Genomic DNA, 263,095 nt, shown 5'->3' with positions numbered 1-263,095 from the left:
AACTATATCATCAGGTTTTTCATTATCAGGTAAATATCCAGAAAAGTATTTGCTTCCTGACGATTATTCCGTTTAAAGGTATATACAGCTACAAATATACAAATGTTTTGTCCAACAAATATAGTACAAAGTCCAGAGATAGTTAATCTTAAATATGGGCTTGGACAATTGAAAAATATTTACATTTGATAAGATTTTCTTTTAAATGTGAATTAATCCATTTTATATTTGAAGTACCTTTATGTAATTGCTAACACCCATACAATAATAGGTCTAGTTGTTTACTTACCTGTCATTCCTCAAGTTTCAACTATCATTCTGTTCACATTACAAGGAGCTATAAATGTCCCATGAGAACTTTATCGGGGCTGTCGGAGGGCTGCAGTGAAGTGACCAAACAGTAAAGAAAAGAAGTGATGGAGACTGAAGTAAAATTAAAAGGTGGGTGGTAAAAGAACATTTATGGCTATGCACCAATAGAAAAACCAAGTCTCTCAAATAACAAATTAAATATCATCTGCAAAGTAATTAATATACTGGTCATTTCAACTCTAGAAAACTGGTTGATTTTTCAGGAAATATTCAAATAACCATGTATTGAGTTCCAAGTTTTTTTGTTTTTTTGGGGTTTTTTTTTTGGAAGGCTTATTAGGTAAATATAGATTATACTTGGGCCCAAAGGGCCTCCAAACCCCACTGACTGTTGCCTGTTGTTATTATTATTATTATTATTATCTAATCAAATGCATTCATTGCCCCTGTGAGTGTTTCGATTTGGAATGATTAACTTTATTTCTAATGATAATTGTCATTATTATAATTTTGTGAATGTAATTTTTTTCTTTGTCATATATTTTATTACATACATTTATTATACTAAACAAAGATATGAAATCTTCCTTGTTTCCATAATATAAATTGTGCTTTTCTCTGTTATAGGCTGTATATTTTTAAGGTATTTGAAAACATCATCATGATCCAGGGCATTTATTATTATTTTTTTTTTTTTTTACAAATTTCTGGACTCAAGGAACACATTTTCTAAACAATGCTAAACAATGTTCAGCTCCTGCCTTCAAGCAACTAAGATTATATCTTTTAAAAGTAAGAATATTTAAAAATGGAGAGGTTGAAGTGTTCAGTGAAAATCAAGGATTTAAAAACAAGGTTTATGCGCCGTAGATTATGTTGTTTATTTATATAATTTCTTCACAAATTGGAAATTAATAGCATTTGCTCAAAGTATCATTATAGGAGACAACTCAGCCAGCTTTTGTAGTCAAGAGACCAGAAAAAAATAACGTTTATAGGACACCAAGAAGGGCCAGAAGCTGAAATATTTACAGAGACAATCTGAAGCAGTAACTGTGAAAGCAACACAGTCCATTTTAAGTCTTACACTTTGGTCCTCTTCAAGAGTAAAAACAAATGAAAATGAGGTTATAAAAACAAGTAAAAAGTACTTAATAGTGAATTGCAGAAAAACAGTAAATTATATTCAACTTTATACGCTGAAAAAATAGACATTTTTCATATCTGAGCACCTTCATGAGCTAGTTATGATTATAAATGGCATGTGCCATTCAACTTTGACACTTTTTTACATTCAGAACAATTGTCGTTAGGCTGTTCACTGCTTGACTGTCACATGCATACGATTGTTTCCAAATGAAATCTTTGCTCCCAGAAAAACAAATATAATGTGTTTATTTTTTTCAAATACTAATGAAACAGATTGATAAAAGGAATGTTTGTAGTAAAAGCAATTACTTTTTGTCAGAGGAATCTTGTTAGTCATTAATAACTAAAAAAAAAAAAAAAGATACATTTTAATACAACTTTTGGAGAGTGACTGAAAGCTAAATGTTAAGGATAACTTTTAGTATTGTAACAAAAAGTGATCATTAAAGCAATACATCATCACACTTGACATATAGTAGCAGTCAGTTTGAGCACTGTGTGATTTGCTACATTATGTTTATCCAAGAGGATAATAAGTATTGCATGTCATACCAGGGAAAATATCAACTCAGATCATATATGGGACTTGTGGGAAAATATAAAATACACAGCAACATTCACCTTATAGAAAAATAGGTAAGCTCTTGTTCACTTAGTGCTGACATAGCCATTGTACAGTACAGGTAGGTGCAGGCAGTTTCTCAGTCTTATAACTGGTAGCTCAATATATCTCCATTTCCTTGTTTGTAACATTTTCCAATTCATTATCTACTCATCTAGATTATAACCTTCTGTGAAAAAAACAATTCAAAGCAATTTCAGATAACTTCGATTAATTCCCAGGCAAAGGGATTAGATGAAATAATTAATCTAATATGTTGTGTTGTGTTCAGGGGCATTTGTGTGGAGTGTAGGTACAGTACAAGGCCCCACTGAGATCTGTTTAGCATATTTAAAGATGTAACAGGCAGTTGGTATTAAACTATGATGAAATCACAGAGTAATTACTGGGCTCTCAGAGCTTTAGCTGCGTGGGAAATTCACTGTTATTGGCTTTTTCCAGAATAAAATGTCTTAATGAGACAAGCAGCCTTTTCCATTTGGCTGGAGCTTCTTGCAACAGCATCGCGTCACCTTCCACCATACAAGGAAAAACTGCCTCATCATTATAGTATAGTATAAGTAGCACCACAAAAATTATATACATGAGAACTATTAAGGATGTTTTATGCTTATTCTCACTCCATCACATTTGCATTTGGAGAAAAATCAAAAGGCATCTCCAACATCTGTATGAACACAGTCCTTACTCAACAAAAAAAAAGAGGTCTTCCCACTTCCTGACCACCAAGAGCCACAATTGAAAAAGCATGAATACTATTAATCTAGCCGTCACATTGAATGGACTTTTTTTTTTTTTTTTTTTTTAAATAAAGCTTCTTATCCAGCAAATATGCTCACAATATTTTTTTTAAATGCAGCTTTTGCTTGAGTACAAGAATGGAAAACCTTTACCATGATAATGTTTATATCAAGTGAAAGTTGTAAGTTATCCTTCAAAACACAAATAACAATTGTTTTGAGTTTATACTGGACAGGAATGCACTGTGGGTATGAAATTCTTAGACTTTTAATGAAACAGTTCATTCATCATGTTGTAGTCTGAATACAACATTTAATGTGTATAGACATTCAATCTTTTCCCCCCTCATTTTTCATCTACTAAATATCAAGTGGCATTAGGTGTCAGTAGCTTTGGGACAGACCTCACAGAGAAAAAACAAATAAACAAAGGTGTTACCACAACCTTCTGTAACATCATCACTTTAAACATACATTTAATGTAACTGGATAGTGCTTTATATTGTTTATAAAACATAAATACACATTTATAGAGGCGGTGACATCGTGCTTCATGTCTAGGGACAGGGCAAGTTCTTTGAATTTCATATAGTTTTTTTGTTCCTTTAGAAAAATATTCATTTTTAAAACTAAACCTTAGTAACATCTTGTTCTTCATTGACAAAAATATCCCATTTAGATTTGCAGACATTCATATTTTACAATCATGGTACATACATACACGTATATATACATGTAACCTGTATATATGTATATGCATAAAGATTTATAATTAATTTTTTTTTTAGTAGTGCACAACATGCCTCTTAAGTTGCCAAATGAAAATTCATTAAAATAATGAAACAATACTTACATTGCAATAGTAATAGTAACAGTTATGAGGAAATCTCCTGATTAAACAAACAAACAAACATAACAAAAGTATATATATAAAAATAAAAATAAATGGCAACAGTACAAGAGAAAGCAGAGGTCATTGCAAAACAGTCAAAGACATATACAAACAAACATTAAAATATATAACAATTCTCACTCAAACATACAGAAAAAACAAATTATACAAATTCACAGGCAAAGAAAGGACGTTCACTCCACAACACCAGCCCACCTGTTCTCCCCTTTTTTGTCTCCAGGTCTTGCTTTGGGCTCGCTCACCACATCAACCTCAATAAAGAAAGAAATAAACAGGCTAGGTGCCTCTGAGTGGACGCACTCACAATAAATGCACCCCCGCCTTGTCTCCACTGAGGGAACAGGGGAGGTACAGAGACCACTGAGCCCAACGCTTAGAGGTTGTTTGATTCACTACAAAAAATGTCTTTCCTCTAAATAAAGGCATCTGTTCACATCTGATTGAATCTGAGTAACACACGGAGCTGGTGCAATGCAACAAATCGTCTGTATCTTCAGTTCAAAATCTTGAGAGTGATGGTGAGAATATGAGCATGTAGGCCCAGGATGATGAGGCTCTGCAGTATGGAGGTTTTATAATGAGGTCACCCTTCCACACAGTTGGCAAGTGCAGCATTGTTTTGTCTTTCTTTTTTCTCTCTCTGTTTTTTTTTTTTTTTTTTTTTGACATTTGGCTCTTAGATTTGGTTCCAAAAACTGATGGCTAGGATGGGAATCATCCTCTGTCCATCACCTCTGTCCAGCTTGAGTCTGGACAGCTTGCTTGCACTTTCTTTTGTCCCTTCATCTTTGTCCTCACTTTTAACACGCCTCACAACATAAGATGTGTCTAATCTTCATTGTGTGAACATCATAAATGGCTCAGCAGAAGACAGTGGCATCCGTCTTGCATTTTGGATTCACCAATTATGCGTTTATGTGCATGTGTAAAAAGTATTTAGCTGCTGTAAGTATCCTCTTTGAGCGATGCGCTCCAAAATAAAGGTTCTTCGTTATGGGGGGGGGGGGGGGGGTAGGGAGGGGTTGCGTCCATGTCCTTGTAAGAGAGGGTGCAAAATGGCAGGTTAGGCTGGCATTCACTCAAGGTCCCAAGGGCTGGAGGGGGTCTTCGGGCTCTCGGAGGTTGAAGACTTCAGAGAAGGAGAAACACAGAGACAGGAGAGAAGAAACAGAGATGGGTAGAGATGGGTCGCATGGCAAGTAGGCAGATGGCAGAAGATTTTTTCAAAAACCAAAGGAAGAAAGCACAGTTCCCAAACTTTCCAAGTCCAAGAAGCAAATGAAGAAGCAGCGGAAAGTCAAGCAGATGAAGAGTTAGAGGTGAGCTCAGCAGTTTGTTTCCCACAAGAAAAGACCCTGAACAAAGTGCCATCTTCGACTTCGTCCCTATTTCAGAGTGGCGCAAATACATTCAGCAAGAGAACGAAAGGAGGAATGGATTGAAAAGGATGACAGCAAGAGCACTGGGAAATGCGCAACCGACAGAGGGAACAATGTGGGGACCTGTTGGAGTGTCATGTGAGTGTATGGTGTCTTACTCTATGTATTGTACATGGTGAAGCTTGAGAGTATTCAGTGTGAATTAACTCAGAGCTAATACGGAACAAAATTGTATTAATTATTTAAGCCCAATGTTGCAATGTTAAACATTTGTATGACTGTTAATTGGAATGCTTTTCAGAGTGTGTAAACTTTAATCCAATCAGATACAAATGATTGTTTTTTTTTGTTTGTTTGTTTGTTTGTTTTGTTTTTTGCTTTGTGTCCATTTGTGAGACTGATTGGCACTGTGCATGTACTTGCCACAGTCTTAACTTCTAGCAGGCATAATTTATGTGTTGAAATATGTTCACGTATGTCAGTTTATCAGTCAGAGTGCCAGCAGCGAAGGCGAGTTCAAGGAATCAGATGACTGCTCGCTACTGCTGTTCCGCTGGTTGGCACTGACCCCGCAGGCTCCCTCTGGGTAGGTGAACACAAATGAAGATGTGTATGAGGTGTTGTAGCTGCCAATGACCGCATCGTCATGGTTACCACCACCACCACCACTGTCGCTGGCCATAAGGCACGGCCCGCCAGATGTCGACTCACTTGAGCCATAGAAAGAACTAGAAAACTCTACCTCCTGCATTATCCCTTGCTGAGGCTGCTGCTGGACTTGCTGCTGCTGAACCGGAGGCTGGGACTGTGTGGAGGCTGGATGAGCAGTGTAGGCAGGGGGCAGATAGAAAGAGTCTTCTTTCACAGCCAAGCCCACAATGGAGACAGGAGGTTGTAAGGTCTGGGGTGCTAGCTGGGATGGGACAGGAGGGAGCTGCGCTGAGCTCTGCTGAGGCTGATCCTGATATGGGATCTTACAGTTTGGCTGGTGGGCCACCAGGACAAACTCCAGACGCTCCTTCTCTTTCTGCAGCTCCGAGATCTCAGCCTCCAGCTCTGCCTTCTCCTCCTCTAGTATATCGGTCTCCTGTGAAAAGGTACAAAGAATGAAAGAAATAGGGGAAGGGGGAAGGTCGAAGGTGAGTAAAATGGGTAGAGGAGGGAAAGGGAATATGCATCAGAAGGAGAAAGGACAGTGGTATCAGAAACATAAAATTCCTACTTCAGTGTTTGTGAGAATGGATGTGTCCAACCCAGTAGAAATGCCATCCTCAACAGCAGCTGTATATCATAACTGGTTTATTTTAGTGCTTGTTTATTTAGCAGTAAATGCTCTGGGTAAAATACATAATCTACATTAGTCTCCACACATTTGTCATCACACTCATTGATCATTGCTCATTTTTGAAACTATAAGGTCAAGCTCACCGACTGCAGTCTGTCTGTGAGCTCTCGTCTGCGGTTTCTGCATTTGGCAGCAGCCAGCTTGTTTCTCTCACGGCGAACACGCCTCTTCTCCTCCTCCTCAGGTGTTAGCTAAGATAAAGTGGAAGAAAAATTAAATTGGTTAGACTTAAGATATAGTGTATTATTTGTTTGCTTATTCCTGAAAATGTAACTATATTGTGTAAGTGGCAGTGTAGAAACATTAAAAAGGGCAGCGCGACCACTCCAGTTGTTGCCTTTTACTCTTAAGATTAAAAGTTAAGTTAAGTTAAAACATAAAAATGTAAAAATGTTCCCCTTGCTGGTAGGCTAAGACAACTAAGGGAAAATTATCCTGACTGACATTAACTATGCCAATAATAGATCACATTTGCCAGATTTAAAATGTTTTATTTTTTTTGGTGGAGACCTCCTCCAGTGTAACCCTACACATAAACCTTTCTTTCTCTCCCCTGTTTCCCTGTTTAACAGGCTTTATGAGAGCAGCCAACAGATAAGGAGGTGGTTGTGCCCTTTTTTGTTTACCGATACACCTTTTTAAAACTATATAACATACAAAAGTCAACAAACAAACCGTCCAAGCACACACACTTACTAACACACCAACATCTCCATCGTCACTCACAGACTCTTCTCTTGTACGGCGGCTGCGGGTTCTGGACTGGCGGATAGGGCCCGGAGCTGGGCCTGGAGTATCTGAACTTGGAGGAGTAAAGCCAGACCTTGAAGAATAACTGGGTCCTGGCATATCATATGGGTCAACCAGTGAGACTGGCTGGGTCATAGTTGTGGTGCCAGTAGACCCACTCTGTCCAGAAGCCTGGGAAGAGATGAGGGTTGGCTGCACCATCCACTGCAGGTCCTGACTGGTGGTGATGGCAGTGACGGTGGGCACAAATGAGCCAGGCATCTCCCCTCCAACACTCGTCCCTAGCCCGCTGCCCACAATGCTCAAGCCAGCTCCCGCTGACACACACTCCTGTGTATGAACAATTAGAGTTGATCACACCCCATAACTACTGTAAGTCAGCAAACAAATTTAGACGAGGAGGGAGATAAAGACATTGAGAAACAAGGTTGCACCTGCATTATTTCAAATGCACTGTATAACAATTCAAACCATGATTAATAATCTAAATGGTGAAATATGTTCATTTCTGGTAAGGCTATGCAGCATGACAGAATAATGCTTTAATAATATAATACTTTTTTAAATGTTTGAACAAAATTGGGAAATTTTAACTCAATTACCAAAATGGATCAGGAATGAAAATGTAATTATAAATGGTGACATTTTACCTCAAATTCCCTTATTAAGCACTATACAAACATTGAATGCTTTGCTCAACAGCAATTACCATGATTATACATTTAGCATGACTGCAGCTAATGTGATTTATAATGCCATCGAGGCTTTTACTTAAATCGGTCTTTAATAGCTTATAAGTCTTCAGTACAACGCTGCAGCAAGAGAAATGCGATTTAGTATAGTGTGGATACACGGCCAACATTCAGTCTTTTTCTGTACTTCCTTAGATTTGCATGTGCCACTTGGTTAAGCTTGTAGTTTAAGACTAAAAACGTATATCAATAACCCAACCTGCCGCTCGTCTTTTTGTTTATTTTTGGGGAGTGAAAGTCGAAAGTCTCCTCTCATTAATATATATAGAAAAGCGTGTCCAGAGACTGGGACAGGCAGCTCAAGGTACTGCAGCGTCAACCAATAGGATCTCTCGTTTAGCGTCTCCCCCCTCCCCCTTCCTCCTCCCCCGTCACACCCCCGGTGTTCCCCTTGGCAACGCGACGTAGCACTCCAAAATAGAACAAGCATTTACGTCACGGCGAGGCCTGTCAGAGGAGAACGGACAGCGTGGAAGGAGGGGCGGGGCTCCGACGCTTACGTTGGAGAGTTCCAGACTGTCATCCGTTCTGCGGCGTGCTGAAAACCGAGCAAGTTGTCAGAGAGCCGCTACCGGCTTCTGTCCACTACCGCCACTGCCATCATACACGGGTCATTTCATACCGCATCCTCCGTCTGCTTGGTTAAACTATTTATATCAGTCCAACATTAGCAGCTTCGCACACGCTGTTTCCATGAATAACATAGCCAGCGTCCGATCCAAATAATAAAACGTCTGGGTCATATACATGGTACTATTTTATAAATGACTTATGGTTTATTTTAATATGATTGTAGCCATTTTCATCCACAAATCGGACTATTGCTATTAATTTAACAAAACTGTAAAAGTAGGCTATGTTGTTTTTCAGTGAATATTTGTAGATGAGCTATCACAAACAAAATCGTATCCTGTTACTAGTGTATCAAATTGAACTAAGAAAAATCACAAATATCTTTAATATAAGGACCGTACCACAGCATGCAGGGAACTTTGCAGAACCATAAATCAAGCTTGGAGCAGAAATAAAGAAGCAGCAGTGGCACTCCCTTTATGAACATATATTATAAACATATGAAACACACAAACACACACACTTATATATCTTCCCTGATAAAAGCTCCCTAATAGTCCGCTGACAGTATCGTACCTGCGGAGCACTGGTGGTCGGCGGGCTCCCGAAGGAGTCCACGGAGGAAAGGCACTGGGATTCTATGGATGGAGAAGAGCTTCCACGGGATCCACTGTCGGGGTCGCCGGGGAACCCTTGGTACATCTCCCCCCAGGGACCGAGAGAGAATGAAACACCTGCAGTTACCGGAGAGAGCGCAGTGTCACCTGCAACGGCAGGGCAGTGACACACAAGTGGATTACTAAAGGAGACGATCTGTAGGGAGAGAGTGACTGACGTTACAGACAAAAACTAACGATTTCTTTTGATCGTGGGTGAAAGTTAGACAATCACAACCAACAGCGTTTGCATAGACCGATTGTAGTAAACTCCAGAGCACAGTGTTCGTGAAAGCAACACCAAGGAGGCGCATCTCATATTACACAGACTGAAGAACAGCGGTAGACAGATGTTACCTACAGACTCACCCTGAAGCGGCATTTTAAAGAAAAACTTTCTCTCGAGCACGGAAGACTGTGTGTCCACATGAGACCACTTACCGTTGCGGATCTTCTTGTTATTCCCAACCGAGATGCTTTTGGTGTCTTTCCAAAAAAGTTGCATGAAGAAGCTTAATCCAGTTCCCCGCGTTCAGGGGGACGTTTCCCAGATCAATCTCGTAAGAAGTCCCCTCGTTCAGTTTTAAATCCTCGGAGTGCCCTCCTCTGTCCACGCGTCAAAAACTCGATTATAGATCCATGAAGTCCGTCCAGGGTATGCCGGAGGACGATAGCTGGTATTACGGTGCACAGTAGCCGATCTTGTCTTATGAATGAATCCATCGTCCTCGATTACACACAAAGCATTTCTAGTCCCGCCTTGGTGTTCCGCTGATGACGTACATGCCCATATTTGTGCTGTGCTGTTGTGTTTGGTCTCCTTGGTGACGTTGAGGGAATCCCTCTCCCACTGAAATGGACCAGAAGCTCACCTCGCAGACGGATAATAATAGATTTTTTTCAATACAATCACAAGAACGAGATATTTCTCACCGTCTGAAAATTTCTGAAAGGAAATTTAACGAAACCTGTGAGTGATAAATATGGAAAATATCTATTTAGGACATAAGCGTATATTTGGATTGGAACATTGGGTAATGGTTACGTCAAAAGAAGACATTATAATATTCCTATAATATCTAATGTCTCCCATATGTAGTTAAGTATCGGCGAGCATTGTTGCTCACATCTTAGAATTAATCAGCGGCACATATGAATTTAACATGATTAGCCGACTACACTATGGCCAGTGTACCCACATACAAAAATGATCACGAATATATTCCGGAAAACATCAAAGAACATACAATGGCTTATTTATGCAACACTATGATTTATATCGCTTCAAGACGGAATCCCGTCAGGCGTGCAAGGGAAATCCTGCTGAAAAGTTTCTCAGGACACGCCCTCGGGACTCCTCTGAGCGCCAGAGCTCAAGGAAAGCCTCCTTTTCATGCGTGTGAACATTTCCTAAACCTGAAGTCTGGCACAGTACCAAATGTAATTTAATGGAGGTTGGAAAAATACCTTCAAACATTATCCAATACATCCAGACACCAGTAGTTCAGTTAGATTGTTAGATTTGGCCGCATATCCGTGGACTGTCACTGAGCACACAGAGCAGGAGCAGCAGCAGCCCCAGTCAGCACAAAAAAGGAACATAAATTGGTAATCAGAAGTAAACAGAAGCGTAATTATGTTTCTGACATGGACAGTGGGCAGCAGTGACGGAAATCAGTGCCTGCGATCGCAAACATCAGCGAGCAGAAAGTGAATCATTAGTGTAGCCTACTTGCGGACAGCAGTGTGGCAGGTGGGAGGTAGGCTTGGGGGGTTGCAAATCGGGTGGCAAATTATGAATGAAAATCCAAGATACAATACCAACGATTTGTACTGGTGATATCAAACAATACTGCTGTGTAAGGGCTACGACTACAGCTGATGCGTGAAAAGGCGTGAGCAATAAAGGGAAGAACTGGGGATAACAAGTTATTAGTCAGCGCTACATCAACGTCAGAGGCGAGGATCGATGGAGGACGCTGTGTCCCATCCGGGCTGCCGTTGCTGGTGCTGTACCGCCGAACCGGGATGACTAAGTCTGTCGACACAAGTTGTTCATGATGGGGACTGTTGAGGTGAATGGCCGTTAATGAATGTAAACAGCCTACATTCAGGAGGTAATAACTAGAATAAGCGATAACAGCAGGAGATGAAGGAAATTACGAAGACAACAACTGACTAAGACTAAAAGCCGCCAAGCCTATAAACATAATAACAGGTGACAGAGTATGGCAGGTTTTCCTCCTTAAGGCTGTTCAAAATATCACAAATGGCCAGTAGCTTCACGCTAAGAGTAGGTATTTAGGTTAAAGCCGGCCACAGGCACCATGTGCTATCCACGGGTCTAATGCGTGAGTGCGTGTGTGTGTGTGTGTGTGTGTGTGGCGTTCTGTCGCTATGGATACGCCGCTGCTCTGACGCAAGGACGTATAAATTTGTCTTTTTTGTTTTGCTGCCTAGCAACCGGTTTCTGTGGTAACCGATTCTGAGTGACAGACAGCAGCAGCACACAATATGGCTTCCGGATTCTTTTTGTGCAGAAGACTACGGTACAGAGATAGTTTCTGTTTCAGCGGAGTTTGCTCGTCAGCAGCGGTTTCTGCTTATCGTATAACGTCTGCAGGCCACACGGAAACCTAAATTAACGTTGCTGACGATAATAAACTCGTCATGTTGTCCAGTGTCTTAGCCGTAGTCGGCAAAATGCAAATATGTACACGCTTCAATACGCACAGCATACAAACGTATACATCCGGTGTCAAAACATTGTGTTGGTAAAATGTAGCGGGACAAATATTCATGTAATATATCAGCCCGTGAAAACGAGTGGGCAAATGTCTATTGGACCTATCTAATATCTTGAATTAAGGGCGGAATCAATCTTTTTCATTAATAAAAAATCTTCTGTTGGATTAAATTCGCTTAAATTAGCTGTTGAGTTGCTTTCATCCATAAAACTAATCCGCGCAGTATTACTACTGCTCTCATTGGTAGTTTATGTACCAATCAATGCGATTCATCAATATGCAGATTATTTGAGTCGACTAATGACTGTGTAGGCTAGCAATCGTCAGAAATGTGCCGTGCTTCCCACATTTCATGGTAACTTTGACAAATGTCTGATTTTGTCAAGCAACAGCCCAAAACCCCAAATTACTCACACTACAGTGATGTAAAGGAGAAAGCAGCAATTTTCATCTTGCTGTTTAATTTTATGTCAATCATCTAATATTTGCAGCTTGCTGTGACTATTGCAACATCATTTTATGGCTTCACTTAATCAGTTTCAGCTGTTTTCTAAATCACTCAGCTAGTCATGGCTACATTTCCAGACCGGAGCACACCATGCAGTTAAAATAAGATTGTAATGCTGTGTCTAGACAGTTTCTTTTTTTTCTTGAGAGTTTATTTGTTTACAACTCGCAGCGGTCTAGACTCCAGCCACGTCAGCCAAAAAATAGACAAAGTGTTGTCTAATGCCCCCAATGTGCTTTGTTTTGCTTCTCTCTGTCTCTTAGCATATTTTCGGGAAGCCACTAACTTGCACTGTGCTCATGTGGCCAACCCCTGTTTCCTTTTGGAAGGCGGGCCATGTTTGCCTGTTCTTCCTGCCCAAAATATTTGTTACTAAGCAACGACTAGGCCTGTCCCACTTCAGGGTGGTTTTGTTTACACCCCTTCTGGCTCCATATCCCAACAACATTGCATAACTCTTACAGGCTTTCCCCACCTCACCAAAAGAAATATGATCAGTCTGCTTTCTCCAGCCAACCAAAATGCCTCATACCCTCAAACTATAGTTTGTCTCCCAGACACTCAACGGCTTTCCTTGATCTTTTGTCTGGTGTGTTCGCTCAGTTTATGCACCTAGTCTAAGTAACAAAACTGAAACTAAGATTATTTATGAAAAACGTTTGCTTTGGCTTGAATTGACACTCCCTTAAAAAAGCCTGAAATGTATTGTTACATGATCTGCTACATGATCCCTTGTTAATGACACATCTATTCACAACTAAATCCAGTAATATCGTTTTGGCAAAGTTGAATCCCTTCCTGTACACCCATGTATACATTTACATTTGTTAATGTTTAAGTTGAGATTGAACCCTAAACATTTGAAATGTGATCTTTTGGTCTTGAGAGTTTTCTGCCTCAGTTTTTTAAACTTACAGAAAATATTAAAAGATTTGTAATTGTTATTGTACCCCATATCAAGTTAAGATTGAAGATTTAGGGATATGTAGATTAGAAGGACATTGCCTGTCTAATTTGAACAAAGTTATTCTTCAGTTTGATCTGATTTAGTTTAGTTAGAACTATGTCATGTACAGAATATGACAGTTTTGTGTTGTTGCTGTTGTTGTTTCGAGCTGTTTTGTGTTGTACCCTGATCGTAGCTTGCATATTAGTTCCTGTAAAATGATTGTATGGACATAAAAGTACATTCCCTATTTGGATTCACTGCCTCTTATTCTATTATCAACAAATGTAAACAAACAAACAAACAAACAAAACAAAAAAAAAAACAAAAAAACAACAGACATACAGAGTCGTATAATAAGTATACAAGTTTCTGTCTTTCACCATGGGCAGCTTTCAGCTATTTCAGTTGACTGTCTTATGGCTGTCTTTGGCAACTGACACAGAATAGGAGGGGAGTTTCTGGTGCCCATATGGTCATACTGAAACAATGAACAGTAACTAAGTTAGTAATATAACCCAGAGAACAAGAGTTTTCAGATAAAGAAATAATTGTGTCATCAATGGCATCATCTTGTCCCAAAGGATGAGCACAGACAACATAAGATTGTCAGCATTTTAGTTATTTAACTCACTCACTCTCACTGTTATCACAATTCAAAGAGGAATTCAAAAAGAGCACAAACTTTAAACAAAAATTATGACACTAGATGCTATGACTCATTAGTTAGACCACTTGATCATGACTTAGAGTTGCAAGATTAATTCATTTATTAATTTCCTATACTGCTTATCTGTCAGGGTGGGTTAAAGCATAAGTACATAAATGAAAAAAAAAAAACTGTCTGAGAATGAGATTTCATTCTCAGCCTCAGTGCAATACAACAGTTCTGGTAGCCAGTTCTCCCACAGACTCCAAAGATCTCTCAGTGGACAATCAAACAAAACCCATGTTGACTGAAGAAGAAATTTCCCATGACCCTTTTAGTGTCTTTGACTATGATGAGCAGCCTACATTGTTTACACTTGTGACTTTTTAGTTGTTTTTTTTTTTTTTTTTTGTTGCTGGCTTCAGCACACAGTTTTGCTGCACCTCACTTGTGCCCTGTTTATGTTAAGTACTTGTGTTTATATGGCGTAATCCCTCTGGTTCTCCACTTAAATAACCAGCTTGTGTGTTTAGAAGAACCCACATAGCAGACACGCACAGAAATAATTTACAGTGATCCATGCAGAAGGTGAAACATTCATTGTGTGTACGTCAAAGCCTCCGTTTTGGGCTGTTCTGAGAACAAAAATGTTTTCACGTCATCTTATTTCAGCAGGCACAGAGGCATCAGGCCTCTTATATGTAGGATTTGGCAAGCTGTGGCTTGGCTGACCTGCTCTGACAAAGCTCTTGACAGCACTTCATGATGAAGCAAATATTAAAAAGATGCTTGAAAGCTTTGTGTAACCAAGAAGCAATTGTACAATATCAGAAAATTCAGATAATATTTGACTTTTTGTGTCATCCTAAACCCACTTGTGTACAACTACATGTGGGATAATGTTATTATAGCATTTGTGTTATAATATGCGGCAAGTGAGATCAGTACATTATCTGTATATTGCCTATGCTTCAAAATAACCATCTCCACAGTTGTTGAAAACATCAGAATGGGTTTTTTTGTGTTTGTTTGTTTGTTTCTTTTTTGATTTTACTGCTATAAACGTCAGCATTGAGGTGCAGAAAGCAGAGTGGATGGCTCTATTGTATCATGCAATGCATGGGAGTCGGATGCCTAAAGTTAAATGCAATCAGTGGGTTTCAGTATTCCACAGCTCTCTGTGACTCAGACACAAGCAGCGCGTCAATCCTAGCCTACTTCCAACAAGCTTGCTGCCAGTCAGAGAGGCAAAGTGCCAGAAAGAGGGAGGGACAAGACCAAGAGGGTGAGAGAGAAAGAGGATGAGATCAGAGGTGGAAAGTTACTCAGCACATTTAATAAGGCACCGTAGTTGAACAGTGTTTTTTCCTCTTCTACTTCTTCGACCACATTTATGTCCATGAGCATAGTCTAAATAACAGAGGCGCATTATACAGTTGAATCAGCATCTCAGTTTTACTTTATCAGTGCTAGCTTTCAGGAGGTCTAAGGCAAACATGTAAAACCCAATCTACGAATTATGTGAGTTGATAAAGTGCAGATGTTGTTAATGGCTCTGTTATATTCAAGTGTCATGGTGCAACAGTGAGCCAGCATGTGCAACACCACGATGCTGAAACAGATGCAGCCAAATGGAATTCGGCCATCATTAGTTTTTTTTTTCTCTTACTTAACCTTGAAGTTTTCTGAATTTGAGATGTAGAGATACCTTGCCTGAAAAACAGCTATTACATGCAAACTATTTAACTATGTAATTTTAATGACTGTATCTCTGACTTAAAGAGCCAACCAGGAGACTTGGCTTTTAAAGTTATACATATTTTATTTGAAACAAAACAATAGCAGTGAGCTTCAAGTGCAGACTGTCAGCCTAAATATGATGTGTGCAGAAACTACCTCATTTGAGACTCCAAGAGTAAAATTTAGTTTAGTGATGAGGGAAGTATTTAGATCTTTTATTCTAAAACAAGTGAACTATAAAACGATCATTTACAAGTAAAAATCACGCACTGACTGTGTAGAAGTATGTTAGAATTACTGAAAATAATGCCCTAGCGCTCGGGTGAACTGCGAATGTCAGGGATTAATATCACAATGTCCAAATGGATATGCAATCTTTCAATGACAACATTTTTTCATGTTAGCTCTTAATATTCAAAAGAATTAATTCTCCCACAGAAAAATTAAAGTAAATAAAGTAAAGCAGAGGTGTGAAGTAGCGTAACATGCTAATGCTAATGAAATACTGATAATGCGCTCTGCTACTTTTTACTCCTGGACATATGAGACATTTCTTTTATGTTCTGCCTTGAGGCAATATGTCCAAGATTAAACAGTAAGATTAAAGTATATACTGCTTGGATTCAGGAGTTTTAGCATCCAAAAATATGTAAAAAAGAATTTTAGTTTTAACATGCCACAAAGGAAAAAGAGCCCCAGTTCACCTCATCTTAATGTATGCAAAAACCTGAACATCTTCTGAGTCCAAATTTCTGTATTGAACTGTTTGTACTGAGCTGGAGTACACTGGACAGATGATCTTATAACATGCAGTGTCAAGTTGCAGAACTGCCATGATTTGAGTATTTTTTTTACAGATGCAAATCCTTCTTTCATTTGAATGAGCAGCATGGATGTCAACTCTTCCCCACCCCCAACCCACCCACCACTCACACACACATACACACTTTAGATCTGTTTATTCATTTCCATCCAGAAAGCTTTGTTTCAACCTTTTCTCTTTTTTCCTCTGTTCACAGTCCCCCTCCCCACTTCTTCTCCTTACATAAGGACTGCGCCATTTTTTCAAGGAACCGTAAGAGGTAGGAATAAAAGGGAGTGAGTGGGTGAGGAAGAGGGAATGGCAGCGGGTGAGAGCCAATGAGGAGAGAGAGAAAATGCATGGGGGTAGAAAAGAGGACTGTGTGTACACTGCACACGTCAGGAGGACACAAACCTGCATGTGTCCCCGTCATCCCCCTCACCTCGCTGGCCTTGTCTGCCCACACACAAGTCCTTCACTCTTCACACTCTATTTTGCGCTTGTTCTCCTCACCGCTCCTCTCCCACTTCCTGCCCCCAAAAACTCTGCCATTTCTCCTTCATTACCCCCAGGACTGCATCTGCTTCTCACTCACTGAGTCCTTTGTTGGAAATCTTTGGTATCACCCTCCTTCCAACAAACTGTTCCATCTCCTCCATCTATCACATGTTGATCCATTCATCGAGATCAGACAGTATTACTACAGTGCAGTTGTTTGGAAGCAGTACCACTTGGAAAATCTAAGTTTTACACACAACACCTAAAGATTTGTTCAATAACATCAGTCATACTCGTCTGAAAGAATAGCTGTGGTAGTCAGTGGTATTCTTCCACTGCTGAAATGTTTCAGGTGAAAAGAATTCCACTCTAAATGAGTAATCCGACTTTGTTTCAAACCGAAGCAAGCCTCAGACTAACTTTTTAAGTATTTGTTGCCTATTTTCATGTAAACTGCGCAAATGGATATAAGATGCTGGAAACCACATTTGCGTACATGAGTCCATGAGTCTACAAACAAGCTGAGCACAGTGATGACTTGCTATTCAAGTCATGGGTACAATTAGAAACAGGTTTTTCGCTGTGGCACGAACGGCTGATGGCAGCAGTTTAGAGTTTAGATCTGAACATTCTGCTCCTCACACATGTGGCTGGTATTCAGCAGCTTGTTCTCAAATTTTCATGAATTATTAGTATAAAAATTCACTGATACTGAGCAATATATTTATAGATGTTATTGTACAGCCCTATAATTAGTTAACCTTTTCCACCACTAGTCACTCATTAATGAGTCTTTCATAGGAGTCTAGCTGAGGATCCTCTGAATCCAAATTGAATTTGGAAAACCATCACAAACCATTCCTAACCTAATCACACACTCAACTCACTGGTGTCATTTTCATGAACCCAGTCTGAGAGGGCTTCCTATGTGTGTGCATCACTGAGCTGAAAGTTGGCATTAGGTGTTAAATCTTGGCCACTTGTACGTACAAAATCAGCAACAACATTCAAATAAGCTGTATCCAAACAAATGATTGAGTTTAATAATAAATAAATAAATAAATTGGACTGTTGACAGCAGTCAGGTTCTGTCCATAGAGGCACGCTGTCAAATTCTGACCTTGCCATGTGCGTGCCTCAGCAGAAATTCATCCATCAGATCTTTCAGACCCAACTAAGTTTTCCTAGGTCACATTGAGCTTTTCCATAGTGTTTTGTACAATCATTCAGTCAGGATTCTGAATACAGGACTCCCTGCCGTTTTATGTAATTATATAGTCACGTTCACGTGTGACATCAGAATGGAGGCAAAAGTAATCTCAGTACCTTTGACTATGGTACGACTGACGGTGCTTGAGATTAGTTTTTTCTTTTTTTTTTTGGTGGGGCGGGGGCAGGACAAAAAGTGAAAGGTTGTGGTTTAAGAGTTACATTTCAATGAAATGTTACATCACTGTAATGCATCATTCGGTGGCAGTGAAAGACCTCATCACAAGCATCTTTTACAATCTGCCATTTAAAAAATAAATGAGGATGAGGATCAGAGAGGAGAGTGACAGGGAGAGGTGGTGCATGTTGATGCAAATGCTTCCCCTTGCGTCTCAAATGATCAGCCATCAGGCTTCACTACTTGTAAATAAACACACAACGAATACACCCTACATCCCTTGCCAACACACACTCACATCTCTAAATAGCCCAGCTCTGACGGCAGAGATAGTACTGCTCATCAAATTTATGCATGAGTGAGCCCAGGCTAAATTTGCAGCCAAGGAGCCAACTTACGCAATCCTCCCTGGTCTCCCTCCTGTCTATACAATGGCTTCAAATCTCACATCACAGTTCTCCCCAGATCCCTCCCCCACAGCATGCACTAAAACTTTGACACTATTCCTGTACCAGCCCCCACCACCGTGGCACAAAAATACCAGCACAAGAACAGACACTAAGCCTGTCAGAGCATACTCACATCCCACTGGACAAGTGAATGCGATTGCAGGGGGGGCATGATGAAGAGGACCAGGTGGAAGGAGCTGCTGTTGAGGGAAGAGAATAAACAGAGAAAAAAAGAGAAAATAAAGACAGTGACTTATGAAAGGGACAATTTACAGTCATATCCTGACAGATCAGCCACGAACTGTTCTCTTTCCCTTTTATCTGAGGCTGTCTGGATTTTCTTGTTCTGTATTGAATTTTTTTTTTTAAAGTTCAGTGTTAGGATTGCTTCAGTTTTATCCAGTAAATTTCTTGACAGAACAAAGAGCCAGTGTGATCTCAGGTAAGGCATCATTATTGCCCCACATTTTAATATCAAATGTTTAAACCACAGCATGAACTCATGGGCTCAGTAGGTGCCCAATAATGGGTTTATCCCACCCTGGCACATACCTAATTGTATTAAACTCACAAAATCAAAAATTATTTCATAAATCATTATTTTCCGAAATATCTTATTGATTTTTTTTGTGTGTGTTTAAAATATCAGGAAATAGTGACAAGAGCCCATCATTATTCCCTGAAGCTACATTTCTTTTAGTTTTGTTTGGCCATTACTTAATCAATCGTTTGATCTTTAGAGACAGTTTTTTTTTTTCCCCTAAAAAAAATAAATAGATAAAAAATGAAATTGCCATTTCCAGCTGGGGTCAGTAAGGGCCAAAGAACAAAATGCCCCTGAGGAGGTTAATCTGACCAGGCCTGCATGGCTTTATTCAGGCACAGAGGCATCTGAGCAGAGCAGAGATACAGAAAGATTAAATACAACATGTTCGAAAATAAAAATGAAAGAGTTGACCAGGTAGATGTGAAGGACAGGCCAGACACAGAGGGGAACTATTAGTATCACTCCTCCCTGTCGCTTCTCCATCACAATGTAGATGGAGGGTTGCGGAGGGCAACCTGTGTGTACTCACCTGAGGATGAACAGGAAGTAGTGTGTGTGCAAAGGTGCTATTAATAGATGCATGTGCAGAAAGGACATTTGCTCGCTGTGTGTGTGTGTGTGTGTGTGTGTGTGTGTGTGTGTGTGTGTGTGAGCAACCAGCTTCTAACAGGAGGAGGAGGCTGCAGATTTTGAGACTCAGACAGTTACTAGAGAGAACTGGGGGGGGTGATGGATAGAGGGAGTGAGGGAACGTAGTGGAGGAGGGGGTGAGTGTGTGTTGACGCTGTACGTGGCGTCAGTGCGATAAGAATAGAGATTGTGCGTGTAGCACTGCTGAGACATCACCCTCACACCCTCAGTGGGGCAGGCAGTACTAACTTTGTGTGTGCATGTCAGTGAGCGCACAGTGCTCAGATATTACCCAGGCTATGCTCATGTGTATGTGGATGAGCAACATTTTAGGGCCGCACTCATTTTTATACGTTACATATATATTATGTATGTTATATTCACATTTTTAGTGACAGACTTTCTTTAATCGTGTAACAATTTCTAGACATTTATACTTTGGGAAACAGACAATAATGTGGGCTTTATCTAGGTTTTTAAAACTGTTTTGGTTTTTACTGAGCAATGCTTTGAAAAGACAAAATGAATGTAGACAAAAAGTCACATCTGCAAAGACAGTGAAATGATAGCGTTGCACACACTGAACTTAGACTGATGATGAGCCATTGGGTCCTTCCGACATTAGAGCAAGAACCACAGACAAGTAGACAAATGGCTACAAACGATGAGTCTGTTATGACTTTGTACATCTTTATTGTCATTTTTTGTCTCTTTCTGGTCAATTATTATCATTTTACTTTTGTAGCTCAGTCACGTGGGACTCTGCTTCACATATGGTAGTAACATCCAGAAAGAATATATTCATATTCATTCAGTGTCATGATGATTAATAACAGTCACCTTATTGTGTGAGATGGAAGAAGATTAAAACAATAGCACAGGTTTTTTTTTTTTTTTAAGATGTGGTAATTGATCAGCTCAGCTGGACATGTGTGGAGATCGTCTTCATGAAGTATCGTCACACTGTCAGAAACTGAAGCAGCCACTATGGACAAACCACAGAGAGCAAAGGAAGAATTATCAGGAAGTCAAAAACCTTTCAGGTCAAAGAAATTATGAACACATAATAGAATCATTTTTATCAGATACTCACAGAGTTGATTCCTCTGTCTTTTACCTCTTGACTGGTCTCTGAGTCATACAGAGCTGAGCAGAACATACAAGGAAATAAGAATCTCTTTCCAAAGGTTAGCCGTAACTTTGCACTAAGTTCAGTTTTCGTCTTCAAAACAGAAATCGTGGCATGTACTGTTATTTGATTTAATGCTAAATAAAATAAAAGCCCAGTACAGTGTTGAAAGAAGTATTCAGATCCCTCACTTCCCTACAATAGTGTAAAGTTTAAGATTTTTTTGTCATCTTTATTTTTTTTTTTTAAATATTGGTTTTGCCTGTATGTATAATAAACTAATATAAATTATGAAATTCTAATAATTGATCAGATCAGATCTTATTGCTGGTCTTTTTTTAATGACGTGTTTGGTGACGTGTAACAAATTGGAACAGGCAATTATATGATCATCTGGATCAGTATGCGTGTGTGCGTGTGTGTTTGTGTTACCAAAAAGCTTGCGCAGCCGAGTGAAACATGACACAAAGCCATGGAAGGGCATGTGAAGCTCTCCAGATGCAAATCTCTCAGACAGCAGCTGAATTACCTTTCCATCACACTGCATTCCTGAGAAGCACAGAAATAAATGAGGGTGTAAAACCAAACAGATACAAATATTTATATGTGTGTGTATGTGTGTGCATACCAAGAGCTTCCAGTGCTGTGCTGAGCTCAAAGGGACTCATTGTCCCCGAGGAGTCCACATCAAACTGGAAAAAGATGGACTGACAAGGGAAGCAGCTTTAAAATAAGTAACTCTAGTCATTGTGTTATTGTTCCAAAGTCTCATTACTCATTTTTCTTTTTCCAACACACACACACGCACACACACCCACTGTATACCTGCAGATGGCGCAGACAGGACAGCAGGGTGTCTGTCTGCTGACGGCTGAGATGACAGTGCCCTTTGGTCTACCAGCAGAGTTAAGGACATCTCAACAGGACAGAGGACAGACAGATGAAGTTATGAGAAGGAAGCGTGAAAGGGAACAGCGGGTCAATTTGATGACTCAATCACTGGACCAGCGCTCAAAGTAGCAAAGGCCTCAGTCACGTTTTTTAACAGCAGCAGATGAAATATTGACTCATGAAAAACCGTCATTTCTCGTCAGACTCGGTGAAACAGATGGGCATCACATCCAAGATAAAATAAAGATTGTACTGAACGAGGAAAAAGTTGGTGTGGGAGGACAAAAGGATACATCTTCTACAAAGATGAGCTGTCTGCATGTCTCCAGAGGTAGATGGTAATCTTTGTCCAGAGCTATTAATAAGAGCCTAAGCTGTTAAACTAATTAAACTATATAAATAAACAAAAGTTATTTCTACTCATTAACCAAACTCAATGGATTTTGTTAGACTGCAGCTGCCAGCCTTACTCCAGACTGGTGACCTCCAACATTTCACAACTGTGACACCATCTAGTGTCCATTACAAGTATCACAAGAGTGTGTGACTGAAAACATGCAGTAAGAATTTGTTGTCGTAGATGTTGGCACCTGAGTTGAACAGCTTCATCAGCTCCCTGGCATTCAGCCTGTCATCCTGCCAGGAGACAGAGGAAATCAGTTTAGACTGTGGGATACACTTTTGTTAAAAGTGACATGTGGGGCGGCGGGATTTCTCACAGGTCCAGCCTCCTCATCAAAAGCCCTCTGAACTCTCCGCTGATCATCTGGGCAGGGAGGAGCTGCCATTACCTGTTCGGCACAAACAATGCAAAGATTTATATGCATTGGACTTCCTGTTTTTCGGTGACTGGTCGATGCTTTACTGACCACAAAACTTACCGGGAGGAAGCCGGAGGAACAGGTGAAGTTCTGAGTCCTGCAGCAGAAAGACCACAATCATTTTTTGTTTGTTTGTTTGTTTGTAAAATCAGGAGCACCTACTAGGTTTTCCTTCTGACATTTCGAGGTGTAGAAATATAAATAAGCTGGGTTTTTTTTTCTTCTTTTTTTTCTGAAATTACATCCAGCTAAAGACCTTTGTCTTTGTATTTAATCTGTCAAAGCAAACTTTCCTTCTCACCCCAGAGTATTTCGTATTTTGGAGAAAATGCGGACAAAGAAATCTCCAAACTGGTTGGGCCGATAAGTGGATGCCACAATGATGTAGTTACCGGGGTCCAGGTGGAGCTTCCTCCACACGCCCCTAGGAACAAAGGTAATAAGTTTTATTCACGACCGCTTGGCAGCTAAACAAAATTCAATTACCAACTAAATACGCAATATTACATACACAATACATGTATGCTTTAAAGACAATACTATCCAGGTGCCAAATTACCATACCATCAAAAGGAAACAGTGATTGACGTTGATATTTTGTGGAAAAAATGCTAATAAAATTGACTCAGTGAAAAGTTCACTCAGTGCACTCGATTCACTAATGCAACCAACCGGAAGCATAAATTTTATCTGCTTTTGTCACTTTTCTTTTCTCTGTAGCACTCTAGGATTCTTGTATGCCGGTTGTGTGATGGTGTGAAATTTATGTTAAGGCAGAGAGAGTCGGAGCGCACGTATTTCATTGTATTTTTGATACATCAGTTACTTGGTGGTGGCCTTCTTTACCTCTGAGCCTTGTATTTCCCAGAACGACCCACAGGGCGATTTCTCATAAAGAAGTTGCGGTCCAGACACTTACCCTGGAGCTGTGTGAAGAAAGGTAGACAAGATGGAGAGAAAGTTTGGAAACACTTCATAGTACTTCTTCTGATTTATTGAGTAATATTGTTTGGTACTAATAAAATAGTTATTAGTTTCTACTGGTGCTTAAATGCAGGGGCAGTAGAAGAAACACTGTTAATAGGAATTTGTTGTCTCACTAAAGCGGTAAAGAAACCACAACATTATATTACAGGCCACATATCTGGTTCTTACTGTGCACTTTAATCCACTGAATAATAAATACAAGGTTCCTAAGATAACATTAAATGGAAACGGAAAGTTTCTCTGCTGTTATATTCTATATACACCTAATTACACACAAAGATTTTTTTATATAAAAAAAAAAACATATATATATATATATATATGTTTTTTTTTTTCCCACCAAATCTTACTTTATTTTGTCTCTCATTGTATCTTGTAGGTACCCATTATTTACATATACATTTCAAACGATGACATGACACTAGATTCTCACCTCAGGAGGAACCTGCAAAACAGAAGAAAAACAAAGAGACATTTGAGTTTATCCAGAACAAGAATAATGACAGGGAAAGCCCAAATATTAGGAACAGCATCGCTCTCACCTTGTAAACATGGAAAGCCATGTAGAGGAAGTTGACTTTCTCCTTCTTCCTGCGATTTTTCTGTAGCAGCTCCACAAGCACAGTGCACTGTTTGGCTCGCTGCTTTTTTTTCTCTGCTCTCTTCCTCTCCTCTGGAGTTAGCATCACCACCCCATCCTCATCATCGTCATCATCCTCACTCTCATCGCTGTCTTCCTCGTCAGCCAGGTCCTGTTCTTGTAGAATCATCTGGAACTGAGGATTCTTCCAAAATGTCCCTTTGGGGGAGAAAAACAAACAGCAAGGTCACATAAATGATTCAGGTAAAGCTTGACTGCATGTTTGTCCCAACTATAAAGTCAAACATACGGTTATATCTACGGCTACCACCAGCAGAGCTCCCTGGTACCCAGAATCCTTCATGTTCACTGATGACCCAGGCAGATGACAGTCCAGAAGGAGAGGCCGGTGTGTTTCCCTCGTCAATGGTGTCAGGAGTCACGCTGCAGAGCTCCACAATGCCAAAGAAGCGGCTGAAGTCCTCAGAACTGATCCTAATACATGTTAAAGATAAACGTCTTGTTTGTCAGAGGTTAAATGTTGGTGGAACTTAATGGGTTTGATATTCTATTACATACCAGAACTCTCCATCTTCCCTTTTTTTTAGTTTAATCCGCTCTTTCTCTGCTTTGTCAACTTCTTCCCACTCTTTGCCCCTGCAGACATAAAGAGAAAATGAATATGCTTGGTGGAGCTGTAATTTGGAAGCATGTGTGCTGTTCTTTACGAGGACAAACAGGAAGCCTCACTTGTCACTCCAGGGCCCACGATATTCAACGAAGCCCCAGGGGTTCCTCAGCCTCAGCAACAAAATCTCATCAGATGCTTTTCTCACCTGATATGATAGAAAATATTAAAAGAACTCAGAAAGGTTTCTGAAAATAATATACAAGATAGTAAGAAAATTCTGCAAAAAAAAAAAAAAAAATCAAAATTATTTATCATAGTGTATCTATCATAACACTAGATTAAGTTTCTGTGACATTATACTGGATTAAACATGAGATGAAATTAAGTGATAAAGTGAAATGAGATGGCATTGTATGATTTTAGGATGATTCGATAAAATGATAGCTCAATGGCTTCTTTGGAAAAACGAGCCCTTTTATCCACAAATCAATAATAATCTAAAAAGCAGAGATCATGTGGGATCAATAAACAAACAATGACAGTGGTTCATTACCGTCTCAAGTACCTCCCTGTGATACTGACCTTGTCAGTGCCCGTGATGGCGTAAGCATGGCCTTTGACCAGCCCTTCTCCTGTAACTTTACCAATATCATGGTAGCTGCTGGCCTGTGAAGACAAACATGAAAACTCCAGCAGATCTGAATCACCATCATCCTGTCCACTGTGTTCATCGCGGTGTGTTTTTACCTGGATGAAGCAGCTGAGCAGACTGCCTCTGGACAGGGCTGCAGTGAGAGACCGCCACAAGACTCGGGGGGTACAAGACGAGACTTGCATGGAGTATGCGATGCCTCCTGTGAAATCCTCCATCCCCTCTGAAATGTTCCCCCCCCTCAGGCTTTCATAGGAGCCAATTAACCTACAAGTGAGAAGTGATAAGGTTACCTGAGGCACCTGCGCATTTTTAATCATATCAATGTAGCAACACACACAGGCAAAAAAAAAAAAAAAAACCACATAAAAAGAAAAAACTGTGGGTGATCGCAGACATTACAACGCAGAGACATATGCTGGTAGTGGCAACTGACTTGGCATAGGCCTTCTCCACAAGGGCGCTCCAAAACTCATTGCGGGTGTGAGAGTAGCTGAAGAGCAGACGGCCTTCACGTACTGGCAACCTGTCATCCACAACCACCTCCACCCACTCACCATACTGCCAGAACTACACATGGAAGACAGGAAGAGAGCTAATGAATCATCAGGAAACACGATGTCCTCAAAATTCACTTCTTATCACCTGTATCCCTCTGAGGTGATCCAGTCAATGTGTTAGCAGCCTTCTAAGATTAAAAAACCAGGAAATGGACCGTGAATAAGGAGATCAGTTATAGAACAGAAAAAAACAAGACAAAACACCAAACCCAACCAAATGATAAGATGAGCATTTCCTAATTATTAAAATATCTTTACTGTCCATCATATATTTAATTTACAAATCATTTAATACAGCTCTAATAAACTTTTCTCCAACTTGAATTACACTGAACCAAATTTCAGGATCGCGTTACTATATCTACACCGTCTATGTGTCTTTTTCTTGGTGCTACTTTTATATCTCATGTTAATGCATTTATGCCTTACACTTTTGAGCACTTTCACCTGTAAACAGATAATCATACCACTAACTAACGTGAAATCATAAAACCCAGAATGCTCTGATAATTGAAACTTGTGATTCATGAAAGGCCTTCAATCTCTCTGTTCTCTTGTCTGACTATAATACTGCTCCCACAGCCGTTACTGGTCACAACAAGGGGTGTGTACTGTACAAACCGTGTGTTCAAAACAAGGGCCAAGAGCAGGCCTGCACTGGTCTTTCATAGCTGTGTGTGTGTGTGTGTGTGTTTGTCTCTGTGTCCCAAGGGTAGTCACTACCTGCATGTCTGGACTCCTCTCTCATCTCCTGACTAGACACGATAGGTTTCCAGTGCGTCCATGTTGCTTGTTAAGTCATGTCAAATACTGCCTAACAGTCTCTGAAGGTCCATAGCTCCGAGGCTGAATAATTAGGGAGCAAAACCTGAAAACCCCCGAACTTGTCGGATTGCTTTGATTGGGATGTCTGAGAAGGTGAAATGTTCTGGTCTTAGCAAGTCAGATTAGGCTGGTGGATGATGATCTCTCTAGAAATCTAATGAGGTGATAAAGGTTAGGGTTTGACTCTTTATACATTTGCGACCACAGCGATGACTCCAGGATGAGTCAATACCTGTTTCTTTCAGCTGCCTTCGTTAAATGTCAGAGTTGTTGTGAAAAGAAAGTCATACAGTAGGCATTCCACTGAAATGTCCCGGGGAACAAAGCCATATCAAATCTGATCATGAGAAGAAGAAGAAAGAAGCTATAACTTTTCATGAATGTCCTCGGACATTATGAAGCCAACTGAGTTCAAGTGAGTGCTATTATAGAAAGCTTTAAAGAAGTTTTGGGGTTACTTCTCATTATTATTAACACGCAGATTGCACAGAATCATTATGCGTCACAACTGAGTTGTGTATGTGTGCGTCCTTGGCAGAGAGAACGTTTGTACTTTCCCTGCATTTGGTTTACAGGAAACAGACTCTACTAGAGACTCAAACTGTGGTCCAAATGTCTTTTAAGTTCAGGAGATTTGTAACACAGTGAAACAGGCCGGTTTCTAAGTGACAACCAAGATAATAGCTGGTTGCAGACAGTGGTTTAAATTCCTCTATTAGCATAGAACCCCCTGGACATTTTTTTTTTTTATAAGGGGAAGTCAAATAAAGCCACTGTGATCCTGCAGCTTTGGTCTCAGCCTCAGGGACTTTTTTTGGCTCAAATTTGAAGCAGACCACTAAAAAAAATGATCGTTCGTGGTTAAAACATCAACATGAGCGACGTGAATTTGAGCAACATGCCCTGACAGACATGAGAGTGAAGGAACATATGTGACACAGTGAAGTCTGAACAAGGAAAATATTGTTTTGGTGTGTGTGGTTTGCCAATTGTTGTTCAAATCTGTACATACTCTGAAATGGAAGATCCCTGCGTACGGTTTGGTCAGGCTTTGGTTGGGAGGCACCACCTTCAGAAAGAGCTTTGGGTGCATGGTCAGACAGGAGAGGGAGGCCAGCAGCCAGCAGTTGCCTGATAAATGATAAAGAAAAAGAGAAAATGAGACAAAACTCTTCAGTGACCAGCTATGTGTCACAGGGCCACCGTGTCTGAGCTTCCCGTGCAGCATGATTCACTTTTTACCAGGCAGGGTTAGTTAGTAGACACACACAAAGTAAACCATATTCATCTGCAACAGCAAAATGGTTTCATGTTGCCCCTCGAAGTAACTTGTTGGTATCTGAAAAAAGAGTTTACTGTCGGGCAAAAACAGTCAAAAATCAGGAAATAGCATGAGTAGATTTTAGCAGGTCCACCGAGCAGTCACAGTGTGAGGTGCTGCCACCTACTTCTACATTTTAATTAGTAAATGGGAACAAACTGACCTCTGTGCATGTGCGTGGAAAGTGTCAGCTTTCAGTTATGTGGATTTAAATTTTCCAAGATGTTGTGAGCAACCCAAGACAATTCAGCATGAGGTATCCTGGTTTTAGACCTCAGTCTTTCGGGGGGATGTAAAGAAACTCTGGGCAGATTTGGTCTGATGAACTCACCGAGTTGGCCTTGACAGATGTCTGTGGTCCCAGTTGTGCCCTCCACAAACACAGCATTCTCACAGATGTCCTTGGGAAGGAAGCAAGAAAATTGGGCTACAATATGAACACAAGACATTTAATTTTTCTAGCATTTGAAGACCAAATGACCGATCAAGAAAGGAATCATATAGAAAATAAATGAGTTATAATAGTGGGTTTAGCGGATATAGGCTGTAAAGCGTGGTGTTGTTTCCTCTACTGAGCAAGCTGCTCCAAGAGCTGAGTTCCTCAGAACTGGGCCGCACCTGGTTCAATCCCTCCCAGCTAAAAAACTGTTACAGTTTATATGAAGCAGCAATGGAAAACCTTGGAGCTTTGTTACTTTAATGTTTAAAGTGGCCATAAAGTGTAAAACGTGCAATAAACTTCCAGAGTAAAATGTTGGCCCCTGCAGGAATTTGCAAAGTTGTGTGTTTGTTTGGGTTTTTGGTTTTAGGGGAAGCTACGCCTCAATTTCTTCTTAAGAAACAAGCCTCAGCATTGATGCACACCCAGTGACCAGCGGTTACACAGACTCACCTGGGGTCGCTGCCACTTGATCTCCCGTTTGGGATCCGGGTCTTGCTGGGAAGCACCGATGGAGGCCTGCTCAGCTGGGAAGAATGGGTCACAAAACAACTTCCCAGACTTCAGACTCCCCTCCAGGAGCGTCTTGAAATCCTGGCCACTGAACTTGATCGGGTTCTCGATGGAGCCCAGAGGAGCCGCTTTCCTTGCCGCCATGCTGTACGGAAAGCTCCTGAGGTGAAGTGCGCACACCCATTACCTCCAGTGAGCCCCGCATGCAGCGCCTCCCTGACGCTGCCCTGCCCAGAAAGATATGCAGAGCGCCGGGGGCCACGGAGAGTAATGACACGGTGCCAGCAGGCTCTTTGATCCCTCTAAGTTATCATCCATCATCAGTTTCTGCCTGACAGAGCAGAAAGAGGCGAGAGGAAACATGCAATAACAGTCATATATGTGGACAACCGTGAAGCCCACCTCCCATTACTTTTTGTGCCTTATTTACTTGGTTTGTTGATCCAGGCCACTCTATGTAAATGCACGCGCCCCGGCTGGACTGCACTTGACAAAAGAGGGGAATAAAAAACACCTACATTTATAATCTGATTCAGTTAACCAGTTCAGCCTTATGGCCGCTGGGTGGCGGTCTCCTCCACCTAAAGGCCCAGCACAAGCCAAAATCAGCACTTCTCTGGAGCACGTGGGTTTGCTGTAAAGTTCATGGTGCTAAATAATGAGCTGAAGAGATCTCACAAAATACTAATGATGATAAAAATAAAATATCCTGCTTGAACTCCAGATTTATTCAATCAAAACTGAAGTAAATCACACTGAAGAAACGTTCCTGTTTACAAACACTTCTGCAGTGACAGACTCACTCTCATCATTCAGAGGCTGCTTATAATGTGTCAACTGTAACAAAAAAAGGCCTGATTAAGTGGTTTGATATGTACGTTTTCTCTGAAAGATAAAAATGTTTTGGGGAAAATTAAATGGTACATGTGACCAATTATCCCACTTTCAGTTTTGTTTTCCTTGTTGAAATCCCCCTAAACAGCTCTCTTGCTGTTTTAAGATGAGAGAAATGAAAGGCTGATATATATATATATATATATATATATATAGATGTAACTGAAAATACAATAAATGAGCACTCTCTCAGGAACCTCATACTAATGTAGTGCAGAAGCCTCTCGTTGCTTTCTGAGAAGACTTGATGCCATTGTTTTTGCATGATGATGGAAAAATTCCCTTGAGATTTTGCTCCATGTTGACACAATTGCATCACATCATTTCTACAGATTCATGGTGCAAACCTCCTGTTCTACAAAGTCCTTAAGGTGTGGAACTGCATTTAGCTGCGGCAACTGAAGAGGCCACTGAGTTCACTTTCATGTTGAAACCATTTTGAGATGACTTTTGTCTTGTGATCTGGTACATCATCATATTTGAAGTAGCACTTCCATTAGAAGACAGTTAACTGTGACCATAAAGGGATGTACACTACCAAAAGTTTGGACACACTTTTCTTTTGACTGTAAGGGTACTTAGAGAGGCTGTGGCCTACAAACTATGACTTTCTGATATTTTCTGGTACTCAAAAGTTTTTCTTTTTGTTTTTAATTCCAGAAAATACTGCCTAAACAGGTAAGGACCAAAATAGTTACTGACATGAATGCAGTTCTTGGAAGTGGCCTAACTAAACTAATTTATTAACAATTAAAGAATTAATCTAAAAGCCTCTTTATTAAAAATAATTTAATATTTATAACTGCTGAGTGGAAGGCTTGTATTGCCTGTTAATTTCACATCAGGCTCAGTTAAAGGCTTTTAATTGTTCCGGTCAACAATTTATTCTTAATTTTTTAACTCCTAAGTTATTTTATGTTATTAGAAAGGCTTCCTTATCACAGAGTCAGAAAGTGATCCTCTGAGTGTTTAATTTTCCATAAATCAGCTGATTGGAAGAAGAAAGGGGAACTTTAGTACAGTTTTCTGAAAGCAGGGTATTTGGGCTTCCTCTGGTGCAGGACACTTCTGAACTCTGATTTGGACTCGGGACATCCAATTATCCAATCACCCGCCCACAACCCCCCCCATATCTCTTCCCTTTGCACCGTGTCATTCATTACATTAAGGTGATATCTGTCACACTCAGCTCACACTCACTCTCCTCCTGCCTCAGTCATGATCTCCTGCACCCAGTCTCCCCAGCTGAAGCTGCTCTCGGCTCATCAGTCACCCAGTATTTTAACAGCCCAGGTCCTCACACATGCTGCCAGATAGTCATATCAGCATGCACCGCTCTCGGGTACCCTTTTCCGGTGCTGATCTCCTGGTATCGACTCGGCCTGTCCCTGACCACATCTCCTCGTCTCTGCCCTCGTAACCTGACCTGCCTTTTGTCCCTGACCACGTCTCCTCGTCTCTGCCCTGGAAATCTGACCTGCTTTCTGTCCTGACTGTGAGTTCTGCCTGTGTGTCTCCTGGTTCTGGTTGCTCCGGCTCTCCTGGGAGGAACTGCCCGCTACTTCTTTCGAGACTCTGTTCCTGCTGCCACCTCAGCCAGCCTGCCATGTGGCTGAGTGGTATTATCACTCAGAACTGGGTTATCATCTGGGCAGAGACACCTACTGACCTCTGAACACTGAGAAAATGCTTGTGGATTGTTACTCAGTCTCTGCAAGGATTTGAATAAAGAGTCTTTATATCTACGCTCCTGCCGTTGTGCTGCTCTTATGTCCTGTCTCAACCCGTGACAGATATCCATCTTCAATAAAGCGTTGTCCTGTGCTCACTCCAAACTTCTCCAGGAATCTCCAGCCTTCCCTCCATCACATGCCTGACTACACTGAAAATGTGAGACTGACTGGGGCTAAATAAACAAGAAGAATAGCGACATTGATTTTCCTAATGGTCACCATTTAACTCCATTCATAGACTCTCCATTATGTCCATATGGTCTTTCAGGATGGGATTATAGGAAGCCTCAATGACAAAGGTCAGAGGGCTGAGCTGACACTCCCACACCTCCATGACCTGCTCTGATCCCATGACCCTGGCACCAGCAGCCCCCCGGCTCCTCTCACTCTCCCTACTGGTTAACCGGCTTTGTCCTGGCCCATTTTCTGCTGCATCACTCATCAGGCTGAAAGGGTTAAGATTTTTCACATGGAACTATGAACTATGGCGTTTCTAAAACACGCTGAACTGGTTCAGGATAAAACTACCCAGCATGAGATGAATATTTTTGATCACAGAAATAAAACTTCATGTATATTTGTGATATTTGGAAATGATCATTGTAAATCTTGTAGAAACTGATGTTATGGGCTATGACACCACAGGGTGTTGTAATTGTGTTACACTAGACTGGATGTCTGAAGACAAGCTCCTCTGAAAAAGTCAGTCGAAACAAGATATCAAAGCCTGAAAGGCGAGTCATGTACTAATTTTACTGATGTGATGCGGCATACAGTAAGTTAAAACAGAAGTCAGCATGGTAGAGAAAGACTTGTATAACCTAGGCCAGGTGACAGTGGCTATTTGTTCTATGTGGAGACTCTGGTTGAGGCAGTTAGAGGCAGCAGTTCACTTTCCCTCAGGCCTTCAGGGAGCAAACATGAAAGCTAGTTCACCTGTCAGAGAACTGAACTCCACCTTCTAACCTTACTATGCATGCTATTAATGCTGCACCCCTGACCTGACACATTGTGCGTGTATGTGTTGGGTTGGTAGGGGGTGGACAGTGAGGGGCATATGGTTAAATACAGATTTACTGCTGTTTTTACATGTTTCTAGAGACAAACTGAAACAAAACTCAATGACCTAAATATGTGTTTGTGTGTGTGTGTAATTACCAGAGAAAATGAATGTATTTGTGTCAGGTTCACACACAGGATCACCAGGTGCAGCAGAGGTGTAGAGTAATGTGTGTGTGTGTGTGTGTGTGTGTGTGCGCATGAGGGCGTTTATGAAAGACAGAGAGTAACAGACATTTGAGAAACAGTTCCGTGTGTTTGAGTGGGCAGGTGTTGGATTTTTGTCATCACTTCATCAGATCATATCTCTAATTGATGCTACGTTACCATGTGTGAAACACGTTTAAACAGGTTGTATCACGCTGTCTCATTTGACAGTTTATTGTGTTCTATTGTACTACATTGTTAACCATATCATATTGTATCCTATTGCAACATGATGTAACTTATCGAAAAATATTTTATGGTGACACATTGGATTGCATATTATACTGTTTTGGTTGTGTTGAATCATAACACATTGGATTGTATAATGCTGTCAGACATTAACCTCATGAACTACGTCGTGCTTTGTGAGTCATGTACTTCCAGATGAAAAATTTAACTGCACTTTGTGGGATTTTCATGGTAATTTGAAGAATTATGGCCAAGGTGACTGTTACTGAAATGAATATATTTTTTAAGTGTATTAGTGTTGACAATGTGAATTGCATCTGTTCGATTACTGATGCTTGCATATACAATTTTATCAAAATTGTAAGGTTGTACTAATTGTTGATTTGTAAAAAAAAATATATGGTTTCACTCATTTAATAATAATATTAAAAGCAATCCACCCAGCTACGGTATAGCTTTGTTCTTGACACTTTGATTTTATCTTATTAATTGCAATTTAAAGTTAAACTTTAGCAGAAAGTTATCTGTCTGATTGAACTCTTGTGTGGAAAGAAAAGTTGGCTTCATTAAGTATGAATGTAAACTTTTCTGTCAGCCACACCCCATCTCTGCAATTTTTGAAAAAAGAAAAAAAAACAACCTTAGCAGATTTGTGGGATTAAAGTGAGCCAGCAGACCTTCACTCGGGAAAGATCCTTATTTAGGTTAGTTTTGAAATTTATTTTCGCCATCATTATCTGGCAACGATTCCTGCTTGTTTGATGTAACACCCCTGCTGTGAAAAAAGAGAAATCAGTGAACTTCCTCCTCATCTCTTTTTAAATCAAACTGCTTCTATTCTCACCAGTATCGCCAAACCGTGCAGACACTCCTCCCTCACAGTTTGTCCTCAGTGATCAGTGGCATTATATAACCCCCTATAAGAATGGACCCTCCTTGTCTTTCCCTCCTCTCATTATCTGAAGGTGTTGAATGGCCAAAAGAGAGGCACTCGATTGACGGATGGTTGCACGGGACTGCGTAGCCTCTCACCCCTTCCTCCCACACTCTCACTGTTAGAGGTTAGGAGACTGAGGGGAGAGGGAGAGGTGCAGCGAGTGTAATTCCAGGGTTCAAGTTTCACTCTGCGGTCGTTGCGGGAGGAGGGATGGGTGAGAAAAGGTGGGGATTGTGGGAACTGGGTTGGGATTAAAAGCAAAGAGGGAATCCTGCGGTTTGTCTGATTGCTTCCAAATGCATCTTTCTCCTTCTTGTTATCTCTTTCTCAGTCTACCCAGGTGATGATTTAATCCGCCACCTCAAACTATTCTGAGGAGAACAAGGGCGCAGGACAGCGGCTCCAGAGAGGATTGAAGGCTTCACTGTATAACATGAGAAATGTAATTAAATATTCCCAGTTAATTGGCTCTTTACATGATAAAGCCCAGTCTTCTCATACATAAGTGAGAGCCCCTCATGGCCAAAGGCCTGCCCTCTAGGAAGCAATGTACAGCTGATAAATTCCCTTTGTTGTGTGCATTTTCAGAGCTAATCATCTTAACTTTAATCTGTATTTGTGATTGTGCTGCGTCCGCCCAAAAACTGCACTCTATGCCTAGTAAGTCCATGACTACACATGAGGTGGAGCTATCAGATGGCTCTGTCAGCATTTCAGACGGTGGTTTGTCACTAAAACAGGTGGATGATACGAAATATCAGAGCAGCTTGAATACAGTGACAGCGGGTGTGTATTTCCATAAAAAGTAATTTTTTTGTCTTCAGTTCAGATAAAATATTTTGAGCATGCATTTAAGCACATTCCAGTGTTAATTTTGGGAAATAAAAGTTAAGTAGATTATATTTATTAAACTTATTAACTGAAGATTGATATAAAGAATAAGAATCTGTCTTGATATCTAACATAACAGTTTTGTGGACAATTAGGTCAGCGTTGTTTTCACAGGTTTAGGCAGGACCTAAGAGCAGCACAACGGCAGGAGCATAGAGATAAAGAGTCTATTCAAATCCTTGCAGAAAATTAGTAACCCAGTTCTGAGTGATAATATCACTCAGAGTCTCGAAAGAAGTAGCGGGCAGTTCCTCCCAGGAGAGCTGGAGCAACCAGAACCAGGAGACACACAGGCAGAACTCACAGTCAGGACAGAAAGCAGGTCAGATTTCCAGGGCAGAGATGAGGAGACGTGGTCAGGGACGGAAGGCAGGTCAAATTACGAGGGCAAAGATGAAGAGATGTGGTCAGGGACAGGCCGAGTCGATACCAGGAGATCAGCACCGGAAAAGGGTACCAGAGAGTGGTGCATGAGAGTGGTGGTGAACGACTATTCGTGTGTGTGAGGATCCTAGGTGATGAGTGGAGAGCAAAATTCTGCTGGGGAGACCAGCTGCAGGAAATTGTGACTGATGCGATGGTGGGGGGGGGGGGGGGGGGGGGGGGTAGGAGGTGAGCAAGTGTGGGCAGGGCTGGTCAGGATGGCAACAATGGTCAGCCTGGCTATGACGAGCCAAGACCGGAGATCTGTCCTCAAGATCATAGCCCTCTCAGTCAACTAGTCCCTGGAGACTCCTCCCCTGAAAACAAGACCAGACCAGGTACTGAACAGTGTAGGCAGGAACCCCGTCAATAAGGCGAGAATGAGGTAGGACCACCGGTATAAGAGGGCTTTCATAGACTGGCTTGATCTTGGAGACGTTAAAGGTAGCATGGTGCAAGAGAGCTTCAGTCTCACCACTGAATCATTGAAGATCCGTTGGATGGGAAATGGACCGGTGAATCTGGGAACCAGCTTCTTAGACTGTCTCTGGAGAGGTTGGTCCTGTGATGAGCCATAGCCTTTGGCCAACCTGGTATTCAGGAGCTGGAGAACATCGCTGGTTGGCTCAGGCAGTATAGTGCCCCATGGATCATTGGAGAGTGGATGAAACTTCATCCCAGGTTCAACGACAGCGATGGACAAAGGTTTGGGCAGCTGGACAGGAAATCTCTTTCTCTCTTGGGTCAGGAAAAGTGGAGGCTGGAATCGGTAGGCCCACTGGAATGGAGGAATGGAGAGAGGCCTGTGGCAGAACTGGTGAAGGACCAATTGGGCAGTCTCTTTGGATGAGGGCAGCTTGGGCAGGGGCATAAAGTGGGTCATCTTACAGAAGCATTTGACCACTGTGAGGATCAGTGTATTGCCATTGGAAGGAGAAAGGCCAGTAACAAAAATCAAGGGAGATGTGGGACCAGGGTCTATTGGGAGTGACTGGGCAAATCCTGCAGGCTTCTGGCAGGAGGTCTTGTTTTGGTTGCAGATAGAGCAGCCCTTGATGAAGTCACAGGTGTCATTCTTCAAGGTGGGCCACCAGAAACGCTGGAGGAGGAAGTCTCATGTGCACTGGGAAGTGACAGGTATGTTTGGAGAAGTGAGCCCACTCCAAAACTTCTGACCTCAGGCCTTCTGGAACGTAGAGGTGGCTGGGATGGTAGGCGCTGGGCTCCTGCTGATCATCAGTTGTGACACTTACTCTTTCCTCAATGTCTCAGGTTAGCGTGCAATGACACATGAAGGAGGGATAGTAGCCAGCTCCTCAGCAGGACCCTCCCATTTCTGGAACTGACAATACAGGGCGCCTGTGTAGCAAGATCATGGAAAGTAGGAGAGGGTGAAGAGAAATCAGGTGAGGAATAGCGACCAGCCAGCTTGACAGGATTTCAGCCTCTTGCAGAGTGGAGGTACTTGAGATTCTTGTGGTCTGTCCAAACCAAGAACAGCTCCTTGGTGCCTGCCACCACTCCTCCAAGACCAACTTCACTGGCAGCACTTCTCTTTTGCCATGGTCATAATTCCTCTTGGCTGGAAAGGCGCAGGGGTGGAGTTTCTGATCTGCAGCAGACCTTTGGGAGAGGGCAGCTCCGACTGCCACATATGAGGTGTTGCCCTTGACCAAGAACTGGCGGTTGGGATCAGGCACTTGTCAGATGGGGGCAGAGGTGAACTAAGACTAGGGGTCTTAAAGGCCTTGTCGACAGTGAGATTCCAGTGGAAAGGCACCATGGGGCTGGTGAGAGCAGTGAGAGGCGCAGCCGCAGAGCTGTAGTTGCGGCTGAATCTGCGGTAGAAGTTGGCGAATCTCAGGAAACGTCTCAGGTGTTTATGGGACTCAGGAAAGATCAGGAGGTAACAGCTGAAACTTTGGATGGGTCCCTCTGGAAGTTGCCCTTGGCTACAATGTGGCCCTAAAAACAACACAGACGGGACCTGGAACTCGCACTTTTCAGGTCAATGGCGCACTCATACAGCTGATGAGGGGGAAATATTGTGGCTTTGGCGTTGCGGAAGAATTAGCGGTGGTCATGTTATTCTGGGGGTACCTCAGAGCTGTCCAGAGAAAAGCTGGGAGGTGATGAGTGGAGTGGAAAGGAGGCTTGTGTTCGGCAGTGGAGGTGACAGGAAGGAGCACAATCACGGATAGACCCAGTCTCCCAGTTGATGCTGGGGTTGTGTTGATGGAGCCAGGGGTATCCCAGGGTGAGAGGCTGACATGGGGAATTCAGGATGTGGAACTGGATTTGGCTTTTGTTGGAAAGGTAAACATTAAGTGGCTAGCCCCCCAGAGGTTGCAGAGGTTGTTTTGTCTGCAGTGCTCACATTACTCTGGAGAAAGGGAAGCTTGGCCTAACTGCCCAGATGCTCCTGGCAGTCTTGGGTCTGGAGGACCCCATGCCAAAAATTTAGCTTGGCACCTCAGAAAAGTACACTGAGACTGTCGCTCCCACTCTGCAGTCCCTGACAGGTGAGATCTGCCTGCTGGTTGATGATAAAGGCTGGAGGTACGAGGCTGGAGGAAGAACCACAAGGAGCAGTTAATTACAAAGGGGACACAAATCTCAGGGTCACCATCATTAGGTTTAGGGGTTCCAGCCTGTGGCTCAGGGCGTCGTTGGACTGGGGGATAGCCAGAGCAGGTGCTGGAAGAGCTGGTGCGGCCAGAGTAGCCACTGAAGAGATGAGGGCTTTTAGGTGCTGCATCTCTTTAGTTAGTGCACTAAAGCACGTCCACTGTGGGCAGCTGCTTGCTTGGCTTCAGCAGCAGTTGGAGACATAACTGCCTCGTGCTGTTGGAGGACATTTTCAATCTGCTCCAGTACTGTCACGGGCTTAGGCAGGACCTTAGAGCAGCGTAAGAGTAGGAGCGTAGATATAAAGAGTCTTTATTCAAATCCTTGTAGCGACTGAGTAACAATCCACAAGAAATTTCTCAGTGTTCAGAGTTCAGTTATAGTCTCTGCCTGGGTGATAACTCAGTTCTCTGGAGTGACAGAACTTAAGATAAGATAAGATAGTCTTTGTCTTTGAATGGATAGGAATGCAAACATTTACCTAACTAATGCAACTAACAATAGATACATAAATAAAAGCAGCATGTTAGAATTGTACTTGGGTTAGGTAGATTTGACACTTACTTATATTGCACTGGATTGTTTGGGGTTGTGGCTGTTTACCATCCTGACAGCCCAAAGGTAGAAGCTGCTTTTAAGCATGTTTGTCCTGCTTTTGAGGCTCCTTTACCTCTTTCCAGAGGGCAGCAGGCTGAGCAGGTGGTGTCCAGGGTGGTGGTGGTCACTGGTGATTGTCTCTGCTCTGGAGAGGCATCAAGAGCTGGCGATGTCGTCCAGAGAGGGCAGAGAGCAGCCGTTTGGCTTTTCAGCTGACCGGATCCCCCTCTGCATCTTTGTCGTTTCAGCTTCTGTGCATCCAGCATACCAGACAATGATGGAATATGCCAGCACACGCTCAATGGTGGAGTGGTAGAAGGTCACCAGCAGCTTCTCCTCCAGTTTGTTCCTTCTGAGTACTCTTAAGGGGTGGAGTGTCTGCTGGTCACTCAGCCGCAGGCTGGCTGAGGTGGCAGCAGGAACAGAGTCTCGAAAGAAGTAGCGGGCAGTTCCTCCCAGGAGAGCCGGAGCAACCAGAACCAGGAGACACACAGGCAGAACTCACAGTCAGGACAGAAAGCAGGTCAGATTTCCAGGGCAGAGACGAGGAGACGTGGTCAGGGACAGTTGATACCAGGAGATCAGTCTGGGAAAGGGTACCGGAGAGTAGTGCATGACACGACGACTATATGACAGCGTGTGTGAGGATCTGGGCTGTTAAAATACTGGCTGGCTTCAGCTGGGGAGACCAGGTGCAGGAGATCATGACTGAGGCAGGAGGAGAGTGTGAGCTGAGTGTGACAGTTGTTAACTCAGTCACAGTGAAAGACATGAACAGTGTCATTAACAGTAAACACAACATTCGAACTGCGTCAGAATGTTAAATCACATTCTATCTTCATCAATATATCTATTTTTCTGGAGATAAGTGCTTGTCAAAGAGTTCAACTTGTTTTTAAATCTGTTACATTGTCGGTTGTGTGTGTGTGTTTCTATCCTGCTTTTTTTTTTATTGGCCTCTAGCAACATGTGAGTATGTTGATGAACTCCTGGATGAATTGAACTGGAAAATCTCAAATGTCATGGATGCTGCAACACCTATTAAAACTAAAACAGCCTCGAGCAGACAGAAAACACCATGGAGCAACACTACGAGGGTGAAGGACTTGGTAACAGAATGCAGGAGTGTAAGTGAAGAAAAACTAAACATCAAATTCACCATGAACTCCACAAACCAACTCTTGTTTTTCTTGCTCATTTAAAACAGATTTTAATCCTTCATTTGCACTGTGTCCTTTTAATGATTTAAATGCAAATCAATATTGTACGGTGCTCTCTCACATCATGCTATATTTTGGCCTAGTTTTTTTAGAATTTATTTTAATGTTTTTAATGTTAAGACTTTAAGCCCTTTGAGTTCCCCCTGAGAATAACTGGGTACAACTATAAGATCTCAGAGACCAACTGCGTGCCTTATAACCAAATTTATGCATTGGTTTTGACTGTTATTGGTAAAGTCCACATTTTTAGCACCGCTGGTCAGAAAGCACACAGTATCGGCCTCACCCTCCTACTGGCAGACATGATGAACTCACCGTGCTGTGATTGGCTGATCTGTGCGGGGTTTGTGACCAGCTCAGAGAGGTGTGGAGTGCAGGAAGACAAAGGGCACTCAGGGACAAGGAAAAGATCTACTTGCTGCAGGGGCTACTGTGCTGTGTTCTGCTGTGTATCACCTTACTCTGTATAATTGGGTCTATATGAGCACCAAATGTGGCTGACTGTGACGCCCAACAGACCAGCAGGGCAGGGTTTTACCGGAGGGAGAGACGGAGGATTTTACCTGTCACCTGTGCTGTCCTCCCTCCTCTTTTTCTGTCTCTGCGGAGAGAAACGGACAAATTGACTCATCTGAGTGCAAGGGGCTTCTGTCTCTACTTCCTCCTTTTTCTCTATAACACAATGATAATTGGTCAGAGTGGGCGTGTGTGCATCTGGTGCAATAAACCAACCCTCCACCATCCATCCCCACACCCCCTCTTCATCTATCCAGCCCCCACCCTGTTGAAAGCTCATTAAAAGACCTGCTGTTAATGAGCTAGAGGGATCACTGAACTTCATCTTCATTTGTGTTGGGGGGTGGGGGGTAAGGCCAGAGATGCTGGTGTTGAGGTTTTTATGCCCTAAAAATGGAGTCAGCAATTATCTCAACCCCTTGACACTCCCTACCCACCTTGCTCTGCCTCCTAACATGCTCACAAACAATAACCAAACTCCCCCCCCACCCCACCCACCACACCCCCCTATTTAGTCTGTATCCTGAGAAATCCTTGTTGTCTGTGTCCCATCACAGCTCACTACACACGTCCCACAACCGCCTGGATGACTGACACCAACTCAAATACATTTACATACATACATCTACAGCTGGAATAACATTACCATGTTTCGAGACAAAGCTGGTAACTTCCAAAGGATGTAAACAAGGAGTGAGGGTCCCTAATCCAAACACTCAAATTAAAAATTAATAACGCAGCGCTGCCTGTGGTCCTCAGAGAAACGACCCGCACTCACTGAGGCAACATCCTGGTGAGAAAAGACACTTAAAAATAGTTTCTTTGTTATCGGCCCCAGAATAAAAACGCAAACAAAAAAAAAAAACAAAAAACAAACAAGCAAGGAAAAAAAAACCAAACAAAAACAAACTGGGTGGGAGACAAAAAACATGAACTCCGCAGTACTAAATATTTTTCCTCATTTCTTTAATGAGGCTGCGTAAGACATGGTACAAAATGGTGTCAACTTACAAAGACGGCAGAGTGGTACAGCCAGTGTTCAGCGTAAAGGAAACAATGATAGGAAACGTTGAGCACATGTAACAATGACAGGCAGATAATATCATAATAATAACAATTATAAGTAGCGCAACAGTAAGTATGTCACTCTATATACAAAATATTATCCCTGAATGGTTAGCCACTCAACATCATGAGTAACTCACTCACACTAACATAAGAATTTTTTTCCCTGACAAAACTGCAAATGGAAATCAGACACAGTAACCCAAAGCCATCACAGCAGTTATGAAAATGTTGTTGGGACTTAACCTGAATCCTCTGCCCTGTCATTATTAGTCCATGGACATATTTCCTCAGGCTGAACTTGTGGTTAAATCCTCATCGTGAAGACACAATGACCCATCAGAAGCCCGACACAGTGATTATGACCAGCTGAGTCAAGACACACATCACAAGACAGAGGGTTCAAGGCAAAAAAGTTTTGTTTTATGTACACACAAAAGCAGTCCCGCAGCTCACTTACCCAAGTGCTCGCAAAGATAATAAAAAAAAAAAAAACATAAATCAAAACTCTACTATGGTTCCTTTCAACCCTGTACCTCAGCAGCGAGACCGAAAATCACCAACATGCAGCATTCATAAATTAGGAATAACTCAAACACAGGCAACAGCAACAACAAAATAAAAGAAAAAAAACGCAGACTGCAAAACATGCAGAAGATTTAAGCAGGCTTATACTTTACAGATGTAAACAACCAAAGAGGAGCAACCAACACTATACAGAGAAAAATAATACACACCCGTTTCACGTGGAAAAAAAAATGTATGCATAGAAACTAACTATTAAAAAAAAAACATCAGTAGATGAGACTTTAAAGCCTCCTTATTCACATTTACAAAATAAAAAAACTCAAATCTTCCATACATACTGTCACAGAGAGCACAACCTTGTTTGGCCCCGAGAGCCCTGTAAACATTATGTTAAGGGACAAGTGTTGTGACAACCGAGCGCCTTTAAAAAGAAGAGTCTGAGAAACTGCAGGCAGACACTGTTTGGATTCGTCTCTGCCCTGCATCTGTTCAACATGTCTTGAGTCTTTAAAAGGTCTTGTCAAAAGAAAGCAGCTTGGTAGCACATTATCACCTCTCCCAATCTGCCGATGCTGGAAAATATATTAACATTGTTCTATTGCTAAGCCTTTTTTATTCGATATAATGCGCTCTCTGCATTATCTGACAGTTAATATCCGTCTCTACCTGTCCAGTGGGTCACCAGAGCGATAAATCACTCGTCTTTTGCATCCTGCACTGCAACATGGTGATCAGTTTCCTGTGTCATGTGGACTGTGGTAGTTAACTTCCTGTTCAAGAGCTCTGGTAATCTCCCTGCAGAATGTCATGGCCTTGTTTTGCTCTGTGGTCTAAAGAGCTGTAGGCACCCAGTTTCAGCCAGCAGCTTTGCATACAGTGTGTGTGCGTGTGTCTTCCTCAGTGCTTCCTCCTGCTTTCTACAGCTCTCTATCTTCTTCTTCTTCAGATTCCAGTTTAACTTGACTGTGCGTTCAAGGTAAAGGGTGAGTCCTTTTTTTTTTTCTTTTTTCTTTTTTCTTTTTAAGAATGACTTAAATCCTCTACAGTGCTATTACAATGTCAGTCAGTGGTGAGAACAGCTCTCACGGTGCAGAAGCCAAAGCTGAGCTCACTTCTGCACTGCTCTCAGGTGGGAGATTGCTAAGACTCCCTCTGTTCTCAGTATATTCTGCATGGCTCTGGGTCTCCTCCACTTCCACGTTTCTCACCACATTACTTTCCATTTTGGTCTCAATTTCTATCTGATCCAAACTGGCTTCGTACTCCTCCATTTTCACCACCACCGCTTCTTCCTCAGCTTTCCTGGCGGCTAACGTGTCTGCGGTGCTGGCCTGGGCGTACGCACCAACGCTGGCGTGGCTCAGGCCGTGAACTTTCTTCAGGTGCTTCTCCAGAGTGGCGTAAACAGTGAAGGGTACTGTACACAGCTGACACAAAAAGGATGCCTTAGCCCCCTGTGCGCCGTGGGTCTTCATGTGGCGCGTTAACTTTGAACTCTGAGCGCAGGCGTAGTTGCAGAGGCCGCAGCGGTAGGGCCGTTCACCTGTGTGGCTGCGGCGGTGCACAGTCAGGTTGCTGCTATTTCTGAACTGTTTACCACAGAACTCGCAGGCCTCGTCTTTCTTCTTCTTCCCATTTGAAACAGCAGTAGTGCTGTTATTGTTTCCTCCACTGCCAACACCTCCTGTCACACTCCTCCGCTCATTCTCCCTCTGCCACTCATGCACAGCCTCACTAACTTTGGCTGAGCTCCAGTCTTTCTCCCTCTCAATGATTTCTGCTCTTTCGTTCTCCCACTCTCCAACTCCTCGCACTCTGTCGCCCATCTCTGGACGTTTGGGTGTGCAGTTGCCACTGGCAATACCGCTCTCACCACTGCCCCCAGTCTCTCCGCTCTCCAGTGAGCCTTCGGAGGGGCTGGCGCAGGGCGAGGTGTGCTGGGGCTCCCCCTGTCCCTCTGGCTCCTCCTCCCCTCTTTCTCCCCGTTCTCTCTGGCGGTGGTACAGCCTCAACAGCTCTCTGTCTGTCGGCCTAACCTGCGAGGTCAACATCATCAGGCCTGAAGCTATGGAGGGGTGTTTAGGCAAGGTCAGGTCCAGCTCAGAAGGGCCCTGGGCCCTCCCGTCTGCACCAATCCTTCCCTTTCCAATGATTCTAGCTGGCTGCATTTGAATCCTCCCTCTCATCCCCTGCCTCCCTACATCCTCCTCCATCAAGACCATCTCCACCGATTCAGATCCACTTCCTCCACCTCCAGCCTCCCTGTGATGGCTCCTTATGTGACGGGCCAGCTGGCCGCTCTGGGCGAAGGCCTGCCCGCACACCCCACAGTGATAGGGCCGCTCACAAACGTGAGCGCGGCGGTGGGTGGACATGGCATGCAAGGAGTCAAAGTTCTGGTCACACAGCTCGCAACGGTAGTCAGACTGAAGGGTGTTAGTCTGAGGAAAAGGAGAAGCTGCTGGGGGAGAAGAGGACGGAGACAGCACCAGGCCTCCAGGGGAGCTGCTGGTGTTGTTATTCCCTTCTGCAAGCTCCCGAAGCCGCACTGAGAAGTTCAGAGCCTGCATGTTGCTGGAAGAAGAGGCAGAGGGGGTGTGTGCTTGACGGGAGCGCCCGGGCCGCAGGACAGAGGGTGGGAAGGCTGAGGCGAGAGCCTGACTCAGGTGGCGTGGGTCCAGAGTAGCTGCAGCAGGCTTCTGATCTTTAAGACCTCCACCTCCTCTCATGTCTGCATCATCCTCCACGTCCTCTTGATAGATGCTGAAGGAGTGTGTGTGCTGAGCATGCTGTAAGAGCATCCATGCAGATGGAAAAACACCGTCACACTGCTGGCAGGTGAAATAGGATGGCTCCTCTGGCACTAGAAAACAAAGATAGATGGGAGTCAGTGATTCTGATCAATGGATGTTAGTACAGAGTAAACAGAGTAAAAATCTCATGCTCTTTTCAGATGTGCCTTCCATCTGGAGGTAAATATGTCAGCATTCACTCTCCTTTTAGCTCTGTCTTGGTGTCCACCAGCTCTTTAAAGTTTGCAATAGGTTCACCAGGAGCGTGATTGCATGCTTGCATGCTGAAGATGGAAACGGGCAATTTGTGGAAAACACACATCGAAAACAGTGCAATGGGAGAGGTGAGAGTGAAGTTGCAGGTTGAAAATGAAAAACAACAGAGTTTAAAGACATTAAAAAGATAGGTAGGACTGATGGGAACTGGACTCTTAAAGTGATAAAGTGATAAAACCTGAAAAGGTGATGATGTAATAAGAGATATGTTATGAACCTACTCTGATGCAAGTGGATAGATGAGTTTTCAAGATAAAGTATGAAAGGAAGTGAAAGGAAAACACAGCTATTGTAGATGGACCCGAAGCAGAACAGAAGCTGAAGGTTGAAGGACCAACAGAGAAGAAAGCCATGTCGCAAAGTACATCTGGAGATATTTTTATATGTGGATAGCTTTGTCTCCTCACCGAGAGCCACTCTCCAATTAAGCTGCAAATTGCTAATTAGCAGAACGCAGAAAACGAACCCTTTATGCAAATCAGGCACTGACTCAGCCTGCTTGACAAATGAGGCAGTTCTGCATAAATCAAAATTGGAGAGAAGCTCCCCAAATTGAGGGGGAAAACTGATCTATTTTTTTTTTCCTCTTTTATGGAGAGGTTCAAAGCCGACTCTGGTATAAGCCTCTTTCATGTTTCCTCAAGTCAAATCCTTCTGTATTTTACTGGAGGGGGGAGGAGAGTCAAGATGAAAAAGACAGCAACTGTTTCTTTCTTTTTCCCCTCTCCCACCCTCCCTCTGTCTGGAGCTGTGCTGTTCATGTCCTTTAACCTAGCCTGCGGAGAAGCCCAGAAGAAGTTGAGATACTTCTTTTTTTTCTTTTCTTTTTTTTTTTTATGAAAAAAAAAGGGGGGTGAAGAGTGAGAGCAGTGAAAAAAGAAAGATAGGTAGGTCAGGACTCAGGAGATAAATTGAAAATGAGATAAAAAGATTATAATGTAGTGCGGGGGGCCAGGAGAAAATATGTCACCCCTTTAGATTGTACTTGAGACCCATCCTCCAACCCCAGCTCTCCTCAGCCCCCCCCCTCCCACCCCCCCCACTCCTCCCAAAACCCTCCAAATCTTTCCCTGAGGTGTGTGTGTATTTGTGTGTGCATGCGTGCGTGTGTGTGTGTGCGTGCGTGCGTGGTGTGGGTGGCAGTAGTGGGCGGGGGGGCTTTTGTCTCGCGGTCCTGGAGTGAAACACAATACCCAGCCAGTTTCTCTCTCCTTGCCTCACTCCTTTTTTTTGTAAGGATTCCCATTTGGCCCGGGGTAGCACTTGAATATTAAGCAGAAGCAATAACTACTAATTAAAAATGCAGATTGGCTGGGAGCACTAACGAGCAGCAGGCAGAATCTCCTCTCCCTTGGGAGGCAGGGGGAGGAGAAAAGACGGGTTGCAGGGGGGGCTAGAAAGAGGGCAAAGCAAAAGTGTGTTGAAGATATGTGGAAGAAATGAGGGTGTATGTGTGTTTGTGTGTATTGAGGGTGTGGGGGGGGGGGCAAACAAGGAGAATAAATAAAATGGAACGAGACAGATGCACGCAGCTCTTCAGTAATCCATCCCTGCTCTACCCCCTTTTCTCCGCTGCCGTCTTGAATACAGAAAATGGATGGATCTGTTGTGGGATAACTGCTCTTTCACTTCGAGTCATTGCAGAAGATTCAGATGTGCAGTTTCCCTCCCACGAATCAGCTCGCCACTCAAGTAAAACAAGACTTCCTACTGCTCACTGCAGGTTGGCCAATTAAAACTGCTCCTTACTACTTTATCACGCAAGAGCACAAACTTTACGTCACCCAGATAAAAACACACAGAGTTAGGATTAAAAATTACAATTTTTATGAAACCTTAATTCTCCAACAAAACTTAAATCCAAACTTTTCTTTTGCATGATTCACCAACTGTAAGTGAAAGTGAGAGATCGAGCAAGACTTTGAAAAAAGGACATTAACAAACAGATGCACTCTCCCTCAAAAAAAAAAAAAAAAAAAAAACTGACACTGAAAAACAAGAGAGTTGTGGACAAACGGAAATGGTGCACGCACCCGTCCCCTGAGCGTTACACAAAGGAAGGAACTGCTAACATGTGTCTACATGTCAGAGAGAGTTTCAAAACGCACCAAAGGGTATTTATCTGCTACAAGTGTGTTGCAAGACGCACTGTCCATTTACAATCATTTACAATATCCCACATCACTCTGCAGATAGCGTGACCTTCAGAGACGTCTGACCTTTGCAGGGAAAACACTATAGCTCTCAAACATCTCAAATGAATTGTCGGACACTAGATGAGAAAAATTGGGATGATTTTAATGATGTGAAGTGATGAAATGCTAACTGAGTTCTGATGGGTTTGTCACCCCCCCACCTGCACTAAGTCTTACTATATCTGGCACACTGTCACAGTGTCATATTTTCACCTTTTTTTTAAAGCAGCAGAAAAGGAGAGAAAAAAGACATTATCTGTGCTAATGTATGACACATTCTTATGCAGAACAAGAAGAGACTTATGACTGAAGAGATAGAATATACTGTATGAAAACAAGGACGAGAAGAGAGGATCACGTACAGGATGAAGGGAAAGCAGGAGGAAGGAGGGGATTCCCAGGAGCTCAGGTGGTTCTGCCTGGGGCAGGACAGTGGGAGATGGCAGAGGACCTGCACATGATGCAACGTCCTCCATTACTGTGTCATGACAGTGAGGAGAGTTGCACCAGCACATCCTCCTCCTCCTCCCAACATTTCATACTGCAACCCACAAACTACATTTTCAAAAAGCACTATGCAGGACTTCAAACACTCCTGTGCTGTATCCGAGGGAACCAGGAATCTGTCGGTGCTGTCCAGGGTGCAGTGGGTGACAGGGAGTGAGAAACATGTTTACCTGGCCATTCCACCTCAGAGACTGACAGTCAGGGAGATGGGAACAAGCTGTGGAGCTCAGGTGCTCAGTGTGAGGCCCTCAGGGGACCCTCACTGTTCTCTGAACGCTCCTGGTGCCTATCCTTTCCACACAATTAGCCTGTGCATCACTAACTCACGCAGGTCTGCTAATGGCAACGGATACTTAATGAGCTGGACTTGGGAAGCAGAGGGAACATTTGTTAAATGAAAGGGGGGGGCGGTTGGAAGAAAAAAATAAGACAAAACAAAAAACAGAGTCACTAATTAGCAACCTGCCCTCTTTCTGCTTCCTCTTCCAAACACTCACCTGCTTTGCTGGGCTCCTCCCCCCAGGGTCTGTCCCTGGCTGCCCCTCTCCTCAACTCGATGAAGCCCGGCCCCAGTTTGGTATTTGCGACCTGATGCTGTGCTCGGTTGGCAGGCGAAGGGGGCGTGGCATGGACGTTTGGGACTTGGCCTCTGGAGCGGCAGCCGCCCTGTTTGTGTTGGATGAAGGCCAGGATGTGGGCGAGGGGGAAGGCCTGGCTGCACTGGCCACAGGTCAGCAGGTCACGACCCTCATCAGGAGCTGGGACCTGTGGAGGTGGAGGAAGAGGAGGCTCATCTGATAAGCCGGCGTTGTCTGTCATGACGGGAGCTTCTGAGAAACATGACAGGAAGGAGAGGGGAGAAAGTGTAGTTACTAACCAATGATTTCTTTTTTTACTGTTAACATTTTAAATACATGAGGACCAACAAATGCAAATCTTCACAAATACAAAAGCAGTTCATTGCACAGGCCTTCATTAATACCCTGTGGTATTGTAAAAGGATGAAGAATAAGTCTGTTTCCTGAAAGTAACAATCCAATTCACTGTAGAAAAGATGAGTAAGCCCGTTTTTTTTTATGTCTTCTTTGAGAGGTAAGTTTACACTTCTACACAAATCTTTATTTATGTGTACAAAATCAGAAAGAGACGGGCAAACTATGAAGATAGTAAACAGTATACATCACATTGCCCCCTCACTAAAAGAAAATGCCTGAATGGGTTGATAATGTGTGAAATTTTGGTCTGCAGAAAACTTGCTGAAAACCATTTTTGGCCGTTTTTTACATAATGACAGATCAAAGCAAAAAACATCAAGCGGTACAAGTGTCATCAGGCTTCGGTGGAACAACATAGAGGCGTGGTGATTGAAAGTGCTAGTTTCAGTTGTAAATTCTAAAGCAACGAGGCCAATCTGCACAGCCATTACTGACCACTTCCTTTAACCAACCTAAAACTGATCTGCTCACTCCGGCTGAGGCTACTGGGTGCACAGAGAGAGCGAGAGAGCTGTCAATCCCAAGACAAACAAACCAACCTACATGTCTGACTATCACTGTGACCTGACGACTCAGATTATTCTATTAAAATGTTCAGATTATGACTCAGGTTTAGGTCCTTTACTCATAATAATCTGGTGCCCTTATAGCCACAGGCAGTGGGAGCAGGTTTCTCAACAGGAAACAGATTGCAGCAAAAGAGTAAAAAGCTGCTGGAGGTGTTTGAGATAAGAGTGGCCCCTGTGTGTGTGTGTGTTTGTCTTGTTTTGACAGACAGTTCATCTGATTCAACACGAACTTCTGTGGTTTGCAGGTCCAGGTGTGCACAGTGCACAGACACGCACTGAGGAGAGGTGGTGCATCAGTGGCTTCAACTTGAACTCAACCTCCTGAAAGGACTCTGAACTCTGGACAGGACTGAAAGGACAGCTCAGGCCAGGTGGGGCCCTTTGAGGAGGAGGAGGGGTCAACTGACTATTGCTCAACACGGACCTGGGCACACCTTGATGCATGGACTGGATCCACCTGCCCGGGGTGGGCCGGCTAACACACAGGACAGGTACAGACAGTACAGTCTGAAGTCGGATCTCGCCAGTTGTTACTCAAAAATGTCACCTTTCCTGTTTCAGGGCTGCGCTGTTTGTGCAGACTTGCAAGGCGCGGTCACACACACACACACACACACACACACGCACGCACGCGCGCACACACACTCAGATTGAGACAGGGTTGAGTCAGGGCCTGTGGTCGCACCAGACACGCACCACTGGTCTATAGAAGAGAACTGAAAAGAGACAAAAACGTTTGTTTTGTTTGTTTGTTTTTTGGTTTCCATCTTATTTCCTTTTCAAACACAACACATTTCACATCACTGTCTCTGTGTGTGGGCAGTCTGACTTGGATCAAACTGAACGATGTCCACTTTCATTTGCGTGTGTAGTAACAACCAAACATTTAAAAAAGTGTGTCAGGGGACGCCCTCATCAGCCTCTCGGTTTAAAAGAGATGATGCCCTCCCCCCCCAAAAAAACAAACAAAAACACCAAAAAAAAACTGCCCCATGAAACTTGAGCCAGACACCGAACGAGAAATGCGATGATGTTTTCACCTGGAAATATTAATCATCGTGTTCGGACCTGTAGCCTGTGAAGACAACGTGCCAGTAAACCGGTCCTTCCTCTATGAGGCACTGAGGCCACTGTGCACATCAGGACAAACAGTAGAAAACCATCAGCTCTTAACTAAATATTTGCTATTAAAAGTGCACACAGTGTATTAAAAATACATCACTGAGAACAGTCAGATCTGACAGTCATCCATCATACACTTGATTCATTTTAAACTGTTCATGTGTGATCATCGGTGCCGGCGCGCATCTGAACCATGCGCACAAACTGGAGAAAACAAACAACGAAACCAGGACCTGGATCTGCGTTAGTGTCCCCTAAAACCTTCACACTCGTCTCCGGCCACCTCACCGCCATCACACACAGATCACACACTGCTGCTCCCACTTGGCTTACCTTGAAACACACTCAGGTGTTGCGGTCTGCTCCCAAGTTTGCGCCTGGACATCGCGTCACGTCGAGCGTCGCGCGTTTGGCACCTTCCTGGATCTGGATCGGTAAAAACCGGACCGAAACCCGGCCGGCTACTGCTGCTGCTGCTTCTCCTCCGGTAAGTTGAGATCAGCGGAACGGCGGGGACAGACTGCTGTGACCGGTCGTCCTCTGTCTGGACTCGCACTGAGGTGTTGAAGGCTGCGTTCAAGTTCACACTTCCTCCCCCGAAGCGAGCGGAGGGCAGGAGGGACTTGAGCCAGCTCAAGCGCCGCCCGCCCCGCACCGCCCCGCACGGCGGACCCTGACCCCGCCCTCTCCGGGTATCGCGCGCTTTATCACTATCTCTGTGTGTCTGAGTGGTTTCTGTCGCATCAGAGAAAGGCAGCATGTAGTTCCTCCTGAGCAGCTCAGAGAAACCGCTGCCCCTCCACAGGTGTCTCCGAAACCAGAGCAGAGTTCATTTCCTCTTTTCTGCTGGACCAGCTGCGACCGACAGACCGAAAAAATACACCAAAAACTCTCCGGGCGCCCCAAAAAGTCCGAAGGTTGTGCCAGCTTCGAGCAACTGAGGCGAAGCGCCTACTGTAAAACCTGAGATTTGTCGCCATCTCCTGTCCTGAACAACAAACTGGAGAAGTCAGTCAATAATGTGTCAGGAGCACATCCAGGATTTATTTTTAAGAGTAAGAGAGAGAAAAACCAAAATGAGCGAGCCATTTCAAATCAGCTTTTATTTGCAGTTCTGTATGTTTATCGTGATACTTTAGTGACAACAAAAAAGGTATTTGCTGTTAACCAGTTGGCAGAGTATAAAAAGAGCAGTTGGTTGTTTTATTAAACGCACAGACTCTGACTTCAATGCTTCATAAAGATGTTTCAGATGGATCTGTATAAATATCCTGTACATTCCTTCATGAGCCTTGTTTTTAATTTATGGTATATTTACCAGCTAGCATAAAAGGAAAATGTGGGAGAGCATGGTGACATAAGGATAATGTAAGTTTACTATTGCTTCGAAATGTTTGTAGTAACAAGTGCTGATGCAGAAAATAGAAAAGGAACATGCAGAGTAAGAAACTCATTCGATAAGATGGTCTTTACAACATGAGGCAAAACTGAGAGGGCATATCACCTCTAAATGGCTGAGCCGTCACTATGTGTGAAGAGTTAAACTAAAGGTATTGTGGTCAAGTTTTACACCATAGACGTTAACAGTACCAGATGTGTAGATGGATCGTTTTGCAGTCTGTTCCCATCATCTCCCATCAGCCAATTTATTGAACAGTATGAGTGCCAGTGAGAACACAGACGCTGTAGAAAGACATTTCCACCTGTTGGTTCAGTATCTGTAGTTTGGACTCCGTGATCGTGAGCGCGACCTCCTGAAAAAGCAGACAGTAAACACAACAGGAAAGGACTGTTTGTTTGGAAACATTTTAAAACACTAAATGTAACATTTATTGGGCCTATATAAACATTTCATGCATATTAATAAACCAGATGCAATTGTTAGCAGCTCTAAGTGAATAGTAGCTTTTTATAATCGTACAGTATATACAATTCAGTTTTTATTATTACAGCTGTTATATACTTTCTTAAAAATGTAAGGTTTCACCAGGGTGAACAAACAATCAATAGATGGTGAGCCCTTGATGGGTCTGAATTTGGCATCAATAGCATCAAAGTCATCCTACTTTGTTATGTGCTGCCAACCTAGTACACTGTTGAAAGACTTGATCCAGACAAGACTGAGTATAACTTCATGTATCAGTTTTACTTAAAAATGCTTATTTGGATGTGGACTACTTTTTAATTTTTGTTCTAACTCAATACTCACTTTCAGATCTCAGCCTCGAGACTAACTAGTTTGAGTTAAGAAATCACCCTGTGATTATAGTCTTTGAAAAAAAAAAAAAGAAATGCACTGAGCCTCTTATATTGTTTTTGCATTAACTTGAAAAGAAACAAAAAATGAGCATAATTAATTCTACTTCTTCAGAGTTTTGCAGATTCTTGTGGCTTCTGACATACCTTCTGTATGAGTTATGCTCTCGACCTGAAGAACAGAAGACACAAAGTCACAATGAAAACAGAGGCATGCCAGAACTCTAAAACCAATAAATCTGTCAGAGAAGAAACTGATGCCAAAGAATTTGGTAGAAGCCAAGTTGATTAAATATTTTGGCTATTTCTGTTTGAGCATGTAACATCATTAAAACAATAAATATTACCTGTTAATCGAACAAAATGATCATCACTTTAAAGCCATGTGGCTGTTGATGATGAGACCCCGAACTCTTACCATATTTGGAGGGAGAAGGCGAGTGGCTCTGTCGCCCGTACTGTCTTTCCCATTCATCCCTCTCCTTCTCACGGCGTTCACGCTCCCTAAACACGGAGCCCGGGTCAGCTAGTTGCAACACACACAAATACCAAACAGTGCACTTCCACACACGTAAGCACGCACACACACGTGCGCACACCCTTACTTCATGCGTATCTTGCGTGCCATGGCTCTCAATTCTCCCTCTCGTTCCTGTTAATAAACACAGCAATGAGCAGAATTAGAGGATAATGGTTTTTGCTTGTGTCATTCTGAAGGACACACACACACAAATACACACCTGTCGTTTGTGTTCCTGCTGCTGGATCTTCACCTGAGCAGCTTTCTTATCCGCTTTGGCTGCAGCACAAGAAAAACCACAGGGCATTTGGGTGAGTAGGGGAAAAAAAAAATTGGGTTTTCTACATCTTTAATATGCATTTGACTGTGTGTGACACTTAATGATTCAGGTCTGCACTATATTGTTTCTTAATCTGTGCACAATCCATAACCACTCAGCTGTACTCACACTGCTTGTTGAGTGCCTTCTGCATACGCAGCTTCAGTCGCTCCTGTGGGGTCATCTTAGGCTGCAGATGACACAGTTGTGTTAGCACATCTTTTCACAGCCTGAGAAACGTGTGAGTGAGAGTGTGTGTGTGGAAAAAGTGTAAGAGAAAAGGTATATCAAAACTACTTGGCTTTTATACAAATTTGATACTATCACCTTTATGTACAGTTGCTGGTGGAGATAACAAGTTCAACAAAATTAATTATGTGATGTTTGATATGTCAACTGACTGGCCAAACTAGTTGCGCGCACACGTGTGTGTGTTTGTGTGTGTGTGTGTAGAGAAATTGCTGCTGTAGTCCTGCAGCTGCTGTTGTATAGAAGGATGATGGGATCCATCCACATGAACCTTTACACAATATATTTATCTGTATGAACACTGTCAGGGAGATAAAGGGCAGGAGAACGGCTGGAGAGGAAGAGGTTCGGAAAGTAAACAAGAACAACTTCAGGTCCTGTGAGTTCAACTGAGTTCAGAAAGAGCCAGAGCCATTTAATTCCTGACACACCCGCCACTGGGACGTTTAAACCTGGCCAGGCAAGAAAAACTGCAGGTCAAAACACTTCACAAAGAACCCCCTCATCTATTTTTCTGTTTGTCAGATTGTTTCTGGAGAAGCAGGGACAATGGAGAGTATAATTTGAAAGAACATATCAATAAATAAAACGTATTCCTAACTGTTATTCTTAAATGAATCGTTTGAAAACTACCATCGCTGAGTGTTAGTACTCTTAATATGAGACTACCATGAGCAGATTAAATAAACAACATACTGCAAGCTTTGAATGTGCCAACTGCTGGATTACCTTTGGGTAGAGTCAAGGTTTTTGTATCCTATCTCTGCGGCAGGTTATCCAACTAGCTTCATATTTAGCACACAGGCATTGGTTTTGAATTATTCTTCTGGTCCAGCTCTAAGCAAAACAGTAAAATGTTCAACTATTCCTTTCATCGCTCATCTCAACCCTTTGATCAGGATTTGGGATATCAAACATCATTTGCCGAGTCAGTGAGCTCACTACTGCTTATTAAAACAAGCAAGGAGATGGTGGCTCAGAGCAAACCATTCTCATTTTTAACCATGACTAATTAAATCAACTAATTAAACTGTTGGGGAAAAAAGGTCAAAGCTGATTCACAAGTTGTAACAAGACATGTGGTCAAAAGAGAAAGAAGCTGTCTTCTTCCTCTTAGCACCACGAATGTGTGAGTGTATTTGAGACTACAAACACATTAAGAAGACAATGCACTCTCACCCACATGTATATATGTAAACATGGATTCACCAACCAGACTAAACGATCATCAAGACAATAAATGACTTAATAGGCGGTCTAAATGGTCCCTCCATACAGTGATATCAGCATCAATCAGTCATTTGTCAGTGTTGTCAAGTTGGCATGAATACTGTAGTGATAATTTCAAGGTAGATGCAAGACTTGGACTGCAGTGTATGTCCACTTATAGGGTGGGGAAAGAAAAAACAAAAGTCATATCATTTTTTTTCTCTGTGGGAAAGAATGGCTTCTACATCCCAGTTTGGTGGACAACCATGTCAGCCTGTCAGGGATGAGGGAGGCGTAGGCTTTAGCAAGAAACCCAGCTAGATCAAATTCTTACTGACTTTGGCAGCTCCCGTCTCTTTACCACCCGGAGTATCAGGCCTAGGAGAGATGAAATATAAAAGACAATTATCAAGAGCAATGAAGACAATTAGATGTTTAAAGTAGCATCAGTATTTTAACACATCTTATCACTGACATTAAGTAAGGCTTTAAAAGGTATTAATTTGTGTTTAAGGGCTTTCTAGATTCAGGATTTTGCATTGTTGTGCGGACTGTGATTTAAACATTTTTTTTTAACAGATTTACAGCTCTTTACCTGAGGTGCACCCTCATCCTTTTTTTCTTAAGATCAAATAAACTTCAGTTCCTTAGTTGTGGAAGTTAATGACATGTGAGCAGGTCTGTTAAAATGTCTCATTCTAATACTTTGAAGAGTCAAAACTATCTATCTCAAAAAAAAAAAAAAAACAACAACAAAAAACCCAGAGCATTATTTTTCTTTATGCTCCTCATCTTGTGACCCTCAGATTTATCCTATGACCTCATTTGCAATTTTGGCACAAATGTGGGTCTATATGTTAATTTATATCCCCCTTTTCTATTTATTTATTTATTTGGGGATTGAAGTCGTTAAAAAAGAATCCCTTTTACACACAGTCAAGATATTTTCTTGTAGGTCCAGGTATGTGTGAGGTGGTGCAAAATCATGTGGCCTGTCAACGTTTACATAGGCTTACTTTCTTAGCTTTTCAGAGACAGCCATGGAAGTGGGATGGGCCCCTCTCTGACCAGGAGAAGGACTGTGGTTTGGGCGGCTGGACGACTGGGAAGGGCTGCGGCTTTTGCTGTCTCCCCGCCGGTGGCCTCCACTGCTCCTGCACCCTCGCCTGGAACTGGCCCCCTGCCGTGAACTTGAACGGGACCTGGCAGAAAAGACAAGATCATGTCTCACTTGTATGCTCTATTAACCGTATCGGCAGTGGCCACGGAGTCTAACCTTGTTCGCCTGCGTGCTGAGTATCGCCTCCTGTCCCTGTCTCGCTCCCTGTCTCGGTCGTTCGACCGAGATCGTGTCCAATCACGTCTCCTCCAGGATCCACCACCTCCATTTCCTCCTCTACCTCTGGAGTGAGATCGGGAACGCCGCCTTGACCACGAGCGGCTTCGAGAACGTCGACCATCCCTTCCTGTCCGCCCTCGTCGTGCTCGACGTGAACGGGAGGATGAGTGAGAAGACGACCGAGATGAGGAGCGGGAGGAAGAGGAAGGTGAGCGACTGGAGGATGATCTTCGTCTCCTGGACAAGCAGAGACACTAATTTTTAGAAACCATACCAGCCCAGCACCTAGCCTATCTTTAGAATATTTTGGTTTTCTTGTTTTAAAAAGATTTACTGTTTTATGGGCAAAGGATTTATATATAATATCAAATATTTTCAGCTTTATATGTTTTGATCCATGCACAATGAGAAACTGTCAAATGTGTTAAAGCTTTAAACTACCTGATCTTCACTTTATGTACATGCATGGTTGAATAGGTCTGGCTCATTACTCGTCAGCAACTATTTGAATTGATATTTGACTATAAATTGATCCCCCTAACCTAACACAAATATCAATCAGTATTCTTTCTGCATCAAGAGCTGTTGTCATTTCAAAGAACACAATGACTGCAAGAAGAACATAACCAATGAAAAGCCAGGAAGAGGGAAAGTTACCGACCGGGAGCCCCTGCTATGACCTGCAGGGTGCTGCAAGTTGGAGGGGGCGTGGCCAGAGTGAGGAACAGTTTGAGTTGCTGGCGCAGCTTCGTCATCGCTGCCTCCAAAGCTAGTGATGAAAGTGATCTTCTCTGGACCAGGAGACCGAGAACGTGAACGTGACTCAGAACTGGATTCTGACTCTGGCCTAAGAGAGATAGAAAAAATAAAGTTCAAAGACACAAAGAGACAACGGTTTCGAAAAATAATAAATATAACTTGAATTGTAGGCTTATTCACCGTTTGTAGGGATCGTATGTCGGGCTGTCTCTCCTGGCATAGCTGAAATCAATGGGGATAAGGACATAGGTTAAACGTGTTTTGAGATGAGTGGATTCTTAACAACAAATAAACTTAGACAGTACAACGATACCTTGGTGGACTTATCTGTCTTCCCTTTAGCCGCTTCTCTCTGAACTCTCTTCTTTGTCTGCGAGACCGCCTGCCCTGAGGTTTTCACACAAACAGAAATTACAATGCTGCAAACTAAAATACATGACACACACAAGTTAAAAAGATGGGTTCTTACAGAGTACATGGCCTTCTCTGCTTCCAGAGCCTTAGCATGTTTGATGGCCTCCACTTCTTCTTTGTCTTTCCTCAACATCCTGTTCAACAAGAAACAAATTGACAGCATATATTACATACATATATTCTGCCAATTATAGTGCCAGGGGAAACAACTGGTTTTTTTTTGTTTGTTTTTTTTAAAGTAAGAATGTTTTCAACTCAACACTAAAGGCTATAAATACAATATTTCTTGATTACTATCAAGGTAGAAAGTGAAGCTGAACCATCTGAACTCATCTAACTAGCAGGCCAGTGTTTCTGGAGACTAGAGTTGTTTATGAATAAATTCATGTCTGTAAATGCAGTTTCAGTGTTTGTACCACTTTTTATATTCTATAGCTTGGAGGAATACTAGAAACATAAACAAAAAAAATTTTCTTTTATGACAATAATTAAAACAAGCCATTTCTGTAGTTATCGTTTTATGATCTTCCAAATTCACAAAAACACATTCCAAATCCTTTCACATTAAAAAAAATCAGTATATCTGGTATTGTTCCAAAAACTATATGCCTTACTTGACTGTATCATGGAGAGATGATAAGAGATGTTACCTCACAAAGTCTCCTTCAGCCATTCCATATGGGGTTGCCATTTTGTTTAGGTCTAACACTTGTTCTTGGTTCAGCTCATCAACATCAACCTCCACATCTGGACATGCACACAGACAATGTGACACAATATTTATTACCCTTAAACCATAAATCCAACGTGTAGCATTGAGGACATAGATGAACAATCTAATGCAAATGGCAACTTTCATTCAGCCAAGAAAAACAGTGACACTCAGCAGAAAGACGACAACATCAATGTATTGGAGGGAAAAAAAATTCTACACGTTGCATTAAATATGTTCTTTTTTTTCTTTAAAACAATTGAAAGTCTGTCTACAAACTGAAATTTGTGCCCGTTTTTATTCTACATGATGTTTTATCTCAAGAGTTCAAATATTCTTCAGGTTCCCAACTTGACAGTACCAAAGTAATTTCCTCACCAATATCTGGGATCCCCTCATCCTCTTCAGATTCACTGTTCTCTGAATTCTCTTCATCTTTGTCTGACTGGGGGTCAGGCTCTGTCACTGTGCTGTCCTCATACGTGTAACCAATTGTGGCCTTTTTCTCTGCCAGTCTGTACAAAAAGATTTATTATCACAAACCACTGCAAATGCCCTGGCGAGAAGGCATAGTGTAAGAATTACATATTTACATTCAGAGCAGGGACAAGCAGTAATTTTTAATGACATACTTTTTCTTCTCTTCCTCATTTGGTTTCTGCAGGCCACCGTAGAGCTCATCCAGGTAGATCTGGTATAAGCACTGCTCCTCCGAGACTGTAGGACAACAGAGAGTTTAAGAGCACCGCACAGCTTCAAACACACCTACTGATGCAAGTTAACACAGTATCACAGAGCAGTAATAGCACACAGGCAGCATTGTTTGTATGTATGTCTGTGTGTGTGTGTGAGAGAGAGAGAGAAATGTTTTAAGAGTGGACAATACATGGCTTCACTTAACTGTGTATGCTGTTTACTACTGATGAAGGCTTGGAAAGTGGAATGAAATCTAAATTTTCCTTTAACGGGATCATCTATCACTGTTTCTGGTACTCACTGTTGGCAAAGTCATTCTGCACTAGGCCTCTGTAGCGCTCATAGTTACACTTCCTTTCCTCCATCTCCTGTTCTGGTGTGCTGTTTATGACAAAGAGTAGAAGGCTGTTTTATCGAATCACTTAATAATTAAATCCAATACTTATGAGTGGGTTTTCTTGGGTTTAGTAGGATTTAGCAAATTAAATGTAAATCTAATATAACACCACACAGAAAATAGAAACAGTTTTACTAGTTAAAGAATAACAATAGAACATGAAATTCTCTAAATTTATGTCCAAGCTTTGTTTGTAACAATAACTCCTAATATAGTTTAACACATGGCATTAAATGGACTAGGACATGCTTCAAATTATTATTATTAAATTTGTTGTGAATTAATAATAGGGGGCAATCCTAAAATATTCCCATATATACATCTTGGGGTTAAATTGATTCTTAGTAATTTTAAAACTTACGATGTGCTGAGCAATGGAGGGGTGTAGGTGGGGATGTAGTCCAGGTGAGCCCTTACATCAAACCTGTCAATCATGTTGTTGGCATCTCCTTGCCATGGCATCCTTTGGACAAGAGAGAAAAAAAACACTATGTATAATCTAATCAGTAACATTAGGACTGTGCATGACAGCAACACCATAATAACCCCTTTGGTCTCAGTTTTTTGGGCATTGATTCCAAAAGTTTTTGAAAAAACTGGAGACTTTTGAGATTCTGTGCCATGTTGACATGACTCCATCAAACCATTTCTACAGCTTTATGAGCTGCACACTTATAATATCAATCTCCATTTTTATCACATGGCTAGGGTTTTAGACTAGATTCAAACTGGTGACTGGAGAGGGTGAGGTTCCACTGAAATATACTTAACTAATCATGATGTTTATGAAATCACTTTGAGACAACTTTTCCTTTGTTATATGGAACATCACCATTCAGAAAGTGGTCATTAGAACATAGTTAAACATGGCCTTAAAGGGAGTCATATTTTCATCATAAAAAAAAAAAAAATCAGCTAGGCTGCTGCATTCAAACCATTAACAAATGATATGAAGAGGTTTATGGTCTGGCAAATCATTACACAAACAGTGCCAGCTGTTTTGTTAACACATGGTAGGGTGGATCCAGGGCTTCTGGCTATTGCGCCAAACTCTGATCCTACCATCTATGTGCGTCAGCAGAAAATAAGATTGTTCAAACCAAACTACAATTTACTGTTGTGAGCCTGAGCCTGAATGTGTTTTGCTCCCTCACATGTTTATGGGGCTCTCGGCAGCCAACGCGACAGCAGGATCCAGATGGATTTTGTACGCTCGGCCATGCACCTGAAGAAACTGAGCTGGATCTTTTTTCTGTTGAGACAAAACCTCATGCAGTCAAAAACTAATGAACCAGCATCTTAAAACTGATCAAATAGTGAAGCATTATACTATACAATCCTTTACCTATGAAATGCAATCTTCCACTTGAACAACAACGATATTTGAGGCTGTGTGTATGGTAATGGCTTTATTGTGTCAAACTTAGCTCACAAACCCCAGATGTAATTGTATTCATCTGCCATTTAAGATCTAAATTTGGCTCTACTTGGACATCTTGACAAAAGAACAACCAGAAATAGAAAGCTAAAAACACATTAAAGATGACCTGACTCGAGGCTTACAGCCAAAGCAATTCAGTGTAGCAGAAATAATATTTAACTATAAATGTGAGCTGCTTACTATTTTCTCGTAGTACTCTCGTCGGCGCTCGCCTCGGCGCTTGTAGTCTACCATCATGCCACGGAGCTTGCGCTCATGTTTGCGGGCCTCCTGCCACATGACGGCGCCGCTGGGGGTGGGGGCGCGGCGGGGCACGGCTGCTGCAAAGCAGAAAAGAGAGAAAAAAAAAAACATGTATAACAGACAAGGTTTTGATATTACAAAACCAGAGACAGAGATGGATGAGGACACAGAAGAAACATTTCCAAGACTATTTGGAAGTAAATATTTAACTGTGACAAGCTACTCTTAAGATTATTGGATGGAAGTTCTAGCTCACACAACATTCCATTAATTACTAAAACCACAATCCATACATCTAAAAATACAATCCAATGGCCTAGTTCATAATGTCCTGAGGACAGAAAATATTGCTTTTTTTATCTCAAGCAATACATCATCAAAAGTAATATGTCAAAACTTAAAACGCATGCTTTGAACTTAGTTTAGAGGGAAAACATTCGCCAAAACATTGAAATATAAATAACTTCTAACTTAACAACCTCATGGTTTTCCCATTTGACAGATGTGGCTATATATTTTTTGTTATCAACATGAGGTCCTTCACTTCTTTGTTAACACTTAAACACATTACTTACCCCGGTCAGCTATTACTGCAAACTTTATTATTGTTATTATTAATAAATACATTTACTATTAGAGCCACATATTTGTCTGACTATTTTTCAATAACCTTGGCTTTTATGAATTGAATTGAATACTGTATGTGATCAAATAGCATTTTATCGCCGAGCTGATTTCATGTTTATTAGTTTGTAACAGCAGCTAGACCACCTGGAGGTTAAAAGCTAACATGGCTAACTCTCCAATAGTAACGTTGTCAAGCTCACTGCACCAAAGCACCGGTTAACTTTTGGTAGTTTCTCGACTAATACGACCAGTTTCCCCCCATGCAGTTGTTCTTTGGGTCAAACAGGAGGTGAATGGATGTTTCCAAAGTTATTGTGGAGTTTGTTAGCAAACATATCGGCCTGGTGGCGCACGTAGCTTCGGCCTGCTGCTGTTAGCAATTAGCCATTAGCTTTAAGGGCAATTTTAGCTTAGTTTAGCTTAGCTAGTCTGCAGAAATGTTAGAGACTCCGCTTTGATAACAGACTAATTATCATCAACAAAACAGGGAATGCGAACACGCAGAGCATTCATTATGCTTTAAATGATCCCAATTTACCTGTTTTCTTGATCGCCAACACACACGGAGCTTGTTTTCGGCCGGGCCAGCTAAAGACGGAGCGTCACACGCCTCCCTCTCTGCGGGCTGCTGGCTGGAGGAGCTCGGCCTGTGGGGGGCAGTATGTGTCCGCTCCGAGCAGCTCCGAGCAAAGTTCAACACACTTTATTCATGACTCAAACTGTGCCCACCAAGCAGACCTCAGAGGGGCCGATTCAAGACAGAAGCCTTTTTAAAGAGGGCATTTGTGCCCTCCATAAAAAGCCAAATGTGTCCTCCTCCACAGCCAAAACCGTCCTCTGTGAGTTTATGCTACCAAAGCTGAAGGGGAAAAGATGGATCCTCTGTCTTTTTATTTCTACACTCAGATGTGGTTGCGCTCCAACATGTGTAAACTTCATCCCCAGTGGTCTGACTTTGTGGTCCTCATCGCAGGTGCAGACGGACTCTTAGTGTATGCATGTGTAAACTCTATTTCCTACATTTCCTTCTTAGCAGGGTGGTAACAGGAAGCCTGTCGCTGTTCACACAGGCCACAGGTCACATTTGTAACATCCATTAGCCCATCAATTGTTGCTGCCGTGACCTTGCAGTCACTTTGGACTGTCCCATCACACAGACCTCTTCCTCTCAGTCATTTCACGGTAATATTATCAGCCTGATGGGAAGTATGGTATGAAGTATGAAGTATGTATTTGTGCTTACTACTTTGATATATTTTTGTTTAATGCTCATAATGTGCTCAGACGTTACAAGATGATATTCAACAACATACCTATATAGTACTTTTTAAGTATTTCAAAACCACAGTCTTTTTTTTTTTAGGAAGACTGGGGTAATTTAGGGGATTTTCCATTTTTCCTGGCACTGTCAGCATCATTGTTTATGAACTTTTGTTTGAAAAGAGACAGAAAGTGAGAGACCTTTTGTGGAGAGTGTGACCCACTGACCTACTAGAAGTGGCTCAGAGCCATAAGCTTCATGAAACCTCCCTTTGGACACTTGACACAATCTTGTCACTGAGCTTGGCACCCACACAATAAGAAGTAATTCTTACAAACACTGTTAACATTTGCACTGACACCTCCCTCTAGCAGCAAATATGTCCCTAGCACTGATGCTTGTTGATTATAGGCGATAAAAGAGTTGGTTAAAAGAGGCGGTAAATAAACCTTTATTAAAGTCCACGTGTGCTGGTTGCTCCAAATGGAAAGTGAAATGGGACAAATAAAGTAATACAGAGATACTTTCAGACCAAACCACAGTACAAAAAGAGCATCAATATGTACAGTATATTTATGTACAAAAAGCTATTTTACACACAGGTATGAAAAATCATACATCTTAAACAAACTGCAGTGTTACAGAAAAAATGCAGGCAACAGTGTATTTTAAAACAGTTTTTAGAAGGATTAAAAGCCATTAATCCAGGAATATTCACTTTATTTTCAAAGGTACAGCAAACTTGTGTTTTCTTCTGTTTAAGTGTTTATGCCCCCAGAAATGCACCCCCCCCCCCACACACACACACAAACATACACTATTAATATACAATCTCTCTTTCATTTACACACACACACACACACACACACACACACACACACACACACACACACACACACACACAAGCAAACACACACAACCAACCAGACAAGGAAACACACTGAGTGTTAAATAAACATCCATTCATTGCTTTTTCTCTCTCTCTTGACCACAATTCAGTCTGAAACAGCAATGAAGGTCTGAACACCAATCAGTTGGCATCATGGACCAGGAGACATGTTGAGAGGTTCCTATGGAGGACGAGCCTCCATAGTTCCTCTTGACAATATCTTAGGCACTCCAAGGCATGTCTTTAAGTCTCCAGATTAGCTCAAGAGTCTGAAGAGTGTTTTCATCCAAAATCACACAGCTGCTGCTTCTCACAGTCGTCAAAAGATGCCAACACAGTAAACTTCTGACCTCTCTACTTAGCAGCTTTTTCTTCGCAGGTGTCTGAGCACATAAAGATAAAGGGTCTTCCCATTTTCATAACTGAGACTCTGATATAGTGGCAGTATCTGGAGACAGACTCCTGTGAAATAGGGAGTGTGAAGGACGCAAAATAATAATAACAATAATAATAACAATCCCCAGATGGCAAAAGTTCAAGGGTCAGACCTCTAGTTCCTGGTTGTCTGTGTAATGGAGGCGATTCAGCTTCTCCCTGTCCCGGTTTGAAATGTCCAGTTTAGGAACGTGGGCGGGCTTCAGCATTGGCGAGGGGTGGGAGGGGGCTGGGGAAGGCGGCAGGGTCAGTTCAATCTCCTCATAGCAACGAGAGATGGGGGTAGGGGGTTGAGGCTGTGTGAGTGGGGCAGCAGAGGGCAGGAGGGGAACGGGACGGTCCACATTTCTGATGAGGTTGACAAACTCCCTCTGGTTGTTGATGCCTTCTTCCTGTGGGACAGCCTGCTGCTTTTTCCGCTTTCGATGGAAGTGGGTAAGGATGAAGGCACAGGCAGCACAGCTACAGACCATCACTAAGGCTAAGACGCCCACAAGGATCATGTAGAAGCTGATGCCCCCATGTGTTGTGTCAGACATGGCACCTAGAGGCATGAAGGCAGAGGGATTAGTCCTGAGATCAGAAAGATTTAGTCCATTCCTGGACACACATGTATATTTTCTCACCTGGACAATGTTGACCGATGCAGGGACTTTTGAGGCTGCTGCAATCGTTACCATAGTAACCCTCTGGACAAGCACACGTGTATTTCCCCTCTGTGATGTGACAGGGTACCCCCTGCTGGCATGGATTGGGATTGCACAGGTCCAACGCTACCTGAAATAATGTAAAGACCAAAAAAAAAAAAAAAAAAAAAAAGATGAAGTTAAGAAGGCGAGTCAGGAGAACTATTAAGGAGTGTGGAAGTTTACTAAAGTGGAAAAATATAAGACTTCATTTAAAGTGAATGAAACAATCTTTTCTTGCTGCAATTGTTTCTTCTTTTTAAACTGGCGGTCTACAGAGCCTGCCCTCAGGTGTTTTCAGTGTAGCATACGTGATGGGGGACTAAAGCTGCAGTCCTTTTTTTGTGCCATACATTTGTAGTTTTAAGTCTCATTTAAAGGAACAATATGTTTATCTTACAAGGTCATTGCCTTTTATTACAACTCAACAAGAAAACAATGTGCAAGGAATCAGAAAAAGGCGTTGACCTTTCAAAAATTCACTGGATTGAGCAATTGTAGACTGCAAAAGTCTCAAAGTAACAGCTGGACTTGAAAAGTCAAAGTCAACCTTGAAAAAATGTTTTAACAGCTGATGCCAAAGTTTGTTTTTTATTTATGTTACAATTTACTGTCTGCATTATAATTGAAGGTCCTGCTGTTGGTGTTGCTACAGAAAACACTGTTGCCATGGGTCCTAAGATGATGCTGTGTAACTGACGTTGTTACAGTCACCATTTTGATGAACTTGAGTTGGAGAAAATATTAACTGATGTCTTTGAGCTACAAGCCCAACATCCTTTTTGAAGCTATAGCTGCAGTCTTAAAACTTTACAATAATTAATTGAAACTATTTATACATTTTTTATTTACCTAACTTTGCTTAAAATTTGTTCTGGGATTTAACATATGCTAAATTCATTAAGAGTGGAAAGCTAAATCAAGAATTTTTTTTTTTTTGTTTTAAATTTACATGTGATAAAATTTTGGTATGTCTTCTTATTTGGTGTTATGTTATGAACACCCTTTTTATTATTGCTATTTCACATGATTCATGGTCAGTAAGTACCAAATATTCTCACCATCAATTCAAATTTTTCCAGCAAACTTTTTTTTTGATACTATATATGATTAAACTGCACTTTGAATCTACAAAAGCTTTCCAACCTCACAGAAGATTCCTGAATATCCCATGGGACAGTTGCAGGTAACTGTTCTGCCTTCCTTCTCCACACATTGCCCTCCATGCAGACAAGGGGCGCTGTCGCAAGGATTTGGACCATTTTGGCAGTATTTCCCTGAGAAACCAGGTGGACACCAGCATCTGGATCCTGAAACGTGGTCCTAGGTGCGGCAGAGGTGTATTTTATTTATTTGCATGTTACACAGAGGGAATGTATTGTGTGGTAAGAAAAGAAAAGAGGAACTGGAAGTGGAAGGGACTGCGTTTATCACAAGCAATGCATTGTTTTACCCTTTGAGGGCAAATCACATGTTGAGGCAAAATTAATTTAAAACTAACTTTTACTGTTGAACAATGAAGGCAGTACGTGTTGTTACTTTACAAATATACAAGGACAAAAGGTAAATTAGACAAGCAGAGAAAGGCAGTTGAGGTTGGAATCTCACCTCACAACGTCCCCCATTCAAACACAGACCCTGACAGCTGCTGTTTCCTAGAAATGGGAGAAAGCATGCTAACTATATTAATCTGCCACAGAAGGAAGACATACGTAGGCAACTACAAAAAATAATAAGTTAAATTTGAATAGGTTTGAATAGGTCTTGCGTTTTTCAGGAATGCACTCTGACAGATGATTGATTGAACTGGAATTGCAGCAAAATGACCTCCTGCTCAGAAAGGCTGAGAGGGAACTGCTATTTTTACACAATCCACTAAGACCCTTAATATTTCACTGCCAAACGACTATCACTTCTGTTCTTCTGTCATTTTCTTTTCTCTTCCCTTTATACTCACTGATGTCACAGTTGGGCCCCATCCATCCCGGAAGGCAATCACATAGGTAGCCACCAATCAGGTTGCGACAGAAGTGGGCATGAGCACATATACTCATTTCACACTCATTGGTGTCTAAAGGGGGAAGGAAAAGAAAACAAAAGGAGGTAATTTCTTAAACAACGAATGAAGTAGTATCCCTAATACTGCTAGATGTTCATTTAGACAAAAACATTGGATATTAAACCATTCTTGGATCTTATTATGTGCCTTTCACAATTAGCTCTTTGTGTTACACTCAGAAAATGAGTCGAATAATGCTGACATACAGTGTATGTTTATTTTATTTTGTCCCTTTTTCAGCGTGGAAACATTGCATGCAGGATAAATGTGTAGTAGGAAAATGCATTCACATCCGACTCATGCCATGATGAGAAACTAAATAGTTCCATTTAAAACTGTTGAACTTAAATCTTAAACTCGGGGCAAAGGAAGTTAAAAAGTGAATTAATTGAGCAATCTTTGCCAATTAGTTATAACAATCAACAAACGTCCATATAGGATTCAAAATATTTTAAACTTGAGTCATTGCTTAGATCTCCCTCATTTCAATGATTCAAATCAAAGTCTTATGAAATGGCTCAGTTCCCAGTAAAGTGCCCAGGCAAAGAACAAAAGTGCGTGTCTATGTATATGTATGTTTTTGGAGTGGCAAAAGGAAACCCACAGTAACAAAAGATAGACTCTCAGTTGGCTCCTAACTCCTGATGAGATGAAATGTTGTTCCTACAAATCAGTAAGCCAGTAAAAATAAACCAAAATATCAGTATAATCTTGTTGCATAAGACAAAAGCACCACACTAATTAAACTTCCCATTAATGTAAGCTAAAACTTCACATATATCCCTTCATCCAAGAGACACACATCACATAAAACACACTGATTCTCATGCTGTGTGTCTCCCACTGAGTCCTGACCCTCCACTTAAACCAAATTTAAGTTACATTTTGAACTAGATGCTTGAATTGAACCGTGAAGTGGAGAATTGCCGGGAAGATGCCAGCAGGATGCACTTCAGCACGTAGAGTGTACGTGTCTCTCATAAATCCCAATGAATATGATGTTTACAAATGCACGTTGCATCTGAAGTTATGCCTTGCAGCATCATCTTGCATTGTCTTTGTTCACACACAGAACCCCCTGATGCACTGCTGTGTCTGTTAAGTTTATGTGTGCCTCCTCTCTCCTCTCACCCTCTGTCACACTGTGAGTGTGAAAGCCGGGAGCCCCTCGGGGGTTCAGCTCTGATAGCAGAGCAAGAGGATTAGAAAGAAACACTAAATGAAAAAAGAGGAAGTAGTCAGTCAGTTGTAGGTAATCTAAACCTGTTACCATCAGTGAGAACCCTATTAGGATTTAGTATCAGTGGAGTGTGCTAATGTGTGTATATCTGTGTGTGTGGGAGTGTTTTATCTATAGAAAAGGCCTGGGGATTTTTGCTGGAACCACAGAAAATGTAAGGACAGGAGTTGGTTAATAAAAGAGTGAAACTGATAGACCTCCACTGATGCTTTCCCTAACTGCTAAGGCTAGAAAGAGTCGTACCAATTGTGTTTAAAACTTTGCACTCATGTAAGTGTGCATGTGTGTGTTTGTGTGTGGTTGTGTGCATGATATACTGTGAGTTACTGACTTGTGATATGGAACTATGGGGGATTATCAAGTGTCAGAGTGACGTATCACTGTAACACAGAGGAGTAGGAGAGGTTGTCATCCTGAAATATGTCTCAGTTTTTACTTCACAACCCCCCAAGCCTCTGTAAGCAATATACACACTGTGTGTGTGTGTTTGAGACCTGACTCTGGACAATATTCTCTCTTTTGTACGATCCAACACAATCACCCTCGGGGAGCATACTTGTCAATATGAGCGAATGCAGGTTGAAGAGACGTGCCAGTGCATTTACAGAACACCAGTCAACGTCAGGATGGGTTGATAGGACAATTAACATGCTGCTGGCTTTTTCTGCTTCTTTAATTTGTGCTTTCAATGCATTATTCACTTCAAATGGAATACATAATCACATATTGTTCACCAGAAAACTGGCTTTGGCAGCTTTGAAAAACAACTAATATTTGGTTAGAGTGTTAACAAACTTACAATATAAACATACTACACTGTACTGGAGCAACTCAAGTCAAACACCTTTCCACAAACTTTAGTGTCTTTGCTTGGTTCACCTGTCAGGGTCATAATATAGTTCTGGCATCAAACTACAGAACGTATTGTGCCAACCTATATAAACCGAATCACAATCTGCACGCATGGTCCAAGTGGTTAAATAATTGTCTCAAAACCTGGCACACACTTGGCTGCCCTATGTTTTCCTTCTTAAGTGAAATCCAGCACGTTGATCCCCAGTGAAGCTGGTTCATCTGGTAAAGTGTTGGTCATCGCGATCATTGGCAATGAGAGTGCGGACATTTTTTGTTTTGTTGTAATACAAGTCTTATATATTAAAGGCAGGAAGTCAAGCATCTATAACTTCATTTAGATGGAAGCTATGATAGCTATTTCATTAGCTGGTGACGGCAGATCAATTACTGACCTTTCCAACAGTTTTAATTATTTCTTATGACTATTATGATCAATTATTATTTGAATGAGTGAAACCATCAGTCGTGACATTGTGACAGTCAATTATTACAATAAAAAGCAAGACTGGGAATTTACCCAATTCTAGCGCAGTATTTTTGCTTTATTTATTCATTAGTAATTCAGCAGAAATGCATTAACACCTTATTTAGAATATATAGAAGAATAGGTATAACAGCTACCATTAGTATTGATATTGTCTTTCTCTTATGTGTGTGTGTGTGTGTGTGTGTCTGTGATTCAAGATTACACTTAAATCACAGCTGTCTAATCCTGACCCACTGACCCAGCTGGCACGTTCTGCCGGTCCATCCTGGTGGGCAGAGGCACCGGTAACCACCAGGAGAGTCCTCACACGTTGCTCCACGGCCACAAGGGCTCCGATCACACTGCTTCACCGCTGAGAAAAGACAGAGGAGACGCTGCAAATTAGCGACTGATCTATGTAATTGGGATGAGTATGTGCGTTTGTGTGAATATTACAGACACTTTTGGTGTGTGTAAATGTGTGGGATGCCACCACGTGGGCATAGGTGATCTGAACTGCAGCATTGGTATGTGGATGCTTCAGCGGCCTGTGTTTTCATTCTCTTTTCTGCTACTCTGGTTTCTGTGCAAACAGTGATAAAAAACAATCATCTGCTGCACGTAAGTCTGACATTTCCAATCTTTCCCGGAGAGCAGGAAGGAATGAGTGAATTTGAATAGAGGAAAATACATTGGGGTAAGAGAAAGACAGGGATTTATGGATGGAAGAAATTCATGCCTGATTCCGCTGCTCTGAGAAGGAATTAAAAACAGATAAAGAAACAGAGGGAATGTGATGAAACATACACACACACACAGCTCTAAGCTGAGGGGTTAACCATGCATGACTTCCTATTACACATGGCATATTTGTGCGGTAGTGGCATCGTAACATTTCCCATGCGTATCTCTGTGGTATATGGCTTCCACTCAAGAGCTTTCTTTGTCTCTCATAACCTTTTTTCATTTACCTAACCCGGCAGAATGACCATTTTCCATCCTCCTGACCCTGATTCCAAAAGCAATAATAAGCACATAAAGCGTGTGACACTCATGCAAAAACTAGACAGAGAATCAACAACAAACAACTCTTTAATTAATATTGGTTGTGTGTGTGCAAACATTTACATACACACACAATTTTTTCTAGTCTGAAAACTGATCTGTGATGTGTGTTGTGGTTATGGTTGTCATTCTTTGCGATCCTCTCTCTCTAAATTCCCCATAGAACTCCCACAACACAGACACAGAGATAGACCAGCATTTGAACAACAAACAAAAAGAGAGATGAACCAAAGCAAACATAAACAATCCCTTCATTCCTATTTTTTTCCCCTCTTTTTCTTATTCTCTTTCTGATAGAAAATGCCTCTTGCCAAAGTGTTTATATGTCAGAGGCTGACCTGCAGGGCTGTTTATAATGATCGAGGTGAAAGCAGACGACGTGGAACGCAGCTTGTTTACACACACAGCTTTGACAGAGCATAACCCGTAAGAGCCAATCTCGCCTGCCGCCACACAAAGAATTAGCTCAAATCTACTACTGCACACACCAGTGTCACACACACGGACCACATGACTGAACTTGAGGCAGAGTGTTGTGACAGCTTCGTTGTCACTCTGCAGCCAAAAACATGTTTGACCTTTATTCAGGCTACAAAACATGAAAGGGGGAAATCTTACAGGGCGTGGGCTGATGTAAAGCCAGTGTGAACATGATATCTGTATTTGAACAAGTCAAACAGGCCTGTGTCTATAAGCTTGGTGTTGCATTTAAAGATACTATCCTATTTCCTGGAAATGTGTCTACATTTCTGAATTTTGCAAATACTTTATAATGAAAGAGGCATTCCAGATTTTAGACACTAGAAACTGTAGTTTGCATTTTGAAGAATACTCTGCAAACAAAAATCCTTTATACTGTCATGGTTAATAGAGGCACTCTAAAGTGTAAGGACACATCTCCATCACCAATCTTTTTTCTTTATCCCTCATCAGTGCTGTTTCAGTCTTGTTCTTTTGTGTCTGGCGTTATCCCTACGTTATAGATTTCTTCACCAGAAGTATTTAATTACAAAAACTGTGTTTTGTTTACATGACAGGTCAGAAAACAGATTAAAGCAGGAAGCTGGTAGTAGCTGAGTGATCCTGATCAATTTTAGATAAAAGATGTGAAGTTGATGTCAGTTGTTTTGCTGTTGAGCAGAAAATAAATCTGAATGTTGCTCATTTGATGTACTATCATGTAGGTCACCGATGACCATGTCCACTTTCCTGTTGGAAAGTGTGACTCTGGGGGGCAGTATCAATAGACAGATAGACAGTAACAATTTGAGGTCCAGAGCTCTCTTTGTTTTGTTCTTTGAGTTTTTGAGGTTTCACCCTTGGACAGGAGAAACCACTCAACAGCGTGGTGACTCCTCCAGTAGGCCCACTTCTAACACATCAGTTCACCTTTAAGGGAAATTTTCTACATCTGAAGGCTCAATGACACTCAGCAACTAGACAATTAGCCTTTGATTGACTGTCATTAAAAGAAACACACAACTCACATTATCAACTTTACATTTATCCCACTACTACTTTTGGCAATGCAAATCGAAATACACATACACACACACACACACACACACACACACACACACACACACACACAGACATCAGTCAGACAGAGGGCAAGGCATTACTGATTGCTGTTAATGCTGTTTGTGTTCAGGCTGACTTTGTTGCACTGATTAGAGACACTCATTGGCTTTGACACGATAACAACTAATCACAGACACATCACCCCTCAGCACAGAAGCGTGTGTCTAAGTGAGGAATCTTTCAGTGTGTTTGTGTTGGAATGACAATCACCATCAGCGCAGGTGCTTCCAGTCCAGCTGTCAGTACAGATGCAGCTGAAACCCGTTGGGTCTTCCACGCAGGTGGCTCCATTCATACATGGGGATGACAAACACGCATGCTCGACTGATTGGTAAAGAAAAAGAGACCACACAGGCATTTACAGTTAATAACCAGTAAGTATACTAAGCATGTAAAGTGCTTGTTACATATTTAACATTTCTATTATTATTCAACCAAATGTCTCAACTTGAATAATATTTATTAATTTACAATGGTCTTTTGATCCTTTTGTGTAATTTCACTCTTTCTCTTTGCCTGTGCCTGTCTGAGATTTCATATTTGTTACCTGCTGCACCACATTCAGCATTTAGATTAGCTTTGTAGTTGTTCAGGGACTGCACATTTAGAACAGACTCACCAATGTCACAGTTACGTCCTCTGAATCCTTCCTGGCACTCACACTTGTACTCGTTTGGCTCAGTGTTTGTGCAGGTTCCACTGTTCTTGCACGGCTGGTGTGTGCCACAGTAGTTCAAATCTGAAGCATTCAAAAATGATAGGGGTGCGTTTTTATATTAAAACAGCTGAGAAAAACAGTATTTATGGAAGAAATAAAGGGATGAGTTTGCAGATGGATTGAGGTTCTCTTTGGCTTGACTTTGACTCAGGAGAAACACAACCCACACACATATCCACACTCACACATACAGCCCACACAAGCACAGAGGGTGAAGTGTATCCAGGTTGGCTCAGTGTGCTGACTGTGCAGGTCAGTAGCTGCAGGGCCTGGTGTCCCCAGTGGTGAGGCTGATTAGAGCTTTGCTTTCTGTAATGATTTCTTCCATGTCCACAGTCTCTTTGTCCTGCTGACGCTCTTAACAGAACTTTTTTGAATACACAGAAGTCACTTAGGACCCCACCTAGCTAAGAGCTCCCAGCCCAGCCCCGCTCTCATTCACCTTACCCAAGGCTATCGCCTTTCTTCTGTACAATACACCATCCCATGGGCACTTGCTCATCTCCCAGATCCCGGCTCCCACAGTGAGAGGTGGGAGCTGGGTGGTTATATTCAGGGTTTATGTTGGAGGTCCTTTGATAGAGTGAAGAGGGAAAAGTATCAGGGTGGAGGGTGAAACCTCGAGGGCATTTTGTCATTTTCCTCACAGGAGAGCATAAGGTGTGGGAAGGCAACGCCTAATAAACTAATAGACTCTGATCACAATGTTTCTTTCTCTGCCCATCACACAGGCAGACCAAATTCTTGACCAACAAACAAAACACTGCAAAACACAATGTTTAGTTCTCTAGTTTAGCTCAGGAGAGTCCTGAATGCACAAAATTCTCATAGCGAATTAAAAAAAAAATTTGCCCAAAGCAAAACAAGAAAGAAAAAACACTGATGTGATTTTCATTAAGTACCTAAGTAACCAGCTCTATAAGGATTTATGTTAAGTAAGTAATGGCTGGATTGATGGCTGATTTGTGTCTGTGGCTGATCTGTTTTAATATGCATTCTCAAGATTCAAGATTCAAGATTCACCCACAGTGAAATGTAAATGCATACAGCAAACCTGTGCAAACTGTGCATGTAAGAGATGTTTGTGAGTTCATAGAGCAAAGAGCAATTAAAAATTCTCACATCAATGAGTTCACAGAGAGTAAAAAAGAAAAAAACTTTCACTTTCACAAGCCATTAGGGAAGAGTTTGGAGGTTTTTTTTATGACTGCACCGCAGCAGTTAAGGTGAGCCTCGGAGGCTGTCAAACACTGGCTTTTTTTGTATAAATCTTTGCTGTTTTTACTATGCTAAATAAATGATACTATAGCTTCACTAAAAGAGAAAAAACTTGGTTGTTATTGAACAGAGGAATCATGTATGTATACACGCACACACATATATATATATCTATAAATATGTGTGTGTGTGTGTGTGTGCAAATGTTTTCTTTCATATCTGACCTTTGTCACACAACAGTCCTCCCCAGTTCACGTCGCACACACACTGCCAGGGCTCAGTGCAGCTGCCATACACACAGCCGGGGAACGTCACACACTGGTCACACAGAGGACCTGCCCAGCCATAGTGACACCTAAGAGAGACTTTTGTTCATTAAATGCTGATCTAATTAAAAGCAGATGTTTTGAAATATTTCCACAGTGTAACAAAGGACAAACGTAACCTTTTGGGGTTATGGTAAAATATAATTCTGTATCATCAAATCAATTTTATTTCTGTAAGTTTCTCCCCAAGCCTGTAGGACACTATGTAAAAATACTGAAAACACTGAAGTAAAATATTACCTAAATCTTGTTTGCCATTAGTAAAAAAAAAAAAAAAACTTTTTTCATTTTTTTCTGCATTTCAAAACTATAGAAGACAAACTGACAGAACTCTGTGAATAGCCAGAGGATCGGATTCAAGAGACGAAGGCTGGTTTGATTTGTCTGTACACCCTTCTCAGGCCAAAAAACTTGTGTCAGTATAATTCATAAACTTATACTGGCATGCACTTTGCAGTGCATGACTCACTTAACGTGAGTGCTGTGGGTCTCTGACAAGTCTAATGGACATATGTGTACATATATGCCAGATACATAATTTCAAGGTTATATGCAGCTTTTAGTTCTATTTGTTATTCGAGTTCATTGCTCCAGAATTTACTAAAGGAGGAAAAAGCCGTCAGCAACCAATCAGTGTAAGAATGGCTGCACCTGCTACATAGCTGCAGGGTAATTCTTCTGATTCAATCCTCATTGTAGAATAAAAAAAATATCCAAGATAAGGTTCAAAATCAGCATAGCATAAATTGCATGTTTTGGTTACCGACAAAAAAATCATGTAACATCTGAGACGGACTAGAAGGAGAGCCGCTTTAGAAAAGGTTCAGAGAGTTACAGCAGACCTCATATCACCTACACTTTGGCGTACTGCTAAATTGTTGGGTTATTTGTGGGTCATGACTGATCAGCTGGCTCTGCTTCACACTCATTCGACACATATTTGTGTCAAAACTATTTCATTCAACGTGTGTTAAATTCATGTCTCCAGTGGAAATTGAAAGATGTGATATTCTGACTTACTTGCATTCTCCAGGTAGAGTACAGTAGCCGTGGGCCTGATGACACCCCTGCCTGCATACAGCTGTGAATAAAACATGCACACACAACAAAGAGGCGATGTTAGAGAGCATGAAACAGTAAAACTGAAATAGACACAATGTTAAGTTGAGTTGCTGGGCATTAAAACCAGCAGGCATCCGAATACATCTGCCAAAGTCCTCTGAGATCACCAGACATATACAATACACTCAATTCTTTAACACAGCAGCCCTTTCCAAGAGGAAAACTCAGATTTTCATCCTTAATAATCTATAGAAACTTTGAGCGAATTTGAAAAGCCTATTTGTTGTATTATAAAACGTAGACCAATTTCAAAGCTAATGTAACAATAGCAAAACCTCCAAATACATCAGTCAAGTCCAACCAAGAACATTAGAAACTTCCATTATTCCAGTGCTGTCAAGTGTTACAACATTGTGCTTGGTTATTGTGTTACAGATTTGTTCCTGTCCATGCACAGCAGAAATAGTTTTCATTAAGTTTTCATTAAGTGACATAAGTTATTGGTGGGTTTTACTTCGATGCGAAGATATGGTTTTTCCACACTCAGTTCACAATGCTACTGTACTTTATGATCCAGTGATGTAGGTGATGTGAAGTGCATCATCCAGATTGTAGTAGTATGTGCTGCCAAGAGGACCATTCAAACTCTGTTTGAACAAATTTTTTTCACTTAAAGGACAGGTTTACGGTTATTCTGAGTCTCTGGCAGGAGAACGCAGGAGTGAAAACTGCCTGAACTTCCTCAAGATCATGAATTTACAGGAGGTAACAGAAAGATCCTGGCTAATTTTTCAAACTTCCTGCTTGTCGCCAGTCCAATCAGCAACCTGCTGAGGAGGAAGTCTGATGAAGTGAGAGAGGGGCGGACTGGGCAGGGCTGCAGGATGTCCTTAAACCAGCTATGTGTCCTTCAGGGTTCCCATGGTTTCCACTCTGGTTTCCTCCAATTACTTTTACCAACATGATGGCAGTGCTCCGAGGTCACACAGTGAGGTCACCCAGCTGATGGCTGCCGGACAGACAAAGTCTCATCCTTGACACACATAATGTCTACAGGATTTACACAATGTAATATTCCTGAAGCGGGTCAATGTCATGAGTCCTGAAGGCCTTCTAAAAAATCCTTATTGACATTAACAGAAATGTGTGTAGCCACAGCGACAGTGCCTCTATTTGTGAAAATCACCATGTGTATGATCAGTTATGAGGCCACTGATAACCCTCATTTGAACAGCTTTTAATCACAAGGCCAGGGGGCAAAATTACACAGGAAAACAAAGATACTCTCATGGACTGATGTTTTAAGAAACCTTGGAGGGTACCACTGTACCCTTTGTGGGCCCATGGAAAAATGGATGGAAACCAAAAGTATTTTCTCCCTTTAATGGCCTCAAGTCAAGTGTGATTCTATTTTGCATTAGAAATATCAAACATGTTACCTGGAAATCAAATCACATCATGAAAAACGCTCATCATAAAACCTTGGAAGCAAAAGGTGAAGGCTTGAAATTGCAAGTGTACCTAAACCTGTTCCGCTTAATATCACATGAGACAAAAGGCCATCAAATTCCCTGAACCAGGATACTTCTGTCATTTTAGCTTGAAAAGAAAAGAAAAAACACACATTGCACATTTAGGTTTAGGTCTCACCTTCTTTGCATTCTGGTCCTGTCCAGCCGTCCATGCAGACCTTGGAGCCACTGGGGTCACAGCTGAAGTGGCCAAAGAAGTCGTCACGAGCGCGACACAGTTTGTTGCAGAAAGGCCCGTAGTAGTTGGAGTCACAGCGGAAGCGGAGCCGGTACTCGAGGCTCAGAGCCCGGCCATGGTGACGGTACGTCTGCCACTGTTCCCCGGGGTTCAGCATGGAGGACAGGAGGACTCTTTCAATTAACTGACCTGAGGTGGTGTGAAAGAAAGAAACGTTTTAAAGCTATAATGATTTACTGTATTACTCCACAGGTAAATCTGACAGAGCTAAGCCAAGCGCTTGTACCCTGTTAGTTCAAAAAGAAAGAGCTGTTTGATGGTGAAAATATTCCAAAGCACACACTCAGGCTGATATTAGTTTCTTCTCCTATGGGTGTGTGGCTAAAATGCACACTCAGCTTGTTTAAAACTGGGATCTTGCTTATCCAAATCTCTTACAGGTGATTCACCAATTATAGATGAGGACCTCACATAAATCCTTATAAAGTTGAAATAGTGAAGGTGATTGCAATGTGCACGTCCATTAGTTTGAGAGCAGCATCAGCATTAATTTGGAGTCATGTTTCAAGGCTAGCATTCATACTATGTTAGTCCTGCCTTGGTCAACAATCCCTCAGAGAAATAAATGGTTCTTTAGCTTTTAAATGTCCGACCATGTTCAACAATCAGTGTCTGACTGAATCCTCTGTTTGGTGCTGAACTTTTACTGTACCAATGATTTTTAGACCTTTTCACAGAAAATGTCTGCCTGTGGATTGAAGCAACATTCAGTGAAACACTTGACAAGACGGTGAGCAGAAAACTAAAAAAAAAACAAAACAAAACTGTACGTATGCTCATGGAGATCTAACTAAAGTGTTAGGCACAATAGGCCCGGGGTCTGAGGGGGAAGAGAGGTGGCAGTCTGAGCACCAGAGAGGCCCTACATGGGCATGCATGGGGCCATGTTGGAGCAGTGGTGGCTGCTCCTGATTTCATATTGCCAAGACGCATTGTCATCCGCAGCTAAGTAATAACCCCCTTTGCAATGGTGTTGACATAAAGACCTGAGAGTGTGTCTATGAGTGTATCAATCTATATATCTATGACTCTGTATGTGCGTATTTAAGAGGTGATGGTGAAGATAAAGGGAAAGATTGTGAGATAGTCACACTGACAGGAAAAGCATTGCTTGAAGTAAGAGTAATGGAGACAGGGAGAGTGTACAATTTGTGTGTGTGTATGACAGAGTGAGAGTGAGAGAGAGAAAGAGAGAGAGACCGAGCTAAAGAGGAAGGGAGGCAGCTATTAGCACACACACATAACACACTGCCTGATGGAGCGATGAGATCACTGTGGTTTGACACAAAGGAATGAGAACAGGGGCACATATTGGCCAGTATATATGTGTGTGTCTGTGTGAGGGTGAATGTGTGTGTATATTTGACCGTGTGTGTTTAAGAGAGTAAACGAGGAATGGGAGTAAAGCTGTGCTAGCTCAGCCATCGCCCCAGTCCTCTGTCCATTGCCTGTAGTCAAATCTGATCTCAAGTCTGATTTTCCAAAAACCCATCAAGGAACTGCAAGGCATTGTGGGTTTTTCATTATTTTATCACTCTGGCAAGTCAGAGGGCTAATTTCATCAGCACCATTTCTTTGCTAGATGAGAAGAGCAGTAGAAGTGAGAAGAGTAGCAAAAAAACAAAAAAAAAAACCAAAACTGCATTATCAACCAGCACAGTAAAGGAGCAGAGCGAGCCGAGTCCGATTTCTTCTCTAATGTAATTAAAGGAGACAGCACAATAACAAGTGAGTACGAGTAGAGATGAAGAGGGAGACTGAAGCAAAAGACTCAAATATTTAATTGAAAAACAAGAAACAAGAAGCTCTCAATTGCTTTTGAAATCACACTTTACATAAAAAGATGCAAGTGCAAACCACAGAAACAGGGATTTTATCTGCTGCTGGTGACTATCCCCCACTGCCTGCTAACACCTGCCAAGTGCCTGCCCTGAAGAGCAGCTGGGAAAATGCTGCAGGAGAGAAAACTCTATTCCATAACACATCAACTGATGGAAACCAATAGAAGAGCCAAGCAGTGACTCCTGCTTCTGGTTTGAGTTTTGATTCTTCTGAGACTGTCCCAATGCACTTATTGTCATCTGGATGAAAGCACAAAGTCGAAACATGTGTCTTAAATTTTATAGGCTGGTTTGGATTACAACACTTCTTATATTGAATTCTACTTTCTCTCCAGCGATGGTGGCAATTTTGTGGCTGTGAGTCTTTTGTCAATACAGTGACTGAACACAGCAACACTCTGAATGATGTAATAAATATGTGAGTACAAGGATGTATGTGGAAGAACAGAAATGGCAGGTCTTTTAACATAATTCCAGTTAATTACGGCAACAAAATGGTTTTAACAATTTTGACATTTCATCTTTGACATTTGCTTCAGCCACTAATGGGAGCAATCTTCTCATAAGTGGACTACCATTTTATTAATATCCTGTGGGTGATAAAAGTGTTCTCTCCTGCTATTCCACTTATCAGCATGTAGTAAGGAGACTAAGCAGAGGAACATACCAATGTGGCATCAAAAATTAAAAGGGGGAGAATTTTCAAATTCTTGCAGCTCTGTAGATGTTTATGTTTGAGAAAATTCAATCATTGCAAAAGTTTGTTAGGATTCAAAGAGGAACAGTGTGTTTTTAATCAATGCAAGCATAAAGCCTTACTGTGCTGAAAGTCAAGAGGTCGGAGTATCAGACTGGTTTTAAAATAACCTCATTTGAATATATTTACCTCATGAGAGCTGTGACATGCAACATGAAATCACTTCATCTTGCTCACTTTGATATCCCTCCTCAAAATATGCATTAGAAATGTAATACTATTTATGCACTTCACTGGACAGGTTGATTATGTTTCATTTAGTAAATCCAATCAGGGCCTTTCAGACATATTGGAGGCATTTCACAGATGTTGTCAGTGAATTTAAATGTCTAATGTGTTCTTTAAGATGTCTGATTCTTTCTAATTATATGGTTTGGGTTATACATAACTTTTGGTAAGTTGTTTCTAATAAACTAATAAATGTATGTAAAGGCAAGCAAATCACTAAATAAATAAATGAATTAATTAATAACCAGTGCTGCCACGAACAGCTTCACCTTGTGGAAGAGAAAGTGATTCTATCAACAAACATCCCTGTTCAACTCATCTAGTTACAGAGATAGTTTCACTGCAAAGCAGGAATATAACAAACATTTTAGGAAGGCTCACTTGCGATTTTACTTTCAAAAACAGGGATTAGTTTAGGTTTAGATAATAGCAGCTGTCAGACTGATTACAATCTGTCTGGCTGCTTGTGTTTTTCATCCCACTGAACATTGTTTTCCCAAATCTTAGCAATTCATTTGGTGTGTAATATGTGACGATAAAGGAAAGTTTCATTCAAGGTGTTAAGGTACACTGCTGCGCATTGACACTAGCTACACACTATTTGAACAAGATTCAGTGAAGGTCACACCATCGGTGCACCAAGAACATCATATTTTCTCACTACGCTAAGGACCATTTCACAAGGCACAGCCGTACTACGTAATCCTTTCTGATTAGCAGCAGGGCCTGGTAAGTCCATTCAGACTGCTATGGAAGGCCTGTTTTTGGGCTGCGCTAAGCTGTCGGCCTTGTGAACAGCTTTAGGCCTGATGTAGAGGCTGTCAGGAGCTCAGGTGGAAGCGGCACATAATGCAAACAAGCCATAAGAGCTGCGCTGGAGGACACAGGGAAGGAGAGATAGAAGAGGACAGCAGAGACGAACACAGATCGCTGCCGCAGTCCTCGTTATCTCAGGCATCTTTTGGATCTGGCTGCGGTCCCTCCACTGGCTGAGACAAGAGGTAGAGTATGGTGGAATGAAAGAGAGCAATGTGGCACGACAGGAATGAGGAAGCCTTAAGAACATCTGTCTTTGTCCATGAATGTCTCTGTGTTACACTTTTTATAGCATGCAGCTCACATTCCCTGTCATGGAGCCTTTCCTGATTATGTGGAGAAACAACAAGGAGATGAGCAGGAAATTAAAGGGTCTGGATAAAAGGCAGTCTAACCTCGTATGATCACAGACATAAAGACTAAAAATACTTTCACATTGTTTCACTATGTTGAACCACACATACTCATAAACAAGTCTTCGTGTTACTTGATTAAAAAGGGAGACAATGTTGTGCGGCAAAGCCGGAACACATGAGTTTGACTTTATGATGTGTTTTACCACAGACACAGTGACATTATTATTATCATTCACCCCCAAAAAATAACTACTACTCAATATTAGCCGGCCTCTGATCCAGCCTTAGCTAAAGCTAATTTACTAGCCTCTTCTAACCTTGAATTGAAAATTCAATTTTGATCCCCCTGTTGGGTGGATATATCTAAATATGATCAGAATTTGTTAAAAAATAATAATAAAATAAAAGGCCAAAAGCTAACTTAAGTGCAATGCCATTTACATACTTGATCAAAAATGTAATTATTTTCCCTGAACCATTTTTCAACATCTAAATCAGCATATAAAAATAAATGCTATAACATGCATTTTTTTATTACCTTTTACAGACAATTTAAAGATCAAGATCGATCTTATTATCTTATATATAAATCAATCCAGTTTTCAGCTTCACCTGATTCTGATGTGTCGTTGTCATAGTCCAGAGCCTCCAGAACCAGGGAAAAGGATTTCTGTGAATAAAACAGTGAACATCTGTCAAACATTTGCCAGAGTTTAAAATGATCAATGATCAATGTTCAACAGCAATCCCCCCCAAAAAAACAAACTTCAAAACAAAACAAAACCAAAATCACCAACAAAATGAAAAATAACAACAACAAATTCGTAATCCTGCTATGTGAAGTTGAGGTGAGCCCTCGGTGCATTTATCACATGTCCATTAAACTTCAGACTTCTCAGTCTCACTAGAATGTTTCTGAATTTCCTGATGCTTTTTAAATCTCACCAATTTGTGTTATTTACCAGAACAAGAATGAAGCTATTCCGGATAAACGGCGCATTAGTCCATGGTGTGATAGATTTATACGTTGAGAAATAAAAATGAGCTTGTTATTGACCCTTATTTGAACCCACACAGGCAGTGGTTTGTCTTCTAATTATTGTCTGAATGAATATAACCCCCTTTTTTAAACCTACGTGCTTGAAATGCAACAGTGGATTTGAGTAGAATATTTAAAATAAGCGTCTGTGTGTGTTTCTCTCCCTGCTGTATGCCTAGAAAAAAAAAGGGACAAGCATCAGAAGTGATTCACTGGGTAGAAAAGCCAAGGCTGGATGCTGCTTGAAATAAAGCTCAACCTGCAGGCTTGCAGAGAGAGGAAAGAGAAGGGCTGTTATGTTACTGCTGTGAGGGAACACATCCAAAAACGCCTGTTTGTTTTAATGAATATACTCCCGGACCAGGCATGAAGCTTTATTGCTCTCTTCTTTTACTCTCTGGCAGGTGTTCGCAGCCTGCATCACCCCTATAGATTTCAGATTACTTTTGGATTGTTGGGGCAGATTGTAGAATCCATTTCCAACCTGCTTGATTAAATCAGAGTATTTATTGAAATTCATAGCCCAATGAAGAGATGACATTAGCTGATATAAAACTGTCCCACAATATATTTTGGGACTTGAGCATGAGCTGGACATCTTCATGTGAGCCTGCAAAGGTATCACACTCTTGAGAGATAACAAATGGAAGATGGTGTATATTCATGTCTTTCTTTTCTCTGAAGCATTTATTAATCTTATAGAACATCTATGAATAATTCAAACTAGCTCCCTCTCTCTTTTTCTTCTTGCTTTATTCATCCACCAATCCAACCTTCTGCAAAATGCCTCAGTGCCTGTCATGCAAATCGATCCACCCTGTGCGTTTCTGGTGAAGTTTCTTCTGGAGGGCTGCAGAGATGTGTAGTCACATCTTTGCTGACAGTGTACTGCCAGAGGGGGTGGGAGGCAAGGTAGGGAGAGGTGATGGGTGCAGGAGGTGTGTGAGGTGCAAAGTGAAGGAGAGACAGATTTGGAGTGAGGCTGAGGGCAGGAGGTCTGCTCCATCTCTAAATTTAGCTGGAGGCGAAAAGAGGCAAGGAGCAGAACAGAAGGGAGAGGGAATGTAGTGGGGATAGAAAGTGTTAGAAAGAGAGGAAATTGCTGTGGCCGAAAGAGGTAGTTGTTTGTGTACAATATGTTTGTTTTCAACACGCAAGGAGATGGGAGGAAAAGGTGAATAGAGTAATAGTACAGGAGAAAAATACAGAGAAAAGGGGTATAAAGCGTAATTACACAGGGGGTATGTAAAGATCAAGGGACTAGGACAACAGAGGAGAAATGCAACCATGGCAGCTGCAGTGGAATAACTATCTAGACTCCTGGAGATTATCAGATGTGATGGAGACAAAAAAAAGGGGTTGGACGAAGGTGAAACAAAAGGATCATAAGATAAAAAGAGAAATTATTACAGGAGAAGAATAAAGAGAAAGGAGAGGTGATAAGATAAAGACAGCACTAGTAGAGGAAGTGGAAGAACACCCCCACACACAGTATTTAGAAGCCATGCTGCTAATGAGATGTATTGGGTTTCAGAGGGCTGGCTGCCAGTTCATTAAGGCCAACAGATAGCAGGAAGCCCACAGATGGACCAGCTGGAGTCAGTAAACTCCAGGCACAAATTCTCACCTGAAGTATTTATGAGTTATATCTGCGCTTTCATGCAGTCTATTACAACGACATCAGTGATGGTGTAAGAAGAACTTTGGCGTTGCAGTAAAAGACCCACGTTTGATATCATTATTAATTAAAGACAGTAGTAAAATAAACACCAGGATCAAAAGCAAACATACTGGTTATGTCATATATTTTATTTGGCTGTTAACCTTGAAGCAGCAGTGTGAAAAAGCCATTGATATGGAGCCGGTCGTCGCTGTAGTCCAACACTTCCCAGATAAGTGCAGCGCCTGAACCAGGGTGTTAGTTGATGTTAGCACAGTGTACAATTAGCATGTCTCTCCTGCAGCAAGTTGGGAATCCTGCATCTGATGAGAAGCTGATAGAGCTGGACTGATCGTCAGATTCATGACAGACGGTCCACTAACACAAAATGCAGCATTACCTCACTGCTGGTCTGCTCACCGACCTCTGAGCTTTATCAACTTTCCGATCGTCCTCCTTCTCCCCTCCCTCTGCCCTCACCCTTCCTTTCATCCACTGTATGCGCCTCTCCTGTCGCTGCCTGCACCTTCTGCCAACTACTACAGCAGGTTAAGACCTGTGGGAAGTCCAGTGACTTTTTCTGTTCTTTTGTTCTCTCTTATTCACTCCCACACTGTCCCCGCCCCCACCCCTTCTACTACACACACACCCTCACCTCTTCACCTACTATTGCTCACAGGCGGGCAAGTCTTGATAACGTCACTGCTGCAGGAAGGGTGTATGTGGTTAGTTACCAGTGTTGGGGTTTGTATTGAGATCCCGAGGGGTCACATTAACCATAATTACTGAGTAAAAATCACAACACCGCTGATAAGGCTGCTGTCTAGAAAGATACTTACAATAAGCCCTTCCTGACAACCTTTCCAAAACTCACACTCTCACACCGACGCCGTAGCACTTTGTTTTACAATCCCTGAGTGAAGTCAGAAAGACGGACGGACTTTAGAGGCCAGGCCAGGCCAGGTGGAGTGACCTCATAGTGTGATTAGGAAAAACAACAAATACAGGGAGGAAAATCAGACGATAAACATGACAGAGAAGACGCTGATAAGATCACTGTTAACGATGAAGTGATATTTTTACCCCCCTTTGGCACAAACAACATCTCAGTGTTATTTGTGTCATTTGAGGCGATAATGAGCAACGTGATGACAGCAGGGAAATGACTTAATGGGAAAGCTGTATGTGTGTTGTCTGTGTTTGAAATGTGTGTGTGTGTGTGTGTAACCTACTAATGAATTTAGTGGAGATTGAAAACCAGCCCAGCAAAAGACATTTGTCTTCAATACAGTGATAAGACCCATAATAAAAGATGACAAGCATTATTTTGTCTCCTGTCTCTGACATTTTAAAGTTGACACAAGGAGACAAGGCTCAGACTGTAGAGCCACATTAGCAGCTCTGGAGGAGGGGAGGGGGGATGGGGGGCAGAAAAACCCTATACCTTCAAGACGGACATTGCCATCCGTATAGCTGACATGATAAGTTTGATTGTACTAAATATCATAAAGAACATAGAAACAGATTTAGAACCCAATGCTTCTTCACTTGGCACGGCAGGAAAAGCATATTTTGGATGATAGCAGCAATGACGATCATGCTCTAGCTAATGAACGCAACAATTTTATAATTACTCATTAGCTGCAAATATGCCAAAATGTTTGTTGTGCGTCATTTATGACTCTTTGTGCAAACACGTTGTCGATGCATTTATGGCAGCATTCCAGCAGAACATAGACTGGCGAGGGAATGGCTCTGTGTAAGACCAAAGTCAATGTCTCAACAAATTTGTCAGTATTTTATATTGTTTGTGTCCACATGTGAATTTGAACAAGAACATCAGACAGGCTGAATCAGATATTGTCAGGGCTGAAAAAAAAAATACAAGTGGATATTTAATTTCCTCTGCCCAAAATTGGACTGTTTTTCTTTCTTTCCATATAAACCACTTTCACTTGGCAGTATTATGGATAATTTTCTCTGCCTGACATCCCAGAAATAGCTCAGTTTCAGGCATATCACCCTCTTACTGCTGCCAGTCACAGTCTGTGCTCATACCATTTCTGGAGAGGACAGGGGTGTCCCTAGAAAATAAACAAAACAACAACAACAACAACAAAAAAAAAAAACTCCACCAGAGCATGCACATTAGCCCAGATGATAAAAACGCCCTCCTGTCAGACTGTTGGCTCTCTGACCATCCTGCTGTCCTTTTTTCCTGCAGCTTCAAACCAGTCCAACAGTGGCAGAGCTCAGGATTAGAACCAACGATGCTAATTCTAACCACTGGGCAGACATTTGTGATGGCGTGCCAAATGCTAGTAGGTGAATGTTTTAAAAAGTCAACCTATATTTTTTGTTTTCCTTCCCTGAGACTCCTGCAGCTGTCTCTTCCACTGCTTCATTTCTTATTCCTCCACTCAGCCTGACCCCTTACTCTCCATCCTTTCCTCCCGGCACCCCCATCAGTGCCCCCTTTCCCTCTGCCATCCCTCCATGTCTCTGTCTCTCACTCTCTGAGACATGGGCAGGGTAGGATATCCCGACTAAGCCAGGCTGTACAAACACAGCTCTACAACAGGAAGGACTCCCAGCCCTGAGAGAGGAATTTCCCCTCAGAGCTCGCACACTAATGCATACATGCTCGCATCCACACTGCCACACACCCGCATGCCTGATTCTACGCACATCCACCCACACACACACTATCAACACCCACACAGTTGAATCCGATATTACCCTGGCAACCATATTTATTTTTCCATATACAGTGAAAATATTAGTCTACTAAGAACAGGTAGAGACAGCCGATAAAATGTGTCATTCACCATTTCAGACAACAAACGTTAGTTAATCATTCAATAATAGCTATTGTACCATCTATGGAATATGGGAAGTAGCAAAATGGGTCAAATTTTACTTGACTTTTCCACCTCTCAAGAGAAATATTTGGCTCCATAGCTGTTAAAGGCTCCACCGACTCTTTCTGTCTGCAATTATATGCTGAACGTGTAGTTTTTCTCTCTCTCTCTCTCTTTTGGGCGAAAATAAAAACAACATTATCAGAGCAGTGAAGTCATGCAGTAAAGCTGAGGGAACCTTCATTGCCTGTAAATAAATGTCACATTGACAGACATTCAGCTGAGCTGCTGTAAAAGTAATTAACTGCTGTCTATTTTTTTCCCTCTAATTTGAAGGAAACAATTTGCAAATTAAAGAAAATTCCAGTGTTATGATAAAATTATTGACCACAGAAAAAGATGTGCATCAATGCCAGTAAGCTGGATATGATTGTATATTTGCATGATTTCACCTCCGTTTTCTTATTTCTATTTATTCATTTATTTGTCCCTTGCACACATTTTATCATTTATTTATTCCCTATTTTCACCAAGCAACACTTCCTACTTCATCACCACTAATCCATGTAACAGACAGGGACGTGTTCATGTGTGCAGAGCAGTGATTAGTTCAGGGAGACAGATGCAGTTTTAATCTGAAATTTGATTTCTCAACTGATTGGTGCTAAAGGGAAAACGTAAAAGCTCTCCTCAGAGGAAAACTGCAAAGATTGATATTTGTTTTAAACTTCTATTTGACAGCCTTGTTTATATTTTTGACTAATGATTAATTTCTTACAGTCTTTTGGCAGTATTGACCAAATGTCAAACCTGCGTTTGACTCACAGCTCCAAACTCGTAAATACTGAATACAGAACAATAAAAACTAGGTAGGAGACAAATTGGTCATAATGAATCTACTGTGTAGATGATGGAGAAAGTAAATTACAAACAAATTCATAATCATCCAAACATCTATAATCTGCATTTTTTGTTTTTGCATACCTGCCACAGCAGGCAGCTCATGTACTTTTAACACATGTAACACAAACACACTAAAGTAGTCTCTCGCACACATGCACACACACAGACACGCACACAAATGGTTGCCATGACAGCAACTGTGCCTGAGCTGGATTTGATGGCTGACACCTCACCTGCACTACCAATTAGTAGTGGATGTAACCACAGTAACAACACCATTATTATTCCAGAGACAAAACTGAAGGTTTACATGACAACTTTAAGACAAGCACACACAGCAAATATGTCAATTTGTGGACGTCCGCTCCATCTTGTCAGTTTCATGTAATTTGCATTACAATGCGCCGAATACCACAAGTCAAAAAGCAAATATATCAAAGACTGGTTTTCACTGGACTGATGGGTAAGAAAAAAATGTCACTCTGCAGCCTCATGTCAAACTAGATTATTGTGCTGTTAATTGATCCTTGCATTTATAATAAAAAATGAATGGCCAGTCCCCAGGAGAGTGAGACATGATATGATGGTGGCTAATTTGTGAAGTCTCTGCAGATATGAGGCAATGAAAACCACCTCCCTGCCCTCAGGTAGAAAACACACACACATAACACGAGGAATTAGACCCCCAGTGTGCAGCCGTCCACCCCACCCTGCTCCAATGACCCCGTCTCTGTTCTCACCCTCGCTTCTGTTTTTCTTTCATTCTGGACATAATTAGCATCAGACCTCATCCTACACTCTTCACCCTCACTCATGTTCCATTTACCCACAACCACCTACACTGCTCTTAGGTCATTGCTGCAGTTTCCTTCAAACTGTCTGCTGGACCAAGTATTTAACACTGCAAGGTCAAAGTGGCAATACAAGAATATATAAATTCTTCAGTTTCTTCAATCAGAATTGTATCTCAGAGAAAATGCTAATTGAGTTATCTGTTGTGTTATACTACAGATATTTAAAGTCCCCTTCAAAGAAAATTTTGCTCACTGACTATTGAAACCCATCAATACAGATACTTTGTCAGCCACTACCAGTTCCAAACTAACATACAACATAACTCATTAACTGCATTTATGAAAAACAAATGTACTCCACTTTCCAGCCCTGTCCGTCTCTCTGCATCCATGCCTGTAGGGTTAATTGGCTTATAGACTCAACTATGTGGCTACAACAGAGGCCTCTTTGCATGATGTGCCCTTATCCCCCCCACCCCCCCCACACCCCCACACCCGCCTCCTGCTGCTTATGATTTCCTCAACAATGTCAGTAGGCCGTTATGACACATACCCCACCCAAAACACCTGTGCCCCGCAGTGAGATCATCCACTAAACTCCCAGCACCTTCCTTATATCACTCTCACTTCCTTCTTCTTCACACAGTCTCCCCTCTTGGCAGCTTCCATCAGCTTTACCTTTTCACTCATTTGTCTCAACTGTTTATGTCACCCTCCACCCCTGACTCATACCCCCCATCAAAACCCAGACCGACTGCCCTCATCCCCACTCAACCCCCACCCTCCTCCCTGACTTCCACAGGAAATTACCTTGTCTAGCCACTTCACATCCATGGCTGCATTTTCAGGGAGTATGCATTATGAGTGAGAAAATAGAACAAGTCTGGGTGTGGTGAATCTGTCTGTCATCCTAGTCTTGATTAAAATAAAGTAGGGATTTTTTTTTTTGGGGACTTCACTTGTTAGAGCTATGTTGGAGAAACATTGACATGCACTGGATGTTGTTTGGCAGATGTCCCCCATTTTTTGTGCTCAAGCCTGAAAATAATGTAACCAAAATAAAAAAGGTTCTCTGTTCTTAATCAAGCTACTGCAAACAAAACCACTCCAGTTTTTGGACTTTTTCTCCATGGCAGTGTTTTAATAGACGACAGTTTGTGTGCACTTTGTTTGATGTTGTGTGCTACAAAATGAAAAATCATTGTTGCAGTGATATGTGAAGCTTAAAAGAATTTGAATAAACACAATTAGGGGAAACAAAAATGAAAATGATGATAAAGTAATCCATCAGACAACAAGAAGACAGAATCTATCACAGACTCAAAACTAAAACTTGACCAAAGAAGCAGTACTAATGACAAAGTGAACCATGGATGGGACAGTGTATTTTAAAAGGGTACATTTAATGTTTACACCTGTGCTTTCCTTATTGTGGCATACCCTAATGTTGGGTTGAAAAAAATCTTTTCCATTAACTTGAATTTACCAAGTAAAATTTGACACTGTTCACAAGTCTTTTACTTCTTGTCTTTCTTGTTTTTAAATTGTGATGTTGCGTGTTTATCTATTATTGTGCTTTTACTGGTGTCTTATGTAAACATATGAGCCACATGAATGGCAAATTTCTAATTAGAAACACTGAGGATTATCTTTGAAAATGGAAATTGGAAAGTCACTGTTCTAGTGTGGGTGAAGTGTAATGTAAATGTAATATTTGGTCTTTCGCACGTGATAATTATTTCCGAAAAAAGTGGCATCCTAATTTAACCCGAGCAGAGGTTTAATGAGTGGTAATAAATAAACCACTTTTGATATTTGAGTCATTTAGCAGGCCTAAACATGCTGAGAGTTAGCCATGAGCGATAGTCATGAAGGTCTTACAGTTAATTGCTCACACATAGTTTAAGAGGGAGGGTGTGAAAACATGCACAATAATCCAACCTCTTCAGAGGAATTATAGTTCTTCCCTGCAAATATCTCAGTATATGAGTCCATTTCTAAGCTGGGACCTTTAACCCCCTGTTAGTTGCTTTGGACGTGTGAGGATTAAAAAAAGTGTTTGTGAAATGCAAGTAAATAAAATTTAATTGACATGACTTGACTGTATTAAGGAAAGAAATAGAACAAATAATTTGTCTGTCATAAAACAATGTGTTAAATATTAGGATTGTGAACTCCAAAGGGGCTTGTGGGTAGATTTTGTTGGATTTATAGCCTTTTGACAGAGCAAGGGCAGGTTTAAACCTGACTCAATGCTCCATCAGTGACCCACTGCAAGTAAAAGGCCCTGTCTGTAAGAACAATCATGGTCCAACACAATCCCTGTAGTTGTTCTGTTGACGGATTTCTTGGTTGTTTGTATAGACAGACAAATAATGAAAGCATAAAAATTGTTATGCATTCATAGCGAGGATTTAATGGCTTCTCTACGATCGAACATGACAGGTGGAGTAAAGTGGGAGTCATAAGCGATAAACCCATCAGGATGAATGACAGCAGGTGGTTATTATGCCGTGAACATTAAACACACCGTAATTTCACAAGACACATCACAAGACACGAGTGAAATCATACCGAGGACTCCACTAAGAATATGTTTCACGATGTGATGGCTCAAAATGTTTGTGGATGCTCCTGTCGCGCATAAAAGAAGAGGGGCGTAATCCAGTGGGGAAGGCTGCGGCTGAACACAGCTGGAAGGCAACGACATCCAAAACAAAAGGTTTGAAACGAGCGTGAGGGATGTTGGAGGTGGTGTGACGGGGGTGAGGAGATATGACAAAAAGAGATACAGATCAGTGGTACTGAAAGGAAACTCTTTGCTGTAATTACATCTGTGTGTCCTTTTAAAAGATCACATACCTGCAATCTACAGTCAGTGACACACAATGACATATCCGGAGAAAAGGACAGACTCTTATTTCACAGTGATCATGGAAATCATGGTTCCTTTACCTAATAAAGAGCCTCCTCCTCTCAATCCAATTTGCACACAAATGAAATCATTAAAACATGTTTCCCTTGAGATGTTTACCCCCGAGTTATTAACTTATCTCTAAAAAACACAAGCTTTGAATCCTAATGGAATTAACCCTCTTTGTGTTTTGTGTGTGTATAGTGGGAAAACAGGAAAGGTTGTAAGGTAATGAGTGTGTGTGTGTGTGTGCACATGCCTATAGGTGTGTATCTACAAATGAGGTGCACAGCCGTATCAGGCAGTATCAGCATACAAACAGGTATGCAGTGCTGCAAAGGAGAGTCAATTAGGGGACAAAAGAGAGGAGAGCACAAACGACGAGAGGAGAAAGAATGAAAGAGAGACTTGGGAGGAAAAGAAAGCTTCAACTATGCTGCTCTCATTTCGTTTCTCTTGTCCGATTTCCCCCCACTCGGCTCCCACAAAGCAGGAATGCACAGGTTACAGCAGTGTGTGTGTGTGTGTGTCCTATATAGATGATGTAGTCGGTTCAGGTTCAGTTGTGTAAAGTAGGTGTGTACATTGACTCAAGGACTGTGCTGAAGTGCAGCCTCTTCAGTCAGTAAATTTGAGGAACAGGGTTTTACATACAGTTGGATAACGTACTCACGTCTGTAATTTGCAGCACATTGTGATGTCACAGTGAAGCTGACCTTCGACCATTTTGATATAAAATGTTCCTCTCAAGCCTTTACTGACATATTGCATCACGAATAGGACAAACTGGCAACATGAAAATATAATGTTTCCATCTTTGGCTGTTGCCAGCGCAGAGACATAAAAGCCTGTTTTGCTCCTGTCAAGTGTCTGATGTGTTATTTACTTTTCATCCCTAAACTTTTTACCAAGCTCATTTAGATCACCAAAATTGTTAAAGTTAGCCTCATGTTGGCTTTGGGAAGCATTAGACTAAAAATCCTGAAGTGTATATGACATTAAACTACTGCAAATACTGAAGTTTAATTTCTAATATATATTTTGCATTGTTTTATTGATATACACTTAAATATAAGATCAGAAATCAGATCTGAGACGTTACACCACAGCCCATTTTTAATAAATTCATTCAGCTTTTCTGTGTCACAGTAGAATAACAGTAGAGAAGATGAAGTCTTCTCTGACCTGAGGATTCAGCTGGCAGCAGCTACACCTGAACTTATTTGCATCAAAGCCACACTTTGCATGTTGTCTGGGACGAGAGGCTTCTTAAAAAAAAAATTCACTGCGGAAGAAGAGCTTTTTTACCAGCAGTAGAAGCCTTGATAGTTTCACCTGCACAACAAGAAGTAAAAAAACAAAAACAAAACATATTTGCTGATTGCTCCTCTTGTCTGCTGTTACTTCAACAGAATTAAAGTGTCAGAGGAATCGTTTGGTGGCATTTTTGTGCCGTTGGATGGTTTAGTACAGAGAGAAAGCATGGCAAGAGAGATTCAACACTCAAAAAGGTCCAATGGGTTTTAATTTCAGGATAATATGTAGTGCTACGGTAACATTTTAGCATACACTAATCTCTTATCGGCTGACCACATTTCCTTCCCTCCATGCTCTGAATGTGCTTTATGACTCATCATCATTTAGCTCTATTTGACTCACATTACATCTATGCAAACATATGCAAGATACGTTTAGCAGAAGTTGCAAAAAATAAAGTGAGAGGAACAAAAACTCAAAGAAAACATGCACGCATTCATTGATTTCCCAGGAATGGCTAGTTCTGGCCTCTGGCAATGAACCTGGCCGTGAATGAGCTTTAACACTTGACATGAACATGATAAATGGCGGGGACTTCGCTCCACTCACCTCATGTTAACAGTATTTCTATAGCACCTATCATATTGTCATTTGTTATTTGTGGTTTCAACAAAAGCGTAGACCTTAGCCAGACCTTGATGAACTAGTTCTTAGTGACAAAAGGTCAGGACACATCAGATTAAGTTCCCACAACCTGTGCTGTCTGGGGGGGTTGAGGGGGTTGAATTAAAACATGCATGTTAGGGATAAAGCACAAAAACACCCACTTTTATCTCAGTATTATCACTACCTAGTCGGTTTTGTGTATCTACCTACTCTCTTTATTTTTCACTCATTCACCTGATTGATCAGTTAATTGATTCATTGATTGAATGATTACTCAATCAGATCAGATCAACTGATTCATCAGGGACAAACTCTCGGCAGCTTGCTGTTCGCCTTCTTTGTCCAAACAGATACAACGGAGAGCGGGCTCAACGAAATGACCTCAAAATAATCAAGTCTTTGAACTCTTGTACAGCAAAAACTGCTGAGTGACCAGGACATGAAAGTTAAAGGAACCAGAAGAAAGAGACCCAGTGCTGCCATTCTCACGTTGATATTTTCTCATAATTAGACACTATAAAGTAGCAAGTTGTATGACTTTGATTATTTTACACATGCAGTTTTTTTTTTTTCAACTAAACCTTTGACATTTGGAAAGATTACTAAAATCAATGCCACATAATATCTGCCAGTAATAAGAAAGGACAAAAATGTCATTAGCTTAGGTTGGCATAAGGGCGGAGAAACGAGGGAGAACAGTAACCCAGCCCAGTCCAATATCCAAAAATACAAGTATCAGCACTTCTGCAGCTCACTAATTAACATGTTATATCTTCTTTACAATCACTGGTCATAAGGGAGACATCAGATACTGAGAACTTTCATCAACACAAACACAACACAGCCTAACAGGGATGAAAGCCTGCAGGCACCTTTGGTAGCATTTTAACACAACATATTACAACTATACTCACATTTCCAAGCAAGCACAAACGCATATTTTGTTAAAGAGATTAGTGGTAGAAAGAAAGACTGGACTGGGGGGTGGGGAGGAGGTGGGGAGGGGGGGGGGAGGGCAGGGGACAGCTCATTTTTCCTCATAATAACTACTCTCACCTGTTCATCGCCTGGCTTGGGACAGAAAGATCCCTCTCTCCCTCTCTCTCTCTCTCAACCCCACACCCGCCCCCTCTTTCCTCAACCCACCACCTTCCACCTCCCAGAGATGGCCGTATAAAGTGAGCCTTTGAGCCGAAGATGCTGCCACTGTGTGTCCCAGCTCTCTCTCCCCTGCAGCCCAGCCCGCCCTGCGGCCCAGCCCTGAAACTGATCCAGGTTGGCTTTCTCACCGAGAATTTTCTCACACTCTTACCTGTCAATCACACACCAACACAATGTACAGGAGGAGGAAAAAAAAAGTGTGTCACACGTAGTATGTATACAACACACACACGCACACACCACACAGTAAGGCACACAAAAATAAACTGTAGTTAAGGGAAGCTAATTGGCTCCGGGACAGAGTCTCCCTGGTAAGTGGGCTGATACCAATCAAGAAGAAGAAATCTAAGACAACTCTTTACTACATTCTCGTGTATGTTGTGTGTGTGCTTAGTGTGTGTGCAACTTAAGGGGTCTACTGTGCACAGACCCGGGGGCCTAAATGGTCAGAGGACCCCCAGAGCAGCTGAAACTGAAACAACTGAAACAATTAGAGAAAAATAAAGTGAACACAAAAATGCACAATGACTGCAAAAAACCATAAAACAACTATAAAGAGACACAAAATGAATTCAAGACCCTTAAAAAGAAATCCAATATAACCGCAAAGGGACGCAAAATAGTTAAAAACAAGTCTAAAATGACCACAAAGGCAAGGCAAGCAAAGCAAAATATAGATGCAGCACATCCACGAAGGGATGAAAAACAGCAAATAAGAGATGCACAATGACCACAAAGGCATGTTAAAAAATGCAAACGCTAAAAAGAGTCTCTGTCCGTCCAGGGGTCTTGCTATGTTGGGTTGCTGGGAGAGTGATCCATCGGGTTATAAAACATTAGGAGTATGTTTGTGTCATGCTCTGTGTGTATCTGAAGCCTTGCCTAGGTTTCGTGCAATATTACTAACATTATTACAACACAATATGATTATGAATTACAACCACAAAGCATTTTTGTTGAATTTCTGTAATTCTTTCATTATTAAAAGTGAGTCATCCATGCTAAGAGCGATCAAACCAGACAAAAAGAGAGCAAGAAAAGACCCCAGGGACTTTTCTTTCACTCAAATAGAAAAACTAAGGAACAAACAGAACTTCCTTAATCCCTGGAAATATTACCACATCATTTTGAGGGGATTCTCTCAAGCAGGCTTGATTGCTGCATTCAAGAGTCCAGGATAGAAATGATTAATGGGTGGAAAGAAGGATTGATGGATTTCTAGAATATGGGGTGTTTGGAGAAGGTAAGATCTGCAATGAATGAGCATCTTTTATGTCCGTCACTGCCATTAAAGCTTCTCATTTTCCTTCTTTTATGAGGGTTTAGGTCTCAAAGCAAACAAATACAGCATTGTGAAATTTATACGCCTGTGGCTTATTTTCATTCCAAATTAATCTGGCAAGTGCTTTCTCGATTAATCAATAAAATGTCACAATGAAAAATATCATCATGGAGACAAGAATTGAAATAGTCTATTTTCTCTCAAATTCCATTATTCGTGATAAAAGCTACTATTTATTGTGTTTCTTGTGTTAGTAATGGTGTTTTTTTTTTTTGTCTCTTCCTGAATTATTTGGTAAAAACCTAAACAAAAGAGGAAGAGGGAGTGCTGGCGGAAGAAAGACGAAAAAGTAGAAAGAATAATCAATATCTGTTTCTTGGCCACACTTGCATACTGTTGTGCTAATGAATGATTAATTGGTTTTCTCGTTCATGAGGACACAAGATGGAGCAGCCAGCAGTGTGGTGGTTGATCAGGACACAGATGTTCAATATGGCCTGGAGAGAGCAACAGCAGACCAAAAGTTTTAACAGAAGGAGAGAAAGATCATTAAGGATGGATGAGGTGAAAGATGACCCTGAAGATAGCAATTAATGAATAATATAGTCTATAATGGTATATAATGAAGTGTTTATCGTCTCTTTTTTCAGTCACAAAGGATTAAAGTGGACCAAAGAGTTAGTTTTCCTTCTCAGGGACATATATGTGAACAAAGTGTTCATGTGTGGTCCTGATTAACTGTTTCTATTCGTGGTTGATAAATACAATAAATGGAAAAAAAATTCAAACTCCTAGGCCTGCTGTCAATACGTCAATAAATTGTTTCCATGTGTATTTTGGCCCAGTTCTCCAGCAACTTTACATGTGTCATGGTGGTAAATGATTTTCCAAAATCTGGCTAATCTGGTTAAAAATGTTGGCCTTATTTTGGTGGTTAGAATTTGTCAGTAAAAATGATTAAAGGGTAAATGATTCATCAGTAATAATTTCACCTTTGGTGCCAGCGGGATGCCAACATAAGTAATTACTCTGCTAATCTAATATTTCCTTTAGATCTGAGGGTATTTAGTCATGAACTAAAGAAACACAATGACTGTGTGATAAACGTTCAGTAAACAACAATTGGGACTTGAGTTCATCCTGAGGCATTTCAATCCATACAGTATTTGTTGAAATATGTCAGTTTTCACGGTAGAAGAACTGAATAACCAACAGTGCAGAATGGATTTCTTTTTCTTTATTGTCCTTTAATAATCTTTTGACTCCTCAGAGCTATCTTAAAGCTCCTTGGGAGGGATGGAGAGACCCTGACTCTAACCCTGAGGTTTCAAACAGTTCATCTAAATAATATCTTTACTTCTCTCCCATGAAGATAAATGTTTCATTTTTCCAAGGGTATTGCTTTTTTTTTCTTTACCAGCTACTGCTATATAACACAATAAAACTATTACTTTGACTGTTTCCATTTTAAACTGGACTGTCTTTTCCAACAGACAGTTACACAGGACAAGAACAAATGTTTTCTATTTATTGACATGTTCTGTCCATGTCACTCTGCCCGTCTACTTTAAGCCACATGCAGAGAAGGACAAAAGAGGTGTAAAAGCATGTGAATGCAAACTCTGCCTTTGAGCACCATTGTTATTCCACTCGAGCCTCACTTTGAGTGTATTGTTGTATTTCAAGCTCAGCCTGTTCCCTTGGTAACCATACTGATAACCAGCACTGCCCCTGTACTTACTGGCCAGGCGTATTTGAAGGGAATGACAATGTGTCCGTTAGTCCCATCCTCTCCTCCTCCCCCTCCTCCTCCATCATGTCCTCGGTGGCGGAGCGACTGGGAGTTTCCACCGAGGATGCCTGTGCTGCCTGACCCAAAGGTGCAAGCTCCGGTTGGCACAACCCGGGCCTGGTACTCCTTAAGACAGGCTTGGAAGAAGGTGTCACACTGGTCCCTGGCGGAGCAGCGTTGGCCCCCGGTGGCCTGGAGGTCACAGCAATCTCCGGTCTGCAGGAGTCCATGTGGGTTCTGGAAGTGCCGGATCTGGAGCTCAAACATCCCCACAGCATAAACAGCCTGGGTCCAGAGACAGGGAGAGGGATACATTATTAAATATGCATGGTGTATGAAATGTATGAAAAGACAAGTCAAACAATTCATAATTTCATAAATCCTTTGATGTCTTTCATCTAGTATTAGGAGGATTGCAAAATGTGAAGTACTCCACTGATAATCTAATTTTACTTAAAAAAATACACAATCTGGGAAAACAATCTTGGTTTAGAAAAAATATATATATATAATTATTATAAAATTATTATTATTATTCTAAAATACAAAAATTATGAAAATTATAAAATGTATATAAAAATACAGTTATTTATGTGTGTGTGAGATCACTGGGGAGATGATGATACCCAAAAGCCAGCTAACACTTATTTTCTTTTCTCCTCCCCTTGTTCTGCCTGAAAACAAGCTGAAATGCTGCTGTCACTTTTCTTTCTACAACCATCTCCTCTCTGCGTTACTGCAGTTCTCCTTTTCATCCTTTTTCTTTTTCCTGTTAAAGTTTGATGGAGGACACACACACACACACACACACACACACACACACACGCTGTATAGTTAACAAGCCCCCCTGAGAGGCTCAGAGCACCAGGGTCAGGTATTTGTCTACATGTGTGTCTGTATATGTCAATGCAGGAGAAGGAAACAATGGCTTTGGCTTCTACTAACAACCAACAACACAAAAATAAAGCAACTGTTGTCTTGGTCTGCCATGTACACACTGCTGATGAATAAATCTGAATAATTCACAGCCTTTTTGGCATAAATACTAAACTAACGATGGCTCATTAACTCCAGGAATCAGAATTATGTATCCCCTGCAGAGCTGTGTAGTCCGTCATGGACAGAAATCACCAGGACCAACGAGATCTCATGTGTCTGCCAGAATCTCAATCTCCCCATTGTGTTTGGCTGTGTCCCTCTCCTGCACCCTGTCCCTGAGCTGAGAGGGGCTAAAGGGGTGAGGTAGGGATGGAGGGGGGTGGGGGAAGGTGGACTCATCTACATCAAAAGGCTTGCAGAGATACAGCAACGCTCATCACTCTGCATCCTCCTTTCTTCCTCTCGTACTCTCACTGCCCGAGCCATTCCCCACATACCAGCATTTCAGCGCTTCAATCGGACCAGAGAGAGGAAAGTGGGGAGGAGGAGGAGGGAGGGAGAGAGAAATAGCAGCTGAGGCGCAAACTCTTTCTGCAGGAAAGCTCTTGAAGTTAAAGGCTCAGTACACCCAAAAGTCTAAGCTGGTTCACACATTCAAGGCTGAACACCTGAACAGCTAAGACTGCAGCTAAACAGCTAACAGCTAAAGTGAAAACAAGTTCGAACCAACCACAGCAAAATGATAATTTATTTAGAAAAAACACAAGAAATTGTGTTTTCCTTTGAAAATTTTAATTTTCAGAGGACAGTGACCATAATTATTAACCAGAGAACTCACTTCTTAAAGCGCAACAGCTGCATCTACAATTCCAGATATGACACAGGAAATATGAGCCATAGACATAACATTTTCTCCATGCATAAATATTTAATCCTATTTGGAAAAACATAAAAAAATATATATACTTTTCCTAGCACGTTGAATGTCAATTGAAAGAAATGTGAAAATCAACAGTGTTGATAATCGAGTGGGGTAATTTTTTCATGGAAAATGGGAGTGCAATGTAAAAATAACTGAAGAAATAACAGTCAATACTAAAATGGTTTCCATCTTATTTTGTGTCATGTGAGAGTCAATTCTGTAACTTCAAATAAAAAACGCCTTTTGAAAAGCCCTGGCTTTATCTAATGCATTAAAAAATGTTTTCTGACGTGTGTTAAACCAAAGGATGACTAACTGATGATGATGGTTGAGGCTCACTGCGAAGCACAGTTTTATTATGAGCCTCGGGCAATATGGCAGCCCTCTAGATTGAGCCATCAGGCTTAGGAGATGAACGGGATTTATTGGGGTTTTGGTTGAACTTTTCGTTTCATGGCAAATCTAATGTTATCTGCTTCTTTTGCTTCCCTTTGAAAATGAATGAGCCTGATTTTGCAAAGCACTTTTGAAAATCACCTTGAAACGGTGCAGCGTTATCCTGCACTTCGGTGTGAGCCCTGAGACCAATGACACTGGACAGCTGATGGGCTTCATATTAAAATGGCTCTGCTGAAAGCATGTCTAGATGGGGATGGTCCCCTGTCATCTGCATCAGAAAGAGTCACCAGCAGCAGCGGAGGATCGTGTGTGTGTGTTCGTGTACTTCACACTGCAGTGCAGTTGCAGAAATGGAGGGAGTGGAGTGTGTTGTTCCTCAGCTGGGAGAAGGTTGCAGAGGTGCAAAGACAGACACGCCGAGCTGCCTGAACGTTCAACATTCACACGCCCCGGAGTTTATTCGGCTGTGGCCCCGAGCTCCACACACACCCAAGACACAGATGCTGGATGTGAGCTCAGGGCTTTAACAAAACACACACACACACACACACACACACACACACACACACACACACGTGAATACAGGCACACAGTCACACTCCACAGCCCCTCTGGGCCTGTTCGTGCTACTGCTGAGTCCTGTCTCGCATCACATCATCCTGATCAGACTGGCAGCTTTCTGGCGGCTCACTGAGCGAAAGGAAAAAAAAATGCGGTTTCTCACCTCATCAGTATTTTGCTGGCATGAAATCCAAACCTTTCATGATGACAAAATAATGAGTATGATGCTACAAGCTGCTTGTCAGTATCATTAATGCAAGTTAAACAGTGACTTTTAAACTCTGCAGTCATCTGTGTCACAAAAAGGAGATCTGCGTTGATGCAGCCATGAAGGATGGAGACGAGGGCGCAGGAAAGCGTCGGAAAGTGTGAGAGGATTTCAGGACAAATCAGGTTAAACTTAAATTCACATAATACACCAGCAGCCAGAGCCGGCTGAAGGTGGGGATGCACAGAGAGGCGGATGCGCTGACTCCTTCGGGCTATTAAACAGGGCGGGATGCTGAACAGAGGGTGTGTGTTTCAATAAAGAAACTGGGCCTCAAAACGAATTTATAAATCATATGTAGCAGCTCCATGATGCTAATTTTGCTTGATTTCAATCATAATGGACTACTCGTTAAAAAAATGGCTAAAACAATGGCCAGTTCTTCTTGATAATGTTTTTTTAAAAAACATTTTGCTGTGCCATGTGTATTCCATGTGTCCGAAACAGGATTACAGTAGTTGTATTTTGTGTGGGATCGCACACACCAGCAGGCTGAAACAACAGGTGGGCAGAGCGCCATGTAGGAGCAGAGAGAGGACTGCACAAAGGGGAAAGGGACAGTATGTGGACTCCATTACTGACCGTTTTCGAGCAGCTGTGAAAAGAAATAGAGACTAAACACACAGTTGAAGTCAGCTTCGGGGGGGTTAAGAGCATGCAGCCTAAAATAGCACCTAATCAGTGGCTTACCTGCGGTTGTATCGTGAGCGCAACGAGTAAAATCAGAGTCCGCTGCAGGTGGAGGTGTCCCCGGTGACGGTCACTCCTCATTTCTGTCCTCCCGATGGTCTTTCTGCTCCCGTTTCTGGAATCAAACCGAGTTATCCTGCGCGCCCTTGAACTCTCCATCCCCGCGTCAAAGGATTGGCCACCGCGCGGTGCGCTTCGGTGCGGCGTTGGTGGTGGCGGTGCCCCCCTCACCCCCTTCCTGGTCCCTCCTCGCGGCCGTGCGTCCGTCTGCCCGCCCAGCTCTCCTCCTTCTCCGGTCTTAAACCCCGAAACTCCCGCAGAGCCACTTCATCGCGTCCAGTTCACAGAGCATAACCAGGCTGCCTGTGTCTCGGCTTGGTTTTATCCCCCACCCAACCCCACACACATGCAGGCATGCACACGCACACGCACACTTGATCACCCTCTTGCTTTCCACTGGGAAATAGACTTTGCACACAAACACACAGACAACACGTAATCACACCCCCTTTCGCTGTATACCTCCCTCCACCTGCGTTAAGAGGCTTTAAAGGTCCAATCTGCCGGCTCACTTGACTTGAACTCTTATCCCAATCAGCTGGCACTCTCTCTCCTCCTTCTTCGACTGTCTTTCATTAAGCCTGGTGCACGCAGGAAAAAAGAAGAAGAAGGGGGAAACAGACAGAAACCCCCCTAAATGTCGCCCACATGCATCATATTTCCTAATGAATGTGCGGGGGAGGCTTCCAAAGTTGTGCCTCTCCAGCGGAATGATTTCGCCCTGCGCTCTTCTCATCCAAGCGGCTGGTTTGCCATTTGTCCACCCGACACGAAGCCCGGCGGCGACAGAGTCAGTGTGGGAAACAATGAGGGAGCCAGAGAATCAGAGGGAGGCAGAGAGGGTGTGTCCTGAGGCAGGGAATATCCGTCTTTCAGCTCTTGTCCGGACTGCTCCAAGCGCGCACCGGCGCTCTCATCCCTCCCTCTGTGGCCTGCACTCTGAGCCACCTGTAGACCGACACAAACTTTACCTCCATCGGTAGAGATTATCCTGAATGCGTTTCGTATGGGCTTCTCCTCGTTTCCCCTCTTCAAAGTGCAAATGTGCCAAATAACTCCATTTACAGTTTCGGAGTTCTGAACAGCGAAGCTTTGAAGCCGCACCCCCGCATCATTAGACAGCTCCCGCTGCGGGCGACGAAATGGAAGTTGTTTACAAAATAAAAACAAAAAAGAGAAAGTGTGTGAGAGAGAGCAAAAAAAAAAAAAAGAACAGGAAAAAAAGTGATCGCCATATTCAGATTTATGGTTGAACATGTTTGGACAGCTGCCGGCCTGAGCTCTGTGCGCACATGGCTGGGCGCATAAATATAAAAGAGAATTGTAGTGAGCACAGGCATCTTTTCAATATTGGCACCGCTCACATGGCATATTTTCCACATATGACCTCCAGTGCCCGCCTTGATGGACCCAAGACCTCCACACAATGTACCTTTTTATCAGAGGAGATCTAATGAGATTCGACCTCCCCCCTCCTCCTCCCGCTCTCCCTCCTCCATCTTGAAGTCTATCACGGGCTTGTTGCTCCAGCGCTTCCCTGACAACTGCTGGTGTTTCCACAGTCTGGCGCTCAGCAGTGACCCCGGGGCAGAACAGAGGGCTCTTGAGGAGCAGAGCGTTGATTTGCATAGAGGAGCAGTGACCTCCACACATGAGCCGAATGTGTAACCAAGCACCCGGAAATAAGACGGCATCAGTGGGTGCCCGCGGAGCCTGCGGTCCGAGGTACACCTGAAGGAGAGACCCCAAAACCAAAAGCTCCGGTCCTGCTGTCTCTGCAGGAATGGAAGCCATGTGCATATGGCGCCATCTAAAGGTCACATGTGTCTGTCATACACAGGCTGAGGAGGTGCGGTTTGAGAATCCAGCTTCAATCATCATCAAAAGGTCTTCGATCTCTTTCAGCTGGATCTGTGGGTGCAGTTGGATCAGATTTGATTAACAGAAGCCAAACAACTGTCGTCAGAATCTGACTCAACTGTTTCAAAACCCTACATTGCATGTGTTCTTTGGAAACTAAAGTATTCATTCTAAACTGAATATAATCTCTTGAGGGCTTGAAGGGTTTAGCCAGAGGAAGCAGTTTGCCATGGTGATCAATCCAGTAGCTTCAGATGTAAATATTTTTTTGTGGAAGCAAACAGTGGAACACGCGACAACTTGCCGTCACTTTAGATACAAACCACAAGACTGATGACACACAATGTGACAGCAGCCTGCAGATGTAAAGCCAATCCTTCAGTCTTACTGTTGTACAGGCCTACTGCTCAGATATGCATTTTGTTTGATCTGAAGTGAGAACAAACAACTGCCATGTGTAACCCACCAGATCATTTTAAGTTGCCTTTCAGTCCCTGGATCTAAAAGATAACTATGTTGGTGAATGGGAAGGCAGTAGGTGCACACACAGACAGTCCCCCCCCCCCACACACACACACACACCCACCCCTGGTAGCTAAGGTCAGTGCTTTCTCAAGGCAAAATAAGGGAGTGTGGAAAGGCTTGGGAAACTGCAGAAGAATGTGCATTTCTGTGTACACTGTTAAGCTGACCTGAAGACAATTACTCAGGGCACAGTTTAAGTCCACAATAGAGGGGCCCTGTGTGCACTGGGCACAGTTGATAGTGCAAGTCTAAATTAAGCTTTTCAGGCCTAATTCACACGTCACACTGTCCCATTCTAATGAATCAAGCCTTTGAGGGGGGGGGGGGGGGGGGGGGGGGGGGGGGGGGGTGGTTGTGAAAGGGGAGGGTGTTCCTATAATGTGGCATGTAATTACAACTACAGCATTTGATGGCTGAGAGGGGCCTAAGAGAATGTCCTCCGAACATAGTGGGCGTTTACTAATTGCCAAAATGCAAGACAATTATAAATATATTTCAGACACTAATCTGTTGCATTCTTTCAAGAGTTGCTTAAACACCTATTTTCCCCACAGAGAAACTAAAAGTTAAATTCACACTTTTACTGTGATAAACTTAAACATTGTTAGTAATTCTCTATTTAAGAATTTTAAAAACTGTTACTTTGCAGTTCATAATTTCAAAAATGTATAGTGAGTTGATAAATCATAATGCATAGTAATACAGGCCAAATTCCCAAACTACAATACCACACCACTATAATCACAGTGGTAAGAGGTCCCTTGTAATATTGTGCACACATACCGATACATGCCTAATTGGATGATTTAAGGAAAAGTGGCACCATATAAAGACAAATGAACAAATATGCAGCATGTATATTTATGCTTGAGTAAATATACACTGTCCTAAGTTTTCATGTTGTACTATTATGAATACACATTTACTTGTAAACTGGCTACTTCGCTTTCACACTGTGGGACATTTTTTTGCAAAAAAAAAAAAAAAAAAAAAAAAATCTGATTATCTCCTGCACCACTGGTTGCCACTTCAGAGTTCACACAGATGTGTTTAACAAACTGAACATGAAAATTAAGTTTAATCAGCCCAGTGACGCAAGAAGAATATGTGTCAAATTTCTCTGAGCTTTCTTATCCATGTTGGAATAAAAAAAAAAAAAAAAAAAAAAAAAAAAAAGTAAAAATTTTAATTTAAATTAAATGTAAGAGGGAAAAGATTGTTTATAGGGCCAGAAATTGAAAGCTCTCTACAGCAGGACACAGGAAATTGGGTTTTTTTCTCTGGCACAAGAACATCTATTAAAAAAAAAAAAAAAAAAAAAGCAATGTTAATGGAAATTTCAGGCAGCTAGCAGTCTGAACTCTGACATCAGCATCCACAGACTGAATTCAATCAATTACCTTTGTTGACTATTTTCTCCCTGCTTTTGCTGTAGAAGCCTCAAGTAATTTCCCCTCGTTATTCCAGACATTTGTGTTCATTGCATACAAGCAAGAAAATTATTCTACATATGGGCCCCAATAAAGTAGCTATGATTAATAGAATTAATTATCTGAAGTATTAAAACTATGCAACACACTGCATCATGTTGGGAAGAGTTAAACTCTGCTGAAAATTAACTGGGATATAAGCACATGTGAAGTCATGAGGCAGAGCACAGTCAGAGAAACCATTTAATTATTTAAAAGGAAAAAGCTCCAGGTACAATGTCTGGTAAACCAGACTCTGGGTGCAATGCTTTATGACAGACAATATAAAAAAAATGTTGGCACATCAAGTTGCTTATAGATTAAAAAAAAAAAAAAAAAGACAATAAAAAGAAATAACTGCAATTGATTTGGGAAATTCCTATCAACTGGATGAAGTGATCAATGTCCATAGGTGCACCTTATAATTACGCATATCAGGAGTTATGTAGCACAAACAAACACAGCAACTTGATGTGACTAAAGCATACTTACATGTAATTCTTGAGGTGGGAGGAGGGACCACCAGCTATGCAGGACTGATCAGAGAATGCACATTTCTAAAAACTAGTTCTTACGTCGAGTCACTGCTCTTTGTGATAGATGCTATTTCTTAGCGAACGAGATCTTCATGGCATTAGTTTGTGTGATCTTAAAGCCTTGTAATGCATCTCTTGCAGCACCAGCCTGTACTTCATTCTCAAACTCCACAAAGGCGATGTCATGACGGCCAGGGACCAGACGCACTTCCTTGAAGCCAGGAAACCTTGATACACAGCAAAAGAGTCAGGTTTAGTCTTTAACCACTTGACAAGTGCAAATATGCAAATTTAAATGAGTTGTTACTAACTGGTTGAAGAGCATCGAGAGCATGAGTTCATTTGTCTCCTCCGGCAGGTTGGTGAGGAAGAGGATGTGGTTGGGTGGATTTTCTGCCACCTATGTGGAAGCCAGTATGTCAGTATATATGATAAATAATGCTTACAATAAGTAGTTGGGGGGCAGCACAGCAGCATAGTGGTTAGCATTGTTGCCCCACTAAAAGAACGTTGCAGGTTTGCTTCCCAGGCCGATTGGCCTTTCTGTGCGGAGTTTGCATATTCTCCCTGTGCTTGCATGGGTTTTTCACTGGGTACTCCAGTTTTCTCCCATCATCCAAAGACATTATGTTTCTCTGTAGGTTTTAGAGTGAGTGGTGCTTTGTTTCTGTGCATTTGCCCTGCAACGGACTGACAACCTGTCCATGGTGATCCCACCCTCACCCAGTGTGAGCTGGGATCGGCCCCAGCACCCCCCCAACATGGAAACAGATAAGCAGTAAAAGATTAATAAATGAATGAAAGTACTTGGGACAGAACGCTACCTGCTGAGGCATTTGTCCAGGCATCTGTCCTGGCATCATCTGACCAGGAGGCATGGCCCCAGGAGGCATCTGACCAGGTGCCATCCCAGGAGGTGGCATCATACCTGGTGGAGGCATGTAGGGTGGCTGCCCTGGCATGTGCATCATGCGGGGAGCCTGGCTCATGGGAGGCATTCCCTAAAAGGGTGAGGTGCACGTGTCATTAGCATGTCAGTAGTCAGAATATTTTCCAAACTAACTCCTTCAGTTGTCCTCCATGTCACCAATTATCCCCAACCAGGTCCTCTGAGCCAATATGCTATTTACTTTTGCATGAAGATTGGTGTCAATTTGTTTGGTCATCTTGTCTGTCAGCATGAACAGACACCAACAGAAGTGAGTAACAAATTAGATTCCAGAGATTTGATTGAACCCATTTTTTGCTCTTTCACATAAAAGCAAATATTAACACTTGATGCAAATATTAACACTTGATGCAAATATTCTGTTCCCAACACCAACTTACAGGGATGGCAGCAGGTACCCCAGCAACCATGGAGGCAGCAGCGCCTGGTACACCTTTTTTAGATCCTGCTGCATCAGGTCCCTTAATCTTCTTCTTCTCTTTTTTACGGTCTCGCTCCACATAAGTCCCCTTCATTTTGGCTATGATGTCTGAGTCCTGCTTGGCATATTGAATACGCTGCAAGAAAGGACAGAATTATATTTAAAGAACATTTTGACAAGTTATTTTGAGGCTTTGTATGTTGTGTTTAATATCAGAATAAAATAATTTACTTGATTTACCCTCCAATTAAATATGTCAACACAAACTTGTAAGAATGACATCGAAATGACAATAGGTGTATGAATTTGCCATTATTCCTTAGCATTACGACTAAATTATTTAATATTTTAAGACATCCTGGATAACCCCAAGGAAATAAATTAAACATTTAATTCAAAACACTTCACATAGCCTTGTTTTAGAAGAAGTCGTCAGAGGTAAAATTGTCTTGATATTAAATAAGTGTCATTTCCAACGGGTTAATTCTTTGCTAAGCTCTTCGGCAGTCTGGTACTTTAATGGGTGACCTACCATGGGTTTGTCGTAGAAAGGGAATCCCTGCATGGATCTCAGGGCATTGGATGCACTGTTGACCTCTTTAAAGATTACAAAGGCCTGACCCTTCATCTTTATGTTTCGTGCAACCAGGATGTCCAAAATCTGCCCGAACTGTGAGAAGATGGCGTACAGAGACTTTTTCAGCTCTGAAGAGGAATTAACAAATAAGACAAACCGTCAGATTAATATAATATAATGCTGCTGAATGTGCGAGAGGCTGGAAGGTGACGATCCCTGAACATACCATCCTTCTTGATTTTCTCGTTCAAGTTGTTGATGTAGATCGTATGATTGAGCCGAACCTCCGCTGTGGCCATTTCCAACCCGCTGTTGTGTTACTGGATTTAAAAAGCTCAAAGTGTTAGTTTTAAAACGGGTAAAAGCATAGTTCCTGTTCAACGCCAGCTAGCTAACGAGCTAGTGTTAAGAAACGCGGAATGCGCGTAAGCCTACAAGCTAGCAACAGTTAACATCGTTTAAATAACTGCATTCATACATCACTTACATCCGAGCCTCCCTTTTCCCAAAAATCGTCAAATGTGCTCCTCAGTTTCACAAACACGACGCAGTTAACTTTACGCTTTACTTAAAAGAGACTCAACTTACCACGAAGGGATGAATGAAAACCCCGGCCTTTGCCAACTTCGTTGAATTTTCTCGCGTTAGCGGACGCATGGACGTAATTTCCGGTGTGGGAGAAGTTTTTCTTCTTCGTTGCATTTATCGGCGGATTGCAATACCAATTCATAGGTACATACCGCCACCTACCGCATCGTATGTAGAATGGGATTCAGTTTGTTTGTTTCACGAAATTTCATATTTTTTAAAGAAAAAAAATCTGGTAATACCATTCACATTCCATGCTTTCTGTCACCGAACCACGTCTTAATGTAAATAAAGATAGTGGATGGAGGGACACGTTTTTGGTAGCAGAATGTGAGCACGTTATTTTACTCAGGCACATGGATTAATGGTTTGCGCCTGCACTCTACACCATACAATGTCATAACACAGAAAGATTTAATTAACACTCTAGTCTCTGCAGGGGTCAGGAGTCTGGTGTAGTCGTGAACATGATCGGTTGGCCGGGGAATCGAACCCGCAATCTATTATGGGTTTTATGTAGTTTCAGTTTCTGCTTCCTGTCCAGCAGGAGTCAGTCACAAAACATTTATTATATGGACACAATAAACAGTCTGACTCCGGGGGGTCTGGGGTCCAGTCCGTGGAGGTCTCTACTGGTTGTGCTGTGTGTTACCTCGTGTTGATTAATAGACAGTAAACTATTATCAAACTTATACTGAGCTAAGAATTCAACCTCTTTTCTCTTTCCCTAAACTGTTCAGACGCTCCGCTAATCTAACTAACCGATTAGAAATGTCCTCTAGCTCTCTCTCTCTTCCTCCTTCTCCTCTCCTGTCCTGTTTGTGTGCTACATGTCTAGTTCCTCCTCTGCCTCCTTTTATGATAGTATTTCTTGTCATAGGTGCAGGATGATGGCAGATATTGAGGCGAGAATTGGTGAGCCCAGCTTACACTGGTGTAGCTAGCCGCTAGCCACTCTACCCTAAGGAACATGAAGTTAGCGACACCAGCGGCAAATAAAAAAGAAGAAGAAGAAGAAGGGGAAAACAGAAGATCCAGTAGGTGGCGACAACTGCTGGTGTGTACCACCGAAGAAGAAACGAGATCAGTTCTTCCGAATATGGACACATCTGCTACAGAGAGCTGAGTGGAGGACTAAACACGTCCTGAAGAGGTACAGGCGTCCGCAGTGGTTAACACGATCAGTAGGTCGCTGTAAATAAGAGGTAAAAACAGGAATTGAGTTTTGACTGTATTTTTGTCCACAAACAAAATCAACCACCGAGTTCTTTCAGCGCCACTGCTGTTTCTTTTTGGTCATGACGGACTTTCTTTGAGTTTGGTGAAGTTTTTTCGAGTCGTTACCAGATCACTTTATATTGTAAAGATCCAATATATATATATTCATAGGCCTTCTCTCTTCTCTCTCATTCAATCCAGACAGAGCTGAGTGAAAATGCCAGTGCAGTGTCCGCTGTCCTCTCCACTAGCTCCACCAGCTCCAGGTCTACATCCTCCTCCTCCTCCTCCATCAGCTCCGGGTCTACCTCCTCCTCTTCCTCCTCCATCAGCTCCGGGTCTACATCCTCCTCCTCCACCAGCTCCAGGTCTACCTCCTCCTCCTCCATCAGCTCCAGGTCTACATCCTCCTCCTCCTCCATCAGCTCCGGGTCTACCTCCTCCTCTTCCTCCTCCATCAGCTCCGGGTCTACATCCTCCTCCTCCACCAGCTCCAGGTCTACATCCTCTTCCTCCTCCATCAGCTCCAGGTCTACCTCCTCCTCCTCCTCCTCCATCAGCTCCAGGTCTACATCCTCCTCCTCCTCCTCCTCCATCAGCTCCAGGTCTACATCCTCCTCCTCCTCCACCAGCTCCAGGTCTACCCCCTCCTCCTCCACCAGCTCCGGGTCTACATCCTCCTCCTCCTCCTCCTCCTCCTCCACCAGCTCCAGGTCCACCTCCTCCTCCTCATGCCTCAGGACACCAGAAGAAGCTGTATCAGACTATAGCCAGCAGCAGGAGTCCAGTTGAGGGGGACCACACAGAGGCCCGATTACTGCTCACACAGAGGGGCAGCAGGTGAGACAGGATTTCTAAAAACTTTTAGCCTAAATATGTGTTTATTTAAAATGTGGACAGTGAAGTAATTGATCACCAATCATATTGACCTTTCATGTTTGTTTCCAAATGATAACACATTTAAAGCTGCACAAAATCGTTCAAGATCACTACATGCAGGATTTCAAGAACACCGAAACATTGCTAGAAGGATCAAATTAGCTCAAAGTGAATTAATAGATTATCTTGACACTGAGTTAGTCTCATTTGAAGAACAGTGATCTGATTTTAAATGCACTGCACATGACTAATCAGATGTTTTGTAATGGTGATAATTGGTAATTGACTGTAATAAGTAAGCTAATTATGAAGTGCTTAAATAATTGGATCAAATAATTTTTATTGACATGCTGATGAAGTATTTTAGGACTGGGAATGTGGACTGTAACGGACTGTAATTTGTACTCGATAAGCAATTTATTCTAAGCTTGAAAAAACAGTTAGCAAAGTTGTTCTCGTGGAATATTGCGTATTTATTTAGCTGATGTGGTTTTTGTGCCTCAGTTTTAGGAAGGACTGGCAGTGGATACTAGTGAACACGTATGTGCCCTCCCTCATCCAAGATGGCCCACAGTAAGTGAATAAACCTTGGTCACACAGTAAACTAAGGAACACATTTGACTGAAAAAGCACTTAACAAAACAAATGAACCGATTGCCCCAACTGTCGTTTGTACAATGGAGCTATTATATTATTAGCATGACCTGAAGGCTTTTATGCCTTAGTCATTAAACATGATATTTACCAGTGTGACTGTGAGTATGTCATTTATTTACCTTTCAGGTGTGGTCTAGTAGCTTTGTGGATGGCGGCTCAACTTAGACGGCCACAGCTGAGTACTCAGGTGGAAGCTGTGGTTCAGACAGCACTGAGGAGGGGATACACAGCACAGGGTGAAATGTTTTCAGGTAACAAAGGTGTAAAATTTGTGGAGCAACAGTATTTGTGTTCAGTTGAATTCAGCTGAGTTTTCCTGATTGCATTGCTAATCAAGAGTCTTAAAGCCAAAATAAATATTTTGATACCATTAGCTGTTGGCAGAAGTTAAAACGGGGCACTTTGTTAGATGAGCCAGATGTAGGATGTAAGTAATTTAAAAATGTGGAAGTTCCATAACCAGCATGTTTTAGAGGTGCTTCTCTCTTACACACCATAAACACTCAGTTCGAATTGATGGTGATGGGTTTCTTAATACTCTCATTAAAATCTTTTATGCTTTCAGCAAAAAACATGACCTTGCTGGCAGAAGAGGTTTTTGGTTGTAAAGCAGAGCTGCTGTCAGGAGGTTTATATGGTAATAATGCTGTAGCCATCATCACACACCTGTGGAGGAAACAGCCTGTTCTCATCCCGTATCCTGGAGCCAATCAGAACCACCATGATGGAGGTGTGTTGCTGCTAACGTTAGCGCAAGACTGATATGTGTCTGTTTTGATACGTCGTAAGACAACAGCTGACATGAGAAAGTTCTTTGACAGTATGTACAGATATGATGAAGACTACAACCATGAGCCATGCCAACGGGGTGGCCACAGGGCACACTGGGCAGTTGCTTCAGGTAAGAGTTTAGGAATGCTTTGTTTGTTTGTTTTGTTTTGTTTTTTTTTTTTAGGTTTAAATATAATACATAGGCGAAATCTAAGACCACATTTACTTCAAAAGAACCAAAAAGGAAAAACTCATATTTTAAAGGCACAAGACATGAATCAAAGTAGTTTATTTACATTAAAAATGTACATTGATGGAAATACTGAACAAATCTGACCTTTTATTCTAGTAACTTTCCATGGTAACATGGTAAGTGTATTTAAACCCTGTTTTTGATATTTCCTAAAAATAACCCTTGTTTACTGGAAAAAAAAACAAAAAAACTGCTGATTTAAGATTTTTGATTTTTAATTGAGATTGACACTCTCACAACACAACTACTGTATCCATTCCTTACAGGTGTTCTCCTCAGTTTGGACCAGGGGAGTATAAACGAACATCACCATCAGCCTGATCCCAGTCTCCCTTGGCTTCACCTGCCCATAGACACCAGTTCCCCTTGTCCTGTAAACAAACTCAAGGAGGTGTACATCCTGGCTAAACAGGGTAAAAGCCTGCGCTACCAGCTGTGGAGTTTGGACAGCGTAGCTCAGAGCAATGAGCAGCTGAGGACGATGGACCCTCAGAGAGCTAATGACGGGACTCAGTATGTGGTTCCTCAAGGAGGCCTGGAAGCTGGGCTGGCTGGACAAGCAGTGCTGCTCCACATGAACACGCAGGATCAGTGATTATCATGACCCTGGTGGCAAAGAGGACAGAGCTGTAGCTTAAACATGCACTCCGGTTGTAATTGGCTGGGGCATCACACGGTGACTGATCCCACAGGAGAACCAATATAATAGGAGTTTTAACAGATCTGGATCTAGGAAGTAGTTTCAGATGGGCTGCTATATACAAATGAAAAATGTGAATATCACACAACAGGAACGACAACAATATCAACACACTGAATGGGTCACAGATGAGATGTTTCCTGGTTGTTCATTCTATTAAGGATGGGTGATATAAACATATTTCTAGTACCATGACTTGAATTTGTTTACCGTACAGACAATTTGCCAAACTCAGAGCTTCCTCTTAATGTGACTGTGTGTGTAGGGATGGGGTTAAATTAATATCAGTATACATATGAAGCTCAACTACGGCCTTGTGTGACCTGGAAGCTATGAGCTTCATGATAACAGAACACATATGGGGGATATAGGTCATTACTGTACTTTGCCTCATTAAATATTCAAGAATGCACACCAAAATCTAGTCAGATCATTTTGTGGCGGGACATAAAAAATATTGAGTTTACACATGGTGGAGTAAGTACCTTTTGCAGTGTAAGTGACTGAACCACTGGCAGACAATCAGTAAAATAAACATTTAAAGACAGGAGAGATTTAAAGAAACTGACAATCTGAATTGTGTGTAGGAGAAAAGACAAAAAACAAACTCTGAAAACTCTTACTTCCAGTTTATTGCAATCCGTGACCTTTCAAACAAAGCAGGGATTTATTAACAATTTTCACCCATCTGTGTTTACAGATTTAAAATATGCTGCCTTTGGAAATACAAATACAAATGAATCCAGTTTTCTTATGAACAAAGCAGCACCCAGTTTGGAGACCTGATAGTTTGCCTTTTTACAAATATAGAGGATTTGTGGGCAAAAAGATCAAAGACTTCGTAAACACTGTTTTCCTTCGTTGATTTTTAAGAGATGTAAAAACTTATCTCCTGAATTCAAATTCCAAATGAATAAAGTCAGATGTTTGCAGCACACAGGTGGACAAGCTGCGAATGAACCGCCTACTTTCTCACTCTCACACACACACACACACGCACGCACAAGAAAACAGTGCTGCCTGACACCACTAAAGGACGTCTGGAAGACTGAGGACTTATGTTCATTGACCTGCTGCATTCCAGTGAAGGAATCACAGATATGATCATCACCACTGCCTTGGTATCTGAATATAACAATGTTTTTGTAAACTTTTGAGCTTGAATACAAAAACGCCAAACCACAAACCTGTCTAGTTCAACTATACAAGGCTTACAGCAATATCGTCAGGTTTAAAACTGATATTCTTGTTAGCAATAAAGCAACATCCTCGCAATCATAAGACACATTTAAAATTTCCAGTTAAGATCATGTGTGAGTGGGTACGAGTGAAATCTCAAGAACACCTTAGTAGACTGATCAGTTCAATCAGGTAATTCCAGTTGGCGCCAAAACACCACTGCTCTCATATAAAACCCCCTGTAAATCTAGAGGAACACTGATCAGAAAGAATCGAGTGATAATACCAAATTCAATACATTAAACTGCTAATTGTAAACCCAGCACTTGAGTGCTGTTTCCCCATCTTAAGACACACAGCGGCACCGTTTCACTTGTTCAATGGCTTTGTGAGTATCCATAGTGCAACAAACTCCAGACACACATGGCTGCCCAGCTGCTTAATGATCAGTTACTTGGAAATAAAACATTCACTGCATAATCATACAAAAATCCAATTATGAAAACACTCAGTTTCTATTTTAAATTCAACTTTGGGATTAGATGTAAATCAGTTTAAACTTGAGCAAACTCTTTGGAAGCAGAAAAGGCAGGAGTCCACTGCACTGGAATGATCAAACAGCTCTTTCTTTAAAAACACCAGGCACAGAAATTGTACAAACAAGGTAAGGAGGTTATACCAAGGCCAAAAGGAATTTAAATAAAATCATATTTACATATCGAGTTAGTTAACACGTGGTCTGACCAGTGTTTTAGTGTTACTGTATACTTAAATGTCAATGTGGTCCATGACAACAATATACCTCTCACTACCAGAGCCTCTACAAAGCGAAGTAAAAAAGGTTTCACTGGATCAAATTTCATGACTTTAACCAGCAGAGGGAGATCGTGAGGAGGGAAATGAAATAAGGGTAGATTAAATGCAGGAAATGGGAATCGCCTGAGGTCTGTGAATTTGGGGTCTTCTCACAGTCCCTAAGATTAACGTTACAATCCTGCTTCAAGTCTCTCCTGCTTTCACTTTCTTAAACCTTCAGCCTCAACTGATCACAGAAGTGGAGCTCAATGCATAAGGTTTGGCCTCAAGCATTTTCCACTTGGCAAGAGCAATCCTGTGCTTGCTTTGTTTCTTTTCACACAGGCGGTGAATGAAGATGCTTGGAGCAAAGTGTGGGTCTTGAAAACAAATAATCAAACTCTTAATTATTCCTGTCAGTCTTTTTTTTTTCCCCACACGCCCCTGATCCTGGTCCTTTCCACCATCTGAACATGAACCAATCTGTCGTTACAGTCTTCTGAGTCTCCCTCTCAAGGTGTCTCTGGGAGCATGCTGCTGAAAATGTCTATGAGGTTGTCCAGTCCCCACAGGTAGCCATCCTCCCGGTTCCCCTCCACCCAGGGGGTCCTGTGGTCCAGAGTCTGCGGGTCCACCAGGGGAACTGTCTTGCCAAAGTCGATCATCCACACTCTGGCCTTCCCTGAGGCATCATGCACGAAGAGCAGAGAGCTCCCAACAACCTGCAATGAAGAAACCGATGAGACAGGCGATCATAACACAGTGGATGACTGCACGTTAGCATTAATCTTCATCCAAAACAGGAAGTGTGTGTGTCTCACCTCATGTGTTCTGAAGAAGCGTGATTGCTCAAGGACTGAGCGGAGATCCTCCAGCCGCTGGAGGTAGAGCTTCTGTTGAAAGAGAGAGAGAAGTTCTAAAATAATCCTAACGTTGTACTTCCCTTACCGCTGCCACCATCAGTGACTGAATGAGCTATTTCTTTTGTCATCTGCACAACTCTGCTTAGCTCGTAGCTAATCTCTTCATTGTTTATCAATTAATCTTATTTGGTTTTACAGGTTTACAACCTTAAACACATCAAACAATACAATCTGCAGATCATAATATTTTTGGGTTTGGTTGAATCATTTCAGGGAAAATTAACTAAAAATTACCAAAACGCACACGAGACTCACTCCCCCAATAACTTTACACCCTGAGTAGTTTTGACGTTTTTTTTAATGGTTGTTTGCTATTGTGCAAGCAGTGTACTTGTAACATACCAGGATCTGAGTGTTTCCTTCGACAAAGTCCTCCAGTGCCTGCATCACCTGCTCTCTGTGCTTTGTCTTCTTAAAGTTGGTGTTGCAAGTACCATCGGCTTTCTGTTGAAAAAAACATAAGATACTGTTTGATGGAGCTCTTCTCTCTCTTTATCATATTTTTAATTGGCTGTCTGAGGGCAATTTAATGGAGATGTTCATTGGCAAAAATTGTAACAAACTAGTATTTAAAAGTAATTTTAGCAGAGCAACAGGCTTCCTTCAATGCTCAGAATGTGTCATCAGATATTCTGGTTTTATATAGAAAGAACAAACACTCCCCTTTACGTCTTTGCTTCAAGCCAAAAACCTAAACAGACTGTGGGTTTCACTTTCCTGCGAACATGTGTGGTCTGTCCGGTAATTCCAATGATAAATATTTACCCCCATTTATTGGTTTACTTTTTGAAGGAACTATTTGTTCTCCTCAGTCACACTAACACAGCCAGGCATCTTCCTTATGTTGTAGGTCCGGGGTTACATCTCACCTTAATGCCTTCGATGCGGAAGCCCATGGTTGCTGTGGAGCTGAGTGTCTCCCTCCACTGCATGTATCTAGGTTTAAGAACGCCCTGCTGGGCCCTCTCCTGCTCTGTGGGGGCCCCGGGGTCCACCTCTACCATCTTGTCATACATGTCCTTCCGCAAACGTGGACGCTCCCTCGCCTTTATCAGCTCTTCCTCCAAGTATGTCCTGAAATGGAAAGGCTTTTCTTTTTAGATCCAGATTCTTTTTAACGCATTTACATGTTTTGTTTTATTTTCCTTTCCAGCATGAACTCCTCCATGTCCTGACAGTGTTCTTATTTTAATTCTGTGAAGCAACTGATAACTACAAATAGAGCCTGTATTGTTATAGACAGTAGATAAGAGAGAGGCAAACGCCTGGTGGGAATAAACTGTGTTCAAGCAAATACATGTGTAAAGGTTCATTTTCAAGGCTCACTGTATCTCTCAAAAGCACAAGAGCATAAGATAAGCTCTGATAAAGTGTGTTCTGCAGTTTTTATGGTCTGTTTGTCACATTACATTACATTCCTACCTGCTGCCCATCTTACAGTCCATGATGGAGGGTGAGTCAAAGTCAGCCAGCAGGTCATCCATCAGGTTGTAGTCCTGCTCGTCTCTCTGTACAACACCGTAATAACCAGGCACATACGGTCGCAGCGTGTCCTTCATCAGCTTCTGCAGGCACTGCTGCTCACACTCACAGTATCGCTTCAGCAAGCGTCCATACTCTCCAGCCTGGAAGTTACCTTTAAAGAGTAAATTAAAGAAAATTGTTTTAACAAATACATTTATTCACTTCCTGGCTCAGAATTGAATAAAATGATCGACAACTCTCTTTTGATAATATGGTAATAATATATGTATGTGTGTGTGTATAGATGTGTACAGATGTATAATGACAGCTAGGTCTTTAAGGTTTGAATTGGGGACGAAGAATGAATCCACATGTATATTGTGAAGCATTCTTTGTGTCTTGATTCATACCTGCATGGCCAGCAAGCTGCACCCATGGGTAACGCTTCTTAAAGGACACGACGAAGGGGGACCAGTGAACCATCGTCTTCAACTTCTGCCAAGACTTATTCTGGAAAACAACAAACCATAGACAACTTCATTCCCTTGTAGAAATGTGCAAGTGGTCACACAGAAGGCAAATTTGAGGCACTGACTGATTGGCCAATCGAGGTTTAATGTTCTGGTAAAAGAGACACTGAGCAACAGCCTGACAGAATGATTATTCATTAAAGGAAAACGCACCATGTAACACACACACACCCACACACACACACACACAGTAGACATTGGACAGATCGTCCCCTTAACCGAGGTTCTCAACATACCTGACAAAGCCCATTCATAAAACATTTACCAAAGCCACCACTGTGCTGTTGTAAAGCATACCCTTGCTGTCTGAAACTCTGCCTGTACATGAGTGTGGGTGTGTGTGTGTGCACACATTTTATCCTTATCTGCATTGGGAAACACCAGAGCAAGGACAGTGTGCAACAGCGGCTTTGACGCAAGCAAAGGATGAGGGGAACATGACATCAATTGATTTGGACATGTGTGAGAAATCACAACAAGCTGACACTCAGCGTTGGATGAGTGTATTTTTCAATTTTATCTAATCATTCCCATATCCAAGTAAATGTTCAAAAATGAACCCTCACAATTTAAAAACATGTGAGTTTGGCCAAAGCAAAACAGAATTACGTGAGTAATAAAAGACATAAAATGAATTGCTTTATAAGCAAACAGTTTCTGTGAATGTCTACCCAGCCTATCTTTGGCCATGTTTACATGTCAGCCTATCTCTGCTCTCCTTTCTTGTATTCTTTCCACAGCTGCTACGTTGAAACTTTGTCACAATAAAACATATCTGCAGGAATACACACACACACACAGAACAGAAACTGAGTCTGTGTTTACCTTAGCAGAAGAAGCAGCCTTTATTTGAGTTTATGGAGTCCTCTTAACTCAGAGGTTAAAAGCCTCTAAAAACTCTTTCTTTCTTCAGTTTTTCACTTTGAGTCCAAAAACCACAAAATAATCTGCTGAGGTTAGTAGAAGCAGATAAACTGAGTTTTTTGGTCTTGAAAAAGAACCGTAGATCTTTAAGCTTTCCTATTATGACATCCAGAATAGAAAGATTAAAGCCTTTGAAAACTGTTTTCTGTTTTCAAAGGCTTTAAAGTCAAACTTAGCAGATCATTTACAAGATACTAACAGAAGCTTTGCATTTTAAGTTTGTCCTTTAAATTCACGGGTTTCTGACCTACTCAAGACAATGTTGTATATGAATATAGAAAAAATATATAATAATGCAGGTGATTAATGTGATGATATTGTCCTGTGTTGAAAGAAAATTGGCTGCCGGGACCCAAATTTTCCAACACATTCAACTGTATTTGTCTGCTGTGCAGCAGGTTGGAGTTCGGTTAAACCACCACTCAATATCCAGATCTCAGTGAGTAATGACAGTGAGCACTTGATACCTGTAACCTGAACTTTAAATGGCTTCATCAGATTAACAGTGACATAACCTCAGCCAGTCTGGTGAAAAGAGCATTGCTGAAACATATGAGCAGCAAATGCATTTCATCAAACTTGAGCAGTAGAAGCCACAATTTGCAACATGACAAAAACCCCACTGGGTCATTTCAAGATATTACAACACATTCTGACCTATGCATCAACAGCAGGCGCGCTGAAATGTCCATAAATAGTATCTAAGAATGTGTGAGAGTTTGTAAGACATGATACTGCAAGACCAACAAAAGCTACTTTAACCGGTCTTTTTACAATTTTTCAATGATGACAGCTTTCTGTTATTTTATTTCATTTTACCCATTTCTCACTTTGGGAAGTAACCTTTAAAGACAAATTGCTCGGACCAGTATCCAACTGTGACCTTGAACTCTTTTGCTGAAGATTATGCTTACACAAAATAAAAATGCCTGAACATTTTCTCATCTTTCCTCCATTTATCCTCCTTTCCCTGTTTACAAAAGGACAGGTGGATCCACTCTGAGCAGACGCTCAACCCAGTCAGTACAGTAAAACTGTTGCCAGCGGTTGGCGTCCAAAGCGCTGCTGTAAGGGATGACTATGAGCCCATTATATAAGGATAAAAAAACACCAGACTCTGCAAGACAGCAAGGAGTCTGAGCTGGTGCTCTGGACAGAGCGGCCACACGCACATAAACGTATACACACTCATTTTAGCCTCATAGTCGCTCCGATAGTCCTTTTAAATGGAAAAAGATTATACTGAACAGTGTTGGCATGTTTCAGATATATCTTTCATATCTGAATTAATTTTTCCTTAACAGCAACTGTTCAGGTTATTCACAGACAAAAACAACTGAAATTCAGTGATAGCATAGAGAGAATATTAGCCTCCATATTTATTGGCTTTATATTGTTGGTTGATCAAAAAAAGATTAATCACCTTGGGCTCTGACAAAATGCAATGAACACACGTTTGTTTTGTGACATCTTACAGAGAAGAAAAAACTGCAGATATAGTGATATTTTTCTCATCTTGTTGTAGAATTATTTTTCTAATTGTGAAAGTGTTTGCATGTAAGATAGAAACAGTTTTTACCCATCAGAGCATAATAACCTCAGTTTATTTATATGCAACTACATCCACAGCTTCTGTCCTCACCTAAAGACCACCTCAGTGAAAAATGACAGTCCAGGGGGGAATAGGAAGAGAAGGCCTCTCTCCTTTCACTTCTTTCATCAACATGCCATCAGGCGCTCTCTGTCTAATTGATTTGGCCTGACCGCTTAATATGGTGCTTATGTGGGGTCACAAGCATCCGATTAATATTCCCATTACCAGACAGAGCTAATGGTTCCAATTTTTTGTATAAGAAATCCTTCCTGTTTCAGTTAAAACTTGTTAAATTGTTAAATAGCAGAATTTCCCGCTGGGGATTATTTAAGTATTTCTGATTCTGAAATACTGCAGCCTGATACAGCATTTCCATCCCACACATTTTACCTCACACAGTCCGACCTTCACCATCTCTCTTTTATATAACTCATGTATATATAGCACACAGCTTCATGCCACCAGTCTTTGTTTTCCAGGCTTCCTCTTCAATCCTAAACACTTTGATGTTGATAACTGTCCTCTGCTGGCCTATTTTCCTTCCTTTCTCTAGTTATTATACTTTTTCTCCTCTGTCATTTAAATAGACATTCCTCAACTGCCAGCTCCACTATTTTGTCTCAAACAAATATCAGTACCTTGTTTTTGTGGGATTGTGTTCATTTATCTAACTGTCTCCAATAGTGACTGTATTATTGGAGGAAGTGTTGCTTTAGTTTTAGCGATAGATGATTCACATTCTAAGCTGATTGTATTTTCAAAAAAAAAAAAAAATGCATCTGACAAAAAGACAGACTGCCTAAAGTATTCCAGTCAGCCACATGATTATCCTGTTGGTTGACTCACTGGCTTCTTAACCCAGATAGAGAGATCATCGCAGCTACACAAGACTGTCTATCAGACAACAACCGTCTCACACTGTGATAGCAACAAGACACTAGGACATCAATCACATTAGTACCCAAATCTGTTCCCTGCCTCTAATCTAATCTACGCTCATGTAATTTCTGGTAAGAAGCTTGTGGCATGAACCTACAGCAAAATTTGCCCCTTTGCTCTTACCTGGCAGACAGAGCAATAGTGGAGGAGGAGGCAGGCGCTGATGCAGGCCAAGAGAGCCCCGGAGACCAAATGAGAGCGCAGCCAGCACAAAATACATCGCACCATCAGCACAGGGTCTCCCTGGACATGCAGGACCAGGAACATGTGCCAACCCACTGGCCTGAGATCCTTCACAATCATCTAACAATTTGTTTGATCGAGCCTTCTGCTAGCTCTTGGCTGATGTGCTGTCTTACTTAGCTTCTGTTGTAACGTGAGGCGTATGTTGCCTGGTAAGTAATCCTTCTCTGTTGTAACTACTCTCACCTATTTCTCACACTGACACACATCATCTTCTCTACAGCCTCTTGTTGTCTTCCCAATTCACTAATTCTCCTGTTTCAACATCTCGTCACTCCTCCTTTCCTCTCGTAACACTTTCTCAAAACTTGATATCTTGAAATTGAGCACATCCACGTGCCTGCAGATCTAACGCTGACAGTTATTTTCATTTTAAACAATCTGCTTGCTCAAACTGGTCCACCTGGCTTTTAATTCCTCCCTTAAATCATTTCCCTTCTCTCCCTGAAGGTGTCTTCTGTTTGTCACAGGATAACCTTTGTTCCCCTCCTCTCTATCTCTCTCCTAATCCTCTCAGGGCCTATCCTGAGCCTCAGGCTCAACCAATCTCCTGCCAGACTCATGACTGTCTGGTAACATGGGGGGTAGGGACAACAGGCCTTACGATGTCCTCCCAGGCCTCTCCTTTTGCCTGCATGACAAATTCCTCAGTGCTTTGTAACCTACCAAATTTTATGTCTGTGGACAAAAAGCAGAACCTGTCAGACAACTATCATCAGCTACAGGAGTGACAATATCTGCATATACCGAGGTTGTTTTTAGGCACTGTCAGAATCTCTTTTTTCAAAAGCACCTGCTTTAAAACCACATCCTCTTTCCTCGACTTAGGTCTTCAGTCTTCAAGGAGCATCTGCCATTTTGACTTTGTTATGACACCACTGATTACAATAGTTGTTTTTCCTCCTCCATTGAACGTCATTCTAAATGGCTGAGTTAATGAACAGTGTGGCCTTTGGGTGTTGTGTTGTAATGACCACGTGTAACTATGAGATGCCAGGGTAGACATGCAACAGACTGTACATAAAATGGCATAGAAATGAAAAAGGATGAAAATGATTGCAGAAAAAAAGGCAATGTTTCACTTTTCAATTTAGGTTTTTTTCTTAGCTATGTATCAGGGTTTTTTCTCCTTCCTGTTAACTTTGTGCCATGAACTCTGTATTTAAGTGCTGTGGGAGTGATGTGTGGGATTGTGAATATAGAGTGGCGTGGAAAACAAGTCTGCAATTGTGGCTCATGTGAATTAAAGACCCATAAGTAAGATCATCACATGTAGGTTACGTTTCGGTGTGTGTGTGTTTTTTTTTTTTGTTTTGTTTTTGGGGGGGGGGCGCTGGTGCTGTGTCTTCTGTCTGCTTACCCTTATTTTCCTCTTGTTTTGTGTTCCACTGCCTTACATGTCTCATGGCATGTCAGGGGGAAAGTATTGAGCTTTTGTGCACGGATGAATATGGTGGAAGAAAGAATGGCTCATACAGGAGGGGAATAATCTGATGGTAAGTTCAAATATTTTGTTGGGCTGAGCAAGCATTTACATCTAACGCTATTCAAACATCAGGGAACGAAGTAGACTCTGTCAGTGAGAAAGAGAACAAGACAAGGAGGGGAAAAAAAACACCATATAAGGCAGAGACATCACCTAGCAACCAGTTCTGCTTTCCGCCCAATTTTCCATGACACACTCAACTCTGAACACAAAACGGCATCGTTGCAAGTGTGTGTTTGTGTAAGTTAGAGCATGCATGTGTGAGCAAGTATCTGCTCACGTCATCAAGCGAACAAAATGTAACTGCACTGACTGGGCGCTGGCAGCGTGGCATTGGCTTTTCAAGTGCCACAAAGACACACACCCTCTTTTAATTTATTACTGTAAACCACTAAACCGTGATCTTTGTGAAAGAGCACAACATGCCAATTAACAAACTGCTGCTATCAGAAACCACAGGACAGCGTCAGCCTGTTTGTTACAACAGCTCAAGTGCAACTCCTCAGGTTGCTCATTTCCTGGCTCTCTCCGAGCAGCTGGGAAATTGCATTGTCCACTGAACCTGTCAAGTCAGATGATCATTACTGAAACTGATGAACAATCCATTATATTTGCCAAACATGTATTTGACTGTCAGAGATCTTCTTGTAATTTAAATAGATTTAAATAGATTACATAGGCTGGGAACTGAGACTGTGACAGTAAACACAAGAGAGTCATCCAGAAGTAGGATTGTGCTTAATCATCAACAAAAACTCCCTGTATGCTCCAACATTACAACAATGGAAACAGGAAAAGTAATAGCACTTGACTGTGGGGAAAAAAGAGAAAAAAATGAAATAACCCAATTCATAACTGCGTGGGAAAAGCATTGTATTGCAGGCTGAGTATTACATATTCAAAACAAAAGGGAAATATTTAATCATTTTCAAGCAAGAACACAGAATATTTTCTGGTTCTGGTTTCACCAATGCAAGTATTTGCTTTTTTTCCTGCTATACTGCTGTAAACTGGATAGCTTTGGACAAACCTTAAACTCTGAAACTAGATTTTCCAATATGATGTTTGATCAATATCTCAGGAAGATCATTTTTTAAAATAGTTGCAGTCCTAAAGCAACAGGTTGATGAACACATTGACGTTAGGTTGTTCATCTGAACCTTTCTAATGAAAATAGGACAATAACAATGACACCAACTTTAATGAGCAAATGAGCAAGGATCTGTGTTCTTAATAGAGTAAATTACTTTATGTTATGATGTATGGTTGATCTATGTTTTGTCAATGCAAAAAAAAAAAAAAAAAAAATTACCAGGATAATGAAGTTGCTTGTACGTTTGTGTATTTTTGGTTCAACTTTGTGGTTTCTTGCCTAGTTTGCTCAGCTAGTTATTAGGATTGTGTCAGTATGTCATATATTTTTGAGATGTTTGAAAAACTGAAGTTATAAAATAGCAAATGAAATAAACCACACAGCTGACTTTGTTTTGATGCCTATGTAGTCCTTGGCATACTCCCTAAAAGGTACACAAGTTTTTAGCCATCACGTAAAGGTTTATCTCCACCTCACAGTTACCAATTAAGACAGTGAGGAGACAGTGTTCAGTGCTGTGACAAAAAGAGTAATGAGTGTTTCTGTGCATCACATCTTCCTCTGGCTTTCCCTCTGGAAGAAAAAAATAAAGTAAAATACCAGAGGAGGGTGGAACATATGCTGTGGAAAAATAAATGGGGTTTGATCATTTGAAAAAATTGTTCAGTATGAATAGCATGATGACAGCTTGAACATATATCAACGTGCCTGCAAAGTGACGCACCCTAAACAGAAAAGCTGCACATTCATGACTCACAAGCTGCTGAGAGGAGAAGCGACGATACTGGACAACCATCTCCAGTGGACGCATCCTGTTTTTAAGACTGGTCTCATTCCAAGCATTTCTAGTCACAGCGCAAGAATCAGGGTCAACTTCCTTCATGGAAATTTAAAACAGCAGCTTGTGCCCAGAGGAGAGGGAAACATCTAACTAACCTCAAGATCCCTCTGATAGTGTTTATGTAGTCTACTTGCAGATAAGCTGACACATCATTCAGACAAGCATTCAAAGTGGTTACACAGTCCTACGGTTTAAGTAATGTGATCATGAGACAGAATGGGCTACCGATAAGAGCCAATGTCCTCTTTGGTTAAAATTTGGTGTAGTCATATTCCACACACATGGACAGACAAAGCCTTGAAGTCCACACATTAGACAAATGTTACAGTGCAGATTCTCTTGAAGTGTTATCGAGCAGAACCACTGGACACACATACTGTGAAGCCAACATCCTGGTTTACTGTAAAAGATCATTTCCAGAGAATTTACCTGGAAAGTTTTACGTCTCAACCTTGACAAGAAATTCAATGATTTGACCAACATGGCATCCATAAACTGACAGCAACTGATGCTTGTATCACTGTGCATCAGTTGTCTGAAGTGAACATGGAAATGCATGTGTGTGCGTGATGCTCTGAGCTATAAGATAACTAAACAAAGTGCTTTCTGCTGAAGCTCTTACAGGACAGAGGACTGTTGATCCGTTGACCTGCATCTGTCTCTGTGCAGCAACACTTCTGGTTTGCGCATCTATGAGCACGTTTTGCACATGACAGCCTGAATTCCCTGAATTACATCAAATCGTGTGTTGCACATTATATCTGCGATGGTTTACGGACAACCTAGCAATATTTCAATTTGTAAGACACAAAGAAATGAGAGTGGGGTCAAGTTGGCATGTCCAAAAACACTGATCTGCACACATGGTCTGTTGTGGCCAAAGTGAGGAGACACTCACCGCTGTCCCGTCTTCCGGGCTGCACAGAGACCGTGCCGGGGACAGGCTGGACTCGATGTCGCTGCCGGTGAAGTCGTCCTCGGACTCCTCGAAGGATGATGCGGAGGACAGGCCGATGGAGGACGAGTTGGACAGCTTCCTCGGCGACCGCATGAGGGCCGGGGAGCCTCCACAGCCGCTGTCCGAGCAGGGAGACTCGTCCTCGGGGTGTGGATCGAGACACGAGCCGGTGCCTAGCTCCTGGGGGACGGCAAGCAGAGGCGGTGTCCCCTGGGGGCGGCTCGGACTGGGGTCTCGGGTTATGATGAGTTTCGGTATGGTTCCTGTGAAACCCGGGCCTCCTGGAGGGCTATGGGGGGCCAGAGCTGCGTCCTGCCGGCTCTCGGTCTCGGTGTTTTGGTGCCCGGCCGCTTCGGGCGGACTTGAGGCGGCACCGCACTCCGTTTTGGTCATCGTCTCCGTAGCCGACTTTCCACTGTCCAATGTCCGCTGTGTGTTTGAGGCGAGCGGCGGGGCTGGAGTGGGACTTGTCCCCGTTAATACTCTGACCCCGGACACACAACGATCCAGGCTGTCTCCCCCCGGTGGCTGATCTTCCATGGCCCCCGTCGGGGGATCGGAGGCATTGTCCTCCCGTCCGGGTTTGGGCTCCTCGCAGCCTGCACCGCCGACTTCACCGCTCCGCGTTTCCAAGTCCGACGCATCGGACGAGCCAGTCGTCGCTTCTGGTCTTACGACATATCGAGTATGGCCGAATGGTGTATCCGAACAACCCGGGGCTTCTCGATGGTCCCCAGCCGCCGACTCAGCCTCGTCCCTCGGCAACTTTCCCACTCTGTGATGGCGGAGCGTTGTTGGATCTCCGGCTCCGTTTCCGCGACCGAAATCCGCTTCCGTCTGACTTGAGTCTCGTTTTCTCCTCCCCAGGCACGACAACACTTTGTTTTTCATCGGATTCCTGTTTAGCTTCTCGCCTTGCCGCCTTTCTGCACTCCTACAGCCGCAGATATGGAGCCGGGCTGCTGAGTCTCTGCCTCTCCGCCCCGTACTGTCTGAGGTGGCGGTGCTTCGCGAAAGAGTCGAGCGAGTTTGGCCCATCCTGCATGCCGTAGTAGTATCAGCGAAAACCCCACGCACCTTCAATTTTTTTATTTGAAAATCCTTAAAGGCAATTGGGTCCTCAATCGTATGATGTACATTAAGTCATTAGACACAGAATCTATTGGATTCTCATGTGAACTCTAAAATGGGCCCATCCCTTCCTTCCACGTAGGAGTTGCTCATATCTGTGAAAACAAACACCTGATTAATAATTTAGTAAACATTTGGCCTGAAGCCACGAACAATTGTCTGCCACAACAATAAACTCTATGAAACACTCTCGTGTCATGAAGCCATTAATCGGATTGATGGATTAATCACTAACACATAGCATTGGTCACCATCATTAGTCACTTTTTTATTAAGTAAGATTGATTGAAACGGCGTTTTATTTTTTTAAGAAAAGAGAAACTGACAGAAAAGTCACATCGGTTACATGTGGGGAATACTTACTGGAAAATATGACATGAATGACTCCAATTTTTCAGTAAATCAGTTGACTGAAAATGAATTCATGTTTCAGGGAGATGTGACACTCAGTTTCTCCAGTATTAGTCAGTGGAGTGCTGCCCTCCTCTGTCTGGACACTGTACTTTAGACTTTCCAAATTCACTTCCTGTGTCTCGACAGCAGTACAGCACAATCTAGACCCGGGTTTCACAGCAAAGGTGCAATGGGCACAAAGACCAACATAAAACACAGCATTTGCATGTCCTATAAGAAATGTTGATCGTGTTGACAAAGCAATGGTGTTTTTCCTTTAAGTTCCAAAGACGTTGTCTTGAAACTTTGCTTTCCATTCAAAATTCAAATTCAAAAAGGTTCCCTTATTGGTTTTATTAATAGGTTAATCCTTTGCGAATGAATAGTAAAAAGGTCTGTTTCAGTTACACAGAACCTGAGGTCACGTCTTAAGATGCTTGTTATGTTGTCCAGACAATCAAGAAGCTGCAACGAGCATTTTCTAGTTTAGTTTTTTTTTTTTTTCTAACAAGATAATAATGTTGTTGATCTAGAAAATGAATTGATTTAGGATTTCAACACAATTACTGTGCAACGCGGGCTCTTCAACACGACTGCTGGAATTAAGTGGCAACTATTTTATACGTATTGACTTTGGTGTTGATGCTGTGATAGCAATTAAATTGTTTTTACTGTTGATCAGACAAGACATAGCACACAGCTATAAGAAAGCATGATGGTGAAAATGTTATCATCAGATTCATTGATAATAAAAACATAAATGAGTAAAAACTGTTGCATCTCTTGTCAAAATAGCATATACACTACAATGCAGTACCAAACACAACACAAATGTAAATGATAAATTCCTCATGTCATACTGTATTCACAGGTTCTTGCTGCAGACCACTTTTCATGAACTACTGTATTCATGTTTCCAGTATTTAGTTTGTAAACACAAGAGTCACAGTAACTTCCTCCTGTACGAAACAGTATCCCAGAAATACTTGAAATGTCTTACAGCAGTGAACTAAAGAGTGATATTCAGTCATTCACAGGAGGGAATGCTTACAAAACGGAACTGAGACAGGAAGGATAACAATGGAAAGAACAGCTCATTGTAAACTGCGCGCACACACACAGACACACACATATTGGAATACAGTATTGTGAAACCAAAATCATAAATTATCGTCCACTGTGACTCACACAGGGCTGGATGAACAAGAATCTGCTGTCCAAATTTTACTCCACAAAAATAGGAAGACATTTTATGCAAGTCATTCCTCGTTATATAAATAAAGGTAAAATAACGACCTAAGACATCCGTCACGGAATGTCTGCATCAATCATCATTATCAATCATTAATCATCTTTTTGTTCAATCAGAACATGCAAGGGGAAAAAAGTTTCCACGGTGGAAAACACTTCCACGTGTCTCTAAAATGCATATAATGTCTGAAAAAATACCCTCTTTGGAAGCTTTAAATGGAAAGTTTGTTTATTGAAAAAGTGTCAGTTGTCTTCAGTTGCGTCATCACATTCAAAGTAAAGTTGTGACATATTTCACTTCTTCATTCTTCTATTCAACTGCAGTTCAAGGGTTAAGTGTTGAACTTTTACATTTATCTGACAGTTTATTTGACAGATCTCTTAAGAGATTAACATCGTAGATACAAAAAAGTCACCAAACATTACTATTTTTGCTTGTCGTGTCAAGTCTGGATGAGTCTAAGTCAGTTGTTATTTTCGGTCCTAAATGTATACATTAAGTGAAAATGTAAGGCTAGAGGGCAGTAAAGAAATACACAAACCACATGTGGGATTTTAAAGGACCACAAAAAAATCAAAAAGATTTTGATGTAGAACAATAAAAGACGACATATTCTTCTGTCTAATTCTGAAACTGATCCAACGATAAAAACGGATTTTAAAATGTCACCTTAACTTCTTGTACAGAGTGTAAAAGTAAAATATAAAAACTTACTGGAGAGGTTGTGTGGATGTGCAGCAGCTGTCACTGACGGGATGTGCTGGGGTTGTGGCTCCCTGCCGGCTGTGGGGGGATCTGTGTGTCGGGTTGCCGTGAATGCAGCGCTGCTGTTTTGTGCTATCAGCATGTGGTTGGAGTAAAAGAGGAAATGCTTGTTTGTAACAGGGGCAGGTCTAACCTACACTCAGCTCCTCCACCTAAAGCGGCAAACAGGCTCCTTTAACTCAAACCACACAGAGCCGCTAATGATGAGGAACTTGGTTTCAAAGTGTCGCTGAGGAGCAAATCAACACATAGCTGTTTACACGTGTTGCCTTCAGGGCTACCCAGTAGTGATGCGTCGTTCGTGAACGATTTGTTCATTTTGAACTAATCTTTTGTATGACTCGGGAGTAACAAATCATCTCAGTGATCATTTTATCTCGTGTTTACATGCGCGCCACAGGCTCGGAAAGGGTCTCCCTGTCGCTTATTCTGTGAAGGAATGGCTGATTGGTTCACGGCTCATAAAAGAGTCTTCAGGTCTGAGTCTCCCATTCACGTGTCTTATGAGTCTCAGTGTAGAAATGAGTGATTAAACTCATAACTACGGGCCTTCGGGTCTCTCTTCATTATTCAAATGATAGCATGGTAACATCTCCAGTCCACAGACCGGCCCCAGCAGGGGTCCAGTCTGCTCTAGTCTCTGGAAGTTTCTGGTTTCTGTGGAGGGATCCAATCTTGTAAATATGATAGGTATGATATATACGTACTTTATTTATGCTGAGGGAAATTCGCACAATAAGACATACAGAGATACGCTGCCTCAGCTTTATGTTGCAATGCAGGGAGTAAAGAAATAATCCTGAGCCTGTTTTTTTTCCGGAGGGGTGCAATAGTAAACTATTTAATTCTTATACTAAATACAAAATAGGAAATAAATAACCAAAAGGCTTGTCGTCTCTGCCCCTGTCTTCTGTCCACTTATTTAAAGTCCTTTGTCTGTTGTTATTACGTCTTCATAAACTGACTCTCCAACATCTCCAACAGAGACTCCGATGGAAAAAAAGCCGGCTTGGATGCTGCGTTCATGAAAACTCGGAACCGAGAATCCTATGTTACAACTCGGAAATTTCCGACTTCCGATATCATGGCGTTCACCCAACAGGTGAACTCGGAGGAGAAAAATACGTTTGGCACATTGCCATCGTTTGCTGGACGCTAAAATATGTGCATCACCCATTTATTTGTTATTTATTAACGTATTTATACGTTTGACAACTTAGAGCTCATGTATAGAAATATATTATATTTTCAGTTTTATGTTGTTTATGAGTTCTTACAGAAAATCCATGGCAAATATATGGATCACGGTTAACTATCCCAAACTTACTCTCTACAGATTACACATAATAAAAAAAATCACACAGACACTGTTTTTCTAGCAATGTGTTTTCTCTGCTGTCCTTGAGTCTTCACCATGGTATGCTCGAATCCTTCAGAGCAAGGCGTGCACATGTATGGCTTCCCCAAAGCCAGGGACAGGAGGAAAATATGGATGGCTAAAGTCAGGAAAAATATGACCACCTTCCTAGATTGTGTACATTTCCAAAGACCACGCCATAGGGAAGTTTAATGTCTTTTAATGAAAAACAGAGAAAATAACACAAAAGCCAAGGGAAGCTGTTTGCATCAAAAGAAAGGGTATAAGGCTGAGGTTGCAGAATGTAGAAAAAAGCAGGAAAATCAATATCAATATCATGTACTTTTCCCATCATTCCAAAGCCGCAATTATAAATAAAAATCAAATAAATGTTTAACTGCAAAAGATCTACCTACATATGAACCTCGCTGTCAAGAGCGTTGAATGAAGTTATATTTAAGAACAGAATTTGCATCAGCCTGTGGCTTCTGTCGCTAACATTATCCAGTGTGCTAGCCTAAACCTTGATCGGTTTATGTTTTCTAAATCTACTAATCAAGACGGCGAAAATCCGCCAACATACTTAATTACTCGTGCCAATCTGACCTCGATGCACAACTAATATGGAAATACGATTATTCAAACATTTTACCTTTAAAAAGTGTAGCTCCGACAATCTGCTCAATTGGAATATACTGAGCGGCGGTTAGCTAATGCTAACTTCCGGGAATTTTCGAGTGTCTCCGTACGCCGCCATTGCTGTGAAAAAACTGAAACATTATCGTGAAAGGAGTTGTCCCCATTTTGTCTCTAAAGGAACTCCAACCATGACCAAATCTATCAAACAAAATATAACAAGTGTCGTCATTTAGATGATATATTTTTTTTTATCAATGTTTTTTTTTAAGCTGTGACACTTTCTAATATTTTAGTGATAATATTCAACTTAATATTGTTTTATAGAGAAAAAATGTTTTCGTTATATGACACAATATTTGTTTAGTCTTTATCTCACAGTGCCTTCATCAGCACTTCGGGAAGCTGCCTGTCCACAGAGTGTGATTTTACTTAAATATCAGCAAAGCTCTTTTTTGTTTTGGAGTTGGTACATCGTCTATCAAACTACCAACTGACCACATATCTGCAGGGTGAGCTAAACGCGAACATTGGTAAGTTGGGCACATCTGAGCTCCCGTAGATACGGAAGTGGCGTTTCACGAGTAACCACCAGGGCGCCGGCGTGACATTCAAGGGGTTGCGTAAAAAGAGGAGTAAGACCTTAAGAAGACCCTGGGGTGAATTAAGCCGTCGACAAAATGAGAGTACTCAGAGCGGGTCTGTTTTTGTCTAAAACACATCTTGTGGCTCCAGGAAGCGTCACCGTTAAAAGGGTAAAGTGACGTTTGTTTAGCTGCACCGAGCTGATACCAGAGCTAAAGAGGCGGTCGGGTATCAATCTTATTCTGCATGTCTGTGTGTTTTCCACATAGGTGCTCATCAACAGTTGTCGGTCATGTTCCTCTGGTGTCTTCCCCAACGAGAGAATCCGAAACATCGGGATCTCAGCTCACATCGACTCGGGGAAGACCACCCTGACCGAGCGTGTCCTCTACTACACCGGCAGGATAGCAGAGATTCACGAGGTGAGCCCGGGGACCGACAGTGATGGGGGATCGCGGTTCACAGGTGTGCGGTCTTCAGTCACGGATTGTTTCCGTCCCCTGTGACATGCAGGTGAAGGGAAAGGACGGTGTTGGAGCCACAATGGACTCCATGGAGCTGGAGAGACAGAGAGGCATCACCATCCAGTCCGCTGCTACATACACCGTGTGGAAGAATCACAACATCAACATCATTGATACACCAGGTACTGAACGTTTCTCTTCATCTGGGGCCCGTGGAGACTCTACTTTGCTTGTACTTTCTGTCCAAAATACACGTGCAGTAAAACTAAATAAAATGAGTTGTGTGTGTGTGTCACTCACAACTCAAAGGTCTCACTGATTCATGTTTACTTTGTTGTGTTTCTAAATGTCAGTGCCACTGTTTGTCCCACCAAGGTCACGTGGACTTTACCATTGAAGTGGAGCGAGCGCTGCGTGTGCTGGATGGAGCTGTCCTGGTTCTGTGTGCCGTGGGAGGGGTCCAGTGTCAGACCATGACTGTGAACAGACAAATGAAACGCTACAACGTCCCCTTCCTTACCTTTATCAACAAGCTAGATCGCATGGGTGCCAACCCCAGCCGAGCCATGCAGCAGTTGAGGTACTATACAAAACCTTACCACAAAATAGAAGAACAGTCCTGATCACATACACAGAGCTGGGTGACCAGCGGTGCCTTTTTTATTTTTTTTCCCCCCTCACCTATGTGACAATTTCAGGTAGATATTAGTATGTTTATTTAGTCACATAGTCAGAGGTTTTCTAAACCCATCGTGGTAAAGCTAGGAAAAACACACCCCCGTCTCATAGTACTGCAGTAGTGATAAACAGTTTAACTGTAATTTGTGCATCCAGGCACAAATAGAGACAAAACCTGACACTTGTGCAGTTGTATCAGTAACAAAAGGTGCATTTACTAGCTCAAATGAAATCATAACAATGATTTTTCAGTGGTGTAAATACCACAGCCTTTCCGCCTCTATCTTTGTTAACTTTATTAGGTTTTCACTTATTTTTCAGGACTAAACTGAACCACAATGCAGCCTTTGTCAGCATCCCAATTGGCCTGGAAGGGAACATGCGTGGCATTATAGACCTTGTACAGGAGCAGAGCATTTATTTTGATGGACCATTTGGGTAAGTGAGTCTGTTCTGGTGTGTGTGTGTCTGTGTGTGGTGTACGTGAGTTTTTGGGAACCAGCATAAATTGGCATAAATAAGTGACAGCTTGGCTACAGTAGATGTAAAAACTCGTATCTCGTAGCACGTATCAGTTCAGAAATGATCAGGGCCTGTCAGTTTAAGTGTTGTAAGATTGGGATCCTGTTCTGAAGGAATATGAAACTAATTCTACAGTTTCTTCCTCCCTGCAGTCAAACTGTCCGCTATGATGAGATTCCAGCAGATTTCCGTGCTGAGGCTGCAGACAGGAGGCAAGAATTGGTGGAGTGTGTGGCCAACGCTGACGAAATCTTAGGAGAAATGTTCCTGGAGGAAAAAATTCCTACCAACGACGACCTGAAGGTTTGTTTCTTTCGGGGTACAGAGGGAATTAAAAGTCAAGGGGTTATGAAAGTTTCTGCAATTCATTTAGATCTGGAAACATTTCACTTAAAATCTGTGTCCACCTGCTGGTCGTGCAGAAGAAAAATGAGGAGGTAGGATTCATCTTTAGAGCACAATGGGTGTCTCTCCCAAATTTCATCATAAGATAATTCAGACTTTCTGCAAACTGGAAAGGTGAGACGTCCAGTTCGCTCTGGGTCAAAGTGGTGTGTGGCTTATCAAAGTTGAGATCAAATTTGGACTGTTTTGGCTTCAAACAGTTGCGTTGTGAAATCAAATGGTTGATCCAGACGTTCTAAAACACGTCTGGGATTTTTGGGCATGTGACTGTCCCTCAAATTCCTGTCCTCTCTCTGTCTTCCAGGCAGCAATCCGCAGGGCCACAGTGCAGCGTCTCTTCACCCCTGTGTTGGTGGGCACAGCTCTTAAAAATAAGGGTGTCCAGCCTCTGCTAGACGCCATCCTGGATTATTTACCGAACCCTACTGAAGTGAAAAACTATGCTATCCACAATGATGAGTGAGTATGGCTGTCAGTTTTTTTAATACGTGTGCTCAGATAATGGCAGTCAATAAATAAGTCAATGTCAGTCTATTATGTCTGAGCAAGAAATTTTTGGTTTCTAACAATCATTGGTTTTTCTTTTTTTTTTTTTTTTTTTAGAGAGTCCAGTGAAACAATAAAGGTTCAAATGGACCCAACAAGAGATGATTCAAATCCTTATGTTGGCCTGGCCTTCAAACTGGAGGTGAGCTACAGTACAAACAATAAGTTTGAAGTCTCCTTCGGTTGATGTCTTCACCCACATCTTATTCACATCTGATGTTGTGCAAAACAGGAAGGTGTCGTTATGTCATGGTTTCTTATGCACTATCGTGTTTCTCCTTGACAGGCAGGACGATTTGGTCAGCTCACGTATGTGCGGGTGTACCAAGGCTGTCTGAAAAAGGGGGAATACATCTACAACACACGCACAGGCAAAAGGGTCCGAGTTCAGAGGCTTGTGCGTTTGCATGCTGACCAGATGGAGGTGAGAACAAACGACTGTTTGTCAGCAGGTCATCAGGACAGAGTTTTCCATTGGCCGAGAGAGATGGCTGGTCAACACTTAGGTTCCTCTTTCAGCTCCAATGAACGTTGTAGATAACCACATTCATTGTGACACTGGAGTAACATTATCTCTGTATTGCATCAGAATAGAGGAAATTTCAATAATGATTTTATTTAGAGTTTCAGTTAATGAGGGTAATAATTCACATGAACTGTGCTGAAATTGAGCATCTTGTCCTTTTGCCTCTACTGCTCCTCCCTTCTCTCTCTGTCCCTGCTGTTTCAGGATGTGGATGAGGTTTATGCAGGAGACATTTGTGCACTTTTTGGGATTGACTGTGCCAGTGGAGACACTTTTACATCCAAGGCCAGCGCAAACCTGTCAATGGTGAGCAACTCTAATGTTCACCTGCAAAAGAACAAAAACCTTGCACACATCAAGATGTTTGTTGAATTTGCCATTTCCCTTTGTTTTTCCAAGAACTAAGAATATCCAGTATTCATTTGTTAACTTACCGACCTTGTTCCACAGGAGTCAATTCACATCCCAGAGCCTGTCATTTCCATGTCAATAAAGCCAACCAACAAGGTAGAAAATTCATAGATTTACCTACAAACACTGTAAAAATTAAGATTAGTGTCTAAATAATCAATTATTTTCTATCTTGTGGCTGAACAGAATGACCTGGACAAATTCTCCAAAGGCATCAACAGGTTCACAAGGGAAGATCCAACATTCAGGGTTCACTTTGACATAGAGAGCAAAGAAACAATTATCTCAGGAATGGGCGAGCTGCATCTAGAAATCTACTCCCAGGTAACTGCTCTGACTCTGCTCTCAGCTCATAAACCTTTTGTGTCTCACTTTGTAATACTTGGGCATAGCGACTGTTATATGGGTATAATCTTTAAGATTATTAGCTTGGAACCTCATTTCGAGCTGTTTTCAGAGCACTGTGTGAGTGCTTTGCTATCACATCTCATTTTTAAGTAAAAACCCAAGTCAATGAAACAGCAGTCAACATTTTCACAGCTACCAGCCGCTCCTTGCATATTAGCACACACACTGATGTGGCTGATTCTTGTTGGGGATGCACAATTACCAGGTAGCTGAATTAAGGATCACATTCTGTCATGACAAAATGTTTTAGGACTTTTTTTTTTTTTTTTTAAAGATAGTTCTGGCAATCCCACTTCCCATTTGTTTTAGCAGTGGCATTTCATGTACAACTCAACTGTGTCCTAATGTGATGATTATAGACCCTCCTATAAAAAGTTTGAATTTTATAATCAAAAGAATTGTCAATGTCCATGAACGGTCTGTTAGAAAAAAGTTTTTTTTTTTCCCCCCCACGCTTTAAAATGTCTGACTTGGGAATTTATGGGTCTTCTTCTTTATTGTTTCGGTTTTTTGTTTTAGAGAATGGAGAGGGAATACAATTGTCCCTGTGTGATGGGGAAGCCCAAAGTAGCTTTCAGAGAGACAATCACTGCTCCTGTACCGTAAGTGCTGATCTTCCAGTACACAGACATATACATTCAACTCAGCAACAATTGGTATTAACTTTTTATTTTGGCTAATATATTCAAGCAACCATAAGTGAACAATTCTATGATATCATGATGGATTTATATAAAATAAGTCCTGAGAAGACACAGTCCACTTTTCTGTAGTTCAAAAAGGGTTGTGTTTGGAAGCATCAACAGCTGATCTCCCCTTCCCAAATACATTTATGTTAATTCATATTTAAAAACTAAATGTGAACATCATGCGTGCACTGTGATGTATTTCAACAGTTCAGTTGGAATTTGGGGGTTTTTCACAGTCGTGGCAGTGAGGAAGTTGCTCCTGCTGTAGCACTTTAACTCCCTCAGATGGAGACCAGCTAAAAAGCAGTTTCCAGTGAATAATAGCCTGCAAAACATCCAAGTACAGATACAATATATGTACTTAAAGATGCCACAAGTGGATAAATAATTGCCATTCCATTAGCTGGTTATACTGAAATAATAATAATTTATCAAAAAAAAAAATTAAACATTTATAGCTCCACAAATGTATCAGACTTTTTCCTGATTCATTATTAAATTATTTAAGATTCTCTTCCTCAGGAAAATTTATCTAACAAATTACAAATGACAATTTGATGATGAGGAACAGGAACACTTTCTTTAGCTGTTTGGTATTCACATGCTTTCAAATTTTAATATAGTGACTGGTTACCTGGGACACCATCTCATGCAGCAGTACGTGATAGTCAAACTTCAGCTGGTTGTTCTCAGTTTCCTGTTGTAGATGATAGATAGAAACTGAATCTAATACAGATATTTTCTTTATCTTCCCAGATTAAATGACAGAATTCAATCTGCAAAACCTGCCTTCTATATCTCATGACTGAAATACATTGACTAGATTGAATAATCAGACATATCTACTTTATTATTGCTATGCAAGGCTAAAGTTTGCAGAAATTAAAAATCCTGTTCCCATTACTGATTAGTCCAATAAACAATAAACCCCAGCTATCAATTGAGGACTCACAAGCGGAACCAAGAGAAGATAGAAACAACTCACCAGCTGAGTGACGTTGGCCACCTGAGCCATATTATACAGGGTGTCTTCAGTCGATTGGTTCAACATGATGAAGCTGGAGGCCACAGTGCCCAGATGCCAGAAAGGCTCCATGCCAGGCTCAATGTGGCCGTAGCTGTCTGTTGGTCATTGTGATATGAAGGGAGATAGACTATATGTAGAGCTGGACATGGTCACGGGTGTGCTCTTGATTTACAGGTTATTACAGTTTCAAGATCAGCACGCTAGTTTGTTAATATTGTTCAGAGAAACATTGAGTTTCCATATAGGCTGTTTATTGTACATACCAGGTAAATGTGCTGACATGAGGCTTTGGTTTGTCTTGTACTTTTGGTAAAAGGCCTCCTCTTGAACTTTAGTGTTGATGGCACTCAGTTCATAGCATGAGGCCTGGACCTGAGGCGGGCTTGGCTGCTGCTGCTTTTCTCCCCTCAGAAACAAAACCTCTGCAGAGCAGTTCTCTGTACTCTGGATGTATTACAAACAAACAGCACAGTGGATTAAAAAGAAATAAAAGGCAGTTTGGTAAGAAAGTAAAGCAAAATAGAGGTGTCCAAATGTTACCATGGAAACCAGTGTTGCACCACACTCTTAATTATGTAACAGGATGAAAGCCTCCTTTTATCTCGTTGAGTTAATTTGTCAAACCTGTTTATATAGAAGTTTCTGCTACTTCTGGAGTGACAGATTATTCAACCATGCACGAAACCTTAAGTCACATCTACCAATCGACTTCAAACATCTTTCTGTACGTGCTGTAATGTAAACTCAATGTTGCCAGCTCTAAAATGTTGAGAAATGCAGGCAGTAAAATTTTTTTCAGTTTGGATAGAAAAACTGCCTTCAAGACAAACCCAAATGAGCAATGAGGTAAACCTCCACTTTAGGATTTAAATACCTGGTTAAACTTTAGCGATAGATTTGGCTCATTTTAATGATAAAGAAGCAGCATTCTTGTCAAACCAATAAAATTTAATTCTGATCCTTCTCTGTATCAAAACTGTGATGGCCCCTGCCTCAAAGTAGTTGAGAAAAGACAAAAACAAAGCAAAAACCTACCTTGCTAATGAAGTCCTGCAGTGAGATGTTCAGCTGATACTTTCTTCCAGAGTCCGCCACATCCTGAGTGGGAAGTGATCCAAAAATCAAAACTAATTATCCTTTGCTATTATGCATTAGGTCTAAAGTGGCAGAGCTCCTAAATGTTTCAGTAGTAAAGTTTGTCTGACCTCTGCATTCCCACTGTGGACTCCTTTCACTCCAAACACCTTGTACGGTGAGCCATAGTAGGTGTTGAGGTAGTGCTGGACCACGGTGGCTGCTCTCTGAGCCGGGTAGTGATTGGGGTTCAGCTCACCGGTCGCCATCACATCCTCCTCAACCTCTTCTGCAATTAGTTCTTTTTGCTGTTTTCCCAATATGGAAAATGAGAAAAAGAGATGAGGTGCACACAGAGAATGAAAAGAGAAGCAGGGATTGGCTTCCAGTGAAGTACTTTGACCCTAGCAGTGTCAGCAGGGTGGGGCTTTTTCTTTTGATCAGTTCATGCCAAGATAAGACACTCAGACACAAGGAGAGCATCCACTGAGCAAAGTGGAAAGGGAAGCAAATTTGGAGAAGTAACAGGGTGAAGAGGCACAGAGCACAAAAATGTCATCTTTAAATATAAAGAGGAGTCTGAACTTGCCTGAAGATGGAATGTGGAAACTGCCTGCTAATTTGGCAGGGAGAAGGATTTATCTGCTCGGTTGTATGGTGTCAGCTGCGGTGGAAATATGTGGAAATATTACTTCCTGCTTCCTTTGACACCAGAGCTCCTGCCCCCTTTTAAAGGTACAGGGCTCTTTATACTGTCTTCCCCAGATCAACTCGTCAGAACATTCAGCACAAGCAGATAGACATTTGAAAATCTCATTTAAAAAAAAATAAATAAATAATGGACAGAGTAATCAGATTTGCTGCAACATTGTTTGACTTTTTGCTATGAAATTACAAATTAAAGTTAATATCAACTTTATAGGGTTGTTTAACTCCTTTTGGAAAATTATATTTTCCAATATAAGTCACAATCTTTAGAACACAATCTTCTAGTATAGTTTATTACCCTCACATTAAGATTTCAGGGGTAAAACAAAGTTGTTGTTTTTTTTTTCCCCCTTTTTGCATTTTTTTTACTCTTAAAAACAAGAGCTACTTTATATTGCAATAAAATTTTTTTATTATTATTTTTCTAGTGAACACCAATGTAATGACAACAATTAGCACTTGCTACCACCATGTTGACCTAATGTGTCCTGTTCTCTGTAGGTTTGAATTCACCCATAAGAAGCAGTCTGGTGGCTCTGGGCAGTACGGTAAAGTTATTGGTGTCATGGAGCCTCTGGAGCCAGAGCATTACACCAAGCTGGACTTCGATGATCAGACTGTGGGCACAAATGTCCCAAAGCAGTTTGTTCCTGCGGTTGAAAAGGTAATCTCTTTCACTTTCATGGGGTCAGTTGTGTAGAGGTGAAATGGTTAGAGACTCAATTTCTATAACTTTCTGTCTTTCTTCCCCATCATGCTGCAGGGCTTCAGAGATGCCTGTGAGAAGGGACCCCTGAGTGGGCACAAAATCTCAGGAGTCAGATTTGTCCTGGAGGACGGCGCACATCACATGGTGGACTCTAATGAGATCTCCTTCATTCGGGCAGGAGAGGGAGCAGTAAAACAAAGTTAGTCTTCAGTAAACTTCATGTGATGTTATGTAGTTTTATTGAAGTCTGTCTGCTTCAGCCATACAGTCTACTTGATTGTTCTCTCCGTAGCCATGGAAAAGGCCCACGCCGTCATCCTGGAGCCAATCATGTCGGTGGAAATTGTTGCACCGCAGGAGTTTCAGGGAGCAGTGATTTCTGGTGTGAACCGTCGGCACGGTGTTATTTCAGGACAGGATGGGTCTGATGGGTACTTCACTCTTTATGCAGATGTGAGTCTACTTTGACATGCTGACACACTCTTTTAGCCCCCAATATTTGGGCCATCATGCGTCACCACTATGTGTATTTGAGTAATTTGAGGCTTTCTCTTCCAGATTCCACTAAACGATATGTTTGGCTACGCCACAGAGTTGCGTTCCTGTACTGAAGTAAGTCCAAACCAAACATTGTCATTTCTTGTGCCAAGTGTTTGGAGACTGAATTTTTGTGATCAATTATTATATATGCACATCTGCCAAGTTCTCTGTTTAGCTAAGAGTAATAATTATAGGATTTATTTGCAGTAGGTTTGCATCATGTCTTCAAGCTATTGTGACATCCTGCACCAATCAGGGAGAAGAGTCCTCTCTGCTGCTCAGATATCTTTTTTGTTTGGGAACAAGATTAGTGCATCAAGCTGTTCAGCTCCCCTTTTTTCCCCTAGCTACATTCAGCCCCAGAAAGCCGTTTTCTAGTGAAAAAAAGAATTGAAGTTTTCAATTTAGGGGAAATAACTTTAACTAAACACGTTCTGTTAATGTTTATTTAGGGAAAAGGTGAGTACACCATGGAGTACAGCAGATATCAGCCTTGCCTACCAGCTACACAAGATGAACTCATCCACAAACATCTAGAGGCTACAGGGCAGCTGCCTGCAACAAAGAAGAAGTGGAAGAGCTGAAAACTGTCCATCCACTCAACTTCATACTGTTGGACTCAGCTGTTCCTCTTTTAGACACCTTTTCTGCGCATCAACTTTGACTCGACGATAGTGGAGCAAAACATAACTTTGAAGTTTTACTCTCTCATGATTGACCCCTGTATTTATTTCTGTGATTTTTAATTCAGTTTGACCTCGGCACTCAAGATTTTGTAGGATGGTTGTTGGTAAGGAAAGTTCAGTGGTTTAACTTGAGCTTTTTAAATGGCATTTTGTACTATGTACAGAAAGGTTTTTTGTTGTAATAATGATTGCAGGAAATATGCATCTCCTTCTCAATTGTGGTTTTTAGAATATAGGTTTACAGCACCTCTCTGAAGTTAAAGTTGAGCAGATACTTCACACGTACAATGCAGCTGATTAGCTTAAAAAAAAAAAAAAAAAAAAAAAAACACTTTGGGGACCCAACCTGCAAAAAGAAATGCAATTATTCACCAGTACCAGTCAGAGCTGGTTCCTTCTCACCTGTCCAAAGACCTCCGTTTCCTCTGCTATTTCTGGTACGCTGTTGGGATGAGCTGACATGTCCACAGAGTCAGACTCAAGTCTGACTGTTACATTGAGACCCCAAGTTACTCCTATTAGCACAGCCAGGAAAACCACAATCCTCAAAGCCATTATAGTGTGCTGTAAAACACAGATGCTGGAGAAAAGGAAAAAGCGCTTGTGTTAAAGAGTCCAAATGGGGAAATGACCCTCCTGTCAGGGTGGAGTTATATAACGAGGAGGAAGGGAAGCCGAGAGAAGAGATTGTGCAGATCCTGCTGTCTTCCTGTCACAATCTGTTTATTTTTCCTCATTAAGTAGACAAACTGTTCCTCTTTATCTGGTTCTGTTTTTCATGTGCTCACATGCAGCCCACTTAAGCTGTCAGCCTCTAACTGTTTCAAAACCCTCACAGGGAGAAATGATTGGTTTAGACACTGATATCTCATTAGAGCTACTGCTCATCAAGCAGGTGAGATTAGTATGTAACCCTGATGGGTTGCAGCTTTGCCTGGTCCGCGGTATGTTTCACTGAGCCAAATTAAATATGTCCTGGCAAACCAAGGTAATCAAACTCTACACTGTAAGATTGAGGATTATGCTAGGGAGTCATGTTATGCAACATCAGCAGGAATATTTCCACAGGAAGTAAAACCTTTTTTTCCCCCAATATGTACAGAGTAAAAAAGGTTCCTTGTGGACCTGAAACCAAGCTCTGTCTCTGTCCTTTCTTCAAACATAAGTTTAAAGAGTGGAAAGGCAAACCTCACCTTTTTTCTTTAGCTTGGATTTTTTTTTTTTTTTTTAAAGAAACAAAAGAAAATATTCTCATAAGGTCAATTTGTGTAAATGAATCATGCAGTAAGCTCCTTCTGCTGATTGTTTAGCCTGACTGAGTCGGAATAACTGATGAGAGCAGAAAGATATTTTCAAAGCAGTACCTGCCTCCTAAACCTGGCTTCAAATGATTTTCCCCAGTTTCCCTCTGGTGCTGTAGGGATGAACTGTCTTGCTTTCCTGTTAAATTGCTTTGGTTGGCTCCAGTTTGGATCGCCATTAGGGCTCCAATGAATGAGTCCTTCATTGATGATTAATGTAACCATTTTGACAATTGCAGTCTGAAGTTCTGCATTCAAATGTCTGAAACTCAGACACGCAGTTTAAAAGTTGCAATCCTCACACAAGAAATTGTATTATTGTATCATCAATCAGATAATTTATTCATCTTATACTCCTAAAATACTGAATATGAAAAGAAAAAATTATGAGTCAGGAAAACTTGAATGACTCCTCATGTGCTACACAATCACATCTGACAGTAGAAAACAAAAGCATCAATTACTAACAAGGATTTTCACGCTGAAGCTGAACTGGCTACAAAAACTATTCAAATAACAATCTCCCCTCTTATTAGTGGCATGAATACTACTTGGATGTGCAGTGTAGAGAAAACACTTACTGCAGGAACCCTTTTTTTTTTTTTTTTTTTTCTTTTTAAACAAGCTTTTAAGACAGAGAGCACATCTCAGTCAACTTTTCCTTCTTTCTCATCTTCACACGAGGCACCTGCTGCTGGAGAAAGGGTGACCTTTGAGCATAATGTCCTCTCTGTTGCTCTCTCTCAGTGACCTGTTGTTGACTTTCATGTTCATTTCCCTGCTGCACATCTCGAGGCAGATGATCAATGAGTTCATAGAGTGTGAAGATGCTGAAGCAGATTTCATCATAGGCTGTTTTAGTCCCACATTCAAACAGGCAGGCGAAGGCCACGGCAGGTGGTGCTCCAGGGGGTGCAGGCAGCTCCAGATAGGCCAGGTCAGAGTAGGCGCTTGGGCCCTCATAGATTACCCAGGGGCCACGCCAGCTATCTGGGTCACGGGGAAATAAGCTAAGGAACACGCCCAGATCCTTGCGTGCAGTTGTCCATGTTGGGTGGGAGTACACTACCCAGGTAGGGGTGAGGAAATTTGGAGGGGCAGTGTAATTGGGTGTCAGGGGGCTTGTGGAAGTAGAGGCAATGTTTGAACAGGGAGAGTTGGTGTGATTGTAGGGAGACATCCAGGACGTCCTGTGTCTGGAGCCATACATAGGTTGGTGTAAATCAAGACTATGGTAAAGATGTAATGGGGCAGGAAATCCAACAATGCTACCATGACAACCATTTTGAGGCTCCACCAGCCGCTGCACCAGCTGACCCTCCTGAAAAGCAGCTCCATCATCCAGACTGAGGGCCTGAACCCTGTAGCCAAGGGGGCTGCGAGCGTTACAGTACAACACGTTAGTCCCATCCTCTTCATCTACAGACACCATCTGACACTCCACGCTCTCAGGGCCTGGCACCGCCTCCCCAAAACGCCAGGTTGTCCCGTGGGTGTCACTGTGAAAGCAGAAGGCGTGAGGCGTGGTCTGGCAGAGGTGTCCGAAACACTCTTTGCAGTCGATGTGGTAAGCATAGGCAGGAATGAGCAGGCGACCTGACTTCAGCTGGATACCATGGCCTGGACCAAGTGCAAAAGTGGCCCATTCTGTACGGAGGGAAAATTTTGTGACACATTCATATGATGCACATGAGTGGCACTCACAGAAGGCACATAACAGAAGACACTAAGCAGATTTAGGTATCACAGCTTTCATCTGAAGATGTGAAACTGCTCAGAATCTGAGGAACAAGAGTTTTAAGGCAACTCCTTAGATTCACCTTGTGTGTGTCAATGGATGGATTACTGAAAGTCATACCAGGCACAGGCCCAGCAGCCACAAAGAGGTGCAAATTAATTACAAGAGTACTGAAGACCCTCACAAAGAAACACAAAACGATTGCAAAAAGTCACCAAAAGGAATGGAAATGAATACAAATGAGGTTTGTAGGACTGTGACTCATTGCGTCTCTGTTACTGTCTGGGAGTCCCATTTAAAAGGGGTTTTTGTGGCCTTAATCATAATCTGTGTTAGGACTCCCACAGTAAGAACTACCAAAACAGCACAACCACGAAAGCAGATTTTCAGACTTAGAGTCCTATATTATTACCTATATGTTATATCTTGTATGTTAAAAAGTGTCATAATTTCACCTTCAACACTGCAACTAAATAAGATCATTTCATTCAGTTTCAGTGAAAGTACAGCAGCATGATGGAGTCTGTTTTAGGCTGCTTATTCTCCTAATGAATCCTCTGACCTTTAATCGTGTCTCTGATGACTCTCTTGGTCAGGTCAGTGACAGCAGTCCAGGTCTCTCCATTGTCTGTGCTGGAGATGTAGCAAAGTCGGGTCACGTTCTTGCCAGTCACCAGCTGATAGGACTCTGAGGTGTGGCCCAGAACAGCAATGAAGAACAAGAAAAGGGTACCTGTGAACTCATCATACACCGGGCATGGGTTCATGGAGCGGTGGCCTGTCAGGACAGCAGTGCCCAGGACACGCATGTCCTCCCACTGGAACGGCAGAATTAACAGAGGTTATAAAGGAAGATGGAGTAGAGATCAGTAAAATTGTGAAAGGATTTCAGATGAGAGACAGGAAGAGACAAATCTTTTTTTATAATGGTTCACTTAAATTAAAAAACACATAATCTACTGGACTGTCTTCAGATTTAGTGAAGAAGACTGACCTCCACATAGTTTCTGTAGAAAGTGCCTTTCCTCATGACCAGCAGATGTGCCTGAGAGTCAGATGGGCTGAGTCTCTCTTCACAGAAGGCCAGGAAGGACCTGGTGTGGGCCAGGTAGAGCAGAGCTGGGACCCTGTATGTCACTCCATTTGGTTCCTTATGGAAAAGCACCGACCTCGCAGGAAAATAAGGTGTCGTCATGGTATCTAATATGTAAATCCTTCAGGGTCACTCCAAAACCTCTGAAGAGAAGAATTATCATCAGCATCAGAACTACAAAAGCATCACAATTAAAAACAGTAAGCAGGTTCATTTTGTTTGATGTATTTATTCTTCCAGCTCATATTCCTCACTAAGAGGTGTTTTTCTACCATTTTCAGAGAGAGCAGACAAAATCTGAAGTCCTTGCAAAACTGCATTTCAAAATACAACTACATCTTAATTTCCTCTTTTTGTGTTGTGAAACCATTTTTCCATAGAAAGAATGTGACAAAAGGACTTCTTAAGTGCCATTCCAAAAAAAGATACCTTTAATGCACAACCTATTTCTGTGGTCATATGGGTTTATCCCCTACTTTTTTCTGGACCAGAAATATTTTTCATTTCTATTTATTGATATATGTCTTTTATTCATTTATCTCAGTGTACTTAAACACAGTGTTGAGTAAAGTGAATAAAGTTACAGGAAAATGCCAAATGCCAAATGCCAAATGCCCACTGTGAAAGAAAAGTTTCTTTCACAGTGGGTATCACGTACATTTTATTTCACAAACTTCAAACTTCAACATCATAAATGTCCAATTTGACTTTAATCTAAAAGATGCTGAAACAGAATCCAGTTTAAATGAAAGAAATCCAAGGGTGTCTGAAAAGAGTCCAGTTTAAGAGGAAGCTAATTCATCTGTTAATATTGAGAATTCCGTTGGCCCTCTCAACCATTGCAGTGTTGTTTATATGCTTTTCTGTCTGGTACTGGAGCTCCTGTTCAAGCTGTCAAACACCAGATTAATGAGGGTAAAACAGGACGTTGTCTCGTTTTCCATTATGGCTCTGCATGCTTAAGATCATTAAACCTTCACAAATATTTTGAACTCAATCAAGGAAGCCATTTAACTCATAACTGCATCTGAGGTGTATAAATGATAAAATGCCTGGTTTTGAAATTGCTTGCAAACTTTTAAAACCACTCAGATTTACTCTCTTTTAACAACTTCAGCGCCATCACAAGAACTACACTTTGAAAAGGATGCTGTATCTAATGCACAGGCTATGAGCATAAAAAGGCAAATACTTACAGTCACAATGCTCTGCGAACTGCTGCTGCTTTGTGCCGATATACTGTATGTGTCAGCACTTGAATGTGGGGTTGACAGTGAAACGTGTATGCGGGGCCTGTACGTGAATGTGCAGTTAGTTTGTGTGTTTTTCCCAGAGACTGAAAATGATGGCCTCTCCCCTGTCCTCTATTCAGTGCAGCAGTATATCAAGCTGTTCAGTGACCCAGAAATGGACCACACTCATCAGATCTACAGCTTTGGATGAATCAGCGGAGAGCAGCCATTGTGGAAATGAAGGCCTGGGGGGCCACACCGAACAATGGCTTTATGAACCCCATCTCTTTGGTTTCCCTTTTAATTTTTGGCAAATTGTGTAGAAACTATGTTGCTGATTTTGATGTATAGGGCATTAATAGCGCAGATTCTCTTTCATATTTGATTTGTTCAATTTCTGTTAATAAGATTATACAGAATATACCACTGATGGAAGGTGTACAGACATTACATTTTACGGCATTACAACAATGCATAAACTGTAATTGATGGCTATATTAGTGACTAGAATAATTCATAACTGCTTTATAGGTTGGGCCAGTGTTCATATTGTTATTAGTGCCTTTGTTTTAAGACATCATGTATCCTTACTCCGTCCTTTTCCACTGAACCTAAGTTTCTGTATTGTACTTGTCCCCTGAGCTCATGTTACACAGTGTATGTCCTTGAAGGTCTGAAATGATAAGATAACATTTATAGAACTGGTCTGCATACTAGGAGGAGGATGAAACTCTTCTATCTTGTCAGCTACAGTATGTCTGTTGCAGTAGATACTCACACACATTGTTTTTAACACATTCTAAGAACAAGGCATGGACAGTGGTCGACCTGTCCATGACCCTGGAAACCAGTGAGTGTAAGTCCACCCTCTGTACAGGGCAGGCCCAGCCCTAGAAGATAAATGTGAAACTTTTCCAGATATCGTGGCTCTTACTGGCTGAGATCCTGGGGGAGCTCTGACACTTCGAGCCCAGCGCTGCCTACTTTACCTGTGACCATAATAAATATTTCAACTGTGAACTGAAGATTTCTCTAAGTCGTTCTTGGGCTGCCAATAAAAGAACTGGGCCAACAAAACGCCGTTGCCAGGACTGCATCATTCCTGGTAGTGGAGGCAGTGGAGGCTGGTGGTGGAGATTTATTATTATAATCCCGGTAATTTACGCAGTGACACTCGGCATTTTTTGCCAGCATTCCTTGCGGCTTCTTGCTGCTGCAACTATACTGCTTCTCGCTTAACTTGGTGATTTATACTTCTGATTTTTGCATCATATGGGAAATCAAGGTGGGGGAGGCAGGACAGATACCACGATCAAGAAGGTGGTTCACCCAGGGCGAGGCTCAGCCATTGCACTCTGATTGTGCTGTCCACTGCGAATTCCCCAAATGTGGGAATCTCGACTGCATCATTTGTGGTAGTGGAGGACTGCGTTCGCCCTCTCCTCTGATGTAACGTGAAAAAATGAACCTTATCCTCACGTCAACCTATCGGTGGATGTTTTTTCTCAGTACGTGTTGTTTATTGTGCACACTAACACGTGGTGTGTGTTAGTGTGCACAGACACATGTACACGTGTACATGTGTCAGTATATGTGTTGTTTATTGTGCGCACTAACACGTAGTGCGTGTTAGTGCGCACACACTAACAGTTACGTTAGTGTACACGCATGTCAGCGGAGGGGCAAAATTGTTGCCTGTCCGCCAACATGCAACCCCAAATGGGTTGATCTGGCTGGCTGGGCGGGTGTCCCCACCGTCCTCTGCCGGTCCCCAAGGCCCTCGGGCCGGCGGAGGAGGACGGGGTGCCCCCGGCGGACTGCCACCCATCCATATGCCGGTAGCTGCTCCTCAGCTACAAACAGATAAACAGCTGGAGCTCCAGCTTACATCCTCTGTGCCGAGAGATCTGTGACGTTCTCAATGACGCAGCTGTGGAATGACGCAGGGTATGCCCTTATAAGGATGATTAGCTTCCCCTTTATGCCGATTTACTGCTGAGTCGTGCGTACGCCATTTACTGCCAAAATGGCGGCGTAAACAAAAGAAGTCACGTGACATCCCGAGAACCGGACCAATGAATCTGAATGTCTGTGTCCAATGTTACAATAACTCAATTATTAAGATGTTTCCATTAAAGAAAACAGACTAAATCTGTCCAGTTTTCAGCCTCCCTACACATCCTTATAAGGGCATACCCTGCGTCATTCCACAGCTGCGTCATTGAGAACGTCACAGATCTCTCGGCACAGAGGATGTAAGCTGGAGCTCCAGCTGTTTATCTGTTTGTAGCTGAGGAGCAGCTACCGGCATATGGATGGGTGGCAGTCCGCCGGGGGCACCCCGTCCTCCTCCGCCGGCCCGAGGGCCTTGGGGACCGGCAGAGGACGGTGGGGACACCCGCCCAGCCAGCCAGATCAACCCATTTGGGGTTGCATGTTGGCGGACAGGCAACAATTTTGCCCCTCCGCTGACATGCGTGTACACTAACGTAACTGTTAGTGTGTGCGCACTAACACGCACTACGTGTTAGTGCGCACAATAAACAACACATATACTGACACATGTACACGTGTACATGTGTCTGTGCACACTAACACACACCACGTGTTAGTGTGCACAATAAACAACACATGTACTGAGAAAAAACATCCACCGATAGTCGAGATTCCCACATTTGGGGAATTCGCAGTGGACAGCACAATCAGAGTGCGATGGCTGAGCCTCGCCCTGGGTGAACCACCTTCTTGATCGTGGTATCTGCCCTGCCTCCCCCACCTTGATTTCCCATATGATGCAAAAATCAGAAGTATAAATCACCAAGTTAAGCGAGAAGCAGTATAGTTGCAGCAGCAAGAAGCCGCAAGGAATGCTGGCAAAAAATGCCGAGTGTCACTGCGTAAATTACCGGGATTATAATAATAAATCTCCACTACCAGGTTTACTGCGTACCATATAATTATGTTTCTTAGGCTCCAGCTATTTGTTCTTAATAACTGAGTTATTGTAACACCGGACACAGACATTCAGATTTATTGATTCAGTTCTCGGGATGTCAGGTGACTTCTTTCGTTTACGCCGCCATTTTGGCAGTAAATGGAACAGAAAATAGCTCGTGCCGCCGCCGCAGATTTTAAGTCTACTGAATTCACTTCTCACTTTAACTCGGATGAAATTGGTCTTTACATAAAAAACCCAAGACTACATAGATGGAAAACACCGGCAATACCGAATGAAATGACAGTCCATCCATCTTTTACCGCTTTTTCGTTTCCGGGTCACGTGGGCTGCTGGAGCCAATCCCAGCTCACTGATGTACATAATGTACATGTGAAATGGTGAAATAGCGCAAATGTATGCAGCAATTCGAGCAGCTCAGTGGCGCAGTGGTACCGCTGCCGCCCCGCAACAAGGAGGGAGGGGTTCGAGTCCCGGCTAGGGAGGGTGATGTGAATGTATGATGTAATGCGATTGTAATGTAACCCCGGGGTGATGTAATGTAATGATGTACTGTAGATATAAACATGATGTAATGTTAAATGTATGTGATGTGATGTGATGTAATGTAATATCTCGGTTCGGTTCCCGGTGTGGGCACCTGAACATGTCTATAGAGTTCATTGGTTACGAGTAATGGACTGGGCTAATGCAGATACGGCGCCCCCCCCAGGACCTAGGCCGAACCAGACCAGACTGGTGACGGCACCCCCTCCAGGAACGGACCGAGGCTAGACCGGCGACAGGACGCGTCCACAGACTAGACCAGTAAAAGAGACACAACTGTTTTAGTGAACGATTGTTACATTTTTCTTCCTAATTGTAACAAATGGTTTGTCGCTAAGCCCCGCCCCCCTTGGTTACTGTTGCTATGCTATCCTGTTTTCTGTTGTCTGAAGTTCGGTAGGAAAATGTCCAGCCAGCATCAGTCCGGTGATCAGAAAGAAAACAAAAGAGAATAAGAAAATAAATATTACATATACAAATACTTTTTAAAAAGGTGGTGACGGTGCATTAGAGCAAGGTAAGGTAAGAAACAGGGCCGTAAGCTAACTGGCCAGCTCTAATGCTAATGTCCATTAGCCTAGCTTGTATTGGCTACAAGCTAATGCGTGTTGCAGGTAATAATACGGCCACGATGTATAATGTTGAATGAGCCGATCGTTATGGAGAAATAATCCAGGTAGGATGAGGATTATATATCGTGGACATATTCTTGCCTGGAACACGCTCAGATTTACATGGCTACGATGTATAATCCTCATCCCACCTGGATTAATTCTCCATAACGATCGGCTCATTCTACATCATACAGCTTGGTGGTATTGTTACCTGGTGTGCATCATCACCCAGCTGTGTTTCTATTTGCCTTTCTTCTTTAAGTACGCACGGTAACTTAGCACCTACGCACGACTCAGCAGTAAATCGGCATAAAGGGGAAGCGAATCGTTAACACACCTGCAGTATCCGGACACATATAACTGTTTGATCAGCTTTCTCTCGTACAACACAAGGGACTCTTCTCCCCGGACATGTCTGTTGTGTTCTTCATTTGTATTGTTGCTGTGTTGTACCACAAAGTGGCACTGTGGCGAGAGATATGGACTTGATATGAGTAGAGTGAGAGTTAGGTATTTTTACAGGTTGGCTAATACTCAACAACGCAGTGTTATTTACTCTTGCCTTCCAAGTAAACGGCACCTGTTCAGACTGTGTTTCTTCGTTTATGGGTCAAAACTACAATGTCCACTTTTTACGTCCCGTCCGGGGCGTTTTTAATAATTGATGATAATGTCCGGTTATCCTTTTGTGTGTATGTGTTTGTGTATGTGTGTGCCCCCCCCCCCCAGGTTGTCTTTGTTCAGGTAAGCGTCTGTGACGTCATCCCCGAGATCTCCAAAACTCAACAAGGAAGCAGCAGACACCGGCGGTGCAACTGAAGACTTCGGGATGAACTGAGAAAAAAAAATCCCCGTTTACCGACCCGGTGGGGACATGTGGGAGGCTGAGTGCACCGTGTGCAGAGCTGGTACATATGTGTCTGTGTCCAGTAAACTGGCCAGATTTTACATGTATTTATTTACAATAAAGAATGTTCCGTTTTCAGCCTCCTACACATCCTTATAAGGGCATACCCTGCGTCATTCCACAGCTGCGTCATTGAGAACGTCACAGATCTCTCGGCACAGAGGATGTAAGCTGGAGCTCCAGCTGTTTATCTGTTTGTAGCTGAGGAGCAGCTACCGGCATATGGATGGGTGGCAGTCCGCCGGGGGCACCCCGTCCTCCTCCGCCGGCCTGAGGGCCTTGGGGACCGGCAGAGGACGGTGGGGACACCCGCCCAGCCAGCCAGATCAACCCATTTGGGGTTGCATGTTGGCGGACAGGCAACAATTTTGCCCCTCCGCTGACATGCGTGTACACTAACGTAACTGTTAGTGTGTGCGCACTAACACGCACTACGTGTTAGTGCGCACAATAAACAACACATATACTGACACATGTACACGTGTACATGTGTCTGTGCACACTAACACACACCACGTGTTAGTGTGCACAATAAACAACACATGTACTGAGAAAAAACATCCACCGATAGTCGAGATTCCCACATTTGGGGAATTCGCAGTGGACAGCACAATCAGAGTGCAATGGCTGAGCCTCGCCCTGGGTGAACCACCTTCTTGATCGTGGTATCTGTCCTGCCTCCCCCACCTTGATTTCCCATATGATGCAAAAATCAGAAGTATAAATCACCAAGTTAAGCGAGAAGCAGTATAGTTGCAGCAGCAAGAAGCCGCAAGGAATGCTGGCAAAAAATGCCGAGTGTCACTGCGTAAATTACCGGGATTATAATAATAAATCTCCACCACCAGCCTCCACTGCCTCCACTACCAGGAATGATGCAGTCCTGGCAACGGCGTTTTGTTGGCCCAGTTCTTTTATTGGCAGCCCAAGAACGACTTAGAGAAATCTTCAGTTCACAGTTGAAATATTTATTATGGTCACAGGTAAAGTAGGCAGCGCTGGGCTCGAAGTGTCAGAGCTCCCCCAGGATCTCAGCCAGTAAGAGCCACGATATCTGGAAAAGTTTCACATTTATCTTCTAGGGCTGGGCCTGCCCTGTACAGAGGGTGGACTTACACTCACTGGTTTCCAGGGTCATGGACAGGTCGACCACTGTCCATGCCTTGTTCTTAGAATGTGTTAAAAACAATGTGTGTGAGTATCTACTGCAACAGACCTACTGTAGCTGACAAGATAGAAGAGTTTCATCCTCCTCCTAGTATGCAGACCAGTTCTATAAATGTTATCTTATCATTTCAGACCTTCAAGGACATACACTGTGTAACATGAGTGTCCTCTTTTTTGGAAATGAAAATATGGTCACCCGACAACATGTATACCTGAAATACAGACAGAATTTCACACAGACTTTATACAAAAACCCACATCCCTTAAACAGTAAATACTGGGGGGCTTTCCACTGCTGCTTAAAAGCATAACTCGGGCATTAGCCAACTCGTGACGTAATCAAACTGCGACTCAGCCGCACATGGCAGTCTGACGGAGGACTGAGTGTTCCTGGAAAGATAGTGTAACTTTCTGCTCCTGTGGCAAGCGACACTGTCTCAGATGTCAAGGATTATTTTTAAGATGCAGATCAACGGCAACATGCTTGTTATCGCAGCCAAACTTTCATTTGAACGCGAGGTTCACTTTAGTTTGTAGGCTAACGAGTTAGCAGAGCCTAAACTCGCACACTGATCTGATCTAATCTCCGTCCAGATTTTTTTCTACTTCTGAAAATACAAACTCTGGATCCTTTTTCGTGAAAACAGAGCGGCGTAGTCTGATTGGTCCATTTACAGCTGTATTGTGTTCGGTAATTATCTGTATTTGGAGTAGTTGTCACATCGCTCTGTTCTGACTGATCGATCAGTTGCAGTTTTGTAATAGCTTATTTGTAGCCACATTTGGTTTGGTTATTGTAGATCTGTTCTCATTGGTTGATTTATTTTTCTCATTGTTTTGTGACATTTTACAATGAATTAATTTGCAGGTGTAATATTGATTTGTAAGTATACTCTCATCGGTTATTTCTTAGCTGTAGTTGCTTTTTTATCCATTTGTCTGGATATGTCAGTAATGCCTTGAGGGATTTTTGGAAGAGAGTTTGTTGGTCAACTCCCCAGGGTCATGGAGCCATAACTCAAGAATTCGCACAGTAATTATGTCATCGTGTCACAGCAGTGGATAGTTTTACATGAGTCTGGTTAAACGGGGATGTAATCTGAAACTGGCCTGAGTGGAGGAGATCTATGAAGCTGTGATATGTGCTATGAAGTTGATAACTTGTGTTTTGCAGGGTCAGCATGGCCAGGCAATGGTCTGAGGGCCACTCAACATCCGTCCTGTGTGTTGGAGCTTCTCTGGGTCCTGATGGCCTCCTTGCTTCAGGCTCTGAGGGTGGAGAGGTAACGATATGGAGCCAAGAAGGAACCATCATAGGAAGACTCATCCTACCTGGGGAAGAGGACAGCACAAGTGTTGTGTTTTCACCTGCAGCCCCGGGCCAACTGTTTGTGTCACATGGCGACAGCGTCAGTGTACTCGACCCCAGGAACCTGAAGGGCACGGTGGAGGAGTATCAGGGTGCAGGAGAGGAGGAGATCAATGCTTTAGCACTAAATGACACAGGTTCAGCATTGGCAGTGGCTGATGATTCAGGAGCTGTGCGGGTACTGGAACTTCCTGGAGGAAAAGTATGTAGGACTCTTCGCAGACACACTAACATCTGCTCCTCAGTGGCTTTTAGACCTCAGAGACCCAACAACTTGGTGTCTGCTGGACTGGACATGCAGGTGAGAGGAGATCTCAGTCTTGAACTGTTTGTATGTTTCTTGAGAAAAAATTGAATGACATCTCTCCCTTAACTTGTTTTGCCTTTTTGTTGCTTCAGGTGATGCTCTGGGGTCTGCAGAAGACTCGCCCGCTTTGGACACTGAACCTCCAGGACATAGTAGAGGATGAAAATGACCATCAGCAGCGTCCTGGTCAGCTTTTCAACCCACCACTGGTGCACTGTGTTTCTGTGGGGAGTTGTGGTAACATTTTGGGTTGTGCAGCAGAGGATGGGCGGGTGCATCTGATGCGGATTGGGAGTGGCTCTAAACTGGAAGAGCAGGGAGCAGTCAAAGCTCACAGTCAAGGAGCCTCTCAGGCCCACTTTGTTAATTTTCTTTCTCATCCATACTGGCTTGTCACTGGGGGAAATGATGGCCAAGTTGCTTTGTGGGACCTCAGTAAGCATCCAGTGGTAGCCCCACACACTAAACCAAAAACCCACATGACTTCAGCTCAGCGCAGGAGGAGTAAGGGCAAGACAAAGAGAAAAGAACAACCCCAAGATAAGGCAAAGACCCCACAGAAGGATGAGGAAGAAGGAGCTGAAGCAGAGGGTGAAGCAGCAGCAGCAGCAGCAATAGAGGAGGTGATGGAGGACAAGTCTGGACCCAAACTGACCATAAGTCATGGTGACAAGGTGAACTGGCTGTGCCCTGCCATCCTGAAAGGAGAAAACTGTGTGGTAGTAGCTGATCAGAGCTGCAATCTAACAGTCTACCCTCTGTCTCATGTATAGTGTCCCTACTTCACTTTTGTTTTGGTCATGGGATTGCCTTATTTTGACCTACATTTAGTTTTAATGCATTTTCAAAGAATCCAATCCTGCATTGGAAATCTGTATTCAGAAAACATCCTAAAGCCAAAGAATCTCCTAACTGTTTGAATTTGGGGATTATGGGGTCAGTTTAAACTATAGTCTAGGTTTATGATTCATTACATTTTAAATCAAGATTACTGGTGATGACCTTTCAGATCTAATTCAGATGAACTTTTACTGCTGAAGTTACATTCAAGAATATTATGCAAAAGTTTGTATAGCAACATTAATATTCACAGAAAACAATAAATCAATGAATATGTACAAAAACCCAAGTCATAAAAAGCCATGTTTTGAGGATAAATCCAGTCATTTTACAGCCCCAGGGAGAAAAGCTGGTGGTGTAGTGGATATTTCAGTATCACTTGTCAGATAGCAGCAGGCTGAGCCGGCTATTGCCTTTTAGTTTCTTGTTTTAGACCACAGTTTGTTTGATGCTTCACTTTGCTAAATAAATGAATAAAGTTGATTTATTCCTGTGAATTTAGCCCTTAAACATCTGGTCTAACTCTGGTCTTTTCCTTTCCTAACAGCGCAGCACAAGGATGACAAGGTTGATCAGCACTTAGGCTTTCAAACAATATTCAACAAAAAACGTGTAATTTGTTTTGAGGCTTAATTTAATAACTGCCTCGTTCGTTGGCTTGGCTTTGGTTTAGTGTGTCTATAAAAATGTCCTTTTTTACAATACATTTAGCTCAGACATTTAATGTTCTGCTTTGTTTTTGCAGTCACACCTGAATTTAAACCAGGTTTTGGACAGAAAAATCATTGTCAGCTGAGCGTTGCTTCCCAAAATGCTGGAAGACAGTTTACTGCGCAGATTTCACAACCACACTTCTTGTTTAGCATCTCATGAACTAATGCCCTACTGACCTTCATGCAAGTATATTACTAGGTTTTTATTTTATAGATCAATAACTAAATCCTTTTTGCTGCTTGTTAATCATTACAGGTTGAATCCGCCCAATGTGATCAGTTTCTTTAACACCACTGTACAGACTTTTCTCAGCTGCTTAAAACAATATCTTCTGCTCTTACTCTACTCACTACAGTTGCATCATCAGACATTAAAAACTTAGTATTGTTAAAAAATAAATACATGCTAATTGACTACAAACAGCACTTCATTCTATGATAGAGCCATACATTCAATAGAAAAGCACTGTATTCACACAATATGCAATTACACTGTAATTCTTCTGTGAACAAGCAAAACACTTCTCAATAAGAATATCAGAAAAAAGGCACAACGTTGACTGTCAAAACAAATGAATAAATGCATGTCATGACTGTTTTTAAGGGCAAGGCAACACACAGGTCGGAACCGCTGAGACACATTTTAAATAAACATGGTGAAATTGTCTGATACTCTTAAATTGCAATAACAAACAAATATTTTCCAAAATTCTTTAAACTATATTTTCTGATCAAGCCAAATAAAGCATTTAAAGGTGGATTTTCACAGTAAGACTTACACTGAAGAAGCACATGATCATATCCCAGCACAGCAGCACAAACGGCTAAGAGCTTTCACAGTCTTTGGAGTTTTTTTGTTGAATCTGTCTTAAACATTCTTCTACCTTTGATGTCATTTTATGCTTTATATTGACAGTGAGCACATAGGGGACCAAGTCAGACTGGGTACTACTGTCAAGTAGATCCTCCCCTGAGATGTTTCTGTCATCCCTCCTTTGATTATTGAAATGATCAAATCTATGGTCTTCTTTCAGGATGCAGACTCGCTCATTTTACAGTTTAGCCAGACTCTTCTCCAGGATTTCAATGTCTGCATCCCCCTCTTCAACTTTGCTACCACGAGCACTGCACTCCAGAAACTCAACCTTTATGGGCAGTTGGCTGAACTCAAAATCCTTGCCTTTCTTCCCCAGATACAGATTGCCACCCACTGAGCCATCCTGAGAGCTGAGGGCTGCTGAGCGTGTCACTCGTAAGGTGTTTCTGCGGGGGAAAAAGAGACAGCATTGAGGCATCTTCATTTGTGTATCTTAACTGCATGATGGCAAGTTTAGAAAATCATAACCGATGATCCAAATGAACAGCATTTCCATCAGTATCGCATAAAAGGGCAATATTTAATTTTTGACTTACAGTTCCTTTTCCAGTTGCTGCTGAATCAGTTTAGCAGATTTTGCCATTGTGATATCTAAAGAATCAAGACAACAATAAATACAAATAAGGTTGTTGTTTTTTTTGTTTTTTTTTAGGAGAAGACTTGAGATTATTGATGTTAATTTTATTTTGACAGCAGGAGTTTTCCTACCTTGTTTGTTACATGCCACCAAGAGAGCTGGAGCATTTCTGGAGAGGATGGTGTCAGTCAACAAAACGTACATGAACTCTGCCACATCTCTCACCTCCTTCTGGAAGATGGCACTGTCCACTACAAACACAATGGCTCTGAAAAGTAACAAGTTCAAAATATATATTAATCAGACATAACAAGGCAGATATGTATGTAATCAGTCTGTAAGAATTAACCGTCTGATGTAATACATTATTGGGTTTCTGACAGCCATGAGTTGGCCTCCAGGAAACTGTGAAGAACGTTTTTCACAGAATAAAAAACTGGTAGATTAATACATCATAAAAACTGTTAGTTACAGCCATTATCCGGATAAATCCACCTGGCAATGGGGCTTTTGTCTCACCAGTAGACAGAGAGTAACGAACATCTGTCATGCTGGATCTCCTGCTCTCACCTGGCTGTAGACTTGAACTTCTCCAGGTACTGAGGACGAAGACTCTCATGTCCTGGCAGGTCTATCAGCGTCCAGGTGCTGCCCTGAGTGCAGGGGGGGGACAGGGGACATCTGTAAACCAGGCTGATCGTACTGGACTGTGCAGGATGAGGTATAACTGTGGACTCACCCTGTCGTTTTTGGCTTTGTACGGAGCACTGTTGTCAGTGATGGAGGTCTGCGTCCTCTTGAACTTTCCCGACAGCAGCTACAGAAACAACAAAGCACAGTCGGTCAGACGGCAGCTTCTCCGGGGACAGACAACGTGGCATCAACTCACTCGGCTGAAGAGCAGCGTCTTCCCGGAGTCACACAGTCCGACCAGCAGCACGGCGCTCCGGACGGTCTTACTGCTGAGGAAGTACTTCAGGAAAACTGCGGAGAGAACGGAGGGAGGTTTGTCCCCGTTACCGTCTGCTGACAAAGTCCACAGCAAGTTTGAATGACTTCGGTGGGAGAAAGGCGGCGTGAGTGACAGCTGTCTGGTTTTTATCTCAGTAGTTTGCAGTCTTTTTTACCGCTCACATCGATCCACTGGCTTTAAAACACAAACCCTCCTCTACAACGCACCAGCAGACCTAAAACCCCTTTCCGGACACTTTTGTCGCTTCCTATGAGAAGCTAGCTGCTACGGGCCTAGCCTGCTAAGCTAACATTAGCATGCTAAGCTAACTCACCACAGGTGATTAAAACAACCGCCAGAGCGACGACCAGTCCGATCAGGAAAACCGGGTCTTGGTTCTCCAGTTGCTGACGGATGGACTCTTTGAAAGATTCAAATGAATTTTCTGCCATCTCTGCTGCTTCCTTGTCGTCCATGATGCAACCGCTGTGCTCTCCACCGGCCCCTTCAAACTCAACTGAGAAAGTGAATGTTGCCAGGTTTGACGGACAGGAAGAAGTCCGGCCTCTCAGGGTTTTCGTTCATCCATTGGCCTTCCCTGCTATGTTTTTGATTTTCTGCATAATATACTGGATTTCTTAGTGGATGATCTACACATAGGTAGGTAAGTGTCTCCATAAAAATATTGACTCGTATGAAAAGATAATTTATTTTTTTTAATTGTATTGCTTTCAAATGTAGTGTTTTGGGCTACAACTTTCCTTAGGTAGAAACTGCACGAGTAACATATAAGGTATCCCCAATGTATATGTTATTTGTATTATTAATTAGAACTCACTGATAACATTTTAACTTCTCTAATTAAAGAGAAGGTTAGCCCATCTAGCGGAAAATTTCCCAAACTGGCAACGTTCAGTTGGACACGTCTCCTTGGCTGAAACTCACAGAGACAGAAAACTCAGCAGGAGGCGCCAAAGACCTGCAGCTCAGTTCTCCATGTGGGGTCTGGGCTGATACTGGGACCAGTGAGACAGTTAAATAATAGTTTGATGACACTTTAACTTGGTCTGGACTCATATACGACAATCTATTTTAAAATAAAAGAATACAAATTAACCGATGGCAAGAATAAAATACTGACGGTCAAGATAATGTGATAAGTGATAAGTCTTGTTTGCAAAACCAAAGAAATTTGGTTGACATGGTGTCAAAATGTGTGTGTGAATTGTAATTCTATAAAAAAATATTTACATAACTTATTTCCATCCATTGTTTGGACTATTTTGTGTATGTCTGTGTATAAATGTGCTTTCATTTGTATAATCTGATACCCAGCTAATTAAAAAAAGTAAAACTAAAACTCAGACACGAGTCGCTAAATCTATTTCGGTTCATAATTGGCTGCAGATTTTATTATTCAAGCTCTCATTGCTGCCGTCTTGTAATAATTTACTATATTTGTAAGCTATTGGCAATGGAGTGTCGGAGTTTCATTTTTTTTTCCAAAAAAGGGAAAGTAATCTGGTATTTGAAAAAGTCAGAAATCCGATCATGGTGTTATTGCAGATACTCTGTCACCGCCCCGGCTCATGTGGCCTCTGGACCTAATGATTCAGTGAGGATCAGAAAGACTTTCCATGACAGCGTTAAACCCCTTTAACTGTGAATTAACCACTGAACTCCTTCATGCTCCGGCTCCATGCCGCCGGAAAGCTGCTGCTTTTAGACGACCATGTGCGCATTTATGCACTCAGTTGCCGACCCCCTCACTCAGCGCGCCTTTTACGCACTCCGGATATTTGACTCCTCGACGCTGTCAGGCGTCTTTATTCTATAGAAAGAGGTTATGTGTCAGTGATTCCCAGCTCTTAAGCCGGTCAGTCTGTTTCTCGTTGGGAAGACGAAATGACCAACTCATTAACCACTACATTGGAGATTGCTTAGTCTTGGTGTGCACTCACATTGTATATGCAGTAGATCTGTCAGAGCAGGATTCAGAAGTTTGGGATTTACTTGAAAACGGCCGATATTTGCTGATGTCTCCGTCAGGGATGAATCAAAAGGAGACGATGGCTTTGTCATTTCTCTTCGCGCTGTGCATGTGGATAACTTTAGTGTGTCCTTCGGTGGGAACAGGGTTTGTTTATCATTTTCCAGGCGTCGCTGTGCAGCGGCAGCGCGTCAAACCGGAGCAGAGCGGCATCAGCGGACCCCCTGGTACCGGCTCCCGGAGCCAGCTCAGGTGAGCAGTTCAGGACAGAGAGCCTTTCTCTGCAGCTCTGTTGAATGGATCCACACTCTGTGTCTTGAGTTGTGCAAGGTTGCCGGGGAAAGTGTTCCTGTCACATCTTCCATCTAAGGAAACTTTTTGGCAACTGATGACGTTGCCTATTCTTTATAATCGTTATCTCCCTATTGCAATAAGTGAAACAAATGTTGTTTATCTTTCAGGAACTGGTGTCAGTACACTGTTTCAAAAACGGTGTCCTGTCAGGTGCATAATGGGACAGAGACCACTGTGCAGAGGGTGTTTCAGGGCTGCCGATGGCCTGGATCTTGTTCAAAGGTCATCAGGTACCAACAGTGTTCTCTGCTCTACTCTGATGTACTAGTATCAGTCAGATAATCTTCTTGTATCATAACTTTCTCTCTGTCAGGGTTACAGAATGTCTCCTCTCGTGTAAGCGTTTTTTTTTTTTGTTTGTTTGTTTGTTTGTTTGCTTGTTTTTCATGGTGACAATTTAAGTGATTTGGGGGGCCACATCAGTCTCAGGCACTGGGCCTCTCTAAATCAATTATTTATGCAATTGAATGCATGGACAGTGATACTGCATTCATGTTTTTGAGTAAAAGGCTTGAATCAACACAATAAAAATGGTGACCAACAGTGATTCTCTGGTGCTGCTCAGGGGGCGCATTGTAACCTGCTTTATTATAATCTTAAGACAACAATGGCTGGAGCTTTTTTCGGGTGGAATCACCATGACAAAGAAAACTTTGCCCCCTTAACTGTTTTAATGGTTTCTCTCTAAATAGAAAGGGTCACATCTCTGTAAAAGCGACTGAGAGGTATAAAGTTTAAAAAGAGGTTACAGGTAAACAGGTAATTACGACAGTCCCACTTTAAATCCAGCCTGGGACTTTGTTGTTTTTCTTTTCTCACGTAATTTCCTGTTCCACACTGCCTGACTGATGAACAAAGGCAGAAATTCTTCTCAAAGCTTTTGAGCTTTTGGCAGTTGAATATGCATTTGTGTGTCTGTGTGTCAGTGTTTTTGTAGTCAGCAATTATGTGTTATTTTCCAGCTACAGGACGCTCATCAGGCCCTCTTTCAAGGTGACCTACAAGAAGGTCACAGCGCTGGAGTGGAGATGTTGCCCAGGGTTTGTGGGAGAAGAGTGTCGGGAAGGTGAGTTTCTTATTGCTGCTTTTCTTTTCTCCTACATGATGTAACTTTCTCAAATATTGGACTAGAATAACTTCAGACAGTTTGGTCTGTGAAGTTAATACTCTTAGGGACTGAAATGAAGGCCATGTGTTTTGAGTGGACCCATCTGTGTCTTTTTAGTAGCTCCAGACCGATTTACCCACATCAGTGTGTTTTTTTTTTTTTGTTTGTTTGTTTGTTTGTTTGTTTTTTTGTTTAGTGGTGTGTAATTATGTTGCTTCTTAATTGTGCTACTGTGTGGCAGTGGATATGATTGTGAATTTGATTTGAGTTAAGACTGAAAACTTCAGTAAAATAATGGCTGAAAGGGATCCATTGTGGATTTGTACCTTATTCTTTTACAGCTGTGCTTTAAAGAGACTTCAGAGTCTGAAGGGGGGGGGTAAAATCGCACTTTCTTTTTCGCTCTTTGTAAATGTGCGTGGGTATGTGCACGCACATCAATTGCTCTTTTACTGCAGAAGGCACAGAGGCAGCTTTGCTTGTCTCCCTGAATATAATCATGGCCATCATGGTGAAAAGAATGAATGAAAAACTGTCAACACAACATCCAGCAGATTTGCTTGTAAAGTCGGAGGTAGTTAGGGTTGTGGTGGTGGGCTGCACTGCTCCTGGACACCACAGACCGCAGACTTTGAGCCAAGTATAAGCCAAGGTTTTCAGCCAGGGCTGAGCTACTGCAGTCAACATGAAGCCACAGAGTGGGAGGCTGGATGGACATCTAGTGTGGGTCTGTTTCAACTTCATATACAGTGGATGTAGTGAGTATTCAGACCTTCATTTTGGTATATATGCAGCTTTATGTTAAAATCCTGTAAATGTGTTTTTGTTTCATCATTCAACACTATGTGGTTATAATTTATAGTGACAAAGAGACACCAGGATACCAGGCATTTTTCCAAGTTTATCAAAAAAGAAATAGATTGAAGTATTTAGGTCCCTTGCTATGACACTTGAAATATACAGTTGAGGTGCCATTTTTGTTGCCTGTGCTAAATTCAGCCAGACATGAACTGTAAAGACACAGAACTGTGTATATGGCACATCAAAGCCAAACTTAAACCGTAAGGAGGAGGTAACTACCTGCTGAGATCAGGGACAGGCTCATGTTGCAGAACATACCAGGAAATGGTTTCATAAACATTTCTGCTCAACTGAAGGTTTCCAAGATCACAGTTGGCTCCCTTCAGTCCTGACCAGTCACAGTGACTGGTCAGGACTGAAGGGAGGGTGAATGGAAAGGTGCCAATTGAGCATCTCTGAAGAGCCCAGAAAAGTGTGGGTGCGGAACCATCCCCATGCACTGGTGTACAAGGCTTTGGAGCAACAAAGCTTATGTCATTCACAAGACTCTGGCCTGCAATCACTGCCAAGGGTGTTCCACTAGCCAAGTTCTTGTCAAAGTCATATTTCAGTTTTTCCCTTCAAATCTATTTCTTGCCATTGCTGGGTATTCAGTGCAGTGGAATGAGGGGAACCGAAAACTGAAAAATAAATATAAATTTAAGCGATGTATCTCACGACCACTGATGAACATTTTCACATGTATCTTAAATATTTTGCATAACTGCAAAAGGGGCATTGAATCTGCCCTGGCTCACATATTTATTCTATTTATGCAGTAAACATTTTTTAAATAATTTTCTATCACAATCATTTAGTACAGTCACCAGTTAGGTAGTTTTTTCTGGGTAGGGAAATACAGACATTGGTATGACATTTAAAAACCCTGGCATGTTCTTTTCAACATTTGTCCAAGACTAACAGTTGCCTCAATGAGGACATTTTGCTTTTTGGTCATAAGTACCACACCTTGTTCCATTTTACAAAATTATTCATTGTTGCACTTGGATAAGCAAGATTTACTTGGAGTTCAGAAAGCCCATATTAGCATTACCGGTGTAAACACAGACATTATTAAAAAGCTTTTGGAAACCATTATTTGCCTTGTGGTGGATATTATTCCTCAGGGTCAGGGTTAACTCATAGCCAAATCTGCTGAGTCTGTGATGTTAGAGATTATGGTTCACTTGAGACTAAAGTGGTTGCAGAAGTGTCAAGAAGTAATCAAGCGATTTATTTAACATTTGCTGACATGCATTTGCATTTTTTAATGGCTATAGAACGAGGGGAAATCAGCTCCATATGGAGAGAGAAATGTCCAGGCATGACTTCGACTGGAGCTCTTATAGACAGAGACCGATGTCAGGGACAGTCTATTCTGCCTCACAGTGAGGAGGAGAGAGCCGGCATGGCTTAGTGTGGCAGAGGTACAAGAAGAGAGGATGCTGAGGAGAAAATATAGTGCTGTGGCAAAGTGGCCCCACTGAAATGAATAAGCATGACAGTCATGTGCCAGGTCTATGTAATATACATGACCATGCCAAGATTGAATGACAGCTCTGAAAAAATATATACGATGTATGTATGGTATAACATCATACTGTATATATATCAGATATACCTTTGAAATAATGGCTGATCTTATACCGCAGGAGAAGGTTTTAATGTTAAACTGCTATATATATATATATATATATATATATATATATATATATATATATATATATATATTATGCCCATTCGGCTTTCTGAAAATTGTTAAATGTAGATATAAATTGTGTTTGACTTCAGCTGTCTGTCTGCAGTTCTTTAAACACATTAGGTAAAAAGCTTTAAGAATCATTGCATAAAAGGTTTATTAGGACTAATATATATATCATCCCTAATGGAGTACTTTTATTGTTTGTTAAATCTGAAGCTGCAGGCACCAGTCATTAGTCATAGTCATAGTCTTAGCTCAGCCAAGAGGCCTCATAGAAGTTATTTCTGCACAAAACCTCATATTAAACCAAAGGCTGATTTTTTTTTTATTATTTTTATTTTTTTTAAAGCCAGGCAATGTTTTCTCCTATTTCCCATCTTTATGCTAAGCTAAGCTAACAACGCTTGGCTTCAGCTTCGTGTATAGTGTTACAGGCAGACACAAGAGGGCTATCATCTTCTCATCTCACTCATGGCAAAAGGAGCAAATAATTATGTTTTCCAAAGAGGTCAACTTTTCTTTTATGTTTGGACGATTTCAGTGAGCAACAGGAGTCTGGCACTCAGCCAGCGTCATGCATGCAGCTCTGTGTAGCAGAAAGCTGCACTGAGCCAGCTGTTTTATCAGAACAAGCAAGGACAGCCTCAACCAACCAATGACATCACCTCTGGTTTTACTTTGACAGGGCTCTGGCTCCACTTCAGAGGCCCCTCAAGGCCCCCAGAGGCCCTTAGAGATGTATGAGCAGGGCACATGAAAAGAACTAGAGTCTGAGTTAGTTCTGTGTAAGTTGAGTGTCTCCCTCCATTGCTCATGTTCTTGTTTTCATCTTCTAAACCTCTCTCACACTTGTCTTACAATCTGTTGCTGAAATTGTTTCCTGTCAAACACGCAATTTGCTATTTATGAAGGTGACTTGGAACATGTAATTCACTGTTTTGGTCTAACATCTAAATTGTGTTTTAGCCTATAAGGCAAGCACACCACAGAAGCCAAATCTGCCCTGGAATCAGCGCACACATAATCATGGAGTCAGAAGGGTCGAGGATTCAGGTTTCCTCCTTCCTGAAAGTCAGATACAATGGCTGTTTCACAGCTCTATCACAATGTTTAGAGATGAATCACTCTGTTAGTTTTGGCTTTTACAAATCCTCTTGTGTTCTCCCTGTGATTGTGTGTAACTCTCTTGACACGCTCAGAATTTGTTTTTATTTTGTCCTTTATAACACAATAACAATCTTGTGACCAAGTTACAAGGCTGAGCTGGTCTGAATTTTTCTGAGTCTGCGAATGGAAAGTGGGTGTTTTCTTGACTACCTCTTGTTGACACGCTGACCTGTCAATATTTTTGACAGTCTGGTTTGTGCTGGCTGTGTACAGCGCATCTCAAGATTTACATTTTGCTTTCAGTAGAGTTGTGCTAACACATGACGGCATGGAACACATTTGGGAGAAATGTGTTGGTAATTTTCCTGCTGTTGGCCCCTGCCCCCTTCTCCTCACTCCATCACAGCAGCACCCCACCATCTATCTGCACACATGATCACATTAACAGTAGGCATTCTGGGTAATTTCTGTGTATGGTGGAGCATAATCTTAAAAGAATTAATGCTAAGACCTCCCCTGATGGGAGCAGTTACCTTTAATGTCACATAAAAGTACAAGAAAGCGGTTTTCTGCAGGATGTGCCAGCAAGTGACGCTAATGATGAATTTCAGTTACAGTGGTGAATCTGCTCAAAAAGAGAAAAAAGATGGAAGAGATGGAAGTACTGCAAGAGTGTTAAATCCTTATTGTTGGAGGGATAATCTGTATCCTTTAGATATTCCTCTATTTTTCCATTTCTCATACACTCTCATCTAAACGGGGGCCTTCCCTCTCTTGCCCTGTCAGCCTCTTTATCTTTTATATTCCTTGCTCCTTTCTACTCATCTTACTTGCTATGTTCTTTCAATCTCACGCTCTCTTCTCCTTGGAGTAAAATGATAAAGCAGAAAGATATCCCATATCTCCCTGTACCTTTAGGGATAGGAGGCTATGACTGATGTCTCTGTTATATCCCTAGCTGTGTGCAAACATAGGCCAGACAATAACCTTTGACCTGTTGGAAGCTAAAACATACCTCAGCTGTTCCTGGTCCTAGTCTGGCCTGCCTGCTTGATGGATGATACTCATGTTCATGTTATTTCTGTGATTTTTCATTATTTCACCACCTTGTTGCTGCCTCACAGTCACATCTTTCTTTTGTCCTTCTTTTGTTCTGTCTACAACCCCACACATCTGTTTATTCAGAGTCAAGCAGGTAGTTCCTAAAAGGTTCCTAGTAAAGGTCACAGAGTCAGATTTTTCCACATTAGTGTGTATAATCTGCCTGTTTATGTTATTTCTATACTCCTGGGTAATTGGTGCATGTGAGTTTGGATATTGTACATTTTTTGTAAGTAAGAAACAATGATTCTTTTTATTTGTGTCCTCACACTGGTCCCAACGTGTGTTCCCAGCAAACAAGACTTAGCGTCAGCTGTATTCAAACAGAACTAGTTTGTATGGCATGTTGTCTAACTATGTTGGAAATCAAAAGTGTTTATTGTTCCAATCTGCCACGCTGGAGGACTGAGGAAAAAGCTGGCTGTCATAGCAATAGAGGCATAAACATGAGGAGAACACACATTTTTTGACGGACTCTCGTGGGTGACATTCAAAGTGCTGCAGTGGAATGATAGATAGGTTAGATTGTTGGCTCCTTATCACCTCTGTAAAACTGGAAAATTGTGCTGTGATAAATGTTGGTTTCATAAAATTACAGGATTGGCCGGACGAAGCCATTGCTAATCTGAAAGCTGTGAGGGAATGGGATTTCTGAAGTTGTCTGAGCTGACATGACCTATATGAGATGAGATATACAGGCTGTATCAAATTTAATGGAAATCCATCCAGCAATAGCTGAGACATTTCAGTCCAAACCAAGAAAATATTGGCTCATTTAAGTCTTTATGGATTCATCCTCTGGGGACTATGAATGTTTGTGTTATATTTCAGGACAATCCATCCAACTATTTGTTGAGATTTTCTCTCTTTCTGTTAATAAGAATAACAGCATTGCCGTCACTAAGGCCTACATAAATTTACACTTTAATCTAAATCAAACATAGCAATAAAGTAATTGTTGTTGGTCGACACACTCCCACCTTTGACAATTACAGCTGGAGACATTATATTTCTGATAATTGCAGTTCTACTGCAAGTACAATATTTCTGATATTACTTACAAGCAAAGATATTCTGGGGATCTTTTTTACCCTCTCTGTCGCCACCCTTCCATTCTTCGCACCACTGAATTACCATTTGAGCCGAAAAAATGTCGCCCTCATTTCAGCCAATCGCCTCTGCTCATCAGATTCACACATCTTCTCATAGCATGATGATGACTGTATGTTTGTGTCCCAACATGGCCGTCCATCTGTCACCCTGACCCATGTTTTGTCTTGGCAGCTTGAAGACACGAGTGGATGCATTCTGACTGAATGAGGGAAATTTGTCTCCTCTCAGATCAGAAGATATTCAGTCAATCACTGTTTCATGGCAATGCCTGATATGTAGCTGCATTTTGTGAGGATGAATTTCAGTTTAATCCATGGGCATCACTGTGGTTTTGAAAATGATTATAAATACTGAAAATTTGCATAATAAAATGGCATTGTATTCATAATTTTTTTAATGAGAAATTCTATACATTTTCAAATATTTCTCTGCTTCTAGAGTTGACAGTTTGTAGAAATGTTGTGCGGCCCATCAGCTAGCAAAAAATTCTAAATGGTCCCACTGTGGACTACTATCACATTCTTGGTCCTCCACCAACCACAACAAAATGGGTGTGTGATTGAGCAACGGACAGAGTTTGTGACAGTAAGAGTGTTCATATTGTGTGTGTGTGTGTGTGTGTATAAGTGAGCGTGCATGTGTGTGTGTGTCTTCTGTGCCAGCTGCTCTTCATGCCAACAGCCATCGCTGACCATTTGCCGGCTGTGGCCAACTCACAACAGGCTCCTGGGACGGAGCCAGCTCTTCGAGGCTGTCTGTGTTCTGCAGAGACAGAGAGAGAGTGGGCACACACTTGTCTGTGTATCTTGGAGATGTGACAGTGAGTCTCACGAAGGTCCAAGAGGATGTTTCAATACATCATCCTTCTGTCCTCAAACAGAGAGAGCAAGTATTTAGTGGCAATGAACATCACAGTCCCCAGCTGTGTGCGTCATGGCTTGTTTTGTGGTTGAGGTTGTATGTGTGCCAGAGGTGTGTGTGTGTGTGTAAAACTGGAATTTCTTTAAACCATATCCAGGTCTTAATGTAGGAAATGTAGCTATTGAACGATGCACGCAGTCTGGCTTACACCCATGCCAAAATATCCTGTGCCGTGTTGTACTGTAGTGATGGCAGCAATGACTCATTAGGCTGGCGCTTTCATGGTTTACCAAGATGAAATATGCTCATTGTTTTGGCTGCTCTGAATTTTAAATGCAGATTAATCTTCCAACATTTTCTAATCTTACGTACTTTACTTGGAGGGAGTTTGAGCCAAGCCAATTCAAGTCTGGTCATATCTCAGGTTTCATTGCCAGACTGAACAGTTAGTTTATCACATTGGACTGTCAGCCTTGCTTCCATCCCATTTTATTTCTGGACATGTAATCCATTTATATTGCACATTACCAGGCACTCTGATCATTTTATTATAAGTAAAGTAAACTGAGATCGTTTCAAATTATCCAAACTTTCTGTCACTTGTCTTGTATTTTCTGTGAGTGAACAGTCAGTGTAATTGATGGAATATGTATCTTAGTGTCATTTCTGGCACCTTTTCTTGAAGATGTGGGAGGTATTATCTTCTGAATATATGAAATATCTGCTCAAACATAAATCCCTCTCTTTGGAACAGAGAAAGTTTGCTATTCTTTCTGTTTATTTGGCTCCCCACTAAAGACCAAATAATTCTGACTCGTTCCCATGTGCAGAGGAAAATCCAAGAAAAATAATCCCGTCTTGTGTTACCATGGTGTAATTATGGATCCAAACAAATTCTATAACTGTGGCTTCGTTCTAAACATCAACTTGAGTTAGGCAGAAGTTTGGTTTTCTAATCCAACATAATTAAATTCCGACTGCAGGAATGGAAATCCCTCCCATCATCGACGAAAACTGCAGTTGTTTTGCTCGGGTTCACATTTATGGTGGACTGACCTAGCTGTTGTCCTGTGGGTGGGGTTTGTGATGTAATAAGATGGTTGCCTTATTTCTGGCTCACTTCTACGCAAGATAATGATTGGACGAGTGAGATCTTTAAAAGTAAAGGATGGAACTACAGAAATACCTTTTTAGGCTTGAGGGGCAGAAGTCTATGATGGATGAGTCACACAGGTTCAGGTTCATTTTGTGTTAAGGTACTACACCATCACTTCTCCAAGGCTTGTTGAAATGATGAGTGGAGGTGGATATAAGCCAAATAAGACAGTGGCTACATCCAAAGTCCTTCACATATTCTTACATCTTCTTCTGTCAATATATTGGGTTTGAGAAAATATATGTATATAAATATATGTATTAATAGAAATTCAATAATTTTCTCATTTGTGAGCAGTCAATTGAGATTTTACATGTGGGACACATTTCAGATACTGAACAATCATTATCCTTCTACCTCGTCAATGAGATGCATAATTGCACAGTTTTAATTAAATACATTTTTGTTTGTATACTTATATAACTTCAATTGTGAGGTTTGCATTGTGAGAAAGTTGTGTTTCATTGTTGAGACTCTGTAGTTGAATGGTGAACAGTAAATGTGTAGGGTCTGATTTCAGTCTGCTGCTACACCACTTCATGTGAAACACTAATGTGAGCATGCTACCAGGCAGATCATCTTAGGTAAGTCCTTTAGCTTGTTAACATGTTCTTATTAGCAATAAACACAAAGTTCAGCTGAAGCTAGTTAGTAAAATTTACATTCATTTTGCTGATGGACCCAGCAGGACTTTTGGCCGGAAAGCTGGAGTTGCATGGGAAATCAGGGGATCGCTATCCTTATTGCAGTTAATTTCATTGGAAAATTGAACATCTGAACCAAATGTCACAGTCACCAATCCAGGTGTCATCAAGACTTTTCACTCAAATCTAAAAATATTTTTAAAACATCACCCAAGTCATCTGAATGCATCGACCACGAACGCCTGTACCATGCCTCATGCCAATCCATCTAATAGTTAGTTAGGATGATGCAATCTGGGCCAAACTTGTCGACAGACCAACTGATGGATGTCTGACCTCATCACAGCCTGAGTCACACCAAACTGAAGAATAAATAAACACACAATTACAAAATAACCCTTGGATGATTGCAAGTTCAGATTGTTGTACTGTGTATATAACAGTGTGAGAGTTTCAAAGGGTGGAGACTTCCTCGGGGCCATTGATGAATAAATATGGAGTAGATGAAGGCATATCAACCCAGCAGGCCTCTCACATTCTGGACACCATGATTGCCTAGTCCTGCTGTTGTGCAGTGCATGGCTTTGATGTCTTTGTTGTAGACCCTTAAGAAACCTCAGTGCAGTCAGTCACAACAAGCAGCTCACGTGGGCTCATTTTGATTTTGGTAGTTGAACTGCGTTTGAGTGGATTTGTCCAGAGGAATGTGTTTTGGGTTGAGCTGTTGATTGTTGTTTCCGATTGTGGGCGAGCTCCTTCATGAGATTCAAGATGTGGAAACAAGGCAGTCAGAAACCACACCCATTCAGTCTGATACACCAAGGGTCTGGATGGAGGTGGCTACAGAGACAGACGTGATACAGCTATACACGCCTGTCCTATTTCAGTGAAGCAGAAACCTCAGCGGCTGCCGTTGGTACCCACTGCGCTGTGGTCTGAGGCGATGATTTAGGCAGACTGGAGCTGTTTGTCTCATTTTTCTAGCTGTGCTGGTTATTTACGAGTACCAGTTGTTCCTTATTCTCGGTATCCCTGCAATGACCACAATGTGGGTGGGTCGCATCTGTGGGACGGACAGCTGACATTCCACTCTTCTTATAAGCCATTGACCAGAAGAAGGCTCAGATTTAGAACAAATTCAGTTTTGTTTTTTTTTTCATAGGAATGTTTTGGATTTTTTCTCAGAGTTTATGTAAAGAATCCAAAATTGCTGAGTGTGGTTTAGTAAGAATGGTGCAATATGTGAGAAAGATTAACAAAATTTCAAGATGTACAGGCATACAGACATGACAAACAAGGGTTGTGAAAGGCATATAAATATGCTGAAGGTGTTAAATAAATTGAAGCAATAGAAATAATAAGGATGTCTGTCTTTTTGGGGTCATATTGACAATATTTCTGACAGGAAACTGGGCCTGCTTGAACAAAAAATCAGTTAGCACAGGTTTAGAAATGTGTCAGAAATATATATTTTGATTTTATCAACATGTTTTTTCAGTCCTTTTTTCTAGTTAACAGTAATCCAAGTGGCCAGAGACAGAAAGCATGCAGAGTCAGGAGACAAGTGTGTGTGTGTGTGTGTGTGTGTGTGTGTGTGTGTGCATGCGCGTGTGTAACTGAGAGAGAGAGAGTTTAATGGATGATCTAATAATCTTTATTCTGTAAGTGGGAAAAGCTGAAGACGAATCCATAATAAACTCTTGTGTTAGTTTCATTGGCATTGTTCTGGCATATCTTGGCTTGACTTACTCAGTGTAAATGAGAGATAACTTATGGTACCAAAGAAAGAATGAAAGCGCTAAGGAAGAGACAGAGGTAGAGGAAAAGATAGATGGAGAAGAAGCAACAGCGTTTCTTCCTGCAGTAATGTGGACAATAAACACGTCATTGTCTGTTTTCATTTCTTACAGAGTGTATGAACTGTACGGGCTTCACTGACATGAATGCCAGAATAAACACAATCGAATCAAAGGTAAAGAAGAACACTGTACAAGCCTGTGATTAATATTTCAATGAGTGAAGATGTGTCTCAAATTCTCCTGCTGTTATTCCAGATCAGGCTGCTAGAAGAGGGACGTGCCTTGCTGCCGACAGTCAGCCGTTTACCAGATGGCTCAACGCACAATGAGGTGGACAGACCTCAACCCACTCCCATTGAACCGCTGTCACATCTGCCACCAGGTGCCTCACTTCATGACAAATGTGCCTATGGTAATATGTAGTGGGGGTGTCAAAGGCCTGCTTTTTATTGTGTCTCTCCATTAATCAGCAGTAAATGTGCAAATTTTGTATTTATTTATTGATGTAAGGAGTCATCGCCCCTACATCTGACCAGAGCCGACAAAATGATTTCATTAATAAACTGATCTCTTGACAGAAAATTCCCTAGTAGATATTGAAAATCACTTTCAAATCAAGTGAGTGTTTGCTTGGACAAAAGAACAAATCTGAGTTTGTAACCTGGGCATTTTCAGATCTTTTCCAGACTTAATAGGTAAAACAAAGAGACATTTGGCCAGTTCTCCAAAAGTGCATTTTCCTCACTGATAATATTCTGGATTATCTGAACACACAAACACGTCCGCTAAAAATGAGAAAACGTATTTGGACATCAAGGCATCCGTTTAGCCTCAGAAAATACCGTGGATAAGGTTGTTTTAGTAGTAATAGTAGGCCAGCTCCAAAACTTCAAGCATCTATTTTCATATATTGCAAATTATTAGTGTCAGTGTGATTAAAGCCATCTCCATCTTTCCACACCTCCAGTTTGTTGCATAGGCTTGCTTACTGCTGAGTGTCAGGCCAGGATGAGATAACTACTGACATTGTTGTCCCATTTTCGACCTCCAGGGCCTGCTGGATCCCCAGGGCTTCCTGGTTCCCCTGGACTGCCAGGTCCTGCCGGAAGACCAGGTCCTCCAGGACCCATTGGTAAAATGTCATCACATCTTCAAGTCTCATATACTTATTTAAAGGTAGTCTCTGAATACACAAAAATTTGATTTACCTGACTAAGTGGCTGATCAGGGGTATTTCATTGTTGTCATTGGTGACCAGGATCAAAAGGGGATAGAGGTTTACCTGGAGAAATAGGTCTACCCGGCCCTCCAGGTCAACCGGGTCCTCCAGGGCTAAGCTCTTTTCCTGTGCAAGTGCGGGGTGATGTCTTTCAAGTCAACAACGAAGGTAAGCAGATCGTGCCGCTCCAAAATTATTCTATCTGGAATCAGGAACAAATTGTCCCAGGTGATCTTAAAAGTGAGCAGAAGAGAAACACATCTAATCCACATGGTTGAATTCTGGGCCAAAAGCAATTGTTTAAAAAAAAAAAAAAAAAAAAAAAAAGAGCTTTAGAAGGTCTATTTAAGTCTATTTTCACATTTCATTCCACAGCAACTCATATGTTTCACCAGCTTCCCATTATTATATATCTCCTGCTTATGTCTGCTTGTTCATTATGACAACATTTTGTCAGGCTGAACATAAACATTGAGCCAAATTAGTTTTTTTGTGTGTGATGCAAAAAGGCCAAAAAGTACAGAGGCTAGCGCATGCTGTTGTTGAATGAGTGTTTAAATGTGGCCTTAGCTTTTAGCAATGGACTTGAATTTGTAACGGAGAGAGTGCTGTCTCCCCTGTTTCCCAGGAAAACCTGGCTTAGATTTAGTGTAATTGTTTCCATGTGTGCTGCTGCTGCTGAGCCACTGTTTATTGCAACCTAATTTAACAGCACCACCATTAGCTCACAGGCTGTATCAATTAGAAAAATATATTGAGAAATTTTGCATGCATCTTATCCAATTTAATAAAATTTGTGCATACCCTCCGGAGGTCAGTAAACATTGAGATAAAATGTTAAAATCACTGATATCCCAGTTTCTTTAGTTTTCAATGTTTTTATGTTTAGAAATATGGAGAATAGAAGAAAAAGCTGCTGACTTTTTTCCCCTTTGAAGACCAATGTTTTACCACAGGGAGGCAGTAGAAGTCCGTGCTGTGATCATTACCCCACAATGACTGCTGGATCCGATTAGGCTTTTGGCTGCGTCTGCCTTTCTGAGCCCAGGACTGTGTCTGCGGGTCTGGAACTATGTAGATTTGGGTCTGTGGGACCATGTAAGCTGAGGGGGTCCAACTGGCTGTAAATCAGCCCTAATTTGTTAGCTGTCAGCACAACAGTCTGCGTTTTGGGGAACAGGCTACGGCCCACAGCCAAAAGCTGGGCTGGCTACCAATGAGGGAGGAGAGAGTCTGCCACTCATGAGGAGTTTCTTGGGGAGGCAGCCAGACTTGAGGAGACTGTAACATTAGAAAATTAGTTCCAGAGGGAAATGTGCTCCTTCTAGACCCGTTCTGTGGACTGTAGCCATAATATAGCAGCACTGTCTCAACACAGGGGGGAAGACTGACCCTGAGCATATGGTAAAGTGCAGAGGAAGTTGAAGTGTGGTGTGATTTCAAACAAAATTTATACTTCCAAGCACACTTTAAAATATCGTACATGCTGAGAACAAGACATAACTTCCTATGAATGCAGATCATGACTGAGCATTGACTGCTCCATTAAATTGGGCCCCTTTTAGGTCTGCCAGTTGTTCCTGTCGATAACTGTTGCAGCACATTTAATCCTCCTGCTGACTGACTGCTGAAGCCTGATGTCTTGACTCCTGTGTTAGCCTGAGAAAAATACGTGGCCCCCTGAAGTTTACCTCAGTGTGGGTACAATGATACAGCAAGCAGCAAATCGAAGGGTCAGAACAAATACTGTATAGTGTTAGCCTTTAACTGCAGGCAGAGCCTCTGACTTTGATACTGGATCTGTGTCAGTGTCAGTATCTCCCTGTGTCTAAATCGAGTTGGGTGAATTACTGTTCACATTTGGAATCTGAAATACATCTTGAATGAACATTTGTTTCTCTGTAGGCACCGTAAATCCTAGTACTTTAACTGGAATGGGTAAGAAGCAACATTAGCTGTATTACTAAGGTAGCAGACATAGCTGGTCTGGCATCAGCTGCAGGTCATAGTGAGGTCAGGCAGAGTTATGGACCTGAAATTGTCACTTTTTTGGTCTCCCCTCCATCAAACTATCAGATTGATAGGAAACAGAGACAAAGAAGCCACTCTTACACTAACAGAACCGCTTTGAGCAGGTCACAAAGACATTTACAACCAGACCATGGGCCAAATGGTCATCCCAGATCAGTAAATGTAGGTGAGCGCGAACAACCAGAGACTCCATTCCCAACAATATCACTCTGAATTTTCAATATTGAGTTTTGTTTGAGTCATACTTATAAAGGAAAAGGAACAAGCCACATTCCAGTTCTGTGTTGTAACACAGTAGTCAAGTAAAATTCTCTCCTGTGGAGCTGAAAAGTAACATAGATTTCATCCAATTTATATAACCATACTGTCAGTATCTGTCAGACAAAGTAACAGACACTGAATAATTTTATTATTAGAACCAAAGGTCTGCTGTGTATTTGACACCTATTGACTGTTCACTATAGAAAACGTTGATCATGTTGTGTTTACCACTTAAAGTTTTCTTCCTGTCATTAAGTTTATGTGTTTATGTTATGAAGCATTTAATGCTTCATGGTTATGAATGAAGGCAGACCTGCAAGACTAAATCATTTAAAAACCATCAAACCCCGAGGAGAGGACAGGTGGCACCCCAAAAATATGCACCACTCCTCAGGGGATAAAAGTGTTGTGATCATGTCACACACACTTTTGTCCTGTGCCATCATGCTGCTTCATTTTGGCCTGTGTGCCAATCTGTCACTTATTTTTGCACCCGATTCCTCCTTTATAATTATATTAATTATAATCCTTTTTGAACATACTTGACAGTCTAGAGTCTGCTGATGCCAGTCACAACTGCCAGTTTTCTCTTAAATCGTGCCTAAATGTATGTACAGTAATTACAGCATTATCTGTGTGATGTGGGCAGATTATACAATCTGGCGACAGACAAGTGATAAACATAGTGATAAAATAAGTCACCAGTTTTCATTTGTACACACAGTTGTAGCTTATCATTTAGTCTTGTACTACAACTGTATTTATAAAAAGTAACATATTCTCTCGCACTACTTCATCAGTACTGTTCACTACTTAAATCAGTTCTTCTACTTAATTTAGCTGATTATTAGATGTATACCCTGTAAATAGTAGTGTAGATAATAACCTATTGGATGAAGCCATTGCCCTGTCTTAGAGTAGAGTAGAGACCGGAGAACTATCAAGGCTTCTGATATTGAACTGATTAATTGGATTTGTACATTACCAAGGAGAGTTTCTCTTCATAGGACGGTGGCCCATTCATCAAGGATTTTGACTTATAATGCAGAAGCAACTTTTTATTACAAATGTCTGGGTAATTTAGATGTAACATGTTCTTGAAATGTACCTGGAACCAATTCCCAGCACAACGCAGCGCCCGACACAAGCTCCACACAAGTACAAAAACAACGTTTATTTGGCGAAGTCCAAATGGCTGAATGAGAATGTGACCAATGTCAGGGGGAAATGTTCCCAACCGAGCTGATCACTAATGGGAGATTTTAGACCATGTTAGACAGTTCTCCACCACCATCCCCAAAACATCAAATGAGTAAATGCCTTTTGGTAAACTGTCTTATTCCCCTCAGAGTGTAGACTTGTGCTCAGGAGTATTGAAGCTGTTTTGGTGTCACATGGTAGCCAAAAAACTTACTGACATACATATGGTTGGTTTTATTTGGATCTCCACTCACTATTTGCCTTTCTGCACTAGAGAGTAATCATTAAGCAATCTTTTTTTCTGGTTTGAATATTATTGATAGTCAAACCATACAAACAATGTCACCTCAGTGACCTTATCTTTCTTCACTATGCCAGTTAATCATTTCCAGCCTGATGATTTTAGCACAAAATGTTTGCTTGTGCCAAACAGCTACAGCACACCGACAGCAGTTCACTTAATGCCCACTGGTGGTTTTGAAATGTTCCATATGACATAAAATATGACTCTGTTTAGGCCTTTCCTTTCTAAAAGATGTGTTGTTAAATAGGCTAACTGGGATCAAACTGAAATCATGGTTAGATTGAAAAGAGTTACTACAATGAATTACAAGTACCCTAACCCCGTGTTTGATAAGTTCCAGAAGATAGTTTAAAAGACATGGCAGTGAAAATATTTGGGGTTTCCGCATATTAACCAACAATTCATGACATTTAAACATGGTGTAAATAAGAAGCTATAAATCCACCTCCTTCAGTCAGACGTTTCATGTTTTTTGCCTTTTGTTTGTGTCCCCATATATATATGTAAGTGCAGCCATCACATTCCCGTGGAAGTCGTATCTCAGTAACATCGTCACAGAACAAAATTGGCACATTCACAAACATTCATTTGGGTTGAGCTGATTACATTTCAGTGATCAAAGGTCAAGCTCGTAGAAATCTCACAAAAAAAGATTATGGCCTTGTGAATGCAATATCTCAATGATACCTTGAGGGATTTTTTAAAATGTCACAAACATGAGGACAAGATAAAAAGGGCGAACATATTAGATTTTGGTGCTCAAAGTTCAAGGTTGCAGACGTCTCACAAAATGTGGTTTTGCCCTTGTGAACTTGCAATCTCTTCAACTCCTGAGGGATGATTAATTTATTAGATCTTGGTGTTCAAAGATCAATTTCAGTGTGACCTGCTAAAACAATTTTAGCCATTACTGAAGAATTCGCACAGCAATTATGACAAATTTTCACACAAATGATAATATTTCTATTACTCTGGATAAACTGAAATTTAATCTGAAACTGGGTTTACAGGCATACAATTGCAATTTCTAGTGTCTTATCGGTCATTACATTGTTAATTATCTCTCATATTCTTCCCAGAGGAAACAGAAAGCTCTCCTCCTCAGATAGCAGTTGGGCCTCCTGGTCCAGTTGGCCCTTCCGGCCCCCCAGGTATGAATATATTTCCTTGACTGGTTAGAAAACATGACAGCACGTCTTCAGTCTCACAGTTCACAATCGCTGTTGCAGTACTCTGTGCAGCCAGGCACTGCTAAAATACCCCAAACCTTCTTTTAAATTCTAGTCTCAAGATCATAAAATGTCCAAATCTAAAAAAAGCTGTCATGTTAATTTATAGGAAATGTAAATGTATAATAAGAAGACAAGTGTATAAGAAAGACTATATATGATTTACATTGGATGCTATCATACAGTGATACATTTTTGGCTTAGTTTAGGCAAAATAAACAATGTGCTTAAAGAACATTAAAGCTGCTAATCAGTTTATTTCACAAACCACTTAGAACTTTCTGTCTTCGCACAACATTATTTCAGAATGACCTGAAAATGTATCAAACTGAATTTTGATATTGCACTATAGTTAGAGCTCACTTTAAATTAGCATTTTACTGTTCATCCATTCATTTGTGATGATATTAATGACACTGCAGGCCCTCCAGGACCAAAAGGACCTGAGGGGACTCTTGGCCTGCCTGGACAAGATGTGAGTACCTTCCACTGAAAGTTGATTGTTGTTAAGTAAAAAGTTCAAAATATGAATGCCATCATTATGGTGGCATATGGCGGCAGTGGCTCAGTGGGTTGGGACTTGGCTTGGGTCATCACAGCCCAGGGAACGTAATGCAGAGTGTGGACTGGTGGATGGAGAAGTGCCAGTCTACCTCCAGGGCACACCTTGCACTTCACTACACTTTCATTGTCCAGGCTGGGACGTGAACCAAGGTGCCCTTGAGCAAGGCACCATCTCCAGAAAAACTGCTTCAGGTGCACTGAGCAATGGCGGTGCCCTTCCTCTGAAACCTCTTTGAATGTTTGCATGTTCCCTGTGTGAGTGTAAATTTAATTTTGTTGTGTGTGCATTGACTTTAGTGTGTGTACAATGACAATTAAAGAGTCTTCTTCTTCTTCTTCTTCATTCTAATATGTGTACTTCTATTTATCTGAAATTAGGGGAAAGAGGGCCTCCAGGGCATGCCTGGGGATCCAGGACCAAAAGGAGATCCAGGGGAAATGGTGAGGTTACATTAAAACCATGCTTATTATTGGATTAACCAGCAGGCTGCACATATTTGATTCTGACGAACTATCAAATGCTTTTTGTTTCTATGTTTTTTAAATGTCCATTGCTGTCATGCAATCTTAAACACATTAAAGGTGAACAAGCTTTTCTTCAAAGACTGACTCCAAGCTGTGACTAATCCTCCTCTGTCTCCCTCATCCAAGGCCAGGCCTCACTAATCAGGGCAGCCATGTCAGGTCCCCTCTGTAGCGGGCTCTCTAGAGGGCCTCTTTCTTTAAACCTGATCCCCTTCCTCTGCTAAAGTGATTTAAGGTGGGCGATCTGGTGAACAGGCAGATTAGCACAGGGGATAAAGAATGCAAGGAGGTAAAATGTGTGCAACCAGGAGGCCTAAATTATCTTTCTTTCTGTTTTCTCTCTCAGGGGTTTCCAGGTGCCACAGGCGAACAGGGCCTACCTGTGAGTATAAGGTTATTGTGTTGCATAAAATATACACAAAACACAGAGATGACAAGATTATTCAACTTTATTTTCTCAGGGAGCACCAGGGCCAAAGGGAGAGCCAGGAGAAGGCTTTAATGAGGTGGGGGAAATTGGTGTTTATTAGGGGTGTAACGATTAAATGCTTAATCTATTTATATTCTTGCGATCCAACTGCATCGATCTGTGCTAGGCAAATTGGCATTCTGGATGAGATATATCGATTAAAATTGTTTGAAATGGCGAAGAATCAATTCCCATCGATATTTGGAAAGTGTACATTGGATTTAAGCACAAAAATTGTATGGACGTGTATTTGGGCTAAGCCACGCCCCCCTTGGTTACTGTTGCTATGCTATCCTGTTCTCTGTTGTCTGAAGTTCGGTGGGAAAATGTCCAGCCAGCATCAGTCCGGTGATCAGAAAGGAAAAGAAAAGAGAATAAGAAAATAAAGGCGTAAGAAATTTTCTAAAGAAACATTTAAAAAAAGGCGGTGACGGTGAATCTGAGACGAGAAACGTAGAGTAAGGTAAGAAACAACGCCGTTAGCTTGTAATGCAAGCTAACTGGCCAGCTCTAATGCTAATGTCCATTAGCCTAGCTTCGTTCTTCTTCTTCTTCGTTCTTAATGAACCAAGATCGTCTTTGAATCGAATCGGCAACCATGAATCGTGTTTCATGGTTGCCGATTCGATACACCCCTGGTGTTTATCGTCCGGAGATCCTGTCAACGTGTTTTCAAATTTCACTGCTCACAGATAGAGGATAGATGATGCTTTTCTTTTTATGCTACTGTTCAGGGAGAGGCAGTGCAGCAGCTCAGAGAGGCCCTGAAGATCCTGGCAGAGAGGGTCCTGATCCTGGAGCACATGATCGGCATCCACGGTGAGGAGAAAGACAAAAATCTTTATAATATAAAGAACAAGGATGGAATGTAGGAATCATTTGACGTTTTGGGAAATCTGCCTTTTCACTCTCAGTTACAGAGCTGCATAAGATGGTCCACCACTCTCACTCATAAATATTGGGCTACAGCCAGTAGCCAATTAGCTTGGCTTAAACAAAGCACCTTTAAAACTCATTAGTTTATACAATATATCTTATTTTTCCATGAAACCATTAATCAGTTAAATGGCTACTGTTTGTATAATCAGTTATGGTATGGATCTTTTACCTCCCATCTCTAGCAGTGAGAGTAATTCAACAAAATAATATCTAATAGTCTGTGTAGGTGTTCAATCATCCAGGTGATAGTTCTCTGGGAAACACAGGTATTTATCCTTGGTGAGATCAGTAAGAAGGCCATTGATACTTGGCTCATTATTGCTCGTCATTAAAGTAACCCAGAGTTAGAGGTCAACAACCATCGTTGGATTTACACGCGTGCAGATGCTTCAGTGTCCTGAATTGACGAAATGACAGTACTGTGTGGTGTTGGGGGGAATACTGATGCCTGAAAGGAGTGTGTCTCGTCCTTTAGGATTAGAAACACTGTTAAGTCCTTGGGAGTGGCCCTCTGGTGTTGACTCATGTTTGTTTAGTGCCTGTTTGGTTTTTCTGATGAATGGGTCCCTGCACTGCTCACTGCACTGCACTGTGTACACCAGATTGTTTTTCTGGATGGGAGGAGGGTGGTCTTGTGGGTGTACCAGTTTCCGTCTTATTGCGTTGCTGGGTTTGAATAACAGGGGGCTCGACAATCCTCTTGAGTTTTACTGATACTCGTAAAGGATGACAGTATTGTCTGCAAGACATCCATTCTTCTTTTCTTCATCACCTACTGTGTTGGTAACCCTCTTGAATCTTGTGGTTGCTTTCATGAAGTTCAAATTGGTGTATTAACAAACACTGAGTCCGCCCTTCAAGTATAAGAGCTTTTCTTTTCTTTTATTTATTTATTTTTTGCCTGAGCACTTGGTGGCAGCTTATCAGCTCTTTTTGGACTCTGATAACTCCTGATAGTTATCATAGCTGATACTGATAGCTTTTGTTCTAGTGGATGGGAAGAATGGAAGCGTAAATACTGGTGTGTGCTTTTTCTATACACCCTAATGTGGAGGCTTCTTCTATGTGCATGACACACATTGGTGTGTAAAACAAATTTCCACTGAATCATTATAATAAGTCATTATTTCTTCACCACCAATAGTAATCTTTCATCTGAATACTGAGTTTCTTTTTCTATCTGGAGAGTAAGAAACTTGTCTTGGACGCTTTGAAGGTGCTGCTGCTGTAGCTTCGTCCATCTCCATTGATGTGGCCAGTACTTCTCACACCACCCTTGTTTGTATACTGTGTGTATACCGTAAGCATCTAAACGTTCATACAGAGCAGATCTGTAACGGATCTGATTGGACAGAGAGGCAGACCCTGATCGGACAGAGAGGTTGATCTGCTTGTGCATTTGTATTATGCTGTATTTTATTTTATTGACCGGATCTGTGCATTGTTGTTAATTTTAACTTGGGCATTTTAGGGGGGGGGCTACTAGGCTGTCGCTGGTTTGTCAGCTAATGGGGATCCTAAATAAACCATAAACAATGAGCTGATGCAGCATAGTGGTTAGTGCTGTGTGGGTTTCCTCCGGGTTCTCCAGTTTCCTCCCACCATCCAAAGTCATGCATGTTTAGGTTGATTGTGAACTCTAAATTGTCTGTAGGTCTGAGTGTGAGTGTGACTGGTTGTCGGTCTTTGTCCGCCTCTGTGCGTCGGCACTCCGATGTTCTTACCCACATAGATAACCCATGTTACCACATTTCAGCATGTTGTACTCTGTTGCCAAAGGGACACATAATACAGGTCTCTGAAATAATGCAGCTGTCTGTCTGGTGCTGAGCTGAGCCTCCAGATATGTGGAAAGTGTGAACAGAAAACAGAACACTATTCATTTCTGGCAAACTCCCTGGTTGATGTAAAAATGCTTTACAACTAGTCGACAGTGCAGTAAAGATGCCACACATACTCCAGCTTTAACTGTTCACAAGTGCTTATACGTTTGTGTTTGCAACATTTTATTTGGCAGCTTTTGGACAAAGTACAAGCTTTTAAGACATCACTGTCCTCTGGGAACTTTTTGCTTTAATTGCCATTGTTAATTAGGTTGATTACTTACATAATCATAAAAAAATATATAAATAAAATTAATAAAAAAAAACTATTGTTTCTTACAGTCTCAATCTAATTTGTCCCTTACATTTAGGTATAACGATTTCAAAAATTGCATTTACTCCCAGTAGAGCTCAGAACTTGTCTTTTTGTACAAACAGTGTGACAATAAGTGAGGTTTAGAGATGTCAGCAGGCAGACTTTGGTATCTTCAGACAGAACAAACACAGCTCTTCCCCTCTGTTTTCAGCCTTTATACTAAGCTAATCACCTCCTGGCTCGAGCTTCACACTTTCCACACAGGTGCTAGCATTATGTCAGTCTTCTCATCAAATATATCACTCAAGCCATTGAGCACCTTTCCCAAAATGTCAGATGGTTCCTTTAAACTAGGACTCCTAAAAAAAAACAAACAAACAACTATTGTTTTCTGTGTTATGTCTTATAACAGACAACTCTGAAGGATCTGGTTTTGGCAGCATTTTGGACCCGCTGTCATTCTCCAGCCTAAAGACCAAGCGCCTTCAGCCCGTTCAATCCCCTCGTCAAACTCCAGCACTGAGGAGGAGACAGACAAGCCCCTCTTTAGATGTATAGCCTAAATGTCTACCTGTGCTCCTTTTTGCGATGAGTGATGTGCTTTTTGTTCATATCATTCGTCCTCAAGCCTTAATTTTTTAATTTGAAAGTCTTTTTTAAATGAGGCTCTTTTTGCAGATGAGATGAGATGTTGAGCATTTCACTGAGATTAGAGGCTTTTTTGAGCCTTTTTAACCCTGTTGCTGCATGATCTTAGTCTACATAACCTTAGCAGGAGCTCTTACAAAGGATTATACAATGAAATATAATATCATAAAGTGTTATGGAGGTTTTTGGCATCCCTTTTCTTTCTTGGCATCTTTCTGAGGTTCATCTTGTGTTAGTCTGTCAAATGTATTTCTTCCTCTCTCTTTCTGTCTCTCACTGTGCTCTCCCTTGTTAAAGCTGATGTAAGAAAGGACAAGCTGCCAAGAATATCTGCTTAAAATAAATTTAGATGAAATAAATTACATTTGGAGAGCACCCATCTGGAAAGCAAAAGATAGAGATGCTGAAACAGTTGAGTTTTGGCCTGGAAACAGCACACCCTGCTCGGCTCCAGTGTGCTTTCCTTCGACTGGCTGACAGAGCAATAAACCTGACAGGATTAGATTGACTTCACCATAAACTGCCTCTGAGATTTGTTTTCAAATTGATATGATTATGGTATAGTAAGTCTCTGAGCGTCCAAGCCTACTGGTCTCTGAATGAAGCCTTGGCTGTGGCTGGGACACTCTTTGTTTTTTCTATTAAAGGGTCATCTGTTAAATTGTTTCACATTTATGCACTTATTTACTTTCTTGTCAAGATATAGATGTTAAGCTTGATGCCACTCTCATTGCTGTTAGTACAAACCTACTGCTGGGGGCTTGTTGGCTTAGCTTAGCATGAAGGCAGAGATATGGGGAAAACTTTTAGTCTCCTACAAAAACCGCCAACCTCCTGGTGACAACAAGGCTGTGTTTAAGCGATATCTGTCAGTCAGAAATACTGAGCAGCTGAGTGGGAAGCCTGTTCAAGGATTTTTGAAAGCATGATGATGATGATGGAGAAGATACATCTATCTATCTTTTTATTAATAAACCCAAATTTTCTAATCTATAAGCTGCCATATGTATAGTATCCTATAGTATCAATAGCACAGACATGATAGTGATGCTGATATTCTCATCCATCTCTCAGAAAGAAAACGAATAAGTGTATTTCTGTGGTTCAGGTTCATTTTATATTATAGACAGCTGAGTCTACATATGCAGGAATACATTTTAAGTACTGCTGTTTTATTGTGTTCTGCATGGTTCATTATCTTTTATACTCTACCATTTTCAGGTGTGCTGCGTTATAAATATTTATCTGTGTTGACTGTTGATGTAAGATTAAAGTCATAATAACAAAGGGATTCAATTCATCTTCACCACTTAATTGTACATAATTACATTCACACATTCTGTTCACCACAACTTCACAGCAAGATGTGACTATTTAGAGGCAGAGGCTCCACTGCAACTCCTCCTTCTGTTTATTCCTGTCCTCCTTTCACTCCCTCTCTGAAGTTGGGGTTACCGTTGACATCCAGGGGAAAGTTTGTCAGCACCTGTAAGCAAACAGCTAAAGGATTTATTGCACTCTCCTCCTTTAAAAAAAATGTAAAAAAATCTGCTGCTTTTCTGACAGGAGAGCTGTCAGGCTCACAGAGAGTGATCACACCGGCACTGCAACTACAGAAGAAAACAGAGCTGCCTTTTGCTATTCAATTATCTCATCTGAGCAGGGAGATAAGTGCGGTTATGTATCATTGTCATATATTCTGCTCTTGCCCCTTTATGCATCCTTTCATCTCTGCTCTGCCTGCCTGTTTCAGTCTTTTTCCTCATGTACCCGCTCTCCTCCTCCCCTGTCTGTTGCTCCCCTCTTGTTTTTCCTGTCTACTGAACAGAGACATGTTGATATGAGGCACGTTTGCGCAACCACAAGGGAACAAATCTCTGGAGCTTTTGATCAGCTGCAAGATCAGACATGGCCTCAGCTCCCCCGTGTACACTCCAGTGACTGATCATGCAGTATAATGGACAGGCACAGACAACCAAAGATGTACACCCACACATGTCCTCTCTGTAGATCATACAAAGTTGAACACACACATATTCAAAACACATACACACAGACAGAACCAGTGCAGAGGGCCTGATGTCCATTGGCTGGCTCTGCTCACAGTGGGGTGTCTTGTTTGCTGGACACAAGTGAGTGGGAGAGAGATGGTGTGTCTGATTTTCCCCTTTCTTGCCCTTTTTCTCCTTTGACAGTAAGATGGATGATTGCAATCACAGGAGCCATCAGTGAGACATAGTGGAGGTCTATGGGGCAGTGAGACACAGCCATGGGAAACCAGCCGTCAGATTACTGCACCGTGCTGCCATGGGAACACAGCGCTGTTTATTTGTCTAAGGGTTTTGTTGTTTCATATGCACCCCCCCCCCCCACCTCTCTGTGGCCTTTTGATGTATACCACATGAAAGATTCCTCATTAGATATGTGCAGGCAAAGAGAGCAGGACAGAGAAAAGGAGAGTGTTTACATTTTGCAACATAGTAAGCCTACTGTAAGTCAATATGTCTTCTCAAACCAGTACAAATGTGACACATTTCATAGCGATTAGACTGGTCTCTTTCATCCCTTGAGAGAATGAGAGACAGACTTTTCTCCTCAGTAAACGGATATTTTTAAGAGAAACATCTGTTGCTCTACAAATGAGATTACTGTGCGTCTCTAGCCAGGGGCCATGTAGGTTATGAATGACACTGTTACTGAAGAGGGGGTCTGGAAGGGAACTGAGAAGGATCTTTGTAATAAGCTGTAGCTGGTAGTTAAGAGGTTTAAATCAAATTAAATTGCCTTAGGTTCTGGTTATTCATCAATACTCACCTTCAACTTGTTCAACAGTATCGCCTCAGCCGTTACCTTTTGAAGCACTATCTCATATTGATACATCCAATATTTCACCTTGTTGCCAAGCAACAACTCACCTCTGCCTCTGTAAACTTGTCGGCCTCTGACATGAGGTGATATTTCATCCTGCACGAGAGGAGCAGAAAAGAAGAATTATTGTTTTGATATCTTTGACTTAAAATGAACTGTGGACTGTATTTCACTGACCAAGATATGCATTTTATGCTTCCAGGACCTTTGTGAACGATTTACGTCTTTTGTACTGTATGGCACTGATTCACCGTTATCACCATTTCAGAGTGATGAATTCAGTGAGAAGCATCAGAAGCCAGAGTGGCCTCTGCTGTGTTTGTGCTCAGGGTGAACAGAACCACATACTCTTCCCTCTCGACGTCTCCTGTTTCTTCTGGGTCAAAGACCTCGAAGACAGAGAATCATCTCCTCTGGGTCAGATCCTGACAAAACACAGGTAAATCAACTAGTAAGCGCTCTCCCATGCATGGACGTAGAACACACTGCGCTGAATCAGTTTCAGATGTTGCATTATGTGTCATCACTGTTTTGTTTTGGGTCTTATTGCATTGCATTTATTTGTTGACAGTGAGCAGAGCTGTGAATGTTGCACAGATCAGTAACAGGTGACCAATTTTCTTTCACAGCATTTGTTTTTATGCAGAAATTCCTTCAATCCAAGCCAAGTTTTTGCTTAAGAAATAAAAAAAAGTAGAAGTAGAAGAAAAGTAAAACCAAACAGTGAAATAAACTGCACATTCTGTTTAATATCACTGCTGAATAACCTTAAATTTTCCAAGGTTGAATAAAAAGATTTTGAAGGTTCCTGAACACTCGTTCACCATTGTCTGATCATCACGACTAAATGAATGATCAAATACTTCATATACAGTGTTACCTAAAAGATGTGATCCATAAAAACATAAGAAAATGGCATTACAAATAGACGAAAAGTTAAGTAAATTAAGAAGTGTCCTTTATTTCTCTCTTTTCAATTATATTATCTGTGTTTTGGTCCATGATTCTAAAAGCTTGAAAGTTGTATGAGCTACCAGAGGAGGCAGTGCAGCTCCATGATGAGAGGTGCTAACATATCAGCACATCCTGTATGTACGCAAAAGTACAGTTTCATAAGTAATTTCTTCCTTTTTTGTCTAAAAATTTAACCAAACACAAATCACATTTAAAAATTGCATTGTTCTCACAAACTCTCTGGATGCTAGCCAGTGCAGATAGTGACTATATTCCTCTGACCACTATGTGGATCCTATTAAATATGAGATCAGATAAGCTGTTATGTAACAATAAGAGAAGTGCCCTTCCTTTGTATACCAAACAACTGTGCCACACCTGCCTGTCAACACAACAGAGGCTAAATGTGCGTCTCACAGTGAAAAGGTATGCCATGCCATATGGGGGCTGCTGAATGAGGACATGCCAGACAAGCGTCTGGGAGATCAGGGCGGGGATATTTTCTGGATCCATATTTGAGAGCATGAAGAATGGATGTGATCTTACCCACAGTAACTAGATATGCGAATAATTTCCTATTGTACATGAACAGGCTTACAACAGGGATGAGGGTTCTGTCTGTGCTGGCCATCTGAAAGCATTATTGCTGATAGACGTCAGTGGTTTCAACAGCTGTTGAGGCATCAGCTTATTATGAGAAACAATATTACTCGCTGTCAGTGTGCCTGCAGGAAATGTCCCATTCAACAGTGCATAGTGTTAATTCTGTGTCTGGGCGCTTACACAGAGGTGTAAATTTAAATGATCCACATCACAGCTTCTGACTCGTCTCAAATAACTCTTGAAGCACACATGTTCAGCTCCTCCTTCCTTCTCTCATTTTCAGGTTTTCTCTTCCCTATTTACTCAGACTGAGCTGTGACAGTAAACTGAAAACATGAACTGCATAAGCATAGCTGTGTGAACACAGAAAAGTTAGATGAAAGACTGCATTGTAAATCCAGATTAACTTGCTTTACATTTAAGTTCATCAGAAATGGTATGCACCAAAATATGTACATGATAGGAATGGACGAGACACAAAGAAACATTAACTTTAATGTTATTTTAGCATTTAATTCTGTGCCATGTTAACACGGAATATAGTAAGACCAAAAAGCAACAGTTTGCTGAGTATTTCCTTTTTCTATGTATATTCTACAGATACAAAATAATGTATCATAGCTTTTTCTTCTTTTAATGTAATGTAAAACAAAACATGTTTACAATGTCTGCCAGTTGCTCATAATGGTGATGAACAACTGATTTGTATGTTGAAAATATAAGTACAACAGTAGCAAAAATCCTGCCCAGGTGGTGGAGGTATGATAATTTCCGCCCCGGCCCTGGAAAGGTCGAACTGTTTTTTAAGGTGGACAGTAGTGAAAGATAAAAAATCTACAATTATCCGTGGTTGAGAGAACCAGACAGTGCAGACAATATACAAAGGGACACGGTTGTAGATTATGTTTGCTGTTTAAAACTCCCCAGATTTAACAATGTGACAATGAATTATGTGAATTAATTAATTATTGCTTGGCATAAAATTCAAAAGAATGCTATCATAATTTCCTTCATTTTAAACCTGTGCAATGTCCCCCGTCTTTGCTCTTACTAATGTTATCCTGTTTTTCTATATGATCTGGAAACCATTCCTACAACCAGCAGAGTCTGGCTTTAGTCCTTCTAGCCACATCTCTGCTACATTCCTACTACCTTCCCTAATGCCAAGTTAGTATATATGATCTATAGCTCATCCTGCTCCCTGGCATGAAGGTGGTGCAAATAGTGCCAATAGTACCAAGAAAACGCGGATGTTACAGAAAACATAAAAGCTTTAAGCATAACTTAAGTTTTTGTCAAGTAAAGTGAAAACAATTTTCAACTTTAAAGAAGACTTCTGTCATGTTAGCATACAAACAATAAATGCATATTTTTACAACCATTTTTTCACACTATTTCAAATATATGCAGAATGCAGTGTTATGGCCCTGTTAGACTGTATGCAATCATATTTGCATCAAATGAACATTAAAGCTTTTCATATTATTTTAACAGACCCCAATATGTGTGGGGAATTGTCGGTGGTGGATTGTGGTTCTCTGGGTAAAATGCTGTTTCAGGGCTATATGAATTATAAACAGCACAATTAGACCCCTGAATGGGAATAATTACAATCAATCAGTCAGTGATGTGCAAACAGAAGGCAAAGGCTCAGAGAGATCTTTCACGGCTGTGTGGGCAGGTATGACACCACCATCCGCTGGGTATGGAATAGATCAGATATGCTATGATTAACAGGATTTGGTGTCAACCCCTCAGAAACCTAAGCAAGTTGATAATTATAAGGACACCTTTATTATTGTTGAGAATGGCAAATTTAGCCAAGAAAACACTGCAGTAATTAATTTCAAGGGAGTTGTAGCTATAACTGAAACCAGTAACTGTTCAATGACTATATGACAGAAAGTTTTGAGTGAAGCATGAAATATCCTTGTACTGTATGGTGTCTGTGTTGGGATGATTGTAAAGCACAAGTTGTTCAGAAACACCAGGACCATCTGCAGTTCGTGTTTATGGAAACAACCTGACACTTTGGTTTCGAAAACACAAAGAATTATGGTCAATAAAATTCATGACAGTCATTCCCAGATATCACAGCCGGTGGTTAAATAAGATGAACAGTCCTGTTTGATGATCAACAGTTTTGTTCGTTCGAACAGTGTCTCTAAATCAACCCTGAGTTTGAGGAAGTCTGGTTGTTGTCAGGAGCGGAACCAGTCTGTCAGGTCTGGAACCACATCAGTCCGAGCTCTGGACCTCCGCAGCCCCCGGCAGGCGGTGCAGTAGTGCTCTGCCCAGAAGGCGGGCTGGTACACGCTGTAGCCCGCCCTCCAGTCCAGGTGCCGCCTCAGCTTGGCCGGGTTTTGCCTCAGCATCAGCAGGTACCGGGCCAGGCCTCTCACCGACGGGAAGTCGTCCACGTGGATGAAGGCCTCCGGGGGCAGTAAGCGCTCATAGGTCTTCCTGGACGGACCCAGGACCACCGGGACGGCTCCGGCCCGGACCGCGTTCCACAGCTTCTCGGTGATGTAGTCGGTGTGCTGCGAGTTCTCCAGCGCCAGGTAGAACTGATACCGGCCAACCAGCTGCACCAAGCTCACCCCGCCGCTGTCCTCCGGTAACGGCCGGCCTGCGCGCCCGAACACGTCCACCGGGACAAACCGGCGGAGCTGGTAGTAAAAGGCCACACGGGCGTGGGACTCGGACCAGTTGCTGATGACCCAGGCCACCAGGCGAGGCCTGAGGAGGTATTTGCTCGAAGGCGCACGGAGCGGATGTGCGTACTTGGAGATGTGGAGAGTCCTGCCTGCGCGCCCCCGCGGGATCAGATAGCCGTAGGGCAGAAAAATGTCAGAGTCGGTCCGGTAGCTCATGGTGAGGTTGAACACGCCCTCAAAACGCCTCAGCCTGGGTGTGTGAGAGGGAGACTCGTAGTTCATCCATATCCACTTTTGACCGCTCGGCCGTGGTTCAGGCGGCAGCTCCGCGGTGCCGGTGGCGACCTCCCGGTGGTGGATGAGCACAGCGTCGGCCACTCCGTATGCCCGTTCGTCGTCGGTGAGCTTGCAGCCGTCGATGCGGAAAAGCGCGAAGCAGTCCGGCAGCTCCCGGTACTGGTCGAACGGATGAGTCCAGATCAGGAGCGTCACCGCGCCGGTCCCCTTGGAGGAAGAAACAAACGGCCCCGGCAGGTAGTGCAGGCCGTCCCACATTAAGAGCAAGAACCCGACAGCAGCCACCCAAACAGAGTAAAAGACAAGTAGCACAGCACATTTCTCCCACCGTGACACGCCGGAGCGCCGGTGAGCTCTGTGAGCGCTGACTGCCGCTCTGCCCCGAACCACAACTCCCATCGGCCCCCGTCACTCCGCAGGCACCTTAACAACTTTGACTGCAAGAGTGGAAAACCTTTGGCTCCCAGCGGGGAGGCAACGTGTGTCAGTAACCAAAGGTCTGCTCGACACACCCATACCTGCGATTACAAGTGACCTGAAAACGGCACCTGTAAATATCTCCGCCTCGATCTCAGCTGTTCCCCAGCAGCGGAGAGTCATTTCACGCTGTCTTCATGCTCAAAACAGAGTGGAGTGCATTTTGCCACTCAGTAAACTGTATGCTCGAGTATTTTTGACGTGGCAGTGTTGACCTGGCTTTCTCCTGCCGGTGAAAGGAGCTTTTGTGAGGCCTGCTGCCTCGCAGGCCCTTTTAGCCTGGGTAAACACAGAGATCCAGGGCGTGGTGTGCTTCTGATGAAATGGGCAAGTCATGAAAAAATAAAAGAAAAAAGCGAGAAATAAACTTTTAAATGCACCTCCTAAATTAATTTACTTGCTGTGCTAAAACATATTTCTATGGGATGGTGGCCAGCGCTGTGAAAAGAAACTAGTCTCAAGTTTTACATTGATTGAATTAATGAAAACAGGTCTAATGATTCAAACATAAACTTCTACTCTAAAATAAAGTCATTAATTCAGCTTTGCTCAAATACTTTGAAAGATTCTCGAGCTGATTTAACAGAATACTTTAATTTCTTCCAAAATAAATTCTCACACTGCCAATTCAGTCAGTGTACAATAAGTCTATGGGTTTGGAGAATTAGCAATATTAGATTCCAATTTAAGCAATTCAAAGTTAGAAGATTCTGACTTGTCAATCTTAAAAATTACTCCTCAGATGTCACGGGTTGATTTATGCATTTTTTTATTTTTTTCAATCAATGTCAACATAATAATACCAATTCCCCCATGAACCCTCAAATAAAATGCTAGCAGGTCTTTCACCACCAGGCGTCTCCATACTCAAGCACAAAGCTGTCTGAAAAGCATCCTTCGGGGTTTGTGAAGTGTTGTGACACTGGGATTTATCTCCAGACATGCATGCTTAATCTGCCCAATGAATAAACATTTCAGATGAAAATTAAGCATGCAGCAAAGAGACTTTGAAAAGGTTTATCTTGAATCTTTTATGTATTAAATATGACCCAGCATTGCAACAGCCCCCAACCAGAAATGTTAATAAATGACTCACAGTTTTAATTTAATGATGTAACTAAGAAAAAACGACGGGGCGTCTGATAGCGGCACACAGACTGAGAAAAGATCTGCTGGCCAGAATGTTGTCATCATGTGGTAGGATTTTTATTAAAAGTCATGAAAATATGATGAGAGGACGAGGTAGGAAATCCTGCTCTGTGTGTTGTGTCTGAGCTCTGGTGGGCAGGAAAAACACACCGTGACTGGGACAATATTATTTCTCCTCACAGACACACGGTATGTCATGAAGGCTGAGTGTGAGTGGGAAAAAAAAGGCAGACGAGGAGGAGTGGGTGGAGATGAAGCAAAAAGCATGTGTGTCCTCTCCACTGGGTCCTCCTCCTTCCTGTTACATCCATTCACTTTTCTTCACTGTGGAGCAAAAGAAAAAAAAAAAAAAGTGTGTGTGTGTCTGTCTGTGTGTGCACGTATGTGTGTGCGCATGCACGTGTGCCTGTGACAAGTTATTCCCATAAGAGGTTTTGTATTCTTTCTGCATTATTTATCCTTCCTTTCATCTGAACAGTTCTATTTTCAGCCGATCATTTAATGTCCTGCCTGGGGTTATCCTGTGTTCGGAAGAAATGCAGCAACTCATAAGTTATAGATACATGGTGAGGCTCAACATTATACGCACATGTATGTCTTTCCTCACAAATGACAGAGATGGCTGAGGTCAGGAGATGACACATGGGAGTTTTGTTTATCTCCTTTCAGTCTGGTGTTGTTTATTTTAATCCCTTATTATGCAGCTCAGAAGTATGCAAATGTCCTGGAAATGTGCTATAATTAAAGTTGAAGTGATTGGTGATACACTGACATTTTGCACAGCTCAAATTACAGCCACGGTGATACACAAAGCTTGGCATTTATTTTTGCTTCGTTTTCTCTCTTCTTTCCTGCAAGAAAACAACTTTTTGCTATCAAACTCTTTCATTAATTGTTGCAGACCTTGAATCTCCACGGAGGGTTTGCTATTATGCCTTTGTCTTTTCAGCCGTCACTGTAGCAACAGGAAACATGTGTAGAGGCATGCAACACAGATAGGAAGATAGAAAACAGGCAAAAAAAAAGCTTGTCAGGTCATGGAAGCCATCTTTGGTTGTACCACTGTATTGGTTTGCGTTAAAACTGATGATATACACACAACTGCCCCTTTTTTTAACGTATGTGTCTGAAAAGTAGCACCACTATGTATGTTTTTATGGGTGTGTGAATAAAACTAGCACAGAGAGAAGCGTTTGGTTTTTGATAGGACCCCCAGGTCTTCACTCATCCTCCCTATTGATTTTTTCTTGCTTTCCTTTTTGCACTCCCAGGGGATGGGATGTCTCAATTGGTCCTCGCTGGTAAAGGGGAGTGTGAGATATAGAGAAACAGATTGAATATGAGGGAAAGAGAAAAAAGATGGGGGGGGATGAAGGGAAAGAGATGCAGAGAAAAAGAGGAGTTAGAAGCAGAAGGGGCCAGCAAGTTCGCTGATCACAGAGGCCCTCGCTGACCCCTGACCTTGATCATGACCTTAAAGGTTACACCAGAGGTCAGAGGTTGTGTGAAAGTGCCACTGCAGCGATTCACTCCACTGTTGGGTGATGATGATCTTATACAGCCTCCCCAGCCTGTCTGACATGATCAGTGTTGCTCCCTGCCTGTAGCTCCCAAAGGCCACACATCCATCTCTAACCCGGCCACACAAGGCCCGCTAAAAGCACCTTACAGGCAGAGGCAATGAGCAGGAGGAAACGGGACATAAACAGAGAAAAGTGGGAAAGCTACAGGGAAGGCTGTTTTATTCTTCACCCTGTAGCTCTGTTGAACAATAAGATCTAGTTTTGTAAATGACACTGACACAAAGAATGTGTTTATTTCTCAGCATTTAAACTCAAAGCAGATATAGAGCACATACACTGATGAGCGTGAATTTGTTAGCCCAAACATGTTTTTGCTGCTGTCCCTGTCATGAAAACTTTGAGCTCTTTTTTCTTCTCTTTAATTTTACACCAAATAGAGCAATAAAAAGCCAAGTGAGGGAAAAAAAACCCCACACAAGTCATTCATGCCAGACGTGGATGAGCTTCTGGAGCAGGAGCATGATAATTTGTAGGTGGATTGATAGCTCAGACTCTTACTTGTTCCGTCTTACACTTTGTACCCCCTGCTGCTTCAAAGTAATCCAGAGCCTAGTGAAGCTTCAGTCAAATCCTTATGGAGATGCAGCAAGTTGAAAAGCAGAGTTTCAGAAGAGCGCTTGACAGCACAAAATCAAATTATTCACAATGTTCACAAAAAAGTTTGCAACTAAATAATTTCACTATATTAGATTATGATCTCAAACAAGTCACTTATGCACCATAACATGGAGAATCTACAGTATATATATAAAACAATTAATTGATAGAGCTTGACAAAAACAAAAACTTAAGGACGAAGAGTCAAAACTCTATCTGCACGATCATGTTCAGGTAAATTATCATTAGTTATAGAAAGGGACAGATTTAATGTTTTCACCGAAGAGAAAATGCTTTGTTTTTGTATCAGTCATTATATGATGATACATGGATCATACATCTATACTACAACATTTAGGTGACATCAAGTGACTAACTAACATTAAAAATATTCTTGAGTATGTGTACTTAAAGTTATAGTTCAATAAAAGTGATAACAACACATTTTGACTCTTTTTGTTATGTTTTTTTCTTTGTGTGACAGTAAGAGATCACTATACAAACAATCCATAATGGACACACTGCAGAGCAACAAAGCCTGTGTGGATTACCTCAGACCTGTATTTCTGGTTTGGCTTAATAATAGGTACCATCACAAGTCATGCAGGCCAAGCCAAGAAAACACTCATTAACATAGTGGAAAGAGGAAGAAATGAGAAGATTAAACACAGGATTCATCAGTTCAAATATGGAATTTTTTTCCTACAAAGTGAACACGCCTTTTGAGCAGAGCATTCATTATATACTATGAGTCAGTGCAGATCAATTGCCCCTTCTGTTAAGTGACTGATGTTAAAGCTAATATGAATCATGCTGCTCTTAAGTCTTTATTCATAACAATCTTTCAAAGTAGTTCTGGTCATTTATATTATGGACATTGTCAATCATGATTCAGTACACTTTATTAAAAGCATGTGACTAGGCTAAAGTCTTTAATTCACTATATTATGTACATAAATGAAGTATAAAATACGGCAAAGCTATTTAGGTTACATATCAGCTGATCACTGAGCGCCATTCATGCTGTGGTAGAAGGGAAACACACAGTTTCAAATCAAATCAAGTAATGAAGTAAAAAGCTAATTCAAAGCACAAAAATGGCCACCTTTGTATTCAGATGAATGAAGCCAAAGAGGCGTCATTATCTAAGGCAAATTCTTGTGTATTTTTAGTGAAAGTAATTAAAGTACAATGGCTGTAAAGCAATGGAAATGATTAGAGAAAGAAAATAAATCCATTAAATATTTTTAGCAAAGGCTGAGTTGATACAAAAATGTACATTTTAGCCTTAAGAAAAAAACAAACCCAAAGTGTGATTGCAGGCATGGATTTTCCACATGGTCAGGCCTCACGACATACTCAACAAGTCAAATTTGGAGAGCCAGAAAGTGCTAAAAATGAAAACAATGTGCACAGCAGATGTGTTGCCTTGATAAACCTGAGCAGCTTGTCGGCAGAGCAGGCTAGACTGAGGCAAGATGAGCGTTAAGGTGAAAGAGGTATAACGGTTGGCACAGGAATGTAGGGCACTCCAAACATACGATGTAATTAGAAATTCTTTGCATATTCCTCTGAGGCACATCCATACACTGAGGGGTCAGAGGTCGTGGCCAGCAGCAGTGACACGTTAGGAGTACCCAGGGTTCAGTGCTTTGCTCAAGGTCATTTCAGCAAAAGATATGTATGCACATTGACGCTCTAACCACTGGGCTGCCCTGCTGCAGCAATGGCTTGAGTTAGTTAATACACAACAATCTGATTTGATTTAATTAATCTGATTAATATCTCCATATCTTCATAGCAAAGGAATGTCCTGAAGGAGAAGACTGCTATTTTAATCAAATAACTAAGAAAACTGTAGGTACGTTGTGCCAACTGTAAGTTCACTCCATCTTTTACCAGTTTTTCAACTGGCCAAGTTCAGCAGGTCCTCTCAAACCCTGCTTTGTTGAATATGTGTGTACACTAAATCCAACCTGTATGCCCCCCCCCCCCCAAGAAAATCAAATGATTGTGCTGACTAACCTGTGTTTTATGTTGTAATGTTGTCAGATACCCTGAATTCTATTTTCAACAACAGTAATTCTGTAATTAGGTTTGGTTTTAAGTTTGTATGTATTACGTTGTCTCGGTTTTATTTATTTGGTTCACTGAAAAGAAGACCAAGATAAAAAGATTAATTACTCACAAATTTAACTTGTGTTTGTTTGGAAATGTTTTTTTTTTTTTTTTTACTAAATGACTTTTTATTTCCAAATCTGACTGCCGCTGAGAATTTGTAGGAGCAATCATTTTTTGATCTTATAAATAATTAAACGTTACATTACGGTTCTGCATAGTCTCACAGCTCAAAGGAAATGTTGGTCCTGAACACTACCCTGGTGAGATCTTTTTTTTTTTTTTTTTTTTCCAGATATGGCTTCCAAGTAGCCTCCTGGCATTATTTTTGTGTGATCTTTGCTATCCACCACGAATAACAACAAACCGAGCTGGAATAGCAGACGTATTTTTACCTACTGCTTACAATTGCGTTCGTTTCAATGTGGTAAAATTAAGAGTAATTTAATGCCAGTTCGGTTATTTACCTGTAATATCAGTGTTGATAAAATGCTATTTAAGCAATTATAATGGCGTTATTAAGGCAACACGCCTGTGAGGTGACTCCGATCCGTCAAGCAGCTGCTGCGGGGGTGAGCGGTGGGAGTGATCCGGTCCGGGTGTTCCGACCGCCCGGTCCTCTCCACTGAACTCCAACCCCCGCGCTCTCTATCAGCATCTCATTCCTGTCTCAATATGTCTCAAGATGGCGGCCAATGCAGGATCGATGTTTCAATATTGGAAGCGCTTTGACTTACAACAACTACAGGTCAGTTCAACCTCTGCTCAAACCGTCTCCCCTCCATCCGCCGCGGCCGCCTCGCCTCTGTCGGCGGCCGCGTTTGGTGTTTTTTTCGGTAACCGTCTCGTAGGTGTTTCGGAAGAGAATTCAAGACCTCTTCCTCACATTGATGAAAGTGGCTCTCTCGCTGATCAGAAATTGATCCTCTTTGTTCAATTCACCATCGATCGGACACTGCAACTGGGCAAGCCGGGGCGACGCCGCGGGGATGCGCCGAAATAAAAACAACACGGCGGGGCTCCGGCGGAAAGCTTTCGCTTCGCTATCTTTATTGCGTGTTCTTCAACTTTTACCGGAGCGAGTAGCCGTAGTTAGCCCGACGGTTTAGCCGCTGTAAGGTTGGATAATTTGGGGGAAAAAATAAGTGCGACTCATTATACGGTGGCGCTGTGGTGACACCAACCGTTCAGACGGGCAGCTCAGACACACAACAGCGCTTTTTGCTCGTGTTTCTTTTCTGCTTTTCACTCTCAAATTTAAGTTTGGATCAAAAGCGATTGGAAACATTAGTGGCCTCGTCCGTTAGCGGCTTTAAAGCAGTTTATGTTGAAGTCGTCTCCGCGATTGTGGTTGATCAACTCGGCCGATCTTTTTTTTTTTTTTTTCCTCCTCGGTTTCCTCCTGACGGCAATTATACACAGAGAGGTTTTTACAGACGCTGCCACGTCTGTGGAAGTGGACGGGACGGGACAGTGTTTGTTGACGCGATGCAGTTACATACAATAATAGTAGAAATACGAGCGATCATGACCTTGTTGGTTGTGATGAACTCCAGAAATGTCCCAGCCTCACGCACACCACTAATCTCGGCGTGCGTGGAGGAGATCCATGTCACAGTAAAGGATATGAGGGAAATATTGGGCCTATTCAGCGTGTGTGAATATAGCCTGTGTATATTAGAGCCTGTTTGACCTATCACAAGACATGTAGACAATGGCACTGTTGTGTTTTCCCCTGGCATTTAACGTGCATTGCTGAATTTCAAATCACAATTTATGAATATTAGTAGCTCAGTCGTCGTCGTCATTAACATAAGATTGCATTATGTAGGCTAGCCCGATTGTTCATACATTATTTTGTAAATCGCTCTCAGGCTTGGGATTTAAACTTTTATTTAGGTCATGATGCCCCTATGACTGGTTAGACAAAAGGACAGTGAACAAGTCTTCCCAGCGGGCTTTGTGTTGCACTTATGCCACATCATCAAGGCTTCACTTCTCCTATTTATTTGATCCTGTTTGGTCCTCCTACTTGTGCCCCCTTGTACATGCATTATGTAAAAAAAAAAAAAAAAATTGAGACTGGTTTCTCTTTTCTTTCCTGCACTATCTATCTCCCACCCCCTTCCTGCCCTCCACCCCGCTACCCCCTCCAATCTTTCTCTCCCTCACCATCCCCTCCCCTCCTTTTTAATTTTTTTTCTCTCCCCTCTCTTCACTGGCCCTTCACCCTCTTTTCACCCATTTCGCCCTGTTTGAACTGGTGAGTGTGTGTGAATTTGTTTGAGATCAGTCTTTTTCGAGATTGACTGCCAGCACTGACAGTGAAGGCATTGCCAGCAGCCAGGACATGAAAAATGCATCGCATAAGTTTGTGATAAGGCCTTGGGTAATTATGGCAAAGGCCCCTATCACAAGCGATTAGTCAGGACAGTGAATCTGAGCGTGTGCAAAAAGGCTGGCGGTTGGCAGGCCTGTCTGCAGGATAGGAATCAGTCGGGGCTGGTGTGTGCGCGTGTGTGCGTGCACGTGTGTGTTCATGTGCGCAGAACTGCTCAAAACATTCGCTGTCTATTATTGATGACATCTTATTTACTCTCCCTCCCACTGAGAGGCTCCTAGCGGAAAGCCTTCAGAGGAGAACCTCTTTTCTTATCTGTTTTTTGAGGATAATGTGGGGTTAGTATGATATGATCATGGTCTACACAAAGCCTTGTCAGCCAATTTCTTTCTCATTTGCTTTTTCCTGGCGATCGAATGGAAAGTGATCACTATACACTTGCATTCGCAGTCTGCTTTGCCTTTGTAAGAGACACCAGCAAAGGAATGTTTTCTCTTTTTTGTTTCTTTTGATGATGAAAATCCAACCCAACCTAGATGTCAGTAGCTTTAAGCCATCATAGCGTCTATTCCTCAGGCTCCAACTGCTGATGTTCATTAAAATCCTATTTGATCAGTGTGTCCTATTCCCTGTGTGAGAAACTAGCTAGGTGGTTGTTACAGGACAGAGAGTGCTTTGAAACAGCACAGTGAGCTGTTAACTTGTCTTCTCTGCATGATCCCCCCCCCCACCACCACCACCACTACAAACACAAATGGGTGCAACAGTGATGCTTTTAGCAAGGTCTCGCACACTTGCAAAATGGATCAGTGATTCAGAAATGATGGCAGGGTGACAGTGAATTACAGATGGAGGAGGTTTTAACGTCTGTAATCCCTGTTCGTCCATTACAGAGTTGAGTTTCTTTCGAAGGGATCATCACTCTTCTCCCCTGTTTTTTTTTTTTTTTCTCTCTCTCCCTTCTTTTTAACCCAGTCTAGCAGTTTGCTGGAACATTGTGTTTCTACTTAAGAGTGATGAGAAGTTGCGCTTCATTACTGGCAAACCTTAATAAGATACGAGTGAATAGTTGAGCTTCAACCTACACTTAATAATTTTTTTTGGTAAGCTCAGAAAATTAAGAACAGACCTTTCTGTTATACACAATTCCCAATTTAGGCCTAATAGCCTATATCTCACCTCATAACATTTCCTGGAACAAAGCCCCCTAGAGCCATTTTGAAAAATAGTTCACTATGTTATCGGACAGCTTAATAGTGACTTAGATGAAAACCGATCTAGAGCTCGTTCTTTTTCGCCACCTCCTAATGGGTAAATTTAGGAAAAGGGTTTTGTAAGATGATCCCAGAGCTGTGGTCAGCGGCAACCTGAGTGGTTTAAATCTCTCAGCGACTGGCCCGCTGTTGTCTACAGGAGTTTTAGTGTTAATTTATGAGCTGGTTGTCTGAACTCACTGGTGGGATATTTTTACCCCTCTGTTGCTGCACAGGCTGGGGGAGCATAGAGGAAGGGGCATCACGTCATGCTTTTACTGTAGCCAACCGGTTCTCTGCCCAGTGACAAAACCTGGCATTGGGACTGAGGTTTCACTGTGTGTTGGTGGGTGGTGAGCAACTAAGCATGAGTCAGAGAGCGGGATGAGTGCATGTCAGGTCTTTGGTCTGCCCTCTGCCTTTGGTTGGGGCTCTCTCTTCCTACTTTCTAAGAGGTTAAAGTGTATCCTTAGGAAGGATAACCTCTGTACAACTGAGAAGAATGTGCAGCTTTCAGAAAACTAGAAAAAAAAAAAAAAAAAAGTCTTTACCTTATCAGTGGCTCATTCTCAGCAGAGGCCCATACTCCCCAAACTCCTCAGCAATTTAGTGTACGTCACTCTTGGGCTCAGTTTCTTCCCCCTCCTTCCGCTTTGTGAAGTGTCTAACCCAGACTCAGTTTATCTGATTTAATATGAAAAGTAAATATATTATTTGCCAGGATAATCTTAATACTCTCTTAAACAATTTTTCTGCTTTCCTGGAAAAATAAATTTTCACCCATGTCATCTGATGTTTGAACAATCGATAAAAAGCACTTAACACAAGTCTAAAAAACTGTTAATTCATGCTTACTGCAGAAGTGTGTGACAGCCATGTTTCCTTATTAAAGTTGAAGGTGTGGAAGTTTCCACCTATGATTTAAAAATATCATGTTTGCGTTTCCACAGTTTTTATTATAGATTGATACTGAAACATTTCATTTTGTTGCATTACACTTCAACATTTTAAGATGGTCTAGGTGATAATATAAGATAAATGTATTTGGATATAAAGTGGAATAATTAAATCATAATTAATTAGTGGCCCTGGTCATAATGCTAAGTAAAATTAGAAGGCGGTTACTCCAAAAAATGTTTTTGAGCATTTTTCCTTAATGAATTGAAAATACTTTTATGCAGTATATGCAGCGAATATATTCTAAATAAGCCTGATAGAACTGGGTCAAGTGACACCTCAAAGACAGTTTTGCTGTGAGCTAAACTCAAGAACAGTGTTCCTCCAGAGGCCAGTTGTGTACATCAGTGAGACAAAGTGGCCTAAAACCTATGACCTGGCTTTAGTTAAAACATTTCCTGCTTTCACCTTGATATGTTGTAATATTTCTTTTTCTAGGAAACCAGCTGAAAAAGGTGGAAAACATGGAGGCTTTGTAAACTTGATGTCAAGTTACTATTGCTTTGCATTTAATTAAAGTGTAAATTTTCATAGTTTTTAATGTGACACTCAAGTATAGATTTTTATCATGTACAGTTGTACCTCAATTTTTTCTTGCAGCAGGTAGAGCTTAGGAGAAAATGAATTGCCTTATAGTTTTCATTCAGGAGCATGTATGATATCAAACCTGTGGTATTCTTTTATGAACAGCTTGATCTGTTTGTTTTTTACACCCCCCCCAAAAAAAATTATTGTTTTATGGTGTTTTTAGAACATTTATTTCTGTAAATGTCAAATGACCAAAGTAGGTGCATTCTGCTTAACTTTTAGTTTATAGCCTGAAAGAAATAATAAAATGTCTTTTAGGGGTGTGACAGTATGTTTTTCAAGTATTTTATGTCTTGGCCTGCTCAATCCACACTTAAATTAAAGTTGATTAACGTGTGAACTGTGCAGTTGGAGCCCTACTGGCTACATTGTTTGTTATGCTTTTACCTGTTGGAAATCGAGAGCTTGAACCCAAGTGTTTAAAAACTATCCTAAAGCAGCTCTTTTGTTAATGTTCTATCCAGAAAAATGCATTCTGCATCAATATACGATGGAAATGTACACGTGAGCTGCTTGATAATCACTCAGAAGTCCTGATATATTGTTTTCATGTTTCCTACCATATAATACGCAAACACCCAACTACCAGCAACAAGAGTGCAGGGGGCAGTTTCCAGAGACCTATTTTCAAGAGGCAGGCATTATTTACAGACCCACTTGGAGTCTCTCTCACCTACAGCATCATAGAGTTTCACCGTATCTCATGACACAAGCATCCATTATTCTGCTGCTCTGTATTCCAGCAGAGAGCATGGACTTCAGTGACTGGACACTTCTCTTTAGGCTCACTTTAGGATAGACTGGCTGGTTCCACTTGTAAGTGTGAGGACGCTTCCCACTTTATTTGAAAATCAAGCACACACTTGAAACTCTGCTCCCAAGGCTGATGTATTCTTGTATTGTCTAGTGTTCACCTTGTAAAATTAAGCCGGACATTTTCAGTAAACAAATCTTGTATTCCCAAGGGGGGGGGGGGGGGTGGTGGTGGTGGCTGTTCTTGCCCATAGTTAACTGGTAGTCTCATTCGTGCAGCTCAACAACCATTTCGCACACTCTTCTCTAGTGCTTTTTTGCCCATTTGGTTGTGCACCCTGTATTTTGATCCAGCTCACCTCCATGAAGGTGATGTTTATTTATGCCAACTGTCTATTAAAAAGTGTCTACACCTGTTGTTCATTTCAGAGATATTTTAGTGACAGATAATTTAAACAAAATTTCAGACATAACTTCTTCAGGACTGCAGCAGATTATTTTATTTTTGATGATGAATATTTTTTTGATTAATTATCAGCACTTTGCATTTTCAGCAAGTAATGAAAACGTCCCACTAGGATTTTGTGAGGCATGTTGTGGTTTTCTCCACTCAAAAATGGAAAAGATACTAGATAGCTACAATCTTATAAAAGACAGGAAATTGTCACATGCTGGAGGCTGGAACCAGTGACAGCTTGGCAGTTTTACTAGAAAGAATTACTCAAACAGTTAATTGATTGTAAAAATAGTTGCTCATTGTCTGTCATTTGAGTCATTTATTCTGTTTTTCTGCAATACATTATTCTTTTCTGCATTTTCCATTCTCTAGAGTGATTTTACACATGCAGTACATGGGGGTGAGAGTTGAGTGAGGAAACTGAAGAAATGTGTGTTAAGAATAAATTTGAGTAATGACAAATTTGTTGAAAAATTGAGTTAAAGCAGCCGAGGAAATCTGAGTGCTTCGAACCATTTTGATCTGTTGTTAAGGTGCAGATTTCTGATGACCCAACAAGACTAGCATGGATGAGCTCTGCAGTATTTTGAGGAGTTAAACAAGATGTTAACATAGAAATATAAACAGAGGCAATGGACCTGAAAACGAAACAGAGTTCTATTTCCACAACCTACCACAATGTGATAATTTAGACCAACTGCAGACGGTCACACACTGGGGGCCAGTGTTCGAAATTTATTTGACAAGTTTGGCTGAGTGCTCTACTGAGTTTGAAGCTAATGCAGTGCTTTATTTTGTTCCACAAACGTGTCCCTCTGCATAAGCCTGCTGAAATTTGTTTCTGCAATAAATACTCCATGGCCTTCAGCATCCGCAGTAGCCAAGCTATTGGTGAACCACTTGCCCTACCTAATTTTAGTGTTGTTTATCTCACTGTTATCAAGGCGTCTGAGCTAAATAAGGCCGGAGGATCCTTATGTGCAGGCCTTATCCTATGTCAACCCATGACTTTAGTATCAGTGTCCAGTTAGATCATTGACCAAAAGGTATTGAATTCTAATAGGCCTATTGGTGTGTCCTAATGGTCCAAGTATTGAATTATGATATTGGCAACGGCTGATGGCCTCAGGATTGAATTATGATATTGGTGTGCTGCAAGCTAATGGTTCTTGGTATTGAATCATGATATTGGTGCACTATGATGGTGTAGGGATTGAATTATGATATAGCTTTCTATCTGCTAATAGCTCACTCTGTGTAATTTTCAATGTCAATCAGTTTCTTCAGTTGCTGGATCCATAGCTGGCCTTCGGACTCAACACATCAGTCACGTGAGATGGGAATAGCCTCACTCCAATTTCTGTTACTTTGTTCTTTTTCACTCGCTTTTGTATTGTACTTAGTGTCTCGTGTTTGAGATTTCAAACTCTACATGCTTCCTTCGCTTAAATTCTATTATGATAGAACAGGGATGAACAGTTCATTCTTAGTATCATTATATCATTTGGAAAAGCCCTTTGTTCTTTCCCTAAATAACAAGTAAAACAAACTTTCACATTGTTATTCATTAAATAGTGTAAACAAATCTCAAGAAAATGTCATATTCACTCATAGTGTTAATGTAGTAGATGTTATTTCTCATTTCTTTATCCTGTAGATTTTAGCATTTATCCTCACAGCTAAATGAGGAGTGATGTGAATGTGGTTTTAATGACAAGGTAAAACCAGTTTACACATGTTAGATCAGGCTGAGACCTTTATTGATTGCCTGGCCTTTGTTCACCCAGTGGTCGCTCTATGTGGATTTGGCATTTTCATACACACTTCCTTGTGTTATAAGGAGCCTAATGTTAAAGTAATGGAATTATAATGGCCCTAAATTTGAGTTAACTTCATTTCTGTTAGTGTCCACACCTTTGCAGTGTTTATTTTGAATTTATTCCCGTTTTGGTAGTTTAAAAGCAACCAAAGCTGTGATGGTCTTGCTGCCAGCTCACAGAGTAAATGGACGGCCTGCTTCTGTGTCAGCCCTCTAAAAATAACACAGACTGTTGGCTGGGCTCAGCAGAAAACTACCACCAATTATGATGATTCAACTACCCTGTATTCACAGGTGCGTGTATGTGTGCATTGGGTGGGGGTGGGTTAAGCTTAACAAATTGTTCTGGGCCTTCACTGGGTTTAGTTTTATATCAGAGGTTGGTCAAACCTTGCACAATTAGACTAACTTGGAAAGTGTTGATTTGTATTTTACGTTTTTGAGGAATAATTGTGTAAAGGCTCTCCCATTTAAGCTTAGTGAGCTGAAGTCATTGTAACACTTGCCGTAACAATCTTAATAGTACTGGGAATCAGATTGAAGAGAGCTAACTAATAGCACATTGCTATTATTACTACTCAGGCTTTGCCTAATGTAAAATTGAAAGTCGAATACTTTAGGCAGGTCTGTGGCATTGTCTATGGAAACATGGGAAAATCAATACAAATGATGCAGTCCTGTATCTGTTAAATTCATTGAACTTCCTCAGACAGCACCCTAACATCTCCCTGACCTTTGACCCAAGCAGCTGTCAGACTGGAGCCAGGGTTCAGGGGTGGTCTGACCCTGCAGACCTCAGTATGACCTGGGCTGTCTGACTGGCCTAACCTTTAGAGCTCACTTATGATGACTTCACCATCTGTCTTGTCTTTAACAGGTCTAGCCTCCTTGAACTTGAACTTGTTGGGACATGGAAAGAAGAAAAAAAGAAACAACTGAAGGGAGAAAATTGTTTCACAACAAGAATGTTCCCAATGCTTATATATTTGTTTAATTTTTAAGGGATGACCAAATGTGAAGCCCAAACTTTCATACTGTTTTTTTCTTTTGTTAGTTTCTCTTTCCCTTAGTTTAAAAGCAATGGTTTTTCACTGCAAAAGTTTTGAAGCTCATTTTTAAAAGTGAGAGTTGCCCTCTTGAGGAAGGGGGGGAAGGGACTATGTGTTTAGTAGACAGAGGCTCATCCGCTGACTGCTGTCTGACCCTGAGTTCAGCGGTATGGTTATTAATAGGCCTGGAGGCCTCAACTTCCAGGAGGCCCTCTGATCAGCTCCAGATGTGGAATGAGAGGGGACAGTTCTGCGTTACCCTATCCATGTTTCACATGAAGCAGAAAGTAGGGAGATAGGCATTTGGCGAGACTGATAAAGAGTGAGGGAGGGAGGGAGGAAGGGAGGGACAGGAGACCTTTCCACAGCAGGAGTGTGTTTTGTGAGTCTTTGTTTTCATGTGTGTGTGTTTTTTCATTTATTACTCTCTGCCCTCAGACCAAAAGACCATAAAAGCGTATGGCATCACCATGGTGACCATAATAACTACCTATAAAACAGCGTGTAAACTGTGAAATAAGACAAACAGACCAGAACAGCCCTGACTGCCTGGCTGGCTGACTGAATGGCTGCCTTCCGCCATAAAACTATTTGAGAGCCAGACTGAAGGAATGCCTTGGAGGCTGCTGTGGCTGTCACGACACATGAAAGGATTAGGCTCTGTGTTTTATCTCCTCTTTATCTGATGGTAATGGATAAGCTGAGTGTAGCCTATCATCTGACGTTTGGGCCGGGGGTTTGATGTTTTAGTAGGGTGACGGTTTGTTGAGTTGACCGCTTTGGTCTATTGATTGCTGTTTGATGGTTTTGATATGTAGGCTGTATGGAACAGGTCAAGTCTTTTATGCAGTGAAGGCTCCAAATAGCTTTTAGCTGTCCTTCACTCCCCCCATTACTCTAGTGGTTTGTTTGATGTTTGGATCAATCAATAGAAAGAGCCTGAGCTCTTACACATGCTCCATCCTACTTCCCCACCAAGCTCAATTGCTCTTCGTTCATTGTGCGGGCATTATATCACATTCACTCAACATTGAATAAATGATATAATTACAACCCATTACTTAGCCTAACGCAAGCTAATTATTCTGTCATTACTGTAAGGATTAGCTATGCTCATTCTATCCTTCTCACTGTGCTTCTCTGCCTTTTCCTCTCAAAAGTCGTGCAAGCAGAGCAGAAAACTCTTAGTCATAAGGGCTGAGTAAGACTTAGCCCCAGGACATGCTCTGTTGACGTTGATTGTATAGACCGTGGTGTCAAACTCAGTCAGATGGTTAGGCCATGCTAAAAAATACTGACAGCATGGGGTGGACACATTAAAGAGTACAGATGCATCAAACCTAATGGAGCATTTTGATATACGTTTTTAATTTATGTATAGATGTCAGCAGCTGTTTTTATGGGCTGTGGTACAACTCATGCTGATGTGTCATCATCAGGCGTCTAGAAAATTACTGGATACTATAGGTAGACCAGGCTAAATTAAAATGTGGAAAAGGGACATCATGCAGAGCAGGAATTTAATGTACCAGAGGCACATGAGGGTGATGCACATCTTTGTCAGTGTCCTGTAACTGTGCCAGGAGCATGAAGCCATCGTTAAATGCAGTCTGTGTGAATTACAACACATCAAAGAGCTTAATGAATTGAGAACAGATAAAAATCTCAAGTAAATTAGAGCAAGTTTGAACACCGCTCTGTTGCCTAGGGGGGTCATAGGCTAAATATATGAGCGTTGGAAGATGAGTGAATGGCTTCAACATTACGGCATTGTGAGGCTGCAGCCGTGACCCTGTCATTGTCCACCTATGGTTATTTGTCTGTGTATTTGATGTCATGTAACTTACTAGTGGTGACGTCACTTGCTTCCTTGACTCCTTGGGCCATAACCTCGTATATTTACCATGGGGCTTCGAGGGCCCCTCTTCTTCCAGACTTGATTAATCCCCATCACCCCTCTCTATGATTGCAGCTACCTTTTTTTTTTTTTTGTTCATATCTGTGCACTCATCCCCTCCCCAATCCCTTCTCACTGGCACAGAATAGCTTCCTGGCAGAATGGTGGCATTAATTCAGGGATGAGAGGTGTGATACTCTCTCTCTTTCTCGCTCTCTATCTTTGCTCTGTTTGTAATGCGTGGCCTTTATCGTAGCTGAAACAGCTCACTACCCTCTGATCCTATCTCAGATCTCAATATCCTAGCCGTTCCACCCTGTAAACGCAGGGATGAAAAATCTTGCCCTTTCACCAATGCATTACACCCTAGCATATCACCATACCCCTCTCCTCCCATTGCACTCTCCACACCACTCACCCTTTGTGACACAGGCCTCTAGCTAAATTCGAACTCTGCAAAATGAGACTGCACTTCCTCCATGCCAGAAACCATCTTAGTCTCATTACATTTGTGTTTAGGCTCAGGCCTGGCCTCTGAAGCCCTTTGTCAGACAATAGGTCAGGCAAAATAATGACTAGCTCTCAGCAAGCTTCACGAGAGTAAAGGCTTGGATGTTGGGGAGATAAAACAACAACTAGTCTCTCGGCAGAGAAACATGGATCAATACGTACGAGGATGCGGTGTAAAAAGGCTGTTTTTGATCCAGGCTTGCGTCAGCGTCAGTGAGGTGAGTCTTGACAGCTCCTGTGCTTTTGGAAGATATGGATCTGTGTTCAAAAAAAGGAGCAAAACGCTCAGGGACCACAAGCATCTTGTTATACTGTGGAGAGTGGTAGGTTGACCCCCGCCTCCAACTGTTCTGACACACACGCACACAGTTGCACAAACACACTAAAAGTGTTCAGACCTCAGTTGTCACAGTGAAACTATTGTGTTTGTTTGTGGTAAAGCAAACTTTTGAGCGTTGCCTCCAATGGGTGAGAGGAAAAGAATACGAGATTCAGGAGGATATGACTTGTGCCTTCAAACTCTGCGTGGTTAGTGAAAACGGCGTCTGCTGGCACATTTAAAGTTCTGTACCCTGCTATGTCAAAGGTAGGAAGGCAGACAAGCCGCCGGATTTGTACTCTCTTATCTGTGCTGCTGTTATGCTGTGTTTTGAGGGGGTGTGCCTGTGATGTGTGATCATGTACCATGTCGTTGTAGCAAGCGTAGCTGTTGCTCCTGACTGAGCCGCTACCCCACGACTCCACCCCCACACAGTAGGTTTGGCATACAGAACAGTGAGCCACATTGGAGTTGGAACACTGAGAGAATATGGAGGGGGAGTTTGAAAGATAGGACTCGTAGATTTCAGATAAGACATCTTTCCAGACGCCTTTACTGTTTACTATCATAACCACATAACAGCCTTAGACATGTCAGAGATAAAAGGAAAGATTAGCGACTACACTGGCAGGACAGAAAACTTCATCTCTTAAACATCTGTGTTGCGTTGCCAAGCACAGAGGCTGTAAAATGCTTCTCACTTTGTAATGAACACAGAAAGGCTTGTTGTAAAATATTATCCTTTTCTGTAGTGTGACTAATATGGTGTTAGTGATATAGAGTCAAAGTGAATGTATTGTTGTGTAAATCGTTCCATGCCTGGCGTGAATTGAGTTGTGGTACTCCCATTAGATTAATGTGCATAATGTGCCAAATGTGTAGCAGTTAACGTACGTTATGTTTGGACTAAAGGAGTAGAGGCAGACTACTTGGCCTGTGTGTGTGTGTGTGTGTGTGTGTGCGCGTGTGTGTGTGTGGCTACAGACGAGGTGTAAACAAAGTGTTTCTCACAGTAGCAGTCCCAATTATTCTACTGGGAATGAAATCTGAATCAAATCTTTGTGTGGTGCTCGCTCCTTGGTGTGCGCTCCTGGTCACCGTGGCAGTACAGGCAGCAGCTGCAGATTGACTTCATACTGTGTACATAACAATAACTTTGTTGTCATTCCACCAGCCTATCTGTCTCGGCATCGTCGGAGCGTGAGGGCACAAAGGAATCCACGAAGTTTTGATGCCTCAATTAAAGTGCGTCTGTCTCCTGTTATCTCATTTAGTCTGTAGTCGATATGATTGGCATAATCAGACATGGCTGATTGGTGCCTCCCATTTAATTAATCAGTCTCACTGTATCATCACCTGTGGCTCATTAGAGTAATTAGAGCGAATTAGTCAGATAGAAGGCCTCTCTCTGCCTGCAGACGAGTGGAAGGAATTTCATTAGTCGAGATTAAAACACACACATACACCTTGGGTCTGATGGCCAGTGGTAATAGGATTTGTTTACCCATGACAGTTATCAGTGATTGTTGTTATTACCATAGTGGAGGGACAGAGAGATACTTATTTCTGTTTGGCCTGGCCTCCCCTCTTAGCTACAAACACAGCTCACCATGCCAACATTTGCAGGGGAACATGTTAGCAGACTTCCTCTTTTGAAACAGAGTTCAAAAGAATGTGGAAAGACTGGGCTCCCCAAGTTACTGCATCGGCCTGTGAGTGCATTCATGTGAGAGCACACGCGTGTGGAGCAGTGTGCGAGAGGATTCTTGGCCAAGTCGGTGTTGAAGTCTCTCTAGGGACTGTTGGCAATCTGTTCCAATCGTCTTTACAGCTGACCAGACGACCAAATGAACCAGGACAGGGACTGCTGCTGTGGGCCAGTCCAGCCAAGCCAAGCAGAGCTGTTACAGCAATCACACAGACATTACAGCCCACTTAATGCTCCCCTGCACACACCATATTCCATCCTGTCTTAAACTAGACAGTGCAGTCCTAACCAGCCGTAGCTAGATTTGAAAATAGTGCTGGAGCTAATGTACATACTTAAATGAATTAATTCCCTGGTAAATTAAACTTTTTTCAGTTTTGAGAAGTAAGAGATCACAAAGTCATGCCAAGGACAGCCTGAAAGTGTCTACCTAAGAGACTGTGCCTGAAAGCTCAAACACAGTTTTTCATGCATCTTGGTTGTCCTCGTAAATTATATTTGTCATCATTACATCAGTCTTATCATGTAAAACATAGACCCCCTTTAACCGTTTTCTTACTTGTCTTGGCTGTTTTACAAACATATTAATTTACATGATTCATCAGACTAGCACAAGACCAATTATTTATGTCAAATATGATAGACAGAAAATCCCAATGGTTGGCCAGATTGCTTGAACCCCTGCAGGGCAGACTTGCTTAATGTTTTTCCCCGTGAACCCCTCTGGTATTCCTGAGGATTGATTAATCCACAAATAAGTGAAATTGACATGTTTCTTGTGTGTGAGAGCCAAAAAAGCCTGGGACAGATGACTCACAAGAAGAAATGTTATTTAAATTATGTGACACAACTTGAACATCTATTTTTGATATATGTCTCAGTATTCGGTGGCTGTATTTGTACTCCTGATTTATTTGTTAAAAAACATGATGCTGTCTCCAATTCGGTCTTGCCATTTGTCTTAACTGTCGATGACTTGAGAGGGATGATGATGGATGTTAACATTGCAGTCATTATCTTGCTTTAGTCATAACAATAATATAAAAGTGTTAGCAGGGATCATGTGGCTGGACCAACAGGATGCTCAGAGCCTCGAGTCAGTTTGGATGGTTATCCTGAAAATGTACAAATTAATATTGACAATTTTTTACAGTGTCATATTAGTGTGACAACTCTCAACAGAAAACAGGAGTCAGTTTTACAATACATGTATGAACATGGAAACTAAATTTTGTGTTGTGTAAAAAGAAGGCTTGTGTGAAAAACATGTTTTGTGCATCAGCATTTTTATTTTGTTGAAACAAAGAACACTATTATAAGGAAAAAAAGGACGTCTTCAGCTTAAGTTTGCAACTTTGTATCATGTTAGCCGACCATAGTTTGGTTAAGTTTTATTTTGTTAAGAACCCACAATATACAAACACAGAAGTCAGCAGTGCAAACGGAGGCATGTTTGTTTAGTATTCCAGTTATATTTTAGTATCTTATTGTGTCCTAATAATGTATGGCTTAAAACCAGACTTGTATTGGCCTCTAAACAGTTAGTAACGCTTGTGTGTGTGTGTGTGTGTGTGTGTGTGTGTGAACAGAGGCAGGCAGTAGAAATCAAGCTCTTTGGGATGTTACGCTCTATCAGCAAGATGAGTGTAAAGTCTGCCTAGGTCTGCTGATGTGGGCAGAGTGTTTGCTGCATAGTCAAAACCTGAATGGGTCTGAGGGTCCTTTTTTTTTTTTTTTTTTTCTTTTTCTTTTCTAAACTGAGACCATGCCCATAATTACTTGCCCACTTGGCATTGAATCAATCCTCTTTTATATGTGATGTGTTTATTTAGCTCAGCAGTGAGATTTTTTTCCAGAACAGGGATTTGGTAACACATTGGGAGATGTGCAGGGTATTGAAAAGGGATTGGACTCAATCAAGGGCGTCAAGGTTTGGCACGTGACCTCTTAGAGCAGAACCCTAGTGGAGGGCAAGATATTTCAGTGTTTCTTATAAAAAAAGGTGATTAATGCATTTATATCAATAATTTTTAAAGAAATCTCTTCAGTTTAAAACTCGTATATTCAGATTTATGTTCACTGGGAGGCATATTGAAGAGCATTGAGGGACGTTTTATTGGAAGAGTGTAGTTATTTCAGGCTGGACATTTCATATGCTATGTGATTTTATGTGAATATTTTACCCTTATTTCTATAAATTCTTAGTTGAAAAAAGAGTTAAAAATATATATGGTGTGAAAGTCTGTATTTTAGAGTTTAAGGTGGTGCAAATACTGTAATGCAAAATGTGCTTCATTTCACTATATGTATTTTTAATGTACTAATAAGCAAACTTTTTCTTAACGTTGAACTGCTTAATTGTGTCCTGAGGTGTGTAACATATGGGCCCTTACTTTTACAGTTATCCTCAGTATTTTACTTTTGCAGTGAGTTACGTTATGCACTCTCAGAGGGAGATTCTCAATTTCCAAAATGTATTCCTAGTGTTTAAAGACTCAGCGTGGACGATTAACGGCATTATCACTTTAGTTTGGGGATATAGTTCCATTTATCCTAGTTGCTGTTTATGCCATTTGCATCCAGATCACGCTTTAAAACTCAAGTGTTCCACTCTGAGATATTATATTTAAATGATTTGGGGGGTGGCTCCACTGCCCAGAAAAGTAAGCCTTCAGGCCTCATGCATCATATTGTGATTAATATCTGCCAATTTGATGTTAATATCTTGAACCAACTGGGTCCTGTGTTCTTGTTCTGTAGCTAATCTTTACCAATATAATAATTACACCTCCATTCATGAACTAGAGCATTCATTTTTTGACAATTAATTTAACATGATTAAAATTTATTAGGTTCCTCCTTTCATCAAGCATTGCACAAGCTTCTGCGTACGCTCGAATTCACTAACAGATAGTGCAGCTGCTTCATGGCCATGGGCAGACAGGCTGCTACATCAACTGCTCCGTGGGCAGTGAGAGCAAGATGGCATGTAAGCAAGTGAGCAGTTTTTTTTTCTCTCTCGCTCTCTCTTCCAAACATCCTATGCTTACAATCATTGTAGTGGACAGACGACCGAGTTGTTATATATTTTTTATGGTTTGTGGATAAAATGAGATCACGGCTGGTCAGGGAATTTAATTTATCGCTGATGGGAGAAAAATCTCCTAATTAGTACTTGATCACACCATTTCTTTAGAGGGTTGTATTTTCTTGAGTGTGTTCAAGGGGTGGGCATGTGTGCGCGCGTGTGTTTTGGGACCTTGTCAGCAGACTGAGCCACAAGGGCCCCTGTGGTAATGTGTGTATTAAATGATTAGTGTGTTAGTTAGCATAACGGCCCTTCAGCAGCGTTTAATCACTCTCAGGGGTGGGCGGCCTCACAGGAGGTGAATGGGGGAGGAGAAGAAAAGGGGGAGGCGGAGTAAAGGGAGAAGAGAGACATTTAAATGGAGGAGAAGGAAATGCTAGTTGAATGAGTGAGTGGATGATCTGTAGAGAGTATGGAAAAATGAGGGAAGAAAAAGAGGAGTGAGCATGACAGAGGGCAAGAATCCAACAGAAACATAATCCAGCAACGCTTACACACTCAGCAGAAAGAGATACAATCTTTACAAGGCCTGAATGTCTTGTTAATGTCAGCACTTGGCCCATCATCTGGAACTAGTCCCATAAATAGCTATTAATAACAATGCAAAATGAATGTGGATAAAGGCAAGCCATGCCTCAGACTTGACAACACTGGTGTTGATAATTGTGCTGTGGTTGTGGTTGGGGGACGGGTCGTCTGGTGCACACAGTCAATAATTGTTGTGAACTGCTTTTGTTGTAATCTGTTGTTACAGTCGTTGTGTGCTACGCAGCCATAACTGATTGACTGACAAGCTGAATGGCTCACATATTGCTTGTACTGGTAGCAGATAAAAGGACTGGTGCACATGGGTCTTCCTTGGCAGGGACACTGGTGTAGTTCTGCTCTGTCTGTGTTGCTGCAGAATACTGGTCAAGTTCAACTGAGGTGGGCCAGATAGTCTGCAGTTCACCAGATTAGTCAAGGAGAGTGTTGTGGGTTTGTTGTTGGGTTTTTTTTTTCCTTCTTCTTCTTCTTCTTCTTCCCAGCCTGTGTGGTAACAATGCTGATTATAATAATATGAAATGCACTGCTGTCATTTTAGAAATCTAAAATAAAATTATCTGTTTGCTTTGCAGAAAGAATTAGATGCCACCGCCACACAGCTTGCCAATAGACAGGATGAGAGTGAACAGTCCAGGAAGAAACTAATTGACCTGAGCCGTGAGTTCAAGAAGAACACACCAGAGGTGAGAAAATCCGATACATCAACACACAAACGTGCATATATTTCTGCAGTTCTTTGACAATACGACAGTGTTCTCTGTGTCTGTTCTCCTCCTCATCACTGCAGCCATGATTATTTACTGAGAAAGCAGGGGAGAAGTGGACGGTGCAGAGATGCGGGCTTGGCTCCCAAAAATAGTCTCTCCATTAGTTTCCCTGAAATCCTAAAGAGACAAAACAGAAAACCCCTCAGGAGTTTGTATTATCTGACCTAGTTTTTTATGTACGCAGACAGTGTGTGAGTGTCTATGTGAGCAGGAGGAAGATGGGGAGAGAGAGAGAAAGAGAGTGTGACAACACTACTAAGTGGGATCAGGAGGGAATTCTGTCCTGTTCCTGTGTTCCCATCACTCCTCCTGAGAATATTTGTTTCATCTCTGTTACCAAGGCAACGCATTTTAAACCACACAGTGAAAACAAAGTATTGTTGTGTTATTATTGGTAATGTCACCATGGTGAATTATTGATGGTATGATGAATAATGCATGAATGGCGTAGACAGTGGATAGAAAATCGTCAACTCTCAGCGGAGTTGACAGTAGACCTATTATAGTTAACACAGGATGAGCACTGTGACTATTGACTTCAGCATATAGCCCAACTAGGGCGAGGAATATACACCAGAGGAAACTGTACCTGCAGACAAAAGACGCTAATTTCACTTTATCCTGGACATTCATCTCTAATCTCATTTTCAAGTATAATCACATAACCAGCAGCACACACAGGGAAGCAAAACAGACACAGAGGTGTAGAATCACAGAAATAGGCAGAGAGAAAACGCACAAAGAAAACATGCAGACGCAGAGGCGCACACACAAACACACAGAGGCAGATAGCCTAGATCACAGAACAGGACACACACATTCATCAGTGTAACAAGGCTGTGATTTAGGAAGGCTCCTCTGGCGTCTGTGTGGCCCCTGGCATCTCCCTGGTATGTGGAGGAGGAATCTGAGCCAGGCCAGACGAGCGACAGGATTCATTACAGGGCTGTAACGGGCTCAATAGGAATCAGCACTAAAACTCCTGCCGTTTGGAAGTGTATAAGCATCCAGGCTGCCTACCAAATAGGCAGGTTCATAACGTGATGGTTTGCGCTTGATTAAAAATGCCCTGGTCGTGCGTGCGTGTGTGTGTGCGCGCGTGTGTGTGCGTGCGTGAGTGTGTGTGAGAGATAGACTGGCCTATAGAGCAGGCTGTGAGCTCTCTGTGGTCCACACCAGTCAGCGGAGATCACAGTCACATCAGATCAGACTGCATTAGGCTGAACGGGAGTCCGTCTCTTATCCATTATTCAACAACTAGGAGACCAGCCCACGTTGACTGTGTCTAGTCTGCTGAGCTGTACTTGGCGTGAACTGCACTCATGGTCTGCATAATAACATGTACGCACGCACATGCACACACAACAACGCAAGCTTTTGTAGCATTTTGAAAGTAGTGCAAAGAAATGCAGCGTGAAAACAAAGTTTTCATAATTCATTAGGACTGACACACTTGAAATTTTTTAAGACCACCTCTCACGGTGCCTCCAAAGTTTTTTGAATTATTCATCTATTTCTTAATTTCCTTTTAGTTAGTCAAGACTCCTGTACTACACTTTTATAAAGGCAAGGGTGGGAATGGTTGTAAAATGTCCCAGAGATTGCTAGCCAGAGGCAGTGGTAGTAAAACAACTTTGTGTGTGTGTGTGTGTGTGTGTGTGTGTGTGTGCGCGCGTGTGCGTGCGTGCGTGCGTGCGTGCGCGTGTGCGCAGGCAGGCACATACACACATTCATGTTGTGTAGCTGCAGGGTAGATAGACAACAAATGTGAGTTCCATACTCCCTGGAGGATTCCTCGGGCTGGCCTGTCTGCTGTCTGACGGCAGCTCACACACCAGCCATCCATCTCCTGCTGCTGCCCCCCCGCCCCCCAACACACACACACACACACACACACACACATAGATTGACCATGGTGTCTGTGTGCATTGTTATGTTATATGGTCATAAATCTTTGGAAGTAGAGAGGGCAAGGAGGTGGAGCACTAGAAAGTGGACCAACAAGGTTCACTGCTGGGGTATTCGGCAAAATGTGTTGCTTGACTCCACGAGCGAATTTGAATTTGTTTGTTTTTGTGTGCGCATATTTAGCACATGTAGAGCCTCATTTAGGTTTATATGGTATTTAATCTCCACCATAACTTTAAAATTGGAGGGAAAAGTAAGATCACCTTGTAATCTAAGGCATTAGGCTTTAAATGAACTTGACTGAAAAAATTTACAAGATTAAGTCAGCAACTTCAAGCTTTTGCTTACCATATGATTGTAACATACATATATATATATATATATATATATATATATATATATATATATAAGAATAAAAGTAACATACAAAGCATAAAATAATGAAATAAAAACAATTTGCACACTATAATTTATACTAATTTATACTAATATAGATTGTAGAGAACATTTTACTTGATTCTGACAAAACACTGGAACGTAAACTGTGGGTAAATAAACTGAAAAGAAAAATGATTTTCATTAATGCAAGCAGGAAGGTGTGTGTGTGTGTGTGAGTGTGAGAGAGAGAAACGGAGATCAAGAGTAGTGTTGGGGGGCGTCATTATCCTCAGCAGACGGAATATTGATTTGGCCCAGACAAACTGCCACAATGACCCCTGATGAACTATCAATGAAGCAGGGTCACCTTGGTGACCTTAGTGACCCTCCTCCATTGATAGTTCATGACCTGTCCTCAACCCCAGACAGGCGGCCTGTCTAGACCAACCTTGGTTGAAGTCAGGGCCAGACACTGCTCTCAGATCAGTTTTGGAGGCACACTCCCTGCAGCATCACTTATGCTTTTAGGCAGAGGTTTCTAAAAGGCATGGAGTCTCCCAAGCACACATCTGTCATTGCCCTACTTCACATCTTCATTAAGCAGTTTTGCGAGTATGTGTGTGTGTGTGTGTCGACAAACTGTGCAAATCAAATGTTCCTGTACAGAATGTCCTATTCTGTTGTGCTTTTTACCCTACGCTCCAGTTCAGTTTGTCAGGATGTAGGTTCAGCTAACAGCATGGTGATTTGCATGTTCCCCTGACACATACTCGACTGGCTATCTAATCTGAAACCGCTGACTCGTACTGGAAAGTCATGCAATGGGACTTGCGGGATAAAAAGCATTAGCTTCATAGTAAAAACTTGGTGCACAGAGAAAATTTGCATTAACTGTCGGTCTATGATGTAGCTCATTCACTCTCTGTCTCACACGCACTAATGGTGCCTCTGGGTGGCCCAGGTGGTGCTGCACCTGTTCTTAAGAGAAACGCAGCTTGTCAGAGCACCTCAGGCTACGAACCTAGCCTCCTCCCTACCCCTATGTTCATCATTCACTCACGCACTACTTTTTACTCTTTGGCAGTAGCATGAATGGTTACTGTAAGAAATATTAAATGATTTATTTAATCACAACAAAGTCCCATTGCTGTAAAACTGACTGCCACCTCTGTATTTATGACTCCAATTAATCAGCTGATTAAATAATTTTTGAGATTGACTAATGCACGTTTTCTTATTTTTTTAGGATTTACGGAAACAGGTTGCCCCTTTACTCAAGAGCTTCCAAGGAGAGGTGAGTGTGTTATTGAAAATGTATATTGACATAGTGATAAACATACATGCCCCAGCTCGGCATTGGACCAATGCATCTTATAAAACCTATTTGACATTCATTGACTGCTCTTTTAGTGCCCTTCTCTCCCTTCTCTGCTTTCGTCTTAAATTGTCATCTCTTCTCTCTTTGCTCTCCGCCATCTCCTGTTCTTTCTCCTGCTACTATCTCATTTCCCCTCTTTCCTCTCTCTCTTTTCTTCACTCTGCTCTGCTCTTGATTTTCTGTCCTATTCATGAAGTCTTGTAGCCCAAGGGTGTGTTTAAATTGCATCCTGTAAAAAAATAAAAAAGAAGGCACCACAAAACCCCGGCTCTAGCCAGTCACAACTCACCAAATGCGATTTCCTCAGACTTTGTTTGTCTGCATGATTTGGTAGGGTTATTTGTTGTTTTTCATTGATCTAGTGAATCGTGAATCATTTTTGTTCATTGTCACATTTTTGTTTACTTTCATTTTAACGTTACACCCCATGTTTTTATGTGCCTTGACCTACAAGAGGTGACTTTTGTGTGTGTGCTACATCATACTCCCACCGTTCCTCTCTATCTCCCCCTCCATCATTTTGGCCTATTTCCATCATGACTCCTCCTTACTGGCAGCCGTGCATTTCCAGTTCACTCCCATATGTGAAAGTCAGAGGGTAGGAGTGGAAGAGGCTGGTTTAGACTGGGGCGTTATTTGGAGTTGGTGTGGGTGGACATTCATCCCAGCAGTATCTTCCCTAAAGAGAGAGACACACACACACATACACATAGGGAAACACATGTGTGCACACAAACAGAATAATCTCAATAGACAGTGACATGGCTGCTTTGCTCTTGGCCGTAGAATATTACAGTTTAACACTGGGTTAGTTTCCATATTCTTGTGTTAGAGCAGCAACCACAGCCAGTGGTTATGTAAAATGCTGTAATTTATAGTGGTTCTACCATGTTCTGCTGATGATCCACAGTCTATTTAGAGAATAGAAACGGCAGCAGTATAATTGGGGCTTTGTCAGCTGTTTCCACCATCCTCATGTTGACACACCTCAGCAGCATGCACACCAGAACATGCTGAGGCGCTTAGTGGGTGGTCGCGGAACTGAGAAAGACATTATCTTATGATTATTGAGATAATACTGTACACCCGCGCCAGTCTTAGAGCAGCCCATCAATCAGTCAACTATTCTGCGCACTTGCATGCCACAACATGAGTAGCTCTGAGAATGTGTAATTTTAGTCTGGCTTTGTTTGCTTACCCCTTGGTGCTTTGATCAAGGACAAGACAGCACCACTAACCAGAGGGTCTTCCTGTTGATGTCCCAGTAACTGATCCTTCAGCATTTTACCCAGGAGCTTGAATCTTTACTAAGTGAATGTGGAACCCAGACAGAACAATAAAAAGTTTTAGCCCAGGAACTTGGAGGTCTTGATACTCTGTTTAATCTTTGTCATTGAAAGGTGGATGCCCTCGGGTCATAATTATTACCAATAACAGTACTGTTTCCACAAGGCCTCAGTTTAGTAAACGGGTTATGTGTGTCTGTGTGTACTTGTGTTTGTGTGTATGTTGCATGCTCAGTGTTCCTTGTTGGTCCATCGATCAGATAAGCTTTTCCATTATCCAAGGCTTCAGTCTCTGCTTCCCATAGGCTCCCCTTATCAGACTCCACTGGGGCCGCACACACACACACACACACACGCACAAGCATGCAACACACAGGTCAGTCTGATGCCCTTCACACACTATGGGTTAGATAGGGGAGTAAGTCAGTGCTGAGTGATGGTGGCACAAGGTGCTGACGTATGTACGTATGTGTTTGTGTGTGTGTATGTGTCAGGGATACCTTTTGCAATTGCAAGCACTTCTCATTGGTAACCTACTGATACTGGTGAGGTATCATTTGTGTCACTTCATTTGTTTGGTTTGGTCTGTGCTTGTGTGTGGGATGGGGGCAGGGGAGCATGTAATAGCAGATGTCATTGGGATTGGTTGAAAGAGCGGCAGTTTGGAACAGCAGGGTTGTATTTGCAAATCCTGGGTGGTCTTCTAATGGCTCTGGTCCTGCAGTTAACCTGCCTCTAACTGTAGGGTGTGTCCTACATTAAACGTCTATTTCCTGCCTCCCATGTTGGGCTATATAAAGCTGCTGTACCACTGACCTTGGCCCAGTCATTGTACAGTCATGCAGCTGGCTTCCTTCACTGCCAACGGCGGATCTTTTTTTTTGTGTTGGTTTGTGTTTGACTGAGTGTGAGTGTTTCTCCATTATCACGAGATTGTGTTGTGGTATGTTAGCCTCTGATCTCTTATATACACACATACACACATGTTTTGACACTGATGAAAAGGTTTGGTGTTGGTGTGTGAGAGGTATTAGTACTCAGCATCAGTAATCTCCCATTAGTGGCCTTGCATTTGAGGATACTGATCACTCAATGTCACATAGCACATGAAGAGGGTAAAGTACTTGATACAGCTGTGTGTGTGTGTGTGTGTGTGTGTGTGTGTGTGTGTGTGTGTGTGTGTGTGTGTGTGTGTGTGTGTGTATTTGTGTGTGTGTGTGTGTATTTGTGTGTGTGTGTGTGTAAGACAGGAGCACTGCACATGAGACATGACTGCATGACAGAAAAACTTGTGAGAAAGATTGACACCAAAAATGATTGAGGGAAAGAAAAAATACGATTCAGAACATGGAAGTGACAAGTACAATTTAAAGAGAGAGAATGAGAAAAAGACAGAGGAATAAAGAGGGGGAGAGGGAGGGGTGCTGGCACCAGCCTACTCGGGGCCAGATGTTTTGCGGCTAAAAAACTAGAGATGAATCAAAGCCATGTGAAGAGATTTATTAGGTTCCCATAGGAGCCGAGGCAGTATTACATGTAGCCTGCTCTGTTTACAGTGGCAAGAACCCCTAAACCACCCATCAACTACACTACTGACTTGGCTGGGAATGTGAAGACTTTATATTTGGACTTATACAGGCTTTTGTCTTTGTTGTTCCTTTTCTCTTAGTCAATGTGCTGGAGGAGTTGGAAGAGAACCACACGGCTGTTTAGTCTGAGTGCATGAGCCAGAGTAGTCAGCTGTAGCTTTGCCCAGTACAGTAGCACCATCTGAACGTCTTTATTTGGCATCTGTTTCCCTCAATTTAGATTTGATTTCGGATGTGTTTTGCCTACTCTGTCTGCTTCTCATATTGAAGTGTGACACACAGACTATAGTAGAGCTTGTTGCCTCATGTTGCAGGACTGACAACCTTGTAAAAGTTCCTTTGGTATGATTTTAGAATTAATCTCTTATGGATCCATTCTAATGCTGTCCATTTCAATAATATCGGTGATGGAATGCATGCCGTGCCCTCTTGTGTTAATGGCTGCATCAGTAATGGTTCCACACTGTATTGCTGCTAAGAGCTGACTGAATAATCTGCCCCTGCTGTGGCTGGAAAGACTGAGCCAGCTGTTTAATGATGTCAGTGTGCTGGAGGGGAAACGGAACACATACACACAGACACACACACTGACCGACAGACTTATGATAGACAGACATGGGCACGCGGCAAACGAAACGCATCCGTCATCGGCTGAACAGCTGAACTGACTTCACGGGAAGGAAACACCAACGCAGCTACTGTCAGGACAACCGTGGATGCATGCAACATTCTGATGCATAGTGAGGATAGACAGATATGTGGACCACTCTTACTCTGAAATTAATGGGCCTAGCTTTGGAGTCTATGGATATGACACGGTGTTTTAAGATGGAGTGGCTGACATTGACCATAACTTTTTTTCCTTCTTCCCAGATCGATGCCTTGAGTAAGAGAAGTAAAGAAGCAGAGGCCGCCTTCTTGAACGTGTACAAGAAAATAATTGATGTCCCAGGTAAAATTTCTGTACAATATGTGTGTTGTGTGTATATGTTTGTCTAGACGCCTCCTGAGTCGAAAAACCTGGTCAAGAGACCCCTTTTATCCACGTAGACCTCAACTGGGACAGAGAGAAAGTATGACACTGTCCCTCTGGTGCTCCTTCACTGCGCATCCATGCGTGTGCGATGCCTTAATATATCCCCACAAGATCATTGCCACTGGTGTATCCTTCAGAGGGTCTTAACAGAAGGTGCATCCTGATATGGTTGACAAGTGCGCCCATGATTGGCTGCTGTGAAGTGCACTCATGAGCAGTCACGTTCAACACTGAGGCTGAGGAGGGACGAGAGGCACAGGGTGATACAGAACACACACATTCACCATGCTAGTGGTTAGAGATTTTCAGCTGTATGGGAGCCCTGGGGGGGCCTTGTATGTAGGAATGAGAGGAGTTGAGTTCATCTATAGCGTAAGGAGGTCATAATATTCCCACACGGATAGACCTACAGTAATATCTTTGGATTGTACTGCTCCCAATAAGTCAGCGCCTGCTCTGACGGGGCTATTCTTAACTTGCAGCGAGACAATGATGTAATGCCTGATGCACACATGCACACAGACACAGACCAGTCTGACTAATGCAGCAGTCTTGAAAGAGGAAACAGTGTGTTTTGTTCTGTCTTCTATCAGCTGAAGGCCTGGTTAGTCAGCCCAGTGTGCTCTGCTTTAGATTAAAGGTGTCTGGCAAGAGTGTTCAGCACCAGTGGCCCACAAGTCAAACAGCTTTTAACAAGCTGTACAGTTGATTTGGAGAGGGACCTATTTGAAGGACAAAGGTTTGATACCACAAAAAAGAAAGTTGATTTTCAAGGGTGCCCAGGCAGATAGGGGTCCAAAATCTGGGTATACATTCATTGTTTTTGAGTATTTATTTGTACCTGTGTGTATTTGTATGAGACTCGGTGCATGGTTGTGTGTTGTGACAAGGTGTTTGTGTGTGTGTGAGAGTTTAGCCCTGCATGGTGTGTCACCTTGACAGAACAAAATCAGCATGAAATTCCCCAATCGTTCTCTGCTGATCTCTCATTAGCATAGTTAAGATATCTAACTGCGTCAGACATGACACATGCACGCACACACACACACACACACACACACACACACACACACACACACACACACACACACACACACACACACAGCCCTTACCCCCAGCTGTAAGCTGTCAGCTCCTCTTATCTGTACAACACACATAAACACACACACACACACACACACACACACACACACAGAAACTGCTCTTTTAGCTGGCATGCTGATGAGCATCGCCTGCGTCTCTTGGCTGCCTGTCACCAGTCTGCCACCCATGAGCACCAATCAGATGTGATTGGCCTGACTGACAGGGCTCTCTTCATCACAGTGACAGTTAACCCTGCTGTGTGTTCACAGAGATGTTGGTAAAATGCCTCTAGAAAGTTGTATTTCTCTCTTCTTTCTCTATTTCTTTCATCTCTTATTTACCTTTTGTATTCTTGTAGTGTTTTACAGATTTTTCTTTGTCCGTCTTTCTACTTTCATGTTTCTCCTTTTCTTGCTTTTAAGGGGAGTCATAGAAAACACTTGCAGTGATCATAGCCCAGTAATCTCTGTTGTTAGCATGTCTCATCAGTATTTCTGTCTTCAGGGTCAGCAGTTGGTGTATTCAGTTTTCCCACATACAAAACCAAAGTTAATCTAATAAACCAACAATAGTCCCTGTTGATAAAAAGTCTGATAGTGTATCATTCAGTTGCCCTCATAGATACAGTTTTGATGATAGAGAGTGTGAAAACAAACCATGACCTTTCAGTGTAATGTGTATTTAAAGAACCAAATCTCTTTTGTTCTTCACTTTCTAATCAGTGAAGTACACACATTTTTTTGGTATCCTTATGAAAACATGCAGAAAAAAATGAAAAAAAAGCGATGAAATATGCACCAAAATGAGTCTTATTGAATGCTTTTAGATTTCTTGGATTTCAAAATCTGCGTGCACAGATGTCTCTGGTTATTAATCTGTTATAATCCAGGGTGAGTGGATGCTGTAAGAAATGCACCAGTTGCTATACATCCAACTCGTCTTACCATAATAAAACTAGTTATTGTGATATCTTTTAGTCCTTGCAGTTACCAGTAATTCTCTGGAGGGAGAGCAAAGGTCAGGGTAAGCTCCAGAACAGTTCCCCTGGAGCTGAGAGAGATTCATTGCCTTGCTCAGGGCCAACTCACCAGGGCAAACACTTGCTCTCCCAGGGCCTTGAATGTAGTTATTCCTAGCTCATTACACCACCTTGCAGCCTTTGTTTGTGCAAACTGGTCTTTGCTGTGGTAACGTGGTGTGTGTTGTCTCCGGCAGATCCTGTACCTGTGTTGGAGCTGGCTCAGCAGCTGCAGCTAAAGCTCCAGAGGATGCACGACATTGAGACAGAGAACACCAAACTTCGAGAGACACTGGAGGACTACAACAAAGAGTTTGCAGAGGTCAAAAACCAAGGTTAGAGAGGGACAAATGCAGATACACACATTTTGTGCACTTACTGACTTTGAGAAGGGCATCGGTGAAGGCTGCACACTTAATCATAGATTATCACATAAAATATTTTCAGTGTATCAGCCTATGGATATACGTGGCATCAGCTTTTTCCATTATGAGAGTTATAGCTTTTGTGACCAAAACAAAAACTAAGTGGGTGAATAATGAGGAAAAATTCATAAAGATTCATAAAATTCTAACTTTGACTTAGTATTCATTCATTCATTCATCTTCTACCACTTATCAATTTCTGACTCGTGGTGGGGAGCAGCTGGAGCCAATCCCAGCACACACTGGGTGAGGGCCGGGTACACCCTGGACAGGTTGCCAGTCCATTGCAGCTTAGTATTCAGTTTTAGTCGATAACATCCTGGCAAATACTTTGTCTATGAAACAAGATTTTTATGGTTGTAGTCCACCTAAATTATTAATGTGTAAATATTCTTAAAATTGCAAATAGATGACAGTAAAATGTGGATTTAAAAAAAATGAGTATGTTAAACTGAGGAAAGGAGTCATTTATCACAGTTTTGAATTTGTACTTTCAGTCTAATCGTTTGCTGTTATGTGCATGTTAAGATGTAGACAACTTCTAAGTCAAAAGAAAATGCCTTATGTGAACATATTTTAATGCCTTCTAAAAATATATAAACAAGGTTTTACACTTTCAAACACGTATTTGGGGGAAAAAACACACGGCACAGATTTATGAATAAAAAAAAACGACAGGCCACCTTGGGCTAAAGAAAGATGGAAAAACTGACAGATGAGTGAGAAACAGTAATAAAAGTGGTGTAATTTCGGTCGAAAAGGAGGAGTGAGTGAGTGAGTGGGGAATGTTTTGGAATCCCCCTTTCCTCAGTGAGAGTTAATTGGAACAGCTCGATAGCGGCAAGGTTCCATTCTGCCATTGATTTTCCTGTTCCCTCATCCTTTATCCCTCCTTCCTGCCTCAATAGATGGGGGATATTTAAACCCCAAAACACACTATAGAACTCCCACTTCTGTTAAACACACACGCAGACATGCGCGCGCACACACACACACACACACACACACACACACACACACAAAGAGTGCAGGGGCCATTGATCCCCGCAACCTAAATGTTTAAAGTTCAGTTAAGCAGTTAAGGGGTAAGAGGGCTCTGAGGGGACTCTCCTCTATTGATTATGTGTCAGAGCAGTGAGACTGGAGTTTAAATCACACACACGCACGCACACAAAGTGCTAAAAGCCCTCAGTCAAAGGCTGGGAGCAGCAATGCTCTTTATCATTGTCTCACTCACTTATATCTTTCTCCGAGAAACACACACAGACGTACACATGCACGCGCGCACACACACACAGGTCTATTTATTACCCCAGTTATGTGTTAGATTTATTTCAGGCTGCCCCATACAGAGCTCACCCGTCAGCAAGTTATGGGGTTTCAGCACTAATGCAGTCCTAATGAATACAGCATATCTACAGTTGGTGAACGGCAAATATTCTATACCAGTCATGGATGTAAAGATTAGGCAGGAGCCATAGGGGCCAAGGCCGTCATCTGTGCTGACAGGGTAAGAATGCAGGATGTGAAACGCTGTTCCTTAAGTAAAGGTCATCTCCCTGATCAAAAGCATCATCACTGCCATCTATCACACCAAGGGAACCCCTATAGTCTTTTCTCAGTATATGTTTGTAATTTGCCTGTATTTTGACTTTTCCCTCCTTGTCTCTCAACACTCATCTGTGGTAATCCTCCTCCAGAGGTGACAATTAAGGCCTTGAAGGAGAAGATCCGTGAGTACGAGCAGTCTCTGAAAAATCAAGCGGAGAACTTGGCCCAAGAGAAGCAGCTCCAGCTACATAACGACTATGCAGAGAAGGAGAGGTATAACTTTTTCCCTGTGTTTGCTTGTGTGTGCACTGCTGCAGTTCTGTTTCAAGTAATAATCTCCATTACTTTGCCATTTTAAACCTTCAGGTCTTTTTGCCCTTTGGCTGAACTGCTATGATTCTAATCTTTCAATGATAGATTTAAGATTTCTGACTTTATTTAGAATAGCTATTCATGACTTATTAATTTTGTCTTGGCTAAATGCTGTAGACGTTTTTCTCATAGATATGTTTAATCATCACATTCATGCTTATTCTCCAGTGTTGCCGTACTCCCACAGATTAATGCAGGAATGAAAAATTACCTGCCTATAAAAGACAATGCCAGCATTTTTGTCATGTGGGTACTTGCCAGTCTTGCCTTGATGGGAATCATCACCTCAGACTTTACCGCGATATGTTCCATCCCTTTTGTTTGGCATAATTACTGCCACAGAAATCTACAGTGTCTGTAAATATGCAGTAACTGAAAGCCATCACACAACTATAATGACTAAAATATGAATAGGTGTCACTTTATTTTAGAACAAAGACATTTGCTGTGATTTATTAGGTTATTTCCTATTCACCCCCATTTCATAGGCATTTTGAACTGTATGATTTTCTGATACAGTTGGTAGTCTGTGGCAGTAATGAATCAACTCAAAATTGCTATGAGTTATTTTAGGACCATGAAAAACTATTCATACTACTGAAAGTGAGCTGCGTTAACTCTTGCAAAGGCTAGAGTGCCCCAAGAGTCACTCTGATGCTGTCTATTCCCAGCAAGGAGCCCATTCAACATAAAGACAATTAAAATAATTGCCGAAGATGCCGACAGACATAATACAGAATAGGTACTGGGGCCTCTCCTACTATATATTTAATCTGGGTTAACACAGAGGTGGACACTTTAAATCATAATGTGAAGCTATAATTATTCATTATTATATAAACATTATGTTTCAGTGCAGGTAGAAAATTGACCTGTCAATCTAAGATGTAGTTATGTATAAATATGTTCTTCTATTTTGAATTAAAGAGGTAAATAGAGTCAAAAACCTGATGTGATTAGCTGGAGCAGCCTCAGGGCTTGAAGAGGCAGCATATTTTTGAGCAGGAGTTAAATGCTGTGATTGACAGGGAATAAGTCACATGCAATTTTGGGACAAGAAGTAAAATGTGACCAAAAACTTTCACTGAATAGATTCTGAAGCAGCAAATCGGATTCTGTTTGTAGCTCGCAACAGCACAGTATGGCGCATCTCCCACCACGTGACTGCAGTTTTTTCACATCACCACACTCCTCCACACACTTAGAGCAATGATATATTAACTGTAAACACTGACGGATTTCAAATTGAATCCTAAATGATCACTGCATTTCATCACTGGTGAATGACCTTTAGAAATATATAGAAAATTGCACGCAATCTCCTTGTCGCGCTATTGTTGGTTGGATCAGATATCAGTTTGACATGTTCTTTTTGGTTCTTCTTGATAAAAATTTTCCTTTGTATAAACTCTAGTTCCATCCAAAGTACGAGGCATCCCTAATGAAATAAACTAGCGTCATTAAACTGCTACTCCACAGTCACGCTTGAGAATTACCTATTGTCAGTAATGAGTATGATAAATGGCCCATTTTAAGTTTATTTATAAGATTTGAGCATATTAAATGTGCAGACCTCATATTTTCCCTCATGTCAGTCACTGCGCATGCTGTGTGAAGCTGCCTTGAAGCTCATTGCGCCTTTCAGACATACAGCAGAAGAGCAATCGTCCAACTGTATTTCCTGTACGTCAGTGTTTTATAGGCCCCTTCCTGTTTGCAGAGAGCTGACTTCCTGTGTCTGAGAGTGGCAGTAAATGGATGGCACCTTTGATACACTTTACCCTGCAAGGAGTAAAGGGAAGGAGAGAGATGAAAGGATGAAGTAGAGGGCAGAAAAATAGAAATGACAGGAGAGAGAGAGATTGGTAGAGAAGTGGGGCATCAAAGAGAACCATAAAGACCGTCATTGTGCTAAATTATTGGTGTTTTTACACGCAGTGGTAATTTCTCAGCAGAACCCAACTTTTTATACACCAAGAATGAATCTATTTTATCCTTGTGGTTTCTGTCACCTTCCCCCTCTTTCACTCAACTCTGCCTCTCTCTCCCTTTCTGTCTCCCTCTTGCTCCCTCCCTCTCTCCCTCTCCCCCTGGCTGCAGTGTGTGTGCCCCAGTGGCCAGACATTCCTGCCTAATAGGGCTGCTTAATGAGGAGTGGGTTGTGTTGGGAGGATTTTAGTGGGGAAAACACTTCAGAAATGGTGGGAAAATAGAGAATAGTCGCAGTTGCCACAAAGTGTGAACCCAGGATTTACTGACTCAGTATCGGTTATTTTGACTTTCTGCTCCCTGCTTTGTCTGTCTCGCACTTTGTCTGCCTCTCCAGGAAACTCCAGGAGAGCCAGGACTCCATGTCATCAAGGTTGGAAGAGGCTGAACACAAGGCCCAGTCCCTACAGACAGGTACTAAGCTCTCAGTCTTTATAGACCTGGGTAATGTTTTAACCAGCTTGAACAAAATTCTAGCTTTATTTGCTTTCATTTCAGATTTCAAATATTTCTTCAATGTTGATTCATTTCTAAAGTTGGCAACAATAGATAAAATAAAAAGAACAACGCTATCACTTAAATTAATTTGGTAAGGCAGGGAAAATACAAATATAATTTCTCATTTCAAATTACCTTTTTTGTAACAGGGCGGTTCATAGTAAAAAGTCATTAATGATTTTTTTCAACCATCTTTAATAATATAGTTCTTCAAGTGAAATTTGACTTAAAGTGAGAAAACAAACAACTAACTCTTTTTCCGTCTTTCACAGCACTTGAAACAACTCAGGCCGAGCTCTTTGATTTGAAGACAAAATATGATGAGGAATCCACAGCAAAGTATGTGTGTTGCTGATATATGTGTGTGTGTTTGTGGGTGACTTTTCCCCTCTGGCTCCTCCATAGTCTGTTCCTGACATAATCATCCTGTTTAGTGAATATCCTTGCCTGGAAACTCCCCCTTCTCTCCCTAACAGCTGGATTGCATCCCACAATGTTCAGCAGCCTCCAAATCCCAGCATTACCCGTGCACTGTAAATACTGACAGGGATTGTAATGCTTTTTGCATCCATAGCAAAGCACCAAAATAGAGATCTTTCTTTTTTTCTGTGTTTTGTTGCTCTCTGTGATTCATCAGGGTCAAGACAAACAGGGAAAGTTACTGAGAGTCACTTTGAAATCTCAGAGTTAAAGCCACAAAGGCTTCTAACGACACCTGTAAGATAAGGTAGCTTCAATTACTTGAGATCATGGACATCTATCATTATTGATCTTATAGTAGCAGTGAGGATGAGAACAGAAGCTTTTCCATGTCAGCACTCCACACTATGAAATGGCACTTTATGACATTCACACTCTTCATTCCCCTGGGGTAGAGTGATGGGAACCAGAACAACTCATGTTTCTGAATAGCATTCAGATGGTTTCAAATTCTAAGAAAAGACTTTCTTTCTCTCTCTCTCTCTCTTTTTTTTATTTTAATTTTTTTTATTTTGTGATTGTTTCATCAACTTTCTCTAAATCCAAGATGGCCAAGGGAACCCTGCACTGGTCTTTACCCAAAGTACAACAGAGTATCAACTTTGCTTTTAAGGCTTTCCCCTCTCCCATTTACCATGTCCCAAACTCACAGACTCTCCATTAACAGAGTTGTTAAATTGATTGGCTGTTAAAAACAGATCAATTCCTCTTCTCTCATCCTCACAACAGTTTTTCCCCCTTTCCTAGTTCCCTCACTCCCACACTTTATCGTTTATCTCCTATGTTGTGCGTTTGCAAGTGTAAGAGGAAAGGCCATGGGAAGATGTTACATGCAGTGTAATGGATGTAATCAATAGGTTTCATGGTCTATCAGAGGGCCCCCCTTCTGGTTTTTGTTTCCTCACAAGTATATTTCACTGCTCCTCTTCTTTCTCTCATTTCCTTACACTTTTTCTGTTCTTGTCTCTTCCTTTTATGTCAAATGAAAATGCATTTGAAAAGACACAAATAGTAGGCCCCATTTGCTTACAGAAGCTAATAAACACATGCCCGCCCACATCCACACACGTGCTCACACACACACACAAATGCACGCACACTCATTCGCTCACTCGTGAGCCTGAGGCAGTCAGGGTCCTTGACTATGTGGCGTGCTGTGATCTGAAATTTTAATGCAACGCTTTAAAGCACACACAAACCCTCTCTAACCCTGCACCCTCCCAGTCCTTGGAGTCCCTCCCCCGTTTACTGCTTGGCTGAGCAAATCGCCAGTGTTTGGCTGAACACAACTTTTAACCCTTTGACTGCATATATTTGGCTCTGAAAAACACAAATGCCATCAATATCATGCACTTTGTCACACAAATACACACATACGTGCGCACACTCACTTGCTCTAAACTTTACACTAAGGAGGACATTGCGTGACAAATCCCCTATCCTCTTGCTGCATTTGGGTAATCTGCCTTTTAAAACACACACACATGCACGAACACTCACACACAAACAGAAGTACACACACTCTGAGAATTTGGTTGATGTTGCAGTACCCAGACTATGTAAGCTTCGGGGAGAGGCAGGCCTGAAGATGAAGCGTAGACCCCTCTCTGTGTTGGCGCTGTCAGGGTCTGGCTGGCCACGTTTTACTCGTTTAGTCCCTGTTAAAGATTAATGATATATTGATCCTCAACCCACAGGATGCTGTGTATGTGTGTGTATGTGTGCATGCTCATCTGTATTTTTGTGTACTGCCTGATCTGTGTATAAATGCTTGATACCATTTTGGGAAAACAATTTAATTTTTGATAATAAGGCAATGGTGAATGTCTTTTTTTCCCTGTGTCCATCTTAAGCATACACAAACACAAAATGGTGCACAACACATACACACACAGAGACACTCTCACAGCTCGCTTCTTTTTAAGCCTCCTTGAAATCCCCAAGGTAACATGCTGTGAAAACGCAATGTGGAGAAAGCCAAGAAAAGAAAAGGAATGGAATGATGAAAGCTAGAGGGCAAAAAGTGAGCCAGCGGCTGGAGGCTACAGCGAGGAAGAGGGGATAAGAGTGTGATAGAGGAGGGAAATGAAAATCTAAATCAGGGGAATATCCTGCTGGCACTGAGGACAGAGGCCGAGGAAGAGAGGGCAAAAGATGAGAGAGGGGAGGTGGAGGGGAAAAAAGATGAAAGGAGAGAAAGTGGAGGGCATTGGAAAGGGAATGGGTTGAGGGGAAAGGATAGAGGCAGGCAGAGGGTGGAAGAGAAAAGCAGTTGAGTGAGGAGAAGATGATAAGAGATGAAAAGGCCTGCCTGAGATGGAGGAAGTACAGTAGGAGCTTAGAGGCTCTCGGCTTTTTTCAGAAGTCCTACAGTACTCACTGATGTCACCGGGTGCACCCATTGGCTTCCACTGTACAAAAGAGTGTCTCTAAGTGTGTGCCAGTGTGCGTAGTTTCAGTGCGGCTGTGCATTTACTCTATAGCTCCTCCCTGTGGCTGCTGCAAAGTACCTTGTAGATAAGCTTTGGTGGCATGAAATCAGTCTTTATCATTACAAAGGACCCTCCCTCTACGTTTTGGGGTTTGATGAATTCATTCCACTGGGCGCATTGGCTAACATGGACAGTTCCTGCCCTGCCCAGCGACTGACTGACTGTATCAGGATATGCAGAAAATCCCTTCCCTGTGATCTGCTTTGGCCCTCAGCCTTTAGCTCAGCCTCTAGCTTTGCCTTTATAATTCCCAAATACAGCCAAATCCAAAGGTTATTTAAGAAGACTTTGTGCATCTGTACTTTGATTAAATGATCACATTTGGAGCAGGAGCAGCGGTGTATTTGGGTTGCATTACTACCCATAAACGCTCTCCATTACAAGCTTTTCTGGCTTGTTGGCTCAGTGACCTTACATTTGTGTGAGCGGGAGCACAATTGAGCGTGCACGTGGGTCCAGCACAATATAGCTTAAGACAGGATAAAAGCTGGTGAGGTAGTGTACTATTATGTTGCTTAAATGCATACTAGATCCCTTTAACTCTTAGGGAAAGAATAAAAGCAGAGAGTGAAAAGCTCTCCCACCCACATCTGATTCTTTTTGCTGCATTGCCTGTAGCACAATGTTGACCTAATATCAACTGTGTCTGTTTTGTTAAACACATTCAAATCAGTAGTACTCAAGCCTATGGGACATAACACTGTTTCTCATACTGTGACACACAAACACAAAAGCTGCATGGTTTATTGGGTTCACTATCAAAAGATTGCAATGAAATCAAAAGGTCTTAATGCATTTAGCCTTGCACATAGGAGCTCACATCCTTGCACTCGATGCCAGCCCTGTATTATCATCAGAAAACTTGTGCATAATGAACAATGCATTCAATGCAAATTATATCATAATTTTTGCACACAGACATTTCAACTCTGTCGAGACATAAAACTAAAAATTTAACACAAAAATATTACCATTGGCCAGGGTAGGTGGTTGAGTGGTTAGCACGCATGCCACGTTATTGCAGCATCCCGGGTTAAACTCTGACCCAGGACATATGCTGCATATGACTCCCCTCTTTCTCTCTTCTCACTCTCTTGCTGTCATTGAAATAAAGGCAAAGAGCCCGAAAATAATACTTACAAAAAAAATGCTTTCTTCTTGTGACTTCAGTGCTGTTCTGCCTGTTCCCAGTGTGTCTTTCACATCGCTATCATTATTTGCAGAAAAAGCGATAGGTGGTCATAAAATGGAGTTAGTAAACTATTTTTTCAAAGCCCAATAAGAGGTGGTTTTATGGGGATGTATTCCTGCTGTCTGACCTCTAGCAAGTGAGAACTGAACCATGGCCACCATCCAGACCATTAGTCAGACACAATCACACAGCTTCATAGCAGATTAGTCTGCTGTATTAGGATTTAGAGCTCTATTAATGTAATCCCTCTGTTTTAGTGTGGCCCTGGTTTAGGGGCTTACATGTGCATACACACACACACACACAAACACACATTAATACATGTATGCACACACACATACAAGCTGTTTGGGTTATGGAGTTCACAATCAATGGATTAAGGTGAAATTTAGACAGTAGCTTAATGGACACTGCACTGACATTCTCTAAATGTGTGCTCTCCCAACAATCTCAGCTACAAACATTGTGTGTTGAGTGTACTTTTCTTCCTGGGAATCATCTATCCTTTTATCCATTCCTTGTTTTTTTTTTTTTTCCTGAGCTGCGTTTCTGTGAATTTCTTTTAAGCTCTGTTACATGCTCTGTTGTGTATTTCTATGGAGTGATACTAAATGTCTTTCTCAGGGCCGATGAGATTGAGATGGTGATGACAGACCTGGAAAGAGCCAATCAGGTAAAGCTGCTTAAAATGTGCACATTTCAACACAGAATTTTCTAAATCATCTGCCACATCAGATTTGACAAGTTTTATTGTTGATATGCAGTCTAAGCAACTAAGTGAATTTGAATAGTTAAAATTGATGGGAAGGGTGAAAGAGTTTCTATTAATTTTCTTTTGAAGCATATAATGATTTCTGTTTCAAAACCAACAATGAATTTATACCACTATAATAATTATGATTATTTCTCTGTGCCATAAAACTTCATTGTAATCCAAATTATTAAAATGCATAATGAACTACGCAGTTTCACTGGACAACACGTTCCTTTACTAACACCTCAAGCATTTTGAGTCCTGCTGCTGTAGATATTCATTAGGGCACAAATGAAAGGAAAAAAAAAGTACCACATACACTAATCATCTCTATCTGAATAACAGTTCGTGATTGTTTTAAGGGAAAAATGCATATCTTCTTGACTTTTTTTTTTTTTTTTTTGAAGATTTACATCTTGAGTAGGAACAAAAATATTTGTGGCAGGGAGAGGCTGGAAAAAATGAAGTATTAGGAGATGGGCACTGCTTCACTCTTGGTTTCATTTTTTCTTAGAACCATAAAACATCTTAGTCCTTATCATATGAAAATAGAACGAGTCTTATCTGCTTGCCCTTTATAAAATGTGTTATACATGAACAAATAACGGGTTATCAATTTGAGAGTTGCTATCTGTTTTATGTTTATTATATACCTACTAAACCCATGTAGCTGAAATAGACCCCCCAGTGCGCCCTCTGCCCTCATGTTGTAAATATTCTTGTGGTGTCTGTTAATGTCATTGTTGTTAACTTTCATTATTAGCCTGAGAGTATGATTTGTGGCTAAAGGGATAGCATAGACATGTAATGTTAATATTAGCCCAAAGGTTAGCGCTCTGACTATAATGCCACATACAAACACACACACTATTCACACTTCTGATTTGAGGTTTACAGAGGATGACAGTGTGGCCTCCAGCTCAGTCACAGACGTTTTTATATGCTTTTATAAGGAGAAAATGGAAAACAGGATTTTTCTTTCTGTGACTAGCAGTCCAACTCCCACCCAGTCAATAACAGCTCTCAATATGGTTGCAATTAGGAGCACAGTGGAATCAGCTCCCTGTAACTCCTTATGATGGCAAGTTGGCCAGTACTACAGATGATTCCCAATTGGAGCATGGCAGTTTGGCCAGAAATACAAGGCAGCAAGTTTCATCTCAATTCTCAAAACTAATTTAATATTTGCACTTATGGAAAAAAATCCACCCTTGGCAGTCATCCTGCACTTCTACTCTGCATTGTCTCAGCCCTACTGCTCTCTGCAGTTTTTGTTTATGCTTGAAGGGAATAAACTTCCTGTTCATACAGCCAAACGGCTGGTTGATAGAAGATGATGGTGTATTGGAATACATTCCCTCAATGTTACTGTAATTTTGAAATGACACTTGACCAACACCAAAAGTGTGTAGTGAATTTATGTATTTTGCTGTGAACTATTAAAATAATTGTTTTGGTTTGATCATGAAATAAAAGTTGTTTACCAAAGGCAATTAAGTTTCCATAATGAAAAATGTACACTGAGGAAGGCTTTTAAGATTTTTCACACCTTTATTATAGCTGCAGTGAAAGACGTAGAAAAGTTGGAATGTTGAAATGATGTAATAAATGATGATGAGGGTCTTTTTACAGGAGGAACTTTTGCTTTCTTGGTTTTGGACAATTTTCTTTCCAGCTACATGCAGTAAATAGGTTTTCAATTCAGAGCTTGAATTTTGATAGAGGTTGAAGAATTGTTTGTACACAGTACAAGTGTAAGAATCTCAACCATTTTATCTTCCTTTAATATTTCTCTTTTTATTATAGCGGGCAGAAGCAGCTCAGAGAGAGGCGGAGTCACTCAGAGAGCAGCTATCCTTGAGTAACCAATCCCAGCAGCTCAGCAGCCCAGCCAATGCTGACCCGGACACGGTAACACATTTCAGTGCTTCACTGATTGACTGGATGGCTGTCAGAAAAGTATGAATGGGCTAAAGATGAGCTTTGCCCTTCAAATGCCTGAAGTGTAAGGCTGATGAAACCTTCAATTTACTACAGAGTAGCCTCTGTAGTCTCTGGCCTTCAAGGTTATCAATAACGCATTGATTTGTTGACTGAATTATTGTTTTCTGTGCACAAGATGCCAAGGAAGCAATACGTGATGGTCAGTTGATTTACCAATTTATTGGACTGTACAACAGACATCAGAGGTCTGACACAAGACTGATTGCTGCACCAAAGCATCAACGTCATTGTCCCAGACTAAGTTATGTGTCGTTATTGAAGGATAAAAAGGAGCCTAATGAAACATTAATCAGCAACTTCTACCAGGCTTAGAAATACTGAATGTACTTTTTTTTATTATATCTAATAGTGCATTATTTAATTACTTGTATAGTTTTATGATTGTAATTTACATATTAAATCATATTGCCATCCTATCTGGCCTTCAGGAACAGGCAACAGATGCATCATCCCACTCAAGTCTGGAGGCGGAGCTCAGGGCCAAAGAGAGAGAGACTGCTCAGCTGGTGGATGACGTCCAGAGACTGCAGGCCAGCCTGACCAAACTCAGAGAGACCACCGCCTCCCAGATCACACAGCTGGAGCAGCAGCTCAGTAGCAAGACCTCCATTCTCAAGGTATTAACATGTCTGTGACATATGAAGATCCAGTTAGTCATTGAATTATTTAATGAATTTTCATGTTGTTAACAATCTTTGTAATCTGCAGGAACTAGAGGAGAAACTGCAGAAGCAAGCTGATTATGAGGAAGTGAAGAAAGAGCTGAGGTGAGGAACACACAGTCGTGTGTTGTGTTCATATGACCTGCCCAGATCTATTGATTGAATTTGTCTGATGTCTTTAACAATATTAAAGATGCGTATCGCCATTTAAGATATCTAACTCAGTTGAGTGCCCACATAAGTTTGCATGTCTGTATCTTCACAGTATGTTGTGTCTCTGGCAGTAAATGCCCCACTATTCTGTTTTTGTACTTAAAGATACCAAAACTCAAAAAACTAGCATGCTACTCATGAGATATGTATGATTGTCTGATTGCAGTCATATATGGATTTTTTTTTTCTTTCTTTTCAGTATCCTGAAGTCTATGGAGTTTGGAACATCTGACTCTGTGCAGGTAAAATGGGTTAGGGTTAGGGTTATGAATATGGATGTCATTCAGAAGGGGACTTTATAAATGTCACTGAAGTAACAAGTAACAAGGTTAAGACAAAATTGTACAGTTAGATTTATAAAAGCGAACACTTGAAAGTTTTAATAGCTTTTTCCGTTTTCTCTTGATCAGGACTCTTCCAAACCTCTCGAGGTACTCTTGCTGGAGAGGAACCGTAGTCTTCAATCTGAGAGTGCTGCTCTGCGCATTGCTAACACTGAGCTCAGCGGTAAGTCTGTCTAAATGTAAGTTAACTATAAGGCCTGGTTTCATCAGTACTGTCTTTTCAACACCCTCACTTGATCCAAGGAAAATGAAAGAATGCTCACAGAAGCCAAAAGTCCAATATTTACTGGACCTTAGATGAGGGCTTAGTTACAGGTAAGTGTGTGCAGTGATAGGTATGGATAAACTGTCGGTGTAGATCATAAATACCACATACCATGTATGGATATAGACTCTTTTTCTCTGAGAATACTTAAACATTTATGAATTATTTGGGAGGCTTTGTAATATTGGGTCCTCAATGTGCAAAGAAAATGATGGTGTAAAAATGTTGTTGCTCTCTGGTGCATCTCTCCTGCCTCTGAATACCGAATAGGAGGTCAGACAAACAGTAACAAAGTTGCAGTACACAAAAATGAGGACACTATACTATGCCCCCTACATCAGAGCTCTTGCCCTCTGCAAGTGTTTATGTTTTTGAAATGTCATGGCTTTAGGCTTGAATAGTTGAATACCTTTGAATTGATTAACATTCACAGTAAGGGGAACTTACTGTCTTACTTAATCATGTAAAGCTCAATGGTTATGCATTAGAACAATATTTCTTGCAGCACTTATCATCATGATGGATTCTAGTAGTTACAAGGCTTGAGAAAGTATAGTTTGTGTCTATATGTGTTTTGGTGAATGTAAATATTTGATAAGTCTAACTATTCATGGAAGAAGTGAAATAAGGCCTTTGCTCAAAGTCAACAGAGCTATTCAGTCTCTCTTTGTGGTTCATCCATCTGTTTTCTGTTCAGCCATAAAATTGTTTTTCAAAAGAGTTTTATTGCTTCGATTTCTCTCCTGGATGTATTTTTTATGAACTAAAGACTACGATTCTGCATCTACAATGGAATAAATCAGTGTTTAAGAACACATTCCAACTACATGGAAGAGGACTCGCGTGGTGTATTGGCTTTCTAAGGACATTATTTTACTCTGTCTAGTAACTTCCACTTTCCCCTGCGAGAGACAGAAACTGAGCCCTGGGCCAAGCCAGCCCTCCTAAGTGGCACAGTGTCAATTGTTTTGTGTGTCCTTTTTTTCCCAGGCTGTGGCTTACAAGAAAGGTTGAAATCACAAATGCATGGGCACTTTGTCTGGGGGGGTTGGCAAAAAAGGAAAATAAAGTTCACTAATTTGGACAAGACATGAATTAGATAACTTTTTTCAACTTTTGTTATTTATTTCTCTCTCTTTTTGGAACCCCTTTTTTGTTGACACCCCCATAATGCATGGTGTGTTTGACCTTTCTTGTAGGGTCAGCTGGACGAAAAGGGACAGAAGACTCCAATACGAAGGAGGAGACCATGCCCAGCGATCCTTCTTCCTCGCCCCCTCCTCCCCCTCCCTCTCTTCCTTCCTCCTCCCAGCTCCCCTTGTCTCGCACTCACACAGACCCCCTCAACACTGCCACCACCACCAGCAGCGGCGAAACACACCCTTTCACTCCTACGGGAATTGGACAAGACTTCTACTCCCCTGTGTTCCCTCTGGTGGGTGGTAAGATGGCTTTGAACTCCCTGATTCAGCGGCAGCTGCTCCAGACCTTCTACTCCAAAGCTTTGCAGGAGTCGTCTGGAATTCCCAGTGGGGCTCTACTGTTCACCCCCTTCACTCCAACCCTCAGCTCCATCCCTACCTCCACCCCTGGGTCTGGGTCTGCTGCCATCCCTCTGGCAGCCAGCAGCCCCCAGCCACCTCCAGCCAGCCCAGACATGGCTCCTGTTAATGGGAGCAGCACCGCTGGCAGTGCCCCATCCCCTTCACCCAGCCACTCTGACGCTACCACAGGGAGTGTTTTGGACGGGGAGGACATGGACACAGCAGAGATTGCCAGACAGGTTAAAGAGCAGCTGATCAAGCACAACATTGGTCAGCGTGTGTTTGGCCACTATGTTTTGGGATTGTCCCAGGGTTCGGTCAGTGAGATTCTGGCCAGACCAAAGCCGTGGAACAAGTTAACCATCCGAGGGAAGGAGCCCTTCCACAAGATGAGGCAGTTCCTCGCCGATGAGCAGAACATCCTTGCACTGCGCAGCATCCAGGGACGGCAGAGAGGTGAGTCTGTGTGCCTTTAATGTGTCTGATTTTACGTGTCTTTTTTGTGTGTGTGTGTGTGTGTATGTGTGTGTATGTATGTGTGTGTTTGTGCGTGTGTGTACAGCCCTCCACAGAGCCATTGATTAGCCTGTCAATATGGACCAGCTTTTTATTTTTCTTTCTCTTTCCTAACCCCCATCCTGTGCCACACCTGTGTGTTTTGAGTGAGTTCCTGGTCACGCACTGATCCCAAGAGCCTCTCCTAGCCATTGTGGTCAATACAGAAACCTTTCACGCATCAATAACATTGATAAGTGGGAACCAACAGGAAAGCAGGGGTACTGTTAACTACGGGCAAATTCGATTAGGCCTAGGCCTGTTTTTGTTAACGCATCGGGACATTTCTGATTTGAAGGTGGTCTCAGTGGTACAAATAAACTTGGCAGTCTACCACCTACTCCAAGACACAGCTCTTGTTAAAAATAAGGCTTCATATAAGGCTTTTATGTACCAACGAGTAATTTATCCATCACTAGTCTGCCTTTGTAGTAGTGTAATATCTCTGTTAGGTAGAAGTTTTATTCCAATCAGGCCCACAGATTGTAAAAATCAATGCATTGAAGGTACTTTAATATGCATTTGACGGAAGTATTTGTATATTCCATATACTGGAATAGCATCATAGGGCACTATATAGTCTAGCCGTAAAAAAAAAAAAAAAAAAAAAAACACACAAGTGCTGTAACATAGTGTGTGATATATTGTTTTTAACAGAGGGCTCAGGCCAGCCCCAGCTTAGCCGAGTGTTTCAGGATGTTCCGAAGCGGAGAGCCCTCTCCGATACAGCTTCACACACAGGTCTGTCCCCTTCACACACAGAGATTCTAGCACGTTCTGTCTGTGTGGCATGTTTGTGTTGGGGTGAACTGTGTCTATGGTGTGCGTGCGTATGTGTGTTGGCGTTTATTAATTTGCAGGGAGGCATACAGATATAAATGTGCCTTGAAGGTAACCGCACTGTTCCAGTGACTTGCGTCAGAGGAAAAGCCAGCATGTGTATTTAGGGATTTTATTGGTAGTTGTTATTCTGTGGGGAGCATTTACAGTACGAACCCTGTAGCACGTGTGCATGTCTGCGCTCCAAGGGGACCAGAAAAAATATGACAATCCCTCCAGTGTAGTTGCCTTGTAGCTCAGTGATGGGAATGTTGTTCTCTGTGCTGTGCTATGGTGTAATTATTTGATGTTTTCACTCGCTCTGTTATTGTTCTCTTTACAAGCTCTGTAGTTGGTTATCTATGGTTTTTAATCTGAAAAGATTTTTGATCTCCCATTCCTTCTACCTCCCCTTCCAGGTAACATCACTGCCCGCGTCCGCACACCAGAGGCTAGTTCAGATGAGGCCATCAAGTCCATTCTGGAACAGGCGAAAAGGGAGCTGCAGGTGCAGAAAGCTGGTGAGGTGTTTTTTTTTTTTTTTTTTTTTTAGCTTCAGTTGATTCAAAGCATAGAGGATGATATATTGTGGCTGTGTGTATTTATCTGCTTTCCTCATGATGGCCACTTTCTTTCTTTCCTCCTTCAACAGACTTGTCCCATGCTCAACCCTCATATGCAGGACTGAAAGGAGGGGGAGGAGGTGGAGTAGGAGGTGGAGGGGGAAGTGGATCAGATGAGGCCATTCGCTCTATCCTAGAGCAAGCTCGCAGAGAGATGGAGGCCCAGCAGGCTGCACTGGAGCCCATCCTTAAAGCCTCATCTTCCTCCTCTTCCTCAGCAACACTATCTCAGAGGGACCTCCTGAACTCCACACTCACTGCCCCACTACCCCCTTACAATCCCCTGGCACTTTCCCTCAAGAAACCACCCAGCTCCCTTTTGTCCTCACCCTCATCCCCATCTCCAGTCCTGGACTTCAGCTCCGGCGTGAAGAGAGAGGGCAGGGTTTCTTCAGGGATTGACATGTCTGTTGACGGAGCTCTCAGGCTTGGTCGGGGTTCTGACAGTTCGGGACGCTCTGGGGGGGTGGGATACTGGAGAGAGCAGTGGTGGAGCAACATGCATACTGACAGCCGCAGGAATATATCTAACCAGACAGGAGAGGAGAACCACAACCAGGAGGACTCCAAAGAGGTGAGGGTGTGGGGGAAGAGAAAACTAAAGCTTGTGTGTGAGATTTATCTTCTTTCTATTTTTTTTTATGATTCTGTTTGTACTCTATAGTGGTGTCATGTGTGAGTCAATCTCCTGGTGTATGTTTTTAGGGAATATTGAGTGACGGTCTGTCTCGACACAAGCCGTGGAACAAGTTGAACCAGAGGAGCAGAGAGTCATACCTCCGCATGCAGCCGTGGCTCAATGGAGACCAGGGGCAAAACGCACACATCCAGCAAGCTCAGAACCAAGGTAAACAAATCTCTCTCTCTCATACACACACAAACACACACACACACACACACACACACACACACACACACACACACACATAGAACAGAGTATCTGGATTCACACAACCAGATTCCTTGGGCTAGTGCATTACTCTGAAAGCCTGATTAGAGCTAGTGGCTAGTTGTTACTGTCAGTCTGTCATTCACCCCACCCACCCCTCCTTCTCCCTTCCCTCTCACTCGCCATTCCCCCCCTCCTCCTCCAACCATCCCCCCATCCCCAGTGCTGTGGCAGTGTCAGCCAGCAAGCTGCTGGTTTGTCATGTCATAGACAAGTTAGTGTTGCAGCGCCAGATGGCAGCTCTGTATATATGTGTATGTGTGTGTGTCTGTGCGCATGTCTCTCTTTCTCTCTGGGGGTGTAAACAGCAGCTAATGTACACTGACAGCTCCTCATGACTGCTCTCTTCCAGCCTGCTGAGCTGCACAGCAGTACTACACAGACAGACAGGGAGATGAAGGAATAGGAGGAGGAAGCCAAAAAAGCTTCAAACTGAAAACTTAAGCACCTTTGCTGTTTGTTTAACAGGAATTAAATTAGTTGATGTAATGTGACTGAAGTCCATCCCAAATACAGCAGGAAGAGGAGACGAAACTGTTCTCTTACACAGTAACACGTCTCCTAACCCGTGTGATCTTTGTCGCCCTGTGTGTTCTGCTCAAGCAGAGGGTACTCCCAAGACCTCAGCAAGCTGCAGTCCCGCTCCAGAATCACCCCTCAGTTCAGCTGAAGAGTCTGTCAATGGTCTCGCTGGGGATCCCCTTGCTTCACAGTCCTCCAGTCTCAAACCGCTATCTGAGGATCCCTCAGGTGGGGAGTCTCAGCCCAGCACCCCACTGCCACTACCTGGTCACTCGGGTCTCAGCATTCAAGAGATGGTCGCAATGTCTCCTGAGCTTGATACTTATGCCATCACTAAGAAGGTTAAAGAGGTGCTGACTGATAATAACCTTGGTAAGAGGAACAGTGGTCATATTTATTCTTCGATTAATTATTCAGCCATTGAAGCAGTTCTTAGAAATTACCATTTCACCATCCACCCTCTCTTAACCAGGCCAACGTCTGTTTGGGGAGACTATCCTGGGTCTGACTCAGGGTTCTGTCTCAGACCTGCTGGCCAGGCCCAAACCCTGGCACAAGCTTAGCCTGAAGGGCAGGGAGCCCTTTGTCCGCATGCAACTCTGGCTTCAAGACCCACACAGTGTGGAGAAACTTATGGACATGAAACGGCTGGAGAAGAAAGGTGTGTTGTTGAAGCTCAATGAAGAGAAATAAATGCACATCTCATACAGTGCAGTATGCTAATAATCAATGAAATACAGACTAAAAAAAACATGAAAAACATCTTTTCAAACATGCATCTAATTTATAAACACTTCTACAATAAAAGGCAAACAACAGCCTTTGAATTTCGCATGCACATCTGCACTCATAGTATCCTTTGTGCAGGACAGCAGAGCATGTTGTGCAGATCACAGTCATCTTGGTGTGATGTCAGTACCAATCAGGACCGCAGACATCACATACTGTATTAGATGTGACAGTTAGGGGACTGCCGGGGGCCTGCTTACTCACAGTCATCAGCATTCCTCTTCATCATCGTTATCATCATAATGATCATCAGTGTCTATAAGCTCTTATTTTTATAATTTGTTAACCCACAGCCCGTTCTATCATTCCATCATTCTGTATTCCCTTCGTATCCACAAAGCGTTTTAAGTATGATCTCTACTGAGAGGTTTTACCCTCTTACCCTGTAAGAGTGACCCCTTACAGCCCACTTGAAGCTCTCTGATATTTGAACCTGTTAGTAGGCATGAAGATATAGGATCAGTTTGACTTCCTGATATCACTAACTCCACACAAGGGGAAAAAAAACACAACTGACCTTACACCAGTGTATTTGGAGGTTGGGCATGAGACGCGAGTGTCCACTCAGCTGCATTTTAGATTATTGACCCCAAAGTAATTCATCCAAATAGTAATACGGAATAGAACTGGCTAGCAGCATAGCCCAGAGCAAAGACATGGACCTAGTCTAAGAGTAACCGTATTTGACCTCTCACCCTTGTGGTACAAGCCTGTGAGGCAGCACGCAACTTTCAGAGTGGTTTTAACCTTGCTCTGAGGGGTTTTTCCCTGCATCACTAATATATCTCACAGCATGTATTGGGGTTGAGAAAATGTCAACCTCATGCAAAGCTGCTGCCATGAGCTGTTCATTTTCAGCTGCTGGTGCCTGGAGTGAATGGTGCAGTTTGGTTGCTATAAAATGGAAGAGATAATTTCATTGTTAGAATTCCTGAGTAGGGCACCAGTGCCACCTAGTGGCTTTTTATTTTATCTGGATCACTTTTGAGTGACAATGCTTAATAGGTAACAGTAAATGCTTTAACTTTAGATGCATTTGTCAAACATGAAACATCCACTGTGACAGAACCGTAATGGGACATGACCATCTGACAAAAACATCTAACAGTTTTACTGCATGTCTGCTTAGCTCTGAAATTAAAACTGAATTTGAAGTTATTAGTTCAATTTCGCACACATTTTTCTTGTCAGATTTCATTCTCATCATCACTTCCCCCTGTTATCCACACCACACAGTTAGAGATTCTAAACCAGACCACCGGTTTGCTACACATATGTTGTGGTTGTTATTGACCATATTTTTTCATTATTAGTGTGTAAAATACAAAGTTTCCCTTCTTGTCTTTGTAACTTTGTCACAGCCTATATGAAGAGGCGACTGAGCTCGTTAAGTGACAGCCATTCTGTGGATGGGAGCTTGGTGGGGACAGATTATGTACAGGGCTCCCAGAGCCCGGGACAGCAGCAGCTGAAGAAGCCCAGGGTGGTCTTGGGCCCTGAGGAGAAAGAGGCGCTGAAAAAGGCTTACCAGCAGAAACCATATCCGTCCCCCAAAACCATTGAGGAGCTGGCCTCCCAGCTCAACCTGAAGACCAGTACTGTCATCAACTGGTTCCACAATTACAGGTCAGCTTGAAGAAGAAAGAGGCAATAACAATACTTTGTGTTTGCTTCTTTCATAAATTTCTCTGTGCAATATTTAGCTCCAGTGTTTTTATTTGCATGAAGTTGTCGATTATTTTCTCCGAAATTATTACAATGAGCATGCTGTTATTACTGCCATGCGCTATTTCAAAGGACATCAATGCTCTTAGACAATAATTAACAAGAATAATTAGACAAATTTTATGTCAATATCTTTGGCAAATATCTTTCGTAATTAGAACAGTTTGAATAAACCTATGTGTTGTCTTTTAGGTCACGTATCCGGCGAGAGCTTTTCATAGAGGAGATCCAGGCAGCTGGAGGGGTAGGCCCTGGCAGTGAGGGAGGATCTCCCTCCCTCCGTGGGTCCAAATCAGGAGAAGGGGACAGCTGTGATGGGACAGAATCTGAGGGAACAGTGGAGACACGCCAGGGACTGGGCATTGGCATGGAGGATCACAGAGGAGCGTGCAAAGACCATGATATGGAAGCTGAGTGTGAGGCAGGGGGCTCTAATAACTCCCCTGATCAGATAGACTGCACCACTTCAGGCCTACTTGGGCCAGGCTCCAGCTGTGGACAGGGTGGACTAGGGCTCTTCAACCTCACAGAGGCATCCTCCAGTAGCCATGCCTCTAGTACTAACATCCCAGCCTCTGGCCCTGCCAGAAACCCCAGGGACAACAATCTGCGCAAGAAGAAAGCAGCCAATCTCAATAACATCATCCACAGGCTGGAGAAGGCTGCAAGCAAAGAGGATCCCTCAGAGTGGGAATTCTAGCTCCCCCTGACCATCCTTCATCCCTCTCGTTTCATAACCTCACAACCTCTAACCTTGGACCCCTCCTGCTCTGTTCCAGTTGGAGAGTGGACACAGCCAAAGTCAAGCTCAGCAGCCATTTTTATTACATAGAAGCTTTCCGAAAAGAGGAAAGAAACAAAGAGTGGTTGGCAAACCCTGAAAAAGAAGATTTACTGAATATCTAGAAGAACAAAATAAGAGAACTTAAGTGTCTCTCCTTTTTTTTTTTTTTTTTTTTTTTTTTTTTTAACTGAGTTTTGTTTTTGTACTGAGAAAAGCACTTAGCCGTCCTGCTGGCCTCCGGCCCTGCTGTACCTCCCCTATCACCAGCCACTGGTGCACCAGACTGGTTAGTCCTGAGCTGGGGTCTGACCCACAGCTGGGGTTGAAACCTGGACTCAGTAACACAGGCAAGGCCTGACACAGCAGCTGTCACAGTGATAGACACTGATAGATGATAGATAGAGACAGGAACTCTCTTACAAGAACTCTCACTTTCTTAAGGAGATTTTTTCCGCTCTTCTTCTCACCTCCCAAGTGTCCACAAACCTCCCCTCACTCAGTGAGACGCCTCATTTTTCACACTGTAGAGTGACTGTTACAAAACCTTTGCCTTTTTCACTCACTGCGTGTGTGTGTATGTGTTCGTATGTTAGGGGTTGTGTCAGTGTGCACCTGTGTGAGTGTGAGTTTGTATGGGGGTGTGTGTGTATGTGTACACACCAAAATGTTGCGTTTGTGTGTTCTCTTCTCGATGGCAGCATGTTTTCTTTTTATCTCACTCCTACACTCTTAAGAGGGTAGTGGAAGGCCTGCCCGGCTGAGCTGCCATGGTTACTGATGTAAGAAAGATGAACTTTGACCTGTTGTGTCCCATAACCTTTCCTGCTGACAGCCATGTGATGGCCAGAAGGATCTCTAATTCCTCACAAACACGCGCTCATCTGAGGAGGAAGGAAGGAAGGAACCCTCTTTTGCCTCCCGAAACCCTTCTTTTCAGGATGAAGGATGATCTCTTTTTTTTATATATTGCAATTTGGTTGCCAATAAGAGATTGCACAGTCTATTGACTCTAAAGAGTACACAATAGGGAATTTTAGGAAGCATTTTAATTAGTACAAAATAAGAACAGAAAATAAGAGAATAACGAGTTACTGTTTTTAAAAAAAAAAAAAAAAACAACAAATTAGAATGGAATAATGTTGCATTGTTGGAATACGATACAATGAATTTCACGTAGTACTGTAGCTGTCTGACATGGTGATACTATACATGTCTTTTGTTGTTTTAGGTTGTGCACGTCACAGCTTTACCCAGCTCTGGACCTGCTGGGTGTGTGTCTGCACCACCAACAAATTTTCTCTGTTCACAAACACACATCTTTTTATAGGCCAAATCAGGAAGAGTGTGCGTGTGCGTATGTGTGTATGTCTGGCTGTCTCGTGTGCATTTGTATTTGCCTGCATGTAAGTCAGGGTCGAGGTCAATTCACTCAGTTCATTTTAAGAAGTAGATTATTGATAGTGAAATTCTTGGCTGAAATAATGGCTTTTAGCAAATGAATTGCAACGTACAGTACTTGATTAATCTGTACTTTCTGTCGATTGCCGTCGAAGTGAATTCACCCCAATCCTGGTGTGAGTAGTTACCACTCTCCTCCAGTCTATCCTGTATCCAGGGATGTACGTCTTTTGCATTGAATTCTACTGTATACACTACAAATTATAAGGCATATCACCTCCTCCCTGTCCCACACAAGCCCTCAGTGCCTGTCAGCCCACTGCCTCCCCTCTGTGTGTATGTGCGTGTGTGTGCCAGGGTGCATGTACACGCATGCTCGTCAATGCATGCGTGTGCACACGTGTGTGCGACTGAGGAGTGTTCAGTGTTTCCAATGAGTGGGGTCATATCTTGTATCTACTTGCACACACTACTAGTGCACAACTGACACCCTTCTTTAAGCTGTTTGATGCATTACCATTACATTAATCTTCTCACAAAGTAGTGTAATACTATGATTTACTGTAGCTTGGTTTTATTGCTATTTTGCATTTATAGTTTGGTTTTTATTCTGCTTATTTATAGGTGCTGTATTTTTCATTTAATGTCTTATCATTTGAGTTGTCTATTTTTTAAGGGATTATACTGTTCCTGAGGGCAAGTAACATTTTTATTAGACGTATAGACTGCCGGCAGTATTGGTTAATATTTACAAAGATGTACTAGTTCTCATTTGTTTGTATATTCATGAATCCTAAAGTTTAGTGTCATTTCATAGCTTTGAAAAATGTGTTGGCTACAGTTCATGCTCCCATAAGCATAAAGCTTTTACCACAACAGTTATGCTCTTAAATTGCTAGCTAGAGAATCAAAGGACATATCAAGATCAGTGAATATATGATAGCATATCTCTTTTCCTGTTTTCTATTCTCCAATAATGTTTTTTTGGCTGTTTCTTGGGTAAGCCAAACACTAATGCTCGGCAGGGCATGCAGCTTTCTTTAGATAGAGTTCGCCCACTCAGTAATCATGTTAACATAATTTACAGGTCCAAGTGTATACACATTGTCAAATAGGTCAAATGAAATTACCTGAACTTGAGAATGCACGTTAACTTGAAAGGGGTCAAATCTGCCAAATTGAGATTAGAGAAGTGTACCAGCTCGAAGGTGTGCTATGCCAGATTGAACAGAGATAGCCAGCCTATAATTATGCAGAATTTCTATTGCAGCCCGTAAAAAAAGCACTTATTAGGATCTTTTTTGAAAACATAACCTAGGACAGGGTCTGTAAACACTACAGCAAAGTATGGATCCTGGATCCTGGGATCCTGGGGAATATATGCCTTTTTTAAATGTGGTTGTGAACCAAGCACAGATTATTATCCACATCCTAACACTAAATAATGAAAACATAAAATAGCTGTACCCCTGTTTTCTACACAAGGAACTGATTTCTTATACAGCCGCCCCTTGTTATAAACTACAAATGACTGTGAGACACAAAGACACTGTCCTGTACAGATGTAGATATTATGAGCAAACACCTGTTTGGGTTTCTATCCAAAATCTCCTCTGTCCAGTCCTCAAGAACCCCCCGCCCCCAGCTGCCCTGTTCCCTTCCCTTCCTTCAATCTATATCCAGATGTATTGGCAGTCTGTCAAAAGATACTGAAATCTCATTGCACTGCACTATGATGCATTTGTTAAAATTGGATTTTCTGATGCATCTAATAACTGATAAGTTCCTAAAACATTGGCTCTTCCTGTGGATGACCGATGGGAAACATCTGTCTTCTGCAGTGTACTGAAGGTCTGCTACCTTCTGTTGGACTGCTTGGACTGGACAACCGCAGTATGTTGTATGGTAATGAATAGCTACTGTAAAGTATAAGCACTTAACCCATCAGCCATTTTATAGTCAGATCCATCAACTCACCTAAACCACGTGAGATCATCAGATTTGTGCCTTTAACTGCCAAGCAGGGCACCAAACTAGTGATGTCATTAGATGTAGACGATTTCACCTGAATTGTTCACAATCTGTCCAACGTCTTGATCCAACTTTATTTCTCATACACATCATAGTGGTACTTAAAAGTCGACTTCTCTCTGCTCTCTGGAGAGGGTTGTATATAATTGCTGGAGTGCAGTGAAATAGTGAAAAAACAAAAAACAAACTCATGCATTCTCATGACTGACCTGCAGACGTGTTTTTGTCCAGGTCTTATTTCACACGGTTGTTTTCCCACAATGCATATCTTACGTTGTACATAGCCTAACTAGCAGCGAAAGGCCAGAGCGTTGAATGAAGGAGGAAGCATGCAGAAACAGCGTACACTGTAATAACACTGAATTTTATTCATAGGGCATTTTGTATTTTTCTGTTTGTGTCAGGTTTGCTGTGACATTGATAATGGCACTACAGGTATTGATAAATGACGTGTGCCAATTCTAATGGTTATTTGGAAAAGAGACATGTAAATACAGTCGATCAAGTAGCTATTGATTCACTATTGTCACAGTATGCTTTTGTTTGAAGGCAGGAGGAGAGAAGGGACGATTCAGGACTTTTCCATGATCCACAGATATTTTTCTACAAATTTAAATCAGATGATTCTATACACTGTTGAATAACATTGTAAAGGTGTAACAGATGCTGTATATCATATCATGTTTTCTGAAGTCGTAAAGCTTTACTGTATGATCTGTTGAAGTAGTGGTTATTCATTTGACATATTAGTTGTAATGGAAGCCCGAACAGCAGCACTGGTCACCATATTCAGGAAAAAAAAAAAAAAAAAATGAAAGAAAAGGAAAAAAAACCTCAGATGTTTTTTGTAATACTTTTAGAATATATCTTATGAAGTGGGTTTTGTAAGGAAACGCTTTCCAAATCAGTGGTGCTGTATGCATAGCACACTCAGTAATACATACACACATAATACAGCACAATACACTCATATATTTAACTCTCCCCCTCCACTTTACTCACGTGCTTTTGGTTTTCTTTAGGCTCACCTCTCTCATTGGTTCCAGAGAGTTTTAAGTTATAAACCATTTCCTGTTGATCTTTTCAGTTATTTCACGCTTAACTGTACAATTTCAACACCCAGATATCAACTCTGGAATAATAAAACATTTCAGTGAATACTCACAAGACTTAAAAGAGGAAGCAAAAAGCCAAATCGTGAAATAGTTTTCCACCTCTGTTGAAAGGTTGCTGACAGTTTTCTCTACGTTGCTACCTAGTGTTGTTGCTTCAGTTCGCCTGTAGCTTAAACCACGATGTAGTCTTACAACCAAATGACCTGGGGAGATCTCCGACCCCACCCACCTACTTTTGGAAAGCTTTAAGATGCTTGTTGAGGCTTTAGCAAGTTCAGAGTGTTTTTAGATGATTCCCCCCCTCCCCCCCCCCCCCAACCTCTCATCAGCAACATGGAAGTAATAAATCTCATAAATTCTCCCACTGCTTATTTTGTGAGTGTGTGTGCGTGTATGTGTGTTGTAGTACAAAAGGCTGCATGACTGTAAAGGGATGGTTAAGATGTTTTTGAAAGTTGTTTCCCTAGCACTTCTGTCACTCCTGAGATGCTTTTTTGTCCTTCGGGGTCTCCCTCCCTTTTGTTTTTCCTTATGTATCATTGTTTCTTTATCTTTCTATTTACTAAACGTATCATGTTGTTTGTTCTCAGCACTGTAAAACAGTCCCTTCTACAACATTGAAAAGCAATATCACTGTATGAAACGTTCACAATGTATTTGTTATGATTGACATTTGATTCATCATCATTATTATTCACATGCACCCTAGGTGTGATAATTGAAGTAAATCTCTTTTATACAAATACTAAAAGTGTGCTGTGGTAGTTTGTTTTTTGTTTTTGTTTGTTTGGTTGTTTTTTTTTTTTACTTTGTGAAACTGATAAATTATACTAAACTGAAAAAAAGTATTCTCAGAGAAAGAGATGGATAGGAAATACTTAAACAATAGGGCAGTTGGGCAGAAAAGGGGGGCACCCTACAGGGCTTTACAGTGATGTGGATTTTGGATTGCTTCTGCTATTTAACAGCTGCTACAGGTGAGCTATCATGTTAACTATAAAGCCAATCTAATGTAAAGAAAGACATCTACATGAAAAATAATTATTGTCATCTTTTTTCTTAACAGGCCGTTATGCACAGCTGCAATTGGAGTTCTCAGCTGCTGTTCATACCAGTGCAGAGCAGAAAGAGCTGATCCTGAAGCTGGAGCATGATCTTAGCACCATCCAGGCCATGTCCTCCCTGCCACGCCCTGATGCAGATGGGTCGGAGGTCAGCAATATGGGGAACATCCCAGAGCCGATTAAAGAGGCCACTGCCATGTTTACTGGTATGTAGCGGGATCTATAAAAGATGGAGGTCTGACATTTTCCAGCATTCCCACACAACTCCAGTCCATAAAGGCTCTCTGTCTTCAGTTGTTATTAACCAGACCTTTTTATACTCAATATGCTTATTTTAGCTGTCTGGTCATTATTATTATAATTCCAAACTGTCATAAGAAGACAGATTTTGTGTATTTGTATATGTTCCTTTAGATGGGTTTAATATACAGAATGAACCATTGAAACATCCATACATAACCATTATTTTAGTTGCATCTTAACCGCACACCTACACACTCATATATAAATTTCCTTATGAGTTGCTGTCTCATGACTATAACACAAGGGCAAAGTCTTTCAGTTAATCTCTCGGCTTTACCCGTGGGAAATTTCTCCACTGAAAAGTCTTTGTTCTAATAGAGGTGATACCACATGATTGCAGTGTCACTCCTCATGGGCATGAAAATGAAAGTCTGACTTGCCAATTGTACAACTTCTTTAATTTAGATGAGGTAAACCTGCTGAGTGGAGACTGCAGGAAGAGTTGTCTGTTATAAATACGAGAACATGGTGTGATTAGAGGGATTTTTTTATTAGAATTCTTTATTATTTGTATTTGCCAGTGTAGCTGAGCTCCAGTTTTCAGGTGTGGTTAGGCTGAAATAAAATAGCTCCTTTTTTCACTATGTTTGGTCATCCAACAATATGTGCATATAGATAGAGAAATGTGTATTATCAAATCTAATTTATTTGTATAGCACCAAATCGGGTCTATACCACTATTGTGTTGTTTTTATCTGTGTGATCTTTAGTTTCAGGCGTGACCCCCCAACCTGAGCTTCCTCAGGGCCAGATGGACTCTCTGCTTTCCATCATCTCCAGCCAAAGGGAAAGGTTCCGCTCCCGCAACCAAGAGCTCGAAGCTGTGAGTCACGATCTCATGCTCCCGCATGCATGCATATACACACACACACACACACACACTGCATATACCTGTGTCTTTCTCTGGGAGAACAAGTTTCTTATCTGCTTTTGTCCCCTGCAGGAGAATCGCTCAGTGCAGCAGACCATGCAGGCCCTGCAGAATGAATTGGACAGCCTGAGAGCAGACAACATCAAACTCTATGAGAAAATCAAATTCCTGCAGAGCTACCCCAGCAGAGTGCGTCACTGTGTGTTTGTGTTGTGTTGTGTGTGTGTGTGTGTGAGAGCACTCTTATATGGATGACATTTGTGTGTGTGTGTTTTTTATCACTTTAATCTTGTGGCATTTGAACCCTAAGGTGTCTTAGAGGAATACAGTAGATGTGACTGCTCTCTCTGTGATGCGTAGGCTGGAGGTAGTGACGACACTGTGATGCGCTACTCCTCCCAGTACGAAGAAAGGCTGGATCCGTTTGCTTCCTTCAGCAAGAGGGTAAAGACACAGTCGTCCGTTACATTGTTTATGTTTTTAGTATCCCTTGCATTCACTCTTTCCAATGAAACAGTTTTAATATGCACGAACTGCTGTGTCCACAGGAGCGTCAGCGCAGATACCTGAGCCTCAGCCCCTGGGATAAGGCAACTCTGAGCCTGGTGAGCCCCAAACGCGCACACAGTTGCTCACTCTGCTCGTATGTGTGGTGCAATTTCTCAACATAACCCTACAATTTTTGTGCCTCTTAGGGACGTGTGATTCTGTCCAACAAGGCGGCCAGGACCATTGCTTTCTTCTACACCTTGTTCCTGCATTGCTTGGTTTTCTTGGTAGGTTTCCTTTTATCAATATGAAGAGCTTCTGGTACACATTTTGCGACACACATTTAGCTTCACAGAAATTAACCTGTTTCTTCTAGGTGTTGTACAAGACCGCTTGGAGCGAGAGCATTGGCAGAGACTGCTCAGCTTTCTGCGCCAAAAAGTCAGTGTGCACCTCAAAGCTGAAAGTGAAACTCAATGCGTATGGCTTCATATGTTTACAGCACAGAACCTAATGACCTTTCAGTGAACTGTTCCCCCTCTCTCTATTTGTCAAAGGTATGCTGACCACCTCCATCGTTTCCATGAGAACGACCAAAACCTCTAAGCTGTGCCAGTGTGACCTAATCTCATCCCTGTAAGATGGAGCCATTTCAGTTGCATGCAAGTCCGATGAAAAGATTTATTCAACTGCACTCCTTGTGAAAGCACATTATTGCTTTTATCCTTGCACTAGCCAACATCGCCACTAGGGAGCAGCTTAAGGTTATTAACTAAATCAAGGTGTAGCTTGATTCCAACATAATTTTTTTTTCCAGTTTCTTCATTTTTGATAAGTTAAAATTGATGTTTAATGCAGATCTATAATTGGAGGGTCTCTCGAAATCAACATAGCATTTCATGTCATGTGAGCTGTTGGTGCACGATTTGAATTAGCATGTGTTGTTATACCAAAGCGACTATAATACTCCAAGCTTGCTTTAAATCTTCTAGAATAGGTAGAGTATCAATCAATGAAAAACAGTAGTTGGAAAGTTTGGGACCTTTATTGTTATTATGTAGGTATAAAAGTTTGACTGTGAAGATCCCAGTCGATGTAAAACATAATAACATCAGCAAACAAATGTTCATGGTCATAGTTTAAGGTGAAATATTTAACATAAGAATATGATTGTTTGGAAACTTTGCTGTGAAAGCACTGGCTTTTTCTGTGGAGGCTTTTCAGATGAAAAAGGGCATATGGTGGTGGAACAATAGGTAAAATAGTTAAGCGTGTTTCTCATTCCTTTTTGAATTTTCTTTACTTAAGCTGGATCGATAGGATTTGATTCATTGATAAGTCAAGTTTTCAATGCTTCGCTTCTTTGTAGGAAAATCATCACACTACTGTTTTTGGCTAAGAAGAGAATATTTGCTTGAATATCAGATGTGGGTTACAGCAATGAAACAGTCTTTACTAACATTCTTTAAAGCAATTACTGTATGTGTTGACTTGCTTATGTTTGATTTTCTAACTGATATTGCAGATATATTCAAAATAAAGACTATGCAGTGATTTTCTCTCATTTATTTCAGACTATAGGTGTAGGTTAGGACGGTTTACAGTTTGTACATGATAAGTCCTTTTATTCTGACTTTACAGAGCTTACTTCAGTCTTATTATTCTACTGTTTAATTATTGTTAAAACCGTGTATAAATTCATCCTGTTAATATTGCCTGTGGTCCACATTAAGTATTAGTTTTTATGCCTCGTAATTTTTTCTTACTTCACAGAGGAGACAAGAGTGTTTTAATTAAGTTTGTCTACATTCTCTTCCTGATACATACCAAATCAGTCAGAGGAACGTACGAGGATTTCAATGTTAGTTTTCATGTTTTCATGGGATTTTTATTTATATATTTATTTATTGATATATATATATATATTTTTTTTTTTAATTAATTAATTAATTTATTTTTTTTTTCAATCAGTAATTGTTGTACTGGTCTCTATTTTTAGTCTTGATGTCAAAGAAACTGATGTGGGCTGATGGTAAGATCTCATGGGTCTGTTTATCAGCTGACCTAAGAGGAAGAAATGGAAGTGAATGACGAACATCTGAATGGCGCGCACACACACACACACACACAGTGAATGTGCTGATCTGAGCTGGCCTGAGCAGTCCCACTGAGAGCTGCCTGGATCTGAATATGACTGAATTAGACTGCATTATTCATGAAAGGCCGCCTCTTAAAGAGCACCTCAGTTCACAGCCATTAAAGACTAACCAGACACACACACGCACACACACACACACACACACTCACTCCTATTTTCAGTCTGTATTAAGCCCCTATTTGCTTATCAATCAAAGCAGACCCTGAGCAGTCGCAGCACCATTACAGCATCATTCTGACCCTGAACTTGGATAACACACTTTTGTCCTTCCCCTCCCCTCTCATCGGTCTCTGCCTCTCTTTCCTCCATAGCCTTCGACCTAGCTTCTCCAGCTGCCCATCAACGGTTCCATAAATATTAACAACCTCCATCTGTAGAATAACAAAGGTCTTGAGTAAGCTTAATGGCCTGATATTATTTTTACTGCAGTGGATGGTCATTTAACTCAAATTGATTCTCGGTCTAAGAGTTTTCTGTAATGACAGCACACTGATGGCTCAGCATTTTTTTATTTTATTTATTTATTTATTTATCTTCCTCTGTCATGTTTCTTCTGCTGTTTTCTGGGAAAATATCACCGCACAGTAACTTCTGTGTGTGACAGGGAAGTTTACTGAATTATTTTATCCTTTTTCAAGGTTTAAATGTTTCATTTCTGTCTTATGTTCAGTAGAGGGCAGTGAAGTTGAATTTTATCATGAACATGAATTATTTAACTGACTCTTGTGACTGACATCAGTCTTCGCTGTTTTCATAGCTCGAATCTATACACTGATTTGAGACTTAGCATAGCATAGATAGTGGCGTAGACTCAAACTTTATAAGAATATAAACTGGAGAAAAACAGCAAAAGTCATTTCAGACTGATGATGTTGTATGGTAATTTCTTGGTTAATGTTAACTGATCGATGTTGTACATGTGAGTGACTTCTAAGACAAACTGATCTGACGGCAACATATCCAACATCATCCAGATCTGACCTTCATGATCTCAGATTCTCTGATACTGTCTCTTGCATGAATTAATTTCACTTCCACCAGTTTCCTAAGCTGCAGATCAGTCCTGCTGAGAGAGGGTGCCGATCAGTGTGAACCCTGTTTCAGCTTTGCAGGTAAGATTTTTTTTTCCTGCTCACAGACATCCCTCCCACTCAGCAACATCCTCCTCATTCATTTCTCTTTGGCTGTGAAAATCTCATTCAGTGCTTTCATTGAACAAACACACCATTCAGTATTTCTCTCCTTTGTGTTGCCAAGTAGCTCAGGCCGAAAACTGCTGAGGACTGTTGCATGGATACAAAGTGTGTGTGTGTGTGTGTTTCAAAGGGGGCAGATTGCGATGGGAGTTTGGTGCCTGTTTTTGCATTTGGGAGGTTTCATTCACTTTGTCTTGGATAAATCTTCCAGTAACTCTTCGGCCTCCTATAATCCTCTATCCCCGTCCCATCTTTCTTCCTATCCTCTGGCTTTGCATGCATTCGGCGGCCCCCCTCCCACCCCAACCCCCATGAGTGTTGCCATGGAAACAGTCCTATGTCAGGTGGCTCCATGCTGAATGCACCCACTGCGCTCTGATTTGCTCTGACATTGTCTCGCTGAATCACTCGGCCACGTGATTCTCGATCAGCCAGTCTGGATGCTGGATGTCAGTTATGACATTTATGGCCTTCCTCTCACCTTGTCAGAGGAAGCTGATGGGAAATGACAGAGGGATTGAGATCATTTTCACTGACAGTCATTACAAAGGAAAAACATGTTTGATTAATATTCAAGTGATTAAATCTCCAGCATCAGCGGTGAATGAACTGACCCAGATGTTCTGTGTGGGCTCCAGGAGACTCCTGACCTGATTAAACAGCTCAAGAAACACACTTAACGCTGTTTGATCAGCTTGATTCCTCACAGTGCTTCGTAGTTTCAGGAGAATGGCTTATGAACAGCATATTGTTTCTGTTCAGGGCTTCAGAGAAAGTACAAAATAGATTGCACGTTTGTGATTGGAGCCAAACTTTGTCTTAACGACCTCAAATATAAGTCATGAAAACAGTGTTTGCATTTCTTTGCCTCAGAATTCATGTGTTTATGCATAGCCCATATTACTAAAACATGAGATATTTAATTGTTTGGTGAAATAAAATTCTTTAACACTTATTTTATCAGCTCCATAAAATGACTCAGTAATAGACTCAGTTCATGAACAGGGCCGTGAGCCCATATATATATTGGGTTTATATAAATGCTGAAGAAAAAGACAACACTTTCAGGGATTATTATTTTTCGAGGCCTGCACAGGACATCACAAACACTGACTCAAATGTGTGTTTTGTTAATTGTTACTTCACATGAATATTTGAGCTTCACTGTGTACAATCACAAAGATACACAGATTCTTTTCAGCTTTTTGAGGGGAACAGTAAATTGTTTTACTCAAATCGTCTGGGTTTCCAAAAGAAAGACAGTCTGGAACTTATCATGTTCCAATATCTGACTTATTCAAATGTTGTGTGCAAACTTGAATGGACCACTTTTCTTCAGTAGTGAAACATGATGCTTTTCAACACGACAGAGTGTACGTAAGAATTAAAAATTGACATTTTTAAATGATTGGATGGAATTTTAAAACAATTTTTAATCTCAGTTTGCCTGCAAACATTCATGTTGATGACACAGGGAGGATTCAGAGTTGTTGCACTGCTTTACCACAGTGTACAAATGCTCCATGATAACTTTTGTATCATTCATTAACAACTAAATGTACTTCAAGTATCTAAAGAAAAATTAATCGGGTATGTGATTATGTTGTATACTTGGTTATCATTAATACAATATGTGCAATGAAGTGAAAAAAAAGTCCTTCTTAAAAGTGGAAGATCAGAAGTTGGGTAAGATAAACAACTGAAACTCATACAGCACTGTGGTTTCCACTTTCCATGATGTTTCCTGTTGCACAGCACACTTTGTTGGCAGCGGCTCTCCTGCACATGACTAACTGATGTGCTTCTTTCCTGCTCGTGTTGTTTCCTGATACTGCAGTTTACTGTGCTATCTTGGGATGAGCCTCGGAGTAGCACAGATGACATTACTGCACACATCATGCATCATCTCCTGCCAGCTCAGCGGGAGAGACCTAACCTCAGGTACAAGGTGACATGAAAAACTCACACAGTTACGTTTCTCTGGCGGGTCATCTGAGGATCTGTGCTACGAATTTCTCATCCTGTCTGTGAAGGGTTTTGCAGCTCAACCAGCAGACTGTTTATGTAGTAATGCAAAATGTTAACCAGGCTACTGCCCCTGGACACAGACACAGAAATTGAAGCCCTTTTCCAGAAGATAACTGCTGAAACAATCTGTAAGAGAGATGAGGCCTCCCTAAGAATTTAACAGCTAAAAAAGACTGGTGTTGTACCAGGCGGAAGATTTGCCACAATATGGCAACACAAACCTAAGAATTAACACCTTATGCCAGAAGTGGAAGTGATTTATTAATCAGTAATAGAACCAAAAATTACATCTAATAAACTGGCACCAACTATACATTAATAGTCATTTGAGTGATTTAGTCCGATATCCTGGCTTTTAGTTGTTTCTATAGTTCGAACTGGGCCACATTCAGACTGTCGCAGTGTCGCAGTATTTTTGCACAGTTGTATGCAAATCAAACTCATGTTTGCGCCTTTAAATGCAGCAATGTGTCACTCGAGACGTCCTCAGCTGAGTGGAGGTTTTGTCCAACTTGGGTCTTTGTCAAGTTTCTCATATTTAAATGTTCATTCTCAAAGCTCTGAATGCAGCAGTAATTGAGGTGGGGGCCTTCGTCAATAACTCCTCTCTGGAGGCAATATTATGGGTACCCTTTGTACAATATGGAGCATTGTGGTCCTCTCAGATAAATATAATTTAGTTGGAAATATTACAGTGGAAGGATTTGAAGATGAAATGATCTTTTTCCTGTCGGTGCATCTTCAGGTTACAGCCTTCAAATCATCCTGTAAGTTTCTCCTAATGCAGCCGAGGTATGGAGTCAACACCATAAAGGGGAAGCTTAGTTTCTGTATGTTTCAGTTGTGTGAAGACAGTGAGAGACAGTTTCCTATTAAAGTCTGCCGGACACATTGATCCTCAAACAGTCCCATGAGACTAGTCTCCATCCCGCCCACTTCAGATTCTTTCACAGGAAATCAACTCAAAAGCTTTTCTTTTTTTCCCCTCTGTGCTTCACCTCCCCCCACCTGCCCTCGTCTCACCCGGCTGAAGCATAAATTTGGCATATATTTGAACTGCTGATCGATGACGCCCATTGAGGAGGCTGTGTTGTTGTGACTTCCTGGTCTGCCGTAGAGTTGTACTGTATATCTGCACTAAGGAAATTATTGTCCTTCATATTTCTCTGAAGGACAGATGGTTTGCAATGAGATGGGAGGATTGGAGAAGGAACATTTTTTTGATAAATTGATGGGTGAAAACTTGAAAGTGAGGCCAAAAAACGCCCAAAACTAAATGTGATGTGGGAGAGACAGTGACTGGTCTGTGACTGAGCAGCAGGGTGAAGTGGCCCCTGCCCCCCCGAGGCTCCTGTCGATTCATCCTTCCGGCAGGAAGTGTGTGAGGATCAATAAGAAGCGAGGGTCTCCAGAGAAACACAGAGCAAGACACTTCCCTGGTCCAAACCTCTCATTATTTCATTTTAAAACTCCTTTTATTCTGGTTTTGAATTGTGACTAATAAGCTTAGAGGTTTTGGTCACTGATAATGAAGGTAATGAGGAAGACTCCTCAAATACCTTTTGGCTCTAATATCCAAATGGAAATAATTAAAAATCTTAATCTGTCGTTTGTTTGCAACAAGCTTTTTGTTTAAAGCTGTGTTTAAGTGGAAGCCACTGAAAAAAGTTATTAACCTTATACCTGCTATAAAAGAAAGAGTACAAATTAGTCAAGTCATTGATGGATCCCTCAATCAATAAACAGAATAAAAACAACAATAACAGAAACACAATCATGAATCTCGTTCAGTTAAACAATGAGAAAAATGTAATGCTGGAAAGCAAAGATAATGATAGTGATAAATCTAAAATAAAATACATATAAATAAAACAAAGTAGTATTGTAAAACCAGAAGTACAATGTTGGGTTTAAAAAAATAAAAAGAAACCAGAAACATAAGTAAGGTTGGCTAAAATAAATCAGCCTAGAAAAAAAGATACATACCAGAAAAAGGGCTTCAATTGTAAAAATAGACAGCTAAATCTGTCATCAGGCAGGCAGCTCACTGTTAGTACAGTTAAAAGGCCACAAACAGCTCGGTGAAAACTACAGTCTGATCATTATTGCTTCATTGTTGTCTGGATCACATACGTCACAAGAGGACGGTGAAATACTTGATAAAAACCGTTCTTAAATCAAACTTAATATTACTAATAATTATTGGTCTGTAAATGCGCGAGCAGTTATTCTAAAGTGCTTTGGCCTGTTTTCACGTCCTCATGAAAGGATTAACATTTCGTACTCCGCTCCCTTGTTGGATCTTACAAAACTGGAAACTTTTTAATCATGTGACTTCTGAGTAATCATTTGTTGACTGCTAATGATGACATGGACGGTTTGGAGATGTAAAACGTGAGAAAGGGGTTTTTGAAAGCATGATCACACTGTGGCTGGCGAAAGAAGCGCAAGTGAGGAGCTGGTTCAGAAGAAACAATGACCTTCCAGAGCAGTCTGTCCTCTCCCACTAACGCTTGTCTGTGCCTTGACCAGGTTATTATTTTAGCCTTTAACCCCGCTGTAAAGCTGCAGAGTCAATCCTCTCAGAGAGGATTATCATAAAGGTGTGCTACACTAGAATCTCTCACTGAGTGGTAAACATCAGTGAGCCACGTGAAAAGTCTCATTTGGCCTAAACACCACATATTCAACAGCCCAAGCCTCAGCTCTCATGTGGCAGCTATTGTTGTTTATTAGATTACAAAACTGAGCATCCCCTGTGATGTGAATAAACAGAAATCAATGACATACAAGTACGATTGAAATTGAGTAAAGAGTAACCCCAATTAAAACAACTTTCATTATTATAATAAATACTGCTATCTTTTTCTTAATTACAAAAAAAAAAAAAAAAGTAAAATATAAACAGACATCCTGTGCAAATAAAAATAAAAAATTTTGGCGGGTTGACAAATTCAGTGTGAACACAAAGCTTGAAGATCTGGATCATTTATAAACTATTTATTGTCATTTACGGTTGCAGACTTTCAGATAACTGCCAGATCTTTGCTCATTGTTCGTACTTTGAACAATCATTTTTACACGCTGACTTGCTTTCTCAAATCCATCACCTCTTAATCAGACCTGACAGACAAGACTGATAACAGAAATCATTTCATCAATCTTAAATATTGAATCAGAAGCTGGAGATTTGATGTAACAAATTTGTCAACAGTTTTCAGAAGACAGTCTGAAGGAAGACACAGGAGGAGAAGCACGACCTGTTCATTCATTAAGTACTATCAGTGTGTGTTTCAAAACAAGGGGCTTTTTAATCCAGCTGCATACACAATGAACACACAAACACACACCCACAGTGGACCTCTTGCCTTATGTGTATGGACTGATGGCAACAATAAAAGGGCGTGGCTCCTTTAAGGGCAGTCATGGTTAAATAGATCAGTGAAGCACAGACACACACACCCAGAGGCGGAAGCTGCGGTCGATTCAGACTAAAACACACAATATGCATGTACATGCATATCCCTGTAAAATAAAAGCGTTTAATCTGATGCTCACTGGTGACTCATCCATCAGAAAGCAATGAAACGATTTCACTTTAAAAATTTGCTATAAAGGTTTTTTTTTTCCTCCCTGATTGCTTCATTTGACTGAAACAATGCTGACTTCAATACATTTTCATTTCACGGCATCCTGTCTGTTCAGTGCTTTCAGTGACAAGTTAATAATTTTTTGATTGGATAAGATAAGATTGTTCAGTGTCACTAACAACATCAGATA

General features: G+C 41.8%; 16 protein-coding genes and 3 pseudogenes across 32 annotated transcripts; 6 read left to right on the top strand and 13 right to left on the bottom strand.

Annotated features, from left to right (window-relative positions):
* Nucleotides 1–4,362: 4,362 nt before the first annotated feature.
* On the bottom strand, nucleotides 4,363–9,825 carry fosb (FBJ murine osteosarcoma viral oncogene homolog B). Of its 5 annotated transcripts, XM_029517520.1 has the most exons (6): nucleotides 9,633–9,825; nucleotides 9,112–9,299; nucleotides 7,157–7,540; nucleotides 6,544–6,651; nucleotides 5,858–6,202; nucleotides 4,363–5,697 (listed from the first exon to the last, which is right to left on the bottom strand). In XM_029517520.1, exons 1-6 carry the CDS (start codon nucleotides 9,694–9,696, stop codon nucleotides 5,632–5,634), a joined length of 1,155 nt encoding a protein of 384 aa, XP_029373380.1. In that variant the 5' UTR covers nucleotides 9,697–9,825; the 3' UTR covers nucleotides 4,363–5,631. The 5 variants fall into 5 exon arrangements, with proteins under 5 accessions (XP_029373380.1, XP_029373376.1, XP_029373377.1 ...); XM_029517516.1 differs by having other exon boundaries at nucleotides 4,363–6,202; XM_029517517.1 differs by having other exon boundaries at nucleotides 4,363–6,202; nucleotides 7,187–7,540.
* Nucleotides 9,826–20,911: 11,086 nt separating this feature from the next.
* On the bottom strand, nucleotides 20,912–29,657 carry capn12 (calpain 12). The gene is made up of 22 exons (XM_029517504.1): nucleotides 29,384–29,657; nucleotides 28,823–28,892; nucleotides 28,183–28,301; nucleotides 26,222–26,355; nucleotides 25,881–26,052; nucleotides 25,716–25,799; nucleotides 25,253–25,338; nucleotides 25,082–25,159; nucleotides 24,813–24,997; nucleotides 24,465–24,721; nucleotides 24,356–24,367; nucleotides 23,782–23,861; nucleotides 23,237–23,359; nucleotides 22,996–23,032; nucleotides 22,834–22,905; nucleotides 22,705–22,750; nucleotides 22,408–22,469; nucleotides 22,049–22,117; nucleotides 21,852–21,930; nucleotides 21,656–21,772; nucleotides 21,188–21,240; nucleotides 20,912–21,079 (listed from the first exon to the last, which is right to left on the bottom strand). The coding sequence occupies exons 1-22, from the start codon at nucleotides 29,585–29,587 to the stop codon at nucleotides 21,053–21,055; spliced, it is 2,166 nt and encodes a 721-aa protein (XP_029373364.1). The 5' UTR covers nucleotides 29,588–29,657; the 3' UTR covers nucleotides 20,912–21,052.
* Nucleotides 29,658–43,288: 13,631 nt separating this feature from the next.
* Nucleotides 43,289–51,388, bottom strand: znf296 (zinc finger protein 296). Of its 2 annotated transcripts, none has more exons than XM_029518380.1 (3): nucleotides 51,120–51,388; nucleotides 48,598–48,930; nucleotides 43,289–45,193 (listed from the first exon to the last, which is right to left on the bottom strand). In XM_029518380.1, exons 1-3 carry the CDS (start codon nucleotides 51,169–51,171, stop codon nucleotides 43,413–43,415), a joined length of 2,166 nt encoding a protein of 721 aa, XP_029374240.1. In that variant the 5' UTR covers nucleotides 51,172–51,388; the 3' UTR covers nucleotides 43,289–43,412. The 2 variants fall into 2 exon arrangements, with proteins under 2 accessions (XP_029374240.1, XP_029374242.1); XM_029518382.1 differs by having other exon boundaries at nucleotides 48,598–48,927.
* A 483-nt stretch (nucleotides 51,389–51,871) lies between these two features.
* Nucleotides 51,872–62,613, bottom strand: clasrp (CLK4-associating serine/arginine rich protein). Of its 2 annotated transcripts, XM_029518158.1 has the most exons (21): nucleotides 62,506–62,613; nucleotides 61,278–61,417; nucleotides 60,811–60,908; nucleotides 60,018–60,119; nucleotides 59,561–59,640; nucleotides 59,196–59,280; nucleotides 58,942–59,078; nucleotides 58,502–58,598; nucleotides 57,907–57,985; nucleotides 57,751–57,824; nucleotides 57,618–57,659; nucleotides 57,340–57,525; nucleotides 56,616–56,915; nucleotides 56,356–56,541; nucleotides 55,678–55,717; nucleotides 54,011–54,071; nucleotides 53,783–53,841; nucleotides 53,648–53,694; nucleotides 53,461–53,546; nucleotides 53,190–53,214; nucleotides 51,872–52,540 (listed from the first exon to the last, which is right to left on the bottom strand). In XM_029518158.1, the coding sequence occupies exons 2-21, from the start codon at nucleotides 61,374–61,376 to the stop codon at nucleotides 52,498–52,500; spliced, it is 1,926 nt and encodes a 641-aa protein (XP_029374018.1). In that variant the 5' UTR covers nucleotides 61,377–61,417; nucleotides 62,506–62,613; the 3' UTR covers nucleotides 51,872–52,497. The 2 variants fall into 2 exon arrangements, 1 of the variants encoding a protein (XP_029374018.1); XR_003841445.1 differs by lacking the exons at nucleotides 51,872–52,540; nucleotides 53,190–53,214; nucleotides 53,461–53,546 and having other exon boundaries at nucleotides 53,677–53,694; nucleotides 55,674–55,717.
* Nucleotides 62,614–64,049: 1,436 nt separating this feature from the next.
* Nucleotides 64,050–102,503, bottom strand: LOC115052778 (protein jagged-1). The gene is made up of 14 exons (XM_029517108.1): nucleotides 101,645–102,503; nucleotides 97,875–98,210; nucleotides 82,209–82,266; nucleotides 77,479–77,727; nucleotides 75,787–75,847; nucleotides 74,665–74,795; nucleotides 73,124–73,243; nucleotides 72,715–72,828; nucleotides 70,118–70,231; nucleotides 67,196–67,309; nucleotides 66,847–66,893; nucleotides 66,385–66,561; nucleotides 65,179–65,329; nucleotides 64,050–65,096 (listed from the first exon to the last, which is right to left on the bottom strand). Exons 1-14 carry the CDS (start codon nucleotides 101,801–101,803, stop codon nucleotides 64,660–64,662), a joined length of 2,268 nt encoding a protein of 755 aa, XP_029372968.1. The 5' UTR covers nucleotides 101,804–102,503; the 3' UTR covers nucleotides 64,050–64,659.
* Nucleotides 102,504–105,744: 3,241 nt separating this feature from the next.
* snrpa (small nuclear ribonucleoprotein polypeptide A) lies at nucleotides 105,745–108,681 on the bottom strand. Of its 2 annotated transcripts, none has more exons than XM_029517314.1 (7): nucleotides 108,630–108,681; nucleotides 108,268–108,361; nucleotides 107,997–108,169; nucleotides 107,424–107,600; nucleotides 106,919–107,095; nucleotides 106,406–106,494; nucleotides 105,745–106,321 (listed from the first exon to the last, which is right to left on the bottom strand). In XM_029517314.1, exons 2-7 carry the CDS (start codon nucleotides 108,338–108,340, stop codon nucleotides 106,162–106,164), a joined length of 849 nt encoding a protein of 282 aa, XP_029373174.1. In that variant the 5' UTR covers nucleotides 108,341–108,361; nucleotides 108,630–108,681; the 3' UTR covers nucleotides 105,745–106,161. The 2 variants fall into 2 exon arrangements, with proteins under 2 accessions (XP_029373174.1, XP_029373175.1); XM_029517315.1 differs by lacking the exon at nucleotides 108,630–108,681 and adding an exon at nucleotides 108,529–108,627.
* Nucleotides 108,682–110,064: 1,383 nt separating this feature from the next.
* On the top strand, nucleotides 110,065–114,094 carry actmap (actin maturation protease). The gene is made up of 7 exons (XM_029517313.1): nucleotides 110,065–110,093; nucleotides 110,520–110,687; nucleotides 111,231–111,299; nucleotides 111,510–111,634; nucleotides 111,949–112,078; nucleotides 112,214–112,284; nucleotides 112,674–114,094. Exons 1-7 carry the CDS (start codon nucleotides 110,065–110,067, stop codon nucleotides 113,000–113,002), a joined length of 921 nt encoding a protein of 306 aa, XP_029373173.1. The 3' UTR covers nucleotides 113,003–114,094.
* Nucleotides 113,726–129,664, bottom strand: itpkcb (inositol-trisphosphate 3-kinase Cb). Its single transcript, XM_029517312.1, has 8 exons — nucleotides 129,567–129,664; nucleotides 126,017–127,302; nucleotides 117,879–117,978; nucleotides 117,427–117,640; nucleotides 116,874–117,078; nucleotides 116,347–116,448; nucleotides 115,903–115,974; nucleotides 113,726–115,803 (listed from the first exon to the last, which is right to left on the bottom strand). The coding sequence occupies exons 2-8, from the start codon at nucleotides 127,112–127,114 to the stop codon at nucleotides 115,594–115,596; spliced, it is 2,001 nt and encodes a 666-aa protein (XP_029373172.1). The 5' UTR covers nucleotides 127,115–127,302; nucleotides 129,567–129,664; the 3' UTR covers nucleotides 113,726–115,593.
* A 2,533-nt stretch (nucleotides 129,665–132,197) lies between these two features.
* On the top strand, nucleotides 132,198–142,691 carry gfm1 (G elongation factor, mitochondrial 1). Its single transcript, XM_029517814.1, has 18 exons — nucleotides 132,198–132,365; nucleotides 132,465–132,617; nucleotides 132,709–132,841; nucleotides 133,035–133,239; nucleotides 133,659–133,775; nucleotides 134,012–134,162; nucleotides 134,569–134,723; nucleotides 134,868–134,952; nucleotides 135,097–135,234; nucleotides 135,541–135,642; nucleotides 135,787–135,843; nucleotides 135,934–136,071; nucleotides 136,675–136,757; nucleotides 140,155–140,317; nucleotides 140,417–140,561; nucleotides 140,655–140,815; nucleotides 140,921–140,974; nucleotides 141,355–142,691. Exons 1-18 carry the CDS (start codon nucleotides 132,291–132,293, stop codon nucleotides 141,484–141,486), a joined length of 2,247 nt encoding a protein of 748 aa, XP_029373674.1. The 5' UTR covers nucleotides 132,198–132,290; the 3' UTR covers nucleotides 141,487–142,691.
* lxn (latexin) lies at nucleotides 136,808–142,224 on the bottom strand. 2 transcript variants are annotated; one of them, XM_029517815.1, is made up of 7 exons: nucleotides 141,991–142,224; nucleotides 139,077–139,253; nucleotides 138,907–138,969; nucleotides 138,135–138,315; nucleotides 137,830–137,966; nucleotides 137,479–137,541; nucleotides 136,808–137,169 (listed from the first exon to the last, which is right to left on the bottom strand). In XM_029517815.1, exons 1-7 carry the CDS (start codon nucleotides 142,141–142,143, stop codon nucleotides 137,053–137,055), a joined length of 891 nt encoding a protein of 296 aa, XP_029373675.1. In that variant the 5' UTR covers nucleotides 142,144–142,224; the 3' UTR covers nucleotides 136,808–137,052. The 2 variants fall into 2 exon arrangements, with proteins under 2 accessions (XP_029373675.1, XP_029373676.1); XM_029517816.1 differs by lacking the exon at nucleotides 141,991–142,224 and adding an exon at nucleotides 139,535–141,814.
* An 826-nt stretch (nucleotides 142,692–143,517) lies between the features above and the next one.
* Nucleotides 143,518–145,822, bottom strand: neu4 (sialidase 4). Its single transcript, XM_029517968.1, has 3 exons — nucleotides 145,622–145,822; nucleotides 145,190–145,445; nucleotides 143,518–144,536 (listed from the first exon to the last, which is right to left on the bottom strand). The coding sequence occupies exons 1-3, from the start codon at nucleotides 145,820–145,822 to the stop codon at nucleotides 143,518–143,520; spliced, it is 1,476 nt and encodes a 491-aa protein (XP_029373828.1).
* Nucleotides 145,823–148,245: 2,423 nt separating this feature from the next.
* LOC115053651 (uncharacterized) lies at nucleotides 148,246–148,399 on the top strand (annotated as a pseudogene).
* Nucleotides 148,400–149,610: 1,211 nt separating this feature from the next.
* On the bottom strand, nucleotides 149,611–149,717 carry LOC115053660 (uncharacterized; annotated as a pseudogene).
* A 2,827-nt stretch (nucleotides 149,718–152,544) lies between these two features.
* On the bottom strand, nucleotides 152,545–152,651 carry LOC115053661 (uncharacterized; annotated as a pseudogene).
* Nucleotides 152,652–153,496: 845 nt separating this feature from the next.
* On the top strand, nucleotides 153,497–156,166 carry wdr53 (WD repeat domain 53). Of its 2 annotated transcripts, XM_029518364.1 has the most exons (3): nucleotides 153,497–153,833; nucleotides 154,317–154,812; nucleotides 154,911–156,166. In XM_029518364.1, exons 2-3 carry the CDS (start codon nucleotides 154,324–154,326, stop codon nucleotides 155,589–155,591), a joined length of 1,170 nt encoding a protein of 389 aa, XP_029374224.1. In that variant the 5' UTR covers nucleotides 153,497–153,833; nucleotides 154,317–154,323; the 3' UTR covers nucleotides 155,592–156,166. The 2 variants fall into 2 exon arrangements, with proteins under 2 accessions (XP_029374224.1, XP_029374223.1); XM_029518363.1 differs by having other exon boundaries at nucleotides 153,497–154,812.
* srprb (SRP receptor subunit beta) lies at nucleotides 155,944–159,288 on the bottom strand. The gene is made up of 7 exons (XM_029518365.1): nucleotides 159,112–159,288; nucleotides 158,715–158,809; nucleotides 158,565–158,642; nucleotides 158,396–158,478; nucleotides 157,957–158,093; nucleotides 157,785–157,839; nucleotides 155,944–157,634 (listed from the first exon to the last, which is right to left on the bottom strand). The coding sequence occupies exons 1-7, from the start codon at nucleotides 159,251–159,253 to the stop codon at nucleotides 157,424–157,426; spliced, it is 801 nt and encodes a 266-aa protein (XP_029374225.1). The 5' UTR covers nucleotides 159,254–159,288; the 3' UTR covers nucleotides 155,944–157,423.
* Nucleotides 159,289–160,475: 1,187 nt separating this feature from the next.
* col26a1 (collagen, type XXVI, alpha 1) lies at nucleotides 160,476–185,371 on the top strand. 2 transcript variants are annotated; one of them, XM_029517677.1, is made up of 14 exons: nucleotides 160,476–161,019; nucleotides 161,229–161,351; nucleotides 162,084–162,187; nucleotides 172,664–172,725; nucleotides 172,808–172,934; nucleotides 173,604–173,684; nucleotides 173,811–173,939; nucleotides 178,647–178,718; nucleotides 179,219–179,271; nucleotides 179,739–179,801; nucleotides 180,232–180,267; nucleotides 180,347–180,391; nucleotides 181,089–181,173; nucleotides 183,845–185,371. In XM_029517677.1, exons 1-14 carry the CDS (start codon nucleotides 160,814–160,816, stop codon nucleotides 183,988–183,990), a joined length of 1,332 nt encoding a protein of 443 aa, XP_029373537.1. In that variant the 5' UTR covers nucleotides 160,476–160,813; the 3' UTR covers nucleotides 183,991–185,371. The 2 variants fall into 2 exon arrangements, with proteins under 2 accessions (XP_029373537.1, XP_029373536.1); XM_029517676.1 differs by having other exon boundaries at nucleotides 172,808–172,937; nucleotides 173,580–173,684.
* A 3,644-nt stretch (nucleotides 185,372–189,015) lies between these two features.
* LOC115053194 (alpha-(1,3)-fucosyltransferase 4-like) lies at nucleotides 189,016–192,166 on the bottom strand. The gene has a single exon (XM_029517760.1). The coding sequence runs from the start codon at nucleotides 191,856–191,858 to the stop codon at nucleotides 190,707–190,709; it is 1,152 nt and encodes a 383-aa protein (XP_029373620.1). The 5' UTR covers nucleotides 191,859–192,166; the 3' UTR covers nucleotides 189,016–190,706.
* A 5,837-nt stretch (nucleotides 192,167–198,003) lies between these two features.
* Nucleotides 198,004–255,487, top strand: cux1b (cut-like homeobox 1b). Of its 7 annotated transcripts, XM_029516653.1 has the most exons (23): nucleotides 198,004–198,131; nucleotides 215,241–215,351; nucleotides 218,968–219,015; nucleotides 222,848–222,926; nucleotides 225,309–225,446; nucleotides 227,237–227,360; nucleotides 229,786–229,862; nucleotides 230,219–230,285; nucleotides 234,735–234,783; nucleotides 236,671–236,775; nucleotides 237,297–237,485; nucleotides 237,577–237,635; nucleotides 237,943–237,985; nucleotides 238,154–238,250; nucleotides 239,552–240,352; nucleotides 241,109–241,192; nucleotides 241,690–241,791; nucleotides 241,923–242,467; nucleotides 242,599–242,740; nucleotides 243,449–243,736; nucleotides 243,837–244,025; nucleotides 245,515–245,779; nucleotides 246,071–250,969. In XM_029516653.1, exons 1-23 carry the CDS (start codon nucleotides 198,069–198,071, stop codon nucleotides 246,576–246,578), a joined length of 4,173 nt encoding a protein of 1,390 aa, XP_029372513.1. In that variant the 5' UTR covers nucleotides 198,004–198,068; the 3' UTR covers nucleotides 246,579–250,969. The 7 variants fall into 7 exon arrangements, with proteins under 7 accessions (XP_029372513.1, XP_029372515.1, XP_029372514.1 ...); XM_029516655.1 differs by lacking the exons at nucleotides 239,552–240,352; nucleotides 241,109–241,192; nucleotides 241,690–241,791; ... (4 more) ...; nucleotides 245,515–245,779; nucleotides 246,071–250,969 and adding exons at nucleotides 252,273–252,476; nucleotides 253,284–253,396; nucleotides 253,517–253,633; ... (3 more) ...; nucleotides 254,310–254,374; nucleotides 254,491–255,487 and having other exon boundaries at nucleotides 198,029–198,131; nucleotides 237,303–237,485; XM_029516654.1 differs by lacking the exons at nucleotides 239,552–240,352; nucleotides 241,109–241,192; nucleotides 241,690–241,791; ... (4 more) ...; nucleotides 245,515–245,779; nucleotides 246,071–250,969 and adding exons at nucleotides 252,273–252,476; nucleotides 253,284–253,396; nucleotides 253,517–253,633; ... (3 more) ...; nucleotides 254,310–254,374; nucleotides 254,491–255,487 and having other exon boundaries at nucleotides 198,029–198,131.
* Nucleotides 255,488–263,095: the final 7,608 nt, after the last annotated feature.

The sequence above is a fragment of the Echeneis naucrates genome, chromosome 13 (assembly GCF_900963305.1).
Source record: "Echeneis naucrates chromosome 13, fEcheNa1.1, whole genome shotgun sequence".
NCBI classification, from domain to species: domain Eukaryota; kingdom Metazoa; phylum Chordata; class Actinopteri; order Carangiformes; family Echeneidae; genus Echeneis; species Echeneis naucrates.
This window is presented reverse-complemented; position numbering and strand designations above follow the sequence as displayed.

What these genes read in the sequence shown, in the direction of transcription:
- neu4 (XM_029517968.1), bottom strand. Translation starts at nt 145,822, where the DNA reads ATGACGACACCTTATTTTCCTGCGAGGTCGGTGCTTTTCCATAAGGAA. An exon ending in TCTACAGAAACTATGTGGAG is followed by an intron (nt 145,446 to 145,621) that starts GTCAGTCTTCTT and finishes CTGCCGTTCCAG; the next exon opens with TGGGAGGACATGCGTGTCCT. An exon ending in CATCAGAGACACGATTAAAG is followed by an intron (nt 144,537 to 145,189) that starts GTCAGAGGATTC and finishes CCCTCCGTACAG; the next exon opens with AATGGGCCACTTTTGCACTT.
- LOC115053194 (XM_029517760.1), bottom strand. Translation starts at nt 191,858, where the DNA reads ATGGGAGTTGTGGTTCGGGGCAGAGCGGCAGTCAGCGCTCACAGAGCT.
- srprb (XM_029518365.1), bottom strand. Translation starts at nt 159,253, where the DNA reads ATGGACGACAAGGAAGCAGCAGAGATGGCAGAAAATTCATTTGAATCT. An exon ending in GGTTGTTTTAATCACCTGTG is followed by an intron (nt 158,810 to 159,111) that starts GTGAGTTAGCTT and finishes TTCTCTCCGCAG; the next exon opens with TTTTCCTGAAGTACTTCCTC. An exon ending in GGTGGCATGTAACAAACAAG is followed by an intron (nt 157,840 to 157,956) that starts GTAGGAAAACTC and finishes TTGATTCTTTAG; the next exon opens with ATATCACAATGGCAAAATCT.
- col26a1 (XM_029517676.1), top strand. Translation starts at nt 160,814, where the DNA reads ATGTCTCCGTCAGGGATGAATCAAAAGGAGACGATGGCTTTGTCATTT. An exon ending in GTCACATCTGCCACCAGGTG is followed by an intron (nt 172,938 to 173,579) that starts CCTCACTTCATG and finishes AACTACTGACAT; the next exon opens with TGTTGTCCCATTTTCGACCT. An exon ending in CTTTCAAGTCAACAACGAAG is followed by an intron (nt 173,940 to 178,646) that starts GTAAGCAGATCG and finishes TATTCTTCCCAG; the next exon opens with AGGAAACAGAAAGCTCTCCT.
- LOC115052778 (XM_029517108.1), bottom strand. Translation starts at nt 101,803, where the DNA reads ATGGAGAGTTCAAGGGCGCGCAGGATAACTCGGTTTGATTCCAGAAAC. An exon ending in GGGGCCCAACTGTGACATCA is followed by an intron (nt 66,894 to 67,195) that starts GTGAGTATAAAG and finishes TCCCATTTCTAG; the next exon opens with GAAACAGCAGCTGTCAGGGT. An exon ending in TGAATGGGGGACGTTGTGAG is followed by an intron (nt 66,562 to 66,846) that starts GTGAGATTCCAA and finishes TGCCGCACCTAG; the next exon opens with GACCACGTTTCAGGATCCAG.
- znf296 (XM_029518380.1), bottom strand. Translation starts at nt 51,171, where the DNA reads ATGTCCAGGCGCAAACTTGGGAGCAGACCGCAACACCTGAGTGTGTTT. An exon ending in ACACCTGAGTGTGTTTCAAG is followed by an intron (nt 48,931 to 51,119) that starts GTAAGCCAAGTG and finishes CATGTTTCTCAG; the next exon opens with AAGCTCCCGTCATGACAGAC. An exon ending in GGAGGAGCCCAGCAAAGCAG is followed by an intron (nt 45,194 to 48,597) that starts GTGAGTGTTTGG and finishes TTTGTTTTCTAG; the next exon opens with TGCCAGAGGAGCCATCCTAT.
- clasrp (XM_029518158.1), bottom strand. Translation starts at nt 61,376, where the DNA reads ATGTGGCAGGAGGCCCGCAAACATGAGCGCAAGCTCCGTGGCATGATG. An exon ending in AAGAGACGGGAGCTGCCAAA is followed by an intron (nt 54,072 to 55,677) that starts GTCAGTAAGAAT and finishes TGTCATCTGCAG; the next exon opens with CCTAAGATGACCCCACAGGA. An exon ending in GCCTTCTCCCTCCAAATATG is followed by an intron (nt 53,215 to 53,460) that starts GTAAGAGTTCGG and finishes TCTGTTCTTCAG; the next exon opens with GTCGAGAGCATAACTCATAC.
- wdr53 (XM_029518364.1), top strand. Translation starts at nt 154,324, where the DNA reads ATGGCCAGGCAATGGTCTGAGGGCCACTCAACATCCGTCCTGTGTGTT. An exon ending in CTGCTGGACTGGACATGCAG is followed by an intron (nt 154,813 to 154,910) that starts GTGAGAGGAGAT and finishes TTGTTGCTTCAG; the next exon opens with GTGATGCTCTGGGGTCTGCA.
- cux1b (XM_029516653.1), top strand. Translation starts at nt 198,069, where the DNA reads ATGGCGGCCAATGCAGGATCGATGTTTCAATATTGGAAGCGCTTTGAC. An exon ending in TGCTAACACTGAGCTCAGCG is followed by an intron (nt 238,251 to 239,551) that starts GTAAGTCTGTCT and finishes CCTTTCTTGTAG; the next exon opens with GGTCAGCTGGACGAAAAGGG. An exon ending in GCTGACTGATAATAACCTTG is followed by an intron (nt 243,737 to 243,836) that starts GTAAGAGGAACA and finishes TCTCTTAACCAG; the next exon opens with GCCAACGTCTGTTTGGGGAG.
- actmap (XM_029517313.1), top strand. Translation starts at nt 110,065, where the DNA reads ATGCCAGTGCAGTGTCCGCTGTCCTCTCC. An exon ending in AAACAGCCTGTTCTCATCCC is followed by an intron (nt 112,079 to 112,213) that starts GTATCCTGGAGC and finishes CAGTATGTACAG; the next exon opens with ATATGATGAAGACTACAACC. An exon ending in ACACTGGGCAGTTGCTTCAG is followed by an intron (nt 112,285 to 112,673) that starts GTAAGAGTTTAG and finishes CATTCCTTACAG; the next exon opens with GTGTTCTCCTCAGTTTGGAC.
- snrpa (XM_029517314.1), bottom strand. Translation starts at nt 108,340, where the DNA reads ATGGCCACAGCGGAGGTTCGGCTCAATCATACGATCTACATCAACAAC. An exon ending in CGAGAAAATCAAGAAGGATG is followed by an intron (nt 108,170 to 108,267) that starts GTATGTTCAGGG and finishes ATTCCTCTTCAG; the next exon opens with AGCTGAAAAAGTCTCTGTAC. An exon ending in CTTTCTACGACAAACCCATG is followed by an intron (nt 107,601 to 107,996) that starts GTAGGTCACCCA and finishes CCTTTCTTGCAG; the next exon opens with CGTATTCAATATGCCAAGCA.
- gfm1 (XM_029517814.1), top strand. Translation starts at nt 132,291, where the DNA reads ATGAGAGTACTCAGAGCGGGTCTGTTTTTGTCTAAAACACATCTTGTG. An exon ending in ATCTAGAAATCTACTCCCAG is followed by an intron (nt 136,072 to 136,674) that starts GTAACTGCTCTG and finishes TTTTTGTTTTAG; the next exon opens with AGAATGGAGAGGGAATACAA. An exon ending in AGTTGCGTTCCTGTACTGAA is followed by an intron (nt 140,975 to 141,354) that starts GTAAGTCCAAAC and finishes ATGTTTATTTAG; the next exon opens with GGAAAAGGTGAGTACACCAT.
- fosb (XM_029517516.1), bottom strand. Translation starts at nt 9,696, where the DNA reads ATGCAACTTTTTTGGAAAGACACCAAAAGCATCTCGGTTGGGAATAAC. An exon ending in TAACAAGAAGATCCGCAACG is followed by an intron (nt 9,300 to 9,632) that starts GTAAGTGGTCTC and finishes CTGCCGTTGCAG; the next exon opens with GTGACACTGCGCTCTCTCCG. An exon ending in TCACAGACAGACTGCAGTCG is followed by an intron (nt 6,203 to 6,543) that starts GTGAGCTTGACC and finishes ACCTTTTCACAG; the next exon opens with GAGACCGATATACTAGAGGA.
- lxn (XM_029517815.1), bottom strand. Translation starts at nt 142,143, where the DNA reads ATGGCTTTGAGGATTGTGGTTTTCCTGGCTGTGCTAATAGGAGTAACT. An exon ending in TCCACAGTGGGAATGCAGAG is followed by an intron (nt 138,970 to 139,076) that starts GTCAGACAAACT and finishes CTTCCCACTCAG; the next exon opens with GATGTGGCGGACTCTGGAAG. An exon ending in TGCATGAGATGGTGTCCCAG is followed by an intron (nt 137,170 to 137,478) that starts GTAACCAGTCAC and finishes GATGTTTTGCAG; the next exon opens with GCTATTATTCACTGGAAACT.
- itpkcb (XM_029517312.1), bottom strand. Translation starts at nt 127,114, where the DNA reads ATGGGCCAAACTCGCTCGACTCTTTCGCGAAGCACCGCCACCTCAGAC. An exon ending in GCCCGGAAGACGGGACAGCG is followed by an intron (nt 117,979 to 126,016) that starts GTGAGTGTCTCC and finishes GTTGTTTTCCAG; the next exon opens with AATAAGTCTTGGCAGAAGTT. An exon ending in GACTGTAAGATGGGCAGCAG is followed by an intron (nt 117,079 to 117,426) that starts GTAGGAATGTAA and finishes TTTCCATTTCAG; the next exon opens with GACATACTTGGAGGAAGAGC.
- capn12 (XM_029517504.1), bottom strand. Translation starts at nt 29,587, where the DNA reads ATGGCGGCAAGGAAAGCGGCTCCTCTGGGCTCCATCGAGAACCCGATC. An exon ending in TGCTCAGCTGCTTCATCCAG is followed by an intron (nt 25,800 to 25,880) that starts GTAAAAACACAC and finishes TTGTCTTCACAG; the next exon opens with GCCAGCAGCTACCATGATAT. An exon ending in GATGAAGCTGTTCAACTCAG is followed by an intron (nt 22,470 to 22,704) that starts GTGCCAACATCT and finishes TCTTATTAATAG; the next exon opens with CTCTGGACAAAGATTACCAT.